This window comes from Saimiri boliviensis, chromosome 5, assembly GCF_048565385.1.
Source record: "Saimiri boliviensis isolate mSaiBol1 chromosome 5, mSaiBol1.pri, whole genome shotgun sequence".
In the NCBI taxonomy this organism is placed as follows: Eukaryota; Metazoa; Chordata; class Mammalia; order Primates; family Cebidae; genus Saimiri; species Saimiri boliviensis.
The window spans coordinates 108,979,848-109,267,393 of NC_133453.1; the positions used below are offsets into that span (position 1 = coordinate 108,979,848).

Below are 287,546 nucleotides of genomic sequence, written 5' to 3' on the forward strand. Positions count from 1 at the left end.
TCAGCGTTCTCCAGACACAGAACCAACAGGATGTGTATACAGATGCCGATAGATGAGAAGGGGCTTATTAGAGGACTTGGCTTCTGTGATCATGGAGGCTGCGGTGTCCCATGGCAGACCGGCAAGCCGGCCTGGCTCAGTCCGGGTCTCAAGGCCTCAGAACCAGGGGAGCTATGGCGGGACCCTCAGTCCAGGGCCAATAGCCTGAGAACCTGGAGGGCCGCTGGTATAAGTCACGGTCCAAAGGCTGGAGAACCTGGAGCTGATGTCCAAGGGCAGGAGAAGGGTGTCCCAGCTCCAGGAGAGACAGAGGATTCACCTGTCCTCTGCCTTTTTATTCCATCTGGGTCCCCAGCTGATCGGATGGTGCCCGCCCACACTGAGGGCGGGTCTCCCCACATAGTCCCCTGACTCAGTCACCCATCTCCTCCAGAACACCTAACAGACACACCCAGAAATCATGCTTCGCCAGCCAGCTGGGTATCCCTTCATCCAGTCAAATCGACACCTGAAATTAACCACCACGCTCAGAGAGGAGAAAAGACTTGCCGGAGGCCACACAGACAGCTAGACTAATTTTGGGCTGTAGATGAATTTTCTCAGCTTTATCTTACCACCATTTCCTTTTATAAGGTACTTAATGATTTCAAATCAGAGTATCCTGGACTTATTTCTGTCTCATCCAATGAGGCCTATCAGGCCAGGTTAAGCCAGAGACTCTTTCTTTCTGCTGTTTATGATGGTGTAACATTGCTGAAACAGCTGCCCCAGTGACACTGTGAGCTCCTTCTGAGCTGATCCAACACTTTATAGGTCTCTGGCTGCTCCCCGGCAGAGCTGATGCTGGTCCCCACACCGAGCTGTTCTCCAGGATAGTGGAGAAAAGAAAAAAGCACCTGGGTTTTGGAATCTGACCTAGATTTGAATCCTGGCTTCACCATGTAAACCTCTCAGAGCCTCGGTTTCCTCCTCTGTGATATGAGCTAAACCCATCTACCTGCAAACCTGGGCTTGCTGGAGAGCTAGTCCAGCCTCGCCTTCAGCATCCCCAGCTTGCACAGGCTCTTCCCAAAGCCCTGGGAAAGGCTCTAGCGCCTCTGTGGTCGTGGTTTTGATTCTTTTTCATAAACAGAGTGTTCCCCCCAACACACACAGCTTTAGACCCTGCAGAACTTGGATCTGCTCCTCCCCACCCCACAGAATTGGTCTGGGAGTTAAAGTTCTTATGAATATAAGGCATGTGGCATACAATAGGTGCTCAATAAATGTTACTTCCCTCCAGAACAGCCCAGAAGAGGGGTGGAAGGACAGACAGAACAGCAGGCCCATGTGCTTGTTACACACCCTTTTAATGTTCCATCCATCGCCATGCAAAAGCCCAGCCCAGCAGGGAGGGTTGCTAAGGAGCCGCCTGGCTCTCCGGAGGGGCTTCCTTGTCTCTGATGTGCCCGTGGATCCAATCGAGGTAGCGGCTGACTTTGGTGTAAACACCATAGTTGTGAAGGAGCCCACAGCCCTCACCCCAGCTCACCAGGCCCACCAGGAACCAGGTGCCGCGGAAGGACGCGACCATGGGCCCCCCACTGTCGCCATCGCAGGCGTCCTGTCGGTCCCCGAGGATGCCCGCACACAGCATGTTCTCAGACACCATGTTGTTCATCACCCTGCTGCACTCATTGCGCGGGACCACGGGAATCTTGATGAAGTTGAGAACGAAAGTGCGGTTTCTCTTGGGGTCCTTCTCTCGGCTGCTCTGGTAGCCCCAGCCCGTCACGATGGTCTCCTGGCCGGCCTGAGTGAGCTTGCGCTCTGCGAGGCCGCTGTCCGGGAGGCAGACGGGCACGATGGTCTGCGAGAGGGTGGCGGGCTGGGCCAGGCGCACCAGCGCGATGTCATTGTCGGTGGTGCTCTTGCTGTAGTTGGGGTGGACCAGGACCTCCTCGATGTCCAGGTCCAGCTCCCACCTCTCCCAGCGCCGCAGGTCATACTCCCCTGCAGGGCAGAGGGCACCGTCAGAGTGGGCTGCGGGGAGCCTCTCCCCACAGCGCTTTCCTGAGGCCCACCCACTGCTGTACCCCCTGCAGGCCTGGGCTGGAGGCCTGAAGAAAGACCATCCCGGAGACTGTGCCCCCGCGCATCCCAGGCACTGCCCGGAGCCACCCGTCTATGCTGTGGGTCCCTATCCATGGTGACTTTTCCTGCCAGAAGGAGTGGCCAACGGTGTTAATCCCAAAGGGGCAGGATGCTGGTCCATTTTCAGGACTCATGAAGTTGAGACCAGAATCAGAGAAGAAATGGGCAGCAGGGAAGCCCGAGGCCCCTGAAAACCCCAGACACAGACCAGAGCCACAGAGGAATGTGGAGTAATGGTTGCTGGAGAGACCAGGGCAGGAGCAGCAGACCGGGAGGGGAGGACCCCCAGCACACAGCACTGCCAGGGAGGAGAGGGCAGGTCCCACTTGAGACAGAGGGTCCTCTCAGGCCGGACTGATGGTTCCTGGGGAAGAGCACCTGAACATTTTAAGCCAAGCCCCACGGGAGGCCACTGGCTATAGATTATGCTGTAGGAAATGTGAATTTGGTCATTCTCAGTATACTTTTTCTTCCTTTTGGCATAAAGAGTTGAGCCAGACCCCCTACTCCAGAAATTGCCATAGATCGAAGGCGATGCCTGGGCGCCTCCAACCCACTCGTGGCTTTGGCAGATGCTAGGATTCCCGCTGCACAGCCCCATCCCCATCCGTCCATGGGAGGCACAGCCCTGAGGCCAGGCCTTGCTGGTCTCTGAACCCAAGGGTGCTGAGGCCCACCCAGAGCCTGCTCCACATGAGTGGGAGTGCAGAGGGCAGGGTCTGTGTAGCCCCTCACTCACAAACACGTGTGTGCAGGTGACTGTGCCCAGGTTCGAAGAGAGCACCAGAGAACCCCCTACTGCAAAATACTGGGTGTCACAGGGGTGGGCAGAGCAGGGCACATAGGCCTCTTCCCCTCAAACACCTTCTGCGGAGCTCAAGAAGCCTCTTGCCTAAGCACCTGGGGAGCAGGGTCCCCCAAACCTGAACAACCTGCCTGGTCCCCCCACCCAGGCCTCTGGCAGCCCCCTCCTGCCTGGCTCCAGCTCATACCAAGCCTGACAAGGAGCTTCCTGGGGTCCTCCAGGCAGTGGGCCGCTGTCAGCACCCAGGAGGGGTGGATGAGGACTGCCCCGCAGGCCAGCTTCTTCTGCGAGTCCAGCAGGACCACCTAGAATGGGGCAAAATGATGACATCACAGGGCTGCCTCCTGCCAGCCTCCAGTTCGGGACACCTGGGTCTCATCTGCACTTTCCTGGGCTCCCTGGTCACGTGGGCATAGGCCTAGGCCCTTTTCTGGCATTTTCTATTTTGTCACGTTTTACAGCGTTATCCTGTCCCAGGGTGTCTTCCTGACTGCCCATGCTGTTCCTGTACCATGGCTGTTCCAGGCACCCTCAGCCATACCCAGTGTCACCCAGCGAGCTCCTCTCATCCTTGGAGCCTTGGCCAGGCCTTGTGTCCTCCGGGAAGACTCTGTGGCCCCCAGGATGCCTAGGTATTCCCTTGAGGCCTCCCACAGCCCCTCTCTTGAAGGGCCTTCCTGGCTCTAGCCCCATTGGGCTGGCCGGTCTTTGGGGTCCTGACCCTCACGGCGTCTGAGTCCCCAGGGCCAATACCCCCTCTTGTTGGTTTCTATCACCCCCATGCTTGTTAGAGAGGGGAACCCAGTAAGTGTCAGTTCCCACGTGCAGGCTGGAGGGCTACGCAGGCCCAGCCCTCCCTCCTAGCCCTCTCCCATCGGTGGGCTTCTTCCTCAAATCCCAGCAGCAGAGCAGTGTCTTTCCAGCTCTTTTTAGAGACTGTAACCCTCCCTCCTGCATACCCGCTCCACGGCCCCATGCCACTCCCCTCACCCGCCCCGGCTGCTCCTCTCCTCCCAGGTTGCGGCTCTCTTTCCCTGAAGTATCCCCCACCTTTATCGTCCCCTGCAAGCAATGGCAGCTTCCCTTTCGGTTTCTGCACCCTGAGCACAGCTTCGGGGAGAGGCTCAGTGACCCCGGACCTAGCGCCTCCCACCTGCCAGGGGCTGTCTCCCCGTCTGGTCAATTTCCCATCGACGAGCCGCGGGTCTACTTGGTCTTCTTGGTCTTCTGTGTCTCGTTTCAGGTGAGTGCGCTTCTTCTCCATGCGCTTCCACAGCCTCCCGCAAGGGAATTTCACTGAGGTAGGCGGAGGTGGTGAGGGGCCTGCCAGGCACTCCTCCGGAGACTGCCCTCTTGTCTTTGTCCTCCTCCTGCCTACAGGCCACTTTGCCACAGTGCAGGGTTCAAGGGACCAACGATACTTAGACCACTCCATTAGTATTAGCTACAACCCTGCTCCAGTCAGTCAGTCAGTCAGTCAACAAACAGTGCCACCGAATAGCAAGAGTCAGACCAGGCCGCATCACCTGCTGGCTGTGGTTCTTACATAGGTCGTTAAACTTCCTGAAAGCTCATTGTAACCCAAGATTGGGGGTGGTCCCTGGGATACATTAGCTGGGATGCTGCCGAGCTCCTCACAGAGGAGAGGAATTATAGGGAGAAGGAGGTGAGCATTCTTGGAGAGCTCCTACAGTAGGCACGGCACGGCACGTTTGTGAGGCCTCCCTTCCAAGAAGAGAGCGCATACACCGTGGAGAACGGAGGGCTGGAAGGTCAGCCTGAGTCTGCTGAAAATGGGCCTTGAATGCCAAGTCCAGATAGCAAGACTTAAAGAGGCAATGGGGCACCATCAGCAGGGGAGCTGCATAATGACAAAAGAATGGAGAGGACACAACAGCAACCCGCATTCCAGAAGCTGCCGGCAGATGAATGGACACAGTAACTGACTTGGCAGACTGGAAAGCAAAATCTCAGCAGAAGGATTGGACCACGGAAACAGGAGGCCATGGGGCTTCCGGGAAGGCAGTGCTGGTGGGGGGGGGGGGCACTGAGAGTTTCTAAGAGAAACTGCGAGAGCCCTCCTCACTGGCTTGACTCCCCTCTCCTTGCAAGCAGAAGGTGAACCAGAGACTCTGACTAGGGACTCCAGGCCCGCCTGGGGAGCGAGTGGTGCTCTTAGCTGACCACATGGAGTCAGGCAAAGGTCCATGGCCTGCACAGGTGCCAGCTCCCTGGCCCCACCCTGCTCCGAGGGGCCGAACACCATGGTGAGCATCCTCTGTCCGACAAGAGCTTGGAGGATTCCTCTAGGAAAGCCTCCTCAAAGGAAAACCCTCACGATCTGGGGTCCTGCCAATGACAGGGCCTTCCCACCTCCTGGCAGGAAAGCCCCACAGGCCAACAGGCCCACAAGGCGTTTCTTTGCAGCTTCGTGGGAATCTCTAATTATTTCAAAATAAAAAGTTAAAACTTTAACTCTTTTTTTTTCCTTTTTTAAAAAAAGAGACAGGGTTCCCCTATGTTGTCCAGGCTGGTCTCAAACTTCCATGCTCAAGCATTCCTCCCACCTCAGCCTCTTAAAGTGCTGGAATTACAGATCCGAGCCACTGAACCTTGCCAAAAATTGTTTTCAGTAGAAGCATTGAAATATAAAGTTGTAGAAAGTTCCCTGAAAGAAGAACACAGAGTCAAAGAAATGAGAAATAGAAGACACAATAAAACTAGGGGAAAGTGGTCTGAATAACGGAAGGCCCAGATAAAGAAACAGAGGAAGCAAAGGGGAGATTGTGGAAGGAATAAGTAACACACGGTCCCAGAGGTAGAAAGTAGGAACTTCCACATTAAAAAGCTCCACCTTATAATGAAAATGAATGAAAAAAAGACCACGCCAAGGAACAGCATGCTAAAATATAAGAGTTGTAAAATTGCTTTTTAAAGCTTCGTACATATACACACTTGATTAAAATGCATAAAAGGGAAAATATAAAAGAAGGCAGAATCAGCGTTCTGTTCTCTCAAAGAAGCAAGGGGTAAAGAGGGAAGTGCGATTCCCGCCGGACAACATCAGAGAAAATAAATGCAGCCAGGCTAGATGGAGGCGCTGCAGTCCTGGCCCTCGATCCTCTCAGACTGGAGATCGGAGCCACCCCTGGACTCGCGCTCCGGGAGGTGGCCCCAGGTGGGCAAGGACCCGCAGAGGAAGGCGGGGACGCCAGGCAGAGAGCAAGCAGGCAAAGCGGAGGGGCCGCCCCGCTCCCTGGCTGACCTCACTAAGTCTGCCGCTGCCCCCGGGCTCAACTTGTTCCTCGCTCCCTCCCTAGAAGCCTCCTGTGCCCCGCGAGCCGCGCCCCGTCAAGGCGCCTGCCCACCCCGCCCGCGAGCACCCGGCGCGATTCCTGGGCGATGTGTGGGGGCCTCTCACCTACGGGCTCGCACTGCAGGTGGTCGTCCCCCAGCTTGTAGCCGAGCGCGCAGCTGCAGCGCCGTCCGCCCTCCTCCTCCAGGCAGTAGTGCATGCAGCCGCCGTTGTCCAGCGAGCAGTTGCGAAAGCTCACCTCTGCGGGCAGGGGAGGGAGCGGGCAGCGGGCGCTGGCGCGGCGCCCCCCGGCCCCAGCCCCGGCCCGCCGCCCGCGCGCCCGCGCCCCCCTCGCCCCTCACCGCGCTGGCAGAAGCGGCCCTCCCAGCCGTCGCTGCAGTCGCAGCTGAAGCTGCCGATGCCGTCGATGCACGTGCCGTGCCCGCAGCACAGGCTGGCGCACGGGTGCTCCGAGGGCCGGACCAAGCACTGGTCGTCGTCTGCGACACAAGTCGGGGTAGGGGGTCAGCGGCCAGAAGCCCCGAGGGCCGCGGGCGCCGGCAGCGCAGCCGGGGGTCTAGAACGCACTCACCGACGTACTTGGACCAGAAGGCCAGCTGCGGAGAGAGCGGGCAGCGTCAGGCGCCTGCAGCGGGGTGTGCGGAGGGGGCGCGCCCGGGTGGGGCAGTGCGGGCGGTGAGTGGGCAGGGGAGGGGAGCGCTTCCGGACACACAGGGATCCACGCCCGCCTCCCCCGCCCCCTGCACCCAGCCTTGATCCCGCAACGCCCTCTCCCAAGCAGCTCCAGCGCTGCTCTAGCGATTGTCCGCTCCCACAGCAGCCTCTGCAACGCAAGGGACCGAATCTCTGGCCAGGTCGCTCGGCCTCCTTCCAGCTCCATCACTCCCTCTGCGCACCTGCTCAAGGACCCTTGACCACCTAGCCTTTCCCTAAGCCAGTGTTCTCAGAGTTGGGGGGGCGGGGGCAGAGGCTCTGCGTTCCTAACCAGGGATCAGGACTGGGCTCCTGCTGCCGGTGGTCTGGTACCAGCCACCCCACGCTGAGATGCCTGCTCCATCAGAGAGGCCAGCCAAGGCCTGCGGTGGCTGAGAGCATGTGAGGCGGGAGCCTCCGCTTGATGTGATCAGATGTGTGCCAGCAGAAGGTCATTGTGGCTCTGCCAGGGAGGCCACGGGGAAAGAGGCGGTGGGGATGGAGGGGAGCATTTGGGGGGTCCAGTCAAGGAGGTGGAGGCTGAGGGCAAGAGAGAGAGGGTGCAGGCCAGAGTGTCTCCTTTTGCCTTGAAAGCCTGCGCTGGAAAGCATGCCTACAGATGGATGCCTTGGAAGGCCGGGTCAGGGCACAACTTTCAGGTCCTAGTGGTTGAAGCCAGCTCCAGGAACAGAGTGAGTCTGAGCCTTGTCTCAGGAAGCTAGCCCCCTTATCAAGCTCACCCTGCTACCTGGGGCCACCTCCACAGGGCTCTGGGGGCCCCAAAGGACTTGGACCCTTAGGCAAATAGGACACAGACCCTGTCTTCTGACCCTCGAGCAATCAGATTTTCTCTCCTTGATGTGAGGCACAGAGTGAGCGATTTTATGTGGACAGAAGTGAGTCTCGGTCACACACACCCTGATCAGCAGGGGCATGGGTGGTAGCAGGGTGGTCTTTGGGTCTTTGTGAGACAGGGAAGGGAGGCAGTAGTGCTCAGTGGTGGCTGGAGGGTAGACGAAACCGCCTACAGCGTGGTTGGGTGGGAGTCCCTGCCTAGGGCTGCCCCACACTCTTTACTGGAGCTTCTTGAGTTCTGTTTCTGGCAGTCACATGTGCCTGGCCAACACCATAAGGCCAGCATCCTCCTCACTCCTCTCAGCTACCCCCACAAGCGGGAGGAGAGGGGGCTGGCACCCACCACCTCCCCGGCTCCTAAGAGGGCCTCAGCATTGGGTCCCCACCTGCTCCTCCAGGCCCCTGCTGGTCACCAGCTCACCCCTAAGCCTCATCCCCTGGACCTATGGTGGTCTTACTGTGTCATCCACGTTTTGGAAAAACTCCTTGGCCTCCTCGAAGTCACAGATCTCCTCTGTGCACTCCCGCTCCAGGTTGCCAGGCCGGAGCTCCTCCAGGAAGTTGTTGGCGCGTTTGTGGATCCGTAGTACCTGGTGGGCACGCTCGCTGCTGGAGAACACTGAGTCTGGTTTTGGAGGGAGGGGGAGCGCACCTTGGTGGAGGGGCCTGAGAGGGGCTGGGGCCGTGAGGGGGTCTGAGGAAGCCCAGCCAGGAGAGCCTGGGAAGTTCTTGTCTCCACCCGCTCAGGACTCATTCTAATTCTAGGTCATAGCCAGGCACTGGGCTTCTCTGCTCTCTTCCTCCCTAGGAAGCAGGTGGCAGTCGGAGGAGGAAGCCTTGCTCTGAGATGGACAGGCCACCCTGTGAACCCCACCGTGACCTCTGTGTATCTGAGCCAGTGTTTTTACCTCTTGTGGTCACATGTGCCTGACCAACACCATAGGGCCAGCCTCCTTATCGCTCCGCTCAGCCTCTATTTACTCATCCAAAACACCGGGACGAGATCGTCATGTAAAATACCCAATACTGTCCCTGGCCCAGAGATAAGCACTCAACGATGAATGCCCTGGCTGCTGCTGTAAAGACTGCCAAGTTAATCGTGTCACTGTTCCGCCAGGACACAGCGTGCAGTCCCATCTTGATGCATCCCCCAGTCTCCCTCTCCTCCCCCGGCCAAGCATTCCCCATGCTCCTCCCCTTGGGCAGGGATACCTGGAAGACAGACAGACCTATTACCCAGTGAGAGTCACCAAATGTCTCCTGGGCTTCGTGATGTGTTTGTCTTGGGTGCAGGGGACAGTTAGGAGGGAGGGATGAGGGCTGGAGGGAAAGACATCCTAGAGGAGATGTGCCTCAGCTGAGGACACCTCGGAGAAAAGGTGGGGGTACGGGTCCCGGGCAGATAAGCAGCTCAATAAACGTTCAAATGCAACCCACAGAATGGTGTGGCTCTAGGGGCCTGCGTGTCCTGCAGACCTCCCCAGGAATCATGACCTCCTCCTGTTGACTGTGGAGACCAGGAAAGGGGCTGGGGCAGGGCAGCCATGAGCCGGACATTCATTTGAGGAGGAGAGGCTGCGCTGGGCAGTGTGGGTGGCAGCCTGGGCCTGGGGCCTTCACAGCTGAGGGAGTGAATGGGTGGAGAGGGAAGGCCCAGGGGACTCTGTGACTGTCCCGAGGGGTGGAGGGAGCTTTAGGAAGTAATCGCGGGGCTCCCTGCTGTCACGCGTGCCTGCCTGGCAGCCCTTGTGTGGCGCTCTGGCAGCTGGCCTACCTGGGACTGATCAGTTGATTCCTGCCATTCCCGTCTGCCCCTCATCTCACCCAGGGCTCAGAGAGATAGTGGAAGCTGTGAAGTCCTGGGCAGATGCCCACTCAGGCCTTGTAGAGGCCACAGGGGTCCTGGGGTAGGGGTAGGGGTAGGGAGGCCTTACCAAGAGGAGCTGGTGTGCTGGAAATTCCCCAGCTGGCCAGGAACAGCAGGAGGCTTGCGAGCCGCCACATTCCAGAGGCGCTGGCACCTGTCTGAGGAGGACTTCTGAGCTCCGGGCAATGCCCACCCCCACCGCTGCTCTGCCTGCACCTTCCAGGTGGAGGCGGAATGCAAGGACTGTCCCTGTGTGCTGGCTGTTAGAGTGGAAGCCGGGATTGAGGGCCGTTGTTCGCTAGACACATAGCCACCCTCAGAAGGCCTCAACTGTCCCCTCTATGTGGGGCTGAGGTCACACTGCCTGCCTAGATAGCAGCTCCAAAATGCGGTGGAGAGGGCGCCGGGGTGTTTGTGCCCTCCCTGGGGGCAGTAGGTTGGTTGGCTCTGTCAGTCTGATGGCTGGGCTGAGAATATTCGCTAGCGTTGATTGGACACTCATGGTGTCCTTCAGGCAATTTTTACAGGATTCAGAGGGCAGGCCATGAAGCCAGACTGCACAGTGCAAACTCCAGCTCCAGCACTTAGTGGAGGGCAATGTTGGCCATGATGCTTAACTGCTCCATGCCTCCGCTTCCTCGTTTATAAAACGGATGGAATTACGTGTTATATTTCTGCCTTAAAGGGTGTTGTGAGAATTAAAGGAGTTAATCCACATAAAGTTCTCCAAACAGGCTTTGCACAGAGCTCGTGCTCAGTACACATGAGCTATTATGACTTCAGTTAAGGCTCACAACCACCCAAGAGGTAGCTATTAATGCTGTCAACCCCATTTCATAGAGGGAGAAACTGAGGCTCGGAGGAGTTCAGTGGTTTCTTAAAAATCTAACCCCAGAGGTGGCAGAGCCAGGACTCAAGGCCAGGCCTGGAACCTCAACCCCTGCCCCAAACCACCAGGTGCCCCACAAGGCCACAGAGGTAGCCCTGGGGACCAGAGACCAAGGAGCCGCCCCAGTGGGTAGGCTGCCTGGCCAGCCCCTGCTCTACGTTCTTGCCTGCTCCCTCTGAGGCTGCTTCTGAGATCTGCTCAAATCTGATACCCCCAAAGGTGGAAGTGGGGTGGGGAGAATGGAGGGTCCTGGGCTCCAAACTGCCTGTCAGAATGGCCCTGGGCCCTGGGACCCTCGTCCTGGAAAGAGGGAGGCATGTGGCAAAGGGCCCCAGGACTGTGGCTGCCAGGCCGAGCCAGTGGAGGGCCTCGCTTCCTTTTACCCCAAGCTCAGGCGGTCTCAAGCACCCTGGCTGGAGGACTCAGCCCTCACCACCACCTAGCTCTCCTCTCCCGGGCACAGCCCTCCCTCCACACCCCTCATATACCTGCCTGGAGGGGGACTCACAGGGATGGGTCGTGGAGATACTGCAAATTCGCCGTCCTGCCGCCATGACAGGCTGGAGTTCGAGTTAATCCACAACCACAAATATTTGCTCGGCCCTCAGCGCTGAGCCCTCCCTCTCCATAGACAAACAAAAGTGGCAATAGCACTCCTGGTCCTAGCTCAGCACGGCTTGGGTTGCCTGAAGCCCACCTCTGCCCACCACAGATGCCATCCAGCAGGGAGGGAGGTGAGGGCAAAACTCTTGACAGATGTGGTCTCATTTTAGCCCCAAGTGGCTGGCTAAGGGGAGGGACGTTGTCCCTGTTTTTCAGATGGGGATATTTTACCCAGAAGCATTGTAGTTTGTCCAAGATCAGCAAATAGGTAATATTCCATATTTCATCAAATCTAGGATGCCATTAATTATAAGACAGACCTATTTATGTGCCACCATACAAGAAAAAAGACACTGTCCCAATGACATGTCATCCCAATTTCTGATACATAAAACCACGAGAAGATGCCCCTCTTTGGGTCCCCGTGTGGATGCTGGGCACCTCCAATTGCTCATGAACTCCCCATGCCCCCTCCCACGAAACTGCACAAAGCGTCCCTCTAACCTCTACTTTTCAGGCAAGGACACTCAAGTCTGTGTTACTTGCCCAGATTCACTGAGCTGGTGGTTGGCAGATTTAATCTGAACTCAGGTCTTGCTGCTTCCACTTGGCTCCTTTTGTGAACCAGTAAGAAAAATGAATGGGAATCCAAGAAAGACTGCAGCAATTTCCTGGCTGGGGTGCCAGAAGGGAGAAGGGCAGAAATAAAGGGTCCAGCTCAACACCTTTGCCAGTGTCCTGAAGCCTATCAGCATTTATTAAGCATCTTGCTGCCCCAAACCAGGCTGCCCCAGAGATGCCCCCCTTTCCTCCCTCCCCTACCGGTTCCTAGGAGGAGCTGCCCACACTCCTCCTCAAAGTCTATGCTTCTAAATGGGGCATATGACCCCATCTTGCTGGCTTCTGTTGAGGGGATCAATCCGATTCTGTCCCCCATCCTCCAGGAATAGAGTCTCACACCATCAGTATACTGTGGGCACCAGACTCGGAAGATTAAGGCCAGGTCCTGGGCATCCTGCTTAGGCTTAAAGCAGAGGAAGGTGATGAGAAGGAAGATGCAGGAGGGCAGAGAGAGATGGAGACACGAGACCAGGGAGACCCAGACGGTCCCAGGAAGCAGTGGAAAGTGGCCTCTGCCTCCTTATGATTGGTGGCATATCCTGGCTTCAGGATAAAACCCTCCTAAAACCCTCCCAAAACCTTCTTCCTCCTGAAGTTTCCTTAAATTGGCTGAAACAGCTTGTGTTCATTGTAATCAGATGCCTGAGGCACCGCACCAGGCTGCACCAGAGATGTCCCCCTTCCCTCCCTGCCCTGCCTGTTCCTAGGAGGAGTTGCCCACGCTCCTCCTCAAAGTCTGCACCTCTAAATGGGGCATGTGATCCCGCTACTATTGATTGCCCAGGGAAGTCACCTGACCCAGGGGATCAATCAGATTCTGTCCTAGAGGAACAGGGTAAAACTCTTAACAAGGCAGGCCCACCTTGCAGGACCCAGGGGCAGGTACACAGGGGAAATGCTTACAGAATTCAGAGGAGAGGGCAATCAGCACAAGCTGGCATTGCCAGGGGAGGCTGCCTGGAGGAAGTGGCACTTCAGCTGGACATCAAAGAGCAGACAGGAGGAAGGAACCCTTCTTCGCCTACCAGGTGGGGAGACTATGGAGAGACACAGACAAGCAGTTGGGGAGGTGCTGGGAGAGGGTGGAGGTGGAGAGGAGGCTGGGGGTGAGGGTGGGGAGGCAATAGATTTTGGAATTAAGACTACGGGAAGTGAGGAGCCAGGAGCTGTTTGTGAGAGGCTGTGGCAGCTGCCTAGAGAAGCAGGGACAAGCTCCTGGCAACTCAGGCAGGAAGCATGAAGACCCCACGCACGATCACACAAGGCAACACCTTGTATGTTCCTGTTCTTGCTCCAGGCGTCGCCCCGGAAGTCTGCAGGGACCACTGCCCTCTGTTTGCCTCGCAGGCACAAGATGTTCTGGGTATTCTTTGGGCGCCGCTTCCCTTCCCCACCAACTTCTTGCCCTCCACTCCTCCCCACCCTAGCTGGCTCCACGGCAAGTCCGTGCAGGGTCCGCACACTGATTCTGACCCGCGTAATGGACTCTGACCAGGGCACCCACGTCCAAACCAGCCCAGATGCCCAAAGCACTGGTACCGGTACGATCCGGGGCAGCTGCAATGCTCTCAAGTGCCCAGTGCTGGGGGTTGGGAGTGCCAAGGCTTGGAAGGCTGCCCAGAGAGAGGGAGGGTCCTCTGCAGAGCTCTGTACGCCTGTCGGCCTACGGGGTCTCTTCACGCGGGCTGCGCCACGGCCTCCTCATCCGCCGGCAGCAGCGCAGGAAACCCGTCACCTCCTCGAGGCAGGGACGGGCAGAAGGCCGGCGTCACCTGGAGGCAGCTGCCGGGATCCAGGGGTCTCTGCAGTTACACCGGGCTCCAGCCGGGGGCGCTGCGGAGGAGCCAGGGCCCTACCCAGGTGCGGCCTCGCCCGCCTGGCTTGCCAGGTGTGACCCGCCCCCTGTGGGCCCGAACGCAGTCAGGTCCAGGCAGGAGGCTAGCGAGCTCGCTGTGAGTCAGAGAGCAGAGGGACATCTGTGGTTGAGGAATTCGCTGCATGGATGAAGACCCAAGCAAAGGGGTAAGAACCAAATGCATGTGGGGCAGTGACAGCCACAACTCCCGGAGCCAGGCGGCGTCCCAGAGGAGGGCTCTGGGTCACCTTCACACAGCCTTAAACCTCAGCCAGGCTCCTCCTGGCAGGGGGATTTAACTTCCGTGGGTCTCAATGTCCACGTCTGTAAAGTGGAGTCAGTAACAGCATCCATCTCAGGTGACTGTTGTAAGGGTTACATTAAATCTTTTATTAGTTTGTAATTTAAAAAAAATTTTTTTTGAGGCAGGGTCTTTCTGGCTCTGTCACCCAGGCTGGAGTGCAGTGGTGGGATCACAGCTCTCTGAAGCCTAGACCTCCTGGGCTCAACCGATTCTTCTGTTTCAGCCTCCTCAGTAGCTGGGACCACAGGCACGTGCCACCACACCCAGCTAATTTTTAAAACATTTTAGGAGAGAGGAGGTCTTGCTGTGTTATTCTAGAACTCCTGGCCTCAAGTGATCCTCCCTCCACAGCCTCCCAAAGTGCTGAGGTTACAGGCGTGAGCCACGGTGCCTGGCCTTATTTTTAAATATTTTATATAAAGTGAGCATGACCTGGGACATAACAGGTGATTACTCAGTAATTTCCTCTCTCAGCTCCCCAAATATCCTAGAGAGAAAAGCTAGGTACCACACGAAGCTTTGAGGGGGATCAAAGCCAGATGATAATGGTCGTTGCCCTTCCCACAGGCCTGGGAAGGTCAGGAGGGGCTGACCAGGAGGGGAACGGGTCAAGGACAGCTGCTGCTATATGGAAGCTCAGATTGCACAGATGTGTTGTACAGGTTACAATGACCGTTCAGAATCATCCGTAATCTGTACAACACTCTCCACCCTCTGTGTCTTGACTCTGGCTCTGCCAATAGGTGCCAGAAACCCGACTTGAACTCCCTCTGCTGAACGGTGATGAGAGACGGGCTGGTGGTCAGGGGCGATGGGACTATGGTTCCTTCTCACCCCATGCCACTTCCCTGTGTGGGCATTGCCCATTCTCCATTCTCTCTGTAGGGACGCCGTGCTGTTCAGCCCACCCCAGGCAGGGCAGGAAGGGGAGACACTGGAGAGGCTCCTGGGAGCTCCCTGGTAAGAAGTGGAGGTGGATGAATGTCATTCAATGTCTCTCTTTTTGTTGTCAGGTTTATTGCAGTATAATTTACATACAGTGAAACTCACACTGTAAAAATGTTCAGTTCTGCTTGTTTCGACGAATGTATGTAATAGTGTAGCCACCACCACAGTCAAGATGTAGAACATTTCCATCACCCTCACAAGTTCTGTGTTCCACCCAACTCTTGGCAACCACTGATTGGATTTCTCTCTGTAATTTGCATTTTCTAGAATAGCGTATAAGGGAATCCTACCGTATATAGCTTTTTTTTTTTTTTTTTTTTTTTTTTTGAATTTGAGTCTTGCTCTGTTGCCCAGGCTGGAGTGCACTGGTGTGATAGCTCACTGCAACCTACCTCCACCTCCCGGGTTCAAAAGATTCTTCTGCCTCAGCCTCCTGAGTAGCTAGGATTACAGGCACATGCCACCACACCCAGCTAATTTTTGTATTTTTTAGTAGAGATGGCGTTTCACCATGTTGGCCAGGCTGCTCTTGAACTCCTGACCTCAAGTGATCCACCCACCTCGGCCTCCAAAGTGCTGGGAGTACAGGCATGAGCCACCGTGCCCGGCTAGTACATAGCTTTTTAAGATTGCCTTATTTCACTCAGCATAAAGCTTTTGTGATTTATTCATGTGGATGTCTACAGCAGTTTTATTTATTTTTATTGCTGACTGGACTCCATTGTATACACGTACCACAATCTGTTATCCATTTGCCAGTTCTTGGCTATCATTAAATGAAGCTGCTAGAACATTTATGTACAGGTCGTTGTGTGGGCGTATGTTTTTATTTCTCTTGGGTAATATCTAGAAATGGGATTGCTGAGTCATGTGGTGAGTACATGTTTACTTTTTTAAAAAAATAATAAAGTCAAACTTTTCCAGAATGGCAGTACCATTTTGCATTCCCGCTAAGCAATGTCTGAGTGTTCCTGTCACTCTGCATTCTCACCAGTATTTGGTGTTGTTGGTTGTTTTTTAATTTTAATTTTTAATTTTTAGCCTTCTTAATAGATGTGTAGTGGTAGCTCATTGTAGCTTTAATTTTCATTTTCTGATTCTTTAATGATTTGGACCATCTTTTCCTGTGCTAATTTGCTATTTATATTTTCTTTGGTAGAGTGCCTGTTTAAATCTTTGGGCTGTTTTTTTGTTTCTTTGTTTTTGAGGGTTTTTTAAATCGAGTTTTCAGAATTTGTATGTATCCTAACAACAAGCCCTTTGTCAGCTTAGTATTTTGCAAACATTTCCTCCCAGTCTATGGCTTCTCTTTTATACTTAACAGTGTCTTTTAATGAACAGATGTTTGTAATTTTGATGAAGTCCAGTTATCAACATTTTCTTTTACGGTTCATGTTTTTGTGTCCTACCAAAGAATACTGCCTCATTCAAGGTCACAAAAGCTTTCTCTTATGTTTTCTTCTGCAAGCTTTATGGTTTTCACTTTTACATTTATATCTCTGACCCATTTTGAATTTGTTAATTTTGGTATATGGTGTGAGGCAGAGATCAAGAGTCATTCTTTAAAGTGTATGGAGATCTAGTTGTTGTAGTCTCATTTCTTGCAAACACTAAACTTTCTCCCACTGAATTGCTTTGGTACTCTGTTGAAATCAATTGACCATAAATGCATACATCTACTTCTGGATTCTATTTTGTTCAGTTAATCTATCTTTCTTATGCCATCATTATAATGTCTTAATTGCTTAATTGCTATTACAATATTCAAGCAAGTCATGAAATAAAGTAGTGTAAGTCTTACAACTTTGTTCTTATTTTTCAAAATGTTTTGGCTATTCTAGGTCCTTTCTACTTCTATATAAATTTTAGAACAAATTTCTCAATTTCAAAAAAAAAAATTCCTGCTGGAATCTTGATTTGGATTGAGTTGTATCTATAGAACAATTTAGGAAGAAAAGACATCTTAATATTGAGTCTTCTAATCTATTAGCATGGTATTTCTCTACATTTATTTAGCTCTGTTAATTTCTCTCTTCAATATTTAATCTTTTTCAGGTATAGGTTTTGCACATATTTTGTTAAATTTATCCCTACTTATTTCATGTTTAAACAATTTCATGTTATTTAAATGGCATTTTAAAGATTTGAACTTACATTTGTTTGTTGCTAGTATTTATAAATACAATTGACTTTTTTTTTTTTTTTTTTTTTTTTTTTTTTTTTTTTTTTGAGACGGAGTTTCGCTAGCTACCCAGGCTGGAGTGCAATGGCGCGATCTCGGCTCACCGCAACCTCCGCCTCCTGGGTTCAGGCAATTCTCCTGCCTCAGCCTCCCGAGTAGCTGGGACTACAGGCACGCGCCACCATGCCCAGCTAATTTTTTGTATTTTTAGTAGAGATGGGGTTTCACCATGTTGACCAGGATGGTCTCGATCTATTGACCTCGTGATCCACCCTCCTCAGCCTCCCAATGTGCTGGGATTACAGGCTTGAGCCACCGCGCCCGGCTTTACAATTGACTTTTTAAATTGAGGCATTATTTCTTGATGCTATAAACATGCTAATATGATCAAGTGTCTCATTTGTCTGGGATTGTACCATTTTTAACATTAAAAGTCCTTAAAAAAAAAAAGCCAAAAAGTTAAAAGGAAGTAAATTCTCCGTTGGGAAGAGAAAAGTCGAGGTTTTGAGTAATTGATACGGGACATTAGGAGAAAGGTCCAAAGCCCACATGGTAACCCCAGAAACAGAGGCTGAAGGCAACACTAGTTTTAGTGCCAAATGGACACATCACCTTCCTTAGTGTCTGCTGCTGAGGACGACAACCACGATTTGCAGTACACCATAGTGAATCATCCCTTATTACGTCACTCCTTGTGATATACTTAAGCACACTGTAATCTTGAACGTGACCATCCACTTCGCCTGTGGATTAGTTGTTGTGCTTTGTGTTCAGACACTGCTAATTTAATTTTGGCATGGTGAATACTGGGGCCATGTTTTCTTAAGCATTCAGATGATGAAAATGAGGAAATGGTGTTGCGACACCAATGCCAGCGTAACCCAAATGGCCGTGTTATTTTAATACCAGGTGGAGTGACACAGACAACTGGATGAGGGAGGTAAAGAATCAACACAAGGGGCCGGGCGCGGTGGCTCAAGCCTGTAATCCCAGCACTTTGGGAGGCCGAGGCGGGTGGATCACAAGGTCAAGAGATCGAGACCATCCTGGTCAACATGGTGAAACCCCGTCTCTACTAAAAATACAAAAAATTAGCTGGGCATGGTGGCACGTGCCTGTAATCCAAGCTACTCAGGAGGCTGAGGCAGGAGAATTGCTTGAACCCAGGAGGCGAAGGTTGCGGTGAGCCGAGATCGTGCCATTGCACTCCAGCCTAGGTAACAAGAGCGAAACTCCATCTAAAAAAAAAAAAAAAGAATCAACACAAGGGATACTGCACAATAAGCACAGAGAATTTGGGATTGGGCATGGTGGAAGAAGGGATTGTAGAGACTGCCTCACGAGTCCCCAGTAAGATAGGCAAGTATGTCAAAATTAACCAAAAAGCTTTTTGTCTCCCAAAAGACACCAATTCAAAATAGTGGCTGCTGAATTAGCTAGGGCATACCTACCACATAAACTAATTTGTGTGATTGTTTTTTGAAACTGAGTAGAGGCATGTTTCCCCATTCACAGGCTGTAACTGAAATGTCATGTGAGTGAACAAAGGCAGAAATGTTGATGGCAGCTCTGCTGGCCCTTTACGACATTCAGCCAATTCTGCCAGATCCCAGCAACAATCATGCTTTCTGCAGCAACCAAGTGCTGTGTCCAATCATGGCCATGAAAAACAGTTCTAACTTGTACATACTTTGATTTGAAAACATGGAATTTCAAATCATCCTTTTTATTTCTATGAAGATTTTAATGCACCTGCAGAAAAAAATAAAAGAATGTTGATGCTATCTTGTTCAAACACAAACATGACTTTGCCCATCCGTCTGCCTATTTGGCAGACAGTGCAAATGTAAATTTTTGCAAATTCTGTGCAGCCTGTGAACTCTTTACCAATGAAAATTTTAAAATGTTAGCCACAAAGTGTCCTGCACACTGCGTACGCAACATCGGTAAAAGGGGGTGGAGTTTGCGTCCCTGCAATATTGATGCTTTCAAAATGAAAGCTTTTATTTACTTTTCAGTTTCCTCAAAACATGGGAAAGCACTTAATGAGATTTTTCACATTCCAGGAATGGAAGGAGATGTCCTCCTTTGGACATGTGCCTGCATGAGGGCTGTCACTGTTGCCAGGGTAGAAAGGCAGCCTGCCATACAACCATATTTTCAAAACACAGGACAAGAAGAATGTCCGCCTAATTTGGAAATAATAGATATTAAGAATGAAAATAGAGAAAAAGATTCAGGTTAAACAAACTGAAATTTATAAGTAGTTCCTCCAAAACTGCTTGATGATCCTTAAGGAGCCCATAAGGGCCTGGGAAAAGGAAGGACTGACCCTGAGTTGTCGATGTCATAGGTAGGTAGCGACAAAGCTCGTATAATGATAAATGACTCATTTTTTGAGAAACAAAACAAAACGTCACCAGAAAAGGACAACCAATTTAAACAAGCCTTTCTCACTTCTTCACTAAAACTGCAACTTATTTGGAATTCAACTTCAACTTCACAAGTTCAAATTATCTCTGTGCTTTAAAACTATTTTTCCTGAGAGAGACACACAGAGAGAGACAGAGCGAGGTTTAATTTATAATGACAAGACCGGGCACAGTGGCTCAAGCCTGTAATCCCAGCACTTTGGGAGGCCGAGGCGGGTGGATCACGAGGTCAAGAGATCCAGACCATCCTGGTCAACATGGTGAAACCCCGTCTCTACTAAAAATACAAAAAATTAGCTGGGCATGGTGGCACATGCCTGTAATCTCAGCTACTCAGGAGGCTGAGGCAGGAGAATTGCCTGAACCCAGGAGGCGGAGGTTGCGGTGAGCTGAGATCGCGCCATTGCACTCCAGCCTGGGTAACAAGAGCGAAACTCCGTCTCAAAAAAAAAAACAAACAGAAAAAAACTTATAATGACATCCAGTGTGCTCAGAAATGTTCAAAAAGGGCTGGGTGCGGTGGCTCACGCCTGTAATCCCGGGACTTTGGGAGGCTGAGGTGGGCGGATCAAGGTCAGGAGTTCGAGACCAACGTGACCAACATGGCGAAACCCCATCTCTACTAAAAACACAAAAATTAGCCAGGCATGGTGGTGCGCCTGTACTCTCAGCTACTTGGGAGGCTGAGGTGGGAGAATGGCTTGAATCCAGGAGGTTGAGGTTGCAGTGAGCCAAGATCGTGCCACTGTACTCTAGCCTGGGCAACAGAGGAAGACTCCTTCTCAAAAAAAAAAAAAAGAAAAAGAAAAGAAAAGAAAAGAAATGTTCAAAAAGGATGACTATCCGGATATTCTACATGATAGTTGTAAAAGATGACAGACTCCTGGTTTACCTAAACCAGCCTGTAGATACAAACTGAATGGACATCTTTGGACAGCTGGAAACTAATCCCTACAAATCTAAAATCCTGCTGTTACTAGGAGGTAAAATTCCAAGTATTCCATGCTCAAATGCTTTGTGGAGATAACAGTTAGCTTGAGGCCATCACATTGGACTGACCTTAGGAGTCAGTGTACTATGGGCTCACTAAGAGCAGAGCTGCAATTCAAAGGATTTTGCATTGACCTATATCCTGTTTCATCACCACATCAAGGAAGAACTTCCTACTAAAGGCTGTAGGCAAGGAATTAGAATGAATAAAAATACTCTACTGTATAATAAGACCAAAACATCTTTTTTTTTTTTTTTTTTTTTTTTTTTTTTGGTAGACGGAGTCTTGCTCTGTTGCCCAGGCTGGAGTGCAGTGGTGTGATCTCAGCTCACTGCAATCTCCAACTCCTCTTGCCTCAGCCTCCTGAGTAGCTATGACTACAGGCAGGTGCCATCACGGACAGGTAATTTTTGTATTTTTAGTAGAGACAGGGATTCACCATGTTGGCCAGGCTGGTCTCTAACTCCTGACCTTAAATGATCGGTCCACCTCAGCATCCCAAAGTGCTGGATTACAGACATGAGCCACCATGCGTGGCCTGTTATTTTTGATTAAATATTAGTAATATCTTTTAAAATAGTGGTATTATATTACATTCACCATTTTAAAAGTCTTACCTTTATGTATTTTGATACAAAATTTAAATATCTAATAATGAGTCAAAATAAACTGCTAAATCACAGGACAGGAAGAAACACGATAAAACTATTTTTGTATTTTTCTCACATATATTATTTGTGTTATTAGTCCTATTATTACTAATTACCACTGTGAACTACTCATATTGTTGTTTTCTTTAAATAATAAGATTTATGTAAAAGAAAGGTTAAAAATACACAATGTATTTCAAATAAACACCATATGTGTATAATATTTATTGTTTTATTTCTTAGAGACAGGGTCTCTGCCTTTGTCTTACAGGCTGGAGTGCAGTGGCACCACCATAGCTCAATGCAGCCTGGACATCCTGGGTTCAACGTGTCCTCCGTCCTCGGCCTCCCGAGTAAATGGGACTACAGGGGCAGGCCACCAGGCTCCGCTAATTTTTTTCATTTTTGTACAGACGGGGGTCTCACTATGTGGGCTGGTCTCAAACTCCTGAGCTCAAGTGATCCTCCCGCCTCAGACTCCTGAAGTGCTGGGATTACAGGCTAGGCCACTAGGCCCGGCCTATAATAATTTTTAACGTACTACATTATGTTGGGTTTTTTGGATGTGGTATGGCTCTGTGCCGGGTTGGCTCTCTCAAGTTTGTCATAGAATGCATGTCCCATCTCCTGTCCGCCTGAGTCTTCTCTAAGCCCTAGCGCTGAAAGGCCAACTAAGACCCAGTCGCTGCCCCCAAGTGGCTCAGTTTGGTGATAAAGCCAGACACAAAACAAAAAGGCAGAGAGCAAAGTCGAAGGTGCCATGAAATAAGTCGCTCCAGGTGGCGCTGGGAGGGCCTAACCCCGGACAGGCTCTCCGGGAAGCCTTCCTGGAGGAGGCGGGCCTCAGCTGGACCGCAGGCAGCCAGAGGAGGTGGGGGTGGGTGGGGGCGAGGGTGAGGGTGGTTGGAGTTCGGGGGCAATGTGAAGAGGAGGGTGAGGCCCCGACCTGGGCCTTTCCAGGCAGGCGGCCTAAACGGCTCCACGCACCGAGCGACCCGGTCCCAGCTGGGGTCTGCGCGTCCCCCTCCAGGACGGTGCTGGGAGGAGAGTCTGGCCGCCTGGAGGCCCGGGATAGCGGGGCTGGGAACGCCGGGGTCTCCCTTCTGTCCCCTGCTCCCGGGAGCCCCGAGTTTTCCCCGCCCTGTCCTTGACCCGGGGCCGCCGTCCTCCCGCGCCCAGCCTCTGGCGAGGCCACCGCGCCTGGCAGCGCCGCTGTCACGGTCCTACGGAGGGCCAGGAGCCTCCAGGGCGCCCCAGCGGCGGGGTGGCCGCTGCCCGACGTTGCCACGGCAGGGCCCGCGCCTTCCGTCCCGCGCCACGCCCCCGCCTCCGCTGGCACCGGTGCCAGCAGCCGGGCTGCGCGCCCGCAGCTGAGTCAGCCTGTGAGTCAGCGCCCCCTGACCGCGCCGCGTCTGGGCCCGAGAGGGAAGCAGACGGCGCGGGCGGGGAGGGGGGAGACCAGCAGAGGGAGGGCGTGAGGACGACGCGCGGAGGGACGGGGGAGGGAGACGAGGGGGCGGGGCAGGCTACTCAGGGAGAGGGAGGAGGAGGAGGAAGAGGAGGAGAGAGGGCAGCTCGGAGAGGGGGTGGGGAGCGAGAGGAGCAGAAAGAGAAGGGAGGGCAAGCGGGGACAGGGAGAGGGGACGCCACCCAGGAACCAGCTCATCCTCAGAGCATCTGGAAGTCGGGCCTGCAGAAGGTGGCCTGAAGGTCCCGGGAGTGTGACCTGCAGCCTGGGGCACACTGTCTTGGGGATCCAGGTTCTGGCCTATGGAAAGTCTACACGGTGGCTTAAGGTGGTGCTTTTCAAACTTTATTTCAAAAACCTCAACCCCGTATTTGTGTAAGAAATACATTTGACATCACAACAAAGTTCCACAAAATTTCTCCCTATTACAGGAATGCAGGGGTGCACTCTTTACACCATCTGTTCTGTTTGTTTTTGTCTTTATTGTTGGTTTGTGACAATGATGATGATGAAACACTAAACTGATTTTAACCTGCTGTATGAAGAACACCTTTGAGGGTATCCGACATACGTGTTTTCTCTTTTTAAATACAATGCAAAGCAGCAGGATATGGTCTGCTCACCTGCTAGCCAGAGGCTTCCTGGCTTTCGGCCTCCATGACTACTGTTTTTGAGACACTCTTGCTCTGTCACCCAGGCTGGAGTGCAGTGGCAAGAACATGGCTCACTGCAGCCTCAATGTCCCATGCACAAGTGATCCTCCTGCCTCAGCCTCCCAAGTATCTAGGACTACAGGGTACACCACCACACCTGGCTAATTTTTAAAATTTTGGTAGAGATGGGGGTCTCACTATGTTGTTCAAGCTGGTCTCAAACTCCAAGACTAAAGCGATCCTCCTGTCTCAGCCTCCCAAAGTGCTGAGATCCACAACTGTCATTGATTCCCACAGACTTGAGACAGAGCCCTCAACATCCATGAGCAGTAAACACACCATGGTTTGTGTGTGTGTGTGTTTAAACTGCATGAGCATTGAATCCTGGCAACTGTGATTACCTGGGGTTGGAAGGCACTAGGGGTGAGAGGAGGACTTTTCATTGTACTTCATTGCTCTTCAAATTTTTGTCACATATATATTACTAAAAATGTTTATTTAAAAGCATTTCAAACCTACAAAAAGGTGTCAGAAACAAATGTGACAGATAGACATGCTGCCTTCCTCCCCATTCCACACCCTGCAGAAATCTTTAGCCAGCCCTCTGAAGGCTGAGGAGTGGATGAAGCCTCAGAATGCTTTATATATATATTTTATTATTATTTTTTCTTTTTCCTTTTTTTTTGAGACGAAGTCACACTACATTGCCCAGGCTGGTCTCAAATTCCTGGGCATGAGCCACCATGCCTGGCCAAGGAGCTGATTTCTGATCCCAGGTCTTGAAATCTTTTTTCTTCTCTTTGTTTCTTTTTCTTGGTAAACTTTTATTTTAGGCTTGGGGTATATGTGCAGGTTTGTTATATAGGTAAACTTGTATCATGGGGGTATGTTGTACAAACTATGTCATCACCCCCAGCTACTATGCCTAGTACTCAATTCAAATTCCTTTATTTTTTTTCTTTTCTTTCTTTTCTCTCTTTTTCTTTTTTTCTTTTTCTTTTTTTTTTTTTTTTTTTGAGGAAGGGTCTCACTCTGTGCCCCAGGATGGCATGCAGTGGTGTGATCTCAGCTCACTGCAACTTCCGCATCCCACGTTCCAGTGATCCTCCCACCTCAGCCTCCTGAGTGGCACACACCACTACGCCTGGCTAATTTTTCTATTTTTAGTAGAGATGAGGTTTCTCCATGTTGCCCAGGCTGGTCTTGAACTCCTAGGCTCAAGCAATCCGCTTGCCTTGGCCTCCCCAAGTGCTGGGATTACAGGCATGAGCCACCTTGCCCAGCCCCAGTTTGGAATTTTTAACACACTCTTCTGAGTAGTCTCACCAACTGATCATGTCGAAACTTTTGAAAGCTATTTGGTGTCCTGTAGACTGTCCCCTCTGACATTGTCTGCAGCACCAAATTTTGTCTGTAGACAGTCTGGGGCCATCTCATCAGCAGGCAGGTCTGTCCCAGGTCCTGACTCTGCCCAGGGAACTGGCAGTTCCTGAGAAGTGAGAGGTGTGCGATTCCCTCTCAACACCTCTTCAGTCCCTATCCCCACAGCACTTAAAGTCTTTTTGGGGAGATACACCAAAACCCAAAAATAATTAAGATGGGACTTGGACTCTAGCCTGGAGAAGATTCTAATGTGGTTGGAGAACAACATAAAGCAGCAAAAATAAGACTGCTTATATGTTGGATGTAGGTGTTTAATTATGTCGGCCTTTGGGCACTATTTGATCTCTGAATCCTGGGGCTTGGAAGGCCCTGGAGGAGCCTCATCTAGGAAATGGACCTGAAAAATCCCCTAGCTGGGAGTTGCCACTGTGAATTCCTCACTCCAGGATAGAGAAACCTGACATTGCCTGGGCCCCCACATTTGATCTGGCTTATTCAAAATCAACTCTTGAGAGCCTGCTGTTTAAAGGAGAAAGCGCCCTTTGGCTCACTTGGGAGTAAGAAACACAGCCATTAGGAGAAACAGAAAGTCGGTGCCTGCTGCAGGCACACTCCTGGGTCCACAGGAAACTGCACCGGGGAAGGCAGTTATTATAGAAGAGAACACTGCTTGAAGTTGTGGACACTGTTGCCTACCCAGCTTCCATTCTCTCCTTCCTTCCTAACAGCACCCCCGTTTTGTTAGGGATCTGCCTGTCCACATGTGCTTCAGGGAAAGCTGACCCATGCTCAGCCCCTTGCCTGCAGCTCCTGAGTGGGGACTGTGGAAGCTGATTTTTCAGAGAGTGATCCCATCGCATTTGCTACCCTGTGCATGGCGTTTCCTGGCCCAAGGTTTACTTCAGGAATGGGCTTGTAATCACATTCAGGCCATTGGAATATGAGGATGGATTTGGAGACTTCTGGGGAAGAAACGTGCTCTTGTTCTTTAAGGAGAGAACTACCAGAAGGGCCTCAGTCTCCTCCAGAGTGGCAAGCAGACATGAGACCTGAAACTTCTAGAACCATTGGGGTATCAGGAAGGAGGCAGCCTGACAACAAAGATAGCCCCAGAAGATGGTGTAATTAAGGACATCAGAGAGAAACAGCCAGGTTGCTGGATCATTCTGATCCTGAAGCTTCCATGACATCTAACCACAGGCTGCTGTGGTTTGTAGAGGGGTGCGTCTCTGATCACCGCTGGGGGCAAAAGCAGAGTCCTGAGAGCAGATGTCCCGGCTGGGTTCTGACCTTTCCCTGCCATTGCCCCAGGATCCCACTGATGCCCTGCTTCCAGTCCAGGGTTCCATTCAGAATCCAGCATGGCACTTGTCTCCTCCCATTTGGGGCAGTTCTCCATCTTTCCTTGTCTCTGTGACACTGGCTGGCTATTTTGTAGGCCATTTCTCACTTTGGATTTGTGTGATGTTTTCTCAGTATTAGATTGAGGATAAGCATTTTTGGCACAAACGCCACAGAAGTGATGCTACGCCCCTCTCAGGACACTCTGTCAGGACAGGGGTGATGCTGTGTCTGATTACTGGTCATGGTCGGTTTGATCACTTGGTTAAAGTACTGTCTCCCTCCACTGGAAAGCCCCTATTTTCCTTTGTAATTAATAAATATCCAGTTGGGGGGGGATGCTTTATGAGTATGTAAATATCCTGCTTCTCATCAATTTTTGCCGACTAATTTTAGCATTGGCTGATGATTCTTGCCTGCAACAGTTATGACCATAGTTTTTAGCAAACGGTGATTTTCTTTGTACATCACGCTTTCTACATATATTAGTTGGAATTCTACTGTAAAAAAGCTCTTTCTCCCGTGTATATTTATTCCATTATCTTTATATTTGTATGAACTCTTGGATATCTCTATTATTCTATGGGTTATAATTCATCACTATTTTTGCTCAAATTGTACCAGATTTGGGATCTATACCAGATATTAGGATCTCCTTAGTTGGCTCCCATGCGCTCCTGTGTTCTTGGACAGGCCTCATCTTTCTTTGATCCCTTCCTTCCCGTCTGTCACAAGATGCTCCAGACTCATCTGGTACTCTCCCTGCACCGGTCATGAAATCAATTGTTTCTCTGAGCGCCGGGGCTTGTTTTGCTGGAGAATGGTATTTAGAAAGTGAGATCTGGGCACTGGTCAGATTTAACTCGGTCAAATGAAAGTGCAGAACTGTGCTGACAGGCGGGACAGTGTAGGAAGGAGGGGTCAGACTGCAGGGCCCAGGCGAGGGGCAGAGGGACAGACAGACTCTGAGAGGGAGGGCAGCTTGGCCGCCCAGTCCTTGGCTGGGAGCCCCTGTCGGGGGCATGGCCTGTGGATGCAGCACTGGCCGAGCTTGCCTCTAGGTGTACACCTGAAGGCTGCCGCTGGCAGGGAGAGAAAAACTTTTACTTTTTAAAAATCGTAGACATCTATTATTACTGTTATTATTATTATTGTTGTTATTATTTTTTTGAGACGGAGTTTCATTCTTGTTACCCAGGCTGGAGTGCAATGGCGCGATCTCGGCTCACTGCCTCCGCCTCCTAGGTTCAGGCAATTCTCCTGCCTCAACCTCCTGAGTAGGTGGGATTACAGGCACGCGCCACCACGCCCAGCTAATGTTTTTGTATTTTTAGTAAAGACAGGGTTTCACCATGTTGACCAGGATGGTCTCGATCTCTTGACCTCGTGATCCACCCACCTCGGCCTCCCAAAGTGCTGGGATTACAGGCTTGAGCCACTGTACCCAGCCGACATCTATTAGTAATACTTTAAAAATCATAATAATAAAAGCGGAAAAGGTCTACTTTTCTGTGTTTTCTTTTTTTTTTTTTTTTTTTTTTTTTTGAGACGGAGTTTCGCTCTTGTTAACCCAGGCTGGAGTGCAATGGCACGATCTCGGCTCACCGCAACCTCCGCCTCCTGGGTTCAGGCAATTCTCCTGCCTCAGCCTCCTGAGTAGCTGGGATTACAGGCACACGCCACCATGCCCAGCTAATTTTTTGTATTTTTAGTAGAGACGGGGTTTCACCATGTTGACCAGGCTGGTCTCGATCTCTTGACCTCGTGATCCACCCGCCTCGGCCTCCCAAAGTGCTGGGATTACAGGCTTGAGCCACCGCGCCCGGCCCTCTGTGTTTTCTTTAACAATGCCTACAACTTTTGTTTCCTTTTCTCAAACTGAAGAACAATGGAGTGGATGCAGATGGGCCGTCAAACAACGTGGGCTCTAACTGCGCCACACACGCTGCGGCGGAGCTTTCTGCGGGGATCCACCTGCACTCCAGATCCCAATCACGGCATCCTTGAGGTCAGAGCCGGAGGGGCTACAGAGACTATCTTAGGTTGGGGCTTTCAAACTCTCCACACTGCCACCCACAGCAAAGAAAGTCTATTTTGTACCATGACCTATCCGATGGGATTCTCCAGGGGCAGCCCCTCCAAGGATGGGGAATTCTCTCTGGTGTCAGGGGTGTGTGTTTCAGTTAGAAAAGCCCTGCCCTGGATAGTCCCAGGGATGAGGTGCAGCTGCCTGCCCACCTCCGCCTGCCTGCCCTTGCTGTCAGCCATTCACCTGAGACTCTAACCCCTTGTTGTATTCCTGAGTCACCTAACAGGGTGTCTTCCAAGCACTGCACAGTGTCAGATTTTGACTACCATACAGACACACATTTAACTGAAAATTTTACAGCACAGTATTTGCTCTTGTTATGTGTGACACATTCCATTTTCTATGCTATGCAGGTTATTTCCTGCTCGTTTGCCAAACTTATTGTGTCAATGAGAAACTGAGGCCCTAAAAAGGGGAGCGAGCGCCCAAATGCTGCCGCTCTTCAGGATTCATTTACTAAGGACCTGTCAACAGTGCTACATTTTTATAGCTATGGAGAGAAATGGGTCTCAAGAATAAGAGGAGACTTTTTTTTTTTAAGTGTTAAGAGCTGGATGAAATTAGCCTACAGTTCTTAAACCAGAGATTTCCTGCTCTTATTCAAAAGCCCCAAATTCCTTATTATGGAGACCTTAAGCTCTTTAAAATAAAATAAATGTTTTGTTCATAATCAGAGAAACAGACACACACACACAGTCACCTCCTGGGCAGGATCTGGCAGGAATGGAGATGTGCCCGGGGTGGGCAGGGAGGTGCTGAGGTGAGCGGGAATGTGACCTTTGGAAGGTTACCTTTCTGAGCTTCAGTTTCCTTCCCTGTAAAACAGGGTGGGACCTGCCTTCCTGAGTTGTAACAAGCTCTGAGAACCCTTTGGCACAGTGCTCTGGCACAGTGCTCTGGCACAGTGCTCTGCCACTGTTGGGCAAAAAATGCTCATGCCAGCCTGGTAAGGCCAGAAGGGTCTTAGGAGATATTGGCCTGGAGGTCTGCAGGCCTGCAGGATGAGCAGGAGGCAAGGGCCCAGGGTGCTCCTGAGGATTTGGGGCCTGGAGAAGAGGTGCTGATGACAATGACAAGGAGGACTGGAGAAGCAGAGGCCACATGATGGAGGCCTCCCGTGCCTGCCACATAGTGGAGTTTAAATCTGGCCCGATGAGCAATGGGGGGCCACTGAAATGCTGTGAGTAGGGGAGTGACGTGGCCAGGTCTGGATCCACCGCATTGACTCAAACAAGGGATTTCTGTAGCCACAAGGAAGCTGGTAGTCAAAATCTGACACTGTGCAGTGCTTGGAAGACACCCTGTTAGGTGACTCAGGAATACAACAAGGGGTTAGAGTCTCAGGTGAATGGCTGATAGCAAGGGCAGGCAGGCGGAGGTGGGCAGGCAGCTGCACCTCATCCCTGGGACTATCCAGGGCAGGGCTTTTCTAACTGAAACACACACCCCTGACACCAGAGAGAATTCCCCATCCTTGGAGGGGCTGCCCCTGGAGAATCCCACCGGGTGAACCCAGGAACCCACAGATTTTGCATTTTGAGTGCACGAGGTAGGCGTTGCAGTGACAGGATACACAGGACTCTTAACCACAGAGGCCCTGGTTCAAATCCTGCCTCTTCCAGGTACAAATTAGTTGACTTTGGGAAGTGAGTCAACTTTGCCCTGGGCTGCAGCTTCCTCACTGTCAAATGCATGGGAGAGGGTGTGTGAAGAGTTAAAATGGATTTTGATTTCACTGTACAGACTCCTTCAACATGATCTCACACTCTCCTTTTACAGTGTGAGCAGGCTGATGTCAGAGAAGCTGTGACTCGCCCAAGGCTACCCAGTGGACAGGTGGCAGAGCCAGGAGCCAAGAGGTGGTCCACCTGCCTCCATGAACCCATGATCCTTCCACTACCCCTTCTGCGGCCAAGTGACAAGCAGGGAGCTGGCACTGCCCCAGCCCAGATTCCTCAGCAGGGAGGGCCTGGCCACCTGGGTTCAGCCTGGAACGCAGGAGTCTGTTAACCTAGGCCCAGAGGCCAGAGTGCGAGGCGATGAGTCATGCCAACCCGCTGCACCAGGAGACCCCCTCCTCCCAGCCCACACCCGGCCGATAGTTGGTTGCCGAGCAATAAGACATAACATATATAAATAGATGAGACTCCTGCTGGAACAGGGAGGCCGATTCTTGGGCTGCTGTCTTTTCCTTCCCTCTCCTCTGCACCCTTCGGCCTTTCTCCCAGTGGCTCCTGGGGTAGTTGGTTCGATCCTCAGTTAAGAGCTCCCAGCCCTGCGTGCCAAGGTACTGCCTTCAACAGGATGGCCTGGGTTGGATGTGGGCTGGGCATAGCTGCACAGGGCAGGCCAGGGGCATGGAAAGAGACAAGGGCCCACTGCCGGGCTGGACTTTTACCACCCGCTGGGGCTAGGCGAGGGTGGTAGAGCAGGCATGACTGCGGGACACTGAATCAGGAGGGGCAGGCAACCCAGCGCCTGCGACTGGACTGGCAGGAGCACACCCAGTTCTCAGCAGGTGGGGCCTCTGTTGCCCTGCTCCCCATTTCCTCCGCAAGTGATTCTTCCAACCTGCTTATTCCACCTTGCCGTCACCTGGTTACTCACCTTAGCTGCAGAATGCCTTGCCTGCTTGCTCCCTGGCTGGGCCTGCTGTCTGCACACTTGCCCTGCCCTGGTCTAAGACCATGGGGCGTGGCCACAGGTACTATTTTAGGACTCCTCTCACCACAGGCACTGAACTTGGGGCTGCATATATATCACCCCATTCATCCTCAGAAGACACTGTCATGTAGGTATCTTTTATTGGCTGTACTGGGGCCTCATGCACCGATTTTAGGTGTACAATTTGATGAGTCTGACAAAAGTATACAGTCTTGTGACCACAATCACGACATTCACGACACGGAGTATTCCCACCACACCAGGAAGGTCCTGCCTCTTTGCAGACCATCCTCCACTCTTGGCCCCTGGCTATAGGTTTTGCCTTTACTGGAATTTCATATATATGAAATTTACGTAAGGTGTAATTCTTGTCTGGCTTCTTTCACTGAGCATGATACTTCTGAAATTCGTTCATGTCATCAGTAGTTTGTTCCTTTGCTAACCAGTTGATGAACATTTAGGTTGTTTATAACTATTATGAATAAAGCAGGCAGAAACATACAGGCACAGTTATTCGTGTGGACATGTTTTCATTTCTCCTGAGGAAATATCTAGCACTGGAATTGCTGTTTTATTAAGATGTTGTTGTAATTCCCATTTTATAGATAAACAGTTGAAGCTCAGAGAGGTGAAGCAGCTTGCCTGTGATGACACAGCATGGCAGAAATTCAAAACCATGTCTTAACTCTACACCCGGTGGTGACTTGTACCAAAAAGGTAATTTTTGGAGTCAAAGATCCTTAACTGGTAGATAAAATTACTACGTATGGGCTGAATTCCACTGTGTTCAGGATTGTAGCTTGCAGAAATAGACTGACACTGAGCCCAAGCAGCTGAGCGCAGCACACAGACAGGTCACTGTTTGAAGGCACTTCAGCAGGTGACTTCTGAGAGCTTAAGCTGCAGGTGTGCAAGGTTTTTGTTAGTTTTGTGAAGGTGGTGTTGGCCAGGTTTCTCCACGTAAAGTCGTGATTACTGCACTATAATTACTAAATTGAGAGGAGAGACATTGAAACTAAGAATCTGATTCATCGAGCTTTCACCGGCTGGTTTGAATATCCACCATGAATTCCTAACCCCACTCCTTTCCCATTTGCTAGTTTCCTTCTTCTATTTGGGAGAGATTTCCTTCTTCCTGAGTTATGTTTCTATCACTATGTCCTCAAGGATTTTATTCTATGGAATCTAATCCATTACTATCGTTATTTTAATGTTTGATGTTCCAACTTTGGCCAGAAACAGTCTCATTAAACTGACTTACGTATCCTTTTAACACGCTCCTGCGATTCTCTGAGCACTTCCTTACTCTTGGGCATAAGATGTTCCAAGCTCTTGCTCTTCTCCTGCACCAGCCCTGATCCCTTTTAGTGGAGAATGGCATTTAGAAACCAAGATCAGTCCTTTTGCGGGTGGCGGCGATCGCGGAGAGAACGTCATGAAGGCTTCGGGCACACTACGAGAGTACAAGGTGGTGGGTCGCTGCCTGCCCACCCCCAAATGCCACACACCGCCTCTCTACCGCATGCGAATCTTTGCGCCTAATCACATCGTTGCCAAGTCCCGCTTCTGGTACTTCGTGTCTCAGTTGAAGAAGATGAAGAAGTCTTCAGGGGAGATTGTCTACTGTGGGCAGGTGTTCAAGAAGTTCCCCCTTCGGGTGAAGAACTTCAGTATCTGGCTGCGCTATGACTCCCAGAGCGGAACCCACAGCATGTACCGGGAATAGCGGGACATGACCACCGCAGGCGCTGTCACCCAGTGCTACTGAGACATGGTGCCCGGCACCGCGCCCGGACCCACTCCATTCAGATCATGAAAAAGTGGAGGAGATCGCAGTCAGCAAGTGCTGCCGGCTGGCCGTCAAGCAGTTACACGACTCCAAGATCAAGTTCCCACTGCCCCACCGCGTCCTGCGCCGTCAGCACAAGCCACGCTTCACCACCAAGAGGCCCAACACCTTCTTCTAGGTGTAGGACCCTCGTCCGGGTGTGCCCCGGATAAACTCAGGAACACTCCGGTTAAAAAAAAAAAAAAAAGAAACCAAGATCAGGGTGTGAGATAAACTTCTGGGTACTGGGATGTCACAGCTTCTAGGCCACCTCAGGCTGCAGGTTTTTAAGGCAGCAGGTGAGGTGAAAGGCAGGGTCATGAGATTGGACTTGTAAGCTATGGACTCAGCAAAATCAGGCTGCTGGTGGCAGGGTGTCTATAATGAGTGCAGCAAGCTCACTCATATGCTCATGGGGTGGTGGAACTGGGCAGTCAGTCCAACCAGACAGTGGTTTCCCCACTCAGAAACACCTCTGTAGGCCAGGAGTGGTAACTCACACCTGTAATCCCAGCACTTTGGGAGGCTGAGGACGGCGGATCACCCGAGGTCAGGAGTTTGAAACCAGCCTGGCCAACATGGTGAAACTCTGTCTCTACTAAAAATACAAAAATTAGTCGGGTGTGGTGGCATGCACCTGTAATCCCAGCTACTTGGGATCCTGAGACAGGAGAATCGCTTGAACCAGGAGGCAGAGGTTGCAGTGTGCCAAGATGGTGCCACTGCACTCCAGCCTGGGCAACAGAGTGAGACTCTGCCTCAAAAAAAAAAAAAAGAAAAACACCTTTGTAATTTCACACGCTTATAAATCTTTCAGCTGTTTTTGCCTTGCCGTCATTTACTTCCATGGCAGAGGCCCTGGAAGGCTGGTCCTCCAGGATTATGGGAGGGTCAAGGACAGCGTGGGGGACACGTGGAGAAGGGTGGCCTCAGGGACTCCACGTGGTGGACTGCCCAGAGATGGGAAACTTCACAGATCCCTCCTGGCGGACACTCTGCTGTCCTCAAGGCTGATCAGCTGGCTGGTTTGGGAGAGAGCCAATGACTACAGGGGACTTCAGGAATCAGAGGTGGTGACTCACAGTGGGAGGCCACAGTCTCAGAGTCGGGTTCTCTGAAAAGAACCACGCCTTCTCATGGTGTTTGGCACCCTCCATTCTGAAGGGCCTGCTGGCTCTGAGGTCCACCGGGGCCGAGGCAGTCCTGGGCCTGTTGTGGGCAGTGGGTGGGGACAAGTGCCATCTATCTTCAGCGGCTTTCATGTGCCTCGCCCTGCTGGCCTCCACCACAATCCTGCGAGCAGGATGCCTTTTGCTGTCTTCCAAACGCTGAGGCTGAGAAGGACAGGCACAGGTCTCTGCCAACTCTCGTGTCCGTCACAGTGCAGCCTGGCCGGACCTGCTTGGCCCAATGGGCCGCCAGCGTGTAAGGCCACAGGGAGCCTGCTCTCTGAAACTCAGCGGCCTTGGCAGTCTGGAGGGCCCAGGGGACAGTGGCATTGCTGCTTCTCAGGACAGACTTTGTGCAGCTAAGCTTTGGCCAGGCTAGCCTATGATGAACCAACGCCAACTCTTGTGACTTGACATGCGGAAGCAGTTGGGGAAGGATCTACATCACAGTGGGTCGAGGCATACGCTGAGCCATGAGGATGAAGATAACTACCTCCTCACTAATTTCTGCAGTGTTGACCCCCTGGATGGTGCACTGAGAGGACTTAGCATCCTCCAAACTGGCCCAGAGAGGGCCTCGGAGGGCTTGGATGAAGGAAACCTGTGGTGTCAAGTATGGCAAGGCTGATCTTGGAAGCGGAAGCCTAGATGCTGGGAGGGGCAGCTGAAATTGGCAAGACAGGGAGTGGTGTCCTGGTGCATTAGGCAATGGGGCGGGGTCTGGGATGGGCATTTGAGAGGTACCATGGAACAAAGTGAGCGTGAGTCTGTCAGGTAGCTCTGAGGTCCTCTCTGGCTGCTCCATTAGGTGTCCTTGGGTTCTCGTAACAACCACCTGACCTTTCTCTGCCACTCTTTCCTGATACATCAACTGAAAATTATAGGAAGAGAATAAGAAAATATAAACAGGAGAAAGGGAAGGAACAGACAGTTATCTTCTTGCTGTCAAGACAAACACACTGGAAGTAAGGAGTGGGCCGTCAGGCCGTTAGGGAGATGCTGCAGTGGTGGAGAACATTAAGTAGGCAAACAGCCAACTTCTGAAAAATGGGTTATCTTTGAGAGCAATTTGGTCTATTTTTTAAAAAATTTTATCAATAAATAATAATTTTTTTATTTCGGAAAGAGTCTCACTCTGGTGCTCCAGCTGGAGTACAGTGGCACAATCACAGCTCACTGCAACCTCTCCCTCCCAGGCCCAAGCTTTATTTTTCTTTATTTTTATTATTATTATTTTTTTTGTAGAGACAGGGTTTCACTATGTTGCCCAGGCTGAACTTTATAGCTCAAGCAATCTGCCTGCCTTGGCCTCCCAAAGTGCTGGAATTATAAGCATGAGCCCTGGCCCAGGCAATACATAATAATTGTACATATTAATGGGGTACATGTGATATTTTGAGATATGCATACACTGTGCAATAACCAAATCAGGGTATTTAGGATATCTACTGCTTTGAACATTTATAATTTCTTCATGTTAGAAACATTTGAATTCTTTTCTTCTAGCCATTTCAAAATATATATTATAGTTAACTATAATCACCCTACTGTGCCATCAAACACCAGAACTTATTCCTTCTATTTGATTGTATGTTTGAACCCATTCACCAACCTCTCTTACTTCCCTCCTCCTCCTCCTCCTCCTCACCTCTCACCCTTCTCAGCCTCTCTCTACTTCCATGAGATCAAAGGTTTTAGCTCCACATATGAGTGAGAACATGCAATATTCTTCCTTCTGTGCCTCGAGTAATTCACTTAACATAATGATCATCCATGTTGCTACAAATAACCAGATTGCATTCTTTTCAATGCCTGCATAGTATTCCATTGCATATATGTATCACATTTTCTTTACTCGTTCATCTGTTGATGAACACTTGATTGATCCCATATCTTGGCTATTGTGAATAGTGTTGCAATAAGCATGGGAATGCAGCTATCCCTTTGACATACTGATTTCCTTTATTTTGGAAATAAAGGAATGCGATTGCAGTAGTGAGCCTGCTGGATCATATGGTCGTTCTATTTCGACTCTTTTGAGAAATCTTCATACCGTTTTCCATAGAGGCTGTACTAATGTACATTCCTACCAACAATGTAGAAGAGTTTCCTTTTCCCCACATCCTTGCCAGCATGTTATTTTTCGGCTTTTTAGTAATAGCCATTATAACGGATAAGATTATGATATTTCATTGTATTTAAAACTTTTTTTAAATGAACCCCTGTTTTGATACAGAACTCATTGTGGTTTTAATATGCATTTCCAGATGATTAGTGATGTTGAACATTTTTTTCTACACTGTTGACCGTTTGTTTCTATGTCTTCTTATGAGAGTGTCTATTTATGTTTTTTGCCCACTGTTTAATGGAATTATTCAATTTTTTTGCTACTGAATTGTTTGAGTCACCTGTATATTCTGGATATTAGTCCCTTTTTGGATGAATAGTTTGTAAATATTTTATCCCATTCAACAGGTCGCCTGTTCATTCTGTTGTTTCCTTTGCTGTGCAAAAGCTTTTTAGTTTTATTAAGTCCCATTTCTTTATTTTTGGTTTTGCTGCCTGTGCAATTTGGCCTTTTAAAAGCCTGTCTTCTACTATAAACACTTAGAATGCACTAACTCAGATGACTCATGTGATTGAAGAGCCTCTGGGTCCTTTTCCTAAATAGAAGGTCTCCCCCAATAGCAATCCATAATAGTCCTTTGCATTGTATTGCTAAGGTGAGCAAAATTAGGAGAGTTTTACAAGTGCTAAAGGAACGGGAAAGGGCAGCCATTCCGTGTCAAGTGTGTGAGTTTCAGGTCTCTGATTTTAAGTTAGCATGGGTAGTCAGGTGGTCTCTCTCACTCTGCCTCAAACACTAAGGGCAACAACCACCCTCTCTCCACTGCATTTTCCAGCAGCCAAGAAGTTGTCAGGAGCACTATGCCCATTTCATGAACATCTTTCATTAAAAAAAAAACTAGAATAAAGTTAAATTTTTAAATGTACTTCCAGATACTGAAAATTATGTTTGTAGGTATAAAGGAAAATAAGTGAAAGAACTTATGCTGGCTGAGTGCGGCGGCTCCCACTCTGGGAGGCTGAGGCGGGTGGATCACTTGAGGTCAGGAGTTCGAGACCAGCCTAGCCAACATAGTGAAACCCTGTCTCTACTAAAAACACAAAAATTAGCCAAGCATGATGGCACACGTCTGGGAGGCTAAGGTGGGAGAATGACTTGAACCTGGGAGGTGGAGGTTGCAGTGAGCAAGATGATACTGTTGCACTCCAGCCTGGGTGACAGAGCAATAACCTGTCTCAAAAAGAAGAAAAGAAAAAAGAAACTACTTATGCCATGTTAAGTGAAAACAGTAAGATATAAAATTGCAACTATTTTAGGACAGATCACAAGTATTAATACCTAAAAACTATTTTAAAACATATCTAAAAATAAAAAATCACCCACGCAACAAAGATTTATGAATAGAGAAAAATTGAATAGAAAGAGAAGTGTAGAAGGAATGGGCTTTTCCTTTTTTCTTGTGTTTTTCATATTTTCTATTATAAATATGTGTAACAATGGAAAATATACAACAAGCATAATGTTAAAGTAAGAAGTTAATGTACTGGCCACTGATGAATGAAAGAATTAGAGCTGATCAAGGTCACAGAAAATTCAAGACAATTGTCTGTTAGAAGTCTTGTCACATTGCCTCCTTCCACACTTAGAAAACTTTATGGGTGGGCCAGGCGAGATGGCTCACGCCTGTAATCCCAGCACTTTGGGAGGCTGAGGTGGGCGGATCATGAGGTCAGGAGATTGAGATCATCCCGGCTAACATGGTGAAACCCCATCTCTACTAAAAATACAAAAAAAAAAAAAAAAAAGAAAAATTAGCGGGCGTGTGGCGTTAGTCCCAGCTACTTGGGAGGCTAAGGCAGGAGAATCACTTGAACCTGGGAGGCAGAGGTTGCAGTGAGCCGAGATAGTGCCATTGCACTCCAGCCTGGGCGACAGAGCAAGACTCTGTCTCAGAAAAAAAAAAAAAAAAAAAAGAAAGAAAGAAAGAAAGAAAAAGAAAAAATTTTGTGGGGATTCCACATAGAGGACATTCCAGAAAGGGCTTTTTTTTTTTTTTTTTTTCTTTTTGGCTGTGGCAGCACTGTGAACTTTTAAAAATCAGATCTACTTATGTTTTGCTTCCTGTAACAGTGAAGTGGCCCCGAGGATCATCGTTTAACAGATCTGTGGCAGATATTTACATATGGGGTAGGCCCTACAGTCCACTCTGGCCCCCAAATCTTGCCTCTCCATGAGCTTCTCAGGGCCAACATAGTTGGCTGCTGGGCGACAACCGTCTATCTCTCAGCTCCCTTGTAACTTAATGTAGCTTCTGTTTAGATACAGAGGTCCACTCCTGTGCTGAGCCCCAGGAGTGGACCTCGTGTGGGCCGAACCCATCACGGTGATCCTGACTTCTATACAGGCACAGCCATGTGACCCAACTCCTGCCAACAAGATACTATCAGGAGTCGGTTCAGCTACCAGGGACAGCCATTGACATCTCTCATGAGAAAGTACACAGCCCTGTGGTCCAGGCCAGGGAGGAGATTCTGCTCCCAGAGCCACCATTCCTGTGTATGGCCCCATGTTCTCACTCTCCAAGATGGCATACAAGTACTCCAGTGCAGGAGGAAGGGGTGAACAGAGAGGTAAAAGCAGCAGTCTCTTAAGAAAGGGACTCTCAATGAAGGTCTTTGGATGGACACACTTCAACTGACCTCACTTTTGCCAGTATTTAGTCATCTGGTCATATTTAGCTACAAGGGAAGCTAGGGAATGAACTCTTTATTTTGAGAGTCCTATATGCTCAGATAAAAGTTCATTACAATGGAAAGAGGAGGGAAAACTTGGGGGCAAAATTAGAAGACATTGCTGCAAAAACAAAATGGGTAGTCTGCAGAGGGGCTGATGGGAAACATTGTCCTTAATGAAAAGAGAATCCTTGGCACACCTAGCCTCAGATATTGGTCTCTAACACCATTCTCCAAAAAAAGAGAAACAGGGCCCTTTGGAAAAACAGCTGATTCTAGACTGGGACAGGAAATCTTCAAGATGACCTTGGAGAGCTGACAGTGCCAGAAAGTAAAGAAGTGCTATGAAGGTAAAAAAAAAAAGAAAAGAAAAAACCCATAATGACTGAGGTATGTCAAAGCAACACAGGAGACAAATGAAAGAGCTCCCAACGGCCAAACCCAGAATAGCTGGAGCAAAAAAATAAGTCATGTAGTATTAGATTATAACCCAGAGCATAAGACACATACCTACAAGTCTTTATTAATATAAAGAAAAGATTGCATAATAAGTAAACAAAGGAGAAGAGATAAATCTCACATGCAGAAGAATTCCCAGTAATTTATGCAGATACTGTGCACTGAAGCAGGTGGAGCATAGCTCCCACCCTTAGGTGTGGGCTGGGCATAGTGACTTCCTTGCAAAGAGTATAGCATAAAAAGAGGCAAATATAGAGTAGCTTTATAGTGGAGAAACCTGACAAACACTACCTAAGACAGGTGATCAAGCTCAACACCAAGTCATAAATCACAGGGACAGTATATACCTGCTATGGTTTGAATGTGTCCCCCAAAGGTCATGTGTTGGAAACTTGATCCCCGATGCAACAGTGTTAGGAGGTGGGACCTTTAAGAGGTGTTGAAGTGATGAGGGCAGAGCCCTCATGAAGGGATTAATGTTATTATCTAGGGAATGGGTACCTTATAAAAGGATGCGTTTGATTCTTCTTGCACGTTCTCTCATCTTCTCTTTGCCCTTCTACCACAGGATGACACAGCAAGAAGGTTCTTGTCAGCCCCTCCATCTTGGACTTCCCAGCCTTCAGAAAGGTGAGAAATTTCTGTACATTACATATTACTCAGGCTGTGGTATTTTGTCACAGTGGCACAAAATGGACGAAGACAATGGACCATCTTTGATAGGATGTGATAAAAATGGCACTTTACTTCAGGGGTCTCCTTCCCCAAAACCCATAACCTCAGTGTCATCGTGAGAAAAAGATTAGACGATTCACAGTTGACGACTGTTCTACTAAACACCTTAGCAGTACTCCTCAGCACTGTCAAGGCTGTCAAAAACAAGGGAACTCACAGCCAAGAGAAAGCCTAAGGAGATATGATGACTAAATGCAGTGTGGGATCCTGGATGGGATCCTGGAACAGCAAAAGGGCATTCGAAAAAAACTGAGGACATCTGCGTAAAGTACAGACATCAGTTAATGATAATGCATCAATATTGGTTCACCAGTTATGACAAATGAACTATGCTAATACAAGTTCTTAATAATCGGTGTATTCGTCCGTTCTCACACTGCTATAAAGAACTACCTGAGACTGGATAATTTATGAAGAAAAGAGGTTTCATTGACTCACAGTTCTGCAGGCTGTACAAAAAGCATGGCTGGGAGGCCTCAGGAAACTTAAATCATGGCGGCAACTGAAGGGGAAGCAGGTACATCTTACCATGGCAGAGCAGGAGAAAGAAACATCGAAGGAGGAAGTGCTACAGGCTTTTAAACAACCAGATGTCATCAGAATTCACTTGCTATCACAAGAACCGCAAGGGGGAAATCCGCCCCCATGATTCAATCACCTCCATCAGGCTCCTCCTCCAACACTGGGAATTACAATTTGACAGGAGATTTGGGTACAAAGCCAAACCATATCAATAGCGAATGCTGAATGTGGGTATAGGAGATGTCTCTGTGCTATTTTCTCAGTTTTTCTGTAAACCTAAAACTTTTTTTAGGTTTTTTGTAAGCAAAAAATAAAATTCCAAGCACCGCCACCCCCCCCCGCCCCCACCGCCACGCAACCACCTGAATGGACCCTTCCCCTTAGCCAAGGGCATTCCAGTGTTAACCTGAAGAAACTGGTTCAGGCTGTGATGGAAAGCGGGAGCTGGGCATGCCTCATTCTACCCTCTTCCCTTTTTGAATTCCTCATAGAACAGACTCTTTAAGTCCAATAAGCAACATGTACACTCTTTCTCTCTGAAGCTTGCTACCTGGAGGCTTCAGAGCAACTCTTTCAACCAATTGCCAATCAGAAAATCTTTGAATCCACCTATGACTTGGAAGCGTCACTTCCAGTTGTCCTGCCTTTCCGAACCAACGAACACCTTACAGTTATTGATGCTTTATGTCTCCCTAAGATGTATAAAACCAAGCTGTAATCTGGCCACCTTGGGCACATGTTCTCAGGATCTCTGGAGGGCTATGCCACAGGCCATGGTCACTCATATTTGGCTCAGAACAAATCTCTTCAAATATTTTATAGAGTTTGACTCTTTCATCAACATTCTAAAACAAAGTTTATTTTGAAAAAGAGAGTGAGAGAAAGAAACAAAGGGACAGTTTCCCCTTGTTTCCTGCGTGGGAGGTCACGACGTTTGGAGCTGAGGTGACCATCTTTTGACTCTCAATATGCCTGCTCACAGGGCTAACCAAACCTGAACCCATCTCCTGGATTTTTGTTATTGACTCTGCCTGGAATGCATAATCCTCCATGCTTATTTCTCCAGCAAGTAACTATCCCCATTCAAGTTTCAGTTGCCAGCCATGGCACGACATGTGGCCAGCAAGATTCTAAGATGTTCCTGCAGATCCCTGACGACTGGTGTACGCAGCCTACATAACCCTCAGGACTGTGAATATAATGGATTATACTCCCATGATCAGTTTATGTATGTGACACTGTTGATGTTAAGAATAGATTATCTCAGTGAGCCTGATCTAATCATATGCACTCTTTAAAAGCAGAGAGTTTTCTCTGGCTGGTAGCAAAAGAGGAAGTTAGAGATCTGATGTAGGAGGATGTTTGACATGAAGGATTTCTCCCTTGCTGGCTTTCAAGATGGAAGGGGTCATGTGGCAAGGAATGCAGGTGATCTCTAGGAACTGAAGGGAGGCCAAGGAAATGGGGCCTCTTACAACCACAGGAAACTGAATTGTGCCCAAAACAAGAATGAGCTTTAAAGATCTTTGCAAGGGCTTCTAGATAAGAAGTCAGCCCAGCTGACACTTTGATTTCAGCCTTGCAATATAACCTAAGTAGAGAATTCAGCCTTGCCCCTATGCAAATTTCTGATCTATATAACTGGGAGCTAATAAACAGACACTGTTTTAAGTCACAAAATCTGTGGCAGTTCGTTATGCAGCAACAAAAAAGGAATACACCACATCTCCTCTCAGAAGTTATCTCTCACTTCCCCAGGCACATCTGTGACATCTTCCTCTTGCTGCTGTGGCACCCGATGCACCTCCCTGCCATGATGCAGGTCACTCTGTGTTATTATCCATACGCCTGTCTGCCCTCCTTACACCATTCTGAGTTCCTGGGCAGTGGTGACTATATAATTTTATCACTGCAAACCCAGGCACAGAGTAGGAAGGCAAAAAAAAAATTATATATATATATATATATATGTGTGTGTGTGTGTGTGTGTGTGTGTGTGTATATGTATATATACTGAATGATGATTTCTTCAAGAAAAAAAATCCCAAGATCACTAATTTGTAATCATATATACTAAATATATATGATTTAGTATATAATCATATATAAAACGCAAGATGTCAGAGATTTAATATCTAAGCAAGAGGAAAAGTCACCAATATAAAAGGAGAATGGCAAAAAAGAAAGAATAGCTACTGTAACTATACGCATGGGATGTTTCTGAGGAACACAGAGGTAAATGAAGTCCCCAGGGATGGTAAGTTAGGGAAGAGAGTAGAGAAACGAGCAGAACTATGGGGGAAAAAATCTCTCTCTAGATTATTTAGTAAACAAGTTTTTATTGAATGCCTGCTACGTGGTAACCGTAACCGGTAACTGTGAAGAACAATACAGAGGTTTAAGCTTTGAAGGGCCGGGAGCAGTGGCTCACGCCTGTAAGCCCAACACTTTGGGAGGCCGAGGTGGGCGGATCACGAGGTCAAGAGATCGAGACCATGGTGAAACGCCTTCTCTACTAAAAAATACAAAAATTAGCTGAGGGTGGTGGCGCGGGCCTGTGGTCCCAGCTACTCGGGAGGCTGAGGCAGAATTGCTTGAACCCGGGAAGCGGAGGTCACAGTGAGCCCAGATCGCGCCACTGCACTCCAGCCTGGTGCCTGGCAGCAGAGCAAGGCTCTGTCTCAGAAAAAAAAAAAAAAGAAAAAAGATTTAAATACTATCCTCAGGCATTCTGAGACCCTCCTTTCTGTGGCATACGTCTTAAAATGTTAAGATTCAAGAAGGCCTTAGATTTTATGCATAAAAGTCCTCCTTTTTTTTTTCTTTGAGACGGAGTTTTGCTCTTGTTGCCCAGGCTGGAAGAGCAGTGGCGCGATCTGGGCTCACCACAACCTCCACCTCCCAGTTCAAGCGATTCTCCTGCTTCAGCCCCCTGAGTAGCTGGGATTACAGGCATGCGCCACCACGACCGGCTAATTTTGTATTTTTAATAGAGACGGCGTTTCTCCATGTTGGTCAGGCTGGTCTCGAACTTCTGACCTCACGTGATCTGCCGGCCTTGGGCTCCCAAAGTGCTGGGATTACAAGCGTGAGCCACTGCATCCGGCCCAAGAGTGTTCCATATTTTAAACAAATAGAAGTAAACTGATTTTCCACTAAGCTCTGTTTCTGAGGTACACATCCTCGTTCCTATGCTTTTGACACCTCTTAATGGGTTTGTAACACAAATTCCTGGAAGAAACCCAGAGATATTTTGACATTACACAACAGTTTCTCTCTCACAAGTGCCAGTTCCCTTGACCCTCGGCGCTGGGGTAGCTGGGCCGGTGGGCCCCATTCCCATCTCTCTCATTTCAAATGCTGCAGTGGAAATGTGGTCTGGAAAATGAATGAAAGGGGTGGATCCAGAATGTACCGAGAAACCAAGTAGAAGCTCAACAGAGAAGAATGGTACAGGAAGTTGTAAGGAGTATTTAAGGAAAGGAGAAGAGAGGGGGCGGGAAGATGCTTTCTGGATCAAATCCCGTGGGCGATGAGGAGCGAAGGAAAGGGTTTTAGACTCTAGCTTTGGGGGTGGGGTGTCAACTCATGTCTCTGGGCTGAGGTTTCCACATCTGTAAAGCTGGAGAAGTAAGACTTGCCTGGCCAACCAATGTACACAACCATTGTTACAACCAAGTATCGATGGTGATAAGAACTAAACAGAAAACACAACTAACACTCAGCCGGTCTCCAAGGGGGTGGTTTAAGGTTAGGTGGCAAGCCTGAAGTAATTTCTAAAGTCCCTTAGGAAAAAAATTCTGAAACTTGAGTCACAAATTAAGAAGCAGACGGCTTTTCACCTTGCAAACGACCTGCCATAGACTCAGTCCGTCACTGCCTCTGCTAGCTCTGCTACCTTTGGGCCCCGTCCGCAGCCCACGTGGGAGACCCCTCCCGGGACCTACTCGGACGTCTGGGACCCGCCACTTCGGCAGGCTGCAGACAATCCCTGTACTCGTGCGCCGCGCCCGCGAAACAGCGCAGGCTGCCCGGGGCCAGGGGCGGGCCGAGGCCGGGGCGGAGCCAGGACTGGGAATCCCCGAGCCGGCCGGCCGGCGGGGGGCCGGGGAGTGTGTGTGGGCGTAGCGGGCCTCTGCGCAGGCGCCGATCCACTCCCCTCGGCCGGGCGCGCGGCCGCGGCGGGTTCCATCCCGGCGGGCGGAGGGGGGCGCGTGCACGAGCGAGCGGCCATGACGTGCGCCGCTCTACGCCCGACGTCACGGGTCCGTGTGTAGTGGCGGCCGGGCTGCCTGCCCTCAGCGGCGGCGCCTGACGAGGGTGCTGCGGCCGCTGGGCGCAGCGTTCGAGGGGCGCACGGCCCGCGGCGGCGACGAGGACGACGACCGGTGCGCTTGGCGCCCCTGTCCGCGGAGTCGCCACTCCCGCCTCTTCTACGGTCTCTGGCCGCGCGGGCCCGCGGCTTTCTCCTTTCCTGCCCCGCTCCCCGCGGGCCTCGGGGTTGCAGCAGCGAGAAGCACCGAGGAGCGCCGGGAGGACCTGGCCGGCCGTGAGGATTCACGCGCTCGCCACCCCGTTCGGCCCGGGCTTCATGTGAAAGAGGGACGGGCCTGGCTCCCCGGCCCGTGCCGGACTCCTCGCGCGCCCCGCCGGCGCCCGGGGGCCCAGCGGCCGCCCCCGACCGGGCCACGGTGACAGGCCGCGCGGGGGTGGAGGGCGGGTTCGGCGGGGGCGGCCCCTCCTTGGGCCTGCGGCTCTCTACGTCCCTGCGGAGCAGCCGGTACGTGCGTGTGTGCGTGCGCGCCCGTGTGTGTGTGTGTGTGTGTGTGTGTCTGTGTGTGTGTGTGTGTCTCGTGTGTCTGTGTGTCGGGGCCGCGGGCTGGGGGTGTGTGTGTGTGTGTGTGTGTGTGTGTGTGTCTGTCTTGTGTGTCTGTGTGTCGGGGCCGCGGGCTGGGGGCCGGGAGGGGGCTGGCGGCGGCCTAAGCGCCGCTCGGCGGGCGGAGGTTTGGCCGGTGATTGCCTGGCTCCGGGAGGGTGGACCTTGGGCCCCCTGCAGCCCGTTCTGAAGCCCAGGTCAGCGCGAGGTAGGCTGCTGGGCTGTTAGTGTCAGACACGTACCCTGCAGAGGTTTTAGAAGGTAGGATGCAGTTGGTGTTGGGATGAAGCAGAAATGATTTAAGGTTGTTTTCCCCTTTTCTCTTTACGGAATATTTAGGCAGCACTTACGGTGCTGTTAGTCTGTGCCCGGCAGTTGTGCATTCTCTCTCTTCATCTTCCCAGCCCAATGGAGTGGGTCTATTGCCCCATTTTACAGCCGAAGACTTTGAGGCTCAGAGACATTCAGGCGTTTGGTCATGAAGCTAGTAATCCAGGAAGGCTTGGTTCGAATATGCGGATGGCTTTTTGTAAGGCTATTTCTCGTCTTGTAAAAATAAATGCGTGAAGAAAATGAGACTAACTGGGCAGTTTCTTTAATGGGAAAAATTCGAAACACATTGGCAGATACAGTTTACTTTTCCCTAACGTAGGCTCTTCGTTGTCTTTTGCCAAATCATTTCTTTGGCTTTAAAAATAAAAATAAAAAGATGGCTTCAGATACCTTTACTTTCTATGCACTAGTACTGTACAGAAAAAAATTTGCTCTCTTACAAAAAAGAAATACACTTGGTGAAACTGCATAAATGTTGAAAAGTTACAGATTGACTTTTGTAGTTTGTCCTTGATGGCTAAAGGGAACTCACAGTGGGTTATTTGCTTGAGATTCCCTTCTTGCAAAATTTGTTGCTGGATTATGTGGCAATTTAGTGATTTGTGCATTGTCTTATGCAATATTTTTTAGTTCAGTGTGAAATTTTAATGTGTAGAATATCGTAGAAAGTTTGGTGGTGTGATTCTTTTTCATTTATATGGAGTGCTACTAATCAGTGTTTGTAAGGCAACCGAAAATTCTCATTTTAGCATGGGTTTTTGGGGTTTTTTCTATGGTCAGGGGAAAAAGGAGCCAGAGCTCTGTACAGAAAAACAGTTGATACATTCCATTGAGTAATTGAAACTTTATGCATAATTGCAAATGTTTAAGAAGTCTATTGATGCCCAGTTATGCTAGTCTGTTATTTTCCTAGTGTATTATCAGGTTGAAGAAAATTTGTGGTCTTGCAGTCTCTGTAGAGAAAAGGTGAAATTACAAAGTTAACATGTGGATGCTTTACAGATTGATTTGTTGTTTGGTTAAAATATAAGTGTATGTTGAGTCATTATAGAATGGTTATCTATGTGCCTGTTCTGAGAAACTAGCTGTTAAAGGCTTATCTTAAATGATTGAATCGCATTAGAGACTGAATCTTTTAAGTAATGTTTTAAGTTGAGCTTTTGTTTCTCATTTACTTTATTTGTACCCAAGCGGTAAACTAATAGGTGCTGTATTAAAATAAAGTCATGTTTGGTACTCCACATTTCCTACAGCATTGATTTCAGGTTGATTTGCTCTTTTCCTGTAGAGCTATTTGCCCCACCTCCCACTTTTTATTGTCAAACAATTTCAAGCATACAGAAAATTTGGTAATAGTAGAACACTTGTATGATGACCCTCTAGATTAAACATTTGTTGATATCTTGCCATATTTGGTTTATCTATAAGTACATGTACAGGCATACCTTAGAGAGAGTGTGGCTTTTGGTTCCAGACCACTGCAATAAAGCAAATGAAGTGAGTCACACAAATTTTTTAGTTTCACATTGCATATAAAGTTACGTTTGCAATATACTTTAGTCTGTTGTGTGCAATGGCATTATGTCTAAAAGAAATGTATACTTTAATTAAAAATTATTTATTGCTAAAAATTGCTAAAGAGCATTTGAGCCTTTAGAGAGTTGTAATCTTTTTGCTGGTGGAGGGTCTTGCCTCCATGTTGATGGCTGCTGACTAGTAAGGGTGGTTGATAAGGGTGGTGGTTGAAGTTTGGTATGACTGAGGCAATTTCTTAAAAGAAGACATTAGTGAAGTTTGCTGCATCAATGGACTCTTCCTTTCATGAAAGATTTCACTCTAGCATGTGATGCTGTTTGTTACCCCTTCAATAATATTCACAGCATCTTCACTAGGATTAGACTCCATTTCAAGAAGCCACTTTCTGGCCAGGCGTAATGGGGTCACGCTTATAATCCCAGCAGTTTGGGAGGCTGTGGCAGGAGGATTGCTTGCACCAAGCAATTCAAGAACAGCCTGGGCAACATGGCAAAATCCCATTAAAAAAATACAAAAGTTGGCCGGGTGCGGTGGCTCACGCCTATAATCCCAGCACTTTGGGAGGCCGAGGTGGGTGGATCATGAGGTCAAGAGATCGAGACCATCCTGGTCAACATGGTGAAACCCTGTCTCTACTAAAAATACAAAAATTAGCTGGGCATGGTGGCGTGCACCTGTAGTCCCAGCTACTCGGGAGGCTGAGGCAGGAGAATTGCTTGAACCCAGGAGCTGGAGGTTGCAGTGAGCTGATATCGCGCCATTGCACTCCAGCCTGGGTAACAAGAGCGAAATTCTGTCTCAAAATAAACAAACAAACAAAAAACCAAAAAAACCCTCAAAAGTTAGCTGCTCGTGGTAGTTGGGGAAGCTGAAGCAGGAGGATTGTTGAGCCAAGGAGATCAGGGCTACAGTGAGCTGTGACACTGCATTCCAGCCTGGGCAACAGAGCAAGACCCTGTCTCAAAAAAAAAAAGAAAAAAAAAAGTGACTTTGTTTCCTCATCCATAAGAAGCAACTTCTTATCCATTCAAGTTTTAGCTCCACTTCCAGTTGTAGTTCTTTTGCTGTTTCCATCACATCTGCAGTCTCGAACCCCTCAAAGTCATCCATGAAGGCTGGAATCAGCTTCTTTCAAATTCCCATCAATGTTGATGTTTTGACCTCCTCCCATGAATCATCAGTGTTCTTAATAGCATCTAAAATTATGAATCCTTTCCAGAAGGGTTTCAATTTAGTTTGCTCAGATCTATCAGAAGAATCTGATCACTCTCTATGGTAGTTACAGCCTTACAAAATATATTTCTTTTTTTTTTCTTTTTTTAGCTTCACAGTGCATGTAAAGTTATGTTTACAATATACTGTAGTCTATTAAAGTATGCAATGACATTCTTTTAAAAAGTATATAAATTAAAATTCTTTATTGCCAAAAAATGCTAAAAGAACATCTGAACCTGGTTCAGGCTAGCCTAATTTTTTATTTTCATTTTTAGAGTTAGCATCTCACTATGTTGCTCAGGCTGTTTGCAAACTCTTGGCCTCATATGGTCCTCCCACCTTGGCCTCCCAAAGTGTTGAGATTACAGGCATGAGCCACTGTGCCTAGCTGTATTTCTTAAATTAATAAGACTTGATGAAAGTATCCAAATTGGAAAGGTCAAAATACCCCTGTTCCCTGATGACATGATCTTGCTTATACTTAGAAAAACGTAAAGCTGCCACCAAAAACCTCTTAAATTTGGCAATTCAGTAAAGTGTCAATACAAAATCAGTGTACAAAAACGAGCAACATTTTTGTACACTAATAGTGATCCAATTGAAAACCAAATCAATAAAGCAATCTTTTAAAAAAAGACGAAATCCACCTAGAAATGTATTTAACCAAGGAAGTGACAGATCTCTGTAAGAAGAACTACAAAGCACTAATGTAACAAATTCTAGATGACACAGACAAATGGAAAAACATGCCATGCTCATTGATTGGAAGAATCAGTTTTGTCAAAATGGCTATACAACTTGATATGGTTTGGATATTTGTCCCCTTCAAATCTCATGTTGAAATGTAATCCCTGGTGGGGCCTGGTGGGAAGTAACTGGATCATGGGGGGTGGGTCCCTCATGATTGGCTCAGTGCCATCTCCTTGGTGATGAACAAATTAATGTGAGATCTGGTTGTGTGTGGCATCTCTCCACTCTCTCTCTTGCTCCTGCTCTTGCCAAGTGATGTCCTTGCTCCCACTTTGCCTTCTGTCATGAGTAAAAGTTCTCTGAGGCCTCACCAGAGGCCAAGCAGGTGCCAGTAGCATGCTTCCTGTACAGCCTGCTGAACCAATTAAACCTCTTTTCTTTATAAATTATCCAGCCCAATGTATTTCTTTAGAGCAATGCAGGAATGGCCTAATACACGATCCAAAACAATCTATGGATTATCAAATTACCAATATCACCTGGGTGCAGTGACTCAGGCCTGTAATCTCAGCACTTTGGGAGGCCAAGGCAGGTGGATCACCAGAGGTCAGGAGTTCGAGACCAGCCTGGCCAACATGGTGAAACCCTGTCTCTACTAAAAATACAAAAATTAGCGGGATGTGGTGGCAGTAGTCCCAGCTACTTAGGAGGCTGAGGCAGGAGAATTGCTTGAACCCGAGAGACAGAGGCTGCAGTGAGCCAGTATCGTGCTACTGAACTTCATCCTGGGCAACAGAATGAGACTCTGTGTCAAAAGCAACCAACCAACCAACATCATTCTTTACAGAATTAGCAAATACAATCCTAAAATTCATGCAAAACTAAAAAGCCCAAATAGCCAAAGCAATCCTAAGCAAAAGGAACAAAGCTGGAGGCACCACATTACCTGACTTTAAATTATACCACAAGGTTATAATAACCAAAACAGTATGGTACTGGTATAAAAACAGCCATATCGATCAGTGGAATGGAATAGAGAACCTGGAAATAAAGCCACAGATTTACAATTAACTGATCTTTAACAAAGATGACAAGAAGACAGAATGGGGAAAGGACGCCTTCCTTAACTATGGTGCTGGGAAAATTGGATTGCCACATGTGGAAGAATGAAACTGAACCCTTATGTCTCACCATATGTAAAAATAATCTCCAGTTGGACTAAGGACTTTAAGATGTGAAGTTATCAAACTACTAAAAGAAAACCTAGGGAAAACTCTTCTGGCCATTGGTCTAGGCAAAGAAGTTGTGACTAAAACCTCAAAAGCACAGGCAACAAAAACAAAAATAGACAGATGGGACTTAGTTGAACTAAAAAGCTTCTGTACAGCAAAGGTAATAGCAGAGTCAACAGACAGCCTGCAGAGTAGAAGAAAGTATTTGCAGACTATACATCCAATGGGGACTAACATCCAGAATTTACAAGGAACTCAACTAAAAAATTAATGATAAAAAAAATCATAATCCCGTTAAAACATGGGCAAAGGACATGAACAGACATTTTTCTTTTTTTTTTTTAAAGACAGGGTTTCACCATGTTGGTTGGGCTGGTCTTGAACTCCCGACCTCCGGTGATCTGCCCGCCTTGGCCTCCAAAGTGCTTGGTTTATAGGCATGAGCAACCGCGCCTGGCCTCTTTTTTTTTTTTTTTTTTTTTTTCCAGACAGAGTCTCACTCTGTTGCCCAAGCTGGAGTGCAGAGGCACGATCTTAGCTCACTGCAACCTCCATCTTCCTGGTTCAGCCTCCCAAGTAGCTGGGATTACAGGTGCATGCCACCATGCTTGGCTAATTTTTTTTGTATTTTTAGTAGAGATGGGGTTTCACCACGTTGGACAGGGGGTGGATAATGAGAAATTACTTAATGGGTATAATGTACTTTATTTGGGTGATAGATACCCTAAAAGCTCTAACTTCACCACTACGCAGTCTATGCATGTAACAAAATTATACTTGTACCCAATAAATTTATACAAATCCAAATGGAAACAATTTTTTAACAGATCAGAACAGTGGGTGTGCTGGGTGGCTATTGGAATGTCACTGTTCCTAGGACTTTAAAATAAGTATTTGTACATACACACAAAGACTTGAAAGTTGAAGTGACTCCTTAATCTATGACTGCAATATGAATGTTGTGTTAGCAGGCGTGAAAACAACATTAATTTTGTCCATCTTCATCAGAGCTCTTGGGTGGCTAGGTGCATTGTCAATAAGCAAAAGGAATCCTTATTTTTGAGCAGTAGGTCTCAACAGTGGGCTTAAAATATTCATTAAAGCACGCTATAAACAGATATGCTGTCAGTCATCCAGTTTTTGTTGTTCGATTTCTATAGTATAGGCAGACTAGGTTCTGTATAATTTTTAAGGACCCTAATCTCAGAGTGGTAAATGAACACTGGGTTCAGCTTAAAGTCATCAGCTGCATTACCCTTAACAAGAGAATCAGGCCTGCCTTTGAAGCTTTGAAGCCAGGCACTGATTTCTCTTCTCTAGCTGTGAAAGTCCCAGGTGCTGCCATCTTTTAATAGAAGGCTGTTTCATTGCCACTGAAAATCTGCTATTTAGTGTAGACACCTTCATCAGTTAGATCTTCTAGATAACTTGCTGCACCTTCCACATCAGTACTTGCTGCTTCACCTTGCACTTTTGTGTTACGGAGGTAGCTTCCTTAAACTTCATGAACTGTCCTCTGCCAGCTTCCAGCTTTTCTTCTGCAGTTTCCTTCCTTCTCTCAGCTTTCATAAAATTGGAGAGCGTTAGGGCCTTGCTCTGGATTGGGCTTTGGTTTAAGGAAATGTTGTGGCTGGTTTGATCTTCTATCCATACTAGTAATACTTTATCTGTATCGACAATAAGGCTGTTTCGCTTTCCTATCATTTGACATGCCTCGTGTATGAATCTTAATCATTCCTAGCTTTTGATTTAAAGTGGGAGATGTGTGAGTCTTCCTTTCACTTGAAAACTTAGAGGCCAATATAAAGTTATTAATTGGCCTACTTTCAATATTTTTGTGTTTCAGGTAATAGGGAGACCCAAGGAGAGGGAAAGAGGGGGATGAGAACTGGATGGTGGAACAGAGCACACCAACATCTATTCGATTCATTGCCTTATATTGGCATGGCTTGTGGCACCCCAAAACAATTACAATAGTAACATCACAAATACTGATCACAGATCACCATAGCAGATACAACAGTGAAAAAGGTTGAAATATTTCAAGACTGACTGAAATACAAAACAGATATACAAAGTGAGCAGAGTGCTTTGAATAATGGTGCCAATAGACTTGCATGATGCAGGGTTGCCACAGACTTTCAGTTTGTAAGAAAACACATTATTGTGAAGCACAATAAAAAATGAAATGAAGCAGGGTGTACCTCTACTGAAAGAAAAGAACTATCAACCTGAAATTCTAGACCCTGGAACTACATATTTCAAAAATAAAGGAGAAATAAACACTTCCAGATATTAAAAAAAAAAAAAAAACTGAAGCAGAATAAAATGAAGCACAATAAAATGAAATATATTTTCAGCTGAACCATTTGAAACTAAGCTATGGACATTATGACATTTTACCCCTAAACATGTCACATGCATCCCCTAAAGTTAAGGACATTTTCTTACATAACCAAAATGCCGGTATTTTTACTTTTCTTAGGTGTGATAATTCTTTAGTATACTCTAATATCCATATTTACATCTCATTCATACTGAATTGTCATTTTGGTTTGTACCCATACGCACCAAATCAGGATCCCATCAAAGTTTATTCATTGCATTTAGTTAAGTCTTTTTGACCTCTTCTAATCTAGAGTAGCCTCACCTCTTCCCCACTTTAAAAATGACAATGATTTTTTATAAGACAGTTTGTCTTCTAAAGGGACTCATATTCTTGATTTGTCAGATTTTTTCCCCCCTCATAAGGTTGTTTAGCTTGTTCCTGTGAAGCTTAAACTAGGTTTAAAGGGTTGGTTAGTTTTAATTTAAACATTTTGGGCAAGAATACCTAATACGTGATTGTATATATTTTATATGCCTCCCATTAGGAGATGTACACTGTGCAGTACCATTATTTGTGATGCTAAGTTGAATCGGTTCTTTGAGGGGAGTAAAGTGAGGTACATTTTCCCACTGCAGTCAGCAAGTAATCTGTGGCATGATAAATTAGTACTGTAGTGATAGCTTGTTCTACAGTGATAGCTGTAGTATCTTACCTGATAGTTGTAGTATCTTTTGCTGATCTTCGTCAGGCTTTTACATTTCAGTGTTAATAAATGTTTGTTGGTTAATAAATGTTTGATGGAAACAAATCACAAGAATTAAAAAATATCCTATCACCTAGTTTAATCAGAATCTTGATTTTGTGGATTTTAAAGATTTTAACAAAGAATTCAAAATATCCTTTGTTACGACTTTTATAAGAAACCTGGCGTGAGAAAAATGGGAATAACTCAATGCTGGTCTTATGTACTCTTAAGAAGGCATTTAAATATTTCTTAGATAACATCTACTACGCAGGAATAGCCAGAAATATAAAGGAAGGGTGGGACTACTAAAATACATTTCGGGAAAATTGTCTATATTCTGATAAAATGGCAGGAGCACTGGATTGAGAGTCAGAAGATCATTCTTACCATTAGTTGAGGTTCAAGAATTATAATTTTTTGAGCTGGGCTGTGTGGTACATGCCTCAGCTACTCAGGAGGCTGAGGTGGGAGGATCCCTTGAGCCCAGGAGTTGGAAGGTATCCTGGGCAACATAGCAAGACCCTGTATCAAAAATCAGGACAAAAAGAATGATAAATTTTTAAACTTTACTGCCTGTTCTTACTTCATTGTGATTGCATTAGTAAACATTATGAGTAAAGAATGAATTTCTGATAATGAGGTATGTTGGTTAAGTTTAGAAGTGAACCACATTTTTTCTGAAGCCAGGTATAAGCAAATCAAGTGTATGTAATACAAAGTTGAGTTTATTTCTCAACTCACTAATTAACCAACACTTAGTAGGTGATTGTTTTAAAGAAGGTTTCATAACAGGATTTTCTTAAGTAGCACATTGTCTCATTAAAAATATGATTTAATTAATGAAACAGTTTACATGAAGTTTTACTACACATCTCTTGTCAATCGGGATGAATCATACATAGGGAAATAAAATATCTTTTATTCTGAAAGTGTTGTGTGAGATATATCTGTATAGCTATATCTACACACACTTAACAATAAACGTTAATTTTGTCTTTTGTCTTGTATATCCCTGGGATTTATTTGGAACGTTGGTTGACTATATTTCTCTTGGTAGTTAATCACATAGCTGCTTTGTAGTATTTCTTGTATTGTTGCTTTTATTGTTACTTAACTCTTAAAGAGTTAGCATTAGGTCTTAACTCCTACTTTGTTGTTGTTGTTGTTTATACCTTGTATTCTCAACCGGTAGGAGGATAGGGATAGAATCTTTTTTTCTTTTTGAGACGGAGTTTCCGCTCTTGTTACCCAGGCTGGAGTGCAATGGCGCGATCTCGGCTCACGGCAACCTCCGCCTCCTGGGTTCAGGCAATTCTCCTGCCTCAGCTTCCTGAGTAGCTCGGATTACAGGCACGCACCACCATGCCCAGCTAATTTTTTGTATTTTTAGTAGAGACGGGGTTTCGCCATGTTGACCAGGATGGTCTCGATCTCTCGACCCCATGATCCGCCCGCCTCGGTCTCCCAAAGTGCTGGGATTACAGGCTTGAGCCACCGCGCCTGGCCGAGGGATAGAATCTTTAAATTTCCTGCTGTAACTAGCATATGGCTTTTGTTACAAGTGCTCAACGGTTACTTGTTTGTAGTACCATACATTTTAAAAGCACTATGAGGTTTATAAACTTTGGAATTTTTTCTGAAGGTAATTTTTTTTCCCATTTGTGTGGTTAGTCATTTAGTGTGGACTTTAATAATGACAAATTAAAAGAATAACATATTTTGTCAGCATTCTTTGGATCGTTCTCAAGTTAGGTCCCCTTATTGTTATTGAGAATGCTCCTAGAGCACTCTGTGCACACTTGCCTCTACCATTGTACTTGTCACATTGCACTGTAATCATCGCTGTGTCCTTCAGTAGTAAGTTAGCTCATCAAGGACAGAGGCGGTGTTTTGTTGTTGGGTGCTCCAACACGTAGCACAGTGCAGACAGCAGGGATCTCCTTTTGTAGTGCTGTAAGGTTACTTAAAAGGTGATGCCTCCCAAAATCAATGATGATTTAGAGAAGTTTTGTTTTGAAATTACTGTGTAATTCATTGAGTACCTACTATGTACCAGAGTGAGGATGGTATTTCCAGAAGGCCTTGAAGAGTCATCAACAGTTCAACTAAGTTAACAAACCTTATACATTAACTGTACAATACAATACAATACAATACAATAACATAAGCACAGTCATGTGCTTATAATGTGTATTGAAAAAACTTAAAAATATAGACAAGATAAAGAAAATAAAAGTAGTGCATAGCTAAGACTATGAGCTTGGGATTTAGACCTGAATGTGAGTCTCAGCTCCACTGTTTAACCTTTCTAAGTCCCACTTCTCTGTAAAATTGGGGTATAATGTCTTACTCATAGGTTTTTTTTTTGTTTTTTTTTTTTTTAATGAGGTTTAAATGAGGTAATATGTTTAGGACAATGCCTAGCATATAGTAAAGTGTTCCAAAAACATTACCAGTTATTGTAAAAATCTCTCATCCACATAGATTGTGTCTATTTTGATGTACAAAGAAGCTCTCTAATGTGATTGGGAGGTAGTATTTATTAAATTTTAAAGTTATTAATGTAAAGGGAATTAAAATGATATATTTTACCTTAAATATTTTGTTTTGTTTAAGAATACATAGAGGCCGGGCACCATGGCTCATGCGTGTAATCCCAGCCCTTTGGGAGGCCAAGATGGGTGGATTGCTTGAGCCCAGGAGTTGGGAGACCAGCCTAGGTGTCTCTTCAAACAAAACCCCAAAAAATTAGCCAGGCACAGTGGCATACGCCAGTAGTTCCAGCTATGCCAAAGGCTGGTGGGAGGATTGCTTGAGCCTGAGACGTCAAGGCTACAGTGAGGAGTGATCATGCTACTGCTTTTCATTCTGGGTAACAGAGTGAGACTCCATCTCAGAAACAGAAAAACCCAGAAAACAAACAAACAAAAAATATATAGAGAGATGTAAAGCAGTCTGCATATATGCTCCATCTAGAGATGTATGATTTTTCCTCCTGGACTGTTACAGTTGATTCACCTATATTATACCTGATTTAACAGTTTTTTTGTTAACTAACTGTTGAGTCTTTCTAAATATTTAGCTTCATTTTTATAGAAGCAACTCTTCATATTTACAGTTTCATTGATTTATGTAATATTTAATCAGAATTTTATAACATACTATATGTTATAAACTATAAATTATGATAACTAGTATATAAATATAATTTCTGGTAAGTTGATGGGAGCATAAACCAGTAGGTTTGATAAAAAGCTTAACTAGTGGTAAATGTTCAGTAATTTATTAGAATGGATAGTGTTGGTTAATTTGCCAATTTAGTTTCTTAAGGATGTTAGAGAAGATAAAATAGTGTTGTCTTGCCTTCTAGTATCTCTTAGTATATGAAAGTATTATACAGATATTGGCTGGGCACAGTGGCTTACACTTGTAATCCCAGCACTTTGGGAGGCTGAGGTGGGTAGATCACAAGGTCAGGAGTTCAAGACCAGCCTGGCCAACATGGCAAAACCCTGTCTTTATTAAACATACAAAAATTAGCTGGGCGTGGTGGCAGGTGCCTTTAATTGTAGCTGTTCAGAAGGCTGAGGCAGGAGAATCTCTTGAACCTAGGAGTCGGAGGTTGTAGTGAGCCAAGATCGTGCCATTGCACTTCAGCCTGTGCCGTAAGAGCAAGACTCCATCTCAAAAAAAAAAAAAAAAAAAAAAAAAAAGAATAAAGACAGTATTATACAGATATTTAAACAAAAGATTCAGCGCTACATAATAATAACTCACTGGCTGGGCGCGGTGGCTCAAGCCTGTGTAATCCCAGCACTTTGGGAGGCCGAGGCGGGTAGATCACGAGGTCAAGAGATCGAGACCATCCTGGTCAACATGGTGAAACTCCGTCTCTACTAAAAATACAAAAAATTAGCTGGGCATGGTTGCGCGTGCCTGTAATTCCAGCTACTCAGGAGGCTGAGGCAGGAGAATTGGCTGAACCTGGGAGGCGGAGGTTGCGGTGAGCCGAGATCGCACAATTGCACTCCAGCCTGGGTAACAAGAGCGAAACTCCGTCTCAAAAAAAACTCAATTATGTTTCAGCTCTTTCAAGTTTTTAAAATTTGTACCTTTGGTTTTTCTTTGTGTTCTGGTTCCTTGAGGACGTGTAGTTTTTTAGATCTCCATTTTCCATGTCTGTCATCTTCTCTCGGTATCTTTGCATTCTACTAAAGCTTCTTAAGTTTGACCTCTGTAGCCACATCAGCAGTTCTTTTCTTTATACCCTCTAGTATCTATTAAAAATATTATTTGTGTCACAGTTTTTGTTGTTTGTTTTGAGACAAGTTCTCTCTGTTGTTCAGGCTGGAAGGCAGTGATGTGATCTCAGCTCATTGGAACCTCTGGCTCCTGGGCAAGTATTTTATTCTGCAGTTGAATCTGTATTATCTTGGCAGTCCTAGATTTCATTTATTTCCTTTTTCATGTTGTCTTTGTTTTGCACCTCAGCCTGGTCTCCCATTTGGCTTTCTCTTCCTGTTTTATAAAGACATATCTTCTGGCATTGAGGATATCATACAATTTTTTACACATTTCAAACTGTATCTTAGGAGGGAGGAGAAGTAATATTTGATTGTCTGCTATGTGCCAGAAAATTCACATTACTTTTTTAAGCATCTTGGTAACTATGGTATATCATATTTTCCTGATTTTACAGGTAAGGCTCAGAGTCACATAGTGCAGTTGGGATTTTGTGTGGCTCTTCCAGTTAGAGCAAAGGTTTCTAACCTTCCTGCTGCCTCCACATTGCTCATATTCTCATTATATTCATTATTCTCTATGATAAATATATGTACTGTAATATATATTCTGTGATGAATATGTGCACTGGAATCTTCTGGGGGTAGGGCCAATATACTTTAAAAAAAAAAAACCCACTCAAATTTAGATACCATTCTCATCACACATCTTTTATAATTGCTAAGTTAGAGTTCTGATAAATATTTGGGTAAACTTGAATTATTTCTTTATTTGTATTACATATCCTTTTCAGTGGGATGACAATAAACTTGTCTATTTTAAATAACATACAAGTGGGTTCATTTTTCTGATCTCTAGGAGAAGTAAAAGTACGGGAGCGTTTAATGTCCATAATTTATTTCAATTTCTTGAAGTGAATAGAGTGAACGTTGGGTATTTTCCGTACGATTTCTTTTTCTTTTCCTTCCTTCCTTCCTTGCTTCCTTCCTTCCTTCCTTCCTTCCTTCCTTCCTTCCTTCCTTCCTTCCTTCCTTCCTTCCCTCCCTCCCTCCCTTCCTCTCTCTTTCTCTCTTTCTCTCTTTCTCTCTCTTTCTTTTTTTTTTTTTCTTTTTGAGGCAGGATCTCCCTGTATTTTATTCAGGCTGGAGTGCAGTGGCAGGATCACTGTTTACTGCAGCCTTGACCTCCCAGGCTCCAGCCATCCTCCCACCTCAGCTTCCTGAGTAGCTGGGACTACAAGTACACTTGTACACCCAACTAATTTTTAAACTTTTGTAGAGACAGGGTCTCTGTATTGCTCAGACTGGTCTTGAAATCCTGGGCTCAAGTGATCCTCCTGCCTCAGCTTTCCAGAGTGCTGGGATTGCAGGCATGAGCCACCACACACCCGGCATCAGCATGGTATTTAAGTAGTTGTAGACTTTCTATCATTCTGAGTAGGCTATGAACAAAAACCCCAATGTCTCAGTGGCTTAAAACAACAAAAGGTGTATGTTTTGCTCATGCCATGTATTAATTGAGGGTCAGCTGGGGGCTCAGCTCATTTTTGCCATCCTTACTTTGGGTCCCACTTTGGGATCTCACTTGGGAGCAGCCATTGTACAGAACATTACTGGTTAATTAGGACAGAGGGAGAAGAGACTATATCAGACTATATGGCTTTTAAAGCTTTTTACCTGAAAGAAACATTCACCACTTGCACCCACCAGCTCTGGCCAAAGGAAGATTCTTGGCTATACTTGGGATATAAACAGGATGGGGAAATTCAATTTTTCCATATGCTCAGAAGGATAAAAACAAGTATTTGTGAATGGCTCTCCCACAGAGACAGTGTTTTCTGTGGAAAAGTTCTTTGAAAATTATTACATGGAAGCCAATGGGAAAAATGTGAGTCAATACTATGTCTTATTAGTCTTTGGAAAGAGATCTCCAATCTAAGATGAAGTCAGTTTTTACTTGTTGCTGGGAAGAGAGAAGATGAGTGTAGAATAAAGTAGAAGACATAGTTTCTGTATTTGAGATTATTGTAGTCTAATGGCAGGGAGCACATGTGAGAATATGGAATAGTTAGGAAACTCTTCTATGATGTAATATCCTTTCCAAAAGGTGACTGGGTAAGTGGAGAGATGGCAGGTGCTGTCATTCCAGTGTAGGTAGGGTTAGGTGATAATCTGTGTGAAATGCCTAGCACATCGTCTTGGCAGTCCACAGATGATCATTCTTTTCCATTATCATTTGTAGATGGAAAGATGACCTGGTGAAGAGGACAGGGAGGGCTTAAGCTGGACCCTTAAAAGATGGTTTGGACAAGTAGAAAAAAAGAAGGAAGCATTTCAGACAGCACAGAGACAAAAAGTAGCTATCAGTAAGGCACATGCAGCATTTCATAGTACGGTTCAGAACCTACTGACTCCTACTCTTTGCTGCTTTTGATTATCTGTTTGCAGCTCTTGGTTATTGGAATGGTTTCCTGGATAAGTTATTTTGAGATGCAAATTAGGAGTAAGATTTACTGAAGAGGAGAGGGAGATGGTCATTCAAGGGATGAGCAGAAATCAAGGACCAGGAAGAGGGCTCTATTAATAGCAAGTCCTTTGAGAAAAACAGATAGGTTAGATTGACTGAAACAGATGTGTGCTATATTAATATGTTATGGTTTTAAGGAGAGTCAGTTTTGTGATTTGTTTATTTAAGATGTTTGGTAATAGGCTAGCTATGTGCAAAGTGCTGTTAGGTGCTGTGGGAGATACAGTGATACCTAAGTAATGTTTCCTGGCTCATGATTATAATAGCAGTACTTTGAAGGCTGAGACAGGAGGATCACTTGAGGCCAGGGATTCAAGACCAGCCTGGCAAACATAGCAAGACCCCGTCTCTACTAAAAATTGAAAAGTTAGCCAGGCATAGTGGTGTGTTGTAGTTCTAGCTACTCAGGAGGATGAGGTAGGAAGATTGCCCGAGGCAGGCTAGGTGACAGAGACTCTATCTCTAAAATAAATAAGTAAATACATTTTTAAAAAGTAATGTTTCCTGTCCTTGAGGATCTTCCTGTATAATGAAGACAACCAGGTACACAAATAACATTTTTACAAAGCATGGAATGAAGGGGATTACAGGAATTGATTTTAAGAGAATTGGCTAGTCTTGGGTTTTTTGTTGGAGTTTGAGGTTTCTAGCACCATGTGCTGACTTCAGAATTCTGAGTGAAAAGTACTATGTTTGGTATCATTGGGGAGTTTTGTAATAGAAAGTGTTAAACACCTACCAACAAAATATGAATATTTTTTCAATATGACCTAATTTTGACTGAAGTCTTGGTCATAGTTTTATTATATTAATAAAGTATTAAGGTAAAAGTTCTGTTTACTTTGGAAGGATTTTTAATTTTTAGATTTTAGCATTTTTGTCATTTTAAAAATCAAGATTGGTGAGGAAAGCATATTGGCGGCACACAGCAAGCATGTGTTAAATGTTGGTTGAAAAACAATAAGAGGCAGCATAATATACAGTCGCCCCTTGGTATCTGTGGGGCATTGGTTCCAGAACCTCAACTCCCACAAATAACAAAATCCCCAGATGCTCATGTCTCTCATATAAAATGGTGTAGTATCTGGATGTGACCTACACACATGCTTCCGTATACTTTAAATTGTCTCTTGATTACTGGTAATGCCTACCACAATGTAAGTGCTATGTAAATTGTTACATTGCATTTTTTTTTGTTTGTTTTTTTACTGATGCATTATTTTTTTTATTAAAATTTTTTTTGATCTCTAGTTGGTTGAATCCACACATGCAGAATGTGCAGATAGGGAGGTCCAACTGTAGTGTGTAAAAGTGGATTCTGCCCAGGATTGGGCTCAGATCCTGAACTGTTGGCTATTTTAGCTATTTTTTTCAATGTTCATTGTGCTCTGGTATTGTTCTAAGTGTTTTAAAATAATATTTAAAGCTTCTAACAATCATGTAGAGTAGATACAGTTGTCTCCATTTTATAGAGGAAACATGGCACAGAGAGGGAGAGCCATTATTGCTAATTATCCTCCATAAACAGTTGACTGATGTTTTTGGTAAGCCAATTATGGGTTGTTGCTTTTTTTCTAATGTCTGATAGCAGTATCAGGGTCAACAGTTGGGGTGCAGATTTGAGATTTTTTTTTAAGTCTAAATTTGTTCAAATTGCTACCTTTCCTCTTTAAAATAATCTAATGTAGAAAAAAAATAAGGTTTGTAAACATTTGTAAACATTTAAAACAAAATCCCCAGCATTCTCAGTGTTGAGAACTAAGTGGAGTTGGGGGAACCCCTAAGTGTATATAAAATAAATTTTGTTTAACAAACATTTGCATAATTACTACTATATGTAAGCATTTAACATACATTAACTTAATTCCCATAGCAATCTTGAGATGCTATTGTGCCATGAATCTCCATGATACAAGGAAATCAAGGCAAAGAAAGATTAAATCATTTGCCTGAGGTCACACACCTGGTAAGTGGAAAACACGAATTTTAGTCCCAAGCAGTCTGCTTCCACAGTCTGAGCTCTGCTTGCTGTCTTTATTTTTGTAGGTAACATGACCCATTGAGAGAGAAAGAGTGGACGGGCAAGAAGGGACCTGTTAAAAATGAGAAATACATTGTGTAATACCTTAAAAAGGAGAAAAATCAGAATTTGCTGTTTAGAGTTGAATATTGCCTGTAACACTGGGCTGTTTGGAGAAAGAGCTAGGGAACTGACATCTGTTAAGTAAGAATCTCTGTGTCAGGTATTTGCGTTAGGTGTTAGATATTATCTTATTCAGCACTTAAAGCAAACCTGTCAGGTGGTCTCTTCTATCCTCATTTCATAAACAACGACATGGGGTTGTAATAGCTGAGAGTCACCTATAACTACTGCTAGGTTTTGAACCCAGGTAGGTTTTTGTGTGACTCTCAAATGATCTAAAAAACAATACTTTGCATCCTAAGGAAATATCAGAAACTCAAATTTATTTACCAGATAAGCTACTTTTGAAATACTAATTCAAGAAGTGATAAAACATTTTGTGAACTGAAAGACCTTTGAAAAAACTTGGTAAGAGAAAGGAAGCAAAGACATCTCAAATATGATCATTACTAGGACCACAGGGACCACTAGATGGAAATTAGATTTTTCTGTGCCTTTCTGAGGATGTGCAGGCCTGTTTACAAATGACTGTTACTTTATGTGGAGTGTGATCATTCAACCAATTTGAGATTACCTATGTGGTATGGCTATTAAGTTATGAAAACTTAGCTGAATTTATTGCATCTATGGAAGTATTATTTCCTTTATTCTAGGAGGCTCTATATTTATTGTTGCTCTTATATCATTAAAATGTTGGGAGAACACTTTTAAAATTCCCCTTAAATTTGAATATTATATGGTTTTGAGTAAATAATATGGTGCAAAGTTCAAAATACTTGAAAAGATACACAGTGGAAGGTCTTAAAATCCTCTCCTCAGTTCCCTCTACTGCAGCCACCCAATTTTTCTCAGAGGTGACGAATGTTACAAGGGAAATACTTCTTTGAAATTAACTTCAGAATTTTTGAATGCTTGCAGTTAGGATATATCTAACAAATAATGACAGATTTGACTTTATTTTTAAAAAGTCAGTTCATTTACAGTCTGGCATATAAAGGAATCATCAGCTTAAGTAATATCGTTTTTAAAAATCAAAAGCAAAGATGTCTGCAGGGTAATGAGATTTGTGGTGCGATTCATAAATTGGCCTAAAATCAGGGATCAGAGTTGCAAAGCTAGTAGCAATAAAGAATAAATTTTTAAAATAACTTGATTGAGATAACTAACATACAATAAACTGCACATTTGAAGTATATAATCATGGTAAATTTTGACATATATATAAACTGTCAAACTGTCACCCCTAGTTTTGGCATTTATAAATGAGGTAGTGAGCATATTCATCATCTGTGAAAGTTTGTTCAGGCATTTTTGTGATTCCTCATTATCTTGCCTCTATCCATTTTTCATAGATAACCAATAATCTGCCTTTTTTTAAAAAAAAAAAACCAGTTATCTGCTTTCTGTTACCATAAATTAGTTTGCCTTTTCTAGAATTTTATATAAATAGGGTCATGCAGTGTACATGTTTTGGAACTGGGGAAGAGTCTGATTTTTCCACTCAGCGGAATTATTTTGAGATTCATCCATATTGTTGCATGTATCAATAGTTTGTTTCTCTTTATTGCGGAATATTATTTCACTGTCCGGCTATACAACAATTTGTTTAACCATTTACCTGGTGACATTCAGGTTTCCACTTTTGGACTATTACAAATAAATCTGCTAAGAACATCTGTGTACAAGTATATTTGTGTGGATGTATGCTTTCATTTTTCCTGAGTAAATACCTTGGCATTGAATAGGTGGGTCATATGGTAGGTGTATTAGTCCATTTTCACACTGCTGTAATGAAATACCTGAGACTAGATAATGGATACAGAAAAGAGGTATAATTGGATCACAGTTCTGCAGGCTTTACAGAAAGCATGATTTTGGCATCTGCTCAGCTTCTGAGGAGGCCTCAGGAAACTTAAAATCATGGTGGAAGACGAAGAGGGAGCCAGCACTTCACGTGGCCAGAGCTGGAGGAGTGGAGGGGAGGTGCCACAGACTTTTAAAACATCCAGATCTCAAGAACACCATCAGGAGAACAGCAGTAGGGGGATGGTGCTAAACCATTAGAAACCACCCTCATGATGCAGTCACCTCCTGCCAGCTGCAGCATTGGGACTTATATGTCAACATGAGATTTGGGTAGGGACACAGATTTAAACCATATCAGGTGTATGTTTACCTTTGTAAAAAGTTGAACATTTCTAAAGTGACTGTACCATTTGACACTCTCACCAATGCAGTGTATGGTGTTTTAGTTGTAGAGCATCCTTGCCAACAGATGGCCAGTCTTCTAAAATCTCATTTTGTTTTTTTCTCTCTTTGAAGGTGAAAAGGAGGGAAGTTAATTTTTTTGAGCGGTTTTAGGTTTATAGAAAGATGAAGTGGAAAGTAGAGAGTTCCCATATGTACTGTCATCCTCCTGACTCCCCTCCTAGTTTCCCTTGTTACTGATACCTTGGATTAGTGTCGTATATTTGTTATGGTTGATGAGCCAATAATGAAGCATTATTGTAAACCAAAGTCCATAGTTTACATTAGAATTAATTGTTGTACATTCTGTGGCTTTTAACAAATGAAGTACAATGATGTGTATCTGCTATTACAGTATCATACAAAATGATTTCATTGCCCTAAAAATCCTCTGTGGTCCACCTGTTTATCCCTGCTCCCCTCCTCCTGAACGCTAGGCAGCCACTGATCTTTTTCTGTCTCCATAGTTTTGCCTTTTCTGGAGTGTTATATAGTTGGATTCAGTAGTTTGTAGCCTTCTTTTTTTTATTTTAAGACAGAGTCTTGCTCTGTTACCCAGGCTGGAGTGCAGTGGTGGGATCTTGGCTCACTGCAACCTCTACCTCCAGAGTTCAAGCAATTCTCCTGCTTCAGCCACCCAAGTAGCTGGGACTACAGGTATGCACCATCACGGCTGGCTAATTTTGGTATTTTCAGTAGAGATGAGTTTTGCCATATTGGCCAGGTTGGTTTCAAACTCCTGGCCTCAGGTGATCTACCTGGCTTGGCCTCCCAAAATGCTGAGATTACAGGTGTGAGCTACAGTGCCTAGCCTCAGATTGGCTTCTTTCATTTAGTAATCAGCATTAAAGATTTCTTCATGTCTTTTCTGTGACTTGATAGTTCTTTTTTTTTTTTTTTTTTTTTTTTTGAGATGGAGTTTCGCTCTTGTTACCCAGGCTGGAGTGCAATGGCGCGATCTCGGCTCACCGCAACCTCCGCCTCCTGGGTTCAGGCAATTCTTCTGCCTCAGCCTCCTGAGTAGCTGGGATTACAGGCATGAGCCACCATGCCCAGCTAATTTTTTTGTGTTTTTTAGTAGAGATGGGGTTTCACCATGTTGACCAGGATGGTCTCGATCTCTCGACCTCATAATCCACCCGCCTCTTGATCCACCCGCCTCGGCCTCCCAAAGTGCTGGGATTACAGGCTTGAGCCACCACGCCTGGCGACTTGATAGTTCTTAATATTTCGTTGTATCACTTTCTTAAGGACATCCTGCTTCCAAGTTTTGACAATTATGAATGAAGCTGCTAGTACAGTGCATGCACAGGTTTTGTGTAGTTGTAAGTTTTTGACTCATTTGGGTAAATATCAAGTATGATTACTGGTTCATATGGTAAGAATATGTTTAGTTTTATAAGAAACTACCAAACTTTCCAAAGTGGTTGTACCATTTGATATTCTCAACAGTAGTGTATGAGCATTTTAGTTGCACAGCATCCTCTACAACACTTTGGATGGCTAGTCTTTTGTAATCTTGTGGTTTTGATTTGCATGTCCTTAACGACTAATGATACTGAATATCTTACTGAGCATGGCTTTATTTGCCATCCTTACATCTTTTTGGTGAAGTGTGTGTCCTAATCTTATGTTTGTCTTTTTTTGTTGTGTTGTAAGAGTACTTTACATATTCTAGATACAAATATTTTGTCAGGTATGTGTTTAGTACATATTTTCTCCTAGTCTGTGGCTTGTGTTTTTATTTTTTTTATGGTGTTTTTTGAAGGGCAAACATTTTTAATTTTTGAAGTTCAGTGCATTTTTTCCTTTTAAAATATGTATTGTACTTTTGTTCTTCAAAAGACGCCATTTTAAAAAATGCAAAGAAATCTTTGCCAAACTTAAGGTAACCGTAATTTTTTTCTACAAGTTTTATAGTTTTAGCTCTTATATGTAGGTTTATGATCTGTTCTGAGTTAGTTTTTATATGTTATGAGGTAAAGGCTGAGGTATCCATCTGTCGTACCATAATGGATAAAAAAGATTATCCTTTCCCCATTGAATAAGGTTAGCCCTTTAAAAAAAATTAACTGGCCAGTATATATGGGTCTGTTTCTAGATAATCTGTTTCATTAACTGTTTGTCTACCTTTATGCCATTAACATGCTGTCTTGATTATTGTAGCTTTATAAGTCTTGAAGTTACGTAATTTCTCTTTCTTCTTTTTCAGACTTGTTTTATAATTTCTAGGTCCTTCACATTTCCTATTCTGTTCTGTTCTATTCTATTTTTCGATACTCAGCAGAGTCTCCCTCCTTGCCCAGGCTGGAGTGCAGTGGTGTGATCATTGCTCACTGCAGCCTCAAACTCCTGGGCTCAGGGATCCTCCTCCTTCAGCTTCCTGAGTAGTTGGGACTACAGCAACATGCCACCATGCCCAGCTGATTTTTAAATTTTAATTTTTAATTTATTTTGTAGATAAGACTTCCTGCTATGTTGCCCAGGCTGTCAGTGTAAGTGTTACAGTCAGCTTTTTGGTCTTCACAGTGCTGCCTCCCATGCTAATTGAGATTTCATTGAATCTGTTTGTCAATATGGAGTGAATTGCCATTGTAACAACATTGAGTCTTCTGATCCATGAACATGGCATTTTGCTCAATTTACGGGTAAAGATCTTGCCGTTGTTTTGTCAAACAACTTTTGAAAAATGTCTCTTTGTGTCCTTTGCCCATGTTTTAATGGGATCATTATTTTATTTGTGTGTGTGTGTGTGTGACTATTCTGGATATTGGTCCCTATTGGATGTATAGTTTGCAAATATTTTCTCCCACTCTGTAGGTTGTCTGTTTACTCTGTTGATTATTTCTTCTCTGTAGAAGCTTTTTAGTTCAACTAAATCCCATTTGTCTATTTTTGTTTTCATTGCCTCTGCTTTTGAGGTTTTAGTCACAAATTGTTTGCCTAGACCAATGTCCAAAAGAGTTTTCCCTAGGTTTTCTTTTAGTAGTTTGATAATTTCACATCTTACATTTAGGTCCTTAATCTATCTGGAGTTGATTTTTGTACATGGTGAGACATAACTGTTCAGTTTCATTCTTCTGCATGTGATAGTTCAGTTTCCCCGGCACTATAGTTGAAGAATTACACCCCTGTAATCCCAACACTTTGGGATGCCAAAGTGGGAGGATCACCTGAGGCTGAGTTTGCAACCAGCGTGAGCAACAGTGATACACTGTCTTTAAAACTAAAAATAAAAATTAGGCTAATAAAAAATTGGCCTAAGCTAGGCTCACATGTTCTTTAGTATTTTTTAGCAATAAATGATTTTTAAATTGAGGTATGTACATTTTTTAGACATAATGCCATTGCATACATAATGATAGTGTATTATAAACATAACTTAATATGCACTGTGAAACTAAAATAAAGAAATGCATTTTGTAAGGCTATAGCTGCCATAGACAGTGATCATTCTTCTGATCTATCAGAATAAAGTAAGTTGAAAACCTTCTGGAAAGGATTCATCATTCTAAGTGCCATTAAGAACATTAGTGATTCATGGGAGGAGGTCAAAAAAATCAGCATTAACAGGAGTTTGAACGAAGCTCATTCCAGCCCTCATGAACAGCTTCGAGGGGTTCAAGATTTCAGTGGAGGAAGTAGCTACATATTTTGTGGAAACAGCAAGAGAACTAGAATTACAAGTGGAGCCTGAAAATGAGACCGAATTGCTGCAATCTCATAATAAAACTTGAGTGGATGAGAAGTTGCTCCAAGGTGGCTTCTTGAGAAGGAATCTGCTCCTCTTGAAGATGCCCTGAACATTGTTGAAATGACAGCAAAAGATTTAGAATGTTGCATAAACTTGGTAAAGCAGCATTTAGCAACTCAGTCGATAAAGGATTTGGGAGGATTCATTCCAATTTTGAAAAAAGTTATATGTTGGGTAAAATGTTATTAAACAGCATTGAATGCTAGAGCAGAATCTTTCATGAAAGGAGAAGTCAGTTGACACGGTAGACTTCACTGTTGTCTTGTTTTAAGAAATTGCCCCAGTCACCCAACCTTCAGCAACCACCACTAGCCTTTGTTCTTTAGCATTCTTTTAGCAATACATAATTTTTAATTAAGGTATATATATTTGTTTTTTAGACATAATGCCATTGCATACTTAATAGACTACACATTATTGCACTGGGAAACAAACTATTGTGATACTTGCCTTATTGCCATCATCTGTAACTGAATCCGCAGTATCTCTGAGGTATGCCTTTACTTTAATGATGTTGTTTTCTGTCTTCTGGCTTGCATTATTCCTGAGGAGAAAGTGTGCTGTCATCCTGTTGCTATTTCTGTGTGTATAATATGTCTTTTAAGCAGTTTGTGATACATCTTGGTAAAGTGTTTCTCAAGTTTTTTGTGCCTTGGGTTCATTGAGAGTTTTGGATCTATGGGTTTGTAGTTTCTGTCAAATTTCAAACAGTTATGGCATTTCTTCAAGTATTCATTCTATCTTACCCTGCTGTCATTTGGGGACTTCCGTTGAATGTATATTAGGCTTCTTTCAACTTGTTTAGTGCTTATGCTCTGTTCATTTTTTGTAGTTCTCTCTCTCTCTTTTTTTTTAATCATTTCTATTGTGTTTACTAATCTTTTTCTCCAATGTCTGATTTACTGTCATTTATTTCATTCAATGTAATTTTTGTCTTAGGCATTGTATTTTTTATCTGTAAGCATTTCATTTAAAAAGCATCTTCCATGCCTCTAACATCTTCCCTCTATCTCCTTGAACATATGGAATATAGCTGTGACATCTGTACTGATTCTATCATTTGTGTCATATCTGGGTCTGTTATTATTAGTTGATTGGCTCACATTTTCCTGCCTCTCTTCGTATTTAGTACCTTTTGATTTAATACCGTATGTTATGAATTCTACCTTTTTGAGCACTGGGCACTTTTGCATTCTTGTATGTTTTGGGAGGTAGTTAAATTACTTGGAAACAGATCCTTTGCGCCTTGCTGTTAAGTTGCATTAGGTAGAACCAGAGCAGCATTTAGTTTAGCATAATTTTTTTCTACTTTTGAGACCACACCCTTCTGAGTACACTACCCAGTGTCCTGTCAATTTTGAGGTTTCCAGTCTGACAATCATGATGAAATCTTATATGTGAAAGAGATAAAATCAGGGAGTCATTGCCAGAGCCTCATCTCAGTACTTCACTAAATTAGGAAGCATGCTTGGCTATGTTTAATAAATACAAGGGGTTACCAAATAAGGGATTTATTTTTATCATATGATCATTTGGAAGACTCAAGGTAGTCATCACGTACTCTTTTTTTTTTAAACTTACTGCTTTGCCATCCTAAGCATGTGGCCAAGTATTAAAATGTCTAACAAATAGTTTTATGTAATTTGGAATTTGAAGCTTAGCTCTGTTTAGATTGGAGATACAGATTTGAGGATTCGTTTATAGGTGATGTTTCTTGAAGACACTCAATAAAATGAAAAAAGCAGTTGTGCGAGAATGAAACTTCAAATGACACTGGCATTTAACAGCCAGGCAAGGAAGAAGAGATTCTGAGGCAGACTAAGGTGAGATTGTGGGAAGTGGGGTGGAGAATGGAGAATCGTGAGAACGCATTGCCTTGGAAGCAGGAATGGATATTTATGTTTTTACCCTACCAGTATTTAAACGGCCTTTTTTTTTTTTTTTTTTCTGTGGTGGTGGGGTTGGGGTCGTCCATTGTGTTAGTCTTGGTGGAAATGGCAGTGTTTTGTAGTATAACCTTAACTGTAGTAGAGTATAACATTAAGAAGCAGGGAAGTTGGCCAGGCACAGTGGCTCATGTCTGTAATCCTAGCACTTTAGGGGGTCAAGGCAAGGCAGGTAGATCACTTGAGCCCAGGAGTTTAAGACCAGCCTGGGCAACATAGCAAAACCGTGACTCTCCAGAAAATACAAAAATTCGCTGGGCATGGTGGCGCATACTTATAGTACCAGTTACTTGGGAGACTGAGGTGGTAGGATGACTTGAGCCTAGGAGGTCAAGGCTGCAGTGAGCCATGATTGTGCCACTGCACTCCAGGCTGGGTGACAGAGCAAGACCCTGTCTCAAAGGAAAAAAAAAAAGAAGTAGGGAAGTCAAGATTACATGAAGTAAGCCATGGCAAGGACTTTGGAATTTATTCAAAGTGTTATAAGAAACTACCAATACTTTCTGAGAGAGAGCATTAACATTCTCTGACTTTTCTTTTTAAAACGATCCTTATTGCTATATAGAAAATGAGTTATATTAGAGTTTGGAGTAAAATCAGGTTGATCAGATAAATTATTTCAGTAATCCATGCAAGAGATGATTATGGCATGGAGTAGTGCTAGAAGTATATAGTTTTAAGGAAACACTAATGGGATTTGCTAATGGATTGGAATATGAGGTGAGAGCATGAGAGGAATCAAGGCTATCTCAAAATGTTTGTTTTGAGCAGTTGGAAGAATAGAGAACCTTCTTGATAGAGAAGACTGGAGAAGAATATATATTTTTTTCACTTTGCTTGTGTTTTTAAATTTTTTTCTTCTGAAATAATTTTAAGTTCCAGAAGTTGCAAAACAAGTATAAAGAAATTTGATTTGAGAGTAACTTGCTAACATTAAGTCCCATCACCCCAGAACATTTTAGTTTGTAATTGCTATCAATAAGGACATTTTCCTACATACCCAGAATCCAGCTGTCAAAATCAGGAGGTTAACATTGATAGAATGATATCATCTAATCCACAGAACCCATTCAGGTTTTGCCAGTAGTCCCAATAATGCTCATTTTAGGAAAATAATTCACTCAGGATTATCGTTAGCATTTAATTGTTGTCTTTTTGGTGCCTTTCAATCAGGAACAGCTGTAATGTTTCCTTGACTTCACAATCTTGACAGTTTTGAGGTTTACAGAGCAGTTAATTCTTAGACTGTTCCTCAATTGGGATTTGTCTAATGCTTCCCTGTGAATCTATTCAGATTGTCAGTTTTTGGCAGCAATATCACAGAGGTGATGCGATATTCTTCGCAGTGTATTTTATCAGGTGGCACAATGTTTTTAATTTTTTAAAATTGAAGTCTGGCCAGTTAGGTACATGATTTTAATTTGCCTATTATTGATGATCTTAATGGAGATCGCTTGACTAAGCTTTTTTTTTTTAATTTTTATTTTTTGGTTTGCTGAGTTTCTACACTAAAAAAGGTACTCTCTTTTTCTTTTTGAAAAGTGAATAGGAGGCCGGGCGTGGTGGCTCACGCCTGTAATCCAAGCACTTTGGAGGCCAAGGCTGGCGGATCACCTGAGGTAGGGAGTTCAAGACCAGCCCGACCAACATGGTGAAACCTCGTCTTAAAAAAAAAAAAAAAGTGACTAGGAATAATTATTTTTTGGAGATGGTATGTTCAAGCTAAGTAACTCATTCCTCATCACACTTTTCATCCACTAGCTTTAGCATTCATTGATTTTTCTTGGTCGAATTATTACTATTACTAAATTATTTCTATTGATGATTGCCAAGTGGTGGTCTTTCTAATTGTATTACATTTATTAGTTGACATTCTACCATAAGAAAAGGGTTTCTCTTCCTCCCATTATTGATCTATTTGTTTATCTTTGTTCTTATGGACTCATGGTTGGTCTCCCTCCCTCCCCCCCTTCCTCCATTCTTCCCTCTCTCCCCTTGCTTCTTTTGGAGATGGGATCTTGTTATGTTGCCCTGGTGGGATACAAACTCCTGGGCTGAAGTGATCCTCCTGCCTCAGTCTCCTGAGTAGCTGAGATTACAGCTATTGTGCCCAACTTCATGGTTTCATTTTTTTAATTCAGTGGGCATGTAATCCAACATTATTTTTATTTTGATGCTCAAATTGTCCCATATTTGGTTAGTGGAATCCCCTTCAAGCCATTGCTGTGGCCTTTTGACATGTCCCCATAGTCTTTATGCACTTTATTTCTGGTTCAGTGATATGTTTTAGGCTCATTTTGCAATTATCTCCTCTAAATCAGCTGTATCTCAGCCATACGCTGGTTCCTCAGCCATACAGTGGGAATTGGTACTTAGAAACATCTGGGCAGCATGGCAAAAATCATTTCTACAGAAAATTAGCTGGGCATGGTAGCAGTTGAAAGAATTGCTTGAGCCTGGGAGGTTGAAGCTGCAGTGAGCCGTGATAATACTACTGCACATCAGCCTGGGTGACAGTGCAAGACCCTGTCTCAAAAAACAAAATGAAACAAAAAAACACCTGAAAAATTTGGTTGAGAATTTAAATTTTTATTGAAAGAGAATATACTAAATAAAACTTCCCCAACCATTTTGTGACTTTTTCTATTTGCATATGTACAGCTGTTTCCTTAAAAGGTAAATTGGAGTGATATGATATTATGGAAAGTTTACTTGAGTGAGAAATAAGAAATAGTTATTCAGTTCTTAGCTTTGTCCAACTTTATAAGTTATATTATCTTTTTGGCCTTCAGATTTTAAAATAAGATGTTTAGACTAGGTGTTTTCATCTCAGATGTTTAAAATTTGGTCTTATATTTGTCTTGATTAAAAGTCCTGAAAACTGAGGGTTTTAAAATTTGTTTAGGATCTAAACAAATAGATCCTAAAAACCGAGGTAATATAATGGTTGCCCTGGGAAATGGCATGGTGAAAGGAGCACTTTCTCGAGGCTAGGCTGGGTGGCTCATGCCTGTAATCCCAACACTTTGAGAGGCTGAGGCAGGAGGATTGCTTGGGCCCAGGAGTTTGAGGCCAGCTCAGGAGTTTGAGGCCAGTGAGACTCCACATCAAAAAACAAACAAAAAACTAGCCAGGCATGGTGCGTACCTGTAGTCCCAGCTACTTGGGAGATTGAGGCAAGAGAATCACTTGAGTCAGGGAAGTTGAGACTGCTGTGGGCAGTGATTGTGCCACTGCACTCTAACGTGGGCAACAAAGTGAGACCCTGTCTCAAAAAATAAAGGAACACTTTCATGTTTTATATTACATTCTGTATTAATACATTTTACATTTTTTCTTTTTCTTTTTTTTTTTTGAGATGGAGTCTCACTCTGTAGCCGAGGCTGGAGTGCAGTGGCGCCATCTTGGCTCACTGCAACCTCCACCCCCCAGGTCCCAGTTCAAGCAGTTCTCCTGCCTCAGCCTCCCGAGTAGCTGGGATTACAGGCATGTGCCACCATGCCCAGTTAATTTTTGTATTTTTAGTAGAGACAGGGTTTCACCATGTTGGCCAGGATGGTCTGGAACTCCTGACCTCATGATCTGCCCACCTCGGCCTCCCAAAGTGCTGGAATTACAGGTGTGAGCCACCACTCCCAGCTCTACATTTTTTCTTTGATAATTCCTTAATGTTACTTGACATATGAATATAATATTATAACTAAAAAGAAAGTTGTCAGTGGTTACAAAATGGCAGCATGCTAGGAGAGCATGGTTGTTTTTTGTAAAAATTTGAATTAGTTGCAAATATTTGAAATTGGGGAGATCTCACATTAAAATTTGGATTACGGCTTTTTGAAAAATCAGCATATCTGATAAGACTGAGCCTGAATTTCTGTAGGCAGCTATTGACTGGACCTGAGGCTATTGCTTAGGTGAGCAAATGATCTCTAGGTAATCATAGAACCTTCAACTTCTATTTTCTGTTTCCTTCCTTTCTCTCTTTTTCAGATATGATTTGCATACCATGAAATTCACCCCTTTAAATACAAGTCAGTAATCTTTCATTTATTCACAAAATTGTGCAACCATTGCCACTGCCTAATTCCAGAACATTTCCTCATCCCCCAAAAGATACTTCATACCCATTCACAGTAATTCCCCATTTCTCACACCCTGGCCTTAGGAAATCACTAATCTACTTTTCAGTCTCTGTAGATTTGCTCTTTTAGACGTTAGGCGTAAGTGGAATCTGGGGCTTTTAAAAAATCTGGCTTATTCCATCTACCATAATGTTTTCAAGGTTTGTCCATGTTAGCGCATGGACAAAATACTTTATTCTTTGTAATGACTGAATAATGTTTATTTGTTGTCATTTTTTTTTTTTTTTTTTTTTTTTGAGGTGGAATCTTGCTCTGTTGCCCAGGCTGGAGTGCAGTGGCACAATTTTGGCTCACTGCAACCTCTGCCTCCGATGTTCAAACAATTCTCCTGCCTCAGCCTCCTGAGTAGCTGGGATTACAGGCTCCTGCCACCACACCTGGCTAATTTTTATAGTTTTAGTAGAGATGAAGTTTCACCATGTTGGCCAGGCTGGTCTCAAAACCCTGACCTCAAGTGATCCACCCGCCTAGGCCTCCTAAAATGCTGGGATTACAGATGTGAGCCACCACACATGGCCAATAATATTTAATTATATGGATATATGACGTGCTTATCTCTTTATCAGTTGGTGGACATTTGGGTTTCTGCTTCTGGGCTCTTATAAATAGTGCTGCATTGAATGTACAGGGTTTTATGTGGTTGTGTGCTTTCAGTTCTCTTGGGTATATACAATAGGAGTGGAAACAGTGGCTCATATTTCTTCACATCTTCATCACCACCTGCCATTGTCTGTTTGATTATAGCCATTCTACTAGATGTGAGATGGTGTGTCATTTTGATTTTTATTGGCATTTCTTTGATGACAAATGATATTGAGCATCTTTAATTTTCTTTTTCAGTATTGTGGCTATTCAGGGCCTATTGCAGTTTCATATGAATTTAAGGATCAGCTTTTCATTTCTGCTAAAAGAGGCTATTGGAATTTTGATAGAGATTTCATTGACTCTGTAGATTACAGGTGTGAGCCACTACTCCCAGCTCTACATTTTTTCTTTGATAATTCCATAATGTTATTTGACATATGAATATAACATTATAACTAAAAAGAAAGTTGTCAGTGGTTACAAAATGGAATATTTGGAATGGGAGTATTGTTGTCTTAAAAATACTGTTTTTTCATTCATGAATATGGGATGTCTTTCTGTATATTTAGGTCTGCTTTCTTTCAACAGTGTTTTGTAGTTTTTAGGGTACAAGTTGCATTTTTTGTTGTTGTTGTTAAATACCTTCCTAAGTACTTTATTCTTTTTGATGCTATTGTAAGTGAAATTGATTTCTTTTTTTCTTTCTTTTTTTTTTTTTTTTGAGATGGAGTTTCGCTCTTGTTACCCAGGCTGGAGTGCAATGGCACGATCTCGGCTCACTGCAACCTCTGCCTCCTGGGTTCAGGCAATTCTCCTGCCTCCGCCTCCTGAGTAGCTGGGATTACAGGCACGCGCCACCATGCCCAGCTAATGTTTTGTATTTTTAGTAGAGACGGGGTTTCACCCTGTTGACCAGGATGGTCTCGATCTCTTGACCTTGTGATCCACCCGCCTCGGCCTCCCAAAGTGCTGGGATTACAGGCTTGAGCCACCGCGCCCGGCGTGAAATTGATTTCTTAATTTTATTTCCAGAATGTTTATTGCTAATGTATAGAAATACAATTGATTTTTGAATGTTGATTTTATGTCCTGCAAGTGTGCTGAATGTGTTTGTTAGTTCTAATACTGTTTTTGTTCATTTCTTAGGATTTTCTGTAAGATTATGTCACTTGCAAATGGGTATCGTTTTACTTCTTATTCAATCTGTATTCCTTTTATTTCATTTTGTTTCCTCGTCTTCTGACTAGAGCCTCCATTACAATATTAAATAGAAGTGGCAAGAGTGGACATCCTTGTATTGTTCCTAGCCTTAGTGAGAATGTATCTTGTTTGTCACCGTGAAGTATTTTTATCATAATAAACTTGAGTATGAATTTTTCTGTTTGTTACCTTTTGAGTTTAAAAGGGTGTTGAATTTTGGCACATGCGTTTTCTATGTGTTTTGAGATGATCATTTGTTTTTTGTTTTTCCTTGAGACGGAGCCTATCTTGGAAAATGTTCTATATGTGTTTGAGAACAATGTGTATTCTGCTGTTTTGAGGTTGTTCTGTAGGTGTCTATTCTCACTGATTTTCTCTCTACCCATTTTACCCATTATTGAATGCAGGGCATTTGAAATCTCCAACTTTTATTTTTGAATTGTGTGTTTCTTCCTTGAATTTTATACTTTTTTGCTTTGTGTATTTTGCAACTCTGTTGTTAGGTGCATATAGGTTTATAACTGCTATATCTTATTGATGCATTGGCTATTTTTCAGTATAAAATGCCCTTTGTCACAACAATTTTTATCATCTGTTTTGCCTGATACTGGGATAGCCACAGCAGGCCTATTTTGACTACTGTTTGCATAGTATATCTTTTTCTATCTTGTTTTGTCTTTGAATTTAAAGTGTGCACCAGGCATTGTGGTTCCTAGTCCCAGGACTTAGGAAGGCCAAATTGGGAGGATGACCTTCACCCAGGAGTTTGAGACCAGCCTGGGTAACATAGGACTCTGTACAAAATCCTTTTAAAAAATTAGCCAGGTCCTGTGTACTCAGGGATGCTGAGGTGGGAGGATTGCTTGAGCCTGGCAGATCAAGGCTGCAGTGAGCTGTGATCATGCCAGTGCCCCTCTGCCTGAGAAGAGAGCAAGACCCTGTCTTAAAAAATAAATAAATAAGAACATATTTGTTGTAGGCAACATATTCAGGGTTAGTATTCCTTATCCAAAATGTTTGGGACCAGAAGTTTTTGGGATTTTTTTTCATGTTTTGTAATATTTGCATATACATAATGAGGTTTCTTGGGAATGGAACTCAAGTCTAAACATGAAATTCTTTTATGTTTAATATACATCTTACTCATATAGCTAAAGTTAACTTTATACAATTTTTTTTTTTTTTTTTTTGAGACGGAGTTTTGCTCTTGTTACCCAGGCGGGAGTGCAATGGTGCGATCTCGGCTCACCGCAACCTCCGCCTTCTGGGTTCAGACAATTCTCCTGCCTCAGCCTCCTGAGTAGCTGGGATTACAGGCACGTGCCACCATCCCCAGCTAATTTTTTTGTATTTTTAGTAGAGACGGGGTTTCACCATGTTGCCCAGGATGGTCTCGATCTCTTGACCTCGTGATCCACCCACCTCGGCCTCCCAAAGTGCTGGGATTACAGGCTTGAGCCACCGTGCCCAGCCTTTTATACAATTTTTGAATTGTTTTCAAGACAGGGTCTTGCCCTGTTGTACAGGCTGGAGTGCAGTGGTACAGTAATAGCTCACCACAGCTCTGACCTCCCTGTCTCAAGCAATCCTCCCACTTTAGCCTTCCAAGTAGCTGGGACTACATGCATGCACTACCACATCTAGCAATTTTTTTTAATTCTTTTTTTTAGTAGGAATAGGAGTCTCCTATATTGCCCAGGTTGGTCTCAAACTCCTGGGCTCATGTGATCCTCTGGCCTTGGTCCTCCAAATTACTAGTATTAATAAGTGTGTGCCACTGCACTAACCAATGATATTTTAAATAATTTTGTATCTGAAACAAAGTTTCTGTTTTATTACCCTTACAGGCCTCTTGCATGGAGGGAATCTGGGCATGCATAGAAAAGGCATATTGCAGTGGAAGGGGCTGGGAGAGTTTTTTCCTACCGGGGTGGGGGTGGGGGGCGGGGGATGCTAAATAAACTGTGAGATGTGCATCCGCCTTTTAACTGTGACATATCCCATGAGTGTGGAATTTTTCATTCGTAGTATCATGTTGGCACTCATATATTTCATCTTTTTTTTTTTTTTTTAAAAAGACGGAGTCTTGCTATGTCACCCAAGCTGGAGTGCAGTGGCATGATCACAGGTCACTGCAACCTCAACTTCCCAGACCCAAGTGATCCTCCTACCTCAATCTCCCAAGTAGCTGGGACTACAGGCATGCACTGCTGCGCCCAGCTAATTTTTGTATTTTTTGTATAGATGGGGTTTCTCTGTTTGCCAAGCAGGTCTTGAACTCCTAGGCTTAAGCAGTTTGCCTGCCTCGGCCTCCCAAAGTGCTAGGATTATGGTGGGAGCCACCATCCCTGACCACACACACCTTTCTTTTATGTAACTCTATTTTTTTTCCCTTTCCTATGTGCTGTTAATATTTTATGAATTATATCATTATATATTGTATACTTAGCAACACAGTTATAATTATTGCTTTATGCATTTTTTTAAAACAATGTATTAGTTTCCTATTGCTGCTTATATAGAAAAAGAGTTAACATAGCGGACCTGATTGCTTATTTTTAGAAGGGCTGCTTATGAGGTCAGCCTTTGATTGACACCTGAGAACTTGGATTTCAGGAGGGTTCCAGCCTCCCTAAATGATAGCTAATAATGATTTATACAAACACTATGGTTTATGCGGGATACCTGCTTTTCTTCTCGGAATCTGGAACTTTGGTATCTGTTAGGCAAGGGTGCCTACATGATCAACCTCCAATATAAAACACCTCTCCCAGCAAAATACGTTGAATATTCATACTATATATTTCTCATTAGTATATTTATACTGATTTTTTTTCTTTTCATGGCTCACTTTCTGTTTCTTTTATTATTAATATGTTCATCGGTTTTATCTTCTAAGGTAATAAAGAATGCTGATGGCAGAACCATTTTCCTAATTTTCAAATTGTTGAGCTGTTTGCCATGATGGGTGAGTTCAAACTAAAAGCATTTTTCAGCTACAATGAAAGAATAAAACAGAAGTGAAAAACTTTCTATATTATGTTACTGTAAACCTTTTTATAAAAAAATTTTATGAAATAGCACATTTATGAAATGTTTTGTGTTTACTTAATAGATTTTTAATTAAAGCATTTTTTGTGTTGCTATAGTTTTAGAATGATCATTCTATGCATAACACAGTAGGGACATTCAAAATAAGCTGCTAAGATGTGTTATGATTTGCTTAAAGTCTGATGGCAAGAGAGAAATGATGAAATTTTATTTTATGATTAATAGAGCAGCAAATCACTGGTGCTCAGGGAGAATATGTTTTACAACTCTCGGTCATATATTGTGGTATAATGTTAAAGAGACTGAAGTATGGGAATGGGTTGTGTATGTTCAGTTTACATAGCATTTTGTTTTCCTCTTTACCTCCTTTTTGTTCTTCCTTTACTTCTTTGTGTTAAGCTTTCCATCATGAGGCAGGGACTAGACAAGAAGACACTAGAAGGAAATGGAGTCATGAATGACCTAGCCTATCCTAAATCAAGAAAAATGGGACTGAGTAGTTGGGTGTTAAATTTTGAAACTTAGACTAACCCTGGTATTTAACTCTGACATTTATTTGGCAGAGTTTGCCTTTATCACACATTTTCTGCTTCTTGCTTAACAAATACACACACACACACACACACACACACACCCATGAAGAACTTACATTTGCCCATGTGATGAAAGGAGGGGCTAGGACACTTTCATTGTGTGTCATTGTAGCAAGTATGTAAAGCTCAGACTTCACCTACTTGAAAAATTTCTCTTCCACTTCCTTTTCTGAAGTCAAGAGTAGCAGTGCCCTCTTGTAGCCCAAACTCTCCACTCTAGTCAGCCTTACTTTCAGCTCCAAATTGTATGTACTTTTACTGAACTACTTTCAACTTTTCGTTTTGGCTGCTGTTACTTGTACTCTATGTATTGATCAAATTTATTTCTATCAGCCTCAATTAATACTGCTCTATAGTAGGCAACAATCATTGCTTAAAAACGTATGCAAAGGTAGTCACAGAACACCATGACAGATGTTTGAAGTTTTGATTGAGGATGTTCTTCTGTAATTCTTTTTCAAGTATCATGAATAGGCATATAAGATATTTAATTCAAAATTTCTGATAAAAGATTTTTGAAAACATTATTTTCCACATTTTTTTTGGTTTTGTGCTCAGTTGAATGTCCTTCCAACATGTGCCGGAAACCCACTGCTTTTTCTGTGTACCCATTGGGCGGAGTCTAGGATCCTTTGGGCATCCTCAGTGACTACTAGGTCATTTTGTTATCTTCATGAGATTTATAACCTGTCTAATCTGCCTGGTATCCTGTGGCCACGACTGAGCTCCTTAATAGAATGAAATAGTCTAAGAAGTGTTAGAACAGTGCTTATTATAGTTTTTGAATATACTCATCATGTGCTTGGTCTTTTGGGATTTATTAGCTTACAATTGTCAAGTTCTTCAAAGTTTCTTACTGGGTACTTATTTAAATTATTTATTTAAATAAGTTGTGTGTTTATTTTACTTATTTAAATAAATTATCTTTTAATTTATATAAAATATATAATTAATAATTAAATTACTTAAGTAATTTAAATACATAATTAAATTTATATAAATTATGTAAAATATATATTATATATAAGTATATTTTATATAAATTATATAAAATATATATTATATATAAGTATATTTTATATAAATTATATAAAATAAATTTTAAAATGAATAAAATAATAATTAATTATTTAAATAAGTACCCACTAGTAATTCTTCAAATTAAATTGCCCTTTGTTTTGTATGTCAACCTTCCTAATGTGGGAACCTTCTGTTCAACATGTACTACCCTTCTTTTACGTATATGACAGAAAACCATACTTATTTATTTTTCTGTTCTCATTTTTCTTAATAAAGAAGTAAGTGTATATATAAATGTTGGCCGGGCATGGTGGGTCACATATGAAATCCCAGCACTTTGGAAGGCCCAGGCGGGCGGATCACTTAAGGTCAGGAGTTTGAGACCAACCTGGCTGACACGGCGAAACACCACCTCTGCTGAAAATAGAAAAATTATCTGGTTTTGGTGGCATATATCTGTAATCTTAGCTGCTTGGGAGGCTGAGACAGGAGAACTGCTTGAGCCCAGGAGGCGGAGGTTGCAGTGAGCAAAGATCACATCGTTGTACTCCAGCCTGGGCAACACAACTGTGTCTCAACAGCAACAACAAAAATAAGAGTATATATAAATGTGATAATCTATTTTAGCCAAAGGCCCTCCCCAAGGCATTTATTTTGGCATTGTAATATTAACCACATAAAATTGTTTAAATTCAGATGTTTAGGTTTTCTCTAATAAAAATACTTAGAACAACATAGATATTTTTAAAAATTAGAGTTCCGATTTTGTGAGGCCAAGGTGGGAGGATCGCTTGAGTCCAGGAGTTCGGGACCAGCGTAGACAACGTCAGAGTGAGACCCCATCTCTACAGAAAAATAAAAAAGAAATTAGAGTTCTATCCCTAGTATAGAATTAAGGATTTACCTTTATTTATTTATTTATTTATTTATTTATTTTTATTTTATTTTATTTTATTTTTTGAGACGGAATCTCGTTTTGTCACCCAGACTGCAGTGCAGTGGTGCAATCTCAGTTCACTGTGACCTCTGCCTCCTGGGTTCAAGGGATTCTCTTGCTTCATTCTCCCGAGTAGCTGGGACTACAGGCACTCACTACCATGCCCAGCTAATTTTTGTATTTTTAGTAGAGACAGTGTTTCACCATATTGGCCAGGCTGGTCTTAAATTCCTGACCTTGTGATCTGCCGGCCTCGGCCTCCTGAAGTGCTGAGATTACAGACATGAGCCACCACGCCTGGCCAAGGATTTACCTTTTTAAAGAAGGTCACATCAATTGCTTTTATTCTAGTTGAGATCCTTCTGAGTTCATTGATGGTACATTATTTTGATTATACTGTACCTGATTGGCTTGGTTAACTATTTGATATGCTACCATTATGAAATAACTTTATTTTATAAAAAATACTTAGTGAAGGATTATAAAATTTTCTTTTAACCTGGAAATATTAGTAAATTAATAAAATCAATAATAAAACCACTGTAACAATTTTAAATTATAATATGCAAATAACTTCACTACAAAATAGAATATATTAAATGTTATTAAAAGTTAGTAAATTAGAGCCGGGCGCGGTGGCTCAAGCCTGTAATCCCAGCACTTTGGGAGGCTGAGGTGGGTGGATCACGAGGTCGAGAGATCGAGACCATCCTGGTCAACATGGTGAAACCCCGTCTCTACTAAAAATACCAAAAAAAAAAACTAGCTGGGCATGGTGGCGCGTGCCTGTAATCCCAGCTACTCAGGAGGCTGAGGCAGGAGAATTGCCTGAACCCAGGAGGCGGAGGTTGCGGTGAGCCGAGATCGCGCCATTGCACTCCAGCCTGGGTAACAAGAGGAAAACTCCGTCTCATTTAAAAAAAAAAAAAAAAAAAAAAAAAAAAGTTAGTAAATTAGAAAAGGCAGCTATTTGTGTGAGACACTATTAGGGCTATTGAATTGTCAGAATATTTTTAGTGATTTTCCTTATAGGATAGGGCATATTTTAGTTTTTATTACTTGAAGAGCGTAAGTTAATGCTCACCAAAATGGTTACATTTTAAAGTATAAACTATAAAGTCTCTTGATTCCTTTATTACTGTTCGTGACTATCATTAGTAGTTTTTATTTACTAGTGAAAATAAGTAAATTGTCTCTGAAGTCTTCTAGAGAGCTTATAATTGGCATTACTGGAAGGCACATGCTTTGAGTCTCAGAAGGAAATCTTTGTATATTTGGAAGAGTCTAAAAGTTCATTTTCATGATTCTTTCTCTCAGTTTTATAAACTTGATACTTTTTCTAAAGAATGGAATTTTCTTACGTTGTTACTGGCCAAGATCTTTAAATAGTCTGTTTTTAGTCTTGTCAAACCTTATGGTGAAGAAGTTTGAGAACATTTTCAAATACAGTAGGCCAGTATCCACAGGTGAAGCTTTTCTTTGGTTCTGACTCTTAAGTATTGATGAAAGAAAAAAACCTTCAAAAATGAAGTCTGTACTTTGAATATAAAAGCTAAATAATCATATTTATGCAAAATTGTTTATTTTTTTCCTACTTGCTTTTTTAAAGATTTTAGATGTCTTGATGTTTTGTTTGCAAGTCATAGAAAAGAATTTGTTATAACAGGGCAGTTTTGACTTTATTCTAGGAATTTAAATCATTGGAAGAATCAGAATGACTTCATCTTGTCTGTAAGTGTCTCATGTGTAGACTGATGCTAGAGCTTGAGTCTAGTGCAATTTTATTTTACCAAAATTGTAGGCATTAAAAATACTCTAGATGCATTTGGTGTTAAATTAATATATTCTCTACATTAAATTTTATTATAAATTCTGTTTGATGTCTATACATGTTGATATATATGTCACAATTATAACTCTATATATGTGTTATTTCAAAATTACCTAGATGATCAGCAAGCTTTGAACTCAATCATGCAAGATTTGGCTGTCCTTCATAAGGCCAGTCGACCAGCATTATCCTTGCAGGAAACCAGAAAAGCAAAATCTTCATCACCAAAAAAACAGGTATTTATTTTAATAAGTATAGTTTGTATTTCTATGAATTACTTTCATTTAATATCCTAATCTTATGGAGGACTTGTTTAATATGTTTAGCTTTTATACTTTCAAGTCAAGTATTTTGTTAGCGGTTGTTACACATTTTCCCGTAAGAGTGTGTATTCATCTCTTAACAATAGCAAAGTCATGGAATCAACCTAAATGCCCATCAGTGGTAGACTGGACAAAGAGAATGTGATACATATACACCATGGAATTTTATGCGGCCATAAAAAAGAAGAAGATCATGTTCTTTCAGGAACATGCATGGAACTGGAGGCCATTATCCTTAGCAAACTAATGCAGGAACAGAAAACCAAATACTCCATGTTCTCACTTATAAGTGGAAGGTAACTAATGAGAACACGTGGAGACATAGAGGGGAACAACACACACTGGGGCCTACTGGAGGGCGGTGGGTGGGAGGAGGTAGAGGGTCAGGAAAAATAACTAATGGGTACTAGGCTTAATACCTCGGTGGTTAAATAATCTATACAAGCAACCCCCAGGACATGAGTTTACCTGTGTAAGAACCTTGCACATGTACCCCTGAACTGAAAATAAAAGTTAAAAGAAAATTTTTTAAAGTATGTGTTTATAAAGAATGGTAGCATTCTGCAGCCAAGGTTGACCCCTTCCCAGAAAAAATAAGGTAGCATTTTATTTAATGTGGTAACTGTTCTCCAAAGCTGACATTTTATCTATTTTTAAAGCACTTAAGCAAATTTTTTGTTGTTGTTGTTGTTCTTCAAATAATCTATTCTTGATGTTTAGAAATGAGGATGATTTTATTCTGATAAATGAAATTAGTTTGGGATACTCAGCATGACACATAAAAATATAATCTGATTTGCCATAACAGGATCAGCAAATATCTCATACTCCTGGTACCTTCTCTAATAGAGAAGGTTTTTTTTTCCTGTTGTACCCAGATTCAGCAACATAATTCTTAACTTTTTACAGAAATTGAAACTTCCCTCCCTGTCTGCTCTATTTTAAATGAATGGCTTAAAAAGATTTAGAAGTTACAGAAATTTTATCTAATTTCTGAATGATTTGTCTAATTCTGAAAGACTGATTTTGTCATTTCATTACAGAATGATGTCCGAGTCAAATTTGAACATAGAGGAGAAAAAAGGTAAGGAAGGAAACATTACCTGTTTGTTAATCGATTTAATCAAATGTCTATGCTAATTAAGCTATTGAAAGGTTGTTTTTTTTTTTTTTTTTTTTTTTTTTGAGACGGAGTTTCCCTCTTGTTACCCAGGCTGGAGTGCAATGGTAGTTGACAACAAAATTGCTAACAGGATCTAATAGGACTTAAGAAAAATGGAATTTCATTTCTGCTATTAGTGTCTCATGAAATTAATGTAGTGAAAAGCCTTACAGTTTTAAGGATTTTAAAGTGGCTCACAAACAAACATATTTTACATAGAAATGTTTAAAACTGGAATGTACCAAATAAACCATGGAACTGTCCAATCTGCTTTCCTAAAATAATTTAAGATTCTTTTATGAATATTTTCCAAATTTTTTTCATTCATTCAGCATTATTTGTTGAGTACTTAGTATATGCTAGGACCTGAAGGAATAAAGGGAGCAAAGCAGACATGTCTCTTTCCTTGCGGGACTTACAGGGTGATATTGATGGTCTTCAGGGTTTAGGTACATGCTGTCTAGGCAGTACAGGCCGGTCCTTTGGGAAATAGAAGGAAAACATTGGAATTTTAATCTTTAAAAAAATACTAGGCTGGGCGTGGTGGCTTATGCCTGTAATCCCAGCACTTTGGGAGGCCAAGGCGGGCAGATCACCTGGAGATCAGGAGTTTGAGACCAACCTGGCCAACATGGTGAAACCATGTCTCTACTATAAATACAAAAAAAATTAGCAGGGCATGGTGGTGTGTGCCTGTAATCCCAGCTACTAGGGAGACTAAGGCAGGAGAATCACTTGAACCCAGGGGGTGGAGGTTGCAGTGAGCTGGGATTGTGCCACTGCATTCCAGCCTGGGCGGCAGAGCAAGACTCTGTCTAAAAAAATAATAATTTATGTATGTATGTGTATATATATATATATATATATGCCTACAGATGCATGCACCCAAAAATGTTGAGTTGATAAGGATACAGAGATCAAAATTAGAATTCCTGGAGAACCAACCACTTTCTTCTTTTTAACAGTTTCATTGCATTCTGTCATACGGATGTTACATAGTTAAGTTTAATCACTTTCCTCAATGGACATTTTGTTTTGCTCTTTAACATTCATATGGTAGTTTTAGTGGAAATTAAAAACTGCAGAAAATTTTGAGAATTTCCTTTTTAAAATTTGTGTTAGGATAAAACAAACTTCTGAGTTTTTTTTAACTTTGTATTGAAAATTTGTGTCTGTGATAAAAAATGATCTGTCATGTTTAAGTAAAGTGAATATTTACATAGTTTTTAGTTAATTTTGTATCTTTCTAAAAGGAGGTAACTGTTGCAGGTTTATTATTTAACTTTGCCTACGAAAATAAAATCTTAAAATTGTGTTTGTATAGAATCCTTCAGTTCCCCAGACCAGTTAAACTGGAAGATCTGAGATCTAAAGCTAAAATTGCCTTTGGACAGCCTATGGATCTACATTATACCAATAACGAGGTAAACATGTACTGTTTTACTTTAGTAGGTCTTATCTTGAAAAGTAATATGTTCATTTAAGAGACTGCTTTTAAGACTTGTGTTTTTATTTAGGAATTGATAAATATGGTATGTCAGAAGAAGAAAACACCATAAGTAAATTTTAACTGACTAGAATGGATTTATTTCATTATGGAAAATAATAGAGGTGCTACTATGCAAATAATTGAGTGAGAGTTTATTATGGGGGAAATATGTGTATTACTTGGAATTTTGTTGCTTATTTATGTTTTGTTTATATTTTGTGTATTTTATTGATGAACTGTCTTTTCCTCTCATACTCTGCTCTTGGCTACAGATGACAGAGCTTTGGTAGTTAAACAGTTGAGTTAAAACTTAAAGAATTATTTTAGTGTTGGTTAGGGATCAATTAGATTATTATGTTTGCGAATCAGTGCATATGATCTTAAAGGCGTGCTCTAGCAGTGAGGAGCTCTGCGTTGTGGAGAAGCCCTTTTTAATGTTCTGTAAACTTAGGATTGGATTCAATGATCTCTGAAGTTTCTTTAGTTCTTGAGATTCTATGAGATATCAGGATCTTGTGATCTTAAAATTTATAGGGCAATATAGTTAATAATTAGTAATTAGGTGAATTTGTTTTTTATATTCAGAAAATATGTGTTAATTTTTTAGGCATAATGCTGTAATTTATAAGTTAACAGCATCTCATGGAGTAGACCTTACAGACTTGTGGTACAAGCAAACCATTAATAAGTGAGTTGTTTCAATATACGAAGTTCTTTGAAAGAAATGTATAAAGTATTGTGATGAAGAATAAAGGGCAGAACACGGTGACTCATGCCTTTAATTGTAGCACTTGGGGAGGTCAGAGCAGGAGGATCACCTGAGGCCAGGAGTTCAAGACTAACCTGGGCAACATAGCAAGACGCCATCTCTGCAAAAAAGTAAAATTATCTGAGTGTGATGGCATACACATGTCGTCCCAGCTACTCGGGAGGCTGAGGCAGGGGGATCTGAGGTGGGAGGATAGCTAGAGCCCAGGAATTTGAGGGTATAGTGAGCTATGATTGCACCACTGCACTCCAGCCTGTGTGACAGAGTTGTCTGAACAAAAAAGAATAAATTTTTAAAAAATGTCTTGAACTTGAATCATTAATCCCATAGGATAATTCTAGGGGAACCTTGGCATATCTTGTTTTCTTTTTTCTAAAATTGTATTATTGAAAACTTTCAAAACTTTCAAATGCTAAGATACATTAACACTATAATATTGTCTTTACTAGGTTAGTAGGTCTATCAAGAAAAAGGTTAGTGTGACATAATTTGTTCATATTATACCTATGCCAGTTCCTAAAAATTGCTTTTTTTTTTTTTTTTTAAAATGATTTCTTCCAGTTTGCTATGTAATTTTTTTCTGGGGTTTACTTGAGGATTGACATCAAGCTAACTGATTTTTTTTTTTTTTTTTTTTTTTTTTTTGAGATGAGGTTTCACTCTGTTACCCAAGTTGGAATGCAGTGGCCCGATCTCACCTCACTGCAACCTTCACCTCCCAGGGCTCACACGATTCTCCCACCTCAGCCTCCTGAGTAGCTGGGACTACAGGAGGGTGCTACTGCACCTGGGTAATTTTTGTATTTTTGGTAGAGACGGGGTTTCATCATGTTGTCCAGCCTGGTCTCAAACTCCTGAGCTCAGGTGATCCACCTGCCTCGGCCTCCCAAAGTGCTGTGATTACAGACATGAGCCCCCATGCCCGGCCTGGTCTGTATTTTTAAGAACTCTTTCCCATTTTCTAAAAATTGGAAAATTGCTCTATTTTTAGGTTATTTTTCTCATGCTTACTGAAGGACTTCTGTGAGTGGTTCTGCCATTATATTTTGGTGGCCTCCTAGCAGGAATGTGGTAGAGGTGGCATTAGGATAAGATTACATTTAAGATTTCTTGTAACCCTGAGATTCTGTGAGTGAACCATGTCCTGATTCATATCTTGACATATTGTCCCAAACCAAATGGATGATCTTGAACATTGGGGGTACTAAGGAAAATCTTACTTGTTTTACAGACATGTGGATAAGCAAAAAAATCACTTTTACGGCATGCTATCCCCCTTCTATAAATATTTTTTTCTAGTGTAACATTAACTTCTCTGTTCAAAGTGAACTATTACTCTGTAAACCTCTATCTGGCAGAAGTGAAATGTTATGGAAATTTAAGCTGGAAATAAAAGCTGGGATTGTTAGAATTTGTTAGTTTGGCCTCTCTAATAAGGTGTGTAGGGTGTGTGTGTGTATGTGTGTGTGTGTGTGTGTGTGTGTGTGTGTGTGGGTGGGTGGTCATGGGGGGGTTGTCATGCGGGTTGGGTGTGGAGGTGTTCAGGCCAAGTTAGGGTTTTCTAAGATCATTTCCATTTTAGATCCATTTTAGGTGAGTAGAGCAGGAATTTTTTCCTTTGTTTTATTTTGTTTTTGTTTTTGTTTTGAGACAGCATCTTGTCCTGTCGCCCAGGCTGGAGTGCAGTGGCACAATCATGGCTCACTGCAGCCTCAACCTCTCCAGCTCAATCAGTTTTCCCCCTTCAGCCTCCTAAGTAGCTGAGATGCACTACCACACCTTGTTAATTTTTGTATTTTTTGTAGAGATGTGGTTTCACCATGTTGCCCAGGCTGGTCTTGAACTCCTGGGCTTAAGCAGTCTGCATACCTCAGCCTCCCAAAGTGCTGAGATTACAGGCATGAGCCACTGCATCCGGCCTGGAGAACCTTTTAATGGCTCTCTTCATACGTCACTATGTAAAGTCAGGAAGATAATTCAGTTCTTTCAGATTTCAGTTAATATGTTCTTAAACTCAATTTTAAGTTTCCTTTCTAGAAAGGATTTATATTAACAAACAACTGATTTATCAAAAAGAAGCCAGAGGGAGATCGATTTCATGAATGAGAAGGAAGTGAATTCACCAAGCAAGGAAACATTCTCTGATTTCTTTAGTATAATGTAGATAACTTGGGACTTGTTCCTGACTCTTAGTCCTCATTTTAGTTTGTAATAGGTGACCTTAGAACATAGGCAGGAACATATTAGGTCTGTAGGCAATGTCTAAGCTGCTGCACCAGGCACTCCTCCAGGATATTACATTTTAGAGCAGCAAACTGAAGAAGAGCAGAATCATTTGTTCCTTTTTTTTTTTTCTGTCATTTGACTTAGTGGCTTTTCCCCCCAAAAAGTAGCAGTATCTTGGAGAAGTAAACAATCCAGTTATAAATGTATGGTAAAAGAAAGTGCTCAGATTTTCTCCTCAGATGGAAAATTGGTAGAACAGTCTTTATCATTGCTTTAAAATTTTCCTGCTTAAAAAATAATAGACTATTGAAGATAGAAGCAAGATATACCAATATATTTCCTAATTGGTGGGAAATAGAAATGTATTTAAGTAGATAGGTAGATCAGGCGCATTCTTTGATACGAAACAGTTAATAATTGTATTTTATTAGAAAAAAAATTCTCATAGAGCAAAAAGAGCCCAGTTAGTAACTAGAGTAATACAAAATTAGCTACAAACAATATGTTCTAAGTGCAGAGTAACTAAGTGCAAGTAGATTTTTTTTATTTTCATGTGTGGCAGCCTTTCTTAAAGCAAGGACTTTTTTGGCCAGGCACAGTGGCTCACCCCTGTAAGCCCAGCACTTTGGCAGGCCCAAACAAGCAGAACATTTGAGGTCAAGAATTTGAGACCAGCCTGGTCAACATGGTGAAACCACGTCCTCCGCTAAAATAGAAAAATTAGCCACTTGTGGTGGTGCATGCCTGCAATCCCAGCTACTGGGGAGGCTGAGGCAGGAGAATCACTTAAACCCAGAAGGCAGGTTGCAATGTGCTGAGTGAGATTGCCACTGTACTCCACCCTGGATGATAGTGAGACTCCATCTCAAAACAAAAAAACCAGAACCCCAGGGCCTTTTTGCATAAAGAAGTCTGCAGAATGAACACACACCATGCCAGCTTTTGGGTTTGGGTTCAGATTGAGCTTTTACCACTGTGATATTTATTAAACAGCATTTATCGTGAGTCTGCTCTTTGCTCATTGCTGGTGTGGGGGCGGCAGGGTGGACGGTCCTTGTCCTCAAGAATACTGTAGAAGACACCAAACTAATTCAGCCTTACATTTGAATGGCTCATATATTGTGCTAAGTAGAGCCAGTTAACAAGTGCAGAATATTTCACTTGTTTTTATTCTGTCCCTCCTTCAGTGAAATGGAATTTACTTTTTAAGAAAGTAACAGATATTTTTATTTTTTTTAAATTGTATGAATTATGCTTTTTCTCATAGAACTCTTAGGTGCTTTTGTCCTCTATTACATCTGCTGCATGAGAGGACTAATGAAAGCAGATTCCACATTCAGAGTTTACTATGGAATGAATGGTTGACTCATTAGGTTATTTGTTTTAGGGTATAGTGGTCAGGTCACCAGGCTCAGAGAGAAGAACCCCAGGTGGGCTGTAGATTGCAGATAGGTTACTAGCGGTACCCCTCCATAGCAGCTGTCCTCAATGGCAGGTGCTCAGGATGTTGGTATGTTGAAGAGCACACCAGCTAAGAGTGCAAATTTGTGGTTACTATTGAAAAAAGAAATGAGTTTGATCTACACAGAAGAAAAGTAGTAGCTTTATTTCATATGGTCTCTGTCTGTACTCCTTTATGCTGTTGAGGGGTGAATACACTATAAGTTAAATTTAGCAACATTATGGAAATATTCTAGAAAATTAATCTTTAAACATTATTTTCTAGAAGAATGTAATGATTAATAAAGCAAAATTTAAAACATCCGTGTTCATTCTAAGATTTTAGTGGTGGTAGAATGAGGAGAGCAAAGCAATCTGCACATACACATTTAGACTTTCCTCATAGTAACAAATCAAAGAGCAAGGTATTTTGACATTTGTAATTCCTTAGTAGTGGAGATGCTAGTGGAAGAACTTGACCTGGTGAGATAGCTGAATGATTCCTTATGTTTGTTTTTAGTTGGTAATTCCATTAACTACTCAAGATGACTTGGACAAAGCTGTGGAACTGCTGGATCGTAGTATTCATATGAAGAGTCTCAAGATATTACTTGTAATAAATGGAAATACACAGGTATGACTTGGGATTTTTTTTTCAGTAAGAATTATAGGACTTAGGCTTATTAAAGTTAATTAATATACGAAGCATAGTTACATTCTGTAACCATTGTAATATTTTCATTATGATTAAATGTAAACTTTCATCCTTTACTTACTATACTTTAATGTCCTTGCTCCTCAAAACCACATAGTCATAGTTATAAATAAGTATAATATATTGTACATATGAACCTAATAGAAGCTGGCAACTTAGGAAGAATTATGTTAGAATTAAAATTTCAGAGAGAGAGAATTTGATTAAGGCCCACAAACAATATACAATAGTTTGTACTTGGTAAGGGAGAGGATTCTTTTTAAAGCCCCAGGGAGGAAGAATAATGTTAATTGTCTTTTCTCCTTTGTAGGCTACTAATTTAGAACCATTGCCATCACTAGAAGATTTGGACAATACAGTATCTGTAGCAGAGAGGAAAAAACGGCTTTCTATAATAGGTAAGAAAGAAAACTAGTGTCTGAATTACGAAATGAGTGATTTCTCAGTTTCTTCTCTATCCTTTAATATAGTGCAGCACCTAAACATATTTGTGATAAATAATACTCTTTTTCTATACTTCCTGTAATTTATGTAAATTAAATACATTATAGTATTTGATGTCCCTTGGAAATTCAAGTTTACAGGATTAGTAATGTCTAGTTTAAATTCTTTGTTACATGCTCAGGGTATTTTAATGTTAACAAATTTAAATAAAACTTTAAATAGGTTATAGGCTGGGCGAGGTGGCTCACACCTGTAATCCCAGCACTTTAGAAGGCCAAGGCAGGTGGATCACAAGGTCAAGAGGTTGAGACCATCGTGGTCGGCATGGTGAAATCCCAACTCTATTAAAAATACAAAAATTAGTTGGGTGTGGTGACGTGCCTGTAGTCCCAGCTACTTGGGAGGCTGAGGCAGGAGAACGGCTTAAACACAGGAAAATGGCTTGAACCCAGGAGGCGGAGGTTGCAGTGAGCGGAGATCACTCCACTGCACTCCAGCCTGGCAACAGAGCTCAAAAAACTCCATCTCAAAAAAAAAAAAGAGGTTTTAATTGTACAAATAGAATGGAGGAAAAAAATTAAAAGAACGAATTATAATATATTAAAATTAATAGACTAGATTATAAATTCACAAGCCTTTCTCTAGGGTTTTAGTGATTGCTAAGAATGCTATCAAAATAAAGATACTAAGGAGTTTTATATTATGCTTTATTATTACTTTATTAGTATTCATTTTCATTTGCCATTAATATATTATTATAATTAAGCTTATGATGTAAAGAAATAAGAATCCTACATGCTGTTTTTTAAGGAGGCTTTATTCATGCACCATGAGATGGGCACAGGTACTCTTAAACTCTCCAGTTCTGTCTGTTCTTCAGTGTGTATAAAACATTAATAATCTACATTTTTATTTGATAAAAGCATTACACTATTTCAAAAAACCACTGGTATAAATGTTCTTACACAGAGGGCAGTGTGTATGGCCATTAAAGGTAGTGTGAAAACATGTATGGGGGCGGATTTAAAAGAGAAAAGTTTAAGAGGAGGAGCAACAGAGGAGGAATAGGAGGAAGCAGGAGAGTGGGTCAAAATAAATGTGGTTGGGAATCTAAAAAAGACTAGTAACAGAAGAGGATTGTTGATAATGAAAGAAAAATTTGAATTGGCATGTGAATCACAAAAAAAATACACATTATTCATGTTTTCTTTTGGTTCCCAGAAGCAGCTATTTTATGACCATTCTCTTCTAAGTGTCTGTCTTACCTGGGTCCTACTTTGGGTTTCAGGAATGCAGAAATTCGAGCAACAGAGATGATACACAAAATACAAATGGCTTGTCCTTTTCATTCAGATATATTTTGATATAATTTTAAAATTTAGTGACAGAACATTTGAAATACCCAAATTCAAATTTCAGCCCTCTGATGAACTTGAGACCAGTAAATGTGTCTTCATCTTTAAATCATGGGATTGTTGTAGCCATAAATTGAGAGAACACTTGTACATTTTACTTTATAAACTAGAAAGCATGAGTACTATTTGTTGTACGTTTCTTTCTTTATCCCATGTCTTATCACATTATAGTACTTGTCATTTTAAAGAAATAATTATTTTATTTCATTTTTTGAGACAGCCTCACTCTCACCCAGGCTGGAATGCAGTGGCGCAATCTTGGCTCCCTGCAGCCTCTGCCTCCTGGGTTCAAGCGAGTCTCCTGCCTCAGCCTCTCCAATAACTGAGATTATAGGCACCTGCCATCATGCTTGGCTAATTTTTATATTTTTGCTAGAGATCGGGTTTCACCATGTTGGCCAGGCTGATCTCGAATTCCTGACCTCAGGTGATCTGCCCACCTTGGCCTCCCAAAGTGCTGGGGTTTACTTTAGTTGCGTTCAACAGAACAAGCTAAATGCACTAAATTGACGTTTTAAATGTATTTTAAATTAAAATTACATTGACTGTCTTATTCTAATAAATATTTTTGTTTGATATCAGCTCCAGCATAAGAAGAAATTGGAAATTGTTAAGTATAGCATTAGTGGTCTTTGGCTGAGCACTGTGGCTCACATATGTAATCCCAGCACTTTGGGAGGCCAAGGTGGGTGGATCACGAGGTCAGGAGTTCGACCACCAGCCAGGCCAAGATGGTGAAACCCTATCTCTACTAAAACAAAAACAAAAACAAAAACACACGCTCGCGCGCTCTCTCTCTCTCTCTCTCTCTCTCTCTCTCTCTCTCTCTCTCGCTGAGGTGGGTGTTCACGAGGTCAGGACCAAGATGGTGAAACCCCATCTCTACTAAATCACACAAACACACACACACACACACACACACACACACACACACACACACACACACACACACACACTAGCTGAGCATGGTCGCATGTGCTTGTAGTCCCAGCTACCTATGAGGCAGAAGAATCATCTCAGCCCAGGAGGTAGATGTTGCAATAAGCTGAGATCACGCCACTGCACTCCAGCCTGGGCAACAGAGTGAGACTCTGCCTCAAAAAAAAAAAAAAAAAAAAGAATTAGTGGTCTTTTATTGGCACTGCTTTAAACTTGGAATGACTTTGCTAGATATGACCATTAACTTTTTTTCTTATATGTTGGCAGCTGTTCTCTTTGTTTTTATAAAAGGGAGATAGAGGAAATACTCCTTTAGGTTAACAGATCTCAACCATCACTGAGAAAAATTTTCATAACCTTTTTTTTTTTTAAACCCTGTCTCCTTTTAGTAATGATTATATTGGTCTTCTTTTGTAAGCACAGGTATATAGAAGGAATAAAAATATTAGGAACCAATATGATTATTGTGGCTATAGTTGTTAATGAAGCCTAAATCAATCCTGACACAAATTAAGCTCCTAATCATTTTACAGACAAGTGTAGACAGTACTCTCCTTTATGCACATGTCTTGGTAATCATTTTGCTCTCTTTCTCCATATCATATGCTTGCATATACTCACAGTGACTCCTTTACATAAGGCTAAAACCTTTTTTGCTTTAAATTGGACCAGAATGTAGTTGTTCACTTTCCTATATCTGTTTTATAATTTAATTTCAAAAAACTATGAGGAAATGTAAGATACTGTACTAATAAATATAGCATCATTTCCACAGAACCAAGTAAAATAAAGTGGGTTATTGTCTCATAAGAAATGTGATTCCTTGAATAGACTGTCTTAACGCCAGAAATCTATAGTGTACTATCATCCCATCAGCAGTCAGAATACCATACTACCTATTGAGCGTAAATCAATATTATGGTAAGATTAATAACTATGAAAGGGTGCGAATTTACAAAGGGTATAAAACCATTTGAAGATTTACAAATGAATGTTCTGATAAGTGTTAATAAAAGTTGAATTTTTGTTTGCTAAAATTATTGCTATAATTCAGAAATGTTAGCCTATTTAAAACAAAATTTGATTTCCTTGCCTATAGTTACAAATTACATTATTTTTCTTCCTTGAGGTCCTACTAGTAGAGATAGAAGTTCTCCTCCCCCAGGATACATTCCAGATGAATTACACCAGGTTGCCCGGAATGGGTCATTCACTAGTATCAACAGTGAAGGAGAGTTCATTCCAGAGAGCATGGACCAAGTAAGCAAAAGTTTGATTTTTTAAAATTTAATTTAAAGAGATGTTGTCAGGATTAATGTGTTTGGTTGGTAACTGGGTGTGTGTGTGTATTATCTCTTCTGTAATCACGTATCTTCTTAACTGAACAAAATAGAAAAAATACCCCTTAATTTACATGTGCCTGTATAAAGAAAGCTGGAATACAGCTTGTTTTCTTATATTGCTCAATAAGTGAATGAATGACAGTGAGTGAATGATAATGCATTTGCTTTATAATACTGTGATAAACATCCAGATTTTTTAAAAAAATTTGATAGAGTGAAACTACAAATATTTAACTTTGTGAAACTGAGGTTTGTGAACTTTCTGAAACATGTAAAAAAAATTTCAGTTTTGTAGCGTTAAAATGTTTTCATGGAGTTACTGTTATTCCCTTAACATTGCACTGCATTATATGTTCACACTACTGTGATAGTTTACATTTTCTAATAATGTAACAATCATAGTGTCATTAGTTTCTCTTTGGGTGGGGCCATGTTCAGTTTTCAGTAAGCAAAACAATATGAAATATTTTAGCTTTTAATTATTTAGTCAATAGTCTATAGAGAAAGAATATTTTTTTCTTAGGAAATTTTGAAGTCGTGGCTTGCTAACAAGGGACATTTGAAAATGAGTAACTCTGGAGTGACCACTATTGATTATGGAATTGTTCTAAAATTGTGGTGAGTGAGGGTTGCACGGCTCTCAGTATTCTAAAAGCCTTGACTTGTATTGTTTAAATGGATGCATTTTATGTTACATGAAGTATGTCTCATTAAGGCAGGATTTTTTAATAAGTAACTTTTGGTTATATCAAATTGAATCATGGTAGAACTACTTTTTTTCCTAGATGCTGGATCCATTATCTTTAAGCAGTCCTGAAAATTCTGGCTCAGGAAGTTGTCCATCACTTGATAGTCCTTTGGATGGGTAATGTTTATCATAGTTTTGCGGGGCGGGTTGTTTGCTTATTTAAGACAAGTTTTGCTGTCACCCAGGCTGGAGCAAATGATGTGAACACAGTTTACTGCAGCCTTGACATCCTGGGCTCGATCAGTCCTCCCACCTCCGACTCCCGAGGAGCTAGAACCACAGGCATTTGCTATTAATATCACATCTGGCTAAATTGTGCTGTTTGTGGAGATGGGTCTCACTTTGTTACCCAGGCTGATCTCGGACTCCTGGGCTCAAGCAGACCTCCTGCCTTGGCCTCCTAAACGGCTGGGATTACACATATGTGCCACCATGCTCAGCTTATTGTAGTTTTTCTTTTATAATAGATAGGGGTAAATATTCATGCAGATAGCATGTTGGATTATCAGTAACTTTTTTGTGCTACATTCAGAGAAATAGAATTGGTACTTGTGTATAATAATGGTAGATGATTTTTTGCACAGTGTGGATATAAATCCCTTTACCTCATGGGACTCAGTATCTTTGTTAATTAAAATGGTATCTTATTATAATAGTTTGAATATTTCTAATTGACAGAATTGCATGTTTGAAGACAAATCAAAGTTAGCATTTATGTACATTTACATTTAAAACTGTGTTCATGAAAATGCCATCAACTTTTACATTAATATGTTGGTTTTGGCGATTTCCTGAGTTATTTCAGGATTATGTTCATCTGGCACCAGATTAGAAATAATTTAAATTCTTGATAATTGTAGCCCACTGTGCCACATTGGTACATGTAGTCAAAAACTTAAGTACTTTCATCGTTTCAAAAATCTAAGTACTTTTGTGAAGAAGCTGTTCAGGAATATGAGCAGGATGAAGTTGCAAAATGTGAAGTTTTTGTTACAAGTGCTCCCCCTCCTGGTCTCAATAGGATCGTATTCTTGGTAGTCACCCTGTAGCACAGTCAGTTTAATCCTCTGGAATTGCTTTATGAAAGCAAATTCTGAAAAGATAACTTGAGGTAGTAGATAATACTAGGTAGACATTTAGGAAATTCAGGGAAGTAGTAATGAGAAAGCTATATATTTGAGTACTCACCATTTGCAGTTGTGGACGCTTTACTTATATACACTTAATTGTTGAAAATTATCTCCTTTTTGTTGATGCAGAAAGGTGATTTGCCAAGGTTACATAGTTAAGTGGCAGAGCTTGGACTGAAACACTGCTGAGCGACACCTGTGATTCCAAAATATTCTTCCACTGTACTGTAAAGTTAATTTTAAAAGCCAGGCTCTTTGCCTACACGTACTAAGTTAGTGTAGTTTTCTCTTTTTCAGTTATGCTAACCTTTCAGAGTGAGCTCCTTTACACACACACATACAGAGAGGCACAGACAGATACAGATATGGCTTAAAATTTTTTTTTAAAGTCTTAACGTACTTTCTCTAAACTTAATGTGACATTTTCTTTTTATAGAGAGAGCTATCCAAAATCACGAATGCCTAGGGCACAGAGCTACCCAGATAATCATCAGGAATTTTCAGGTTAGACTTCATAAGTTCTAAATGTTTATGTGATTGGATAATGTTTTGGCTGAAAGGGAAAGGGGATATTTTTGAAAAGTCAAATAAAAATTTATAAATGTACTTTTCATCATTAGAAATATTTAACTATTTTTAAAAATAAAAACCATCTTATATGTCTTAACAGACTATGATAACCCTATCTTTGAGAAATTTGGAAAAGGAGGAACATATCCAAGAAGGTATCATGTTTCATATCATCATCAAGAGTATAACGATGGTAAGTTTCTAGCAGTTAGACCACAAGAATAGTTTAAAATATCAACAATAAAAATAAAAGATTTTTTAAAGTCTCCTATCTGTGTAATACCATTAGAAAAATATGAGGAAATTGTGTTATAACAAAAGTATAATTGGCATTTTGGCTTTATGTCAACTTAGACTTGCCTGTCCCTTAAAAGGAGTAAATTTTTGTTTTAAAAGACAAGATCTTTGTTGACCAGGCTTGAGTTCTGTGGCATGATCATAGCTCACTAACTTCAAATTCCTGGGCTCAGGTGATCTGCCTGCCTCAGCTTTCTGAGTTCAGGTGTGTACCATTACAGGCATTGGCCATCACACCCAGCTAATTAAAACAATTTTTTTTGTAGAGACAGTGTCATGTTGCCCAGGCTGGTCTTGAAGTGTTGGACTCAAGCAGTCCTCATGCATCAGCCTCCCAAAGTGCTGGAATTACAGATGTGAGCCACTGCACCTGGCCAAAAAGGAGTAATTTTCCTTTTTTTTTTTTTTTTTCCTTGAGACAGAGTCTCACTCTGTCACCCAGGCTGGAGTGCAGTGTCATGATCTCTGCTCACTGCAACCTCCATCTCTTGTGTTCAAGCAATTCTTGTGCCTTGGCCTCCCAAGTAGCTAGGATTACAGGTGCATGCCACCATACCTGGCTAATTTTTTTTTTTTTTTTTTTGAGATGGAGTCTCACTCTTTTTTCCAGGCCAGAGTGCGGTGGCACCAGAGTGCAGTGGGTTCAAGGGATTCTCCTGCTTCAGCCTCTCAAGTAGCTGGGATTACAGGTGCCCGCCACCACACCTGGCTAATTTTTGCATTTTTAATAGAGACAAGGTTTCACCACGTTGGCTAGGCTGGTCTCAAACTCCTGATCTTTGGTAATCCATCTGCTTTGGCCTCCCAGAGTGCTAGGATTACAGGCGTGAGTCACCATGCCAGTCCTAATTTTTGTATTTTTAGTAGAGATGGGGTTTTGCCATGTTGTTCAGGCTGGTCTCAAACTTGTAAGCTCAAGTGATCTGCCAGCCTTGGCCTCCCAGAGTGCTGGGATTACAGGCATGAGCCACTGCGCCTGTCCAAAAAGGATTAATTTTTAAAATGATATTAGAAAATTAGTCCTTGATGATGAGATTAATACTTGTATCATTCCTTTAAGAAAGGCAGTTACTGGCCAGGTGGGGTGGCTCACGCCTGTAACCCCAACACTTTGAGAGACGGAGGTGGGTGGATCACCTGAGGTTAGGAGTTTGAGACCAGTGGGGCCAACATGCTGAAACTCCGTCTGTACTAAAAATACAAAAAATTAGCCGGGTGTGATGGCAGGTGCCTGTAATCCCAGCTACTCAGGAAGCTGAGGCAGGACAATCATTTGAACCCGGGAGGGTGGAGGTTGCAGTGAGCCAAGATTGCACCACTGCACTTTCATCCTGGACAACAAGAGTGAAACTCTAAGAAAAAGAAAAAAATTACTACCTGTGAACTTTTGAATCTTTGTTTTAGATTTTAAAATCACTATTGGAAATGAGAATAAATTTTTATTCTCTATCCAGAAGTGAGGAGGTTCTTTTTTATGATTTGTGTGTGTATGTGTGTGTGTACACACTCATAATATGTTTTGTCATAAGAGATTATTTGAATTCCTATTCAGATCCCGATTATTTTTTTCCCACCCAATCATTGCTATTTCATTTTCTTAGCCTAGTCACAGGACAGATTTCTATTCTCTACATTACATGTTTTAAACCCTTTAAAAGTATAGCATATTAATAAAAGGTATAAGGTCGTTCTCTTTTCATTTTGTAGGTCGTAAAACTTTTCCAAGAGCTAGAAGGACCCAGGGGACCAGCTTCCGGTCTCCTGTGAGTTTCAGTCCTACCGATCACTCCTTAAGCACCAGTAGTGGAAGCAGTATCTTTACCCCAGAGTATGATGATAGTCGAATAAGAAGGAGGGGAAGTGACATAGACAATCCTACTCTGACCGTAATGGACATCAGCCCACCCAGCCGTTGTAAGTAATAGAACATGGCATAGTGAAATGTAGAGCAGAACTTTCGTAGAATTTTATAATATTAAACGGAATAAATACTAAGTGAGTTTTTGGAGTCAGATGAACTACTCAAAAAATGTAATAGTCGTGTTTCTAAAGGTGGTTGGAATGTCAGGTATAAGCATGATATCACTGCTAATTACTTTAGATAATTCTGTTCTTCACTCGTATTGGCAAAATTATTGCCAACTAGTCATTTTTTATCCATTTATTCCACATATCCTTGTTGTCTACCACTGAGATTTCAAACATAACCTCTACGACATAATCTAATGGGGTAGATGATATATGGAAAAATAATTAGCATTTAAATGTTAGTAGAAATCACCAGTTGAGGAGATAATGTGCAAGAGGCCATAACATAGTCTAAAAATGGGGAATAGTTCAATTTTCAGCTGATGTGGGGGTTATCTTACTTGAAATAGTGGGAACAGGCATATAGTGGTAACTCAGGTTGGATTGCAGTGTTCAGGCCTTATTGTGTAAGCAATGCATGCAAAGATTCATGCTCAAAGATGTTTATTTTAGCACTATTTGCCTACTCTGAATTATTTATTGTGTGCTGTGTCATAATTTACTTTTATATCCATATTGACTCCATGCTATGTTGTGTTGCTTTTGCTTTAGACAGGTATCTTTTGAAGTGATTTAAAAATAAGAGAAAAATGTCTTTTTTTTTTTTTTTTTTTTTTTTTTTTTTGGAGATGGAGTTTCGCTCTTGTTACCCAGGCTGGAGTGCAATGGCACGATCTTGGCTCACCGCAACCTCCGCCTCCTGGGTTCAGGCAATTCTCCTGCCTCAGCCTCCTGAGTAGCTGGGATTATAGGCATGTGCCACCATGCCCAGCTAATTTTTTGTATTTTTAGTAGAGACGGGGTTTCACCATGTTGACCGGGATGGTCTCGATCTCTTGACCTCGTGATCCACCCGCCTCGGCCTCCCAAAGTGCTGGGATTACAGGCTTGAGCCACCGTGCCCGGCCGAGAAAAATGTCTTTTATATATATCTTGAGTCTATTCATTTTTATAGATCTTTGTATAGGTACAAAATCTGTATAAACAAAGACAGTTCCAAGATACATTGGGTATCAAATTCCTTCTGCCTGAGAAACTACATTTTAACCTTTCTTATAATATAGGTTTGCTGGTAATAAGTTCATTCAGCTTTTGTTTGTTTGAAAAAAAGTCTTTATTTCTCCTTCATTTTTGAGACAGGGTTTTACTCTGTCACCCAAGCAATGGTGCAGTCTCAGTTCATTGCAACCTCTGCCTCTTGGGCTCAAGTGATCCTCCCACCTCAGACTCCCAAGTAGCTGGCACTATAGGCATGCACCACCATGCCCAGCCAATTTTTGTATTTTTTGTAGAGACAAGATTTTGCTATATTGCCTAGGCTGGTCTTAAACTCCTGGGCTCAAGCCAGTCTACCCGCCTCGACCTCCCTAAGTTCTGGGATTACAGGTGTGAGCCACTGCACCTGGCCTTTCTTGTACTTTAAAGCTATTGTCTTATTGTCTTCTGGCTTATATACTTCCTGAAGAGAAATCTGCTGTAATTCTTACCTTTTTTCTCCATATGTAATATGTTTTCCTCTCCTGCACCTGCCCCAGCTGCTTTCAAGATTTTGTCTTTGATTTTCTACAGTGTGAATATGATGTGTCTAGGTATCTTTGTGTAGGGTTTCCAGCTGGTGTTCTTTCAGTTTATTTATAGTTTGTCTGTGAAAAGTTCTCAGTATTTTTTATAAAAGTTCCCCAAGTATTTTTTCTGTCCCATTCTTCTTTCTTTTGGGATTCCTATTACCTATACACTAGACGGTTTGATACTGTCTCATACCTCTGTTTTCTGTCTTTCTCTTTCTTCCCTCCCTGTTGATCTATTTTCAGGTTCACCAATTCTTTCCTCAGCCTTGTTGCATCTATTTATGATCCTTTTGAAGGAATTCTTAATTTCGGTCATTGTGTTTTATTTCACGCATTTTCATGTGATTGAACGTCATTTCCATCTCTCTCGTTTTCCATCTGTCTGTTCATGCATGTTGTCTACCTTTTCCATTAGAATCTTTAACACGTTAGTCATAGTTATTTTAAATTTCCTGTCTGAACCTCTTGAGTCTGGTTGTATTCATTGCTTTCTCTTTTGATTTTTTTTGGAGTGGTTACTTTTTTGTGTCTTACCATTTTACGTTGAATGCCAGATACCATGTATAGGATAAGGGAAGAGGTAAATAGAATGCATGCCTGCAAATAGGCACAGCTCTTCTGCTAGGCTATTATTGTGAGAAGTTGAGTCAGTCTAGTCAGGAGTTGAGCTGGGTGTGGATTTTGTTGTTGCTGTGGTCTGTGTGCACCACTGACTTTAAATTCTTCTTATTACCTTGTGCTGGTTTTCTAAAGAGATTTTCTCAGTGGTCCTGCTCCATTAGCTTTTGGCCCTCCCTTTCTTCTTCTTCTTCTTCTTCTTCTTCTTTTTTTTTTTTTCGAGAGGGAGTTTTGCTCTTGTTGTCCAGGTTGGAGTGCATTGGTGCAGTCATCTCAGCTCACTGCAACTTCCACCTCCCAGGTTCAAGAGATTCTCCTGCCTCAGCCTCCCAAGTAGCTAGGATTACAGGTGTCCAGCACCACACCCAACTAATTTTTGTTTTTTTCCTGTATTTTTAGTTGAGATGGGATTTCACCACGCTGGCTAGGCTGGTCTCGAACTCCTGACCTCAGGTGATCCGCCCGCCTCGGCCTCCCAAAGTGCTGGGATTACAGGCATGAGCCACTGTGCCTTGCCTTGGCCTTTTTTTTTAATGCCTACTTTCAGAGAGAGAAGGTCTCTCTATGGCCTTGTCACACTCTCAGTAGTAGATTGCTCCTACTTGCCAGCCTAGGATAGGGGAGATAAAATAGAGGGTTCTGTGTTGTCTTGTCCAGCTTCAGTCTTAATCTCCTGAGTTCTCAGCAATGTGCTGTAATGGTCAGGGTCACAAAAGGTTTCCAGCCTCTCTCAGGGGTAAGGTTTTTTTTTTTTTTCTTTTTCATTCCCCTAGCCTCAGTGGGTCTTTACCTGTACCCCAGGGGTGACAGGGTTTGCTGCTTTCTCCAGCAGTTGAAGGCTCTGTTTCTTAGGGGAGAAGGCTTTGGAAGGGCTTTCTAACTTTTCTCACAACAGTAGGCCATTCCCCTTCTCGAGGCGTTCCCTGGTGTCTCCTGCTCCTGTGAGTGCATGGTAGAGGTCCAGGGAAAAGATTTTGAGCAGGTGTGAACTCACCTGTGTCTGAATCTCCCAAAGGTTCAATATTCTCGTGCCAGTCCATATTTGTTTAAAATGGAGCTGAGTGCTTCCCTGTTTGTGTGGGTCTTTCTCCATGCTTTGCCATTAGTTAGCCAATGCTGCTGTTAACACTGTCTCTCCTTGGAGGTACCAGTTTTTCCTTAGATTTCAGGTTAGTTGGTTGCCCTGCAATCTTAGTTTTTTGATACATGTTTTTAAAAAGTTGCAATTTTGTAGATTGTCCAGAATTTCTCTTGTTGTTTGGATGGGAGTGAGGCTCTCTCCAGCTTTCTGCATTGTAGGTGGAGGCTAAAAAACATAAGTACAAATGTTACTGCAGTGAAGATTAGAAATTGTGCATCTTACACCATTTGGCATCTTAGATTGAGTAAAAGAAAGATGCTTTCGCGTGTATAATTAGGAAAAAAGACAATTTCAGAAAAAAATGAGTCTTGGGGATATGAATCTTTTTCAGATTTAGAATTTGTAGAAAAATTGACTAAAGAGAAAAATTTAGAAAAATGATAACTATATGAATTTGGATAATCGTAATTTTCCCTTATATCCGAGCACATTCAGTGAAGGAAGTCACTGATGCAGTATGCTTATTTAGTTATTAACCATTTGCATGCCATTTGATATTTCACTTTAAGAAAGTGTTCTTTTTCAGCACCTCGTGCTCCAACCAACTGGAGATTGGGCAAACTGCTTGGCCAAGGAGCCTTTGGAAGGGTCTACCTCTGTTATGATGTTGATACAGGAAGAGAACTGGCTGTTAAGCAAGTTCAGTTTGATCCTGATAGTCCTGAGACCAGCAAGGTAAAAATCACTGCACAAAGTACTTTGTCATATTATAAGAAGCTTAATTTATTATTATTTTTTAACGTTAAGCCCCTTCCGTTCTAAATAAGAAGCATTTTTTCTTTAAAAAAAAAGTTTTCTTTGGTATAAATTTTTTGTAAAATAAACAGATTAGATATGTTTATCTACTTTTTAGTATGGATTTTTCTTTATTAGTACTTCAGTTATATTCAGTGTTGCTTTAGCATACCATCAAGGACTGTTAAAAGTTATTGGTTAGAGACTGAGATGTTTATTACTTGGGAACTAAAATTTTCAGACTGAAATTACCTTGATGGTCTATCAAGTTAGAAGTTTTTTGCTTTTACTGACAGTATTGAAGACTTAACAATGAATTCTGCCTTTCAGGAAGTAAATGCACTTGAGTGTGAAATTCAGTTGCTGAAAAACTTGCTACATGAGCGAATTGTTCAGTATTATGGCTGTTTGAGGGATCCCCAGGAAAAAACACTTTCCATATTTATGGAATATATGCCAGGGGTAAGTTAGTACATCTTTTTGATTCTATTTAAAATTTTAGTCAATAAAAAAAAACAAGAAAAACTTAGATTATAAAATGTTAACCCTAGTTAAGGACACTTTGGAAGAGTTTTAAATTAGAGCTGGGTAATATTTGTTATCCTCTTTATCTGTCTTTGTATTTTTTAACTCATTAATGCAAAAGTATTCTAAAGTAGGTTACAGACATCTTAGTGTGGTCCATCCTCAGATTTCCTTAAATGCCCTAAAATGCCCATTATAGATGGTATATTCACACCAAGTTCCAGTCTAGGGCCATATATTACATTTAATTTTTATGCACCTTAATAATCTCTCTCTTTTTAAACAATTTTTATAATTCTTAAAAAAGAGCAAGAGAGACAAGGTCTCACTCTGTTGTCTAGGCTGGTTTCAAATTCCTGACCCAAGTGATTCTTCTGCCTTGGCCTCCCAAAGTGCTAGGATTACTATCTAGAGCAGTCAGTTTGTACATGATACAGATTTGACAAAGCGAGTAGGATAGTCTGTTAAGAGTCTTCGCTCTCAGGATCTGGAAGAATTTGCACAAAAGAAAAGTCTCATGGATTCTCTAATTGCATTCTTGTGGATTTGGGTTTGGTTGTGGGTTTTTTTTGTTTTAAATTTTTTATATTTTTAGTTATATGAAATTCTTCACAAATTTGCATGCCATCTTTGTTCAGGGGCCGTGTTAATCTTCTCTGTATCATTCTCATTTTAGTATATGTGCTGCTGAAATGAGCATGTGGATTTCAACTTGTTCCTTTACCCCTTTATTTACTATAAACTCCAAGTTAGAGCTAAAGTCTAAATTAGATTCATATTCAACCTTTTTTTATTTGATACATCACAGATGAAGCTATGTACTTTATGTTGCATCTTATCAGGAGTGCAATTTCTGGTTATTCTACTGTAGCAGTGCAAAGACTGACCATTAGATGAGCGTGACTGACAGATTGATGCCTGCATTGTAAAGTTTTGTTTTTTCCTGCAGACTGGAAAGTAATATGAGGTATAGCAGTGGAACATATCAATATCCAGTTTCTTTTCAACCATCCACCTAATATTTTTAGCACTGATGTATAGTCACTACTAGAGTCTCTAATTTCATTAGGAATTATAAAATGTGATTTGTGACATCTGTCATTACATGTATTTTATTTTTAAAATACAGTACATCTAGTATTAATGATTTTCAAGGTGGTGATTAATATGTTTACTCATTTAAAAATACATGCATTTCCATAATTTTTATTTATTTGTTTTTGAGACAGAGTTTTACTCCTGTTGCCCAGGCTGGAGTGCAGTGGCATGATCTCAGCTAACTGCAACCTTTGCCTCCTGGGTTCAAGCAGTTCTGCTTCAGCCTCCTGCGTAGCTGGGATTATAGGCATACACCATCACACCCAGCTAATTTTTTTTTGTTTTTAGTAGAGACAGGGTTTCACCATGACCTCAGGTGATCTGCCCACCTCAGCCTCCCAAAGTGCTAGGATCACAAGCATGAGCCACTGTGCCTGGTCATAATTTTTATTTTTTGAGGTGGAGTCTCACTTTGTTGCCCAGGAATGCAGTGGTGCGATATCAGTTCAGTGCAACCTCCACCTCCCAAATTCAGTCGATTCTCCTGTCTCAGCCTCTTGAGTAGTTGGGATTACAGGCATCCACTACCGTGCCTGGCTAATTTTCATATATTTAGTAGAGACAGGGTTTCACCACATTGGCCAAAGTGGCCTCGAACTCCTGACCTTAGGTGATCCACCCATCTCGGCCCTCCAAAATGCTGGGATTATAGGCATGAGCTGTCGCGCCCGGTCTGCATTTCCATAATTTAAAAGGTAGCATGTGTTAGCAAAAGAAATTTGATTTATGGTTCTTCATGGGGGTAGCTGATTAGAATTGTATGTAGAATGTACAAGGTTGCTATTTGAGCTTATGGATCAGTAAAACAGTCTGTGAACCAGTATCTGATAATAATGTTCTTGACCACCCTCAGTGTCCCACAGGAGTAAACTTGTTTCTTATTATTAAGAATAATTAATTGTTCATAGCAACACCATTGTCACTCATTGTTACCATTACTACTTCCTTGTTTATTTCAAAAAAAAAAAAAAAAAATTCTGTTGTCTATGTAAGTTAGTTTTTTAAAAAATCTTTTTGGGGAGATTTTAAAGACCATAAAAATATTGAAGCCGTTTGGTTTGGTAATCTTACAGAAATTATTCTACAGAAGTCATCCAAAGGAAAGGAAAAAAAATCTGTACTCATTTTAATACTATAAAAAAGTATTTGTATTTGGATAAGGACAGAAGAAACTTAGAAACTGAAACTGAAAATGTGTCTAAATGAGATTTTGATAGATTTTTCTCTCATTCAGTCTTGTTCTTAGACTTTCGTGAATCCCCAAGTTTGTGAGTGATGCTATCTGGATAATTTCATTAAATTTAGTGTGATGGTTCCCTTTTATGCCCTAGATTCAAATTCTGTCAAAATTGTTGTTCATTTTTCAGTTTTCCCAAACTTACACTAGCATTCCATTCCTTACTTATCTAGAACTGTTTAGACTTGAAATCATAGCTTTCTTTTATTTTCAATTCCTGGACTAGCAGTTGGCTTTTCTCTGTTTCTCTCTCTCTCTCTCTCTCTCTCTCTCTCTCTCTCTCTCTCTCTCTCTCTGTCTCTCTCTCTCTCTCTTTAGCTGGTACAGTGTTTCTCAGCTCATTTCACTTGTACACACTAAAGAAGTTAATATTTTTACACTGATAGAGCTATTAGCAGCCGTCGGCCACTGGCCCAGCAGTCCAGAGAATCCATAACTCTTGTCACTCATTTGCAACCTAAAGGTATTTTTTGGCCTATTTTTTGAAAGCTCAGCTTTACTGGAGTTATTCTTTATGTTGTTATTAATATTATTATTTTTTGAGAGGTAGGCTTGCTTTGTTGCCCAGGCTGAAGTGCAGTGACATGATCTCCGCTCACTGCAACCTCCATCTCCCGAGTTCAAGCAGTTCTCTTGCCTTAGCCTCCTGAGTAGCTGGGATTACAGGTGCCTGTCACCATGCCTGGCTAATTTTTGTATTTTTAGTAGACATGGGGCTTCACCATGTTGGCCAGGCTGGTCTTGAACTCCTGACCTCAGATGATCTGCCTTCCTCAGCCTCCCAAAGTGCTGGGATTACAGGCGAGGGCTACCATACCTGGCCTATTCTGTATAGTACTACAAGTAGAGACACATTAAGTAGACTGAACAAACAAGCCACGCTGAACTGTAGGTGTGAGTAGTTGACTGGGCACACTTGCTGCTTTCCATATGTGTCTTTGCACATTTGGGTCCACAGAATTGCAAGATACTCTCCCTCCAAAGATGGCTCATAAACAGTGGAAATGACAAATGGCTAAATCTGTAAAATCCAAGGATTTACTTTCATATGGCAGAGTACATCATTTACCAAAATTCAAGGAAAGGCAGAAACATTTGGATGTATTTTCTTGTCAAAAAGATCTGTTTCTCGGAAGCATTTTATTTCCATCTTTTAAAGGGATCATTAATCAAACTTGTACAGTGGAATCACTAGGGAAGCTTTTTCAAAATTCAAATACCTATTTCTCACTTCAGATTGATTCACCTTTCTCAGAGATGGCATCTTATCCTGCCCTAAAAAACACGTGAGAAAATCTGAAGTTCTCCTTTTGTATATGTTCTCATGTTTCGAACTCGAGTGTTAAGTATATAAAGAAATAACTTTAAAATCTCATATGTGTTCTTTCCAGTTATACCCACTTCCTTTCCTGAGAAAATCAGCAGATGTCAGTAAAACACTCTAAAAACAATAAGAACAAAATAAATAAAATTCAAGTAGGATATGCATAGATGAGTGTGATGAGAATTCCTGCCCTCTTTACTGATAAAGGTTTAATATCAGTTTTCATTTCAAACATATACAATAGTTTTTGTTGTTGTTTTCTTTTCTCCTAGGGTTCAATTAAGGACCAATTAAAAGCATATGGCGCTCTTACTGAGAATGTGACTAGGAAATACACCCGTCAGATTCTGGAGGGTGTCCATTATTTGCACAGTAATATGATTGTCCATAGAGATATCAAAGGTAAGTAATGAGGTGTTTTCTATTTTAAGTACACAGTTCTTTGTGAATGTGAATGAAGCAAGTGATGTGGATAAGACATTTAACATTGTTTTATCTATCTCTGAAATATAACAAGGAAACAGTTCTCTTGCTTTCTTGTGGACTCTGTCAGTGTTCTATCATACCTGTCCTATCTCAACAAATGGGTAGCTCCGCTGTGGGGGCTCACAGAATCAGTAAAATTTAAGAGACCGTACACGTGAGATCATGTTTTCATACATATTGCATAGGCGTCAGGATAGATTGGCTAAGAGCAGGGGCCCTGCTGCCAGATGGCCTGATTCCAGTTTAGGCTTTATCCGTATTGTGTGGCCTTAGACAAGTTACCCAATCCCTCAGTTCCTCATTCTTAAGTGATAGAGAAAATAGTATCCAGCTCATAGAATTCTTAAAAGGATTAAATGAGTTAGTGCATGCAGTATGCCTAAAATAGTGTCTGATACCTAGAAAGCACTTAAAAATTAGCTATTATGACATACTTTATCTTGAGATCAAATTTAAACTCAGGGGAATGGATGTCACTACCCCCCTAGGGACAGAATGAAGAGATGAAGAGAAGGGAAGAAAAGAGCCCCAAACTAAGCTTTGATGAACCCCAACTCTGTGAAACTGACTTTCAAACTAAAAAACTCAACTGTTTCCAGGGGTAAAGGATGTAGGTAAATTTGTGAAGTCACACAAAAGCAACTGGTCGGGGTATGTACAATTTAAGAATGCTTCAAACTCTGTACTACAAAACATACCTGGAGGTTTGATTCTGTAAAGGTAGGCTTCGACCCCAAATTTAGACATCACGTTATAAATCAATCAATAAAAATAGTAAATAGCCAGCATGATAGTGCACGCCCTGTAGTCCAGCTACCTGAGAGACTGAGGCAGGAGGATTGCTTGAACCCAGGAGTTGAAGTCCAGCCTGGGTAAGGTAGCAAAACCCCATCTGTTTATTTATTAATAAACAGTCATGTGCTACATAATGATGTTCCATGTCATTATGGACCACATATACAACAGTGGCTGTATTATATAGACTAGGTATGTAGTAGGCAATACCATTTAGGTTTGTGTAAATACACTTTGTGATGTTTGCACAATGACAAAATTGCCTAACAGTACATTTTTCAGAATGCATTCCCATCATTAAGCAATGTATTACTGTAAATATGTATGTGTGCACATGTGTATTTGTGTGTATAAAGATACTATTCATTGGTCTTGCTGGGTACTCTTAGGAGCTCCCAGGCTTTCACTTCCTCTTTGAGGTGTGGCACATCCTAATTATGGCCATATTCAGACCAAGGAGAACATTCCTAATCGGTTCCTGGTGATGGAGTAGAATGCAGAATGCCTAACCAGATCACATATACTAGAATGGGACGTATAGTAAGGCTGAAAAGATGGGGACATTGCTCATGATCTGCCCATCTTAGGCAGACCTCAGTTGTGTTAAGTACGAAACCGGATAGCTTAAAGAACCTTATAGAGAAGTTATTCAGTTAGGAGTAATGTCCATTCAAGCCAGCTTCTTGTTAGCCCTCATAATGAGGCAAGGCAAAGAAGCTGAGGGAGTTACCGCCTGAGTGGATCTGCTTCAAACTTTGCCAGAGTGATGAGCCATCCTGGTCAAATGAGGAGGTTGGAAGTCAGCTGATTTTAAAGCATAGGATAAAGATATTGATAAGAGAATAAATGTAAAATGTAAAATTGGATGTGCAATATGATCTTAAGTTTGTAAAATTCAAGTATGGCTTAGAAGGAAAATTTCTGTGTGATTAATGATGGTTATCATCCAAGTGGCAGGATGAATGATGGGCATTTTCTTTTTTGTTTGTTTTGTTTGTTTGTTTTGAGTCAGAGTCTTCCTCTGTCACCCAGGCTAGAGTACAGTGGTGCCAACATGGCTCACTGAAGTTTTGACCTCTTGAGCTCAGGCAATCCTCTCACCTCAACCTCCCAAGTAGCTGAGACTACAGGCACACACTAGTATGCCCAGCTAATTTTTAAAAAGGTGTTTTTTTTGTTTTGGTAGAGATGGGGTATTGCTATGTTGCCTGGCTCCTATATACTTTTTCTGTATTTCCCAAATTTCCATGAGCAACTTTTTAATCATAAGAGAAAAGGAAGATGGTTGATTGGTTTTCAATTTAGACCCAAGACATCATGAAACTTAGGATGAAAATGAATTGATTATATTGCTAGGGAACCAACTCACTATTTCGAAAACTAGTTGCTTTCTTCTGCCTTTGTTTTTATTTGTTCTACAAACAAGACCACTGAAGAATGGATGAAAGGAAACTTATCTTTATAGAAGTATTTTGGCTAACAAGTGAAGAAGGAATAATGAACTAATAGATATTGGCATTAAACTTTAATAGCTGCTGATAATCACTTAAATAGAAACTGTCTGGAATGCAACATCATCTATCTAGGTTTGTTCCTCAGTCCTCCAGAAATTGAACCTGAATCTGATAGAGTCCCCAGATTCAGCTACCAAATTATGTAATATACATATAGGACAGATAAGCATGTTAAAATGATTCTTTGGGATGCAGTCAGCAAAATCTAGCCCATGAGAAAGCCATAGGCAAACAACTTAATTTCTTCATCAGCTGCAAAGAAAAAGAAAAGGAGATTGGAGGGAACTTTAGGAAAGACTTAAAAGATTTATCAACGTGTATGGACTTTATTTGGATTCTGATTTTTTTTAATGTAACTGAACACCAACCATATATTTGATAATATTAAGAAGTTATTGTTCATCCTCTTGGGTGCGATAAGAGTCCTTATCTTTGAAAGATATGTACTGAGCCATTTGTTGATCATTACATCTTGAATATGCTTCAAATCCTAGAGAGGGGAGAGGGAGTGGTTTGCAGTATGACTGGGGCAGGATCGTCCAGATGGATGTTGAGTCTGGGTGATGGCTGAGCATGCTGCTTTCCCTTTGTGTGTGTCTGAAAAGTCTCCTTAATACTTATTTTTAATATGTCCAAAATAAGTTTTTAAAAACTATGTTGGAGCCTGGCTACCCATTTTCTCCTCAGCCCTTCTTGTGAATGAGCATTGGTTTAACATTGGTGATTCCTCCCCAGAGACAGCTTCCCCTGTCTGTGACCTGCCTTGAACTGTTCCTTCCCCAATCAGAGCCTTGCTTGTAGCCAGTGAAAAACTGGCTTTGTTGTCCTTCGAGTGGTCAAGTATTCTAGAGATGGTGGCTTTTCTGACAGTCCTTAAAGTATTGGATGGTAGGAGATGTTAGGCAGTGCTCTTTTAGAAGATCACTAATGTCATGGCATGTTTATGCTTAAGGTGTGCAGAGAATGGATTCCTGGACTCTCCTCTGGAGAGAGGCTTTGGGGAATCATCATTGACTAGACTGGGCAATTTGCTGGGAGAACAGAAAGACAGGTACAGAAGCTCCATGATAGGGATGGGGTCTCTTTATCCTCTCCAGTCTGTGATGTAGCTTTTCTCCACTATTCTTAGAGACCATTTTTTAAGAAATGGTAAGAGAACCAGGAAAAATGTAAAATATGGTTAAGGTTATGGGAGACTTGAAAATAAGATTGAAATAAAATTTAAAAATTAAAATTAGATAATAAATGGCTTATTTAAGGATAGGTAAAGAAAACGTTTAAAATGAGAAGGTCCAAAGTAATGAGGGTTATGTGGGACAAAATGAGAAGAGGAATGATTTATAAAAGAAACTGGATTTATAATCCCAGAAAAATTACTGAGTTTCTGATAAGAGGGAAAATAGAGAGTAAAAAACAAATGAGCCTTGTGCTCATATCTTGGTTTTTCGTTTTTGTTTTTGTTTGAGACAGGGTCTCACTTTATCACCCATGCTGGAGTGTGGTGGCATGATCTCAGTTCACTGCAGCCTCAATCCTCTGGGCCCAAGCAGTCTTCCCGCCTTAGCCCCCCAAGTAGCTGGGACTACAGGCACACGCCACCACGCTTGGCTAATTTTTTTTTTTTCTTTTTGAGACAGAGTTTCGCTCTTGTTACACAGGCTGGAGTGCAATGGCACAATCTCAGCTCACTGCAACCTCTGCCTCCTGGGTTCAAGCAATTCTCCTGCTTCAGCCTCTCGAGTAGCTGGGACTACAGGCATGTGCCACCATGCCCAGCTAATTGTTGTATTTTTAGTAGAGACAGGGTTTCACCATGTTGACCAGGATGGTCTCAATCTCTTGACCTTGTGATCCGTCTGCCTCGGTCTCCCAAAGTGCTGGGATTATAGGCATGAGCCACCGCGCCCAGCCCAGCTAATTTTTTAAAATTGTTTTGTAGAGATGGGGTTTCACAACATTGCTTACATTGGTCTTGAATTCCTGAGCTCAAGTGATTCATCTGCCTTTGCCTCCCAAAGTGCTAGGATTACAGGTGTGTGCCACTGCACCTGGCCAATATCTTGGGTTTTTTTATACCATTCTCCACTAAAAGGAACCAGGCCTCCTTTGGAGAAATGGCTGATTTTAGGACTGGTGCAAGAAATATACAAGATGATTCTGGAGCATCTTCGAGTGTTCAAAAACAAAAGCAAGAATACAATGATGGGGGTATGGCAAAGGGACACACAGAAGCCAGTGGAAAAAACTCTAGTGGCTAAATCTGAAACATAGCCCGAGAATAAAGTAGTACTGGATTATAACCTAGCATATAAAACAAATATCCATGTGTTCATAGTGATGAAAATGAATGATTTAATAAATACATGGAAGAGGGGAGACAAATCTCTTCTGCAGCATAACTCCAAATTATGTAGCTACTCAGCCTGGAGCCTAAGTCTTTACTACTTTCCTTAATTGTGGGCTGTGCGCATGGAAAGGGTGGGGGAAAATGACTTTACAGTGGAGAACCTGGCAAACACTCTCTCAAGCCAGGTGATCAAGGTCAGTGTCAACAATGATGTTGACAGTATGTGCCTTTAATATCCTATGATAATGGCAGTTTACCTATGGTCTTGCCCCAGAAAACTTATAACCCCTGTTATGAGAACATGAGACAAATCCTAATTGAGGGACATTCTACAAAAACCTAACGCCAGTACTCCTCTGATATGTAGTCGTCATCAAAAACAAGGAAAGTCCGAGAAAGTATCGCACCTAAGAGGAGCCTTAGGGGACAGGATGACTAAATGTGGTGTGGGATCCTAGCTGGGATCTTGGAACAGAAAAAGGATATTAGGGGAAAACTGAGGAAATCTAAGCAAAGTGTGAACTTTAGTTAATAATAATATTTCAGTATTGGTTTATTAATTGTGGTAAATGTACCACACTAAGATATTAGTAACAGAAACTGGGTGTAGGGGTATATAGGAACTCTTTATACTGTCTTTGCAGTAATTCTGTAAATCTGAAGCTATGTAAAAAGTTTATTATAAAAGCTAATGAAATTTTAAATGAAAAGCTCAAAGCTTGCCTATCAGACATTTTTAAAATATTAGAAAGTGAGAAGTAAAGTTAATATAAAGCAAGATTCAATATTAAGAAAACTCTGTAAGGTAACTAATTTTTAAGTAATAGAGGGGGAAAATCCTTTAATTATGAAAGCCCCTAAGGAATTTTCTGGGAAAAGGTTGGCTTCTCAGGGAAATAAGCTTCAGCCATGGGCTTCTTGCTTTATGACAGAGAAACTGGGGGCTTTCTTGGTCCTTCACTGAGTTTCATTCTTAGCCCTTTTCCCCTTTCTCCTCCTCTTCACCTTCACCTCCAACCTGTACCAGTCCTTTTCAATAGCAGCTTTCTAGGTCTTGAATAAGTATTCTTGCAGCAAATCCTTAGTGAGTACCACCTGTGTGACTAGCGTTATGCCAGCTACTGCCAGAAAAGATGAAAAACAGCCTTACTTTGGGGACAAATCAAAGAGTCTACGAACTGATTCTCTGACATTGTTCTTTTATATTATATTCCAGACTGACAAAACTATTGAAATGAGATGATTTCTTATTTTTAGGTGCAAATATCCTGCGAGATTCAACAGGCAATGTCAAACTAGGAGATTTTGGGGCCAGCAAACGGCTTCAGACCATCTGTCTCTCAGGGACAGGAATGAAGTCTGTCACGGGCACACCATACTGGATGAGCCCTGAAGTAATCAGTGGAGAAGGCTATGGAAGAAAAGCAGATATCTGGTAGGTTTTGATAGGAAGTTTGCTTGAAAACCACCTGCAGCCTTATGTATTTCCACCTGGGATTGAATTTACTGAGGCAGATGTAAATGATGTTTTGTATTTTCAAAATAGGCTGTAAGAATTGCAAAGATTAATTATGACTTACTAAGGCTTTTAATTGACTAAATGTGGCCACACTCTGTGGCTCACGCCTGTTATCCCAGTACTTTGGGAAGCCGAGGCGGGCGGATCACCTGAGTTGAGGAGTTGGAGACAAGCCTGGCCAACAAGGTGAAAACCCGCTTCTACTAAAAATACAAAAATTATCTGTAATCCCATCTACTTGGGAGGCTGAGGCAGGAGAATCACTTGAACCTGAGAGGTGGAGGTTGCAGTGAGCCGAGATTGCGCCATTGCACTCCAGCCTGGGTGACAGAGCAAGACTCTGTCTCAAAATAAATAAATAAAAATAAATAAATTTACTAAATATTTAGAATCCTTGAACCTGTCTTCCATTCTTTAGGAAGGATTTTGTCTTAAGCAAACCTCAGCATTAACAAGCTTTTTGCTATTAAGTAAATGAATAAAGTTATTTTGTCTAAAAATTTTAAAAGTACATCATCTTCGTTGTGTCTTATAATTCACGTAATCTTTAATTCTTCTATAATTTTAAGTTAGAACATGAAATGACTATTTTCTACTTCCCACCCAGAAAAGACTTAAATAGACGTTCATTTTAGGCACCTGAAGGCAATTGATTTCTAATGCTTATATTCTTTGTAAGATAAAGATAAAAATTTTTAGTGTCAGGCTAGAAATTATATAAAACAAAAATAATAAGATGAATAATGTTCTTTGCCCAACTGTTTGAATTGATAGTCATTAAATTGTTGTTTAATTGATTTTTATGTTTACAGTTTTATGAAATTAGACCTTTTTAATGAAGGTTTGAATTTGAAATTAAGTCATATTTAAATATATATGGACTTAATGCCTGTTGCTCATTTTCTAGCTAACTAGCTTTCTCTCATGTTGTTGTTTGTGTAATGTATTTCTTTTTGTTTCTTTTCAGGAGTGTTGCATGTACTGTGGTAGAAATGCTAACTGAAAAGCCTCCTTGGGCTGAATTTGAAGCAATGGCTGCCATCTTTAAAATCGCCACTCAGCCAACAAACCCAAAGCTGCCACCTCATGTCTCAGACTATACTCGAGATTTCCTCAAACGGATTTTTGTAGAGGCCAAACTGAGACCTTCAGCTGATGAACTCTTAAGGCACATGTTTGTGCATTATCACTAGCAGCCAGTAACCTCTCCTGTGCCTCTGCCTAGCTCCCATCTATTCATTCACCTTCTCTCTGACTGCACTTTTCTTTTTTATAAAAAAAGAGAGATGGGGGAGAAAAAAAGACAAGAGGGAAAGTATTTCTCTTGATTCTTGGTTAAATTTGTTTAATAAGAATAACCTAAATTTTTTATATTTAATCTTTTTTCCCTTACGAGAACTTGAAACTTTTTTTTTAATTTTTATAATGTACTGATGTGGTTCAGAGAGATAAAGCACTTTAGTACATAGTCACTCTTTCTAGTAGACAAACAAATTATTTGGAATACCTAAAGATTGTAGAGTCTTTTCCTCTATCACTGACGTATCAGTGGTGATGAGAAGACGTGGAAAACAAGGAGAAGAAAATGATGTGTAATTTGTAGTTTTTAGTGATAGTATTTAAAATATATCCTCATTTATGGGGTTGAGCCCTAAACTTTAGGGTAGGTACTCAACTTAAAGAATATAGGTTTCTTCTTATATCTGTATTCTTTAGATCCTAACCTCTGTCTACCAAGCTTTTTGCTCAGTAGGAGTCTTGATAGAAGATACAGATCTCTAAGAGGTATGTTTATTTGTTAATCCTAACCAGTATAATAAGCAAATACACTATAATAGATCCATGTTACTGGAATCTGTAAACCTTGAGGGATAGCTTTCTGCTTTAAAACACACACACACACACACACACACCTTTTTTATTTTAAAGTCAAGTCATGAGCAAATCCAAATAAAAGACAAAAGGAGATTGTTGTTATTAAATGTGTGAGCAGTAGAAGAGACCCTATTTGCCAGTCAATAGAAAAAAAAAAAAAAAAAGAACTAGGTGTTTAGTGTATTTTAAACTGTGTTTTGTTTTGTTTTACTTGAGGGGGAAATCCCAAAATTAAAGGAATGGAGAAATAATTAAAATCATGTATACCATCTTTCTGTTTCTAGCTCCCGATTCCCTATAGATAACATTCCTTAAGATTCTAAGTTAGTAATATTTATGTGTTATGTCAGGAGATGAAACCTTTGTTCTTGAGATCACAGAATACTAAATCACCTCAAAAGAAAAAGTTATCATGTAAAACAGTGGTTGCCAAAAGTAGAGCAAGGATAATTACACTAGGCATTTGGCAATTCTTTGGAGACATTTTTGGTTGTCATAACTGGGAGGATACTAGAGGCATGAATTGGGTAGAGGCCAGGGATGCTGCTTAATAGACTGTAATACACAGGGAAAGCAACCTCACCCCTCAAAGAATTACCCCACCCAAAATGTCAAAAGTGCAGAGGTTGAGAAACCCTAATGTAAAGATCAGTCCCAGTTATAAACTGAAAACAGCTATTTACAAAGCAGTAAATGCAAGAAAGGAAATTTCAAAGAGAAAGTGATGTAATGCAAATTGAGGATTTTACATGAGCAGATACTGCTGCTTTAGGTCAAGGGTGAATGATCTCAGTGAATATCGATCACTTTACCAGCTGCATATTGCACCCTAATAGGTAACTCTTCATTTTAAAAACAAAATGAATTTGAACACTGAGCCTTTTGAACTCAGCTATCTCTATATATTCTTTCCTTAAAATTATTTGGGGCAAAAAAAAAAGCATATCCAAACAACATTTTAACTACTAATGGGAAGGTTAAAAAGCTGCCAGGTATTTCTAGTACAATGTATCCACTAACAGCAAGGACATCAAATGGAACAAGACAGCTGGGAAATGTCCCACTATGTCTAATGGAATTGTGCAGCTACAAAACATGAAGATATCAGTAATTTGGCCACTTGCAGTTTTTTCAGCCTGTTAAAGCAAGTGCTAAGTACTTTATTTTTAAAGGTCTAGAAAACAATAGTCTTCCTGGAGGCCCCCAAATCCTTTTCATGGGATTCGTAAGGGACTCAGGTATTCTTACTTTTCTGCCAAAAGGTGTGCTTATTTATGGACTCTTTTAAAATACTTTGTTTCTGAAGTTAGGTGCATCTTGGTGTACTCTGCCGAGGTCCTACCTAGCATTCCCTGTAGGAATATTTGAAATTCCACTAGCTAGTCTAAGAAGAAGTCAAAGCACAAAGTTAGTTGTCGACACTTCTCATACTCTTAAAATCGAAGCAGTTTGCAGGGAAGAACAAGAATGAGGTGCAACTTGGCAGTTGGTAAAGCAACTGCCAAATCTTGTTCCAGAAACAGTCCCCAAGTGTGTGGATCTATTATAATTTCCTTACTTTTTATGATAGGGCATCTTTTCTACTTGAGCAAGATCATGGTCTCTGGACCAGTGGGCTTTTCCTTCGTATGTGTCTTGTGTAGTTGTGCTTTTCCTTTGGCTCATTTTTGGTCTGTCAGGGTAACCAGCAGTGCAGAATATGAGACATGCTTTTTAGAGAGAAATCCAGTGAGACTGTAGAACCCAAAGCAAAACTGTCTGCTTTTATCAGTCTGTTTTCTTTTCTAAATGCTATAGAAAATACAGGCATCTGAAAAGAAACTACTACTTTAACACTGCTGTGGAAGGCCTTTGCTTTATAAGAAAAATATTATTAGCTATGGGAAAGTAATGTTCTTTATGTAAAGACTGAAAAATAGACTAATAGTTTACAGAGTTATTATATAAAATATGATGTGAATTTATTTCAAACAAGTTGTGAAGGTACCAAAAACCACAATAAAAGTTAATATATATAAAAACTACTAGAACAAAAAAGCTTGAAGATGTGGGGGTGGAGGTTATGGAAGACCAAAAGTAAATTTAAAAAAGAACTTTTTGAAAGGAAACAGCTTCGTCAGGGGAAGTTAAATAAAACACTCCATTTTTTTTTCTTCTAATAATGGTATGGATCAACAAATGCAATTTGAACTTTTTAAGATAACTCTAAATGTGTTTTGTTTCTTAAATGCACAATTGAATTCTTCTATACTGTAATGCTTCTTTGCTGACGCTGGAAAATGGTCAGACTGCTGACTTTGTGCCTTTAAAATGCATTCTGCTTTGACAGTGGCAGACTTTTTGGTGCTGGAGGAGATTCACTGGCAGTCTTATATGTGCTTTTCAGGAAATACCTTTCTACTTAAGGCCTTGAGAGATTCAGAGGGGCATGACTTAGGCTTGGACCAAATATAAGATCTTTTACATTGCAAACAAAGTGTTGTATTGAATAAAGGGGTTAAAAATCATAATGACTAATGGAAATTTTGATGGGTTGGTAATTATTTAAAATGTATTTAAAAGTATACAGACTGAAAATTTCAGTATGAATATCTTGAAATTTTTCCTTGTTTACAAAACATCTTTCTAACTTAAAAAAATGACTATTGCCTTAGAAAGTTTTAAAAGGCACAGTTACCCTTACATAACACGCGTAAGAAATTTAAATATTAATGCATTTGCTGAACTATAAAAAAATTTTAAACCTTGATTTCAGAGTAAAGTGAATTGGCTTCATTGAGTCGTTACCTTATTCCCAATAGAAACTGCATTAAAAAGATGAAACTACTTATTTAGATTAAGTTTCTGCTACTCCGGCTCTTACATATGTCAGATCTGCTCTGTAGTATTTCTGAGATGGAGTTGTTAATAAGATACGTGAAATCACATAGAAAATCAAATGTGAATAGTTTTGTAGGATGACCAAGCCAGATGGAGACTCCTTGGCCTATGGCAGAGTTCTGTGCCAATGATTTTATTTGGAGTCTGGGAACTGATAGCTTGATACAAAATCACCTGGTGTCAATTAAGTATACAAATCTATCTTTTTAAATAAATAGAATGACTCTTCTTCATTTGTTTATTCAATAACTGTAACTTACTATGTCGGTCACTAAATTAACACCCTAAAGGAGGTCACAATCTAGGAGGAACATGGGCAAACAGTTACTTAATTTTATGGCGTAACGCTAACTCTGAAAGTTCAGCAATGGTGTTTTAAAATCTTATTTTTTATGAAGTAAGGGAAAAGCAATTTTAGGTAGTCATTGGCTGTTGTAAACTGAAATGTCATCGACAACATGGATTAGAGTAAAAGTATCCCCCAACTGGAGGGATCCCCTCCTCAACCAGGTCACATAACATCTCTCTCAGGATCCCCTCTTACTGCAAAACCCAGCCTCTACTCAAAACAGTTCCAGTGATGGGGAGCATTTATTTCATAACAGTGTTTGCTTCCCCCGCCCCCCAGTGTCTCTTTTAAAGAAAAAAAAAAAAAATACTTTCTTTTTGTCTAAATTGTGAAAATACCCAAGACATTTGATAGAAATTGAACTCTGTCAACAGTGTTATTTATACTAAGATCAGGACAATTTCTTGAGATCATATTGTTTTATTGCTAAATTTGGCCTTTGTTTTACAAGTGTAATGTTCATATTTATTTGAATTTTAAGATTGGTTAAATGGTAATGAAGAGCAATCCAATTGTTAATTTTTAGTAGTGCCTTTTCTCTGTATGCCTTAATTTTATTTTATATTAATAATTCAAGTTACCCACCAAAATGAAGATTTTTTTCAAAATCAGTAGGTCTCATGAGTTCATTTGGCCTTAGACTGTGTATTGGTCCTTAAATGTTTCTTAATGCCTGCCTCCTCCTACCCTTTTCTACCTCCTTTTTTTTTAAAAAATAAATAAGTAAATGTTAGGAGAGAAACATTAGGATTTGTCTGTGATAGACACGCTGCAGCTTCCACTAGACATGAATTCCCAACACAAGCATTGAAAGAGGTATTCTCATTCTAAAGAGACATGTAAATGTTTTCTGGGTTGAATTTCAGTGTTGATTTTCAATCACATTGGCGCTGTCCGAGTTCTTGGTATATTATAGTTCAGTCATGATTTTCATAGTAGAGTTACAGTACCTGTTTTTGCCCTAAAGAAGTCATTCACATGGTTTACAAATGTTAAGACAGGACAATGAGTAGAAAATCCAGGGATAGCAGATTCTAGTCCTTACTTCTCAGTTAACATTTTGAATAATACTCTAATTTACTTTCCTGTGAAGTGTGTGCATGTATGTGTGTATGTGTGCGTGTGCATGTATGTGTGGTGTTTAGAGTTGGAAGCAGGGATGGGAAGAAGGGAAAAGGTGTTCAATTAGATCAGTTTCTGTTTTGGAAGAACAACTCAAATGTATGACCTACTGATGACATACAGTGAGTATAGTCGTCCTTGGGTAGGAACACCAGTACATTTTCCGCAAGTAGCTAGTATAAATGATTGTATAATGAAGATATTTATTGTAAATTGCCACACTCTTGATTGCTAAAAGTAGATTAAAATTCAGTTTGTGTATATGTATAATAATAAGCTTATATATAATTCTTAAATAGAAAGTAATTGATTTTACATAGTTCTTCATGAACTTTTTGGAACTGAAATTCTGCCAAACATCAAAATAAGCTTCCTTAGCTTACCAAGTATTCACAAGGAAATTCTCTTATACCTCTTTTTGGTTGGCTAGGGGAAGCATGCTGTGAAGCGGCTGTTCCTACTTCATAGTTGTCTTTGGCTTGACTTTGACTCCTGCCATGGTTTGGACGGGATGCCATGGTAGGTGTGGGAAGTATTAAGGCCTCTCATCTCCCCATACTCACCTTCCAGAGCTGTTCATGGAAATTAGCTCTTGGGGGAGCCTAGAGATTCTTTTCTCAGTGGTCATGCAGGCATTCAAGGTTGAGTTTCAGAAAAATGAGGCAGGAATCATAGCTACAGTAAACAAAAGAATACATTTTATCTGTTGCCTGTATACAGCCTCATATAATCATATTTTTTTATAATTGTGCATTTTAATTGACAGTCATATGGTATTTTTGTTAATAACAGCAAAGGCATTAAATCGGTACCATTATTCCTTCTCCCTGATGACTTCTTGTTTGTAACACAATGTGTATTATCAGAATCACTCTAAACCAAAGCTTTTATATTCACATAGCCAAAATAATTAGCACTGTTACTTCTGTCCACTTGTAAGCGAATAGTATAAAAATTACAAAGCAGGTACTAGTACAATTTGCATTCTAGTATATTCTTCAAGGAAGAGCACAGGTAATCAGTGTTTGCATTTAGACATGCAGAAGTTGCTTCCACTAGTGAGGAACTATGTAGACATGAGTTTAGGCTTATACATGTGCCAATCTTAATGCCACTTGGCCACAGCTGCACATAGACATGAACGTCTGATGCCTCAGGTCGATGGCGTACTTTCTTCCTAGTGTCTTAACATTTATGAACTGATGTTTGACTTGAGGGGCATTTCAGCAAAGCTGTGAGGAAAAAGTCGGTTCTGGACTGAAGTCTGCTTTGTGCCATAGACATTTTGGAACATAAGGGAAGTGTCTGCTCTTTACTATGTAATGTGCAGGACTTGTCCCCAGATAAGAATTTCTGAATCCCTTGGTGCAGTTGAGAAAAGTAAAATTCACAACCATACCCAAAAGCAAGCACTTTTCAGTTCACTTTCTTTTAAATATTTTTCTGGAATTTATTTTTAAAAGTGTATGTAACTAGTGATGATTTTAGCATTAACATTACTTGGAGGAGAGAAGGAAGTAACAAAATTGCATCTTAAACTCCGTTAGATACTTAGACTACAAAATGGATTTGATGTATTCTTATTTTCCAAAGAATGTTCACCTGGAATAAGAAGAGAGGACTAGTGGAAACATTTGAGCTGGAGAGGCTTAAGGGCAAAACGAAGTGGGCCAAACCCTTGCAATATACCCTATTCAATTGAAACTGCAGTGTCTAAGGATAAGAATACCTTTAAAAACTAACAGTTGTTTTAATGCAATCTTAATTAGTAAGTGGTTTACATTTTTTTATTATTGGTTTTAAATTTTGCTATCCTAAATTCTGAAGTACTATAAGAGTTAATACCAAAAATACTTTTAATGTCTGACTTCTCTTACATTTCACATGGTTCTTTTTATTCATTGTAAATAAAAGTAAACTTGGATAAATTTGAGAATAAACTTTGAATTGTTGCAGACTACGATTATCAATTTGTAAATTTACCCTTTGACATAATAATGTACATTTTTTAATGTAGCCATTAAATTCTCTATATTTAACCTATTGGTTTCTCTCTGTAAATGTTTTTAATCTCAGTTGAATGCTGGGCAGTTTATAATTATGTACAAAGGGTTTTTTTCCTATTAAGAATGACTTTTTTGCACATTTTTTGAAATGTTTAATTTGTACACTGATTACTACTCTGACCAATAATTGTTGATGCGTGTGTGAACATCATGAATGCGTGCATTGAACTACTGTCTGTCTTTATGTTCTAACTTCTTTCAATATGTAGCCATCAGTTACTGCACTGCTGTTTTTGCTTTTACAAACTATACTTATCTATGGTTCTTTGTTGAAGAACTCAGGAGTTCAACATTACTAGAAATTAGAAAATTTTATAATGTATTATAAAATCCATTACTAAGTTGAAAGTATGCTTTTAACTCTGTATCGGGGATGTATGTTTTTGTGGAGATGGTTTTTTTCTGTCTGTAGGTACATGTATATATCCCAGTAAGTTCTTATTTTCATTTCTACATTTTTATGAACTTGTTTTATAAGGGTACTATTTAGTTGTGATAATTAAATATATATAAAAGCTTTCTGAGATTATTTACTATATGAATATATTTTCAGCTGGCTGATCAAAAGTATTTTTTAAATTTTGTTTTTAACCATTCAAAATGTATTTGTATTTTCAGAATTGAACGCAAATCATATTTAGAGCTCAATTAAAATACTCTTGCAAGAAAAAGCATTAAATTCTGTTTAAGAGAATTCTGTGAAATGCAAATTAAGGGAAAAATAGATTTTTAGCAGTACCAACAACACACTTCACTAAAAAGTCTTCGAATTCTCAGAGCTATGGAAAAATGTGAGAAGCTAAATGTCTTGAAGAGATGTCAAGATACTTCTATCTCCAGTTGCTATTGGCCTGTCCTACTGTCTTTATTTCCTGTATTCCACCTCAAAAGACTTCAGCTTTCAGTTTTTTCTGTCACTGGGCGAGGTCAGACTGGGTTTATAAAACAATATGTTGGCATATTGTGATTATTTGTAATTGACTATAAATTGGTTTTGAAATGTCCAAACATACATTGTGTGTCTTTATACTGTACTGTGTGTTTTAAGTAACTGGCAGAAAAAGAATTGGAAATTAAATTTCCAATCAGACAATGTTGTATTAAAGAAAACTGTTTTAAATATGAGGTACCATGTAAAATTACTCGTGTTAGGAATAAAGTCCACTGTTGAAGTTGAATGTCACTAAGCTTATTATGTTAAAAGGAACCGGTGTGAAACCTATCAGAAGCCAGATAAAGTGTGGTATGTGCCACATTTCATGCACATTTTGACTTTGTGTTGTCATTCAAAATTGTGCTTGTAAAAATGTATACAATTTCTGAGTTTTATAATTTCCAGGTACTTGTTTTTTCTTGCTGGTAAATAGCTTTTAAAAAAAATTTAATATAAAAGAAACCATGTTTATATTTTGTTAGTGATCAGTGACTTTGTTTATATGGAAATTTGTATATTGTTGGCACACATTTCGTTTAGGGTTACATGCATGAAGGCCTGCAATAATTAGCACAATTAAAATTGCTTTTTCTTACATGTTCATTTTTTTTTTTTTTTTAAAGATTGTGGTGCAAAGGCTTACTCTAAGTAACCTGGACTATGGAATGAACATAAATGAATGGCACTTTGAGTGTTAATAAAGCTGATATTTATTTCCACTGTGATTGGTTTTTCCAAATCTGTTCTCGGACACATTTTATTTACTGTTACTCCCTCCTTGCTTGAGTTGAGCACTCTAGGAGATCAAGCACAGACAAATATAAAAACAATGAAACTAAACCAAATCTTTCCAGTATCTAAGTCTACACTGTCCCACCTAACGTGTTCTAGTATATCTTTGCCTGGACATCTTGATTACCTGAATCAGAACTAATGGTGATTAAATAACAAAACACCCTACTATCAAGCCTACTGAGTATAAGAAATGATCTCTTACATGGTGTTGGAGATAATTTAATACTTTGGTATGGCCGGGCGCGGTGGCTCAAGCCTGTAATCCCAGCACTTTGGGAGGCCGAGGCGGGTGGATCACGAGGTCAAGAGATCGAGACCAACCTGGTCAACATGGTGAAACCCCGTCTCTACTAAAAATACAAAAACTTAGCTGGGCATAGTGGCGCGTGCCTGTAATCCCAGCTACTCAGGAGGCTGAGGCAGGAGAATTGCCTGAACCCAGGAGGCGGAGGTTGCGGTGAGCCGAGATCGCGCCATTGCACTCCAGCCTGGGTAATAAGAGCGAAACTCCGTCTCAAAAAAAAAAAAAAAAAAAATACTTTGGTATGAAGGGCAACTTAACCCAAGTCAAAAACCGCTGAACTGGCCTGGTCCGGCGATCCCAGCACTCTGGGAAGCTAAGGTGGGCGGATGGCCTGAGCTCAGGAGTTTGAGACCAGCCTGGGCAGCGTGGTGAAATTATTTGTTTCTACAAATAATACAAAAATCAACCAGGTGTAGTGGTGCACTTCTAGGGTCCTAGCTACCCAGGAGGCTGAGGTGGGAGGGTCACTTGAGCCTGGGAGGCAGAGGTTGCATTGAGCTGAGATCACACCACTGCACTGCAGCCTTCATGACAGAATGAGACCCTGTCTTAAACCTCAGAATCTTGTGTATCCTCTGACCCAGCTATTTACATCTAGGAATTAATCCTGTGGAAACAGATTGTGAATGTTGTAAGTTAGATCTATAAAAGCCCAAACTTGACGGCCGGGCACGGTGGCTCAAGCCTGTAATCCCAGCATTTTGGGAGGCCGAGGCAGGTGGATCACGAGGTCAAGAGATCAAGATCAACCTGGTCAACATGGTGAAACCCCATCTCTACTAAAAATACAAAAAATTAGCTGGGTGTGGTGGCACGTGCCTGTAATCCCAGCTACTCAGGAGGCTGAGGCAGGAGAATTGCCTGAACCCAGGAGGCAGAGGTTGCGGTGAGCCAAGATCGCGCCATTGCACTCCAGCCTGGGTATCAAGAGCGAAACTCCGTCTCAAAAAAAAAAAAAAAAAAAAGCCCAAACTTGAAACTCTAAATGTCCAACAATATGGGCTATTGTAACAAGTACCACAAACTGGGTGGCTTATAATAAAAGATTATTGTCTCACTGTTCTGGAGGCTACAAGTCTGAAATCAAGGTGTTGGCAGAGCCATGCTGCTTCTGAAGTCCACAAGGGAATCCTTCCTTGCCTCTTCCAACTTATTTTTATATTTTAGAAATTGGGTCTCACCATGTTGCCCAGGCTGGCCTCGAACTTTTGGGCTCCCACCTCAGCCTCCCAAGTGCTGGGACTACATGTGTTCCATGGGGTTGTGTCCAGCTGCCTCTTCCAGCTTCTGATAGCTCCAGACATCTCTTGGCTTGTGGCAGCGTAACTCCGGCCTCCGCTTCCATCAGCACGTGGTGCTCTTTGTGTGTCTATAGACACAAATGTGTGTATTCCCCTTTTTATAAGGACCCCAGTTACTGGATTAGGGCCCACACTAATGACTTCATTTTAACTCGATTACTTCTATAAAGACCCTGTTTCCAAATAAGGCCATGTTCTTAGGTACTAGGGATTAAAACTTCAAAATGTCTTTTTGGGCCAAGCACAGTGGATCACGCCTGTAATCCCAGCACTTGGGGGGCCAAGGTGATGGACAGCAGTTCAGGACCAGCCTGGGCAACATGGTGAAACCCAGTCTGTACAAAACAGTACAAAAGACAGGCATGGTGGCCTGTCTATGGTCTCAGCTACTTGGGAGGCTGAGGAGGGAGGATCACTTGAGCCTAGGAGGTTGAGGCTGCAGTGAGCCCAGATCATACCACTGCACTCCAGTCTGGGCAACAGCAAGACCCTGTCTCAAAAACAAAAAATAACTTTTTGAGGGGTGGGGGACACAATTCAACCCATAGTCTGTCCTCTGGCCCCTAAAACTTCATAGTTTTCCCACATGCAAAGTACATTCACCCTATCTCAACATCACCAGAAATGGGTCATTTCAGCATCAACTTACAGTCCAATATCATTTAAATATCAGTTCAAATCTCATCATCCAAATCCAAATCAATTGACTCTGGGTAAGGTTTCCTGTTGGAGCAAATTTCCTTTTTCTTTTTTTTCTTTCTTTCTTTTTTTTTTTTTTTTTTTTTTTGAGACAGTCTCACTCTGTCGCCAAGGTGGAAGTGCAGCGATTCAATCTCGGCTCACTTCAACCTCCGCCTCCCGGGTTCAAGCCATTCTCCTGCCTCAGCCTCCTGAGTAGCTGGGACTACAGGTGTATGCCACACACCCAGCTAATTTTTTGTATTTTTAGTAGAGACGGGGTTTCACCATGTTGGCTATGATGGTCTCGATCTCTTGGCCTCGTGATCCACCTGCCTCGGCCTCCCAAAGTGCTGGGATTACAGGCTTGAGCCACCATGCTCAGTGCAAATTTCCTTTCTATGAACCAATGAGAGCAGACAAGTTGCCTGCTTCCAAATTACAACAGGATAGGCAGAGGATAGACACATTCCCTTCCAAAAGGAAGAAATGGGAAGGACAAAGACTTGCAGGTCCCAAGGAAGTCTGACACCTAACAGGGCCAATGGCCTAGAATTTTAAGGCTTGAGAGTAATCCTCACTGGCCTGATGCTCTGTTGTCCTCAGGGCCCATTGGGGCTGCAGCCCTGCGCCCTCAGAACTGAGGAGGTGGTGGCATCTATAAGCCACACACCTAATGTCTTGCAAATAAATAATTGTCCACATCCTCAGTGTTTCTCCAGAGCTCATGCTTTCTCTTTTTTTTTTTCTTCAATGTGGGTACACTAAGAATTATTCAGATCTTCAAGTTCTGCTTCCTTTGTGTTGAGCATTTCCACCTTCAGTGTATCTCTTCTCACATTTCACTATAAGCAAGAAGGAGAAAGCAAGCCCCACTTTTAACCATTACGTAGAAATTTCCTCAGGAAACTATCTAAGCACATCACTTACAAGTCCTACTTTTCACCCAACAGAACACAATTCAGGCAGGTTATATACCGCTTGCCTCCTGTTTCCAATAACGTCATTCTCCTTTCCATCTGCACGGTCACCAGAATCACCTTTAAAGCCCATATTTCTACCAAAGCCCTTCAAGGCAATCGAGGTTTTTCTAACATGTGCCTCAGAATTCTTTCGGCCTCTAGCAATTACCCAATTTGAAAACCACGTCCCCATTGTTAGGTGGTTGTTAACAGCGGTACCCTATTTCCCTGCACCAAAAATCTGTGTTAGGTTCTCCAGAAAAACAGGCCCACCGAGAGGGCAAGAGAGAGATTTATTTTAAGGAATTGGCTCACGCAATTGTGGGGGCTGGCAAGTTGGGAATTCAGGTAAGAGCTGATGTTGTAGGAGTCTTGAGCACAAAAGGCTGGAAACTCAGAATTGTCTACGCTGTGGTCTGGAGGCAGAATTCCTTTTTCCTTGAGAAACCTGTCTTTCCTCTTAAGGACTTCAACTGATTTGGATGAGGCCCACCCACATTGTTGAGGGTAATCTGCTTTATTTAAAGTCTACTGATTAAAACAAATTTTTTTGGGGGGGGGTGGTGGGGATGAAGTCTCGCTCTATTGCCCAGGCTAATAGTGCAGTGGTGCAATCTCGGCTCACTGCAGCCTTCACCTCCCAGGTTCAAGTGATTCTCCCACCTCAGCCTTCCAAGTAGCTGGGACTACAGGCATGCACCACCATGCCTGGGTTTTTTTTTTTTTTTTTTGCTTTTTTTTGTTTTTTTTTTTTTTTTGTATTTTTGTATTTTTGGTAGAGATGGGGTTTCACCATGTTGGCTAGGCTGGTCTCGAGCTCCTGACCTCAAGTGATCTGCCCACCTCAGCCTCCCAAAGTGTTGAGACCACAGGCACGAGCCACCATGCTCAGCCAAAATCTTTTTTTATTTTATTTTATTTTATTTTTTTTGAGACGGAGTTTCGCTCTCGTTACCCAGGCTGGAGTGCAATGGCGCAATCTCGGCTCACCGCAACCTCCGCCTCCTGGGTTCAGGCAATTCTCCTGCCTCAGCCTCCTGAATAGCTGGGATTACAGGCATGTGCCACCATGCCCAGCTAATTTTCTGTATTTTTAGTAGAGACGGGGTTTCACCATGTTGACCAGGATGGTCTCGATCTCTCGACCTCGTGATCCACCCGCCTCGGCCTCCCAAAGTGCTGGGATTACAGGCTTGAGCCACTGCGCCCGGCCTCAAAATCTTTTTTTATTAAAAATAAAAATTCTTCCTTACTCATGGATTCAGGTCACACTCTGTGTGTGTGTGTGTGTGTGTGTGTGTGTGTGTGTGTTTTCTTTTTTTCAGCAGAGTCTGTCTTTGTCTCCCAGGCTGGAGTGCAGTGGCACAATCATAGTTCTCTGTAGCCTTGACTTCCTGAGCCCAAGCAAACCTCCCACTTCAGCCTCCTAAGTAGCTGGGACTTATAAGTATATGCACCATGCCCATCTATTTTTTTTTATTTTTTGTAGAGACAGGCTGGTTGCCCACCATGTTGCCCAGGCTGGTCCTGAACCCCTGGCCTCAACTGATCGTCCTGCCTCAGCTTCCTGCGACAGGAAAATAAATCTTGGAACCCCACACTCCCTAAGACAAAAGGAAAAGCCAAGCTGGAACTAGGTCATGCAAACCTGATTTCCATTTGGTTCCCAAATAAGATGGCTACAAAGATGAAAAGCTACCTACTTCCCTCACATTTTGCCCACAAAGACATTCATTGTGGGCCCTGTGTTAGTCCGTTCTCACAATGCTAATAAAGACACACCTGAGACTAGGTAATTTATAAAGGAAAGAGGTTTAATTGACTCACAGGTCAACACAGCTGGGGAGGCCTCAGGAGACTTACAATCATGGCAGACGGGGAAGCAAACACATCCTTCTTCACATGGCAGCTGGAGGAAGAAGTGCCGAGTGAAGCGAAGGAAAACCGATTCTAAAAGCATCATCTCTCATGAAAACTCACTGTCACAAAAACAGCATGAAGACCACCACCCCCATGATTCAATCACCTCCCCCAGGTCCCTCCCTTGACATGTGGGGGTTGTGGGAACTACAATTCAAGGTAAGACTTGGGTGGGGACACAGCCAAACCACATCAGGCCCAAAGATTTTCACCCTAAGGCATTTCTGTTAAAGTTGACCATGGCAATGTAAGCTGATAGCTTGTCTTCACAGATGTGCGGACATAGGACAGAACTCAAAGCCACCGTCTTGCCACCTGAGACAACCACATATCTGATTATTTCCTCGCCCCATTAGCTACATTATCTTTTGTAGAAATGCAGATTCACTGAGCCAGACAAAGGCATGAATGACTATTTCTCCCTCCCACCTCTCACAGAAAATTCTGTTTTTTAAAATATCTTGCCCTTTCTCCTTTAAATAGTGAAGCCCTCAAAATCATCTTGGGGAAAAATGCAAAGACCTGTCTCCTGGGTGCACATCCTTTGGCAAATAAACCTCCTGAAATGATTGAGACCTGCCTCAGTCATCTGGTAACCACAGAGAGATCGTGAGTGAAGGTGCCACAGCATACAGCAACTCTCCTATGGGTATCGGGTTCCATTTCGGGCTCTTTGTAGCCCAAAGTGTTAGGACGATTTGCTGAGGTCTGGACTTTCTTCCTCCAGGGATCCCTGAGCTCCCCAGATTTTTTAGCTGGGAGTCTGAGGTTTAATTTGCTGTTTTTAAAAAATCCTTTTTCCTGGGAGTTTCTGCTTGCTTGCATCGAGGAAGGTGAATGTGTCTGCTTGCGCATCAGTGGAAACCGGTCTTCAGCTTGAGTCCCATCACTAGGTAAGGAGCTGAGTTGGGATTTTGTCTTGTAAATTCTCTTTAATGACTAAAGTTAGTGTTAGCAACCAGCTGGTCTTAATTTCTCCTTACATTTAGAGCACTCAGAAATCATATAATTTGTGTGATCGTTGTTCGTTCTGCCTAGCTGTTTTGTTTCTGTCTTGTTCACATTTTTGGGGGGTATATTTTAGTCCTTCTCTTACTGGATTTGACCAACTCTAAATCCTCTAGTTTATGAATGTGGAATTTTCCACTCTGAAGAAATAATAACACTTTGCTCCCGTCAGCCTTTCAGGACATTCACAGGCAAATGAGAATCATGTGAGGGTATCTGTAAGGAACGCTCCCTAAGATGTGCAGCAGCTCTTAGTAGGTTTCTCCCTCAGAAGAAAAGAGTCTAATCTCAGCCAGCAGGTGCATATAAGATGCTGACCACCCCTGCACCTTGATCCCCTGACACACTGTGCCAGGTAGCTGCAACACAGGTGGACCAAACTGGTTTAGGAGTAGTGGCTCTGAAAAGCTAGATCCACAAGCAGCACAGTCTGGGTCCAATACACTCCCAGACACGGTCAGACTGAAGGTGAACTCATGGGGAATAAGGCCTCTAAGTTGGCTATAACCCTCTTAGCTGTGGAACACAAAGTTCCACCCTTAGAAACTCCAGCCAGGTATATGCAAAATACTTACGGTGAATCGTCATGCAAATATTTAATCAGGTAGATCACTGTAACCAGAGCAAATGATGGCCTAGAAAGGGATCTTTTGAGATGTCCAAATTAGTATACCTGCAAACTAGGGAGGAAAACGCAGGTACAGAAACAACCAGAATGGGGGGGCTACTTTCAATGGTACCTGGAGAGCAGCAAAAGCAGGGAAGATCGGGAAGATCACCTCATCTTCTTTGTTTTTTTTTAAAGACGGGGTTTCACCATGTTGGTCAGGCTGCTCTTGAACTCCCAACCTCAGGTGATCCGTCCGCCTTGGCCTCCGAAGTGTTTGGATTACAGGTGTGAGCCACCACGCCCGGCCCACCTCATCTTCTTACAGGAGGCCAACAAACAACTTAGAGATGCTAACCGAGAACTCTCTAATGGATTTCTCTAAAAGAAGTCTTCTGAATCCTTTACTTCCCCCTTCGCACCTTTCCCACCTCCAACTCCACCCCACCTCTACCCTAACCTCTCGGAACTTCCCGGACCAGATCTGTTCCCTCCTCCTCCTGCATGTTCCAGTCTGCCATCTCTCGCTTCTTATCTACCGCTCATTCAACAGAAGGCAGCAGGGAATCTCACTTCATGACTCTACCACCTGATAATTCCCTGACAGCCCCGCGGCAGCCTCTCATCTGGAAGATGCGGAAAAGGGGGACCCTGCAGGGACAGCTCTCATGATAGCCCATTAGGAGAACAACCAGTAACTTGTAGGGAAACCCTGGTGATTGTCTAGCAACTCTGATCAAAAGCTGAGTTATGGGGCATAAAGAATTTCTTGCTGGGCACGGTGGCTAACGCCTGTAATCCCAGGACTTTGGGAGGCTGAGGCGGGTGGATCAGGCAGTCAAGAGATCGAGACCATCCTGGTCAACATGGTGAAACCCCGTCTCTACTAAAAATACAAAAAATTAGCTGGGCATGGTGGCGCGTGCCTGTAATCCCAGCTACTCAGGAGGCTGAGGCAGGAGAATTGCCTGAACCCAGGAGGCGGAGGTTGCGGAGGTTGCGGTGAGCCGAGATCGCGCCATTGTACTCCAGCCTGGGTAACAAGAGTGAAACTCCGTCTCAAAAAAAAAAAAAAAAAAAGAATTTCTTGACCCCCATAAAGATCCAACTGGATTTGCCCAAGAACATGAGCTCATTATTAGAACCCATGACCCAGGTCATTCAGACCTCTACTAAGCTGATCCGCATGTTGGTCTCAGAAGCTAAAGCTCAGAAATGGCTGGAAAAAGCACAGTGGTCAGACTCCATAGACTTGACCTCTGAAAGCCTAAAAGGGCCACAACAACCAGCCCCCAGAAGTCCAGAAAGCAGGTGCAAAAATGCGTGGGAATGACTACTGTGTTCAGTACCGCTCCCTCAGTGTTCCGAAGCGTTGTCCAGCAGTGCTGCCAGAACCCAAACCCATCCGTTTTAGATTACCGTACACGTTTTGATAAAACTTTGAGACAGTATTGTGAGATATCAGCTGATTGCTTTGAAAACAATAAAAATGAAACATTACGAAATGCAAATAACAAACTGTAATTTGTAATTATAATTGTCAACACCACAGGACGAATTGGGCCACCGCCAGAACTAATGAACTAGTTCACTTAGCTGACCATTTATCCCACACTGTGACAAAAAAGGAGTAACAATAGACTGCCCAAGTTATCCATTTACAGTTAAAGCAACTGACTTCTCAAACCTCTCAGCCTCACAAAATTTTTTTTTTTTTTTTTTTTGAGACGGAGTTTCGCTCTTGTTGCCCAGGCTGGAGTGCAATGGCGCGATCTCGGCTCACGGCAACCTCCGCCTCCTGGGTTCAGGCAATTCTCCTGCCTCAGCCTCCCGAGTAGCTGGGATTACAGGCACGCACCACCATGCCCAGCTAATTTTTTTGTATTTTTAGTAGAGACGGGGTTTCACCATGTTGACCAGGATGGTCTCGATCTCTCGACCTCGTGATCCACCCGCCTCGGCCTCCCAAAGTGCTGGGATTACAAGCTTGAGCCACCGCGCCCGGCCAAGTTTTAAGCCTCCTCAGAGGACCCTTTCCTCCCGGTCTGTTACTGGGACACCTTGGATGCGACCGCCTGAAGCTGAAACTGAAGCAACAGCAGGGAGGTTCACCTTGGGAAGACTCGGGTGCTCCAAGAAAGTCAAAAGGTTTCACCTCTCCAAATAGTCCACGCTGATAAACAAACTGGGAGAGAGTAATGTAATAATAAACTATGCACTCTCAACTGCCTTAACTGACACAGGAGCAACTATTAAATATTCCGGTTATAAATCCCCCCTTATTTAGGAATCCCATTCCAGGTCAGGGGTGGCGGCTCATGCCTATAATCCCAGCACTTTGGGAGGCCTCGGCAGGTGGATCGTGAGGTCAGGAGTTTGAGACCAGCCAGGCCAACATAGTGAAACCCCTTCTCTACTAAAAATATAAAAATTAGCCAGGCGTGGTGGCAGATGCCAATAATCACAGCTACTTGGGAGGCTGAGACAGGAGAATCACTCGAACTCACGAGATGGAGGTTGCAGTGAGCCAAGACAGTGCCACTGCACTCCAGCCCAGGTGACAGAGTGAGACTCTGTCTCAACAGCAACAACAAAAGAAACTCCATTCCTCGGAGCAATCACAGGATTAACACGGTGGGTGTGTCTAATAAAACTATCTCATGTTTTGAATCCAAACTTACACCTTACCGTGTCTTTGAATGTAGCTTTCCCCTGAGGGCTCTAAATGTGACATGCTCAGTAGGTCTCCTGTGTTCCTAATATGCTAATATGCCCTGTTACCCCCACCGCACGATCCTCTGGGCAGTGAGCTCTTCAACATCCATAATGCCAATACCTCCTTTTCATCAAAAGGTGAGCTTTTTTTAAAGGATTGGAGCCAGGAGAGAAAAAAAAACAAAACCAGGTTAAAAAACGTCCTGACAGTGTACCATGACTTAGTACTAGTAATGTTCAAATGTCATCCTGTGACCAGGAAAGTAAAATGGAGACAGAGAAGGATGCATTAGATGAGAAGAGAGAACACTGGAATGAAGGGCAGGGAATGGTAAATCTCCCTTTAGCCTCCCCAGTCTTCCTGGTAACTCCAGCTGGCTACTGCAGGAACTGGATATAGAATTTCTCCCTTATGGCTTAACCTCTGTATGCATGCCTAAAAAATGAACAATCTCCCCCTGACCCAAAAAAAAAAGGGAACAATCTGATCCCATCATGTGGGCTCCAGAGGGGCAATCAGCTGTACAACAAAGAAAGGAAATGATAACTAATGTCTTAGCTTTAGGGCACCTTAACTACAAATTGCCTTTCTCCCTCTTCGTATATAAAATTGGAGGTATCACATCCAGGGTACTGACCCAGAAACATGGTGCTCATCAGAGACCTATAGGCTGTGGTAGCCAACAGATGGACCCCATGGCTTGAGGGCTGCCTTCCTCTGTGAGAACAGCATCAGCCACTGCCCTTCTGTACAAGTCTGTTGAAGAAATAATTATGGATTCCTCCCTTACCATTTCTGTATCTCATTCTCTTGAGACCTTTCTAAACTCTCATTATTCTCAATGCTTCTTTGTTAGTTGGTTAACCTCTTGGGAAGTTTTTTTTTTTTTTTTTTTTTTGAGACGGAGTTTCACTCTTGTTACCCAGGTTGGAGTGCAATGGCGCGATCTCGGCTCACCGCAACCTCTGCCTCCTGGGTTTCAGGCAATTCTCTTGCCTCAGCTTTCTGAGTAGCTGGGATTACAGGCATGCGCCACCATGCCCAGCTACTTTTTTGTATTTTTAGTAGAGACGGGGTTTCACCATGTTGACCAGGATGGTCTCGATCTCTTGACCTCGTGATCCACCCACCTCAGCCTCCCAAAGTGCTGGGATTACAGGCTTGAGCCACCGCTTAGGAAGTTTTGCTTTTATCACCTCCAAATATTACTATTCCCCACTATAATAATCTTAATCTGGTCACTCTCTTGCTGGGCCCTTCCTTCGAAACCCCTCACGACTGTGTTCTGATGAGTGACCAGCTTCTCACCCCCAGGACAGACGTACAAGAGATGCCACTAGATAATGCTGAGATAGGATGATATACAGATGGGTCTTATTTAAGAGGAGAGGATGAAAATGTTAGCACAGAGTACGCTGTGGTTTCCTTTCTCGAGGTAATTGAAGGCCATCCCCTTCTCCAAGCCAGATCAGCTCAAGTGGCTAAATTGACTGCCCTGACCCGAGCTTGTCAACTGGCAAAAGACAAGGCTGCAAACATTTACACTGACAGCTGCTCGCCATTTGGGGTTGCTCATGACTTTGGGATGCTACGAAAGGAGAGACAATATTTAACTTCCTCAGGGCAACCCTCCACCGCCTGAAGGACAACAAATATCAGAGACGTTAGAAGGTATTCTAAAACCAAAGCTTTTGGCAATGACAAAATCCACAGGTCACTCTAAATTAGACATTACTGAAAGTCGGGGCAATCAATTTTTGATGCTACAGTTAAATGAGCAGTGTGGAGCCACCAGCCCCAACCTGGGAAATGGTCGTAAAACCAAAAAACACTTACACGTTGAAAGAAACCCAGAGCTCAGCCCCAACGAAAGAGAAATTCATTTGGAAGCAGATGGATGCCTGTCTCCCAAAACTGAAATGTGGTGTGGACCTAATAATAAACCCATTATTCCACTGGGATGTAAGGTACCCCTTATGGAATATGTTCATAATTTGACCCAGATAAAATGATATCTTGGTGTAAACAATATTACTGGAAACCATCAGGTTTACTTCCGATGTTATTTGTCCCAAATATAACCCAGGGGATCCCCTCCATGGGGCCCAGGGTCATTTTCCCCTTCCAGCTGGACCTTTTGAGGTATGGAAGCTTGAATTTATCCAGCTGTTATCATTATCGCAACATTACAAGTGTATTTTAGTAATGGTCTACAGCAGGCGCCCCCAAACTACGGCCCGCAGGCCGCATGCGGCCCCCTGAGGCCATTTATCCGGCCCCCCGCCGCACTTCAGGAAGGGGCACCTCTTTCATGGGTGGTCAGTGAGAGGAGCACAGTATGTGGCGGCCCTCCAACGGTCTGAGGGACAGTGAACTGGCCCCTGTGTAAAAAGTTTGGGGACGCCTGGTCTACAGGTTTCCTCATTGGGTTGAAATTTTTCCCTGCAGGCAAGCAACAGTAATGGCAGTTGGAAAAACCTTACTAGAAAAAATTATTCCACTATGGGAAGTCCCCGGTGAACTTCACAGTGATAGGGAAACTCATTTTACTGGGAAGGTTATTCAAAATATCTGTAAAATTTGGCCCAGATTTCAACATTTCCATTGTGCCTACCATCCCCAGTCCTCAGGACTGGCAGAAAGGACCAACGGAATAATTAAAACCCAATTGTCTAGGTTCACAGAGGCGTTTCATCTCTCCTGCACAAAGACTCCCCCAGTGCTGCTTACGCGCCAATGCACACCTTTTGGAAAACATCCACTATCCAGTTATGAAATTACAACAGGAAGGCCTCTGTGTATATAACCAACCCAATTTTTCTCACGGGAGATATGTTGCCATATTGTAAGGGATTCATTCATCATCTTAAAAAAGGCCGAGATTGGTAAAGAGATCCTTTCACAGTGCACTCCCTGAAGACGAGGTTTCTTGTCATGATCTGTGGCCTGGAGACTTTGTCTATTGGAAAAGACATTTAACAAAGACTCCCTTCAACTTCGATGGCAGGGCCCATACCAAGGTACTATTGACTAATCCACGTGCTGCAAAATTAGAGGATATAAATTCGTGGATTCATATCTCTTATCTTAAAAAGGCACAACGTCTTGAGTGGACAGTGTCTCCCAAGAAGGATCTTCACCTCTAGTTCACTAAACATCGACCTTCGATGTTTAGTGAGGCTTTAACAAATTATGCCCAAAGTCCCAGGACTAGAAGCAGCTGACAGTTGTTGTGGACTGTTTAAACACAAGACGCAGGACCAGGCCTGTATTCAGAAGAATGCCCATGTTTATTGTATAATAGCCATTATGATTGTGATCCTAGAGAGGCTGGTGATGCCTACCTTATGCAGAAAAGGGCATTTGCCTTGTCACATTTAACATCCTTCTAGTAGTTAAAATGAATTTTACAGCCTTGCTTCTATTTATCCTACGTCCTCATGTCTTCTTGCCACTGCCACTCACTGCTGTCCATGAAACACACCTGTTTCTATAATGGGCTCAGGACTATGCAGACAGATTACACGAGGACACGCGCTGGATATGTGGACTCATGCCTCCTTCCAGCGGCTCCAGCCTATTATGGTGGGCATCCCCCTTCCAAGGTCGGGGTGGGATACAATACCAAAAACTCATTACATCGCAGAAATGGTCTGGTATCCTTAGTGCTGGCATAACAAAAGACAATATATGTAACTGGCCCATTAAAAACACTGTTAAGAGCAAGGGACATGGGAAAAGATTTTTTTTTTTTTTTTTTTTTTTGAGACGGAGTTTCACTCTTGTTACCCAGGCTGGAGTGCAATGGCGCGATCTCAGCTCACCGCAACCTCCGCCTCCTGGGTTCAGGCAATTCTCCTGCCTCAGCCTCCTGAGTAGCTGGGATTACAGGCACGTACCACCATGCCCAGCTAATTTTTTGTATTTTTAGTAGAGACGGGGTTTCACCATGTTGACCAGGATGGTCTAGATCACTTGACCTTATGATCCACCCGCCTCGGCCTCCCAAAGTGCTGGGATTACAGGCTTGAGCCACTGCGCCCGGCCCGGGAAAAGATTTTTAACAGAAAGGACTCGCTCACTAGTTCTTACTTTAGCATCCCCTCAACTAAAAGAGACGGTGGTAACCACGCCCCCCAAAACGGCCCATTTTCAAAATGGGATAATGCAAATTTGGGATGGGTTTATGTGGCTCACCCCTTCATTTGACCAACTCAGCCAAAATGCTCCTTTATGCTGGGAGCAAAGAAACCACACCAAGGACCAATGGCCACACAGTACAAGAGATATGCACGGGATACCAGGAGAATGTACTGACCGCATTAGTATACTACAAGATACTGACTGGTGCTACCAATTGGGTACAGTGAGCAGGTGTTTATTGGAGAGCTCCAAATGGGACACATTGGCTATGTGGCACTAACTTACAGCCATGGTTACCTCCAGGATGGTTAGGACAATGTTCCCTAGGTTATGCTTGGGCACAAGGATGAGTAATTTAGACCCTGCCAAAACCAGGAAACCTTTTTCATTTATGATCTCGCTGAACATGTTGTGTATTCCGATACTATGAACACTTAGCTTCAATCTTCATTTATGTCATATGGCATACAGAGGTACATAAGATGTTATATGGCATAGAGACCTTAAGAAATTATACCCAAAGGTGTTAAATGATAGCTGCATGAGTATCTCTTCACTAAACTATGAGATTTCACTTATGAGGAAAGCTGAGGTGCAAAACTGTATGGTCTTGTGTACACTCACTACACCCAAGTGCGAACCTGTACCATATCATAAAAACTGAATGCTGTACTTATATTCTAGGCGAATTGAATAACATAACCCGACTTAAGACTAATTTGAAAACCCAGATAACCAACCTGTCAGATCCAAAACATCCAGAGGACCACCGAGGACACACTTGTACCACCTCTTTCTACCTCCTTATGAATGATCAGGTGGGACTCCCATAAAGGGGAGTGCCAGTCTTTGCTGTCTCATCCTTACAAGCAGCTACTCTGAATCTTCCCTCTCCCGGGGTATACCATCTATTCTGTGCCTAACTTTCAAATTTTTCTTTTGCAATAAATTAGTCTATGCTGCACTTCTTTTCTTGTCTCTTTTTTCTTTTATTAAAAATTTAAAAATATATGGAATCCTTCATGAACTTGCATGTCATCCTTGCACAGGGGCCATCTAATTTTCTCTGCACTGCTCCAATTTTAGCATATGTGCTGCCGAGGCGAGCACTGCTATGTCTGATTAAATTTTCTTTTCTTTTTTTTTTTTTTTGAGACAGGGTCTCCCTCTGTTGCCCAGGCTGGAGTGCAGTGGTGCAATCTCAGCGTACTGCAGCCTTGAACTCCTGAGCTTAAGTGATCTTCCTATCTCAGCCTCCTGAACATCTGGGACTACAGGCCAAATCACCTTGCCCACCTATTTTTTTTGTGGTTTTTGTAGAGACGGTTTTTGTCATTTTTCTGCTCAAAACTCTCCAGTGGTTTCTTATTTCACAATAAAACCCAGAGTTCTTGCCATTGCCTACAATGCTTTAGCCCCCAGAAAATGAATTCTGTATCATTTTCATGTGTTATACTCCCCCCCACCACCACTTCGAGAAACAGCTTTTGCTGCACTAAAGTGAGATTTTAGAATTCATATTAGCAGTCTCATACCACAGATCAGCTAGGGCTACAATTTCCAGTCACAGTGACCAGTTGCCTTGGCTTTGGCCACACTGTATTCCAAACAATGACAGTAGTGGAATCAACTTCATTCATTTGCCAATCAAAGGCCATTTCTGTAGCATCTCTTCACTTGACATTCCACCTTATGGCCAATATCCAGCTTGTGAAATGTGTGGCTCCAACTGAAACTTGTCTGTGGACTAATTCTTTGTTTCCTTTGTAGCTTTTTGTCTGATATATGTAACAACAACACAAACCTCATTATTATTATTTTTTTTGAGAGGGAGTCTCATTCTTATTGCCCAGGCTGGAGTGCAATGGCATGATCTTGGCTCACTGCAACCTCCACCTCCTGGGCTCAAGCGATTCTCCTGCCTTGGCCTCCCGAGTAGCTGGGACTACATGTGCATGCCACCACGCCCAGCTAACTTCTGAATTTTCAGTAGAGACAGGGTTTCACCAAGTTGGCCAGAATGGTCTCGATCTCTTGACCTTGTGATCCACCCACATCAGCCTCCCAAAGTGCTGGGATTACAGGCGTGAACCACTGTGCCCAGCCTAAATCTCATTAATTTTTAAAAATTAAGAAAGGGGGCTGGGCAAGGTGGCTCACACTGGCAACCCCAGCACTTTGGGAGGCTGAGGTGGGTGGATTATGAGGTCATGAGTTTGAGATCAGCCTGATGAACATGGTGAAACCCTGTATCTACTAAAAATCCAAAAATTAGCCAGGCATGGTGGCAGGTGCCCGTAATCCCAGCTACTCAGGAGGCTGAGGCAGGAGAATTGCCTGAACCTGGGAGGCGGAGGTTGCGGTGAGCCAGGATCGCGCCATTGCACTCCAGCCTGGGTAACGAGTGAAACTCCGTCTCAAAAAAAAAAAAAAAAAAAAAAAAAAAAGAAAAGAAAAGAAACAAATTTCACAGCAAAGAAAGTGAGGCAATGGCTTGTGACCAGGTCATCACAGTCCTACTGCACACCTCACCAGGAGGAAGCAGCGGCATCAACCGAAGGGCGGAACGGCCTTGGGAAGACTCTGTGACCTTGCCACTTGGGAGCCATCGGCCGCAGCTCAGAGCAGTGGGAACTTACTTTTCTGCATGGACTGGATGGTGTTGCTGTAGACAACCGCCCCGTACTGCCGGCATTCCTCCTCTGTAATTCAGGGTTTTCCTCACTTTTCTTTGAGTACCATTTTAAAGTTAGTGTCTTTTGATATGCATAATTGTTTATGGTGAAATTTATAACATGCCTTCAATACATACTTTCTCTTCCCCATTAGTCAGTTCATTAGAAATATTTTAAAATCAGCTATGTGTTATGAAGCTATGAGTTCCAGAAAGTAAAGGTGACATCGGGAAAATTATCAAAAGCTATTTAAAGCATCTATAAGATGGTCTCTCTTTCTGTCTTCTACAGATGAGTCACACCTTTGAGCTTAATCTTTGAAAGGTTAGAGAATCTAACTTTTTTTTTTTTTTTTTGCAACAAATTCACCTATTTTATTTTGTATACATTTCATGATCATGGGGACTACATTGACATTGCTTTTGTCTCACTTTTTCTTCAAATAAACATTAAAGACTCAGTTAAGAATGTACTCTACTTACACTGATGCCATGAAAACGTCTTTTAAAAAATGAGGTATTTGACTTACTGTCCCAAACAGTAGAGGTTTGGGCAAACTGCAGAAATGGTCTAGTAAGTAAGAAAATGAAAGTGAATACACTGAAACATAAAACAGAAGAAAGATTTGGCAATATGCTGCTGTGACACCCTGAGAATCTTTATTGTAGGCAAAATAAATCCACCACTTTTTATCTCTAAAAGCAAAACCCAGCATGATTTCTTCCTAGGGCATACATTGCTATTCAGAAAAGATCACAGAATGAAGAGGGGAGTTCCTTTTTCAAATATCTCGGACGAATCATTTGTTTAAAATTTGTTCTTGTATTGATTGGTTTTGCAGAAGAAGGCATCGTCATGCACAGTATTTGTAACTAAAAGCAAATCATTTGTTTAAAAAGGCAGTTTGCAAAAAAAATGTTTTTGGTCTTTTATAATTCTCATTAAAAGAATATCTGGCAAATTAAAAAAAAAAAAAAAAAAAAAACTCATTTGCTCCTACCCGTTAGAATTATTGCTGGAGATCCGCCTCTGAGGTTGAAAAGGAGACAAAGACTGCGTAAATGTCTTCATTACCAGTTCTCAAAATGACTGAAGTTTTCATGGTAAAAGTTAATTTACTTAAAAAAAAAAAAAAAAAAAAAAAAAAAAAAAAGACGGGGAAGGTTAGCCATGCTGACGGCTGGTGAAAAGATGGAGATGACAGCCATGGGGTCACGGACGAGGAGAGGACGGGCCTGCAGCGGGGTGGACGGAGGGGACTAACACTAAAACAGGGAGCCAGGGGAAGAAACTGGGAGAGAAGCAGAACGGCAGGGCTGGGGACACGGGGGTGCGGGGGAGGCCACGGCCGGAGGCGCTCCAGGACGCATGCGCAGACTAGCGCGGGCCGCAGAGCCGCTCCGGGCTGCCTTCATTCATCCAAGGCCCGGGTGTGATTCCCTCTGGTTAAAATGATAGAGGTCATTTTTTTTTTTTTTTTAATGAATTAAAAGTTTAATTCTGAACCATTTTTTAGAACCGCATTTTCTCCTGAAGCATCGTATCACAGCAGGTTACAACAACTTTGGGATAAAAGGCAACTGGTAAACTGTCCAAAACAAGTTTCCAAAGAACACCTCTTACTGACTTACCCTACCCGTACATATCCCAAATAAAGTTTTTGATCAAAAACATGAAATAATAGATCCACCTGCTTATTTTAAGCATATTAAAAAGGAAACTAATTGGACCATTTTCTATTTGTCTATTTCATACTAAAAGGCTACATACAGAATGTTACACTTTATTCAGATTACAATTAGAGTGATTATGAATTAGTGTTCTACACCATTACTCAATTCTTCAAAATTAGAAATTGCTGTAGCAGTATTCACTATAACTTAACACTACGAGAGACTTAAAAAAACTAACAGTTACTGCAAAAAAAAAAAAAAAATTAAAAGAGTTACTTCGAAGCAAGCAAAGTCAGTACCATTACAGATATTTTTTTAAAAAAATTTTTTAACAAGCAAGACTAGGGTTTGATAAATTCCATCTTGTGATCCATTCTTGTGCATTCTTCACTTCTTTAGTCACAGATTCCTTGGCTGTCGGGTTAGCCATGTGTGACATTCAGGCTACTGTTCTTGACAATCATCCCCAATGGAAAGCATTTCAGTGTTCCCAAAGTGAACTCTCAGATCCAAAATGGTTATCTTTAAGACCATCCATTCTCCTCAGTGGCTTCTCCAGGGAATTCTTACAGCCAAGTTGTGACAGTCACTGCATTGCCTGCTTCTTTCCAGAAACCAAACTAGGAGATGGAACTGGTTCCTGCATCCTAAGGTTGTCACTTTCTCTCTTCTGTGGCTGTTTTCCCTCTGCTGCTTTTGGGGAATGAGGGGAAGCCATATTCCAGTGACTTGCAATTCCATGGTGTTCTCAGCTTTTGAGTTTGAAACCTGGGATCCTAAGCCTTTGACTTACAGGTTGCTTGCTTGCCCTCCAAATGTCATTTCTGAGGGGCCAGCTAGCCCGTGCAGAACCAGCACTAACGTGGACAGCCGCAGAGAGGGCAAGCCTCTAGTGTACCGAGTGCTTCCTACAAAGACGCAAAGTGTGCTCTGAGCCACAGATGGGCAAACTCTGGTGCTTTCCTTCACCTCCCAGGAACTCAAGGGTTTTCCAGGTGTAGCCAACAGTTGCCACATCACACAGACTTTGAGTTTCTGCTAAGACTGGTGGTTGACATAGGACCCAACCCATGAAAGCTGGAAGGCAGCAAGCATTTGCTAAGGCAGCTGCTCCAGGCAATCGTTCTGCTGGCCAAGAAGTAAACTATTTTGACCATTAGAATGGAGGAAATCGGTCAACCAAGTGCAGAGTTCAGACTTCACTAAGGGCTTGTTTTTCTTCAGCATTTACTTTAGATTAACGTAGGCTCTCCTGCTGTCCTGCCGTCAGCTCTGCCTTGCACTGTGGTCATCAACTTTCCTCTAATCAAAAATAGGCAGGTACAGGTAGTGGGCTCACAACGTTTGACCTCAACTGGTTTTTCTAAGTTATTTTGTGTATTTTTCAGCAGCAAAACCAGACTGGGTCTTCAGCTTTATTCCCGCTTCTGGCAAGGGAAGAGCCTTTATACAATTGGACGCATTTTGGTTTTTCCTCACTGAGAATTCTAATCCTCTTTTGTATTGTTTTTACAGTAATTTGTAAACATATTTATTTTTACCTGCTTTTTTTTTTTTAACTTTTCAGGTCAAGTTTTTTATACTGAACTTACTTGTCAAAAATAAAGATTCTCACTTTTTTTTTTTAAAGGCAAAAAACCCCCCAAAACCCTCTTTTTTTTTTCTGCCTGAGCAGAAACGCAGCAGGCAGGACCCAGGCGCAGGCAGGAAAGAAGACAGGGGATTAGCAGCAGGGCCTCCCGAGGCTGCCGGAGAGAACTCTGTCCTCTGCCCCGTGGTGCCAGGCACATCCTTGTAACCTTGACAACAGGCGCATCCTCCCAGATCTAGTATAAATTACTTTTGTAAGCAGAAAAATAATTTCAAACAAGAATAAAAGAAGCTGTTTGCTAAACAAAACAAAACAAAACAAAAAAACAACTTTTCCACTGCGAAATATTTATTTTTGTTTTGTAGTATTAAGCATGATTAAACCAGTGCAGAAAAAGACTAAGTACATTAGGTAAAAGATGAGCTAGCTGTTGTAGTATTTGCTTTTTGTAATCCAGGTAAGACCATGAGCATTTACAGCAGCATCACTAACTCAACAATGTGGCTGAAGGGCAACACGTGGATACCCTTTATGCTCTACTGGCCTCTGAAGGCATTCAGGGGATCATCAAAGATGTCGGACACCTTGTGTTCAGATCCTGGTTCAGGTGCTGCCTGTGCAGATTAGCTTTTTGGCTTGGTTGTCTTAGCCTGGATACCAGAGGAGAAGATGTCATCCATATCATCATCAAATATAGACATGGCTTCCGCTTTCTTTTTGGACTTTTCTTTTGGTTTTACAGTTAAGTAAGCAAAGATATCAATGTTATTGTCAAATAAATTGGATTCCAATGTTTTCTCATTCTCTCCGGTTTTTTGAGAGGGTTTAATTGCTTCTGCAGCAAATATATCATCCTCAAAAATATCTTGTGTTGTTGACATGACATCCTGCTGACTATTGGATTTTGACTCATTCTTCCTGACTTTCTGATCTATAAAGAGATCATCTTCATCTTCCAGGAGAGACAAGGGATTTGTTTTCTTTGCTGGTTTTGGTTTAGCAGACTGAAAGAGATCATCATCACTGCTGGCCTCCCCTGGGGCAGGAAACATGGGGCTCTTTTCTTTACCTCCCCCTGGTGGGTTGGCAGGCTTCTCTGCTATCTTTGCCTTGGGTTTTGTTCTCTCCATGGACTGAGATCCAGTGCCCGTGGAAAAGATGTCCCTAGAATCAAAAAGGTCAGCCTCCCCTCTGGAATGACCCAGAGATTTTGCAAAGGGGCTTCTGTCCACTCCAGGCACAGAACGACCTCCCCAGGGTGCAGTGGCAGCTTCCAGGGCCTCCTCAGTGCTGTCTCCTCCACTGACTGCTCTGAGCAGCCCAGTGGTGATGGTGCCCGCTTTGGCGTCTCCATCCTGGTCATCGGCCTGCTCACCACCCTCACTCGCTTCCCACTTCGGCTGCACCGTTGGCCTCAAGGACTCTGTCAACGCCGTTGTCTTCGTGGCCCTGGGCACCTCCATCCCTGACACGTTCGCCAGCAAGGTGGCGGCGCTGCAGAACCAGTGCGCCCCCGCGTCCATCGGCAACGTGACCGGCTCCCACGGGTGAACGTGTTCCTGGGCCTGGCGTCGCCTGGTCGGTGGCCGCCGTGTCCGGGGCGGTGCAGGGCCGCCCCTTCGAGGTGCGCACCGGCACGCTGGCCTTCTCCGTCGCGCTCTTCACCGTCTTCGCCTTCGCGGGCATCGCGGTGCTGCTGTACCGGCGCCGGCCGCACATCGGCGGCGAGATGGGGCCCGCGCGGACCCAAGCTCGCCACCAGCGCGCTCTTCCTGGGCCTGTGGCTCCTGCACATCCTCCTCGCGGACTGCTACAGCCGAGGCTTCTAGGGCCTTGCGCAGAGACTCGGCCCCACCGCCTGCCCGGGGCTGGGGGACTCCACCGAACCTGCTGTTGGACCCTGGTCTCCTTTTCCCTCCAGACTCAGCCTCCCCTCCTGGGACTTGGCCTCCCTACCCAGCTCCGGGCTTTGATCGTCCCTGTTCTCTGTCCCCAGTAGCTCAGCCTTCCGTCTCCCCCTCGGGAGCCTCCCCAGTTCCTCCCCTGCAGTGACCCCAATCTAGCCCATCCTGCCGGTGACCGTCTACACCTCTGGGAGAATTTCCACCCCAGTCCCCTCCCCAGGAAGCCACCCCCAGTGACCATCCTGAGGATTTTTTTTGGGGGGGGGCGGGGAGAGACGAGAGTTTCACTCTTGCCCCTGCTGGGTGCAGTGGCATATCTGGGCTCACTGCAACCTCCGCCTCCAGGCTTCAAGTGATTCTCCTGCCTCGACCTCCCCAGTAGCTGGGATTACAGGCATGTGCCACCACACCCGGCTAAATTTTTGTATTTTTAGTAGAGATGAGGTTTTGCCATGTTGGCCAGACTGGTTTCGAACTACCAGCCTCAAGTGATCCACCTGCCTCGACCTCCCAAAGTGCTGAGATTACAGGCATGAGCAACTGCGCCTGGCCCACAGACTTTTTTCTTAGCAAGGCTTTGATGATTTCTTTGTGAAGGGACTCCCTCTCTCATCTTGTTGGCCAGGACTGTGTCATAAGGCCACCCACAGCTGCGAGGAAAGCTGGGAAAATGACTGACTTTAGTGACTGCGTCGGTACCCTGAACAAAACCAGAATAGAATTCAGTTAGGCAGGAGGAGGGGATGCGTATAGGGTGGGCACCTCGTAGCATCTGCTCCAGGGGGAGGCTGTTGGATGAGTCCGAGGTTGGCCCACACTTGATAAGTCAGCCTAGAGGCACTTCAAATTCAAGGTGCCCACGGGCATGAGGAAGATGGCCAGCTAGATTCCTGGAAATGAGAACACTGCCCTGAGCCACAGATTCGGGCCCTGAGTTCTTAATGAAGGATGGCCTCCCAGGAGCCTCCTAGCCATCTATGACTCTGCTCCATGGAAACTCCGCATCCTCTAGACCCGCCAGCTCACAGGTGGGTGGAGAGGCACAGCTTCCGGGAGACAGAGCCTGCCGCCTTAGTGCTGAGTAGCGTGTGTGCCAACATTGGCCCATCACCAGCCCATCCTTTCCTTCAAGAAGGAGCTGTGCCCCTTCCCAGCCACCCCCTGCAGGTCACACAGGGCAGGGACATGAGATAAGCACCCCAGGCTGCTGACTGACAGGGGCCTTTAAGTCGCTGCCCAGCCTGGGATTCAAAGCCTGTCCTTGACAAGCCTGGAGGGCCCTCTCTGGATTCAAAGCCTGTCCTTGACAAGCCTGGAGGGCCCTCTCTGGCCCTGTCCACTGGCTGTGACGGTCTAGGAAAAGCGGAGCGTGCCTTTGCCTTTCTCCCTCCAGCGGCCGATCCTCACTGTCATCAGGGACTGCCAGGGAGGCAGCTTCTTCCGCCGTTGTTAATTATCCTTTTTAATTGTGCTAAGAAAGGCCTTTCCCCAGTGATGTGCTCTTCTGCATAATCGGGGTGAGGGGTACCAGTGGCATCATCCCGCCTGTGCTCCCTGGCTGCCCACAGCAGCCCCTCTGCAGACTCCCAGGGCCTGAGAGCAGGTGGGCAAGGCAGCTGTCCTGAGTCCCGGCTTCTCAGCCACATCCGCCACAGCTGCTTCTTGGGGAGGGAGCTCTTCCTAAGGACGGCACTGAGCAGCCCTTGGCCGTGCCTGTGAAACTTCCTGCTTCCCTTGTCTTTTTAAAAATTTTTTAGATGGAGTCTTGCTCTGCCACTCAGGCTAGAGTACAATGGCATGATCTCAGCTCACTGCAACCTCCACCTCCTGGTTTCAAGCGATTCTCGGCTCCTGAACAGCTGGGATTACATGGGATTACAGGCGCTTGCCACCACGCCCAGATAATTTTTGTATTTTTAGTAGAGACAGGATTTAACCATGTTGGTCAGGCTGGTCTCAAGCACCTGACCTTAGGTGATCCACCCACCTCAGCCTCCCAAAGTGCTAGGACTACAGGCTTCCCTCCTTTTTTTTTTTTTTTTTTTTTTTTTTTTTTTTTTTTTTTGAGATGGAGTCTCACTCTGTCACCCAGGCTGGAGTGCAGTGGTGCAATCTTGGCTCACTGCAACCTCTGCCTCCCGGGTTCAAGCGATTCTCCTGCTTCAGCCTCCTGAGTAGCTGGAACGGCACACACCACCATGCCCAGCTAATTTTTCGGTTTTCTTTTTTTGGCTTTTGTTTTTTTTAGTAGAGATGGGATTTCACCATCCTGGCCAGGCTGGTCTCGAACTCCTGACCTCAAGTGATCTGCTTCGGCCTCTGAAAGTGCTGGGATTACAGGCATGAACCACAGCACCCAGCCAGCTTCCCTCCTCTTAACAGTGGTGGTCACGAGCTGCCCCAGCCCTCCTTCTGCCTCCTCCATGAGCTCTCCCAGCACCTTCACCTCTTCCCAGCCCGACTCTCTCCTGAGCTCCAGGCCTATCCAACTCAGGCAACCTGGTGTCCGCTTGCCTGTTCCACTGGCTGCCCCAGCCCCAGGTGGCCTCCCAGGTGCCAGCCCTTCAGCCAAGGCACCTGCCCTATGCCAAGCCAGGTGGCAGCTCCACTTCTGTCCCCAGAACCTGGGATGCACCGCACAGACGCACTGCTGTGGCCCCAGCTGCTCTGCCTCCCCCAGACTGTGCGAGCATCAGTGGTAGGAACATTTTATTATTTTATTTTCTCTTTTTCAGCTTTTCTTTTAGAATCAGGGGGACACGTGCAGGTTTGTTACCTGTGTGTATTACGTGATGCTGAGGTTTGGGGTATGGTTGATCCCATCACCCAGGTGGTGAGCATAGACCCCAATAGGGAGTTTCTCAGCCCTGCCCCCTCCGTCCCTTCTCTTCTAGTAGTCCCGAGTCCACTGAGGGGGGCATTTTGATCTTCTTTGTAACTCAGTGCCTGCCTGGGAAACGGCCACCGAATGAATGGATGCAGGAGTGACTGACCATTCAGGATGCTACAGGTGCAGCACGTCCCCAGCGCACAAGGCTCCAAACAGCCCAGCCAAGGAGGGGCTCAGCCATCTACACGGTCTCCAGTGGGAGCGCTTCTGAGACCAGAGCCTGGGGTGGTCAGGTGAGTATTCCCCTGCACGCTGCGCTCAGCCTCACACTGCCCCAGGCCAGCCACAGCGGGATGAAGTGAACCAAGCAAGCATCCCACAAACGTCACATGGGCACTCGCCACTCACACTCACCCATCCCCATGCACTCTCACCATTCACTCAGCCATTCACATGTGCACACATCCACATTCACATATCCACTCACATACATTTACACGCAGAGGTATACTCACACTCACTGACCCATTCACACACTGACACTAGCCCTTTTACACACATTCACACCTGTTCACATGCACACACATTTGCACACACATTCATGCTTACCATTCACATGCAAACGTTCACACCTATTCATACACAATTGCATGCACATTCACACTCACCATTGACACACACACATCATACATTCTCTGACCCATTCACACTCACACATTCACACATTTACTCACATACACCCCCGCATTCACACACATTCACATTTGCCCATTCACACACATTCACACTCACATTTACACAGACATATTCACACATTTACAATCATACATACACATTCACACACATTCACATTCACCATTCATTCATTTACACACACATTCACATTTGCCCATTCACACATTAACACTCACACATTTACACACATATATTCACACATTTACACTCATACACCCACATTCACACATTCACATTCACTATTCATTCACACATTTACACTTATAGTCACTAAATTCACTCACATGCATTCACACACATTCACAGTTTACATTCACATGGTCTCACACACATTCACACACACACATTGACACTCACACACACACATTCACACACATTCACTCACACGCATTCACACATTCACACACCTCCACGAAGTTCTCATCCGGGCCAGTTCCCTGTTCTCAGGGCCTTTCTGGAAGCCAGCATGGAGTGCACATTCCCAGATCTGAGCTCCAGAACCCACCTGCCCTTCTCCTCAGAAGCCTCACCCCAATGTTCATTCAGGCGTTCACCCCTCCCTCACCCGGTTCAGCCCACCTCCAGCTCCAGGCCCTGTTTGTCTTGGGCCAATCACTCACCCCAGGCCACAGCAACTGGCCCAGAATTCAATGACCCAGAAAAGATTTTCAAAGGAGATTCTCAGAAGGCAGTGCGCAGACATCAAACTCTGAACTACTGGGGACTCAGCTCCAAGATGAAGCTGCTGCCCAGAGGCTAAGGGGGCCGAGAGCATCTCGGAGGGCCTGAGCCACAGCCACCCAGCACCCAGCACACCAGCCACAGCACTGAGCAGAGGGACCCAGCGTTTGGCCACCATAACGTCCCTGCATGCAGCCTGGTGTTGGGGTGACTCAGACCGGGGGTATGAACACTTAAATTCCTAGAAGCAGGGCCAAGGGTCTCCAGGCCAGCGAAACAGAGAAGCGACACCAACATGATCACCAAATCCAATCAAGGACGACAAGGGGTGAGAGGCCGGGCCAGTGGAGGGGCGGCAGTGGAAGACCGGGGAGCTGGAAGGAGGGGAGCTCCCCGTGATGGAACGGAGGCTTTTGAGAGGCTCTGATGGCGGAGTTGGTATGGAGTCTGAGGCCTTGAGGCATTTGCACTGATGTGTGTGTGTGATCATTTTAGCTGCCAAATCCCATGCTCAAAATCCTGCTCCTTCCAGCAAATGGATTCATAACGCAGAGTAATAAACAAGTAAATCAATTTTTTAAAGGTGTTCATAGGGTTTCAAAAGTGGCCCACATCTTCCAGGAAGCCATGAGAATGCCTTGAGGCGGGGCCTGGCCCTCCCTCAGGCACCCGGTGCTGCAGCCCACGCCACAGCCCCACACAGGAGCGTCCTTCCTAGACCTCCCTGTCTCCAGTCCTGGCTCCAATCCCCCACGTGGTCGTGCCCGCCACACGCTGGCTCCGGGAGGCTGGAAGGGAGCCATGCGGAGGGCTTCCCAGGGTGGGCCTCTTCCCACGCTCATGCTCGGCCCTCCCAGGGTATGGGGTCGGTATGAGCCCTCAGCCTCAGTTGAACCCACAGCCCAGAACCCACAGCCCTGGCTACTGTGAGAGCCGGGAGCCCTGCCCAGGGTCTGGACCTCTGTGGCCACATCTGCAGTTGACCTCTGTAGTCTGCCCAAATCAAGCCAGATGGCCAAGCCCTCCAGGACACTGCGTGTCCAGCTGCCAGGCAGGAAAAGCAGCCCACACCTGTCCCGGCCTCCACCACAGCCCACCTTCACCCCGCCTGTTGCCATTTCCTCCATCCATCCTGGCCTGGGTCCTCTGATCTGTCCGGCCTTCAGCTCACTGGCCTCTTGTTCAAGCTGCCTGGCTCTGATTGCCCCTTGCCCTGCATGAACCTAGTGACAGCCCAGCTCCCACACACACATCTCAGTTCAGACTTTGGGCCACTGCCCCTTCCCAGCAGGGTGGGAACCTCACACCTGGCCTCCCTCCTTCTGGGGCCGCAGGCTCCCCAGCCCCGATCCTGGCCCTGCTCCCTCTGGCAAGAAGCCCCCTGCAGGCCCTGACCGTGTGGTGCAGAGCAGGGCTGCTCCTTAACCCAGCAGAGAGGGCGGCTGGTAAACCTGCAAGTGGCCGTGGGACATATCTTGGAATCTCCGATTGTGATAAAACCCAGTGTAAATGCCTTCTCCTGGATAACGTGTCTTAGAGGAGCTTTTTTTTTTTTTTTTTTTTTTTAAATTTTCAGGTTGAAATAAAAGCAAAAACTCCCCATGATGGCACTGTGGCTGCACACCCCACAAAGCGCAGGGCACATGCACCCAGGTTTGGAAGTGGGCTGGGCTCCAAGCCGGCTCCACCCACCATGAGCTGTGGCCCTTGGGCAGGGGCGCGAGGCTGCCAGGGAGGAAGAAACGAAGGAGGGTGTGAAGGCAGGCAGGAAAAGTGGGAGCTCTCCAAGCAGGGGCGATGGGAAAGGGGCTCTGTCCCAGCTGCTGCGACTTCCACTGCTCCTAGAAGCCATGGATGGCAGAGCCAACACTATCTGCCCTCCACAGGACCAGGCAGGGACACAGCAATGGCAGTCTTGGCACCTGAAGCAAAGCCCAGGGGCTTTGCTCAGAAATAAAGCTCAGACTCCAACAGTCACCGCGCTCACAGGCTTTTACTATGACCAAAGGGAGTCATGAATTCCTTCCACCTGGAAGTGCAGGCTGCTCCCTGGCCCATGGGCACAGCCCCGCAGCTCCTGGGAAGCTGCCGCTCCACTGCTGTGTGTCACCGCTGCTCAGACCTGCCAGAGTCTGCCAATGGAGCTGAAGCGCCCAGGGTGGGGGCAGCGGGGGTCATGAGATGAGGAGCAAGCCAGGCCAGCTCGCCTTGCCCCTACCCAGGCCCTTCAGTCCCCACCAGACACAAGCACTGCCCTTGGTCTGGGGTCAACTGCTCAGACCCACGTGCCAGTGCCACCACGCACCTGCCGGTAACTGGACCTCCACGGGCCTCAGCTTCCTCAACTGTGAAGGGGAGTCCTGGTATCTGACCCCCAGGCTCTCACACGTATTAAATCAGGTAACGTCACTGGGCATGATGGCTGATGCCTGTAATCACAGCACATTGAGAGGCTGAGGCAGGAGGATCACCTGATGACAGGAGTTCAAGACCAGCAATTAGCCCAGTGTGGGGCCTGACACCTGTAATCCCAGCTACTCGGGAGGCTGAGGCAGGAGAATCACTTGAACCCAAGAGGGGGAGGTTGCAGTGAGCCGAGATCTCGCCATTGCACTCCAGCCTGGGCAACAAGAGCAAAACCGAGTCTCAAAACAATAAAATAAAAAAGGTCACTTAGGACAGCACTCAGCGGATTTCTCAGGCAGAGATGACTCGCCAAGCCCCTTCAACCAAGCCCTCAGTCCCTGACCTCCAGCTGACCACCCCTAAAAATGCCAGGTGCCAGGGGCTGAAGCCCTGTGGTGTGCCAGCCCAGGGGGCAGGCTTCCAGGGGTGGCTGGCCGCAGCAGGAAAGCCACAGATAAGCACAGTCCTATCCACACTCACAGACACGAAGAGGGAGAATAAACACACACGTGTTTTCTGTGTTTTTATCAGATTTTTTGTTTCATTTTGTTTTGAACACTAAGATTTATTTTCAAACAGCACACAGACCGTCTGCGGGGCAGGGCCAGGCTAGGCTGGTGCTGGGCCCCACCCACAGCAGCTGCCAGGAAAAGAGGGCCTTTGCCCGGTGGCGCGGCCGAAGCTTCAGGCAAGCATGGTGGCTTGGCATAGCCCCCAGCCCCGCCCTGCGGCCAGGCACACATGCGGGCACAGGCAGGGGCGCCAGGAACTGAACTAGGGGACACAGCAGCTTCAGGAACACTGGTGAATTCCGCCGGACTCGCCGGGCCGCGGCTCTTTGGAAAACGACCTAATCTTTGGGAGAACACCCCTCTGCCTGGAGTCTCCTCTTGATTTCCCTTTGCTCTTCAGAAGATTAAAAACGAAAACAAAACAAAAAAAAGAACCACACATTTTTCGGGAGGAGGTGCTCTTCACGCGCCCGGAGGCTGCATGGGCTCCGCTGTCACGGGACCCTCTCGGTGAAGTTCTCGGGGAAGACGCCCCGGCACTTCTCCAGCTCCTTGTGCTGGTTCCAGTCGCTCTCCTTCACGCCCATGAGCCAGCCTTCATCCTGGGGGCAGAGCACTGGGTCGCACAGGGCTGGGCAAGGGGCTCAAACCCACAGGGCATGAGGCCCGCTCCAGCCTGCTGGGAAGACGGCCATCCTCCTGCTGCTCTTGGCCCCTTAGCCTGCCAAGCCCACCTGGAGAATACCTCCTCCAGGCAGCACTCCCTGATGCTGCTGGCTGAGGCTCCTGCCCACGGGCACCACAGGAGCCGGCCTGTCACCTGCAGGTGGATCTAACCTTTCATAGCTGGTTTTGGCAAGTCTTGCTGCTCTCTGCTCTGACTGTGTCTAAACAACTCCTTCAGTCCAGGCCAAGAGGCTCCCACCCCCGGATGCACGCAGAGCACACGATCCCTTCCAGGTTTCCAGACTTCCGCAAACAACCCCAGAAAATTCTGGAAGTGGCAACAAGTTTCAAGTTCTAAAAGGACTTGGGGCCGCCCCACTAGCCCCTCCAACTGCGACTTGCCCTTTGCTTCAATCCTGACCCTCGCAGGGCCTTCTCTGGGAGTGCTGACAGCCCCTGGCCCCAGGCAGGTCACGGGGAGCTGTGTGGTCATCCCCTCCTGCCGGTGGCTGGGCTGTGCCTGGGGCCTACCTGGGTCTCTGTTATTTCCTGCTGTGTCATTTCCAGCCTTGTCACAGACCCTTCTCATGCCCTATCTGAGCCCCCTCAGGCCATCCCAGAGCAACTCCCACTGTGGGCTGGGGGTTAGGAGTCTGCTTGAAATCCTACCCAGACAGGGCTGGCCCACTGGGAGGTCAGTGAAGATCTGGGGCCTTAGGAGGCAGGGCTGGATCAGCGCCAGGCCCAGGAGGCCCTCATCACTCGGGCCTCCCACCCCAGGGCCTCAGTAAGTACCTGGTACCCCTGCATTCCAGCCTAGGACCCCCAGCCGGGTCGGCCTCATGCCAGACCCAGCCAGAACCACTGTCACCCTCAGCCGCTCTGATAACCCATTCACACGGATGTGCTAATGACTAAATGTGTCCTCTGGAAGCTGGAAGAGGCCAGCCAGGCCCTCTGTGCACAGCCCGAGGCACTCAGGCTGAGCCGTGGAGAAAGCTGGATGCCCACATGGCACCAACCACCCCCCACAAGCAAAGACGGGCTCTCCAATCTACACAGCGGGAAGGTTCCTGCTGAGGGTCCACAGCCCCCTGGGCTGGGCAACTGACCCAGATGCAGGAGGGTTCCAGGCCCAGGAGGGACGCACTTAGCACACACCCAGGCTCACCAGGAGCCCTGACTTGCAGGAGATTAACATGGAGAAGCCACGGCAGGAGGAGAAGGGTCTGGAAAGCCTCTTGGGTGGGCCTCAGCTGGGGACACAGCTGGGAAGCCCATGGCCCTGCGCGGAGTGGGCAGCCCCGCCTTGAGGGACGGCACACGGGCATCGTGAGCCCAGCCAGTGCTCCTTGTGCCATCCGGCTGCAGGGTGGGCACCTTGTGGGAGGGGCAGGAGGAGTCAGGCATCCTGTCCTGGGAAGAAAGCAGGCCTCGGGAACCACCAGGAGAGACGGGAGAGACTCAGAGGCAGAGCCGAGAGCGCCTGAGCGAAGGGGGACGTGGAGGGAAGAAAGCAGAGGCTACAGGAAGAAGGGGGCAGGGGACAGGGAGAGACAGGGGCCTAAGGGGAGAGGGGCCTAGGAAAGGAGAGGGGAGGAAGGCCAGGCGTGGGGGCCGGGGAGGAGCGGTGGGCATGGGAGCCCCGGCGCTCACGGGCCTCTGCTGCCCCCTGCTGGCCTGTCCCCGCCACAGCGGTGCCAGCCGCAGCCAGGTTGCCTGCCGTCCCCGTGAGCTCTGGCGGCCCCACCCGGCCCTCACCTGCTCCTCGGGGTTCTGGAAGGGGATCACCAGCACCACGTCGCCAGCCTTGAGCTGCAGCTCATCTGTGTCGGTGGCGGTGTAGTCGTGCTGGGCCTGCACCTGCGGAGGATGCAGACAGCAGAGTCAGACCTTCCCTCCCACGTCCAGCCCTGCACAGAGCTCGGGCCTCGCGGGTGGGAGGTCAGGTGGCGACCTGGAGACCAGGAGTGCTGGAAAGCAGCAGGACAGGATGGGGCTCAGATGCCACCGTCTGAGAGTGACCTAGTAGCGCCTGAACGACTTTGGGCAAACCACAGAGCCTCCTGGGGCTCAGAGTCCTCATCTGCCCACCAGGGCACAGAGGGACCACAGCCGCCAGAGGCTGGGCTTACCTTGAACATGAAACCTGGGGGTAAGTCCAGGCGCCCAGCCCCACTGCCACCCTCCACGGTGCCATTCACAGTTGCTGGAAAGGTCTCCACCACGACAGCAGGAAGAGAGCTCTGGGGGCAGAAGCACGGGTCAGCTGGGCAGGGAGGTGGTCCAGAGACAGCCAGGGCCACCGAGGAGGAGAGGGGCGGGGAGGGGAGAAAGGTGTCTGTGCCTGGTGCCAGACAGGCTCGCCTCCAGCTTCCTCGACAGGAGCCAGGCCTGGACCAGCACCAGCAGGGGGCACAGGGGAGCCCCGGGCAGGCGGGCGGGCTGCGGGGAGGAAGAGGCAGGGCTTGGTCCCTGCTGTCTTACGGAGGCTGCTTCACTTGCCGCCGTCTCCCCGGGCTCCTGGGCTCCAGCCGCAGGTTGGGTCCCACCCGCCACCTCCGAGGCCTCTGCTGGCTGCAACATAAATGCCGGCGTAGGGTAAGACACAGGACAGCACACAACCAGGACATGGAAACAGGCCACAGGAGGGCAGCACCCAAGTGACAGGGCCGCAGGCATCGCCTGGCTGGCAGCAAAGGTGAGAGCCAGCCAATGCCTCGAAGAATCCAGGTAGCTACCCCTGCTGGACAGGCTGCGCCCTTGGCCGGGGAAGCAGCTGAAGAGTAGGCGCTGGCAGGCTGGCAGGCCCCTGGATGTGAGTGACATGCTGTGAAGAAGCCCAGTGCAGGCCCTGGATGGCCACCCCCAGCCCCTGCCTCACAGATCCTGCCCTCTCCGAACTAAGACCTCACCCAGCCACAGCCTCTGCCCACCTACCCCGCTTGGCCCGGCACATGGCAGGAGGTTGATGAACCTGTAGACGGTCTGTGCCAGGGGACAGCCGCACACGCCTGTCCCAGCCTAAGCACAACCCAGGGCGGGCATAGGGTGATGGTGAAGATTAAAAGAAAATTCTGGAAACTGCCTGGCATAGATCAGTAGGTACTCTAAATGTTCCTCCTCCTACTCTGGGAGGCTGAGCTGAAGTGGGTGACCAGGATGGGCTGTGCCCAGCCACCCTCATTCCTGACAGCCTTGGTGACAAGCCGGTGCTGGGGCAGCCTAGCTCAGAACCCTGTCCTCACCCTCATGTCCGTGGAGGCCTGGTCCCTCTTGCACTCCCTCCTCTGGGCTCTCCTTCCATGCTGCACCCTCAGAGACTGGGGACAAGCCAGACAGGGGCTGGAGGTGGGCACTTACTTGGGCGGGCCCCGGCTCGGCCGTCTGGCTGGGCCAGGCCACAGCAAAGGTGCCCTCGGCAGCGCTGGGCTCCCCAGAAGGCAGGCTGCCAGCTGGACTCTCTGTGGGCTGGTGACAAGCCACCAGGAGAGAACAGGGAGGGGGCGGGGAGGCCGGGGTGGAAAGGCAAGGGGCAGGGTCACAAGACAAGAGAAGATGTCACCAGCAGCTGGGGTTGGTGGGGGCAGGGTGGGTACCAGTGGAGCCCGCCGGCCGGCCACCCACCTCCCACATGCTCACTCCTACCACCGCCAATGGACAGGCAGGTGTGACTGCTGCCCAGGCTCAGCGCCTCCAAAATCCACTTGTCAAAAGGGCCCTGCCAGCTTGCACCAGACTGGCTTTTTCCGACCTCCTCCAGAGGAAAACCCTGCTGTGGAGCCTCTGGAGCTCCCAGGCGCCTGGGCTGCCAGCGTGTGCCCCAAGGGCACCGCACACCCACCCACCCCTCCCAGCACTCTGCCTGTGTCAGGGGTCTCAGGGACCGAGCCCAGGAGACCCTGCTGGAATTCTGCTTCTACAAGTTCTTGGGCAAGGACCGAACCCTCCCTGAGCCTCTGTGTCCCGAGCTTGCAGGTGACAGTGACACAGGTCCTGTGTGACCTGGCCTTGCACCTGCCTTCAGGCCCTGCTCTCAGAAGGCACCCAGCCACCCTGCCTTCCCCGACTCTCTCAAAGCACCCATTCCTCCCCCTCTCCCCTTCCTCCCAAACAGCTCCCCACTGTCGAAACGCTCAGAGAGGCCAAGAACCTTCCACCCTCCTGCCCACACCGGGAGGACACTCATCCATCCTGGGTGACCTGCCCGCTTCTGCCTGGGGGCAAACATTCACAGGCTACGAAAACAGGACCTACAGGGGACCCCTGTCTCAAGCTAAACCAAGGAGCCTCTTTTCCAAGGGCCTGCCAGAGGAATATGCAGCAGAGTGGCTGGAGACGGCGGCGCCTTGCCGGCTCCCTGTGCGTGAGCTCGTGCCTGTGTTTGCTGCATGCAGGGTGTGTGTGGGGTGCGTGCACCTGTGAACGGGCTAGGAGGAGGCCACGGCACACGCGAAAGCGTGGCCCTCCCAGGGGCTGGACACAGAGCAGACACGCAGCTTACCTCCCAGAGGTCCCATGGAATTGACTGAGCGCAGCAGTAAGGGCGAGAAGGACAGTGAGCACAGAGATTAGAGACAGGGCAGCAAGCAGTCCCCAGGGACCCAACCCCCGCTGGTCCCGGGGGTGGCTCAGAGCCAGCTAGACTCCAAGGTGTGCAGGTGGCCAAGCCCCGGACACCTCTAGGGGGCTTCAAGACCCCAGGCCAGGATGCAAAATGAGCACAAAGCTGCCAGGAAGTGGTCAGGGACCGTCTCTTGAGAGTTCTCCCAGCTGACCAGGACTGCTCCCTGCCCTACAACCAGGACGTGATGAGGGGCGAGGGCTGAGGTGGCAGAGGAGGGGCAGTGACCCAGGCCTAGATGGGGCCACGTGGCCAGGGGCAACATGAGTCCAGGGTCAGGCACCTGGAGGCTGGTGGGCCCATGGGCAGTGGTGGGCACAACCAACCTGACCGGAGGGCGTGGGCGCCTTCACGGGGCTCGTCACGGGCGGGAGGGGGTCAAAGTCCAGGTCCAGCAGACTGGCCTGCTCCGAGAAAGGCCCCGGGGCCTCAAACTTGGCAGCAGCAGCAGAGGAGGAAGCAGTTAGTGTTAGGCTGGGAGCCCTCAGCCCAGGCAGACGCTGCAGGTGCAGGCACGCACGTGTACACACACGCGCACACACACACACACACGGCACACACACACGGCACACATGCACAGAGCAGATGCCCATCTACACACACACGCTCCCCACTCAGGGTTTCCCAGAGGTACCTCCATAGCTGAGCCGAGGGCCCATCAGGAGATACCCAAGACCCTCAGTCCTGAGAACACCCAGCTGTCCCACGGCTTCGGGGACAAGGCGTGGAGCAGTCCACATGGCCAAGCCGAAGCATCAGAGAGCCCCAGCCAAGTGGACTCACTTCCTGGAACCAGAGGGCCAAGGCCCCAAGCCCTGCCCCGGGCCCATCCCAGCTGCCACCTTTCCTTTAGGTCCAGCCCTGTCTGGGGAACCCAGGGCAGGAAGTCACTGCTCTGCCCTTAACTGCCGTCTCTGAAGAAAGCACCCTCAGGACACCGTGCACAGCCTCTAGGTGCCTCCCACCAGCGGGCAGCCAGCATCTCTCCCCAGTGGCCCCCACCCTGCCCCAGCAACACCCCCTCCCGTCTCAGATAAGTCAGTGAAGGCCAGGCAGCAATACCCGTCGTGCGCCGAGGGGAGGCTCATCCGCCAGAGAGCAACTATCTCTTCACTGTCCTGCCCCGGCAGGTGGCACCTTGCCATGCAGGCCTGAGAGTGTCCCTCCATGCTGGGACACAGGCTACTCACCACCCCACGGGCCAGGAAGCCTGCGGGCACCAGCGTCATGGACAAGGACAAGCCCAGCCCTGCACCATGCACCACCCAAAGGGCATGGCTCCCCCATCCCAGACCTGACCGGGAAGACCAGTTGCCTGGGGGTGGCACACACGGTGGCCAGGGAAGCAGGCATGGCAGGGAGGGACAGGCGCATTCAGAGGCTGGGTGCGGGTGGTCTCTGGGCCACCTCCTGGCCTGTCACACCTTATTCTGGAATGGGTCTGCTGCGCAGGCCACAGGTTCCTTCCTCACCTGTTAGATGGGGGCAGATGCCCTCCCAGAGGGTGGCTGAAAATCAGACTAGGGGATATAGGAAGTGGCTGGCACAATTCTCCATCCAGTATCTGCCTGTGCCCATGCCATCTCATCTCCCTCGCCTGCACACACACTAGGCACCCCAGGGCAGAGGCACGCTCGAGCCAGGGAGGCCAGCCAGAAGCAGCCCCAGAGGTCCTCAGCCCTGGCCCCACACTGCTCTCCTACAGCGTCCTCTGTCCCACAGAGGGGTCCACGAACCTGCCAGGCCCCTAAACTCAGGCGTCGCCCACCCAGCCACCTGCAGCCTGATATTTAAAGTTCCTTAGTTCTAGCCCTAGTCCTCGCTAGGAGCTTGAGGCCCACCATCCCCAACCCTTCCTGGAGGCGACCACTGTTCTCAGTTCCCAAGAGCTACTCCCACACTCACCCCCTCCAACCTGCCCCCCAGGCATTGGAGCTGCACAAAGGTGTTTGCTGGAGGCCACCACAGCCTGATTGCACAGCCTCCCCTACAAGCGAGGCTCTGTGTGGGAAGGGCCCTGGCTCACCCAGAGGAGGGAGTCAAATGGGGGTCCTCAACATTCGGGGGCTTCAGAACCACCTGGGGAACCCGGGTTAAAACTGCAGGCCCTTGACCTCTCCCCAGCAGCCACCCCCTCGCCACACCAGATCCCCTTCCAGCGAGCCCAGGAATAAGCATGTGACAGGCACGGCCCCAGCGATGGGACATTGTGGCCCTGGCCACACTGACAAGCCTCCCTGTAAGCTAGGCCGGACTAGCATGGGAGGAGGGGGCTTCCTTAGAGCCCCTGGCACGGGTGGGGACAATGACTCCAGTGAGCCCTGGGGCCGCACCCCTGCAGAGGCCTAGAGGGCTGGCCTTGAGGAGACAGTCAGCTCTGGGGGAGTGTGGGGAAGCCTGCCACCCCTGGGCAAATCTGACAACATGTCAGCCCACTCCAGCACAGGCACTCCCACCCGGGCTCCACCATGAAGGACGTGAGACCTGGGGCTGCGGGCCGGGCTCCCCAGAGGCAGCTCCCCAGCTGAGCCAAGAACCCATCAGGAGAGATCCAAAACCCTCGGGGGGCTCCCTGTTGAGCCAAGGGCCTGTGGGGAGAGAGCCAAGCCACCCTGGGGGCTCCCTGCTCCATCGGGGCCTTCCGCGCCTCTTAGGGAGTGTGCACGCAGCAGCTCTGCTCTGCAGCCTGGCCGCTGCCACTGCCCTCGAGTGGCTGACAGCAGCTGTGGGAGCTGAAGTCCGGGTGCTTCAGCCATTCCAGGGCGTTCCAACGCTCCCTGTTCCTGGAAGCCTTCCCCGACAGCCACGGGTCCTTCACACTCCCCGATCCCCTCTGCTATAGCACCCACTGCCCCTCGAGGGCACTGCTGACGTGACTGCTGCTGCCAGGAGGGGGGCACCTTCCCCTCTGTGGCCTTAGTGCATGCTGGGAGACGGGTGATGGAAGATGACGGAAGATGATGCACGGAAGGAAGGAGGGTGAGAGAGGGAAACTGACACTCTCTCTGGCCAGATTCCTGGCTCTTGAGACAGAAGCATAGAGGTTGAAGGCCATGCACGCCCGAGAGGGCAGGAAGAGAGGAGGGCTGGGCCGCGGCGGCCGCGGCTGACCTGGGAGGGGGTGGTCACGCTGATCTCAGGGACAAACGTGTCCTCAAACAGGCTGAGGATCTGCTCCTGCTTGACTTCCTTGGACGGGGTGTGTTTGGGAGGCGGAGGGACTGGTGGGCCTTTCCGGAGCTGTGGGTCGGCGGCGGGTGAGGGGCCGCACGGGAAGGCACAGCAGAGCAAGGGGTTTGGGGGAGACAGACAGAGACAAAGACACGGTTAGTCACGCCCCAGGCCACAGCCCCACCCAGGCCACTGAGCAGGACGCAGCAAATGAAGAGCCACTGTGCCTCCCAGCCCCCCGACATAGACACCAAGACCGCAGGCCACCCCCGAGAAGGACACTGAGCCAGGAGGTCCAGAAACGCTGTGTGGAGAGAGAAAAGACAGAGGTGAGGGGAGAGAAAGGAGGGAGAGAGAAGAAGAGGGAGAGAGGCCCCAGGCCGCCCACGGGCCCACTGTGGGAGGGTCTGGCTCCCACCCGCCTGGTGAGAAGACCGGGAAAGGAAACAGTCGCTGAGACACAGCTGAGCCCCAGCCTCCCTCTGCCCACCTCTGCCCTTCCCGCGGGCCCCTCACCACCTCCCAGGCACAGTGCTGCCCATGGGGAGCCCAGCTCAGACTAGTCTGTCCCTGCAAAGCCAGTGTGGCACCAGGATGGAGCAGAGGCCACACCCTTGCCTACCAGGTGGGGGACCTCAGGCAGGTCACGCCCCCATGAGGCGGGGCTTCCCCGAGTTGGGTGATAACAGCTTCTGCTTCACAGAGGGGTTGTGGGGACTCAGTGAATGAAAACACAGAAGGCGCTGGCAGCATGTCCAGGCCAGGGGAAGCACTGTTCGGTCCAGACTCCCACCGTGTCCTCAGCCTGAGTCCTAGTCAGCAGTGGAGGAGGGCAGCAGCAGAGAAGGGGGGAGCTGCGGGACCCCTGGCTGTGAGAACACGCCACCTGGCCAGCCAGCGCCTAGAGTCTCTGCAAACACCTGGAGGGCCCGCTGGGGGCAAGCGGGGTGGCGACAGGGACAGTCCAGAGCCTAAGACCTGCCCCCTTAGCCACCCCACACTCTCCCCTGAGCTTCCTCTCTCTGTCCCTTTAAAGGTCCCGCATGGCCACCTGGCTGGGCTCCTCCCTCAGTCCCCTTTAAGAGAGAGAGAGGCCAGGAAGAGAGGCAGGCTGCCCACTCCGGAGATCCAGATGTGAGCTGAGGGCCCAGAGCCTCTGCTAGGGAGGAAAGGAAGATGCAGACATAGTCAAGCAGCCAAAAGGCCAAGGAGAGGGAAAGGGAGGGTGCTACAGTGGGGGCGGGAGCTGGGGAGGGGTGGCAGTCACGGATGCCTCCCAGAAGCACGCAAAGCTGGATGGGGTGGAAGGAGACCGAGGTCCGGGCCCACCCCGCACTGGGCGAAGCCTCAGGTCCACAGCTGCCCAGGCCAGAAAGGGGACAGAGGAGTGGGAGGATGGGGGTCAACAGCAAAGCCAGAGGAGAAGGAGGGAGGGCAGGGGACCTGCCACTGAGATGTCACTCCTACCTGAGATGGGGACTTGGGGAGGGCTGCCCCAGGCGTGGCCCCACCGGCTGGCTCTGGCTCGTGGTTGACTCTGATCTCAGGGGTGGCGGCAGGGGAGCCATCTGGAGGCGAAGGGCTCTTGTTCCCTTTTGCAGGTGCGTTGTCACTGTGGGGACAGTATAAGAAACAAAACCCAGTGCTGGGGGCCGAGGCATAGGAGATGGAGTGAGGAAGTGTGCTGACATCTGTGTGAAGGGGTATGTGGAACCGTGTGTGTGTGTGTGTGTGTGTGTGTGTGTGTGTGTGTGAGAGCAGGAGGGTAGGGGGTAGCCAAGGGACCTAGGCTTGCGGGGCTGGAGGTAGGAAGCCTGCCTCGGAGACAGGAACAGCACAAGGTGAGACTCCAGGCTGGAGGTCAGTGGTCCCCAGAAATGCAGGCAGGTCCCTTGGAACCACCTGCTGCAGAGGCCAACCACCCCACAGGCTCCATGGGGTCCACCAGGGCCCATGCTGACAGCCTGAGATCCACAGCAGGAGAAAGCCAGACATCCTAGAGGCACAGTGAGTCTCCCATGCCACACACAGCAGCCCCTCTGTTCTGGGGACGGCTCCCAGGCCTGCTCCCCTCAGGCCTCCTCACTGCCCCCCCTGCCTGTCCATCACAGCACCCTGGCACATGTCTCCAGACCTTGGCTCGCAGGGCCTGGACAGACAGAGACAGGCACGCTCATCACAGAGGAGCGGGCAACTGGGGATGGAGGGGTCAGGTCCCAAGCCATGGCGTTCAGTGTCGAAACCCAAGGGGGAGGTGGTGTGATGCTGTGCGCCCCAGGCATGGGGTGAGGGTGCAGGGAGAAAATTCCCTACCAGAACCTGCATAGAGAGGCCTAGACCGGTGCCGCCCAATACACTTGCCACTAGCCACAGGTGGCAATGCTAACTCAAATTAATGAAATTTACATGTAATTTAAATGAAAAGTTCAGCTGCCGGGTCACACTGGTCAGTTTCAAGTGCTCAATAGCCCCATGGGACAACTGGCTCCTGTGCTGGGCATTGCAGGTCTAGGAGCATCGAACGGAAACCAGTGACCGTGTCCCCTGGGGACAAACAATGGAACAGCGAAGGTGATGTCACTGACACCATCTTCCCTTTTGGAATTTGTGTGTTATGGGAATGTATCCTCCTTAAAGAGTATGTGTCAGTATATACACATAGTCTACACCTAGAATTAAAAAAACAAAAAACCCCCACCTCGCTGCAGTGTCTCCTCCCTGCTCCTTCCCAAGCCTCCTTCCCAGCCTTGTTCTCCACTGGTAAGTGGGCTGGTGGCCCGGGCCACCGCCTAGGGCTGGACAGGTGAGGGGCGCCCAGAGGAACGTGCTAAATCCAGCCAGCTGCTCAGAGGCCTGCCCGCCCGGCACCGCCTCTGCCTTCCCACCCGACACGCACACGACAGCCCTGCTGGGCAGCACGGCACACGGAGCCAGGTTACGGGTTAGTGGCGCCTGGGAGCCAGCGCAAGGCGCATGCACAGGGCCGGCCAGGCCGCGGGCGTCGGCGCCCGGCCGCAGCACTCACTGCCGGTACCTGTTCTTCTTTCTGCGCAGCCTCGAAAACAGTTTACTTTTCTTTCTGTGGGGACGGACGGGACATGGAGGCCTTCGTTCTGGGGAAAGGCCAGGTGCAGAACTGGCCTGTCCCCTTTCCTCTTTGCCAACCCCTCTGCTCAGAGGACTAAGGGGCAAAAGCCTCTCCTAAGTACCAGAGGCCTTGCAGAGGGCCTGGACCTGCTATCCCCTGTGCCCTGGCTGGCCTCCGCTGTGGCCAGGCGCCCACGGTGAAGCTAACAGGGCCTGGCGAGGGGCAGGAGGCTCGGGGCAGGGGAGATTCGCCCTGCCTGTGGTCCCAGTTCCCAGGGGCTCCAGGTGTGCCCAGAATGCCAGGAAAAGCCCCCAGCCGAACACAGAGTGCACAAGGGGCCACTCTGCAGGAAGGGAGGCTGCTGGGCCTGCACTGCCCTCTCTCTTCCCTCCACCCCCTTCCCAAAGGAAGCCATGGTTCTGGCCAGGACGGCCACCCTTACCCCCTGTTTACCCATCCCAGTGTGCCTACCTGTGCCTACATCTGTCCCCCTGCTTACCCATCCTAGAGTTCCCAGCTGTCCCTCCCTGCCTGACCTTGGATTCACCTTTTGGTCTTTATTCCACAACACCCCACCTTCCTGCCCTCCACCACATCACCCTCCTAACCTCCCCACTCCCCTACTCAGGGCACCACGCCCCCTCTGTCAGCCACACCTATTTTATGTTCAGGGAAGGAGGGGACAATCACCACCACCCGATACCCTCATCGTCATCCCAGGCAATACTCCAGGTACCCCAGGAAGCAGACAGTTGCCCAGTTTTACAGGGTTCATCGGTGCTCTCTGCCCTCTGCTAAGACATGCCTGTGTGTATGCACACACTCACACCTGTCACACATAGCCCCGGTCACACGCACACATGGCCAGAAAGGAGGCCTCCCAGGCTTGCTGCGTCCTCTGACCCACAGCCAGGGAGCGACGTGTTTCCCTCCTCCGTCAAGCTGTCCCCTCAGGAAGCAGAGACCCCCTCGAAGCCGGGCTTCCCAGAGGGACTGGGGCTGAGGACAGGAAGAAGACCCCATTTGGGTGAGCATAATGCTACCGTCCAGGGACATGAGCTTTTCCAGGAGCAGGAGAGGGAAGGGGGCGCTACCTCCCTGCTCTAAGAGGATTGCACACCCCGGAGTCAGCTCTGTTCACACTCCCAGCCCCCAAAGCTGAGCAGGCTGCCCACACCAACCCTGGCTGCTCCTGCCCCACAGTGATGGGGTCAGCCGGTTCAGGGACCTGGGGGCTACCCAGAGTGCTCCTTCCTTGATGAACACAGCCAGAGGGGCAGGGACATTCGAGACAGAGACCTGCCCTCACCTGCTTCCCGTAGCACAGAGAGGCCAAGACATGGAGGTCCCCAGACTCCCAAGGCCAAACCCACAGGAGACCAGGGAAGGCACCAACAGGGTCACAGGAAGGAGCCGTGCCCCTGCCGTGCACTGAGTCGAGGGCGCCAGGGCCCTCCCCGCACGCACCTGGGCTGGGCCTTGACCGTGAACGTGTTGCTCCCGTGCTGCTTCTCCAGGCTGACCAGCACGTCGTTGAGGTTCTGGTTGAGCTGAGGGAGAGACAGTGAGGAGGTGGAGGGCCTCTGGGGCCACCAAACAGCCCACCTTCCGCAAACACCTCTGCTTGTCCCCACTGCCCCCACCCCCTGCCAGGAACAAGCTCCTCTTTCCCCATCTGTGAGAGCAAGGAACCAGCACACCAAACCCAGAAAAACCGGGGGGGCAACGAAACGGGGGTAGTGGGCGACATCACTAATGCCTGCTGTTCCTGGAAGCCGTCTTTTCCCCTCCTTCTACTTAGAGGACTATTCCAAGATGCCACATACAGCTTGCACTGTTTTTATGCTTTTCTCTTAAAAACTGTTTTGGCGACTGTTGATCTTAATTGTTAAGGTCATTTTGCCAAGATGCTTTCAGACCACACTACAACTGTCAGATATTTCACTGAGAGCACAGGTGTGAGAGGTTGTTTATTCCTTGCACATGAGCTCATTACTGAGAATATTCATTTCTTTGATTTGGCCGCTAGGCAGCTCAGAGCCGAATTTTCATCCTAATTTATAAACAACTATGCCCTGTGGCATATATTTTTGTGGACTAATTTTATATAAATGTTCCTTCTCTAAAACACCTCTTTCTCTATTTTTTAAACTTTTCATTAAGTTGTCCCAAATCTTCGAAGGGAAAGGGGAAAAGGTAAGAAGAAAGAGAAAGCCTAAAAGGCGAGAAACCACACTCAGGGGTGCGAGTCAGGAGAGGCCCTGAACGGCGTTTCCTCCTCCGCCCCTGGGCCTGGAATCCACCATCAGAGCTTCACCCCTCTGGGCCCAGGAGACAAAGCAAGACCCACCACTGGGGGGTGCCAGCCCTGGGTCTCTCAAACTTCAAAGTTCAACAGCTTTGCGTTTTAGCTGCCAGATAGGTTAAAATGAAAATAACGCAACATAGGTACGCTAATCAGACCAGACCCGGTCGCACAGCAGATTCAGGCAGATGAAACGGGCCTATTTAAATGTGTCAGAAACACGGGCGAAAAATTAAAACTGAGCCAATGGTAGTAACTTATTTGTTCCTCCAAGTTGGGAAACCGCCACCATTGCCTAACACGGCACTCCTCGGGCCAAGGTCTCTAGAGAACACCTTCACGGTTTGAAAGGGCCTGGTCTGCATCCTCAGGTGGTCCTGCCCAGGCGAGGACCCAGACCCGCTCACAGCCTCCCCGGCATGCCCTCCTGCCCACCTGGGCCTGGGCACTCCTGAAAGGCGCTATTCCACAGGGCCCGGAGGAAGCGCTGTGGCCTCGGGTGTGTGCCGAACCCGGCGGGGCAGGAGGAGCTCAGGCCGCCCATCCCATGCCGCTGACTCAACCCTTGGCCAGGGCGGAGTGTGGCACCTCAGAGGGGTCCCGAGGGCCTACCTTGCTCATCTCCTTGTGAAAGTTCTCCTCCAGGCCCGCGATGCTCTGGAACGTGTTGACGTAGAAACCTACTCGGCTACAGGAGGGCGGAAGGATGGGGGCCAGGTGAACAGGCAGGTCAGGGCAGCAACTCAGAAACACGCCCACCCACGAGTGACCACACACGCTTATCAGAGACACAAACCCGAGAGGGCACAGGCACTGTAGGATGTGGGCACCGCAGCACGCGGGCTGGACACCGCGCCGGGCCTCACCTGTTCCACAGGGACGGCAGCTCCTCCTGCAGATCCACATTCATCTCCTCAAACACCTTCTGGGCTTTGATGAGCTCCTCCTCGGCCTGGGGGGCAGCACGTGTCAGTCCCCTCTGCTGGGCGTCCGTCCCAGCCAGCCCGGCGCCATGGCCAGTCCACCCACCTCCTGCCCACCCCTCCTGGCCAGCCAGGACCCTCAGGACATCCAGGAAAGGGCGGACCGAGCAGCCAGTGCCGACGAAAGGCCCGGGCGGCCGGGAGGGCAGTGAGCGGCGAGTAGGGCTCAACCAAAGGGACAAGATGGGGGTTTGGCGAGCTGTTCACAGGGCATGCGCAGAGGGAGACCCCAGACCCAGCCGAGTGGGGACCCCGCCACTTCCACATGAACCCCCTCAGGCTAGGTACCAGCCCTGTCGATGACTTCTGGTTCTCAGGGCAGCATCTGCCGCTGCCTTCCCCTCGCCCCGCCCCGCCCCTGCCCCCGAGGGCTCCCTCCCTGTTTCTGAGGGCCAGCTCCTGGCAGCCTCAGCCACCAGCCTTCACTTCACCTCACAGGGACGGCCCTTCCTCAAAGCCCTCTCTCTCCTGTGACCTGTCCCCACCAGAGGGAGACCAGAGGCAGCCGCTCCGGCACCTCTGGGAATGGCAGGAGGACCCTAGAGGAGGGTGCAGGCCAGGGAGGAGGAGGCGGGGGGGGGAGGGGCTGGATGGTGCCTGGTCCCACTCCAGGCCCACACCGTCCCCAGGGCTGCTCACACCCACCAAGCGGTGGCACTCAGGCCCCATTGCAGGGCCACGGAGTGCTGGGGAAAGGACTGCAGGCGGCCAGTGAGTCACAGACCCCGCCTGGTGGAAGGGACTCTGCTGGCTCACTCTGGGAGGGCGCTGCCGGGGAGAGTGACTCAGGGGTACTCGGATTCAGGGTCTGAGTCACAGCCTCGGAAAGTGTCGGGCCCCGCCTAGAGAAACTAACCACCGGCAGCCTCACGTTCTCAGGCCGGGGCTGGGGCTCAGGATGGGCCGCCTTCTGGCAAAGGCAGCCAGATGGCCGGAAGGCCACTTATCCACAAAGCACACAACTGCCCCAAGCCCAGCCAGCTGTCCCATCCAGCCTCAGGCACCAGGACTAGTCCAGGTCAGCCCCTGTCCCCAGTGACTTGGGGTGGGACTGGAGGAGGGGCCACCCCGGCTTCTGTCAACAGTTACGTCCAGCTACTCGCTAGAGTGGGCGTGGGCTCCTTGCCTGGCTTTTTAGAGTCGAATAAAAATGTAAATGCAGAATAAAGGGGGAATAAGAGAATGTCTATCCCAACATGCACGCCTCTGTGAGAATGGATCAGATCTGGGAGCCCTGGGCATCCCACACCAGGGCCGGTGGAGAATGCTGCACCTCCTCCTCTCCAGGCTGTGGCTGGGCCATCCCTGCCCTGCTCCTCTGGGCATCCCAGTACCTGGCAGGGGGGCTGCCAGCCATGGTTCTATGGAGCCCATAAAATGAATGACTCCTAGGGGTCCTGTTGTGAGCGGAGCACCATCACTCATGTCCCTGCCCCCCACTGCCAGGACTGGGCCTAAAGTCCCACATTCCACAAGAACATGCCTGGACTATCTCCCCGTACCCACTAGGACCCGCTCTCCATGAGTACACAGCCACCACCCCAATCCCCAGATGGCAATGGTGGGGACAGCAGTGAAGACAGCACCACAGCTTGTCTACGGGGACACCTCTGCACCCAGCCATGCTCACGCAGCCCCACGCTGCAGAGAACAAGAGTGGGGACAGTTCCATCTGAGAGCTCCTGAAGTCAGGACCTGTGTCTTGTATTCCCTTTGGGTGACACTCCTCATGTTCTGGCTCCTTTGGAAGCATGTGGAAGGGGCAGGGAGTGAGGTGAGGGCTGTCTGCCGTGAGGAGGGCGTGCCACCCCCATGGCTCCACTGAAGCTAATAGTGGGGGAGGGCAGAGTCACACAAGCCTGGGTCCCGAGGACAGCGTCCAGGGCACGTGTGGAGAGCAGGTAAGAAATCGCCCAGGGGCCGCATGGAGCTGGCCAGCTCCCCAGGCGCAGTCTGGAGAGGACGCACTGTCTCCTCAAAGTCAAGTCCCCCAGCAGGTCACCCCCGGGGTCACAGCTGTCCCATCTCACCGCCAGTTCACTCCAAAGGCTCTCCAGCCTCCAGCCAGGTATGGTGGGGTGGGGACAAGGACGACGTGCCTAAATAAAGGTGGCACCCAAATGGGACAGCTGGTTTGGCCAAAATGGGAAACACCTACAGCCCAGCACCCAAAGATGTGATGACATGCTTACCCAGGTTGGGGTGGGGGCAGGGAATCCCAGCCACCCCGGTCCTAGGAGCCCAAAAGCAGTGGACAGCCCCACAGCCTCCTAAGGGGTTCTCCCAACCAAAAAAAAAAAAAAACGGTTTCACCTGTTTCAGGGAAAATGATTCAGAAACCCCGGCCCTCGGTCAACAGTCATATTCCTCCTCCAGCCCAAGCACTGAGCTGACTGGCAGGGCACGCCAACTCCAGCCCCGGGTTCCTCCTCCACCCCCAGAGTCAGATGAAGTCTCAGGCCTATCAGAGGCCCCCTAAGCATCACCCCCAGCCCTGGCTCTCCAAGGGCACCCTGACCTCAGGATGAGGCTGTCAACACTCAGTGCCTCCAAAGTCAGCTTTGGCCTAAAAGAAATCAGGCAGCACATCAGGTGAGAAATTGGACAGGCAGGCCAGGAGCAGTGGCTCACGCTTGTAATCCCAGCATTTTGAGAGGCAGAGGCAGGTGGATCTCTTGGGCCCAGGAGTTCAAGACCAGCCTGGGCAACATAATGAGACACAACCTCTACAAAATATTAAAGATTAGCCAGGCATGGTGATGTGTGCCTGTGGTCCCAGCTATTTGGGAGGCTGAGGCAGGAGGATCGCTTGAGTTGGAGAGGTCGAGGCTGCAGTGAGTCATGATTGCTCCACTGTACTCCAGCCTGGGGAACAGACTGAGACTCCTTCAAAAAATAGAAAACGAAATTGGACAGCAAGCCATGCCAAACCCACCCAGAGCTCTCCACATCACAGGCACTCAGTGAAAATGCTGAAATCAAGAGGCAGCTCGGAAAAAATAAGGCAGCTGCCCAGAGAGAAACCCAACCTTCTGGGCCGGGCCCCTATCCCCGGCCCCTCGGGAATATGAAGAAGTGTGGGGGCCTCATCCAGGCTATGACTACGCTGACCCGAAATGTGCCTCAGTTTCACTGGAAAGAAACCCACGTGACCCTCCTCTCACAGGGCACTGCATCCAGCGGTCCCTGGCCACACCATGACCCATTTGAAGGTCAGGGGGCTGATAAGACCATAGCATTTATGGCCAAGATGGTGAGACGGCCCAAGAGTTTTGTACAAACAGCCTCCTCCAGGAAGCCCCCCAGGAACACTGTGGTGCTGGTCACTTGCCCTCCATAAATCCCCAAAGGCCGACCCTCCAGGGCCCATGCTTCCCCTCCAGGTCTCAGCATCCCAGCCAGACTGCAGGGTCCTCCCAGTAACTCCTCGAGTCACCATGGGGGCCACAAGTCCCAGGGAAATGATGCAGGGGCGGGAGTCAGGAGAGCCCCAACTCTCCCCTAACTGGCTCGGGCCCAGGTTGTGATGTGCCTCTCTGGGAAGCTTTGTCTGTTTCGTAAATTCAAGATGATCTCAGAGTCGTCATGAGGCTTGAAGGAGACAGGCATGGCAGCACAGGGGCCTGATGATGTCACCTCCCTCCCTAAAGGAGCCCTCACAGAGGACAAATGGTTCAAAGGCATTCCTGGAGCACCTAGGATTTCAGAGGAGTCTCCAGGCATGACCACAGATGCAGCTGCAGAGCGGGCACACCTATGCCCCCACCCAGGTCACAAGGAGCCCCTCAGCCGGTTCTCTGACCCCTCCCCATTTGACTTCAGGTCTCCTCTGAAGCAGGAGCTCTCCCAGCGGAGGCCTTTGAAAACACCCTGCCCAGCCTGCTGGGCTCAGACACCAGCCCTGCATCCCGGTGGCGCAGGGCGAGAGTTCAGGACCACAGACCGGAAGGCACCAGCACGTGCAAGGTTAGAAGCCAGCGTCACCTGATTTCGGAGCAGGTTAGTTTGAGCTACGAGATGAGCCTGCAGTTTGCCTTGGCACCACTGGGGGGCGGCTTTCTCAAGCAGCGAGACAGGCTGGGGTGGGGAGGTCAAGGCAAAGGAGGGTGGAGAGACCAGGGAGGTGGGGAGAGAGAAACAGAGACACACAGATTAAACGCACGTCCACACGCCCCACACGCAGGGGCCGCCCCAAGCCGATATGGGCCCTTGAGGCCGTGAGAATCAGGGGGAGCCCGAGGGGGCAAGGAGAGGGGGTGAACTCCAACTGCAGAGGCAAAGGTGAGCGTGGTTAGCAGCACAGGGGACCTGGCAAGCACGGCCCTGCCTGGAGGAGCGGCCGCCCCAGCCCCTCGCCACAGGATGAGTGGGGTCAGCCCTGCACCCCTGGCTCCCTCCAGCCAGGGACGGGTCACCTGGGATCTCATGACGGAATTCCACCCGGCTCGCCAGGCAGGGCGGCACCGTTCCAGGGAGACCCAAGAGGCCCACTCTAAGGCTGGTGGGTGGCCTGGATCGGGGATGCGGGGCCAGGAATGGGCCTATGGTGAGCCCCACCCAGGCACCCACAGAGGCCTCTCACTCACCGGCCTGGGCCCAGCACTGTCCCCACCTCCCAGCTCAGCCACCTGGGCCCCGGCAGGAGGGAGGCTCCACCCTCGGATCTTGGACACCTGTCCTTCTCAGCCCCCTGCGGACGCCGCCCCAAACCCTCCAGCCCATACCTTGGCGATTTTGGCTTCATCCTTCTTTTTGGCGGTTTGCAGAGACTCGTAGTGGTGCCGGGCACTGTCGTAGTCCACCAGCTTGCGGCCGCGCTTGGCGATGCGTGACTGGGACAGATGGAGGAGGGTGCTGAGTGGGGTCTGGCATCCCTCCTGAGACTCCAGAGACCCTGGATGGACCCTTAGGGCAGGTAGAAGACCCTGGCTCCACAGGAGCCCTTGTGCCCTGGTTGCTGGAACCCTTCTGGTGGCAGAGAGCTCACCCCTCCCAGCGGTCCAGCCCCACTGTGTGAAACATTTTCTGGCACATGAGCCCATGTGTCCACGTCCACCAGCTGATGACATATCAGCCAAGTCTCTTCCTCAGCCTGACCCCGGCTTCTCATCTCCAGAGCCACCAACATCAGACTTGGGGAGCTTGAGGCCACTGCACTGGGAGCCCCTGAGGCCAGCATGAGCATCACACCCCCATCCCACCCACCAAGGGGATCTCGTCAACCCACTGATCAGCCTCGGCTCCAAGTGCACGTCACCGGGAGATCATTCGCCTCGGTGGAGACCAGAGACACTGCTGCTTCCTAGCATCCACCCAGGCCCGGCAGAGACAGCAGGCTGTGAATGTACACAACCACACAAAGACACCCACACGTGCAGACCCAGACAACAGGTGACATGAGCACATACCCTTCCAAGCGCACGTGGTATAAACACAGGGGACCTGCAGGCACACACATCCCTCGGCCCTGCTCCCCCTTCTACACCTTCCACAATCACACAGCCGCCACTCTGCAGCAACACACACACACACGCGCGCGCGCGCGCGCGCACGCGTGTGTGCGCCATGGGACCTCCTCCCATGGCCCTGAGACCCAAAGGGACAGGAAGACCCAGGTCTGGGGGATGGGGGTGGCGGGCTGGCAACAGAGGGAGCAGCTCTGGAGGATAAAACGCTAGGCCAGGGGCTTCCTGCCTCCAGGGCAGCCTCCTCCTGGCCTGAGCCGCATGCCTTGGGCCCTGTCCTCTCTCCAGGTCCCTCCAGGAAGCAAGGGACCTGCAAGTGGGCCTCTCACCTTGATGTCGGGGAACTGGCCCAGGTACGTGTCCATGGTCAGCAGCGCCTGGTCCACCAGCTTCTGGTGGTAATCCATCCACAGCAGGTCATTGTTCTGAGACGGGCAAGAACACGACAATGCCACCAGGGTGCTGGGCCGCTCACCTCGCAGGGACCAGTCCCAGCCCCATCTCTTCACAGCTCGGTGGCTTCTCAGAGCCTCAGTTTCCCCATTTGTAAGATGGGGACAGCAGTTTCTGCCCTACTGGTGACTGTGAGGATCAGATATGCTGAGGACTGGGGTCAGCCAGGGAGGCTTTGTGGCTTGTGAGCCATAACACACAAATAAAGATGACCACAACCCACCATCTGACCCACCTTGGTGTGAGGACGTGTCAGGAGAAGAGCCCTCAGAGATGGAGGGCAGCTTGCCCCCGGGCACACAGCACTCAAACACCCAAGAACCATAGTGGCTTGTCCCAGAGGGCCTGGCTGAGTGGGACGGGAGCTGAGGCCAGAGCGCCCTCCAGACAGGGCCAGGGCCGCCGGTCCACGCTCACCTCTGCGATCTTGTTGGCCTCATCCCTGCCGGGCCAGTCGGGCTCATACACCTCCTGCAGACACTCGTTCAGCTTCTTGGAGGCCTCGTGCATGGCTGTGGGGCAGGAAGGAAAGGTTCGGACCTCCCGCTGATAGCCCTCGCCCACCCTCCCAGCTCTGCACCCACCAGCTCCCCATGGGTGCACCCTGCCTGCCTCCTACCTTTGACGGAGGCCAGGTAGGTCCGGAGATCCTTCTGCAGCCGGGTGCCTTCAGTCTGCAAAGAGAAGACTGGTGGCCCACCCGGTCCCTGACCCTCTCCTTCTTGCCCGCCTCACATTAATGAACCAACCAGGCTGCTCTCCTGACAGCAGCCACTGATGAGCTGACTTCCCAACAGGACAGCAGCTGCGGTCGTCACCCCTGAGTTGGGAGCCCTGAGTCCACAGGGACATTTGCTGTGTTTGCTGGCACCTGCCCTCTTCCAGATGCCATTCTCAGCCTGGGAAGGAACCCGGAAGACAAGGACCACTCTGCAGGATGACAGGCTGTGCGTGTGGCTGAATGACACACAGCACAGCACAGCAGCAGGACCGTCGCTCACAGAGCTGCACTGAAGACACCTGCAGACGAGTGACCGAGCACAGGAGTGCAGCCAGGGCAGGCGTGGTGACCGCCAGGCCTCCTGCGCCACAAGCTCAGGAGGTGCCCGAGGACAGAGAGCTCCCACTGCCTCGTACTAGGGAAAGGGGGCCCAGTCCGAGCCTTTACAGGGACAGAAGACCTGCAGAAGAGCAGAGGGGCAGAATGCGGGGGTCATGGCCAGGACTCTAAGGACACTAGGGACATAGGTTGTAGAGAGAAAAGGCTGAGCGGGCAGCGGGCTGGGTGGTGACGCTCCCTGAGCTGGGAGAGTGGTCTCCAGGGGCCTCCTGAGACAGCAGGACCAGCAGAGAGGCCAGAAGCATGGGACAGGCCTCAAGTCCCTCTTGGACATCAAAACCGGTGCCAGAAAGCTGAGTGAGGAACTCCAGGCTCCAGGAGGGGTGAACAACAGGCGAGGCCAGCACTGAGGTCTGAGACCACGCTCCGTGAGACGCGGAAGCTTCCAGAAGCATGTGCAGAGCGTGGGCTGCACGCAGGCTTTGAGGCCACGCAGACCCAGCTGTCCCTTACTACCCACGCAGCCCTAAACAAGCTAGTGAGCCTCTCTGAACCTCAGTCTCCTCGTCTTTCAACGGCAGGTAAATGATCCCTGCCTGGCACTCCTCAGATCCAGTGAGCATGGCCAGGCCCCGGAGCCTTGACGGCAGGCTCGGGAGATGTGCCTCATGCTAAGGACAGGAATGCGAGGCGGAGAGGGGACTTGGGAGAGCGGCAGTGGCTGAGGCTGACCTTCGAAGGGAAGGGCACCCTCCTGGCCTCTCCTGCCTGCCGCCAGCTCAAGCCTCAGAGACATCCATGTTCTGGCTGCCTCCTGCCCCGGAGGAGGGACAGCTGGCCCGGTCCCAGGGGACCCAGCATGCCTGCAGAGCTCCAGCCTGGCCAGCTTCATGCTTGCACAAGAGCTGGAAGGTGGCCCCATCTGTTCAGGTCAATCTCCAGGCGAAGGCCAGCAGGGACCCGGCCACCTCCACAGGCTCACTCCTGGCATGACACCCTCCAGCCCACTTCTGTCTCCCCACTACAGGACCCTCCCTGTCCGCAGCCGGGGCCGCTCTTCCTGCCCTGGTGTCCTGGAGGTCAGCACCTTCCATGCCATCGTCTTGACACCCCTGCCCCACCCGACAGCACAGAAGCGGACAGAGGGTCAGCGACCGGCCCAGTCCCACAGAGACTGGGGGAGCCCATGAGCCCCTCCAAGCCTGGGCACGCAGCCGCAGCGTGTTTTGGGGGTAATGGGTAGGGACGCGGCCCTGAGAACCCACAGATCTGCCTGTTACGATGAATGCTTCCGTGTGGCAGCAGAGGCAGCCACAGGAAGGGCTTACGAGTAGCACATAAGATGCTATAGGATTTTAAAAAGAGGAGGTGTGAAGAAAAAAACACTCTCTAAAATTCCTTTCATCCACCATAGGGTAGGGTGTACAACACTGGCCGGTCGTCATTCTTATGAACATCCAAGTTCAAGGCCCTCCCATGCAAGACTGAGTGAAGAAACAGAGACGGCCGCTCCACCGCAGACACTCGGACCTCCCTGGAATTCCATTAGAGTGGGATGGAGACCCCTCGGGGCCGAGGAACGAGGAAGGGTCCATCCCACTCCTGACACAGCCACCCTCAGTCTTCACAATTAAAGGCTTTGTTGGTTGAGACGAGGATTAAAGTGTGTTCATAATGGGATGCTATTGTGTCCCCTGATGTCACAAAATCTTCCAGATCCAGCTTCTCTCCCTGCCAAGCCTCCACCATCGCAGCCACACCTCCCAAGCCCTCCTCACCCTTCCCCCGGAGCAGGGGTCCCCATGGGGTGGGTCGCTGTGCCCCCCATCCCCCGCTTCAGGCCGCACCAGGGAAGGGCACCCTCCTGGCCTCTCCTGGCCCCTAGTGATTCCCAAACAACACTGGGCTGTGGCCAGCACGTGGCATGCAGCGTAAGGGGCCGGCTGGAGCGCAGCCTCCCTGTGCCCACTGCAGCTGGCTTCCTAAGCCAGTCGCCAGGGCACACGCAGCCCTCCCGCGCTGAGGCCCCAGCCAGCTGCCCTCTGCAGGGCAGCGCCCAGGCCAGCACAGAACACTGTGTGTTTGCTTTCAGACCGGCTCCCTCAGCCCCTAAACGGATCTGAGAAACAATTCTCTGGAGGTCCCAGAGTTCAGAGTCCAGCTGGAGGAAGGTCAGATTCAGGAGCCACTGCCCACCTCAGCCCACGTCCCAGCTACGGGACTTGGGGAGTCAGGAAGGGACAGGCACAGCGCCAGTGCGGCTGGGCTCAGCCGGCATCCCCACCACCCGCTGCATCTCCTGGATATGAGTCCCCACAGGGGGCCTGAGCGCCCAAGTCCCCGTGTTCCCAGTGGGTCTAGGGGGCAGGAACACCCCTCCCACAGGGACCCCCTTTAGCTCCAACTCTGACTCTCGCCCCCTGGCCATCAATGCCAGGAGTGACCATCGCTCAATAGCCAGGGACACCCACTTTGAGCAAAACCTTGGGTGGGCCCTGAGGACAAGAAGGAATCAGACCTGTCCCAACTCAGTGACAGACAAATAGCAATGACAGCCCTGGGGCCTGGAGGGCTACAGACGGCCCCTAGGAAGAAAAGCCAGGCTTCCCTGAGAGACCCAGATGGCTTCCAGAAGGGCCTGTGCCAGGTGTGCAGTATTCTGGGGGAAGGGCAAGGGGCCCTCATGGGCTCCTAGAGCAAGGGCAGAAGGCAGGGGTGCCACTGTGACCAGCAGCAGGTGGGCCCAGGAGGGGCTGTGCACCTGGGTCCTGGTGAGAGCAGTGACAGCAAGGTGGCCTACACCCTCTCCTAGGGATGCCCCCTCCGCATAGGAAGGAGTGAGAGGTTCGCTTCTTCAGAGACTAAATCACCTGCCATCCTTGTCCCTCCTAGCGCTAAGCCCATTAGGCGTGGGGCTCACAGATAAAGAGGCAGGAAAAAGCTCAGCCTCCAGGCTTCCCACGCCCCATTCTCTCTCTCCTTCCCCAGGGCCCCCAAGCCCACTGCAGCCTCCTGAATCCACTCCCGTGCTATCAGTGACCCTCACCCCATTCCCTCCCAGTCCTCACACCCAGCCCCACACCCTGCCCACCCCCACACACTAATCAAATCCAGAACTGGCTGCCTTGGCCCCAGCCTTGAACAAGACTTTAAAACGGACACCCCAACTACCATCCCTGGCCCCTAAAAAGCCAGCCACCCCACCAAACCCGAGCCTGAGGGCAGGCAGAGGCCCAGCTCGGGACCACTCCACAGCCACAGCCTGGCAGCTGCCTGGCAGCGCTCAGGACTGGCTATCATTAGCCCTGGCCTCTCTGCCCAGCCCCTCTGTCTAAGGAGCAGTGAGCGACTGCTTGCCCAGAGTCAGGGACCAAGAGGGGGTGACTCTGAGGGACAGTGGGCACAGCAACACTGTGGTTTCAGCCCTGGGGCCAGGACACATGGAACCTCAGCTCCCAGACCTGTGCTTCCCTCACCCTCCGCCAAAGCTCAGCCTGTTCTAAGGGACCCCCACCACCTCCACCCCTAACCTGTCCCCCCAGCCTAGCCAGCTGCCCTCAGGACAAGGGATCAGCTCCAGAGAGGAAACTTGAGAGCGAGCCAAAGGCCACAAAGCCTGGATTTCAATCCCCAACACCCACACCAGCCGTGCAGCCCTGGAAGATGTGCTTAACCTCTCTGAGCCTCAAGTGTCTCATCTGCAAAATGAAGAGAATATCAGCATCCACTTCAGGGACTGCAAAGATGTCTGTCAAACACACAGCGCTTCCTGGCCTATGGCCACAGCAGCTCCTTAAAGGCCTTCAGAGCAACCGACAACCCGAGGAAGCCAGCTGAGTAGGGACACGCCCCGGGGCTTCCCAGAGACAGAATCGGAACCTAAGACCAGGTTTCTTGTTTAAGCCTATATTTTGCAGGTGAGGAAACTGAGGCCCAAGGGGCCCTGGGAAGTTCCTATCTACAGAGGCAGTAGATATTCCCTGTCATGACGCCTGGGCCTTGAAACTCCTCCCATAACTGGCCTAGAGGACAAGCAGCCAAGGGGGCTCCCCAATCCCTGTCCGGTGAAGCCTGTCAGGCTGCGCCCCTCTGGCAAGCCAAGGCTGGTTTGACCCTGGGGCCTCTCCCCCACGCTCCTGGTCCTCTCCCAGAATGCTCCTGGCCCTCCCAGCTGCTCCCCGGACCTTTCCCAGAATGCTCCCAGCTGCTCCCCAGCTGTCCCAGCTGCTCCCTGGCCCTCACCAGCTGCTCCCAGACTGACCAGTGAGCGGTCAGGGTTCTCCAAAGGAGGCCCCTTCCCCAGGTTCCATGCCAGCTGTGGAGGCTTTGGTGGGCAACTTCAGTCCTTTCCAAGGCCTCAGACATGGACAAAGAGTATAGAGAGGCCTGTTCCCCTAGAGCCCAGGGGCTCACCCCACCCTTTCCCCAGCTGAGCTTAGACTCTGACCTCACACCCCATGCCCGGTCCCATTCCTCTTGGCCTCCTTCTCTGGCCTCCCTCCCCACATGTCACTCTCTGGGGCTGGCCTGCAAAAGCCAGAGAGCCGTGGTGCAGCTCCCTCTCCTCGATACTTCGGCCCTCCCCAAGGAGGGGGAATGGCCAGAGTCATCTCCTGTCCTCACACAGCTGCAGCAGTGGCTACGGACTTAGTAGATCTCCAGGGGAAGCTTCAGGGGCGGCCCAGGGCAGTTATTCCGAGCCCTTCAGCAGGAAAGCCCTCCCTATATCCAACCACTTCCCTCAGAGTGCCAGTGTGATCACCCCTTCTGTCACTGGCCCCTGGCCTAAAAGGCCCTTGGTAAGGATGTCCTGGAAGTCCCTTCCAGGCTTTGGAGCTAGGCAAGTATGGATCTGAATCCACTTCTAGAGCTAGATGGCCTTGGGCAAATTATCCAACTTCTCCACCTCAGCTGCTTCACCTACCAAAGGGGAACGGTGGTACAGGCGCCTTACAGAGCCGTCGGGAGGTGTCCACACCCGTCTCCAATTGGCCCAGCCTTGAGCCTGCCACAGAGCCGGGCACTCACCATGCTCAGCCGATGCCTCAATCAAATCAAGCCTGCTCCGCCCCCACGCTACCAGCTGCAGATGCCACTCTCCTGGCGAGAAGCTTCTACAGCTGCCACTTGCCCCTGACACGCAGTTTCCCCGAGTCTGGCCACAATCTATTGCCTGCTCCTATCCCACCTCCCTCTCCCCCAGCTACCCTTCCTATGTCTCTTACCGAGGACCTAAAGAATACACGCCCCCACCTTCCTCTTTCCCAGCATGCATAGCCTGTGCGGCCTTCTCCAGGAAGTCTTCCGTGATCTTGTCGGCCCACACTGATTTCCCTCCTCCAAGCTCTTGTAATCCACAAATTCAGTTCGTGCCATTTTCCAGCTGGAAGCTGAATTTTCACAAACTCCCTAAGGCCAAGGGCCACCCACACTCACCAGCTGCTTGTTGAAGTTCTGGACGCACTGCTCAAACTGCTCATCCTTGGTCTCATCTGCCTTCCCCAGCTTCTGGAGAACCTGCCAAGGCCAGGAGAGAAGGGGAGAGTGTCACCTGGGAAAGGAGAGTGACCAACCCAGGAGTGTTCTGTCACCAACACCACAGACCAGGGGCTGGGAAGCCTCTAGCCAACATCGCCCAGTGCAGGGTGCCCTCCCAGGGCATGGCTGGGTCCATCCAGTCTTCAGGCCTCCCCACCCTCTACCCAGGGCTCAACAATCGGCCAGAAATGGAGCTTAGGACAGTCTTGCCGTAGTGACCACAGCCAGGAGGAGGGGGGCTTCAGAGACAGCAGGAAGGATCGGGTGTCCTTGCTGATCTCACACTACACCCCTGGGTGCTACACCCCCACCCTGGCAGCTGTAAAGTGAGCCAAGCAGAAGTGGGGCCAAGCAGGGGCAGCCCCCCCTTCCCCAAATGACTCTATTCCCTGGGCCCAAGGCCCATGAATGCCACAGGCATCAGCAGAGCAGGCCCTGAACCAGCAGGAGCCATCTCGGAACAAGGAGGGCAGCAAGGGGTGGCTGGGGGCTGCCGGGGCCACTGGGAGTCCGCTTCTGACCTGACTGGGTTTTTAGACGTGACCTGCCCCAGGCCCTCCGCTCCCTCCTGCACACGCGCATGCACACACACACACAAGGCACACAAGGGCACACACATGGGCTTACAGCCACTCTGCTGGCAACCAAGAGTCTCAGAGGCAGATGCCCTGGTGAGTGGCAGCTGTCCTCCTCCTTCAGCTGTGTCAGGAGAGGGAGGGGGAGCGGGGACGGTGCCCAAGGGCCAAGAAGGGGAGCCACACCAGGATGGGGAAAGCTCCAGGGAAGGAAGGCGCTGGCTCAGGCCCCTGAGAGCACGTGCTGACCACCACGCCCTCCCAGACTTCCTTCACTGGGCCTGCTCCCACCAACCCCAGAGCTCCCCATGAGGGACAGAGAGGTGGGGGCAGGGAGGCAAAATACAGAGGCAAAGGGGGACGAGGGGACAGGGTAGGAAAGAGCAGGAGAAGAAAAAGACAAAGAGCCAGGGCACAGAAAAGGGATGAGGAGTGCAGGGGTAGGGGAGAGGGGCGGGTGCTGGAGAGCGGAGGGGAAGGGCTGGCACACACCCATCTGCAGCCCGGGAGGCACCTCCACCAGGGCGGGCAAAGGGCCAACACTGACCTCAGCAGAGGCCTCTCCCAGGCACTGACCAAGACCCCGCAAGAATGAGAAGGAAATGGGGTAGGGGCTGGGAGTGGAAATTGAAGGGAGAAAAGGTGGGCCCAGGAGGAGTGGGAGCCCCACGAGCAAGGGGCAGGGCCGGCAGGCCTGCAGACACACCCTCCCTTCCAAGACCCCGAGCCAGGCCTCGCTGCCAAGAACGTCAGCTTCATCTGCCCAGGGCCCAGGCCAGGGTCCTGCGCTGAGGGATGCCTGGTTTCAGGACAGAGCCGGGCCCCTTTCCACCCTGCCGGCCCTTGCGGGGCCTGTGCTGCCCTGCTGTACTTCCACCCGGCCCGGCCTGGGAGCCTTGGCAAGGCCAGCTGCTCTTGGCCATCTCCCACCAAGCACCTGCTCTGTGCCCGGCCTTGAGCACCTTGGCTGGTGCAGCAGAGAGGAATCAGATGTGGATCTCTGTCCTGACACGGGGGAACACTCAGGGCTGTGGAACCCTGGGGTGGAGATCCCATCTAACCTAAGCAGTCAGGGAAGACTTCCTGGAGGGGGTGACAGCTCAGACAGAGGGCAGGGGCTACAACAAAGGTAAGGAGACCACAAAGAGGGAGCATTTGACTGGGGAGTTTTGAATTGCTCACGGTGAGGATGGTGTGGGAAGGTGAGAGGCAGGCAGGGGGCAGGTGGGCACTGGGAGGCAGCACTGATGATGCTGTGCTACAATGGTCAGCGCACAGCCCATCAGGCAGGGGCAGCTGGATGCCAAGGGCTGATGCTGGGATGAGAGAAAAAACAAAACAAAACCCACATGAGCAAGAAAATGGACAGTGCACAGTCACAGGCTCCCTACTGCTGCCCTGGAAGCCACACCCAGGTGGCTGAAGGGATCCCCAGAAAGTGAGTTGAGTTGGGGAGGTACCTCGCCCAGCTCAGCACAGAGCTTGGGTAGGCAACTCCGCCCCTCTGCTGAGGTGCCCGCCCCATAGCCCCACCACCTCCAAAGACAGGAAAAGACCACCAGATGGAAAAGAACTCCCAGAAGTATACCAGGGTCGCCAGAGAGACCCAGAAGCTCTCAGAAACAGGTTAGGGACTGGTCAACCCCCAAGGCAGGAGCACCAGGGAGGAGGCCACTTCCATGCCCTGCTCTCCTTCTCCCTGGGAAGACAGACACAGTCAGCCAGCAAAAGGTCCCCAGTCTATCCCCCCCACACTGGCCATCAGGGCTCTCGAGGTATGCAGAGACAGACGCACACTCAACCCAGTTTACAAACACTGCTGTGTGCTCTGCACAGACAGCTGGAGCCCACAGGGAGATCTTCCAGCCTTGAGAATGAGAGGCCAGCCCAGGTGAGACTCCATCCGGCAGTGAAAAGACGCTTGGGAAAAGGGACACCTACACTCTGAGCCTGAATTTACAAAATGAAGTGAACATCAGCACCCTCCTCAAGGATTACAAAGATCATGTCTATAAAGTGCATAGCAGAACCTGGTCCAGAGTGTTCAAGAAGTGGCCAATTTAGGGCGATGTGCAGAGGGCGATGTGCAGAGCAACCTTCTGTTACCCGGATGGGCCTGACTGACACCACCAGCCCTCACACCATGTCCAGGCTGATGGCATCCCAAGATGCTTGACAGAAATCACAGATGCACACACATTATGTGCACATGGCAAACTCCTACGTATCCTTCAAAGCCTCGCTCAGGTGACATCACTGTGAACTGTCCCTGATCTCTCCTTCCCTCAAAACACGCTGCACCACTCAGAGCCTGGGACCTTTCCTTGCTGCTATGTGACGTGCCTGCGTGCCTCGTGCCCTCACCCTGAATGAAAGCTTTCGGTCAGGGACAGTGTCCCAGTCATCTGTGTCCCCAGCACCTACACAGGGCTAAGCACAGGACAGACATGCAAGAGGGCTGTTGCTCATCTGAACTGCAGGCTTTGGGGTCAGAGACGTGACCTTAAACTAAACACCCGCTTCTCAGTCTCAGGTTCCTCCTAGGCAAAATGGAAGGGTAATGTACAGAAAGCCCTCAGCCTTGAGGGTGGAGAGCATGGCAGCATGGAAGCCTCAGGCCGAGCCAGCCTCCCCGCTCCGCGGAACCTCAGGCTGCTGAAGCTCTCCGCTCTCCAGTGCCCCCACCTTCTAAATGGGAGGAATGACAAGACCACAGCATGGCAGAGGCCCAGGTTAGACCGATAGGTGAGGCTGGCCTTGGCCACATGCCATCCTCACTGCACTTACCCTCATTTCATCCATGAGGGAATGCAGGCGCGTGGCCTGGGGTCCCCATCCTCAAGGAGCTCCTGGTGTGGCTACCACAGGGAAAAACAAGCTGGGCACCCCCTGCCCCAGAACAAGAGCTGGGACAAGGCCGTGAGCCTTGGGACACAGGTCTCCCACTCCATCCGTTCCACACTTGGTTAGTGGGACCTCCCCTGTGCCGAGCTCACAGGCAGACCACGGAGGGACACAGGGGACTCCAGGTGTCCAGGAGGGGATGGCCCAGCAGCGAATCAGGAAAGCTGGCCAGGACAATTGTGCTCAGTTTTTTTTTTGTTTTTGTTTTTTTTGAGACGGAGTTTCGCTCTTGTTACCCAGGCTGGAGTGCAGTGGCGCGATCTCGGCTCACCGCAACCTCTGCTTCCTGGGCTCAGGTAATTCTCCTGCCTCAGCCTCCTGAGTAGCTGGGATTACAGGCATGCGCCACCATGCCCAGCTAATGTTTTTGTATTTTTAGTAGAGACGGGGTTTCACCATGTTGACCAGGATGGTCTCGATCTCTCGACCTTGTGATCCACCCGCCTCAGCCTCCCAAAGTGCTGGGATTACAGGCTTGAGCCACCGCGCCCGGCCGATTGTGCTCAGTTTTTAAGGATGGCCAGGAGTTGGGTGAGGAGGAGGGCCTTGCGGCGCAGGCCAGGATTTGTACTCTGTCCAGGGTTATCGGGGGGAGGCCGCCTGAGACCGTCAGTTCCACTTACACTCATCACACACTTACCATGCATGCTCACTCTGTGATAAACAAAGGGGGGCCTTTGATAACTTGGCAGAGGACGTGACATACAGAGGCCCAGGGAGCAGAGGTGGCTGCAGAGCCAACAGTCTCGGGAGCCTGATTAATGCCACGCCCAATCACCCTCATCAGAGCTTCCTCTCACCACGTCCTTAGCCCAAGTCCGCATGTGAATGGAGCCGAAGTGCCTCAGAGAGGACATCCCAGGGCAGGGCAGGGAGGTGGGGGCAGGTGGCAAGAATGACAAAGGAGTGGCCTGGTGGCCAGCTCCAGCGCCTCTTTCTCCTGCAAACATCCACAGGTCCAGCCTCGCTGAGCCCCCGTTGTGGAAGGAAACCCGCCCAATGCTCCTCCCTAGAAAGGCTGGGAGGTTCACTGAGTTGGCACTGTGCTTCCGGCACCAGGGCCCACAGGGGCTCAGTGGGAGCATCCCGTGGCCGAGTGCCCCTCCCCAACCTCTGTCAGCGCCCAGTGAGAGGACGGAGGCCCTGGTGTCAGCCTCTTCCTGTGGGTACAGAGAGTCCTGCCACCCTCCAACAGCCCCCACGTGGCAGGCAAGGCCCTGACCCATAGTGTGAGTCATGGGGCACAGTCAGTGCCCGGCCACCAAACCCAGAGAGAGGAAAGGCGCCCAGGCCCGTCTTGTTTAAGCCAGGAGCAGCTCACCACTTACAGCACCCACCCAGCCACCGTGCACGCACTTCAAGATACCAGGGCCGACTCCTCACAAGGGAAGTGTCCTCACCTCTAAGCGACAGATGGCAGGTGAGCACAAACAAATCAGGACACAGCCTGAAGTGGTCAAGTCAGGAGGGGCCGGGAGCTCCAGCCGCCAGGATGAGGAGGGGGCGGGTCTTCGGGCTCACCAGGCTGTGCCCCAGCAGCCCCTCCTGGGGTCTCTGATCCCACCCTCCGCCCCAGAGAGCAGCAGGTCCCCTGCACTTGGGGTACACACACCCACAATCTAAGTGGCCTGGCCCAGGGCAGGGAGAAGCACTTCCCAGGGCCATGAGAAGGACCAGCTCAGGGACTCAGGAGGAAAGCCGGAGGGAGGAAGGGTAAGGGCCACATTCTCAGCCACTCTGGTCCCAGCCAGAGCCTGGGAGAAAGCTGGGGGCTCCTCGACCAGCCGGCGACACCCCTCATCCCTTCGTCCCCGCTGTGGCTGGAGGCATCTCAGTGCCTGCAGAGTTCCCAACACCCCAGCCCCCCACACATGGAAGGGGGGCCTTATCCAGCAAATCTCCCCACCCAGGCACCCACCACCCAGCTACTGAGACCCGCAAAAATTCATGAGGCCCTCACCTTCCGCATCATCTCCTCCGCACGCCCGGCTGCCTGTGCAGGAAGGGTGGGCTGAGAAGTGAGCCCCGCCTCGCCCCTTCCTCCCAGCAGAGCCTGCGGTCAGGGGCCACAGGGACAGGATGCAACCCTCACGCCCTTGCGGCCTCACATTGAGGCTCCCGAGGCAGGCAGACACAGACAGAGGACGGGGGCAGGCAGGCAGGGAGAAGGCCACTGTCAGACACTTGGCCAGGCTTTCCCTGGGCCCAGTCATGACGGAGATACCCCGAGAGGCAAAAGGGAGGAGGACCCCTAGCACCGGACAAAGGCAATACTCTGCACCCCCGACTGCCTCCGGGTCCAGGCTCCCTCCCTGCCTCCCGAGAGCTGTCCCTCTGTGAATCTTTCCTCACCCCTCCTCCTCCACCCTCTCCCAAGCACAGCTGGGGTCAGCCAAGCTGGGGAGCTGTGGCAGATGACACAGGGCTGGCCTCCGGGGTCTTCCTGCCCTTGTGCTCCGGGGGCCCCTCAGGGGAGACAGAGGGCAGGTGGGCCAGCTGACAGCCTCCCGGTCACCAGCTCTGAGGCCTTGCAGGGACTCAGCTGGAGGTGCCAGGAACACCGCAGGACAAGTCTGCACTGAAACTAGGGTTGGTGTGGGCAGGTCATGGTAGGTGCCCAGGCAGGGAAGGGGTATAGCCCCTCTGCCTCCCCGCTACTGCCTTGAGAGTCTGCCTGCTGCCTGATGCATCAGCTGGGGTGGCAGTGGTGAAGGAACACAGGGGAGCTGTAAACCCCCAGAGGTAGAGGGGGCCAGTCTGAGGACAGTGCTGCAGACCCCATAGTCACCTGGCCCCCCAGCACACAACCCCTCCTCCAAGCCCATCTCTCAAGTGCGAGCTGCCCCAGCATCCAGACACAGGGAAACCCCCTCCTGGCTGCCGCTCACACCTCCCCCTCCCCACTCCGAAGGAGTCGCCTAAGGCTGCTCCACACTTCCAGACAGAGGGTCTGGGTGGCCTCCAACAATCCAGGTGCCATGCAGGAGGCCACAGCAGCCCCGACGAGACAGCGGAGGGAGGAACAGAGGTTCTAAGCCCACCACTCACTGCCACACTTCATGTGCCCCTCCCCCTTCTTATTTTCAGAGTATAAACCTCAAAGAAAGCAGACAAGATACTACAGAGACTATCATCTACCCTTCACCCGGATTCACCAATCAACTGTTACCACATGGCCACATTCATTTGCTTTTTTTCTTGCTTTTCTCGTTCTTGCTCTGTCGCCCAACCTAGAGTGCATGGTGCCATCCTGGCTCACAGCGGCCCAGACTTCCTGGGCTTAAACGATCCACCCACCTCAGCGTCCCAAGTAGCTTGGACTAAAGGCCACTGCATCGAGCTAATATTTTTATTTTTTGTACAGAGAGTGCCTCACTATGTTGCCCAGCCTGGTCTTGAACTCCTACCCTCAGGTGATCCTCCCACCTCAGCCTCCCCAAGTGCTGAGATTGCAGGTGTGAGCCACCATGCCCAGTCACTTTTCTTTCTATACAAACAGTTCCTGCATTTGAATGTTTGCCCAACCAACAGAAGGTAAGTAGCAGAAGGGTCATTGGGATGACCTTCACTCCAGAATGCTTCACCGCTAACTACTGCAACATATCTCCTAAGAACAAGAATGTGCCCTGAAGTCCCCATGAAACTGTGAGCACCTGATCCATTTAATACATATTTTAAAATACGATGAGCACCCCGATCCATTTAATACATATTTTAAAATACCATCTAACACATGGTCCACATTCAGATATCCTCGGGTAACCCCCGAGTGCACTTTACATCGGGCCGTCTGTTTTTCAGTCTAGGATCCGGCTGAAATATGTGTAGTTCACATATTGCTTCTGATTGTCGGGTCTCTTCTTCCTTTAGTCCAGAATGTTCCCCGCCTGCCTATTAATCAATGTCATCCTTTTTCTTTCTTTCTTTCTTGATATTGGTATCTTTTTAAGAGTGAAAACCAATCACTTGGAAAATCCCCCCCCATACACCAGATCCATCTGTTTCCTTGTGACGACATTCAGGTGAACGCTGCTTTGGCGAGAGTCCGGTAGCCTTCCGACCACACTACAGCTGTGTGAAGCTTGACCACTGGGTCTGAGTCACGTTTGCCAGGTCTCTTGGAAAGAAAGGTCACTTTTCTCTTAGTCATCTGCAGGGCAATCACTGTCACTGTGGCAAGGCAAAAAGCTCCTGAACTTTCTGCACAATGCCTTTACCATCCATCATTCTTTGCTGTTCCGCCTGAGGTCTGCAGGCAGCTGCATCCCGGTCTTCCGAGAGCCTGGGGGAGAGAAAAAACTGCAGACTGGCTGAACCAGAGCGTCCCCTTTAACAGGTCCCCCAGGCGCACTGTATGCGCAGTGAAGCCTGAGAAGCACTGCAGTGGCATCTTGGCTGGAACCCACCGTCACCCAGTCTCCTCCACGTGACCAGGCATTCCGCAAACACAAGCTTCCCCAGTCTTGCCTTTGTGAGGAGGGCGGTGGGGAGATCCTGAGTGCTTCATGTTGCATTCATTATTCTTTTTGATGTTCAAACGTCCCAAGTAGAACCAGTGGGAGATTTCGGACACGTGCTCATTTGTCTGCGAGCACGTCCTTACTTTCTGCCACTACCAGATGCTCCAGGCTCAGCCTGCACTGTCCCTGCCCCAGCCCTGGAATCTGCCATTTCTCCAAGGAACCCCGATTTCCTTTAGTGAAGAGCCATGCTCATTGCTCTTAGGTATTTCACCTTTACACCGGGCTCAGAGCCGCAGATTATTGCCCCTACTTTAGAGATAAGAAATGAAAGCCTGAGGCACTGAGGGATTTGGCTCTGCAGCTAAGCGGCAGCAGAGCCTGGAGTCTGTGGCTTTGTGGTGGTGGCGAACAAGCGTCATCATGCTGGTCTGTCTGCTTTGAGAAGTAGGAAGGGAGACAGACCCACGGCCAAGCAGCTGCCCTCTGGTCCCTCACAGTTCCTTCAGAGGCCACACTGCCTATGGGCTGTGGCACCAGGCTGGTGACTGCACAAGGGGCAGCTTCCTGGTCTCATCCAGCCCCGGGAAACTCGGTCTCTCCTTCCTTGGAGCCCAGTGATGCCACACATACAGAGGTGTTGGCAGCTTCAGAGCAGCAGTGATTAACCCAGAAGCTAACACTCTCCTGGTGACGGATTAGGCCTTATTCTCCCCCCGCAGAGCTGCTGCAGCACCCTCAGGTTGGGAGGGGAGGGCATCCAGACCTGCAGCCAAGGACAGAGGGCCTAGAATGCGGGTCCCAGCCTTCCTGGGAAAGCCTTGCAGCAGCCCCGGGTGTGGCAGCAAAGGAGAGAAGTGAACCAGGTTCCTGCCGGGTAACGGAGCCCAGGGGCACTGGGGAAGTGAGTCCCAGGAAGCAAGCCCAGAACACACAGCACACTTCTTAGCAGCTAGCCACACCCTTAGCAGTTTTGCCTTCCAACCTGCCAAAGGCACAGTGACTTTAAAGGTAAGTGCATTCCACCCCAGGAGGCAAGAATGCTCCCCAGTCTTCAAGGCTCCACACAGCAGCGCCAGCTCGGCCATGCACCTGCAGCAGGCACCCCCGGTATGAGATGACGCCCACACAGGCTCACACACACCCTCCCTGGCGCAGCCACCTGTCCATGGCCCTCCAGTCACTCCTGGGCACGCTAGGAAGGTGGCAGAAACCACAAAGAAGCCACAGAGATAAGCAAGAGGCAGGGGGAGGTCAGGGGAGGCCATGGAAGAGCCTGGTATGAGGAAAGAGCCCGAGAGAAAACCAGAGACGTGGAAGCCAAGAGCAAGCTCAGGGCAGCAAGACGAACCCCCTCCAGGAAGGGCCCAGCACTCTGGGGGCGTGGGGCCCACCCTCTCAGCATTGGTACTCAGGGCTGCCCCAAAAGGGGGACCTGAGCCAGGCCTCAGCCCCCTTCCCTGGCTCCTCTATGCCTCCATACCTAGGGCCTCCTTGTCCCTCGGGCTGGATATGAGGTGGTGGCAGGAGGGGCTAGCTCCGGGGACAGGCGTCTGTAAACCTGCCCTCCTTCAGGGTAGATGCTGCCAGCTCAGCTCTCACTCCAGAGGGGACCCCTCCCCAACAAATTCCTTCCCTATGAGCCCAGCTCAGGGCCCCACACGTGCCCCTCCGGCACAGTTCCACAAAGCTCACAGCGCAAGGTATGGCGACCTCCAGGGAATCTCTCCTCCAGGGGCTCACAGCGCAAGGTATGACCACCAGGGAATCTCTCCTCCAGGGCTCATATCCCTAGGCCACCCCAAGGTGGTAACTGTCGGTCCCATTTTATAGACAAAGAAATGGAGGGTCCAGGCTATCACTCAGCTAAGGAGCAGCAGAGCCAGGACACCACAGCTGATCAATTCCAATGCCCAGATTCAACTTTTGACTCCCAAACTGGGGCACACAGACACTGCGGGGAGTGGGTGGTGTGTCTGGAGCTTGCTGAAGAAGATTCACACTCCATCTTGCTTTGATCCAAAGATCGAACTGGTAAAGAAAACACTTTCGTGACATAACCGGCATGACAGCTTGTGCATTAGAACGCAAAGCTGACAAAGATTTTCGCCATGAAACACAAAACCCGGAAGACATTCCCAGCTTCCTAGAGGCCGGCACAGGCTGGGCAGCCCCTCCCCGGAAGCGCCTGTCCTCACCCCCAGATGGCGAGCCACCTTTTTAACAAGCCCCAAAGCTCTATCCCCTGACTCCAGTCCACAAAGACTCATCACACTTTTCTGTGGTCCCCTGCTCAGAACAGCTGACCGAGGAAGCCGCCTGGCCTCCCTTGGGAGGCTGTCACTCTAAAATGATCATCTCCTTCCTCTTTTTGGTGATTTTCCCTTTCCTTTGTGAAATATTGGTGAGAGCAAAAAGTGGTGTTGGGTTTTCTCTTTTAAAGAGAAAAGTGGGCCGGGTGCGGTGGCTCAAGCCTGTAATCCCAGCACTTTGGGAGGCCGAGGCGGGTGGATCACAAGGTCAAGAGATCGAGACCATCCCGGTCAACACGGTGAAACCCCGTCTCTACTAAAAATACAAAAATTAGCTGGGCATGGTGGCGCATGCCTGTAATCCCAGCTACTCAGGAGGCTGAGGCAGGAGAATTGCCTGAACCCAGGAGGCGGAGGTTGCGGTGAGCCGAGATCGCGCCATTGCACTCCAGCCTGGGTAACGAGAGCGAAACTCCGTCTAAAAAAACAAAAAATAAATAAAATAAAATAAAAATAAAAATTAAAAATAAATAAAGAGAAAAGTGACAACAAAAGCTTGACCAACTATGTCAGTCACACAGCGATCCTTGCTGGTCAACAATGAAAACTTGGAGAGCACCCCCAGCCTGGCTGGCCCTGGAGGACCTTTCTGAATCAGAGCTGGCAGCCAGCTGTGCCCCTGAGAGCAATGGGGGAGGGGAGGGTAAGCTGCAGGGTCGCCGCCTCCACACTCCTCTCTGCAGCTGAAAGGGAACACTCCTGTCCTAGAGAAGGAGTGTCCAGTTGACTTCAGGCCAGAAAGGCCCCCCTCCCCATCCAGTCTCTCATCCCTCCCAGGATGCCTGAAATTCCAGCCAGTTCTGTAGATAAGTCTATGGCCCACCAGCGTGGAGCCACGGGGACCCCAGAGGAAGCCAGGGTGGGCTGGGGTGGTCTGGGGAGCCCAGAGCAGAGCACACGGCGGGAGTGGAGGCAGCAGGGGCCAGAGTCAGGCTGGGAGGGGGCTGGGTGAGCACACTCAGAGGGGGCAGTGGGCAGGGCAGGAGGGACGGCAGAGGGGGAACTGCTCATCCAAAGCCCACGTGTGCTCAAAATCCTACCAGGGGAGGGAGGCGTTTCCCAATGAGGAAACTGAGACTCCAGTGTTACTAGGTAAGCAATAAGCTAGAATCCGCACTCAGCCCTCCGTTCCCAAGCCCGTGGCTTTTATCAGCCACCCCACCACCTTCCACCCAGGAGGGCTGGAGGACTCCCTGGGTCATGACTGGCTCCCCTCCCCTTGGGACCATCCACCAAGCTGAGTCCATTCTTAGCCATCAGCAGAACCAGCTGTCCAGCAGCAAATTTCTAGAAGGAAGTTTCTAGAAGGGCTAGGCCCACCCAGACCACTATCCAGCGCCCAGCCAGCCAGCTGCCCAGGCCTCTCCCTCCAGCTTCCTCCCCACCCAGCCAGCACTTCGTGGAAGACGGGAACCTTCCACCAGCCCCTCCACAGTGAAGAGTCCCCACCCCGGCTCTGGGACGTGGCCTCTCGGCTGTGGGGGCCGCTGGCTGTGGTGCTCACACTGTGGGCGGGCTGGCTAGATGCGGGAGGGATCCTCTCACAACCCAGTTCCTAGAGAGGGACTCCGAGAGCAGGGCAGGTGCAGAACCAGGGCCTCCCCTGCCAACTCCCACCCAGAGACGAAGGCGGCTTCCTCCTCTGCACTCTACCTCACAGTGGGCATTTGTGCCGGGAGCTGTGTGCCTGGCCCTGCTCTGTGGGGAGCCAAGCAAGGTCTCTGCCCTGGAGGAGCCAACGTTCTAGGAGGAAGGCAATGTTGGAAGGTGCTGGGAGCCTCCTAACAAGAATGCAGCAGAGGCTCACGCCTGTAATCCCAGCACTTTGGGAGGCTGAGAGGGGGTGGATAACCTGAGGTCAGGAGTTCCAGACCAGCCTGGGCAACACAGTGAGATCCCACCCCTACCAAAAATTGTTTTTAATTAGCTGAGTGTGACGGTGTGCACCTATAGCCCCAGCTACTAGGGACGCTGGAGCAGGAGGATGGCTTGAGCTCAGGAGTTCAAAAAATGCAGTGATACAAGACCGCACCACTGCACTCCACCCAGGGCAACAGAGCAAGACCCTATCTCTTAATAATAAAAAAAAAATGTAGCAGAGCACTGAAAGGCTAGGGGTGTGAAAGCTCAGCAGAGACCTAATGAAGGAGTGAGACACCAGGCCAGGGAGGAAGAAGGAGGAAGGAAAAGCATCCCAGAGGGCACAGTGAGTGCAAAGGCCCTGAGGTGGGCAGGTGCGGATGCCTCAGGACAGAAAGGCCGGTGTGCCTGAGAGTGGGAGGGGCAGGGATGACCAGGAGGCCCTGAAACACCAGGCGCCGGGCTTCATGCTGACCCCTTGGCATGATTCCATAGCCTCATGTTGGACCCCTCCGTAACCTCATGAAGGAAATACTATTATATCCCCACTTTGCAGGTGAGGAAACTGAGGCACAGCCTTAACGACTCCCCAGGGTCACCCAGGTCCAGTGGTAAGGAGCTTTAACCACTGCACGTACGGCCTTGGCCCCCAGGACCACGGAGGCCCCTGGAAGACTCTGGCCCTTAAAACAGCGTGGAACGTGGAGCCCTGGAGAGCTCTGAGCCGAGCCTTGACCTTGCAGCCTGCAAAGCTCCCAGGGGCGTGTGTGCCCTTCAGGAGCGCAGTGGGGCGGGGCGCCTGCTGACTGCACTGACCCAGGAGGGAGGCAAGGGGACTCTGAGATCTGAGCTACTAGAGGGAAGAGGCGGTCGTCACCCGAGATGGGGACACACGTTGGGGTGACAGCTGGGGGTCACAGTGAGTTTTCGGTGCCCAGAGATGGACAGGAGGGAGGTGGGGACACAATGGCCAGGTACCCTGGGGCAAACCAGACACACCCCACCATCACATTTCAGTCACACCCAGCCCCACCCACCTGCCCCTCAGTCCCTCCCACTCCCCACTCTGGGTGGCCAGCTCAGGTGTCTAGTCTGGACAGCTGGACAGCGACCCCTTCTGGCAGGAGATGCTGCCAGGGCAGGAGCTGTAGGGAGCAGGTCCAGGCTGTGCAGCCCTGGGTGGGTAAGCTTACCTCCCTGACCTGTTGGGTCTCATCACTTAGTCAGAGCCAAGAACTCCCTCAAGGGGGTTTAAGGATGAAATATGATCATGTGGGTAAGAGGGCCCAGGAGCCGCTGAGCCTGGATTCCCCTCCCCCACCCAGGCCTGAAAGTTCCTGCTGTCTTCCTGCCCTAGTCCCCAACTCCCTACGCCTCCCACCCCCAGCCCACACAAGCCTTCCCCGCACCTGCCAACCCCTTCTTCTCTCCAACCAAGCTCCCCTCTGCAGCCTCCTTGCCTGCAGCTCTGCAGTGACCCTGCAAGCCACCCCATTACCCTCGGCCCCTTTGGGAAATGGGCAAACCGATAAAACGCCCCATGGAAATCAACCAAACAGTTGAAGATAGTGGCCATCCCAGCAAGGCCCGCCTGGTGCAGCCCGCTGTGGCCACGTGAGGAGCCCTGATGAGCCTTGCTACTACTCCACATCCCAGTGCCACCCCCGCAGGCTGGCAGCAAGGGCAGGGCTGTGGGACGTCAGTGACACAAGGCGACCCTCCACTTTAGTTGTGCTGGGTGGGGCTCGAGGACAGCCTGTCTCCACAGGCACGCACCCCGCCCTTGGCCCCAGCCCTCCGCCCACCTGTCCCTCCACACAAGTGTGGGAGCTATTCTCAGCCCGGCTCCAGGACGCTGGCCATAAACACAGGGTGGAATCTGCTTCTCCAGCCCACCCGCCTCCCACCCTCATCACCTGCTTCCTGAGCTCAGTGGGGGAACAGCCTGTGCTCAGGAGGAGTGGAGCACCAGCCCAGCCCCGGCTGGAGCACAGCTGTGGTGGGGGGCGCCGACAGCTCCCAGCAGCCGGGGCAGGGGAGGGGAAAGGTCTGGCCAGCACCCGCCCACCTTGGGGCCAAGCGAAGGTCTGAGCTGGGTGGGAGGGCAACCCCCATAGTCTTCACTGGGAAACTCTGCCTCCCTAGCAATGCCAGGCCATGCTGGCCCTTCACATCACCTCCTCCAGGCAGACTTCCATGACTCCACTCCAGGCAGAGGGGCCGACTTGTTCTTCTGGATGCCTTGAGGCCCCGACATATCTGTTCCTGTCTGAGAAGTTCAACCTAAACATGGAAGCAGGCTATTCATTCCTCAATCAGAGCCCTCGGTTTCTCCCTCTATGACACTGGAGCTGGTAAACGGTGCCTAGGGGAGATGGGTGTTTATCTCAGACACATCACTGGTAGTACTGCACACAGTACCATTGTCATTTCTGCTATTCAAAGGAGTGAATCCCGAGACTCAGCTTTACATATCGGCCACCCAGAAGCGCCCACTGAAGCGCCAGCAGGCACCCCACACAGCACAGTACTGGGGAGGGCCGCCCTCACCCCAGCCCCGGGATGCTCCCAGTCCTTCCCCTGCCCAGTGCTGGCCTAAGGGCTTCCCTGCCTCACCCTGGCCTGTCCAGCCTGCCCTGCCCCGCCACACAAGTGCAGGTGCTGTTCTCAGCCACAGGACTCTCCCTCTTTGCAGATGCAGAAACCAAAGGCCAGGCTGGCAGGTTCTGAGACCCAGAGCAGAGGAGGATGGACCTACTTCAAGCCCGAGGCTGCTTCCACTGCATTGGGCCCCCGAAGTAGGAAGCCAAGGCTGGAGGAAAGCTGGGAAGGAACCAGAAGGGGATGAGTTGTTCGATCAACAGGTAATCAATCAGATCAACAATAAGGGCTGGCTGGCCGGGCATGATGGTTCACGCCTAGAATCGCAGTATTTTGGGAGGCCAAGGTGGGAGGATTGCTTGAGGCCAGGAGTTCGAGACCAGCCTGGGCAACATAAGGAGGCCCCATTTCTACAAAAAAAGAATTTTTTTTAAAATTAGCCAGGTGTCGTAGCACACACCTGTGGTCCCAGATACTCGGAAGGCTGAGGCAGGAGGGTTGCTTGAGCCCAGGAGTTGCAGGCTGCAGCAAGCTATGGCTGTGCCATTATACTCAGCCTGGGTGACAGAGCAAGACCTTGTCTCAGGAAACAACAAAACAATGGGTGCTTGTGGGGGGGTGGGGAATGAAACAGGGAGCCAGAGGGGACAAGAACATTCAGAGAGAGTCTTGTGGCCACCCTGACCTGCCCCAAGGCCCCTGCCCCGAGCCCTGCCTCCTTCTCAGGCTCTTGGCTCGGCTCTCCACCTGGCCCCTACCCCCCATGCCACCCTCTACCACACCCCTGCAACCACCCCTACCCCACTGCCCCTGCCCCAGGCCCTGGCAGGTGGAATGAATGTTCAGCGGAGTGGACGGGCTGAAGGCTTTCTCCCCGTAACGCTGCCCCTCCTGTGCTGCACGGTAAGGAGGAGTGGAGTGAGATAAATGTGAAGGGCCAGGGGGACATGGATGCAGGGTACAAAGGCACTGCCCCCTTCCCACCCGATGCAGGATGTCAGTGCACAGTGGGATCAAAGTGGCTATGGCCCAGCCCCACCCTAATGGGCTGTGTGACTTGGGCAGGTGCCAACCCTCTCTGGGCATAATCCAGGTCCCACTGACCTTTGAGGGAGGTAACAAGAGCAACGGGGCCCAGGGAGGCTGCCTGTGTGGGAGGTGGCGCCGCTGACTACAGGCCCCGAACACCTGCCCAGAGTCCCTGGCACTACCAGGCTCAGCCCTGAGGCCAGCCGCCAGCTCAGGGGCATGCTGCAGGGGGCGGCAAGGGCCTCCCACTGATCCACAGCCTCAGGCAGGTCACCACCCTTCCAGAGGACCCGCCCTGCAGTCCCAGGCAGCATCTACAAAGGTCCCCGGGTGTGCACAGGCCCCTCCACTAACATATCCAGGCCTCCTCCAAAGCTCCCAGGGAAGGGCCGACACCATGCAGTGCGCTCAGGAAGGGGAGGAGGAAGGGGCCTGCACCCCCTGTGCCCCTGGGGAGGAGGAGCTCCTCCTGCACTGTCCCCTCCTCTCCACCAGGAGCAGCACAGTTCAACAGTAAGGAGCTGAGCAGACGGAGGGGCCAATCCCCCAAATCCCAGGAGGGGGCCAAAAGAGTGGGGCACAGCCTGGGGACCACCCCATAGATACCAGCTCAGCCCAGGGCTGAGCTGTCCCCAGAGGGAGGGGTCAGGGCAGGAGGGCTGGCGGGAAGTGGGAAGTTACAGTGTCACCTGGAGCCTGGACCCCACAAGGCCCTGTCGGGGCTCAGAACACAGCACCCCAGAGTGTGGCGCCGTGGCTCACCACAGACTCTGAAGAAAGCATGCAAAACGCCTCTGAGGCAAGCTCTGTGTGACCTTCGCCTGCCCTCCTGTCTCCCTCCCCTCCGTCACCCAGCCATGGTGAGTCATCAAAAGTGGAATTTTTCTTTCCCAAGGTGAAGCATAAAGACCAAACCCCTTTTCCCCAAAGCAAGCCATGAAACCCAGAGAGGTCACTGTCTCCCACTCACTCCCTTCACCCCTGAAGACCCTCATTCCACAGGGGTCCTGCTCTTTCTATGGGAGGAAGCCACCGAAGCCATATGACACAGAGAGCAGAAAGAAGCTGAGCCGACAGGCCTTGCTGGGCCCCCCTCGGGCTGTCACCACTGGGTCACAGCCTTCGTCACATCACACACCTACATGGTGTCCATTCCCCGACAACCTGTGCCAAAAAACAGACGGTTCTCCCTGGTCCTTGCGTCTTCACTGATGAAGGCTCCCATGTCATGTAACATGTTGATTAAATAAATGTGATGCTTTTCTTTTTTTCTTTTCTTTTCTTTTTTTTTTTTTTTTGTGAGACGGAGTTTCGCTCTTGTTACCCAGGCTGGAGTGCAATGGCGCGATCTCGGCTCACCGCAACCTCCGCCTCCTGGGTTCAGGCAATTCTCCTGCCTCAGACTCCTGAGTAGCTGGGACTACAGGCATGCGCCACCATGCCCAGCTAATTTTTTGTATTTTTAGTAGAGACGGGGTTTCACTATGTTGACCAGGATGGTCTCGATCTCTTGACCTTGTGATCCGCCCGCCTCGGCCTCCCAAAGTGCTGGGATTACAGGCTTGAGCCACCACGCCCGGCGCGATGCTTTTCTCTTAGAAACCTGTCTTTCATTATAGCAGTGTCAGCTGTGACCCTTACGATGGGTGAGAAAGATATCACACGTTTCCGCCCCTGCCGCCCTCTCTGGACAATCTCCTCCCCTTCCTTCTTTCTCCGAGGCCTCAAGCCCGCCATCGGGATCCTGAGCTAAGCCTGGACTCCCTAGACTCCTCCAGCACTGGGGGGCCCAGGCCTAGACTCAGACGGGACAGCTCTAGAGGATACACACAGAGGGCATGGGTACAGCTGGACACCCCCACTGCCCTAAGGCCCCGCTCCCCACCCTGGAGCAGGGCTGGTCCCCAACTGGGTCCTCGTGTGAGAAATGAAGATAGCTGTTCTCCCGTTTATTCCTCATGACATGCCTCCCACGCAGGATATTATCCCGTCTCACAAAAGGGGAAACTGACACGTGGAGTGGGAGTAACTTGTCCAAGGTCAGAGGGCTTAGGAAGAGCAGAGCTAGGATTTGAACCTGGGGCTCTGAGACTGTGTGACTTCAGCAGATCCACTGTGTACAGCGCCTTATACAAAGGTTTTTATCCTCCAAAGTCTCACATGCCAGTTCACTTATGTGCCAGAAGCCAGAAACACAGGCACGATGGGTCTAGCCTCCTGCTTCAGGACTGGCCTATTTTATGGAAGTCAAAAGGGGATGAGGACGGAGAGCAGGAGCAAGAAACTGGAGGCTCCCACTGCCTGTCAGGCCAGTGCAACTCGGGAGTTCCAGGTCCCTCCCCCCGTCCCCTCCACCCTCCCACCGCCCCCATGGCTCAGGCACACAGTGTGAGCACCGGCGTGGCACCAAACTGACCGCAGACTGTGGCAGAGGCCTCCCCAGTCTCTCTCGCAGCACAGCCGGCAGGGTGACCCGCAAGTGCAGTGGCACAAAGCCGGACCGGCATCAGGTTCTGTCCTCTCTGTGAGCCAGGCTCCCACAGTGCTGACTCAGCTCCCAAGCCAAGCCCTGCAGCCCACGCCCATTCCTCAGGGAGGCTTCCAAAGTCGGCCCCAGGCCAGACCAGACCAGGATCCACTGACCCTCCCACCAGCTCTGGGATAGTGCTGCCCCCAATGCCCTCAGGAGAGGATCCCCTCAACGGGGGCCTCCTCCAGGCCCGGGGTTCACCCAACCAGGAGAACGGGGCGGGCCGGTCATCTTGGGGGAAGGCGGTGACGTTCCAGCTCAGCCAGGCTGTCTTCCAGGACAGGCTGCTTCACTGAGTCCTTTCAGGGAGAGAGGGACACAAACAAATAAACTCCTGGCTTAGTTTGTATTTCAGAAAAAGAACAATATTTGGGTCCTGCCTCAGGTTCAGCAAATGCATCCAATTAATTGTGGATTCTGTTTCTCACTTTAGAACAAGAGTCAGCTCATTCCTTGGCCTGGAGTCCCCTCTCAAGCCACTCATATCCCTCAGGATCCCTGCAACTCTTTCTTCATGGGAGGTGGGAGGTGGGCTTCCTGGGAGCACACTCAGGCCTGCTTCATTCAGATCTGATCCAAACAGGCCCCTGGACTCCTGTGGGTGTCCAGGTCCCCTGCATCATGCCTCCCTGGCGGGGTCACTGGTGGATCCCAGATGTGTGGAAATCCCAAGGTGAAGGGCCAGGCTCTGTGAGTTCCCCCTTCCCCTCTGGTGTGCCAGCCTCCCGGAGGGCCCACCCCCACCCCCAAACATACCCAGGTGTTTCCCAACAAAGGCATCCCCCACAATGATTTTCATTTGAAGACAATGAAGATATTTGCACCTTAACAGTGCCTTCCAAGCTCCCCTCACCACCTTCTTCCCACTCCCTGGACTTGGGGATGGGGGTGGCAGCGTGGGGAAAGGCCAACCTGGAGCCACATCTGAGGCCCGGGAGGGAAGAAATCTCAGAGCTTCCCCCAGCCTCTCTTCTCTGCCAGCTGGGACCGTAGTTTGGTTCCTACCTACCTCACAGGGCACAGAGAGAAGCAAATGGAAAGCGGCGGGTGTGATGGTTCTTTGTGAATTACATAACACAACAGAGGGGCTGTGCCCCCGGCCCCACCTCACCCCATCCCCAACCTTCCAGACCCAGCCGGACCCAGCAGGAACCCAGCTGCAGCCATTCTCACTTACAGGAGTCGAGAGTTCACCTTGTTTTGCTGAGAGAGGAGTCTCCCACTTCCCAGTTCCCAGAAGGGTACACTGAGGCTTAGTGGCCCACCTGGAACCTGTGCTCTTCTGCTGCGTGGCCGGTTCCTCCAGTGAGTGAGTGAATGAATGAATGAATGAATGAATGATGGCAGACCCTCACCTCCACCCCCAGCTCTGTGCCCCTCATCTGGCCCCCTCCAACCTCGGCCCCCCCTGCAATCCTTTGCCCTCTCCTTCCCCATTCCATCAGGATCTAGTCAAAGAAGGGCTGACTTCTGTCCCAGGGAGCTGATACCTTCACCTCCCAATTTAGCTCTCTCAGCCTGTGCAGGTGGTGGGGAGAGAATGGCAGGGAAGCTCACTGAAGTTCACTTTGAAGAAACCTGTCATAAGCACAGAAGACAAGCTCAAAACACAAAAGCCAGATGGGCCACGCCTGTTGGCTATCATGAGATGCTCCCTGGGAAAGAGCGTTTGCATCACCCACCAGGGAGGGCGGAGCCGCGTGCTGCCCGCGCACCTCCTCCTGGACCCTCCAACAAGCTGTGGGCAAGTGACTTGCCCAGCGCCACACAGGGGCAGAGGGGGGAGCGGCCCCAGGGGGATGAATTCCTTCCTCCCTGTATCCTAACTTTCCTCTCCCCTTTCATCCAGCATCTCCCCTCCCTTTGCCCACCTGCCCATGGTCCCAGGGTCCAGCTCCAAGCCCCATCACCTGCATCTGGCCCCTGACACGAAATTAGACAGCTCATGCCACTTCAGGCCAGAGAAAAAAGGGTAGCTGCCACGTGCCAAATGGACAGGAGGCAGAAGACCCTCAAGGGGTCTTTCCCACCAGGCCTCTCTGTGCCAGAAGGGCCCCCGCTTGCCCTGGACTCAGGCTTCTTGGCCGCAGCCCCAGGGAGACAGCGAGCTGAGCAAAGGTCCAAAGAAAGTAGCAGCAGCTGTTGGAAAAAGGGGCTGGGCTGGCAAAGGCTCTCCTGGCACCCACTTCTGCCAGCCCTGTGGTTCCAACAAAGTTGCTCCAGCCACTGGCCTGGTGAAAAAACCCTCACCACCAACCACTGCCCCCACTTCCATCCACACAACAGAGACTTCGGCATCATTCACGTTACTGAGCCCACTCCCCACCTGGGGGTCTGCCCTGGAGCCAGGGGTCCCCACAGCTGACAAAGACACTCCTCCTCTGAGCCCCCTCCCCAGGTCAGACCCAGCTCTGGGAGCAAGACCCCCAAGGCCATTCCAGTCAAGAGCCTGGCCACCAGGGCCGTGCACACAGGGTGAGACGATCCACTGATAGCCCTCCTGGCCGCCAGCTCTCCAGGCCCAGCAGCGTCACCCCTCCTGGCGTCATCCTGGGACCGTGTGGCAGACAGAGAAGCAGGCATGCATGGGACAGGGAAGATACTGGATGTTTTCCACCTGCCCGCCCTTCCAGCGACAGGGTCACAGGTCACCTGGCCCCTGTGACCCCAGCCCTCACAGGGGCAGACTCCAGGCCCAAGCCCTGCCCCAGACCCTGGGCATGCCTGGATTCTAATCTGGCCCAGGCCCCTCCTTCTGGAGACTCCGGGCTCATCCCCTCACCCGCAGAGCAGAGCCTGCCTCGCTCAGGTGTCCCAGGCTACAGCCCAGGTCTAGCCTCTGCCATCTTGTCAGACACAGGCTCTGAACAGGCCCTGACAAGCACTGTTCCTGCTGCTTTAGAGCATCTCTCCCCATACTACCACCTGCCTCATTTGCCCACTTGGCTCAGGTGCCACCTCCTCCAAGCAGCCTTCCCTGACTACCAGGGTCTGATGGAAAGCCCTCAGGCTCCACTGCCCTCCCCAATCCACAGTCCTGGGATGGGCGCTGTGTGCAGGGCTGGGAGCTCCTGAGAGCAGGGGCCCGAAGTGGGCAGGCCACAAATGACAGAATGACTAAGGGTGTAAATCCGAAGCTATCACAGCCGCCATCCAAGTGAGCTGCAGACTCCTCAGGGACTTCATTCAGTATAAGAAGTTGATACACAAAACAAGGACCATATTTCTGGAGCCAGCGGGGATGCCCAGGGGCTCTGAGGATGGGGAGGCCTGCAGGGTGTGGAAGGCTGGAAGGCCTGAGCTCCTCGGGGCCTGGTAGAGGTGAATCCTTCCCCTGCTCCGGCCTGTCCTGTGGCAGCTGCTGCAGCCGCCCACTCACTCCCATAACAATTGGGGCAGCCACCGGACACTGCGGCCACACACTGCAGAGGGGAGATGTCCGCAGGATGGAGGTGGCAGTGGGGGCTGGGCACAGTATGGGGGCATGAATGCCCACTCCCAGGGGCACCACAAGACAGTCCTCAGCGCTCCAAGGCCCGACCTCCCCAAACCCACGCCCATTGCTGTGACCCCAATCCCATCCCACCTGCTGTCACACTTGGGATTTGGGTCAGTGACTGGGGCTGAAGGTGCAGGCCCCGGAAGCAGAGGGAAGAGCCTTTGCAAAAAGCCAGCAAAACATGTCCAGGGGCGGCAGCCATGTCTGAGTCCTGCAAATCACACTGAGCCCCCAGTCAGCGCTCCCCAGTACTGCTCTCACCTGAAAGCTTTCTCTTACAGGACGCCCCCTGAAGAGGACCCAGGCCAAGCCCTATTTGGCATCTAGCCTAAAATCAGGCAGGATGCCTCGGCTGGGCCCCAGCCACTCACAAGAACCCCATGCCTGGGCACCAAGCGCTACAGCCACCAGCTCGGGGTAGGCCCCACCGCAGCCCTCAGCAGCTGACCACAGCTGCTTTACCACAGGACAATGTGATGGGGAGCAATCCTGGGTCCCTCCAGGGTGGCCAGGGCAGGGTGGGACCTGCACCCACTGGCCTAGCCCCAGCCTAAATCCTACAGACGCAGCACCCCTCCCCCTCCCACCCTGCACCCTCAAACCCAGGGAGCCTCCAGGGCCTCTGCCAGCCATCAGTGCTGTCTCCCCACTGCCTGAAGAATCCACGCAGCCACATGTGCAACAAGTATGCACCTACTGGGAGCCAAGCTGAGGGGATGAGATGCCTTGGTGACTACAGGAGGTAGAAACACTTGGGCCTGCCTGGGTCAGGCAGCAAAGTGCCCAGAGCGTGGGATTCCCCCCAGGAAGTCTTCCCAGGGTGTGTGTGTGGTGGGGCGGAGGGGGGGGAGTGTCGGCAGCATGGTTATTTCCTCCCCAGGAACATTAAAAAACAACTAGTATTACCATCATCTTATTCAAGAAATACTGTTGCAATAACAGAAACAAAATTAGAGGGATGTAAGCTCAGAATAAAGGGTGTTCCTTTTTTTTTTTTTTTTGAGATGGAGTCTCTCTCTGTCTCCCAGGCTGGAGTGCAGTGGCACAATCTCGGCTCACTGCAACCTCTGCCTCCCAGGTTCAGCCTCCTGAGTAGCTGGGATTGCAAACGCGTGCCGCCACCCCCGGCTAATTTTTGTTTTTTTTTTTTTTTTTTTTTTTTTTGAGACGGAGTTTCGCTCTTGTTACCCAGGCTGGAGTGCAATGGCGCGATCTCGGCTCACTGCCACCTCCGCCTCCTGGGTTCAAGCAATTCTCCTGCCTCAGCCTCCTGAGTAGCTGGGACTACAGGCACGCGCCACCATGCCCAGCTACTTTTTTGTGTTTTTAGTAGAGACGGGGTTTCACCATGTTGACCAGGATGGTCTCGATCTCTCGACCTCGTGATCCACCCGCCTCGGCCTCCCAAAGTGCTGGGATTACAGGCTTGAGCCACCGCGCCCGGCAATTTTTGTATTTTTAATAGAGACAGGGTTTCACCATGTTGGCCAGGCTGGTCTTGAACTCCTGACCTCAGGTGATCCACCTGCATCGGCTACCCAAAGTACTGGGATTACATGCATGAACCACCACACCCAGCCAAGCGTGTTCCTTTAGACTGGAATAAACTGGAGACAGCTTTTACTATTTGGGAAAAACTGCGTAGCGCAGGGTCCTGTCTGTCCTCGTATGCATGCATGAACCCCCATCTCTGGACTTGCACCTAGAAACCCCGGGTGTTCCCAACACTCCAGAGTCTACCACACACTCCAAAGTGCGAGCCTAGACCCCAGGTGGAACTGGGGAGCCAACAGGGGTCCCAAATCTTGTTAAATAGGGGAGGGTCTTGGGGACCAAAGTCTGTCTCAATGACACCCCTTCACCATCAGGGCTTTAAGCAGGGAGTCCACTGGACACCTCCACCTCTTTCGCTTGTCTCCAAGGTTTTTGCCCAGGCCAGACCCTGCTACTGATCCTACTGACCACAGGGGAGGTGGAAGCCGGACAGCCCGTGGTGGGGGGTCACAACAGTTTCTTCCTTGTGGATAGGACATTTAACACTCACCTGTAGGCAGTGATGATGGCGTGCAGCCAGAATGCGGGAAACAACGCCATCGTGTTTAAGTTAATATTTGACAAAGGCTTCCCTGGGACAGGAAGAGCCTGCCCTTCTCCTCTCAGCTCCCCAGCCCTGACCCCTGTCAGTCCTTGGCATGGCCACCTCCCTGCGGCCTCTTTAGGAGGTGGCAGCCTCTCGGGCAGAGCCAGAGCACAGGAACACTGTCGGCCAAAGCCCTCCAGTAGTCTCTGCAGCAGCAGGGCCTGGAACCCCCACCTGAGCCGGCAGCCTCTCCAGCACAATCCCATTCAGTCCTCACCACGGTTCCAGCAGCAGAGATCATGACCCCTGTTTCAGATGAGGAAACCGGGATTCAAGAATTCAGTGAGACTTGCCCCAGGGTAGGAAGGTGCGGAGAAGCGCTCAAAATCAGCTGTTAGAGCCCGTGTGCCTTCCACTGCACCCAGAGTTGCTACCGGCATGAGACTCTTTCAAGTGGCCCTCAGCAGCTGAGGCCGTCTTTGAGGGTCTCCTCCTCTCCTTTAGCCGCCCGTCCTGCCTCCCTCATCCTCCATCCTGGGCAGGAGCCCCTGCCCACCCGCCCTGCACAAATATCCAGCGAGGCTGGCTTCTGCACTCTTAATCCCAAAAGGAGGCTTGCCAAAGAGGCAGCTTTAGGAAAACACAACAGGCTGGGGTGGCATCCAACAGGAAGCTGCCCTCCCGTGGGTGCTCCTCACCTGGCACGGGAGCTGCCCACCTCCTCTCTCCACCCGATCCTCCTGCTGTGTGAGCTCCCACAGCCACGTCCACACCTGAATCCTCAGCCCAGCACAGACCTCCCACACGAGACACATACAGAAAGTCCTGACCCCATTCGCCAGTTTCCACGGAGGACATCTGAAGGCCAGCCCTGCCTCACCGCCCCTCTAAGCACCTGCCACCATAGTTGTTGGCTTCCTCACCATCTCCCCTGGTGAGAATGCCGGCTCCAGGAGGGCAGGGGCTTGGTTCTGCTGACCCCTGGGTCCCCAGTCCCTAGAACAGTGCCCAGTACCAGATGGTGCTCAACATTTATGCATGAAAAAGGAATGAATACACCAACTCCAGCACATGCCAATGGGGAAAAGTTAAGCTCAGGAGAAAACTTACAGTTTGTACGTGGGAGTAGTCAAGATTCACTCTAAAGCTCTCTGATTCCCGAGCCCAAACCCTCCACCCTGTACACACCACCCACACACACGCGTGCACGTACACACTCACTGCCCCGGGTCTTTGAGCATCCTAAGCCTGATCCGCTCTGGGCTCAGCAGGGATTAGCTGTCTATAGAGGTCTGTAATGGACACTCTGGGGACAGGGGCTGGGAAATGGGGTCATGCGGGAAGAGGGGGTCCCATGTGGGCTCAAGGTGCTGCTCTGCACAGAGCTGGCATTCAGCGAGCACTTGCTATGCCCCAAGTCCCCATCTAGGGCTTTACGCTCCACGACACATGTCTGAAGAGGAACCGTTCTTAACCCCTATTTGATACATGAAGAAATGGGGCTCAGGAAGGGTCCCTGCAGCACATCAGGGAAACCCAGAGCCCATGCCCACTCTGCTGTTCCTTACAGAGATAGGAGGACAGAGGGCCTACCTCCAAGGGTAGGACTCAGGGATTCTAGTACCTCAGGGACAGTCGCGCAGCTTGTAAGGAACCAGCTGGGCCGGCCACTGAATCCAGGGGCCTGGACCTGGTCAGATGCCAGTGAGAAGGGAGCCCCGATATGGTGATCGTGATGAAGGGGTGGAGAGTTCAAGCCTCAGCTTCTCTGAGAATCCCTGGGATCCATAGATTTTCCTGGCCTTCACAACTTCATGAAATCTGGAGGGAATCTACCACCCAGGCACCCCTTCTCTTCACAGAGCTGGCATCCTCAATGTCCTCACCCCCTCTCCACACCTTGGGCCATGCCTGCGCCTTCTGGAATGCCTTCTCCTTCCCCATGCCCCATGCAGCCTAGTGAGCTCCCTTTCTCTGTCTCCCTGGACAAGCAGCCCGTGCCTAGCTTGGTCCCTGCATGAGCTGGAAGACTGCACTCAGGCCATCCAGGGCCCAAGGGGATTGGGGAAGTCTGGAAGCCATGCTTCCAACCTCCCATGCCACACACCTTCACCGAATACCCAAGAGCCCCCACATACCCTGGCCCACCCACAGAAGATGCCCAGCTCAGGAGCCACCCCTCCAGGGTGAGATGAACCACCTACGTAAATGACTTCCGTCCAGGGGAAGGTGAGACTGCAGAGATACAGGAAGAGCCCGCACAAGTTCAGAGGGAAGAGACCCAGAGCAGGGAGGTACAGACAGAGACAGAGAAAAAGATAAGCAGCAGCGGGCAGGGAAGAACCTCAGACATTTCAGGGTCAGAAGGACAGAGAGGGGCCCCAAGATGGACACAGATGGGAAAATGGGTAAAGGGGGGCAGCTTTGTGCTAGGGCCTGGGAGGGGGGTGGGATGCCTGCAAAGTCAGTGGTCAAGGTGAGGAGCCCAGGGCCTCCTGGTGCCATCACTGAGGGCCTGGATGATGTGGGCAGGCGGCTGGGACCGCCTATGCCGCCAACGTCCTTTCTGTTACCGGGGCCACGCACCCACCACTCTCAGGTGTAACATGGCTGCTTCTAAGGTTGCGGCAAAGATAAGGCTTGGTATACAGGCCTGGCTCCTCCGGAGTAGGCGAAGGTGGCTACTGCGTGGAGACCTCGACCACACAGCTGAGCACAGTGCAATTCGTGGCCATGCGTCGAGGCCTGAGGACTCACCACCACTGCGCCTTCCTTTAGCGAGCCTCTTAGGACGCCAGCACTGGGCTGTGCACTGACAACCCTGGACCCTCCCTTCTCCCTACTAGCCCTCCCCACTATCCGGCCTGCACCCCTCCAGCATGCTCAGGACCTGCGGGAGGGAGGGTCAGCGTGCACAGTCCCACCCTGCCAGAGCATTCCTCCTGTGCTCACTGTCAGCCCAGTGCGGCCAGAGCAAGGCCCAGCTCCGACAGGCCCGCTCCATGAGACTCCCAAGCCATGGGCCTTCGGGGGCCAGCACGCCAGATCCCTGGCCCCTCAGCTGTCCTTCTCCCCAGCCGTCCCATCCCCCAAGGGGCCCAGCCTGCCAACCTCTAATCCTGTCCGTCATCTGACCCAGGCTCCACCCTACATTGGCTTTGCCTAGCCACCCTTCTGAGGCCCAAAAATGGACACAGTCATTTATAGAGGGTTCGACAAGCCAAACGCAATGGGAAGATGACCTCACGGCACCCACAGGCTCGAGCTCCCAGCACGCGCAGTGCACCCCAGGCATTCCAGGGGCAGTGGCCGAGGGGCCAGGGGCAGTAGGGCCATGCTGGCAGGCCCGGGCAACCTTTCCAGTTTATTCTCATCCCCTCCTCACACCAGGGCCACAGGCCATGGGCCTTCAAGAAAAAGCTCCAGGCAGGCCAGAAACACATGCACCTTGCCTGAGCATCGGGGGCTCAGCCCAAGACGAGGAACTGGATGGTGTCCAGGCAGGATTTGATGAATGAGTGAAGGCAGAGAACAAACAACACAAATCAATCCACCCATCAGCCTGTGTCCGGCCCAAAGCCCTTGTTCAAAAACATTCATTAGCACCAACTAGGGCCAGGGAAACTGGAATTGCCCCAATACCCGCTGATTTCACCAAGGCAAGGTATGTATAGCGTGGGCTGCCTGTAAGAGACTGGGATTCCAGTTTCATTGACAGTGGGGGTTAGATGAGACTCTGATCACCACCAGAAGACACTGAGGATGGTCCCCCAGCGACCGCACAGACTCTAAAGGAAAGCACATGGGAGAGGCTGTTGTGGGTTCAAGCATGGGGCTTCCTGAGAGCAGGGCCTGCAGCCCAAAGGGAGGGGAAGGCTGCTTTCAGAGACCTATCCTGGATACCTGCCTTGGTGGTCATGCTGCCTTGGCTTCTGATTGGGGGAAAGGTCCCTAACTAGTCTCCGGCAGGCAGAGAGCAGCTGTAACACTAAGCAACTCTAGTCCCAGGAAGCTCAGCATGAGCAAGGCCAGCTGTTGGCCAAGACCAGCATGCACAGCGGACCAGCTGTCAGCCAACTGCCAGTGGCCACAGAACAGGGAGGGGCTCAAGAGACAGGGGTGGTAGCTCAGGGGGTCAGTGATACATCACCACCTCCTTGGAGGGACAGAGCCCATGACTACTGCCCCAAGAATGACATCAAAGATGCTGCTGCAGAGAAAAGACAACCAGGGCAAAGGGGATACACCTAGAGCTTTGGGGAGCCAGGAAGGAGTGGGACACCTGTGGGATGGGGGCAGGGAACGAATCTCAGCTAACCTGGCTTCCCATTCATCTCCCTGGCCCTTTAGGGAAAGAAGCAGGCTCTGGCCCAGGGCTGCCTGCTCCAGCCACCCAGATGGATTACCCAGTCATGGCAGCCGGGAGCAAAGGTGGCTGCATCTGTGTTGCCACCACCCCCCACCCCACAACCTGAAGTCTTCCCAGGCCCCAGCTGGCTATTCCTAGGTCTTTAATCCCTCCCCCTCCTCCTCCTACTCCTTCTCCTCCTCCTCCTCCCCACCTTGGGGTGGGGGATCTGGGAGCTGGGTCCCGGCAAATCTGGAGCTTGGCTGAGGGCCCCTTCCTTCAATACACACCCACCCACCTCCTTAGCCAGGAAGCACAGGGATGAGCAGTAGGACTCTTGGGGAGGTATGGGGAAGCTCTGGGCGCTCCCCTCTCCCTACTCTTCCAGCAATCACGCGGCTGCATCCCTAGGGAGCCCACGGGTCTCAGAAGCAAAAGGCATTGTTTATAAACAGCCACAAGGCCTGGCAGGGGAAGGCCGTCTTGTCCCTGTGTCTCCACCCGGTGGACGGCCGCACGGCGGGTGGGAGAGGGGGCAGGCCTGGCCGTGGGGCACTGGGGGGCCACCCTGGCAGAAACAGATTCTGCAATCTCAGATTTCAGAGTCGGAGTCAGCAGGGGAAGTGGCGTCAGCAGCTGGCGTGATCCAATTCAATAAACCAGAGGTGGCTTGGGATAGTGAGCTGACCGGGTGCAGACCCCCGCCCCTCAATCCCTGCATTTCCCGCACGGTCTGGGCACCCTGGGAGGCTCCGGCTCCATTCCCCACTCCAGCTCTCCGTGAGGAGGGGTCGCGTTTTCTGTGGCGCCTTCCACGCCCCTCCTCCGGGCCAGCTCCCCACCCGGCCGTGGGCTCCCAAAGCCAGTGCCCTCTCCGGCCACCCCCTCCCCGGCCGCCGGAAACGTTAAGCCCCTGCTAGGGCGAGGGCACCTCCTCGCTGGGTGCGCAAACTCCCGGTGGGGCCGGCCTGGGCTAGAGCTTCCAGGCCGCAGGCACCTCTCGGGAAAGGAAACCCGATCCCTCCTTCGGCCCGCGGAGAACGAAAGTGGAGAAGCAGTGGGAAGGAGGGAACTGCGGATGCCGACTGGAGAAGCAGCCTCGGGAATCCGGGGGAATAGTGGCCCCGGGGGCAGAGGGACAGACTCCCTCTCGCCCTGAGCGCCGGCCCCGCCTGGGTTGCCTGCATTGGCCTGGAGAGCTGGGGGTCACCCGCTGGCCTCCCAGCCTCCCGGCCCTTGGCCTCCAAATCGGGTTAGCTTGGAGCGCGCGCCTGAGTAGAGCCTGGAGCAGGACCGGCCACTGCCGTGCAGACGGAGCCACGAAGGTGCAAAGCGGGGCCCTGTCCTGCCCCATGCGGGGATGGGGAGACAGAAGACGAAAACCGAAGAGGGCGCCCACAGCGCCGGAGGATGCAGCCAGGGGACCCCGAAGCCCCTGGAAAGCGCTCCTCCGGTGGTGACAGCGCCAGATCCCGGCGGAGGACCAGGCCCCGGGGCCGGAGTGTAAGGGGACAGGTGGCCCGGACCGCGCGGCGGCTGGAGCTCCGGCTCGCTCACCTTCTCCTGCGCGCGGGTGAGCTTCTTCTGCACGTTGCTGGCGATCTTTCCCGCCGTCACCCCTTTACTGCCCATCTCTGCCATCGCGGCGCAGGCCTTGCCCGGTGGCGGGGGCCGATCTCGCGCGGGGAGGCCTTGCGCGCCGCGCTCCCAGCCCCCAGCCCCGGCAGCGCGTCCAGCCCGGCTGCCGCTCCACGCCGTGCACCCGACAGCGGAGCCAACTGACGGAGGAGGAGCGTGCGCCGGGCGGGCGGGCGAGCGAGCCAGCGACGCTGGGACAGAGGGAGGGAGAGGGGAGGGGCCGGACCTCGGGCCGCGGTCGGCGCCCCCCGCCCGCCCCCTCCCGACAAGACGCTGTCTTTTTAAAGGGCCACTCCGGGCGTCTGCACCGCCAGGTCCGCGAGGAGGGAGGGGCGCGCGCTGCGCTGGGGCTGCGGCGAACGGGACTCCCCTGACGCTCGGGCGACACCGCCCAGAGGCGGGGACTAATCCACCGGCCTGGAGCCTGGGTCTTCCCCACAGCAGTAACCTCCTGCAAACCAGGAAAGGAGACTAGGTGGAGGAGAAGAGCGCTTTCGAAATCAAAGAGAAAGCGGCGAAGGGTGTGCGGGCCTGAATAGAGGAGCCGCGGCTGCGGGCTGAGCGCGCCCGGAGCCCAGTCCCTTTCCCGGGGCCCTGTCCCTTTCCCGGGGCTCACCTCCCACCCGGCGCCGGCGCTCCGCCTCCTCCCGGCCTTCGCTGCACGGGTTTTCGCCAGGGTCCCCTAGGCGCCTCCGGGGCATCTCCACATCTCTGCCTCCCGCTCATAGTCCAATATCAACCAGGCGCTCGGTCTTCCCGTTCGCTGAAAATTTATTATAATAACAGCCTAACATTACTGAGCACTTTCTGTGTCCTGAGTGACCTGACAGGTATTATCTCATTCCGTCTCCGTGGCCCTAGAGGTAGGTGCTATTACTGTTCCCACTTTACAAAAAATGCGCCGGGGATCAGGGAAAGAGATCTCTGCGTCTACCTCCCAGGCGTTCCACCACTATACGCTGAGTTGTCCCCTGTACCTAGCAGGAAGGAAAATGATTAATGAGAATTATTCCTGGAAAAAATAAGGTTATTGCTAACCAGCTTTGACAACAGATCAATGACACTTCTTTTAAGTTAATAAATACGTATTGAGTCTGCTGATACCCACCCCCATTCACCCCTAAAACATGTCAGAGGCTAGCACTTTGCCGCCTCTGGAAATTTCTCAGCATCTGTTGGCTGAGTTGAGCAGAGAGATTGGTCCCACTGAAGAGGTCTAGACATGCCTGGTGCACACACAGAAGCCAGGGCTGGTACCTGCAGGACCAGCAGCGGTCAGATGAGCAGAGCTGGTCGGGGACGGAGGTCCCTGAGAGGCTTCCTGGAGGAACAGGCAGGGCTCTTGCAGACCACAAAACAAGCACTTTGTACAAATGGAGAAACTGAGTCCCAGGACTGAGAGGTTCAGCCTGGATTCACACAAGCCATTCCCTCTTCCCTGGAAGACCCTTTTGCTCTTCCACTGGCTACTCCAGGTTCTGCCACCACCGCTCAGTACTGCCCCATGGGCCAGTATGTTCATCTGTCCTCCTCCTGGCCTGTTACCATGACGTCCCTGGGTATTCCCCAGGGGACTGATTTTTAGTGTCTCCGCGGATGTGCTGGACATCCGTGGACACTAAAATTCAGGGGTGCTCAAGTCCCTCATATGACTTGACGCGGTTTCTGCATATAGCCTACACAAATCCTCTAAAATACTTTGAATTGTGTAGGTTCTTGAAAAAGCGAATACAATGTAAATGCTTTGTTAAGAATTGTTAACGCTGTATTTTTATTTGATTATTTTGTTGTGGTATTCTGACTTTTTATTGTATTTTTCAAAACATTTTCAATCCACAGTTGGTTGGAACTGTGCCCAACCTACAGACATAGAGGGCTGAGTGTATTCCTATTCTGCAGGGAGACAGACTGAGGCGTCGATAATGTGGGTCACACAGACAGCAAATGACAAGCAGAGAGATTCTGCATCAAGACTTCCTGCACCAAAGCCCTCAAAAGCACCAAGCACTGCATGAGTGAAAAGCATCTGTCAAAATTATTATAAACTCATGCCTGATTCGTGAGTAGCAAAAGCAAAACCAACACAGCCTGGGTTTCTAAAGCAGCTTCCTCCTAAAAGCTCAACCTGTTTTCAGCTCACGGTCTTCTTCCTCCTCATTTTCTGTTGGTCGTTACTCATTCTCTATAAGCGATTTCTTCCAACACTCCTCTGAGAAAAGGAGGAAATTAGCAAAGTCAAATTGTATTACAGTCAGCCCCCAGGGAAGAGTGGCAGATTCTGCTTCACTGGACTTTGGTGTTTTTAAATATCACTCGACAGAAAAATGGGAAGCAACAGAAGTGATCATCAGTGGGATGAGGTCAGCTATGACACCACAGCCACAGGAGGGGCCATGAGGGAATCATTTAAAACAATTGTTACCGGGCGGGCGCGGTAGCTCACGCCTGTAATCCCAGCACTTTGGGAGGCCGAGGCGGGTGGATCACGAGGTCAAGAGATAGAGACCATCCTGGTCAACATGGTGAAACCCCATCTCTACTAAAAATACAAAAAAGTAACTGGGCATGGTGGCGTGTGCCTGTAATCCCAGCTACTCAGGAGGCTGAGGCAGGAGAATTGCCTGAACCCAGGAGGTGGAGGTTGCGGTGAGCCGAGATCACGCCATTGAACTCCAGCCTGGGTAACAAGAGTGAAACTCCCTCTCAAAAACAAAAACAAAAACAATCGTTACTGAGATTGTGTAGCAACAGGAAAATAATGCTTATAATTATGAAGGAAACGAAAAGATAGGAAATTGTTCTTACAACCACATAAAAATAAATTAAAAGCTCATGATCAATGTCTTGAAAAAACAATGCATAAAGGGAGTGGATGTGTCAGGGTCCAGGTATTCAGGCTGACTTCTTTCCTCCTTAATTTCTTAAATATTCTGTAATATGACATAATGCCTTCATAAAAAGAATCACAGCTCTGTTTTTTTAGAGGTGATTCTTTATCAGATCACTAGATTAGAAAGACATTTCTAAACACAAAAGCGTTGGAGAATATATTGAAATTTTAAAATGTTTGCTTTGAGGTACATAAAAATTAAAATTCTTGAACTTCAAAAAATACCAAAACACATAGGATAAAAGTTTGGGAGAAAATGCTCTAAAAATGTGAGTACAAGTTCAAGGGTAAAATATAGAAGATTTTTACTTTTTTCTGTATAATTTTCTATAGTATGTTACATTTTTTTTACCGTGATAGCCTGATATTCTAATTATCAGGAAAAGAGTTATTCCCATTTTGAAAATAAGTTTGACATAAAAATTAAACTGTAAGAAACTAGGGAAAAATTTTTTGACAATAAAATAGAACTCTTACAAATTCATAAGAAGAACATAAAGACCCTAATATATAATGGACAGTTAAGAAAATTGGATATTCAAATAATCAATAAATAGGTTTTCAAAGGTCAATCTTACCAGAAAAAAAATAAAAGTTCATTAACTCAATGAAATAGAATAGCATTTCTGTTTTCACTTTTATCAAATCAACAAATTATTTTTAAAATCATGTTACTTAATAAAACCAGAGAGACAGAAACTCTCACATTCTACTTCTGAGAGTGTAAACACATAACAGAATTTCTAGAGAGTAACCTTGTAATAGAATAAGAATAACCAAAATATTCGTATTCTTCCAACCTATAACTCCAAGTCTAGGATATAATTCAAAGATTTAGCAAACCTTTAACAGCCACACACATGTCTGTCACATTATTTATAATAATGCAAAACTGAACACACGCTAAATATTACCACCTGAATGCTGAATGATTAACTAAACTATGATATGGCCATATATGAAATGTTTACCAAAATAATATGCTCTCGAAGTTTTTCATGATGGAGAAATGTGATGTTAACAGAATAATACAGGGTATTAAATGATATAAACAGTATCATGCCAGCCACTATGCAAAACGTGATTGACATCTCTGGATGGAGCAATTCAGGGTGCGGTTTTTTCTCTTACTTCTTATTTTTTTATTTTCCAAATTGTGTACTTGTACTCTCTTTGTCATCAGAAAGAAGTGCTATTAAAAATACAAATTGAAATTGAAGACACTGTCTCCAGGGGCAATAGTTGGGGGACCCCAGTGTGGCAGAATAGAAAGATGAAGCCCAGAGTCAGAGGGTGTGTGCTGTGCATCTAAACGGATGGGGAAGCCGTGTTTCTGTGTGTTTGCTTGTTCATTTTAAATGGCTTTTTTTTTTTTTTTTTTTTTTTTTTCAGTCGGAGTTTCGCTCTTGTTACCCAGGCTGGAGTGCAATGGCACAATCTCGGCTCACCGCAACCTCTGCCTCCTGGGTTCAGGCAATTCTCCTGCCTCAGCCTCCTGAGTAGCTGGGATTACAGGCACGCATCACCATGCCCAGCTAATTTTTTGTATTTTTAGTAGAGACAGGGTTTCACCATGTTGACCAGGATGGTCTCGATCTCTTGACTTCGTGATCCACCCGCCTCGGCCTCCCAAAGTGCTGGGATTATAGGCTTGAGCCACCGTGCTCGGTCTGTTTTAAATGGACTTTAAGTTTTACAACAGCTTTAGGTTCACAGCAAAAGCCAGCAGAAGGTACAGAGATTCCCCATACCCTCTGCCCCACACATGCACAGCCACCCTCACTACCAACATCCCCAGCACAGTGGGACATTTGTTACACCTGAGGCACCTCTGTGGCTGCATCATTATCCCCCATAGATCACAGTTTACGTGAGAGCTCACTCTTGGTTTGTACGTCCTGTGGGTCTGGGCAATGGTACGTGTCTACTATTATAGTATCACATCGAATAGTTCCACTGCCCTAAGAATCCTCTGTGCTCTGCCTGTTCATCCTCTACCTCCATCCCCCAGCCCCTGGCAACCACTGATCATTTTTCCTGTCTCCATAGTTTAGCATTGTAAAACCAGAATGCCATATCATTGGAACCACACGGTTGTAGCCTTTTCAGACTGGCTTCTCTCAGTTAGCACTATGTGTGTAAGTTTTCTCCATGTCTCTTCACGCCTTGGTAGTTCATTTCCTTTGGCTCTGAGTAATGTTCCATTTTCTGGATGCACCGGTTTATTTACCCACTCACCTGCTGCAGGACATCTTGGTTGCTTCTAAGTTCAGGCACTTATGAATAAAGCTGCTTAGGCCGGGCACGGTGGCTCACGCCTGCAATCGCAGCATGCTGGGAGGCCGAGGAGGTAGGTGAATGATGAGGTCAGGAGTTCGAGACCAGCCTGACCAACATGGCAAAACCCTGTCTCTACTAAAAATACAAAAATTAGCCGGATATGGTGGCACACGCCTATAATCCCAGCTACTCAGGAAGCTGAGGCAGGAGATTCGCCTGAACCTGGGAGGCAGAGGTTGCAGTAAGCCTAGTTCATGGCACTACACTCCAGCCTGGGCAACAGAGTGAGACTCCATCTAAAAAAGAAAAAAAAAAAAAAAAGCTGCTATAAACATCCATGTACAGATTTTTGTGTGGACATAGTATTTGACTCCCTTGGGTAAATACCAAGAAGCATGACAGCTGAATTGTCCTGTAAGAGTGCGTTTAGTTCCGTGAGAACTGCCAAACGGTCTTTCACAGTGGCTGGACCATTTTGTATTCTCATCAGTAATGAATGAGCATCCAAATCATTGCCAGCATTTGGTGTTCTGGATTTTGGCCATTCTAACAGGTGTGTAATGATAGCTCATTGTCATCTGGGAGATGATTTTGTTTTAAACAATGAAGAACAGAGGCAAGCAAAGAACAGTCCTCCTATCCCTTGGAGAGAAAAGAGCACCTGCCGTTTTCTTCTCCAACTCAAGACTTGATTAAGAGGCTCTGAGCTGGGCCAGGCGCGGTGGCTCAAGCCTGTAATCCCAGCACTTTGGGAGGCTGAGGTGGGTGGATCACGAGGTCAAGAGACCGAGACCATCCTGGTCAACATGGTGAAACCCCGTCTCTACTAAAAATACGAAAAATTAGCTGGGCATGGTGGCACCTGTCTGTAATCCCAGCTACTCAGGAAGCTGAGGCAGGAGAATTGCCTGAATCCAGGAGGTGGAGGTTGCAGTGAGCCCAGATCGCGCCATTGCACTCCAGCCTGGGTAACAAGAGCGAAACTCCGTCTCAAAAAAAAAAAAAAAGAGGCTCTGAGCTAGCAATATTACTATCCTCATCATCATTCCGTCTTACGAAGCAACTTTTTGTTTATGCTATTTTGACTATCATAATAATCCTGCATTTAATAGAACTTTTTGCTGCCCTTTTACAGATGGAAACACGGAGAAAGTGAGCTTACCTGACGGCACTCAGCTGGGAGGTCCTGTACAGAGATCAGTTAGCACTTGGTCATCTGTGGTGTCTGGAATAGACCAGCTTTGTACCTCCTTCTGGGACAGCAGACTTCACCTCTAACAGAGATAGGGAGAGGTCTGTCTTGCTCAGGATGCAGAAGATTCTAAGGTAGCACCAATTATTTCAGGAGAGCATAAGTGTGATGTGGTGTTCAGGAAGGGCTCCCTAACTCAAATTGTCCTCCATCTTTCTCACATGTAAAATGCGACCACTCTCAAGTTCCATGATATTTTGGGAAGGGTGGAGAGATCTGGGGTCAGAAGTCATCACCTCTGCTGGGGGCAGTGGCTCACGGCTGTAATCCCGGCACTTTGGGAGGCTGAGGCAGGCAGATTGCTTGAGCTCATGAATTCAAGACCACCCTGGGCAACATGATGAAACCATTCTCTACAAAAAGTTAAAAAATTAGCTGGGCATGGTGGTGTGAAGCTCTAGTCCCAGCCATTTGGGAGGCTGAGGTGTGAGGATTGCTTGAGCCCAAGAAGCTGCAGTGTGCCAAGATTGCACCACTGGGCCAGGCGCAGTGGCTCATGCCTGTAATCCCAGCACTTTGGGAGGCCGAAGTGGGTGGATCACAAGGTCAGGAGTTCGAGACCAGCCTGGCCAAAATGTTGAAACCCTGTCTCTACTAAAAATACAAAAATTAGCTGGGCGCGGTGGCACGCGCCTGTAATCCCAGCTACTCAGGAGGCTGAGGCAGGAGAATCGCTTGAACCTGGGAGGTGGAGGTTGCAGTGAGCTGAGATTGTGCCATTGCACTCCAGCCTGGGTGACAGAGTGAGAATCTGTCTCAAAAAAAAAAAAAAAAAAAAAAAAATTGCACCACTACACTCCAGCATGGGTGTCAGAGCCAGACCCTGCCCCCCACACACACAAAAAAAAGCAAAAAGAAAAAAAGCAATCAGCTCCTCCATGTACCACTTTTCCATCCTTGAATATGTTACTTAAGCTGTTCAAGCCTAATCTCCAATGTGGGTTAAACTATCCTCTTGAGGTTATTGTGGAAATAATGAACACTGTATGTGACTGTAAATGGCAGCTGTCTATAGTGGGTGGCAGATGCTATAACGGTGAGGTGTGCCCTGCTCATTGTCCTGCTTTCCTTTGGAACTCCCTCCTCGGTGGCTGTGGTTTGATGAGCTGTGTCTTTTACACTGTGTTGTGCACATAGCCCAGTCTTGGGGACGAGCACATGAATTTTGGGCTCTCCTGGGAAGAGCCCAAGAGCAGCTTTCCCTAGGATGCTCTATACGCTAGACTCACGGAGTTGGGAGGATGTGAGTCTAGAGCTCCCAGATGCCAGCTTGCCCACCACATGAAAGACCTGCCTAGAAGCTGAGGTCGAGACAAGTGGAGGGGTGGAGAGACAGGGACAGAGAGAAAAGGAATTAACGTCATTTCTTGAGAACCTGTGACGCCTGAATCCTGCCCACTCCCACCATCCTCAGCCACAGAAACCAGCACTTTTTTTCTTGCTAAAGCCAGTTTGAGGCCACTTGTAATCAGGCATCATGACTAATATACCTTTATCTTTTTGTTGTTGTTGTTGTTTGTTGTTTGAGATGGAGTCTTGCTCTGTCGCCCAGGCTGGAATACAGCGTCACTAACCCAGCCCACTGCAACCTCTGCCTCCCAGATTCAAGTGATTCTCTCATCTCAGCCTCCCCTGCAGCTGGGATTACAGGCTCCCACCACAATGACTGGCTAATTTTTGTATTTTTAGTAGAGATGGGGTTTCACCATGTTGACCAGGTTGGTCTCAAACTCCTGACCTCAAGTGATCTGCCCACCGTGGCCTCCCAGAGTGCTGGGATTACAGGTGTGAGCACCTGGTCAATATACCATTATCTTAATAAAGACCCTCTGAGAGCCAACTCTAATGCATTTGTTATGCTACAGGTATCATCAAGCTAGTCTCTCTTGAGTGCCTGCATCTGACCCATCTGTATTAATTTTGGGACAATTTTGAGTGAAAGAAGAAAAAAAATTACACCTGGGTAGCAGGTATAAGCCAGAATTGTCCTGGGCAAATGGATGTATGAATAGCTGGGTTAAGGGGTAGGAGTTCAGAATAAAGTTGGCAGAGAGGCTAAGGACGCGAAATACACTGTGCTTGGGCTAGCACAGAACACTGAGGCCTGTGCAGCCTCCCGGCCTGTCCAGCTTTCCTTGAAGTGATCCTTGCAGATCAAAAGACAGCTCCCCACAGAACCGTCTGGAAGGCCCTGCCCCTGGACTTCTAAGGGACCTATATGTTTAGATCCAATATCACCAGGCCATGTAGAAGAGACCTGTCTAGCCTGGGCAACAGAGTAAGACTCCATCCAGTCAGTGGACCCCCAACTAACTCCAGAATATTAGCAAGGCCTCCAGCAATGAGTTACTTCCTTTTGCCACCAGCAAGTGAAGTTTCCAAAAGCAAAACCTTTTTCAAGATGATCATCTTGGTCGGGTGCAGTGGTTCAATCCTGTAATCCCCAGCACTCTGGGAGGCTGGGATGGGTGGATCACCTGAGGTCAGTAGTTCAAGACCAGCCAGGCCAGCACGGTGAAACCCAGTCTCTACTCAAAATACAAAACTTAGCTGGGTATGGTGGCATGTACCTTTAATTCTAGCCACTCAGGAGGCTGAGGCAGGAGAATCGCTTGAACCCGGAGGCAGAGGTTGCGGTGAGCTGAGATCGCACCGCTGCACTCCAGCCTGAGTAACAGAGTGAGGCTCCATTTCAAAAAACAGATGATCAGCTTGCTTGTGTTTGTTCTGCATGTCTAAGCCTTAACTCCTGCGTGGTCTATGCTGTGGCTGAAAGTTGGTAGACTTGGCCGGGCGCGGTGGCTCAAGCCTGTAATCCCAGCACTTTGGGAGGCCGAGGCGGGTGGATCATGAGGTCGAGAGATCGAGACCATCCTGGTCAACATGGTGAAACCCCGTCTCTACTAAAAATACAAAAACTAGCTGGGCGTGGTGGCACATGCCTGTAATCCCAGCTACTTAGGAGGCTGAGGCAGGAGAATTGCCTGAGCCCAGGAGGCGGAGGTTGCGGTGAGCCAAGATCGCGCCATTGCACTCCAGCCTGGGTAACAAGAGCGAAACTCCGTCTCACAAAAAAAAAGAAAAAAGAAAAGAAAAAAAAAAAAAAGAAAGTTGGTAGACTGAGATGACGAAGACAAAAACATGGGATATCTAGGCCAGAGGCCCTGGCTTCATCAATATGTGTCCTGGGGTCCTGGGCCAGTCACTGCCTGCTTCTTTTAAGTGGGGCCATCATACTCACTGGGAAAGGCTGCTGGCCGAGGAGGGTTAGGGATACCAGGCAGTCCCTGGCAAGGACAGATATTTGGCTTGGTGAAGTGCAGTTGCTGTTATGACACCCAGTCCCTTAGTTAATCTAGTATGTGCCCACATTGCTGGTGAGACACAAGGGGCAGACCTCTGCTAGCTCTCCAGGTGGCCAAATAAAGGTGCAGAAAAGGCCAGGCGCGATGATGCATGCCTGTAGTCCCAGCACGTCAGGAGGCTGAGGCAGGCAGACCACAAAGTCAAGAGATTGAGACCATCCTGGCCAACACGGTGAAACCCTGTCTCTACTAAAAATACAAAAATTAGCTGGGCATGGTGGTGGGCCCTGTAGTCCCAGCTACTTGGGAGGCTGAGGCAGGAGAATCGCTTGCACCTGGGAGGTGGAGGTTGCAGTGAGCCGAGATTGCGCCACTGCACTCCAGCCTGGGTGACAGAGCAGGACTCTCTTGCTCTGTCAAAAAAAAAAAAAAAAAAGGTGCAGGAAAGCAAACAGCCCTTTGCCCAGCACACCTTCTTTAATAAACCACTGCTTAGTTCCTATAGAGATAAGATTCCAGACGTTGGAAATATTCACTGGAAATTTACTCTAATTATCTGTTTTAAAAACGATAAAACAGAGTACTGAGATAAGATTGCACAAGTACATTTTTAAGCATTTCTAAAGTCTCCTGTGTTCATAAACAAACCTACAAGCCGTGAGACCACTAAGATGGCTGACTGGTTCTTTGAAACTGGGCTTCATTTACAAATTACTGGGTGCCCTTTAGGAAGGCAATTTCTGGTGTTTAGCCAAAGCCTTACAAACACATGCATCACAGATTCTATCCTTAGAATAGACTCATTAGTGCAGTGAGGTCCTCACAAGAGTGAAATACTGAAAAGCTGGAAACAAGCTAAATGTCCAGGCATGGATTGGTTCAATTTGCTAATTTTTAAATTTGGTTTATCCTTGGGAGGCCGAGGTGGGTGGATCACAAGGTCAAGAGATCGAGACCAACCTTGGTCAACAAGGTGAAACCCCGTCTCTACTAAAAATACAAAAAATTAGCTGGGCATGGTGGTGCATGCCTGTAATCCCAGCTACTCAGGAGGCTGAGACAGGAGAATTGCCTGAACCCAGGAGGCGGAGGTTGCGGTGAGTCGAGATCGTGCCATTGCACTCCAGGCTGGGTAACAAGAGTGAAACTCTGTCTCAAAAAAAAAAAAAAAAAAAAAAAAAAAAAAATTTGGTTTATCCATACAATTGATCCTCGAACAACATGAGATTGAACTGCATGGATCCACATATATGTGATTTCTTCCACCTCTGCCACTCCTGAAATAGCAAAATCAACCTCTCATCTTCCTCTTCAGCCTACTCAACATGAAGACGATAAAGATGAAGACTTTTCTGATGATCCATGTCCACTTAATGAAGAGTAAATACATGTTCTGTTCCTTACCATTTTCTTAATAGCATTCTCTTTTCTCTAGCTTGCTCTAGTGTAAGAAAACAGTATATAATACAGATAACATAGAGAATGTGTATTAACTGTTTATGTTATCAGGAAGGCTTCTGATGAAGAGTAGGCTGTTCATAGTTAAGTTTTGTTGGGGGCAAAATTTATACACAGATTTCCAGCTGTGTGAGGGGTCAGTGCCCCCAACTACTGCACTGATCAAGGGTCAATTGTATTTTGTATATTAAGCTACCATTAAAAATTGATAAATGAACCGGGCACGGTGGCTCATGCCTGTAATCCCAGCACTTTGGGAGGCTGAGGCGGGTGGATCACGAGGTCGAGAGATCGCGACCATCCTGGTCAACATGGTGAAACCCCGTCTCTACTAAAAATACAAAAAATTAGCTGGGCATGGTGGCGCATGCCTGTAATCCCAGCTACTCAGGAGGCTGAGGCAGGAGAATTGCTTGAACCCAGGAGGTGGAGGTTGCGGTGAGCCAAGATTGCGCCATTGCACTCCAGCCTGGGTAACAAGAGCGAAACTCCGTCTCAAAAAAAAAAAAAAAAATTGATAAATGAGACTTCAAAATTTTAAAAGCTTGCTCTTCCGAAGGCACCATTATGAAAATGAAGCAGTAATCCACTCAGATAAAACTTTTCATGGTACAGATGTTTAACGAAGGACTTGTATCCAGGAACAAATGAAGAACGGTCATAACTCAATAAGGAAAACAGTCTATTTTAAAAAGAAAAACAGGCAAATGATTTGAAAAGAACTTTCACCACAGCAGCTATGCAAATGGCAGTAAGCGTAGGAGAAGATGCTCGACTCTATGGGTCTTTAGGAAATACAAATTGAAACCACAATGAGTTAATGCCACACGCTCACAAAAATGGTTAAATTTGAAAGGCTGACAACACTTGACACTGGTGGGAGTGTGAGCAAATGGAGCTCTACCCAAAGCTACCGTCCCTTATACCAGGGTCCTCCTTTGGTTGGGATGAATTTTCACTTTTCATTTTTCCTCCCGCACCATCTCCTACCCCAGTTCATCATATACATCTGAAATCCGATCTTGGGCCCAGCTGAGTGTTTTATGCCATGAGTGTCCTTGTGGCTACAAATAAATACCCGGCTACAGAGGGGCTCCCCAACTTCAGAGCCTACAAGGCCACCTCAGCCTTGCCCAGACAGCCCCCCAGCACATACGGGGCTTTGCACGTGTCCTTCCTAAAGACAGGGGCACACACATCTGACTTCCGCAACTCTCCTCCTCCATTTCCTCACCAGGCGACTCGGCCACCCGCCTCACCTTTACAGACACATGCTGGTGTCATCTCCTCCAGGGAGATCTCTTTGACTCCTCTAACTCAGGTGGCTAAGTGGCTCTGGTCTGTCCTCCCCCGGGGTCCTGCCCTTGCGTTTCTTGCACACCCAACTCCCCTCCAAAAAAGTCCTTCTGTCATAGCAGGGGAAAGGTGCCCTGGGGCCCAATTCTTTTTTCTTTTTTCTTTTTTTTTTGAGACGCAGTTTCGCTCTTGTTACCCAGGCTGGAGTGCAATGGCGCGATCTCGGCTCACCACAACCTCTGCCTCCTGTATTCAAGCAATTCTCCTGTCTCAGCCTCCCGAGCTGGGATTACAGGCAGACGCCATCACGCCCAGCTAATTTTTGTATTTTTAGTAGAGACGGGGTTTCACCATGTTGACCAGGATGGTCTCGATCTCTTGACCTCGTGATCCGCCTGCCTCGGCCTCCCAAAGTGCTGGGATTACAGGCTTGAGCCACCGCACCCGGCCTCAATTCTTAACTCAGGCCGTGAACAAGGGTACATTCCCCCTGGGATTCCCTTTGCCTGGTGAGGATGAAAGGTAGGGGAGGAGGTTATGAAATCTCCTCCTGCTCAGACACCACGTTGAGAAGTAACAATTCCTTGTACAGAACGTGGGCTGTCCTTGAGTAGATGTGACGCTCAGAACTGCAGCCTCCAGCTGTGGCTCCTGGGGGCAGGGCTGGGTCTGCTTAGCTCTGACCCCCAGTGCCCTCTCTGAGGCTGGCCACAGATCAGACACCCAGTAAATGTATGGGAGTGGTCCATCCAACCTCAGAGAAGGGGCTCAGCACCAGGTCCAAAGTCACCTACTTATCTGTCTTTCTGCTTCTGTCCTGCCCTGTTGCCTCATCTCTGTCTGTTACTGACATTTGGCATGGGTGTGACCTTAGGGTTTTATAAGTCACTGGACATATTTAACTCGTTTCTTCCCTGCTGACCTGTATTGCTTCCAAAGCTGGTTTCTATCTATGCACCACTTCACTACTGTGTTCTGGGCATGGGAGGAAGCACGGGACCCAGTGAGCACAATTGGCAGGACCTCGGATGGCAGCGTGGTAGCACAGACAGGGACAGACGTCCACCAGGGCGCAGCTGGCCCGCGTCACTCTCGCAGTGAAATCATGTTTCTCGCATTTTATATTTTACAGAGAGGGACACAGAACATAATCGTTTTTGTTCGTTCTAAGTAAACATCTGACAATGCTCAATTCAGTGGGTTCTGTCCCCCAACACAACAATGCTGCCTTAAATAAAAAATGCCTGAAGCCATGTGCGTCTCTGCCCACAACGCTGGCTGTGCAAGAAACACTTGACTTCCTGGACCCTTCTCTTTCAAGTCCTTCTTTCGTCATAGGTCACTTCTGTCCCCCACCCCTATTCTTAGAAAGCTCTGGTCCTCCCATCTGTCACCTAGCCGATTCTCCATGCATGGCATGTTGGGGTGCTTCTCTCCTCCTCAGCCCTACCTGAGGCTCGCTCGTGTCACCCACACAGCTGCACCCCAGGTCTGTTTCAGGGCGAGGGAAACAGTCTACCTCCCTCTAGCCTTAGGATGCTCAACTCTGGCGGGTGTCTCGGGCAGGCGGAAAGACAGACAGACATAAGGAGTCATTTTGCTTTTCCTTCCAGGTTAAGGTCGAGGACAATACTTCGAGGCTTCCTGGAGCCTACTGCCCACACTGGGCCAGATGTTTCTCCTGCCTTCTGTAGGACTGCTGGGGGCAGCTCCAGGCAAGGTCTTCTCTGCTCTCAGATTCTCCTAAAGCTAACTGGGATTTCTGCCACTCTCTGCCCTTCCCTGGGGATTGGTCCTGGGTCTAGGGTCTCTCCTGGAGAAACATCCAAGTTCTCTTCACTTCGTCTTTGATTCTTCACAGTCCTGCTCAGTGCCGCTCTGGTCAGGCAGGAGGAAACCTTGCTCTGGGATAATTCATCAGGCATTACCTGCAGGGTGCCGGTTTATAAACAGGGCCGGGCTTTTAGAAGTCAAAAGCCAAGATTTTGATCCATTCCTTGAGGCCATGAAGGCAGACAGCTCATTGGCTTGAACCAGGAGGGTATAAGTAACAGGAAACGTGAAGGGGAGACCACTTGTTGGCTAGCATTCCTAAGATTATTTTGTGTCTATCCATGTTTACACATGATCATCTATGCAAACCTTGCTGTAAACTTGAAGATGAAGGTGTTTTTTACAATCTGGTTAGGACTTAACACAGGCTGCCTCTAAATGCAGCAACAGGTGTTTGATGTGAATTCTGCCTCCCAGGCAATGAAATGTCAGCATTCCCTGAGCCCTGAGCAAGCCTGGACTCTGGGGACAGACACAGAAGAGAATCAATTAAGTCCCTGCCCACATAGAGCCCACAGTCTGGAAGGAGACAGACGATGATCATTCGCGGAATAAAGCGCCGCCTGTTGCCAAAATTCCCCCAAGTTGGAGTGCACCCTGAGCAAGGGTAGACATCTGAAATTGGCTTTTGCACACGCACAAACCTTTGGAGGAAAGTAACTGCCTTAGAGCTCTCCGGGAACTCACTAACTGCAGCGGAATCTGTCTCGTGGGTGGGGACGTCCCTGCAGCCAACACTGTGACTTACCACTCTAAAAGGCTGGCCCTCTTGCAGGCCATCTGCAGGAGCTAAGGCATTCCCAAGCAGTGAGCAGACTCTTGGCCCAGCATCTTGGAGAGTTAAGAGGCAGCCCAGGACTAGGCCCACCCTGCCCCAGGGTCCAGGTGGGGTCAATTTGGCAGCCTGGAGGGAGCTGGGTTCCAGGGATTCTTGGAGGAGGCCTGGCTGAGCACTCAGCCCCAGGCGCTCTGTAATGCACTCAGCATTAGAGCTACTTGGGTCTACACCGCCCCCCAAGGCTGCCTTCCTGAGCTCTGCTTCCGCCTGTAGCCCGCCCTCCTTCAGGCCTCCCCACCTCTCACCTGCACTGCTCTCTTCTTGGACCCTGGCCCCTGGCCACCCCCCCTCCAACTTGCCCTCTCCTCTGCCCAGAGGTTTTTCTGAAATGTCCATCTAACCATGCAAATCTCCTGCCCTTTACTGCCTCCCCAGGGAGATTTTAAGATAAGTTCCTAATATCTTAATATGCATGCACACTGCTTCCTCCCACACCCTACCCCCAACCGCCTCCTGGGCCCAGCTCCCTCTTATCTCTGCCCCTCCCTCTCTGAGCTCATTCAGCTTCAAGCCAGCCCCAGCCCTGCCTGCCAGCCCTCACCTGCAGGCCTTGGCACAAGCTGCACTCGCCTCATTGGTTCCCACTCATCTTTCTAGACCCAGTTCAAGATCCTTGCCATCCTGGAAGCCTTTCAGGTTCACCAGCTGGGCGGGCACCGTTGTCACGAGGCCTCACAGCACCCATTTCACCTTATTAGCCCCTGTCTCTCCCAGCCAGGAGGTGCCGCCTTATTTATCATTGATCTCCATCTGGCGCGTCACTCAAATGTGCATCCCGGGAGAAGCAGAGGAGAGCTGGAGGGAGGGGAAAGGTAGGTCGTGCTGCCAGTAACTTCCCCAACTCGATGAAGCCCTTCTCTGGGGTGAGCTCCGCTCACTTCCCCAGTGCACCCTCAACAGCCACCAAACAGCTGGCCCTGAAGGTGGACGGAGATGCACAGGAAGGCCTATATGCTCTATTATCTTTTTTTTCTGAAGAAATCTTTATTTTATTTTATATTATTTTTATTTTTTTTTGAGACAAAGCCTTGTTCTGTTGCCCAGGCTGGAGTACAATAGCTGGGACTACAGGTGTGCGCCACCACACCCAGCTAATTTTTGTATTTTTAGTAGAGACAGGGTTTCACCATGTTGGCCAGGTTGGTCTCGAACTCCTGATCTCAGGTGATCCACCCACCTTACCTCCCAAAATGTTGGGATTACAGGCGTGAGCCGCTGCACCCAGCCAAGAAGTCTTTATTTTGCATTATTTTTCTTTGCTTTTTATTTTAAAATAATGACATATTCACAGGAAGCTGCAAGATCATAGAGAGAGATCCTGTGTACCCTTTGCCCCGTGTCCCCCAGTGGTGATGTCCTGCATAACTATAGCGCCATATGAAAACCAGGGATTTGACATTGGTACAATGTCATAGTGTTCCTGGGCCAGACTGAGGTTTGGGCTGCTGTTTCTCCTGGCCCAATAACGAGATGCAGATGAACCGGGGAGAAAGAGAGGTTTTATTTCTGAAGCCGGTTAAGGGACAAGGCCTGGAAATTATCGCCAGACCAACTCAAAATTACAATGTTTTCCAGTGCTTATACACCTTTTTCTTTTTCTTTCTTTCTTTCTTTCTTTTTTTTTAAAACAGGACCCATTTAAGATTAAACAAGTTTTGCTGTGAGTTTGAAGAACCCCCCCCAGGCCTCCACAAACAAGTTTATTGAGGGTCTGAAGGAACTCCCCAAACATCTTTGATTTAGCAGGAGACAAGATAAGAGTAATCACCTTATTTTGTCTTTTTTTTTTTCTTTTTTTTTTGAGATGGAGTCTCGCTCTTGTCATGAGGTCTGGAGTGCAGTGGCATGATCTCAGCTCACTGACTCCCAGGTTCAAGCGGTTCTCCTGCCTCAGCCTCCCGAATAGCTAGGATTACAGGTGCCCATCACCACACCTAGCTAATTTTGTGTTTTTAGTAGAGACAGGGTTTCACCACGTTGGCCAGGTTGGTCTTGAACTCCTGAACTCAGGTGATCTGCCCACCTCAGCCTCCCAAAGTGCTGGGATTACAGGCGTGAGCCACACCCAGCCCTACCTTCTAAGCTATATGTCTACATGTAAGTGTGCATTCATCTAAAGACATAAGTGATTAACTTCTTTTTTTTTTCTTTTTTTTTTTTTAATTGCATTTTAGGTTTTGGGGTACATGTGAAGAACATGCAAGATTGTTGCATAGGTACACACATGGCAGTGTGGTTTGCTGTCTTCCGTCCCCTCACCTGTATCTATCATTTCTCCCCATGCTATCTCTTCCCACCTCCCCACCCCCGCCCCTCCCCCATTTCCCCCCAACGGACCCCAGTGTGTAGTGCTCCCCTCCCTGTGATAAGTGATTAACTTCTAATCCGTAAGGTCTGAGTCCTGAAGACTTCTTCTGGAGCCTCAGGAAATTTACTTAATCTAAATGAGTCCAGGTACTGGAGTAATTTACCCTTATCTTGTCTCTTGCTAAATCACAGAGGTGTGGGGAGTTTCTTCAGACCCACAATAAAACTTGTTTAATCCTAAATGGGTCCTATTAAGAATCCCTTTGTTATTTTGTCTTGCTTTTAGGCCCGGGAAAGGCCTAGGCAAAACTCTTGGTGGGCTCTTTGTTACATCCTAGCCTTTGAATAAGCACATTGGCTTTTAATATTGAACTTGACCATTCAGTACTGAAACCATTGCTATGGAGGCCTGCATTAGTGAGACCTGGCCTGCCACGATGGAAAGACCACCCCGGAAGGTGACTGGAGCTACTCCTGAGTCACATGCTCTCCCTCTACCTTTCTCCTGGCAACCACTCACCTGTTTTCCATTTCTAAGATTTTGTCATTTCAAGAATGTTATCTGGCCAGGGCATGGTGGCTCACGCCTGTAATCCCACCACTTTGGGAGGCTGAGGTGGACAGATCACCAGAGGTGAGGAGTTCTAGACCAGCCTGGCCAACGTGGTGAAACCCCATCTCTACTAAAAATACAAAAATTAGCCGGGCACAGTGGCATGTACTATTCAAGAGGCTGAGGCAGGAGAATCACTTGAACCCAGGAGGCAGAGGTTGCAATGAGCTGAGATTGCTCCACTGCACTCCAGCCTGGGCAACAGAGTGAGACTCCATCTGAAAAAAAAAAAAAAAAAAAGAATGTTATATGACTGAGAGCAGTGGCTCCTGCCTGTAATCCCAATGCTTTGGGAAGCCAAGGCAGGAGAATCACTTGAGCCCAGGAGCTTGAGACCAGCCTGAGCAACACAGTGAGACCCTCACCCGTACAAAAAAATTAAAAATTAGCCAAGTATGGTGGCATGCACCTATAGTCTCAGCTACTTGGGAGGCTGAGGTTGGAGGATCCCTTAAGTCCAGGAGTTCAAAGTTACAGTAAGCTGTGATCACGCCACTGCACTTCAGCCTGGGCAACAGAGCAAGGCCCTGTCTCAAAGGAAAAAAAAGACTGTTGTAAAATGGAATCATAGAGTATGTCGTTTCACTCAGTATCATATCCCTGAGAGCCATGCAAGCTCCAAGTTATTGTGTCTATCGGTAGTTCATTCTTCAGCATTACTGAGCAGTATTCCATCAGAGTTTATTTAACCATTCACCTATTGGGTAACACGTACATTGATTCTAGTTTTAGAATATTGCAAGTAAAACTACTTTGAACAATGGTGTACGTGTCTTTGTGTAAACATAAGTTTTCATTTCTCTAGATAAATACTCAGCAGAACAATTGCCAGATCATATGACAAGTGTGTTTGGCTTTCTAAGAAATTACCAAACTCTTTTCCAGACTGACTATACCATCCTCCATTCCCACCAGCCACGTGCGGGAGGTCTTGTTTCTCCGGATCCTCACCAGTATTTGGTGTTGTCGCTGTTTTCCATTTTCGCTGTTCTAATAAGCACATAGTGATATCTCATCATGGTCTTAATTTGCATTTCCCTAATGGCTAGTGATGCTGAATATCTTTGTATGAGCTGGTTTGCCATCTGTATCTCCTCTTCAGTGAAATGTCTCTTTATGCCTTCTGCCTAATTTCTGATTGGATTGCTTTTTTTCGCTGTTGAGTTTTGAGAGCTCTTTATGTATTCGAGATAATAGTCTTTTGTAAGATATGTGGTTTGCAAATATTTTCTCACAGTCCGTTGCTTGTCTTTTCAACCATTTAAGAGGGGTTTTTGAAGAGCAAAAGTTTTTAATTTTGATGAAATTCAATTGATCAATTTTTTTCTTTCAAGGATTGTACTTTTGATGTCATATTTAAGACGTCTTCACCAAGCCTCAGGTCCATAAGATTTTTCCATATATTGTCTTCTAAAAGATTTCTAGTTTTACAACTTAACATTTAAATCTATGACTCATTTTGAGTCAACTTTTGCAACAGATGTGAAGTTTAGCTCGACGTTTACTTTTTTGCCTCTCAAGACCCAATTGCTCCAGCACCATTCATTGAAATGACAACCATCCTTCCATTGATAACCTTTGCACCTTTGTCAAAAATCAACTGGCAACACTTGTGAGGGGCTATTTCTGGGTTTTCTTTTTTGGGAGCTGTTCTCTATTTTGTTCCTTTATCTATGTGTCCGTTCCTTTGCTGATCCCATGTAGAGTTAATTACCGTACCTTTATGGTAAGCCTTGAAAGCAGGTAGAAAGGTTTCCCCCAATTTATTCTTCCGTTTGGAAGTTGCTCTAGCTATTTTATAACAAAGAATTTGATTGGCTGGTTCCTAGGAAGGCGCTAACTCCTCAGAATTTTCCAAGAAACAGGAATGTCTGTTATTCATGAGCACCTTGGAGCCCACCTGGGTTTACGATAAGAGATGAAACGACTCAGGATGGGGCTGGTCACCAGAAAGGCCAGCCATGCGGTTAGAGGGTCCTGGCTTTGAGCTAGCCCAACCTCCACAGAAAGGAGGAGGCTGGACAGTGCATTCAATTAGATGACCCATGTTCAATCAGTCATGCCTGTGTGATGAAACTTCCAAAAAAAGTCTAGACACTAAAAGCTCAGTGGATCTTCCAGATTGGTTGACACATTGGTGTACCAGGAGGGTGATGCATTCCGATTCCACAGGGAGAGGGCACAGAAACTCGGCATCCAGGACCTCCCAGGCCTCTCCCTATGTGTCTCTTCATGTGATGTTTCCTGATTTGTATCCCTTATTTAAAAAAACCAGTAATCATAAATGTAGTGCTTTCCTGAGTTCTGAGTGTTATTATAGTGAATTCTTGAACCTGAGGAGGTCATGGGAACCCCCAGGCTTGTAGCCAGTTAGTCAGAAGTGCAGGTGTCCTGGAAACTCCACTGAATCAGGAAGAATTCTTTCTATGGTCCATGTCCTTTAATTAGTGAGGTCTGTGCTAACTCTGGATGGCTTCTGCCAAAATTGTCCTGCAGTACACCTCACTGGTGTCCGAATGGTTTGGGTTGATTGAATGGAATAACTGTTCCAGGCCCTTTGCCTTTCCATATAAATTTTTGGATAATCCTGTCTATATTTACAAAATATCCAACTGGGATTTTGATCGGAATTGCATTGTACATCAGTCTGGGGAGAATGACATCTTTTCAGTGTTGAATCTTCCAACCCGTAAACACAATGAATCCTCCATTTATTTAGATCCTCTTTGACTGCTTTCATTAGAATTTTCTATTAGATGATCAAGTCATTTACAGATACGGATAGTTTTATTTCTGCCTTTCTTATCTGTATGCCTTTAATTTCCTTTCCTTTTCTTTCTTTCTTTCTTTCTTTTTTTTTTTAAGAGATGGGGTCTCGCTATGTTGCCCAGGCTGGAGTGCAGTGGCTATTCACAGGCACAATCCCACTACTGATCAGCACAGGAGTTTTGACCTGCTCCATTTCCGACCTGGGCCAGTTCACCCCTCCTTAGGCAACCTGGTGGTCCCTGGCTCCCAGGAAGTCACCATATTGATGCCGAACTTAGTGCAGACACCCAATTGGCATAATGCACTACAGCCCAGAACTCCTGGGCTCAAGTGAACCTCCCACCTCAGCCTCCTGGGTAGCTGGGACCACAGGCACGCGCCACTGCGCCCGGCTTTAATTTCCTTTTCTTCAGTTACTGTGCTGGCTAGCGCCTCCAGTACTATGTTGAATAGCAGTGGTAAGAGTGGACATCCTTGCCTGATTCTCGATGTTAAGGAGAAAGCATCAATCTTTCACCAAGTATATTAGCTGCATGTTCCTTGTCGATGTTCTTTATCAAGTTGTGGAAGTTCTCCTAAATTCCTAGTTTTCTGAGAGTTTTCACCAAAAATGAGTGTCGAATTTTGCCAAGCACTTTTCCTAGATCACTTGATAGGATCATATGATTGAATATTAAACCAACCTTGCTGGAATAAATCCCTCTTGGTCATCATGTATAATCTTTGTATATATTGCTGAATTCTATTTGCTAATATTTCTGTTAAGATTTTTTGCATCCATATTCATGCCATGTATCATCAGCTAAACATTTAACATCAGTATTTTCTGAATGAATCATTTGAGGATATCTTTTTTGTAAGTTGCGTCAGTGAACGTTGGATTAAACACTCAAGAGTTTATTTTCCCCACATAATAATAAGTTTACAGAAAGGTAGCCTTGGGAAGATGCAGTTGTGCAAAGGCGTCATCCAGGACAGAGGTTCCTTCCATTTTCCAACTCAGTCTCTCTGAGAGTAGTTTGTGAGAGATTTGTCCTCACAGCTGCAGGACAGCTGCTGTACCTCCGGCATTAATTAGGAAGAAGGGGACGGGCAAAATTAAAGAGCCGAAGTAACAGCCCCTCAAGTGTGTCCCTTGTACAAACATCCAGAAGCCCCGCCCAATGAATGACTTTTGCTTTCATTCTGTTGGCCAGACCTGGGTCACACACCATGCTTAGCAACAAGGACGTTTGGGAAAGTGAGCATTAAAGCAGACCCAGCACTCTGACCGTTCTGCTGACAGCGTGGAGGAAGAAGAGCAGGCAACAGATGCAGGCGCCCTGGTTTACCTGCCTGACCACGTGACAGCAAGTTCCTGTCGGCCACATCTGGGTAGGATTTCAGTTTCTGTTTAAGATCATACTGCCGCGCCGGGCGCGGTGGCTCAAACCTGTAATCCCAGCACTTTGGGAGGCCGAGGCGGGTGGATCACGAGGTCGAGAGATCGAGACCATCCTGGTCAACATGGTGAAACCCCGTCTCTACTAAAAGTGCAAAAAATTAGCTGGGCATGGTGGCACGTGCCTGTAATCCCAGCTACTCAGGAGGCTGAGGCAGGAGAATTCCCTGAGCCCAGGAGGCGGAGGTTGCGGTGAGCCGAGATCGCGCCATTGCACTCCAGCCTGGGTAACAAGGGCGAAACTCCGTCTCAAAAAAAAAAAAAAAAAAAGATCATACTGCCAAGTAGATTACTGTGTCTCAAGGTAAATATTAGACAACGGGACAGATTTCATACGTCAAAGTTGGCATCAAGTCAAGAGAAGGCCAAACAACTTCATAATGTCCCATAAAAAAAGCTTCGGGCCGGGCGCGGTGGCTCAAGCCTGTAATCCCAGCACTTTGGGAGGCCGAGGCGGGTGGATCACGAGGTCGAGAGATCAAGACCATCCTGGTCAACATGGTGAAACCCCGTCTCTACTAAAAATACAAAAAACTAGCTGGGCGTGGTGGTGCGTGCCTTTAATCCCAGCTACTGAGGAGGCTGAGGCAGGAGAATTGCCTGAACCCAGGAGGGGGAGGTTGCGGTGAGCCGAGATCGCGCCATTGCACTCCAGCCTGGGTAACAAGAGCGAAACTCCGTCTCAAAAAAAAAAAAAAAAAAAGCTTCAAAATAGTTTGGGGAAAGTAGTTGGAGAATAGAGTTTTCTCCTGACACCAGGTTCTATGGGCACGCGAGCTGTACCTGTCAATTAAAACAGAGCAACGGCTTGTACCCAGGCAAAGAGAATAATAAAACCATATCCTTCATCACATTCAATTTATGTTGTTATTTTTATTTTATGGGTTTTACCAATTTTTTCCAACTTTTCGTAATGGAAAATTTCAAATATAAATTTGAAAGAATAACACAACGAATACTCATATACTTATGACCTCAATGCAACAGTTCTGACCACTTTGTTACAACTATCTGTGGGGAAAAATTATGTATTTATTATAAATATATATATATGAACCATGAAAGTTCATTGCAGATGACATTTCACTCCTAAAGATTTCAGTGTGGGCTGGGCATGGTGGCTCACACCTGTATTCCCAGCACTTTGAGAGATCGAGGTGGGTGGATCACCTGAGGTCAGGTGTTCAAAACCAGCCTGGCCAACATGCAAAACCCTGTCTCTACAAAAAAATACAAAAATTAGTCCAATGTGGTGGCATATACCTGTAATCCCAGCTACTCTGGAGGCTGAGGTGGGAGAATTGCTTGAACCCAGGCAGTAAAGCTTGCAGTGAGCCAAGATTGAGCCACTACACTTGAGCCTGGGCAACAGAGGAAGACTCCATCTCAAAAAAATAAATACATACATAAATAAAGATTTCAGTGTGCAGTTCCTGAGAATAAGAGTTTCTGCATAAACATACTGCCATTATCATGCCTTGGAAATTTAACAATGTCTATTATTTAATATCTAACCCATATTAAATTTAATTTAACTTTACCAGTTGTCACACTGGCATTTTTAAAGGTGTTAAAAACAGAATTCAGTTAAGGTTCACACATTGGATTTGTTGCTAGGATACTTCAGTCCGTTTTGCACAGCCCCCACCAGCTTTTGAGACGATGGGATATTACCTGTGTGAGGAAACCAGGTCAGTTTTCCTAAAGAATGCCCCACCTTCTGAATGCTGTTTCCTTGGCCGTTGGTTTAACCTGTTCCGCTGGACTTATGATAAACTGGAAGTCAGATCTGGACCATTTTCGGCAGATGCACTTAACACTGCATCACAACAGGAGGTGCCTAATGTCAGCCAGTCCCGTTGTTAACGAGACCCAGTTCGATCACCTGGCTGAGTGGGTGACAACCTGCTCCTTCCATCATTAAGATTTGTTTTCATCTTGCAATTAGCAGATGAGCTGCAGGATGGTCATTTGGCACCATGCAAGTGTCCTGACCCCCCGCAAGCTCTAACTAGTGGCTTAACCTTCCCTGGATGATTCATTTCCAAATCAATTACTTCACTGGAGCTTGCAAAGTGGTTATTTTCTAATTCTATCAATCTTTCTAAAAAGCTTGTTTGCCAAAAAGATAATACAAATGCTTAGTTATTTCTCTTTATTTCCAGAATAAGAAATTTGTAGAATAGTCAGCAATATTTTGTTTCCCCTCTTCCTTTCTCTCTCTTTCCTCTTTCTTTCTCTTGCTTTCTTTTTAAACTTGCTATGGACTCATGGGTATCTATTTATTCAGTGTTTCCAGTCAATTCAGTCCTTATTCTTTTTCTCTAATCTGGCCAGTGGGAGTCCCTTCCAGCTGACTCCTTGTCTTTTGGTGTGTTCCTATTAGTCTTCGAAGGGATTTAGTGAGGGTTCCCCAGAGAAACAGAACTCAAAGGAGAGATATGTGTGTGTGTGTGTGTGTGTGTGTGTGATTTTTGTCATATATATATGACATATATATATGACACATATGTGGCTTTTTTAAGGACTTGTTTCACACATTTGTGGAGGCAGGCAAGTCTGAAATCTGTAGGACGGGCCAGCAGGCTGGAAATGCAGACAGGGTTTCTATACTACAGTCAGTCAGAACGGCTTCTACTCCAGGAAATCCCAGGTTTTTTTTTCTTAAAGCCTTCAACTGATAGGATGAGGCCCTCTCACACTATCAAGGGTAAAATCCTTGACTTAACGTCAACGGATTATTGCTGTTAATCGCATCTACAAAATACCTTCGTGGCAGCGTCTAGACTCCTGTTTGACAAAACTACTGGGCATCATAGTCTAAGGTGACACATGAAATTTGCCAACACAGAACGCTTCCTTTTTTCCTGACATACTTTGGTGCATTGATATAGATTAAATGTTTGTGTCCCCGGACAAAATTCATATGTTGGAATCCTATCCCCCTATGGAGAGGACTTGGAGATGGAGTTTTTAGGAGGTGATTAGGTCACGGGATTCGTACCCATACAAAAGAGACCCCAGAGAGCTCCCTTCTGGCTTCTGCTATCTGTGAAGGCACAGAGAGAAAACAGCCATCTAAGAATAAGAAAATAGGCCTTCACCAGAAACCAGACCTGCTGGAGCCTCGGTCTTGGACTTCCCAGCCTCCAGAACTGTAAGAAATAATTATCTGCTGTTTATGAGCCACCCTGTCCAGGTAGTTTGCAGAAAATTGACATTAAAAAAAAAGTTATTATTTCCAATTCAGCTGCAAAATTACAGGGTTTCTTCCCCTTTCACTTTTTAAATTTTATCATCATACCTTTTTTTCCTTAAACTGGAAAATCTTAGTTTCAGTTAGTAATTGTACTTGTTTACTTTCACCTACAACATGTATCAAATAGTTTTAAAATTACAATACGGACATTACTTGGAGGACTAAAACTATCAAGTGAAGTTTAAGACTTGTTTTCCAAGTCGGGGCATGGTGGCTCACACCTGTAAGCCTAGCACTTTGGGAGGCCGAGGTGGGTGGATCACCTGAGGTCAGGAGTTCAAGACCAGCCTGGCCATCATGGTGAAAACTCACCTTTAAAAAACAAAAAAAGACTTGTTTTCCATTTTTCTGACCTTAGAATACTTCAGAATACTAAGCCTGCTGAACAAAGACAAAAACAAAACAATACAATGAAATAAAGCCTTATGCCTGCTAGTGATCCTATAAATTGTTCATTTTCATTAAAACATTATTGGCCTTCATGTTAAATTAATGTTGTTATTTTGTATTTTATTGGTTTTGTAGAATTGTTTGTATATGATTTCTAAATTTGTTTTGGGTTTATAGTATTATAAGAGCTATCGGCATAAGAAGTTTATGCTTGCCGGGCGTGGTGGCTTACGCCTGTAATCCAAGCACTTTGGAGGCCAATGCAGGCGGATCACCAGAGGTCGGGAGTTCAAGACCAGCCTGACCAACATGGTGAAACCCTGTCTTTAAAAAAAAAAACGAAAAAAAAAAAAGAAGAAGAAGTTTATGCTTAATTTTATATTTGTATACATTTAAAAGACATAATAGGCCAGCCACCGTGGCTCACACCTGTAATCCCAGCACCTTGGGAGGCCAAGGTGGGCGGATCACCTGAGATCAGGAGTTCAAGACTAGCCTGGCCAATGTGGTGAAAGCCCATCTCTATTAAAAATACAAAAATTACCTGGTCATGGTAGTGGGTACCTGTAATCCCAGCTACTCATGAGGCTGAGACAGGAGAATCACTTGAACCAGAGGTTGCAGTGAGCCGAGACTGGTCCACTGCACTCCAGCCTGGGCAACAAAGAGCAAAACTCCACCTCAAAAAAAAAAAAAGACATAATAATCAAAATCATTTAAGCCATAATTTCAAGTAAAGATGTCACAGTGAAATTTGTTGTAGAGTCTTTCTTGAAAAGCAAGAAAATATACAAAATTAGTTTTTAAAAATTTACAAATTTAGTTTTTAAATATTTCTACAAATGAGTTATTTATAATAAACCTGTATCGTTCTCACAAATTAAAAATAATATTTTTAACTGGCTATTTTTAAAACATAATTTAAACCCACACTTTCGCATTTAGGGTAAGTGATATTTTTTTCCTCTAAAAGATGACCAATACCACCACAGGCCCAGACTTGACTTTTGTGTGTCAACTAGTAACTGCAAGTGACTGGAAGGTGAGTGGTAGATAAACGTATGATGAGCTTAACATCTGATTTATTTCACATATATATCTTTTGCAATTCTGGATAATACATGTCCAGTTTTAGAATGAGCAGAAAACACAGAAAAGCGCAGCAAAGAACAGGTGTTCTGTTTCAGGGCTAATAATAAATCAGCGCCTCCCTAGAAAGAAAAGGCAGAGAGGAAGGAGCTCCGATGTCGCAAGGCATTCCCATGACAGGGTGAAGGACTTGCCCATGCTGCCCTGTGCCCCCCAACACCCTGGTCCAGCCAGGGCCACTACAGCCACCCTGAGCCTGGGAGCCACACCAAGGGGGTCGGCCACTGCTGCTCAGGCCACACACACAGCCACGGCCTGCTCACTTCCATCTGGTTAGCGTCAGTCTAACATTTCCATTCCAGCTGCCTCCAGCTACATCTCTATCAACGCATATATCCTCGGGTACATGCGTATTTTTCTCTATCCTTCACCCAGTTCTTCCGCTCTGGCCTCCACATAGAACCTCACAAAGCCGGACCGTAAGATCTGCAGGGGCTGTCAGGCACCACCTATCCCATCCAGCAGCTCAGTGAGGAGACCAAAACCAAGGTCCAGGGCGGGGAACTAGCTGAAGGTCACGTCTCACACAAGCCTCCTGCCCTAGGCCGATTCTGCACTGGAATTCCCTCTTTTGTGTACTGTTTTCCAGGTGCACTCCTGATAAGCCCCTAAAATGCCTCTTCCCCTCCAGTCTCACCAGAAAGAGGAGGGCAGGAGGACCTCAGGCAGACTGCGGGTAGATAAGTGAAGATTTCTGCACCTGTCCCTTGCCACCTCCCCGAAAGAGCCTGGGAAGGGTAGAGGCTTACTTTATTAACTTCCCCTGCAATGGAGTGGACATTTGACACAGCTCTGGGAAATGAGACTTGAGTGAAAATCTTCCAGGATTGGGAAAGGTTTTTTTTTTCCTTTCTTTTTTTTTCTTTTTTGAGACAGGGTTTCACTCTTGTTACCTAGGCTGGAGTGCAATGGCACGATCTCGGCTCACCACAACCTCCGCCTCCTGGGTTCAGGCAATTCTCCTGCCTCAGCCTCCTGAGTAGCTGGGATTACAGGCAGGCGCCACCATGCCCAGCTAATGTTTTGTATTTTTAGTAGAGACAGGGTTTCACCATGTTGATCAGGATGATCTCGATCTCTTGACCTCGTGATCCACCCGCCTCAGCCTCCCAAAGTGCTGGGATTACAGGCTTGAGCCACCGCGCCCGGCCCCCCTTTTTTTTTTTTTTTTAAGAGACAGGATTGGCTGGGTGTAGTGGCTCACGCCTGTAATCCAAGCACTTTGGAGGCCAACGCGGGCAGATCATCTGAGGTCGGGAGTTCAAGACCAGCCTGACCAACATGGTGAAATCCTGTCTTTAAAAATAAATAAATAAATAAATAAATAAATAAATAAATAAATGAGACAGGGTCTTGCTCTGTGACCCAGGCTGGAATGCAATGGCACAATCATGGCTCATTGCAGCCTCAACCTCCCAGGCTTAAGCAATCCTCCTACCTCAGCCTTCTGATTTGCTGAGACCACAGGTGCATGCCACCACACCTGAATTTTTTTTTTTTTTTGTAGAGGTGGAGGGGCTCACTAAGCTGTCCAGGCTGGTCCTGAACTCCTAGCCTCAAGTGATTCTCCCACCTTGGCCTCCCAAAGAGCTGGGATTGCAAGTATGAGCCACCACACCTGGCCTCCTTTTCTTGATTAAAGGGAAACATGCAGCTGGTAGCTTCTCTTGCCCTCCCTACTGCCTTGAACACAAATACAATGTCTGGAGCTGCAGCAAGTCTTTTGCAATCATGAGGCAATGAGCAGAAGCCCAAGAGGCCTGCAGTTAAGGCCATACAGACATCAGGGCTTGCTGAATCAGTGTAGCCGGTTCCCTGCTTTGGCGCTCCTGTTCTGCAACTAGGTCTCTAGCAAAAGGATTTTCTGTTTCTTGTAGCAAAAACATTCTTAACTGGTGCTTACCACCACCAGTCACAAACAAGACCACTTAACAGATAATTACCAAACACTAAAGTGAGCCTGATTCTAAGGATACAGACGTGAATGCACCGGGGCTATGAGTAAATGTGTGTTCTTCAGACAATTCTGTAAAGTAAATATTCTTGTCTGGGACAATCGGTGCATGAGCAGGCCAGCACCAGACGTGATTCATGATGGCGCTGAGCCCAAATGATAAGACGTGTTCGCAGACCTCTTCCCCTCAGGCTCCTTTCTTCTTCAAATCGAGAAGCCCAGAGAAAATCGGCTGGTTGGCAAGGGACACTGAAGTGGAAGGTGAGAAGTGGAGGCACCCCTGAAGTGAGAGAATGCAGTGCTGGGGGACACAGACGGACAGAGAGAGAGAGAAGGAGGGAGAAGGAGGGAGTGTGGGAGGGAGCAGCACACACATGCAGGAGCACAGCAGGTCCCAGGGCCCGCATCCCTGCCCCATAGTCCTCGTGACACCATTACACTCAAGGAGAGACCCAGAGGTGCTCAGACCGGAGCCGCTGGGGACCCACAGTGACCCCCTCCTCTATCTGTGAGGATGGCCAGTCCCTGAAACAAAACAACTCCCTCTGGCTGCAAACACCAGAAACTGAGGCCAACTCCAGCAGCAAGGAAACAGCCTGCCACAGGTGGAGATGGAATCCAGGGACTTCCTGGCCCTGCACTCACCTCATTGCCCCCCAGCTGCAGCACCCCGTCCCCTAGAGCATCCTCTGAGCAGACACACTTGGAGGGGCAAAGGCATCTGCGTGCAAGGGACCCCCGCCCCCAGCTCCTGAGCCCCGCTAAGATGACTTCTTTTATTTTCTACCCATAGCCAGTGACTTACGCTGACTTTTCTGGAAAATGGAACTTTAAATAGGATTTTTTAAAAGAGAAAGAAACCTCTGTTCTGCTTCTTAAAAATACCCTTTTCCCCTTTTTACTTTCAGAAGAGGGAACCAGAGAAGGATGGGACAGGAAGGTGGAGGGAGAGGCAAAGGGGAAGTCTCGATGCTGACTGCAAGGTCCTCCTTCTCCGGCTTGCAGGCACCGCCCCTGCCCTGGGAGGGTCCTCAGGGGCCACACCTGCCACTGGGCCAGGCCCAGAGCAGACACTCATAGCAAATGATAATAGCGACAGCTGCCCATGTTTGAACGGGCACTCCAGGTGACTGTCGTGCTCAGTGCTCTTCAAGCATCATCTACCCTAACCCTCACACCAGCCCTGTCGGGTAGGTGGATCGAACCCCATCTTACAGAGGAGAAAACTGGGGTTTGGGGTGGTTGAGTGACTTGCTGTCAGACAACAAGTCTAAATCTGACTGCGACGCCGGTGTTTGGATCCCATGCCGGAGACTGCAAGCTGGGCCCAGGCCAATGCCAGCAGGGCCACAGGTTTCAGTTGATTCACACAAGTGGGGCCTCCTCAGTGTTTTAAATTTGATTTGTTGTCAACATTCAGCAATCAGAGGAGTTAACATGAAATCTCACATTTCTGAATTCTCTAGAAAAATTAGGACATCAGCCTCACTGGGCCTGTGTTTCCTCCTGGGAATAACTGGCTGAGCTGGGTAGCAGCCGGCTCCGTTACATCCTCTGCCCCGTTTGACCCGGTTCTCATCACTCCCGATTGTACCTCCAGCACCAAAGACTAGAATCAAAGGCCGCTTTTCACCGTCTTCCTGGTCCGCTCCATTGACTCATGGTATCCATGTAGCCCTGTGAACAGGGCTTTGTGATGCTGCACAAGCTATATAGCTTCATGGATGGATGGATGAGAGGAGGGAGAGACCGAAGGATGGGAAGGGCTCGGGCAATTTCAGCTGCCTGCCCAGAAAGTACCTCTGGACAAGGCCTGGCGTCTTACAGCCAGCTCACCAACGCCTAACTGTGCTGCAGGATGTCTGTCCTGACAAGTTGGCCTGCTGGTCCCCTTTCCCAGAAACCCAGGCCTTGAGAGGCCCCAGTATCACGAAGGAATTAGTCAGAAATGTGAGATTTAATGTTAACTCTGCTGATTGCTAAATGGTTGACAACAAATCAAATTTAAAACCCTGAGGAGGCCCCAGCGTCACAAAGGATGCAGCGATCCCTGTCAGATGTCGCCTAGGGCAGAGCAGGCCTGCCGTTGATGCAGAAGAAATGAGATGAGGCAGGCAAGCACCTGCCAGTGCCCAGCACGAGGTGGAAAGTCAGGGAATTGTGGGCAGCAAAGAGGCCACGTGAGCAGTTGCCATGCCGGCCCCTGATGCTGGGATGGGAGGGGCCGGGGCATCCAGGAGCAGAGAAGGCGTGGGGTGGGAGATGGCGGAAGATGGAGGGAGGAGGCACCCTGGGGTGGGACGCATGTCCAGGAGGATGGGTGGGGAGGAATGGGGAAGGAAGAGCGAAGTCCTGAAAGGGGCCATCCGGGAAGCTGAAGTCTGCTAACCCCATCTCCAGGCCCAGCATGGAACAGACGGGGCTGGGGTGACTGAGAGACTCACGGGAAGGTCTAGTGTCCATTTCCACCCATAGGGAAGGAAGGTTTGGAATTCCGCCTGAAAATTAACGCTGGAAGCACATCTTAGCCATGAAACAGGAGGGGTGCAGGAGGGCTGTGAGCCCCCATGGGGAGGGAACAGAAACAGGGCAGGAAGGACATTGCTGGTCAGTGTGGATGGGGTGCGGGGAGCCGAGAGATCTCGCCTGTGTTCTAACCCCCAGGATGAGCCTGGGGCACACTGGAGTGGTCCTTGTCTGAAAGCTAGGGGAGCATCACGGGCAGCCTCTGTGAGCCTCAGGCCTGCCTGTCCCCAGGTCACCAGCAAGGTCTAATTTGCAGTGGAGGGTGGTCATGGCTGACATTCTAATAATCTCCTGCAGAGCTGGCTGCCGCTGCTCTTCTTGCCAAAAGCCCTTGCTCCTTTAGAGCTCCTGCAGCACAGTGGCCGGAGCCCACAGAGGGCTGCCGGGAGAGCAGAAGAAGATGGGCTGGCCTGGAAGTGGGCGGTATGCCATGTGGAGGGCTCACCCCGGCGGGCTCTGATGTCAGCCAGTCTCAAGGGACAGGCCTGGGGGCTCATCACAGACGCACCAGCCAGACACCAATGCGTGAACTGACAATGAGAATGTTGCCGCCACCGGGGGGCCTGTCCCCTCTCTGCAGCTGCCGCGTTCCCTCCCTGCAGGGGCATTGCCACAGGAAGCCAGAGGACCACTGGGAGGTTCTGGGCGACACCGACTCAGTGCAAAGGGCAATAGTTGGCCAAACTCCACGATCTTTGTCCTGGAGCTATGCCCCCCTGACGCCCCCTGTCAGGGTTTCTTCACACGCTTCCTTCAGCTCCATTCCACCAACCCACCTAGATGGCAGGGTGTGACAAAGACCGCGTCTGCGCACTGGGCCTGCCACTCGTGGCATGTCTGTCACATCAGCTTTCTTGGGAGCGACCCATTCCTTGAGGCCCCCCTCTCAGAGAGTCACTCAGTATGCATGGAGGTGTGGCCAGGGCCTGCCCTGCCCGCCACACGACTGAGGCCCACGTGGCAGTGCTGGGCGCGTCTCCCCAGCTGCGCTCGCAGAGGGCTCTCTTCCAAGTTCACGGTGGGATGCTGGTCACTGGACACCACCACTTGCCCAGCAGGCAGGCCGAACCCAGTTGGGCAGCAGCACCAACCAGGGAGGAGGAAGGCCTTTGAGAACATCCAGTCATGAACCCTCACCCAAACAGACCTCAAGCCCCAGGGCAATCAGCCTCACTGCAACAGCAAGACGGGGGCGGGGTCGAGGCGGGGACAGGGGCAGGGGCGGGGACGGGGGCAGCGGGGTGGGGCACGACCCCAGGGGTTTTCACATCTTTCTGCCCTGCCTGTCTCACTGTCAGCTTCCGGGGCTGCCCGCTGGCCATTTTGGCAGACATCCCACCCACAACCCTACCTTCACCCCAAAGTGGCCATGGGGGCACCAGAGATCGAGAGCCACTGGCTTAGGCATTAACTCTTCTACTGGGACACACCCTCCCTTCCTCGGACTCTGCCCTGAGCTCAGCCATGCGCTTCGGGCAAGCGGCGGCCTGGAGGGGCACTGCCCAGCAGCAAGGTCCCGTGACCGCCACTGTACGCCCACTTTACTTTCCTCCCGGGGCCTCTGGGTACCGGCACTCAGTCCTGCCCAAAACAGCAACTTTTCCAGGGCAAGGGAGACTCAAGGCAGAACCAAATTCCCCACAGCCCCTGGCTTCACCCACTCTGGACCCCATCCCTCCTCCCTGGGTCCACCCCAGACTGGGCTCTCCCATCTGCCCCTGCTACCCTGGAGAGACGCGTTCAAACAGTGGCATCAGAAGATTCGAGACAGCTTTTCAGGAGAGTTGCATTTCGAAAGAGCAGCCTGCTGAAGAAGATAAAACCCTTCAGGTTTTCGTGGACTGTGGTGGTGGTGGTGGTGGCATTTTCAACTCGATTATCGCTGGAACATATGAAAGGCCTACGTTAGCTTGTTGCTGTTGTAACTTGGCCAGCATGCTGAATTACTTCATTCATTTTAATCATTTGCCAAATAACTTTCGTGGGTTATCCAGGTAGAAGGTTGTACTATCTGCTAATAAAACAATTTCTTCCTTTCCAGTATCTATGCATTTTCTCTCCTTTTTGGGTCAAAGGAATATCTATTTCAAAAGGTATCAATGAGTATAGCATAGAACAGTCTCTTCTTCTTTTTTTTTTTTTTTTTTGAGGCGGAGTTTCACTCTTGTTACCCAGGCTGGAGTGCAATGGCGCGATTTCGGCTCACTGCAACCTCCGCCTCCTGGGTTCAAGCGATTCTCCTGCCTCAGCCTCCTGAGTAGCTGGGATTACAGGCACGTGCCACCATGCCCAGCTAATTTTTTGTATCTTTTTTAGAGACAGGGTTTCACCATGTTGACCAGGATGGTCTCGATCTCTTGACCTCGTGATGTACCCGCCTCAGCCTCCCAAAGTGCTGGGATTACAGGCTTGAGCCACCGTGCCCGGCCAGTCTCTTCTTCTTATCCCCCAATCACCCAGACCCTTTCCCTGGGAGAAGGCACTGTCATCAGTTTCTTGTGAGCCTGTCTGGAACCAAAAAAGAGCCCAATAGCCAAGACAATTCTAAGCAAAGAGAACAAAGCTGGAGGCATCACACCACCTGACTTCAAACTATACTGCAAGGTGTCAGTAATCAAAACAGCATGGTGTGCTTTTCTCCCAATACTTTGATATTAGGTTGTTAGGTGAATAAAAGTTCATAATTGTTATATCATAAAATATTTTCTTTTTCCTTTTAATTTTGTTTGGCCTTGAGTTCCATTTTTATGACATTATTAGACTTGTTTCATTTTTTGTTAGCATATATTTGATGTATCTTTTTTCCATCATTTTGTTTTCAATTTTTCTGTCACTTTTTTCTTTGTATCTCAGAAACAGCATGTAGCTGCATTTCATGGATTTCTTTTCCTCCTAATTTGTAGTTTTTCATGGGACAATTTAAACCATTCAACATTTTTTGTGATTACTGACATGTCAAAGCTTGTTTCTGCCGTAATTGTTTTATATCTATTAATATATGTATCATGCTTTCTACTTTTCCCCAGTTTTCCTTTTTTATCAATTGACCAGCTCTTCTTGATTTAATTTCTGATGAAGTACTTACCTTTACATTTTAACTCCAACATCTGATCCTTATTTTATTTGCCCTTCATAGTCTATGTAAGTATAGAGCCCCTTGTCACCATGCTCAGCAAAGCACAAACCTTAGCCCACTTGAACTTTCTTCCTCTCTCCTCCCCACCTGCAATGTTAATACCATTTGAGCTTTTAATTCCAGTTTCATTATTACTTATTCAGACTTAGCTGCAAATTCTACTAATTCTTATACTCACCACTGCTTCTTGAATCCTGTAGCTTTCTCTTGGATTTATTTTCATTGCGTTAAGTACATCCTCCTACAGGTAAGATGGAAGGTGACTCATTTTCTCATCTGAGGACGTCTGAAATTGTCTTTACATATTTTACCTTCACACTTGAATGATAGCTCTAGCTGATTCAAACATTTGTCCCTTAGATCTCTAAAAATATTTTCCCTGGGTCTCTGAAGATCTTCCAACATGCAGTGTTGTAGTTAAATCTAATATTAGTCTGCTTTCTCTTATGACTAATCTGTTTTCCTTTTCTCCATCCTTCCTGTTCTAAGTTTCAGCCCGGCCTGTCTATCATTTTCTGTTCTGCTTGTCATGAAGTGGACCCTTTGAGGATGAGGACTTTCATCTTTTGCAGACTTGAGAAATTTCCTTCTGTATTAATCTTAGTGTTCCCCACATCCATCCTCTCTCGTTCCTCTTTCTGGAGCTTCTATTTAAAAGGCATTAACATTTCTGAATCTATCCTTCATATATCCTAACTTTTATTTTATGCTTTCTATCTCTTCTTTTTGCGGGGCATTCTAAATGAAGTCCTCAATTTGATTTTCCAGTTTACTAATATGCTTTTCTTTTCTTTCTTTCTTTTTTTTTTTTTTTTTTTTTTGAGACGGAGTCTCACTGTTTCCCAGGCTGGAGTGCAATGGCACAATCTCAGCTTACTGCAACCTCCATCCCGCCCTGACAGGTTCAAGCAATTCTCCTGCCTCAGCCTCCTGAGTAGCTGGGATTACAGACGCCCGCCACTGAGCAGGCTAATTTTGTATTTTCAGTAGAGACGGGGTTTCACCATCTTGGCCAGGCTGGTCTTGAACTTCTGACCTTGTGATCCACTCACCTCAGCCTTTCAAAGTGCTGAGATTACAGGTATGAGCCACTGTGCCCAGCCACTAATATGCTATTAATGACCTACATCCAGTCTGGTCATACTGCAAAAGTCCATTTTTGAGTATACTTTTGAGTCTTATTTTTTATTTCTGTCTCACACTGTTTCCTCTCACAGCTCTCCGGGAGTAACCGTGCTTCATCTGTGTGTTCTCCTGGCTGTTTCTCTGGGGGTGGGTCCGTTTCCTGTGCTCTGCGCCCGATCATGGCAGTGCTCTTCCTCCGTGTTCAGTGGCTCTGGTGTGTGCTTGTCTTGTGTCTGAGATTCATTGTTTCCCAGTCTATGGACGATGCCTCCAGCCACCGTGGGGGAGAGATGACCGTGGGTGGGAAACAAGCTGGTGGACGTGGTGTGCCCACGCCTGAGGTCTGTTTGTCCAGAGCATTGCCTCGCCTCCCTAGGCTGGGTGCCCACACTGGCATGACGGAGGCAGAGATCCCTGATGCCTGCTGTTTGGCTAAGTGGGGAAGGTGTGGTGGGAGGAGCAGGGAGCTGGCTGGCTTTGTGGTTCCTACTGCGACATCCTAATCTGTGACCCATCAGTCACCGCCACCCCGTCCACTGCCTTCAAGCTTGAAGTCCCTTCCAAACCACCCATGACAGCAGGTCTCCCTGTACATATTTTGGGCAGTGGTTTCTTCGTTTCAGCCCCACCAGCTTTCTTCTTTCAGAAATTCCTCGTAACTGGAAACCCACCGAGACCCCTTCTTGTTCCTTAGAACATTTTTGGATGATATGTATTTATCTTTTCTGGTATTTCTAAGAGTTTGGGATGGGAAAAAGTGGCTGGCCTCCAGTCTGCCAATTTTAGCTAATTTCTAAAGAGACTGTTCAAGTGCTCAGAGCAATCTTATGAGCTAGGTATTAGTACCAACTTTCGTCTTACAGCTGAGGAGACAAGCTTAGAGGAAAAAAATACACTTTCTCGAGATTTCACAGCCGCAAAGAGCAGCACTGGGTCCCGAATCCAACTCTGTTCAACACTAAGCCCACTACCGTCCCATGTGGGTGACGCGAATGCAAAGCTCTGCCCCGTGATTCTTCCAAGGAATCCAGGCAAAGCCTTACAACCTCCAGGGCTTCTGTCTCTGGAACACACTGGAGGACCACTACAGCTTGCCATGTCTCCCACCCATCACAGCCTCTACTTCCATTCATTCATGCATACGCTCGTTAACGTAGTATACACAAGCACAGCCCGTGCTACAGACACTGCCCGAACAAAGCAGACATGCTTCCAGCTCTCGTGGAACTTCCCGTCTGCTGACAATCCCTCATGTTATAGGCAAAGACTCCCAAAACCAGAAAGGAAAGGACTCACTCAAGGTCACATAGTCAGTTAGAGGCACAGCTGCTGTCAGAACACAGAATCTCCTTACTCTCAGCCCAGTAATGCTGATCCCTTTTTTTTTTTTTCTTTATTGAGACAGTCTGGCTCTGTCGCCCAGGCTGGAGTGCAATGGCACAATCTCAGCTCACTACAACCTCCACTTGTGGGGTTCAAGCAATTCTCCTGCCTTAGCCTCCCAAGTAACTGGGATTACAGGCTCCCACCACCAAGCCCAGCTAATTTTTTTTTTTTGTATTTTTAGTAAAGGCAGGATTTCACCATCTTGACCAGGCTGGTCTTGAACTCCTGACCTGATGATCCACCTGCTTCACTCTCCCAAAGTGTTGGGATTACAGGCGTGAGCCACCGCACCTGACCATCTTTTTATTTTTAAAAATATTTTATGTATAACTAATACATAATAACCATACATGTTTATGGGGTACAGTGTGATGTTTCAATGCATATATACATTGTATCATAATCAAGTCAGGGTAATTACCATATCCATCACTTTAAATATTTATCATTTCTTTGTGGTAACAAAAGATAACATTCATCCCCTATCTTTTTAAAATAAGTAATACATGAGCTGGGCGTGGTGGCTCACGCCTGTAATTCTAGCACTTTGGGAGGCTGAGGTGGGTGGATCACCTGAGGTCAGGAGTTCAAGACCAGCCTGGCCATCATGGTGAAACTCCACCTCTAAATCTAAAAAAAAAGAAACAGAAAAAGAAAGCATAAAAATAAAAATAAAAATAAAAAAAGTTAAAAATAAATAAATAAATAAAAATAAAAAAGTAATACACGAACGTTGTTGAAAAATTAGAAAATACAGGTGTAGCCGGGCGTGGTGGCTCACGCCTGTAATCCCAGCACTTTGGGAGGCCGAGGCGGGTGGATCACAAGGTTGAGAGATCGAGACCATCCTGGTCAACATGGTGAAACCTCGTCTCTACTAAAAATACAAAAAAAAAATTAGCTGGGTACGGTGGCGCGTGCCTGTAATCCCAGCTACTCAGGAGGTTGAGGCAGGAGAATTGCCTGAACCCAGGAGTCGGAGGTTGCGGTGAGCCGAGATCGCGCCATTGCACTCCAGCCTGGGTAACAAGAGCAAAACTCCGTCTCAAAAAAAAAAAAAAAAAAAAAAAAAGAAAATACAGGTGTAAAGGAAGGGGTAAAAAATCACCCATAACCTCATCTGCAGAGGTCCAGGATTAGCATTTCAGCATTTATCCTTCTAGACATCTTTCGATGCATACATGTATTTTTTTCTTCTAACAATATTTTCAAGGTCTTACACTTGTTTTGTCTTACAAAAATAAAATTGCAGTATATATATATAATTTCTCTTTAATATATACTAGACAACTTATACATATTTTAATAAAATATTTTGTTTCATTCTCATTTATATAAAATCTATCCCCGTATCATATTTGTCTTGATTAAATGATTCACACAGAAAATTTATGAATTTCAACTAAATTAATAAAGATGAATGACACCATTTTCATTAAAAAAATGACATATGAAATAAGGTAATTTACTGAGTATTACAACCGGACTCACAACTAGATGTTTTCTATAGCAAAAACTACATGGTTTAGGAAATTGGTCTCAAGAGTTTAGAATACATCCTCACTATGACTTGAGTCCCTGTACCTATATTATTGATAAGCACATATTTATCTTTTTAAGGCATACTGTGAAAAATGTTCCCATGTCAACAAACACTGCTGTATCATTCTTATTCATTGTACAATACCCCCTCTGTGTGGTTGAATTACACATCAATACCCTATTGTTGGAAATCAAGGCTGATTTCCAATTTTACACATTTACAAATCAACCCTTCAGTTACTATTCTTGTATCTCATAATACTAATCTTCAGCTAGCTTTGCCACCTGCATGATCTTTACCTCTTTATGTCTTAGAGTCCCCATCTGCAGAATAGGATTAAGTGGCCCAGACTGCACGCCATTTCTGTCATTATTAAAGGAGCTGCTGGTTCCAGGTGCCGTGTGATGGCGATGATGATGAGTTATCACTTTATGTCCTAGGAGTCCTAACCTAGCATAAAAGAGAAAAAAATGAGAGCCCCCCGGTCCACCTCAAACATTCTCCAAAGGATTAGCTTGAGTCCAGCACTAAGGGGATGTCACACATATAGCCAACTTCAGTGTGAGCAGACTTGAGGGTCACCAGCTTTCCACAGCCACCATCCCTCTGCTCCTCCAAAAGTCTTCTCACCTCTGTGGAGCACCCGTGGACTGGTGAATTTCCAGGAGTGAGCAGTCTAGGGTGGTGGAGAGAGAGGGTCAGTCGGACCCCTCAGCTCTGGAATGAAGAGGAGTGGCCAGAACCAGGATCTTCCAAGAGCTAGTTCTCCTGCCTTAATCCTTGCTGACCAGGAATTCTACACAGCACACACAGCACAGTCTACTGGCTGCTCTCAAAGAGCCCAAATCAAGACCAATTCACAGGCCAGGTACAGTGGCCCACACCTGTAATCCCAGCACTGGGATGCTGAGGTGGGAGGACTGCTTGAGTTTACCCAGTCTGAGGTCAGCCTGGGCAACATAGTGAGACCCCAAGTCTACGAAAACAAAGTAAAATTACCCAGTGTAATGGTGCTGCCTGTTGTCTTAATCACTCAAGAGGCTGGGGTAGGAGGATCACTTGAGCCCAGGAGGCTGAGGTTACAGTGAGCCATGATCACACCACTGCATTCCAGCCTGGGTCACAGAGTAAGACTGTCTCAAAAAGACAAAAAAAAACAAAACTCACAGAGGAGCTGAACATTAGAGCACATCCCTAATTTAAAGAAAAATGCCCTGTTCTTTTCCCACTTTTATTGCTTTCACTTCCTGTTCCTCTTTAGTATGGAAAGCAGGAGGGGCAGGAGAGAAAGTTCAGAGGGAGACAGCGAGACTCTCAGGGAAAGCACAGACGGCCGGCCACAGCCTTCCCACAGGGCGAAGAAGAGACGCGGCTGGCCCACAAGTGTTGCATCTAATTCTTCCTGAGAGCTCAATGCTGTCATTTCCATTTTAGAGCGCAGAAAGCCGTCCTAAGAGGTCAACCACTAACATTAACAGCTAGTGTTTAAGGAACGCTGACCATTTACCAGAAAGCTGTTAGACACACACAGGTCATTTTCACTCTGAGAACAGAGACTATTGTCATTCCTGTTGCACAGATGATTTAACTGAGACACAGAGGGAGACTCTGGAGACAGGTCTGTGGCCCCTTGACCACAGAATCATACTCTCTTCCAAAGCAAGCTTTGAAAGCAAAGAGCTACCGATTTCCTGGGCTTGCCCTCCCGGCCCTCTCTTCTGGGTGGTCTACCCCAGGGCCCTCCTGGCTTCTCATGCAGAGGAAACTTTCTTTCTTTCTTTTTTTTTTTTGGAGACAGAGTTTCACTCTTGTTACCCAGGCTGGAGTGCAATGGCACGATCTCGGCTCACCGCAACCTCCGCCTCCTGGGTTCAGGCAATTCTCCTGCCTCAGACTCCTGAGTAGCTGGGATTACAGGCACGCATCACCATGCCCAGCTAATTTTTTGTATTTTTAGTAGAGACGGGGTTTCACCACGTTGACCAGGATGGTCTCGATCTCTTGACCTCGTGATCCACCCGCCTCGGCCTCCCAAAGTGCTGGGATTACAGGCTTGAGCCACCGCGCCCGGCGAGGAAACTTTCTAAGGCTGAAGCTTCAGGGACCAATGCCTTCTTCTCCAAGGACTTTGAAGAAAAACTGGAAAGTGTGACAGCCCTAAAATTCATTCATTCATTCATTCATTCGTTCATTCATTCACATATTCAGCACAGGCATTGAGCATCTACTCCAGCTGAGCCAGACCCCGAGGCAGTGCTGGTGGCGTGAAGATGAGGCAGGCACCCCCCTCTGATGAACAGTCCTTCAAGCCACAAATCTCCATCCCTCGGGATACTGAAGACATTGTTCCATTGCCTCCTGTTGGCCAGTGTTGCCATCTAATGTCACTTAAGTATGACCATTTAAAAAAAAAATCTTTCAAATTACATATATGACTTTTTCAAACAACTACTAAATTGTTGTTTGAACCTAACTACTTAAATGGAACTATTAGGTGCTTCTTTGGGCTTAGGAAAAGCCATGGAAACATTTCTGAAACACTAAAGTCACCAAGAACCAAGAAAGCTTGGGAAACTCTGCTCTAAGATAAATTCCTATCATTGTATTTGCTGCATCAGAGGAGAGACAGGTTTGTCTTTTTGTATATACACGTGAATCCAAACTGTATTCCAGAAGGATTAAATTTAAATTTATAATCTAACCATCAGAGAGAAAGGTTAAAAGCGACACTGACGTACAGCCTCCAAATAGTTGATTTCTCTCTTCCAGCAGAATTTCTTGTCACAAAGAAGCCAAAGACTTTCTTGTAATTACCATTTATTTCCATATATGCAAATCATGAATTTTTATTTTTTAAAATCTCTGAAGTTTTAGGGGGTTTTTGAAAAGCACTGGGAGGGGTTTTTGATGAGTATGCATCAATGTGCCAGCAATTGTTTCTCTCGGGATAAGGGATTTCCAGCAATTATTTCTTTCTTCTACAGAACTTTCTGTATTACCTGAATTTTTACAATGCTCCTATTCAACCTTTTTATTCAGAAGAAATAAAAAAACCATCTTGAGAGGGGAAAAAAAAAAAAAGCCTGAATATTTTGGATTACATTTGTACCCAACTTCCATTAATGAGAGCTTAGGACACGGTACTAAAATATCCACCTCCTGTCATCCTCCTTTTGAGAAATGAAACCCCTGGTCATAAAAATAGCCTTTGCTTGCAGTTAGAAGGGAGAGGTTTAGAAAAAAAAAGAAAAAGCAGAAGGAAAACTGCCTGTTAGCAAATCTAAATTCAGACGAATGTCTGCAGGGATGAAAGATGGTGCTGCGCCAGACCCCGCTCCCCCAAGTTCCCAAGCCCTCTGCAGGGCCAAGAGGGGCTGGGGACGTCATGCAAGGTGCTGATTTGAGAGGCGGCTGTGATTAATTCTAGAAGGCCCTGACATTCTAACTGAGTCATCCTGAGGTGGCCTGATTGGAACTAATAGGGCAAGCCCATTTCGAGCTGGCTGTCTTCTGAAGTGTCCCAAGCCTCTGGGGTTCTGCCAGCTCCTGGAATTGAAGGTCTTGTTCCCGTCAGCAAGTGCCATCTCGCCAACAAGGAGGGCCAGGGTCTCCCGCCCAGAGTGACAGGACCACCTCAAAACATGCAAAGAGGGTCCTGGCAGCTCTTCGTCCATGGGCAACTCAAAGACAGCCAGGATGATCACACCAGGAGAGCCAACTCGTCTCTTCCATCACACCGGCAACTCTAAAGCACCTACTGTATACGAACACCATGCAGCAACCATTCCCAAACCTGTTTATTCATATTCCCTACGGAACTAATTACAAATAAAACTGCCTGGGACCAGCCCTGGGCAGGGGCCGTAGGGGGTTGTCAGGTAGGCCAGGTCTGAGAACCACCATTGTGCCGCACCCAAAGCTGAGTGGCATGCAGCCCCTGCCCTCAAGGTGCTGGCAGTCTGCCGTGAGCGGGGCTGTGGTCACAGGAAGAGGACCGTGCCGGCTGATGGTCTGGGCCACGCGTTCCTCTCCTAGGCACCGTGAACACAGAGCTGCCAGCAGGGTGGTCTCCCGAGGAAACGGGCTGTTGTTATAGCAAAGAGGATGTTGGGCAGGCACAAGTAGAGACTGTCGTCCTCAGCCTGATCTCCCAGGAATTTAACATCCCGAGCAGCTTCCGCGGCACAGAATCAGGGAAGTACCAGGCACCGACACCGTGGCCGCTGCACCCAGCCCCACTCGCACTCCTCCACGAGGCGTCCCTTCCGCAAGGGTTTGCGCTGGCCCTCCTCCAGGCAGTGTGGCCCGCCTCCTGAGCTCCACAATTGGTTCAGGTAGGGCCAATCAGAGCCCTCCCCAGGGATTTTCCTAACTGGGAGCCAGGAGGAAGCCCATTAGGCATCCGATACAAGAGGAGGCAAAGCAGTTTCTACAGCCATCCGCGTGGGAGAGAAGGCCACGTCCTTAGAGGAGCAGCGGCCACAGGGGAGGTGGCATGCTGGTAGCACTGAGTTCCTGGTTCCATCACCCTGCCTGCTACCCAAGTTGAGTTTGGGTTTCTTCACTTGCAACCAGAGTTGTAACTAATACTCACGTGTACATTAGGCTAACCGAAAAGAGAAGGGGTAGGCTGGAGAGGAAATTCTGGGGCCAGAGCCCTTCCTCACAGCCCAACAGACCTGCTTCTCAAACAGCACTGACCAGTTCATCAGCCTAATTCAGGTTTAGTCATTCAAAAAATTCAACCAGAGAGGTTCGTTTAAATCAAGGTATGCTTTCTGGAGAGGGGGAATCTGAGGCTGGATTTTGAAGGGAGAGACCACAGTGCACTCCCAAGCAGTACTGCAGATGGGGGAGCTCTATTCCAGGAAAGGCTGTAAATACTCCTGACTCGAAAGAAGATCTTCAGAGACACACATACTGTACTCTCGCTATTCTTAGTGGCATGCCACGCAGGAAGAGCCCAGGATCCCTGTGGCTGCATGTCCCAGGGGAAAGATGAGCTGGCCCCTCAGCTGTGCTGCCCTGCTTAGTTCCTGAGCTTAGCAAGTGAGCCTGGCTCACATTGCAGCCAGGGATTAAAGCCGAGAGGCTCCAGGAAGCCTCTTCTGAGAGTGCCCGAGTTGGAAGTGTGTCCAACCGACAGGCCTCTTTAATTCCAAGGGTCTGGGCTGAGGCATCCTGACAGGTCAGGGGACCCTGGCCACCACGGGCTGTACAGCACTAGAAAGTTTACCCTCATCTTGACAACTTTGCCTTCTGGACTCACCTCTGCCCAGCATGGGACATGCAGATTGACAGGGCCATCCATAGGGTTGGGGTTTTCTGGGGTTTCAAGTTTTCTCCTAAAGATATTCACCGGTATTGTTTAACAGCTTTATACTATACAATTCTTCCGTTTAAAGTGTACAATTCAACCGTGTTTAGTATATTCACACAACTGTGCAGCTATCACCACAGTCAATTTCATAACATTTTCATTACTCCAAAAAGCACCCACCTCCAATCACTCCATCCTCAGTACCTCTACCAATCGCTCCATCCCCTATACCTCCAGATCTATTTTTTGTCTCTGTAGATGGCACTATTCTGGACATTGCATATAAACTGAATCATGTAAGATAGCTAGACTTTAAAAAGTAGAACATAATAAGTGTTGATGAGGATGTGGATAAATTGAAGCCCTTTTACATTGTTGGTGCAAATGTAAAATGGTACAGCCACTTTAGAATGGCCTCACAGTTCCTCAGTAAATTAATTATTTTACCCAGCAATTTCACTCTTAAACATGAGCCCAAGAGAAAGGAAAACATGCCGAGACAAAAATCTTTGCATGAATATTCACAGCAGCATTTTTATCTTAGTCAAGAGGTGATAACAACCCAATATCCATCAACTGATGAATGTATAAACAAAATGTGATATAGTCATACAAGGAAGATTATTTAGCCATAAAAGTGCACTGATTCGGCCGGGCACGGTGGCTCAAGCCTGTAATCCCAGCACTTTGGGAGGCCGAGGCGGGTGGATCACGAGGTCAAGAGATCGAGACCATCCTGGTCAACATGGTGAAACCCCGCCTCTACTAAAAATACAAAAAATTAGCTGGGCATGGTGGCACATGCCTGTAATCCCAGCTACTCAGGAGGCTGAGGCAGGAGAATTGCCTGAACCCAGGAGGCGGAGGTTGCGGTGAGCCGAGATCGTGCCATTGCACTCCAGCCTGGGTAACAAGAGCGAAACTCCGTCTAAAAAAAAAAAAAAAAAAAAAAAAGTGCACTGATTCATACAGCAGCAACATGGATGAACCTTGAAAACATTATGCGTTCATTATTTTTGTTATTATTTCCTTCCTTTTTCTTGCTTCTGGCTTGCTCTTGTTTTCCCAGTGTCTTATGATGGAAGATTAGGTTATTGATTTGAGATCCTTCTTGTTTTTTAATAGGTGTTTACAGCTATAAATTTCTTCCTAAGCATTGCTTTAGCTGCTTCTCATAAGTTTTGGTATACTGTATCTGTATTTCATTTATCTCAAGATATTTCTAACTTATCTTGTAATTTCTTCTTTGAGCCATTGATTAAATAACTAATGTCTCTATAGATTGACCTTATTTCTTATTGCTTATTTGAGTATATATAGTCAATTTCTAGATATTTAGGCATTTCTCAAATTCATTTGTTATTGATTTTAATTTTGTTTTCTTTGGGGGAGTTAATATACTTTGTATTATTTAAAAGTATTTCAACATAGATTTCTAGTTATTGCTTTATGCAGTTGTCTTTTAGATGAGTTGTGGAAAAAAGTGTTACTAGCAATGTGCACCTCTACTGTCTTTTCTATTTACCGGTGTACTTACCTTTACCAGTGCTCCTTATTTGTTCACATAGATTCAAGTTCTTTTTTTTTTTTTTTTTTTAGAAAAAAAGTGTTGCAACACTAAAGAAGTTATATGATAGTATTCAGATTTCTGTTTAACAGGTAACTTTTTTATTTTATTTTATTTTATTTTTTTTTTAGAATAAAGAAGAGGAAGAAAGAGAAAGAGGAAGAGGGAGAGAGGATGGGGGTATTGCTTTATTGCCCAGGCTAGAATGCAGTCTAAATATGGGTATGCTTATAATTGTCATTAATAATGGAGACATGAAAGAAAATGAGGGAAGAGAATAACAAACAAGGAGCCAACCAAGATTTCATTTAAACTTCTAAATTGATATGATGTGGTACTGATAAGAGTGTATATTTTGTATATTTAAAGTGGAGAGTTCTATAAATGTTAATTACATTTACTTGTTCCAGATCTGAGTTCAAGACCTGAATATCGTTGTTAATTTTCTGTCTCATTGATCTGTCTAATATTAATGTTGAAGTCTCCCACTATTATTATGTGGGAGTCTAAGTCTCTTTATAAGTCCTGTATGTCTAGGTATTCCTGTATTGGGTGCGTATATATTTAGGATCTTTAGCTCTTCTTGTTGTTGCATTGATCCTTTTATCATTATATAATGTCCTTCTTTGCTTCTTTTGATCTTTGTTGCTTAATTGTAACTTCTGCTTTTTATTTATTTATTTTAGCTCTCTGTTTGGTTGGTAAATCTTTCTCCATCCCTTGTTTAGAGTCTTTGTGTATCCTTGAATGTGAGATGGATCTGGATGCAGCATACTGATGGGTTTTAGTTTTTTATTCAAATTGCCTGTCTTTGGATTGGGGGATTTAGTCAATTTAAATTTAGAATTAATAATAATATATGTGAGTTTAATACTGTCATTAGCAGATTCAAGTTCTTGTCTAGTGTTTCTTTTATTTTAGCGTGAGAGATTCCCGTTAATCTCTTTTGCAGGGAAGCTCTCCCAGTGATGAATTCCCTGTGTTTATCTGGGAATAGCTTAATCTCCTCTCATTTTTAAGGCATAGTTTTGCTGAATATATAATTCTTGTTTAACAGCATTTTTTTTTTCCTTTACCATTTTGCATATATCGTCCTACTGCTTTCTGGTTTCCATGGTTTCTTATGAGAAATCAGCTTTTAATTTTATGAGAATGCCTTGCAAACCATGAGTCATTTCTCTTTCACCATTCTCAAGATTTTCCCTTTGTTTTTTTAACAATTTGATTATGATGTGTTTAGTTGTGGTTCACCATGAATTTTTCCGAAAATTGGTTAAGCACTAGGATGTATAGACAATTATTCATCAAATGCTGGAATTTTTCACTCAATATTTCTTAGATGTTTTTCCTGCTCCTTTCCCTCTATCCCATTATGCTTACACTGGTGTGCTTAGTGGTGCCCATAGGTCTCTGGAGCTCTGTTTATTTTTCTTCATTCTTTTTTTCTTCTATGTCTCATAGATAATAGAGACTAGATAATCTCAATTGACATGTATTCAAGTTGACTGATTTTTTTCTATGTCTGCTCAAATCTGCTGTTGAGGCCTTATCATGGGTTGTTCTTCTTATTGTAGTTTTTGACTCCAGAATTTCTATTTGGTTTTATAGACATAAAACCAAGTATATATAACATATATATATAATACATATTAACACATTGTTTATATATTACATGATATATTATTTATACATATATACTATATAAACAATATGTGTAATTTTATACGTACTATATAACCAAATACATATAAAATATATATATTGTCTATATAATCCTTTGAACATATTTAAAGTAGCTGATTTAAAGTCTTTGTCTAATAAGTCCAACATCTGGGCTTTCTCAGGGACTGTTTCTATTGATTGTTTTTTTCCTGTGAATGGCCCACACTTTCTTATTTCTTTCCATGCTCCTATTTTTTGTTGAAAACTAGACATTTTAAATAATATATTATGGCAGCTCCGAAAATCAAATTCTCTCTCCAGGGTTGGTGGTTTTTGCTGTTTTTTGTGGTTGTTTTCGTTTTGTTTGTTTAGTCTTTTGTTTGTTTGCTTGTTTTTGAAACGCAGTCTCTCTCTGTCACCCAGGCTGGAGTGGAGTGGAGTGCAGTGGCATGATCTCGGCTCACTGAAAACCCCACCTCCCAGGTTCAAGTGATTTTCCCACCTCAGCCTCCTGAGTAGCTGGAATTACAGGTGTGTGCCACCACACCCAGCTAATTTTTGTATTTTTAGTAGAGATGAGGATTTACCATGTTGGCAAGGCTAATCTGGAACCCCTGACCACAGGTGAACTGGCCACCTCAACCTTCCAAAGTGCTGGGATTACAGACATAAGTCACTGCACCTGGCCTGTTTAGTGTATTTTTTTTTTTTTTTTTTTTTTTTTGAGTTGGAGTGTCACTCTTCTTACCCAGGCTGGAGTGCAATGGCGCGATCTCGGCTCACCGCAACCTCCGCCTCCTGGGTTCAGGCAATTCTCCTGCCTCAGCCTCCTGAGTAGCTCGGATTACAGTCATGTGCCACCATGCCCAGCTACTTTTTTGCATTTTTAGTGGAGACGGGGTTTCACCATGTTGACCAGGATGGTCTCAATCTCTTGACTCCGTGATCCACCCACCTCGGCCTCCCAAAGTGCTGGGATTACAGGCTTGAGCCACCACACCCGGCCCTCTGTTTAGTGTATTTTTAAACTAATTCTGCATAGTCTATGTTCTTTGTTGTATGCAGCAGTGAAGTTTTTGCTCAGTTAGCCTAGTGATCAGTTAATGATTGGACAGAGATTTCCTTAAACATCTGAAACAAGTAAGTCACCCAGTCTTTGCTGGAGGGCTCTGTGACATATTAGACATTCCCACAATGCTCAGCCAGGCAGTTTACAATTCTGCCTTAGCCTTCATTTCCTGATTGTACAGAGTCTCAAGGTAGCCAGAGATGAGAGCTTAGGACCTTCTCAGGTCAACCCTGGGCATGCAACACAAGAACATGACCTTCTGGAGTCTAAGAAATATTTCAGAGCTTTTCTTTTTATTTTGAGATGGAGTTTCGCTCTTGTTTACCCAGGCTGGAGTGCAATAGTGCGATCTCAGCTCACTGCAACCTCCGACTCCTGGGTTCAGGCAATTCTCCTGCCTCAGCCTCCTGAGTAGCTGGGACTACAGGCACGCGCCACCACGCCCAGCTAATTTTGTGTGTGTGTGTGTTTTTTTTTAAGTAGAGATGGGGTTTCACCATGTTGACCAGGATGGTCTCGATCTCTTAACCTCGTGATCCACCTGCCTCAGCCTCCCAAAGTGCTGGGATTACAGGCTTGAGCCATCGTGCCCAGCTTATTTCAGAGCTTTTCAATGCCCCCTGTAGACATCTTATTCTCCAACTTTTCCTTTTAAGCTTCCTGGTTGGACTGTTATTTGCCCCAACTGTTATCTACTCCCTCAGGTATCCATGAAGTTAATCAATTGCCTGTAATTGTTTCTCACAAATAACCCCTGGAAAAGAGCTTTTCACAGTGTGTAAGTTCAGAGTCAGGTCAAGTACAGACAGTCCTTACAATGGGGATCTTCCAGAGAATAATAATAATAATAATAATAATAATAATAATGTCAAATAATGACAACTCTCTGGTAATGTGCTTTGAAAGAGCTCCAAGCCAATTCTTTTATCTTAGGTGGCTGCAAACCTGCTAATTTTCATTGTTAGTGTAGGCTATAATTTTTCATGGTTACCACGGGGGGGGTGGGACTAGGATAAATTAAAATATCACAAAACTCTTTATTCTTACCAAAATTCTGCCACTTTTCTTGAATAAACACTACTCAGATTGTTGCAATTTGTTTAATTTCGGAGTTCAAAAAAATTGTCACAGATAATTTGTGTCCATTTTCTCATTGCTTTTATGGAGAGATTTTTTAAAAGTCCTAACTCTGCCACATTTTTTTTTTTTTTTTAAACAGAGTCTCACTCTTGTCAGGCTGGAGCACAGTGGTGGAATTATGGCTTACTGAAGCCTTGACCTCCCAAACTCAAGCAATCCTCCTGCCTCAGCCTCCTGAGTACCTTAGACTACAGATATGCACTACTACGCCTGGTTATTATTATTTTTTTTAACCAGAAAAGGAGTAACCCCTACCAGAGACAGGGTCTCACTATATTGCCCAAGCTGGTCTCCAACCCTTACGATCAAGTGATTTTTCTGGCTTGGCCCCGCAAAGTGCTGAGATTACAGGCATGAACCACTGTGCCCAGCCCTAACTCTGCCACTTTAATCAACATCCACTTTGTATTTTGCATTCTACTTCACAATATATCCAAGCATATTCATATAAACTAATTCGGTTTACATTATTTAGCATGCAATAAAATCAACTCTCTAGAAAGATACACTGAATCTATTCTGGGGCTTCACACTCCCAGCATACTCCCAAGTAGTTCAGCTCATTATAACTTTCTAATTATGTGTTGTCTTCTCCACATCCTGTACCTCCCTGGGTGCAGGAACAAGTGGCCTTCATTTCTGTCAACTGTGGCTGGCACAGAACTGAGGAAATAGGTTGGGTGTAAACGTGGAATCAAAACGAATGGCCCATGTTCTTATTTATCTAAATGCCCCCAACACTGAGCAGGACAGGCTAATAACACCTGGGGAAAATGCCTGGATAACGTCACAAGACTGAGTTCAGTACTCATTTCTGAGCTCTGGCATAAACCTCAGTCATTCCTAAACCATGTATTTTCTGCCATAGGCTATAAGACATTTCCAAATGGGAATCGCCATCTTGAAATTCTGAATTAGAAGCCTCAGATGCTAAAGAGACATTGCTTTCCAAATGAATAGAAAGTAGACTAGAGAATGGCTGTTTCCATGGACATTTCCTTCACAGATTTTTACAGTTTTTTTTTCTCTGAACTCAAATAGTAGTTGCTGAAAAGAACAATATGAAGAGTGACTGCCAATGGCATGCCACAGTCCTACCAAGGCACTTATAAATATTTGTATCAGATTATAAAGTCGACCAGGTACGGTGGCTCACACCTGTAATCCCAGGACTTTGGGTGGCTGAGGTGGGCTGATCACCTGAGATCAAGAGTTCAAGACCAGCCTGACCAACATGGTGAAACCCCACGTCTACTAAAAATACAAAATTAGTTGGGCATGGTGGCACCTGCCTGTAATTCCAGCTACTTGGGAGGCTGAGGTAAGAGAACCCAGGAGGCAGAGGTTGTAGTGAGCCGAGATCATGTCATTGCACTCCAGCCTGGGCAACGAGTAAAACCCCATCTCAGAAGAAAAAAAAAAGCCAAGATTATAAAGTCACTGGGCATGGTGGCTCATGGCTGTAATCCCAGTATTTTGTGAGGCTGAGGCGGGCAGATCACCTGAGGTCAGGAGTTTGAGACCAGCCTGGCCAACATGGTGAAACCCCATCTCTACTAAAAATACAAAAATTAGTCAGACATGGTGGTGGGCGCTGTAATCCCTGCCACACGGAGGCTGAGGCTGCAGAATCGCTTGAACCCCAGAGGCAGAGGTTACAGTGAGCCAAGATTATGCCATTGCGACAAGATCACTCCAGCCTGGGCGACAAGAGCAAAACTCTGTCTCAAAAAAAGAAAAAAGATGATAAAGTCAGCAATCAGTGATCTTTTATGTTCAGCTTTGATGCTGTTGAACACACACACACACACACACACACACACACACACACACAAAGAGAGCAAGAGACAGAGAGTTCTTTTGCCAGTTATTTCAAATGCATGTGTGGTCTTTACTTGTGATTAAGACACCACAGTTTCTTGGCCACTATAATGGACATTCGATATTTAGAGAGCACCCAGTCACGGAAGCGCTCTTCATATCTATCTGGTGGGAGTCTTGCTTTACTTGGTGAGAGCCAGGCTTTGCCCCCCACTACGTGGCTGGAGGAAACCAGCACTCTCCCTCCTCATGCCCTGGTAGCCAGAGGAGGTCGCGTGACTCAGGCTTGGCTGGCCGGGTGTCTCTGCCACAGTCAGAAACAGAGCTGGCGAGATCATCTATCCCAGCAGAGGTGCTAAGGATCCAGGGGGGTCCAGGGGGTATTAATTGGAAATGGAGCCAGCGGACCAGCTCCCTCCAGATGGCCTCTGGGACAGGGCCTGTGTGGTGCTCATGCCCACGGGCCACCTGGGTTCCTGCACGTGTTACTCACTGTTTCCCCAGCTCATCCCTGCATGCCCTCCCCGCCTGGTACTCTCCAAACCAACCCAACTCTCTTCAGGCAACCAGGGTCAGGTATGACTGCAATCCTTCCTCAGGCTTCTGGCCATTTCCTATTTTTATTATGAACAGTCTAAGGACCAAGAGGCTGCTGGTGTAGGATTTGTGATCCTGAGTCTAAGCAAGAGTGGAGTTTCAAGGCTTTGGAGAAGGTGGGCTCACTGTAACTTTCTGTTACACCCACCAAGTGCACACGTGGGGCCTCTGGATTCCAGAAGCTTTTTCAGAGTCCCCCAGTGCTGCGTGGTCAGCCCCTGTTTGTACTGATCCCTTACATCCTCCTCCACAGCTCAGATCTCAGAGCCTTGTCCTGAAGCATCCTGGAAATCCTAACCTACTTGATGATCGCTGTCCTGCTGAGGGACCCTGGGCTTTCAGCGGGAAGCCCAGCATAGGGCAGGCCTGGGTGCATCTCTGTGGGCTGGTCATTAGGTTCTCCAGAGGCCAAAGAAGCTGATGGGAAGTGGGCAGGGAGGCCAAGGAGCTGAGTTCTGGGGGCCTCACTAGGAACCTGGAGGAACTTCCAGTGGCTTCTCCTGTGGGTGGTCAGGAGAGAGACACTCCTAGAAAGAGAGGCCTGGAGAACACAGCTGTCAGCAAGGTCCCAGGTAAAGGGTGCACACCTCTGCGTATTTCATTTTCATATTTCCAAATAATGGCTTTTCTCTTTCACTCTAGTTCTTTGGTTTTAATAGGAAGTACAACCAACAATCCTCCTACCCCATGCCAAGAAATTCGGTAACCCCTGGTCCATCTCTACTGTGACTGAGTCCAAATACCTAAGTAACACTGCCAGGAAGACTGGGGGCTGCACCAGATACCTTCAGCACTCATGGGTTAGGGGTTAGAGGCCTCGCGAAGACAGGGATCAAACAGTCTGCATGAAAAACCGTAGAAATCTCATATGAAACCCCAACAGAGAAAGACAGTGGAAAGAGCAGCAAGACACATATATTTGATGAGTTCCACATGAATTTATTTTGCAAGTTCAATTTGTAATGTTGTCCTGCTGAGGGGGTGGGACCCTGGAGGCCCTCAGCGGGAGTTCAACCGTGAAACACTTGACCACAGAAACAGTGTGATAAGAAAGCTGTGTTGGTTGAAGCTGCAGAGTCCTGGGTTAATTTGTTATGCTGTAATAGATAACTAACAGAGGTATCCTCTGTTGTGATCTTCACCCAAAAGGTATTTTTTTTTTCTAATTTCTTCCATTGCCAAATTAATATAGGCGCTTTAAAAACATTTTAAAAGGAAAGACAATTTAAAATCACCACTTTAGTCACCATTCAAATGTCCTTGTGTTAATAATTTGATCTGTTTCTTGTTTACTTTCTCCCCCAGTGAGGGTTTTTTCCGATTTTGCCAAAGTTGTAGTCAGTCATTCTGTCTATATAACTTTTTTTCTATTTTGTTTGTACTTAACGTTTTTGGGTCTTAATGCTTCTTAATTTTACCCTGAATGTGCACATGAGGTACTCTGGATCTGAGACAGACTCCTCCCCAGTGACCTTACAGTAAATCATAAGCCTGGGGCGCCTCGTTGCTCCAGTCCATGCAGGTGGGCGAGGCAGTGAGAGCCAAATGGAAACCCTCCAGGAGCAGCCAGACACTCCTTAGGCGAGGACTAGGTGCAACAGGCTGTGGCCAGTTACACCCAGGATAGGCACCGGGGCCCCCTCTGCTGAAAGAAGGGAAGAGACATGCTTACTTTTTGGAGACTCCATGGCTAGAATCCTGAATTCTTTTTTTTTTTTTTTTTTTTTGAGACAGAGTTTTGCTTTTGTTACCCAGACTGGAGTGCAATGGTGCCATCTCGGCTCACCGCAACCTCTGCCTCCTGGGTTCAAGCAATTTTCCTGGCTCAGCCACCCAAGTAGCTGGGACTACAGGCATGTGCCACCATGCCCAGCTAATTTTTGTAGTAGAGACGGGGTTTCACCATGTTGGCCAGGATGGTCTCGATCTCTTGACCTCTTGCAGTTGCCTCAGCTTCCCAAAGTGCTGAGATTATAGGCATGAGCCGCCGTGCCGGCCCCAAGAGCTCTTAACATTAACTTCCCAACCACAAGCGCCTCTGTCCAGCCCTATTGCCTAAATTCGCATCATAGAGATGCCAACCCTTCAGCCAGCAAGTGGGTGGTGAACTTCTGCTGGATGCCCAGTCCATGGGGACTTAGGGGCCATGGGAGGAAGAGGCTGAAAGAATGCACCAGTCCCCGGCTTTGAGATGCCTTCACACCACCCAAGGCAGCGTCATCCAACGGTGGTGTGATTCTTCACCACTCACTCGCAGTATTTTTTTAAGTGGCAATTTCTCATGGGATTGTCCTTGAGGAAGCAGTACACAGTATTAATTGTGTTAGGTCTCATCCCTTCAGTTATGGCCTTTTTTATATCCTGAGTGGCAAAATGGGAAGTTGGCGTGCAGAGCTTCCATTGCATACCGACTATGGCAGTAGTCTGGAGGAAAGCCCCTGTGGAATTGCTGGAGCTTCCAGTGATCGGGACACTTCTTCTTTCATGAAATATTCTCTTTACTTGAAAGAATAAAATCCCATTTTACCTGAGAGAATGACTGGCAAACAAGCGATGATTATTCAGACTGGGATATTTGACAGATATTTCTTTGAAAATGAACAAAGTAAGCCTTTGATTTCAAAGGAAACAGTGACAGGCTTTGCTGCCAAGGATAAAATTTGGGCATTCAAGCAAAAATTAGAACTTTGCAAAACTTGTATCCACCATCCTGTGTTTGACAGCTTCTGAATCATTGAAGAGTTTCCCAATGTGATGGGCAGCAGTGTTATCAAGTTTGATTTTGTGATATTGTAGGATGGACGGTGTTGGAGGTGGGAACAACTGCACGACTCAGGGAACCAGTGTCTTCCCAACGATCGGTGCGTGACATTACAAAATCAAGTATAAGTAAAAGATCCGCTCAAAGTGCAAATTAGACCAGTGGTTTAAGAACAGGATAAATTGTTTTAGATTCCTCAATGAAATTAGTCTTTAAGAAACTACTGCTTTTCTCTACGACTATGTGAAAGAAAATGCACCCCTCTGTTCCAGCTACAAATCTCTTCATATGCTCCGGTCAAAACAATCTATCACAACATGTCGAGTGTGGGGGCAGAGATAAGATTCCAGCTGTCCTCCACGAAGCCAGAATTTTTTTTTTTCTTTTTTCGAGACAGAGTCTCGCTTTGTCATCCAGGCTGGAGTGCAGTTGCACGATCTCACTCAGCTCACTGCAACCTCTGCCTCCTGTGTTCAAGCGATTCTCCTGCCTCAGTCACCCAAGTAGCTGGGATTAAAGGCACCCACCATCACACTCAGCTAATTTTTGTATTTTTAGTAGAGACAGGGTTTCACCAGGTTGGCCAGGCTGATCTCGAACTCCTGACCTCAGCTGATCCACTTACCTCGACCTCCCAAAGTGCTGGGATTACAGGTGTGGGCCACTGTGCCTGCTTGAAGCCAGATTTTTTTTTTTTTTTTTTTTTTTTTTGAGACGGAGTTTCGCTCTTGTTACCCCAGGCTGGAGTGCAATGGCGCGATCTCGGCTCACCGCAACCTCCGCCTCCTGGGTTCAGGCAATTCTCCTGCCTCAGCCTCCTGAGTAGCTGGGATTACAGGCACACGCCACCATGCCAAGCTAATTTTTTGTATTTTTAGTAGAGACGGGGTTTCGCCGTGTTGACCGGGATGGTCTCGATCTCTTGACCTCGTGATCCACCCGCCTCGGCCTCCCAAAGTGCTGGGATTACAGGCTGAGCCACCGTGCCCGGCCTTGAAGCCAGATATTAAAGAGACTTGCAGAAATGTAAAACAATGCCAGTTGGCTCACTAAATTTATTTTTGAAACCTATAGTTACTTTTTATTAAAATGTTAATTATGTTTACATGCAATGACTTTATTATTTACATGAATTAATAAATATATATGTAAAACTATCTTAATTTCAAACAGGAAAAGTACTGACATATGTAACCCACAAAAACAAAACCTTCTTGGAGTCTTCAGTCATTCTGAAGCCTGAAAGGGGTCCTGAGACCAAAAGTTTGGGACCAGTAGCTTTCATGTGAACCTGATTCTGTTGGGCTAGAAGTTAGACCTCAAGCTGAGCCCTTGCAGATGTCTCGAAGCGCTATGGGCACACTCATTCATTCATTCATTCATCCCATAGCTGCGTGTTGGGTGCCAACCTTGTGCCAACCACGAGTGTTACACATCCAAACATGACTAGACATGGTGGGGCTCAAGGCCCGGGACGCGGCAGTGATGGTGAATTTTAGGGGTCAACTTCACTGGACCACGGGATGCTCAGATTAACCATTGTTTCCAGGTGCGTCTGCCAGGGTGTTTCTGGATGCGATTAGCATTAAAATTGGTGAACTTGGTAAAGTAGAAAGCCCTCCCCGATGGGACTGGGCTTCATCCAAGTCCTTGATGGCCTCAATAGAACAAAAGGCAGAGGAAGGAGGAAGTCGCCCCTTTTTTTCTGCCTCACTGCTTGAGTTGGGACGTCCTGTCCTCTCCGGTCCTCAGACTGGGTTTACGCCCTCAGTTCCCTTGTCCTCAGGCCTTTGAACTTGGACAGAGCTACACCATCAACTTTCCTGGGTCTCCAATTCTCAGACGGCGGATCATGGGACTTCTCATCTGCCACGATTACATGAGCCAATTTTCATAATCAATCTCCAGATAGATAGGTAGGTAGGTAGGTAGGTAGGTAGATAGACAGATAGAGACTTATATAAGTAGGTAGGTATAACATTATCTGTCTATCTACCCCACTGGTCTATTTCTTTGCAGTATCTGACTTACACAGGGACACAAACCCACAGAGAGCAAATGGTAATGTTACATTTGGACTCTGAAGACATACAGTTCTCAAGTTTCCCCTTATTTGGGGCTCCTCACTGTTGAAGATCCCACTGACTCTGAGGATTTGGGGGAATGTTTTAAGGGCTTAGAGGTGGAAGAGTACAAACAGTCTGAAGAGCAGAGAGAGGCTAGGAAATTGGAATCTACAGATTCCACGTTTACCCCCACAGAGGTGGGTGGATTGTTCATGTTACTGTCACGTTGCTAGAAAAACCAAAGAGGGAGAGAATTCTTTGTATTATCTACCTCTGCTTTCAATCAGGTGTTTTCCTGGAAGCTGTGGGGCAGGCAGTCATTTTCACCTTAGTGAGATATGCTTAAGTGAATTCTTTATCGCTTTTTCTCACTGAGACCAGCTCCAGTGGAGGAGAAAGTCTTTCACCGCATGGACACGTGGACAGAAAGGGCAGAGTGCAAGGCTTAAAGCCTGCGACTTCCTAGAGGAGAGCAGCTGTGATGGGATGGCACAGGTCAAGTTTTAAGCAGCTCAGGATATGAAGGCTGGAGAGTAAAATCACTCAGTGAAACAAATGAATGTTTTAAAATTTTCCATTTTATTTTTTAATATGAGAACTATCCAGACGTTTAACTCCCATAAGCTAAAGTTTTTTGGGGTCTTTTATAATTTTTAGAAGTGTAACGAACTCCCAGCACCCTTAGGTCTCTTTCTGGCACTGAGATTACTCAGCAGCTTCACCTGGCGCATCTACAGGGAGCTCAGCTGTTCCCAGGCGTAAGCGGCGAGTCCACCATCTGCCCCTGGTATTCCATCGTGGCTGGGCGCAGCAAGACACAGATGCAGGAAAGGTTGTTACTGAATTCCCTACTGATCTTGCCAGTCACAAGGGAATGGCAAGAGTGAATGGCAGTGTGTTTCCAAAGAAGTTGGGGCTTGGCTGCAAAGGAAGGAAACACACCAGGCTGCTCTGCAGTCCTGGGCTGGTTCTTAGAAAAAGGATCCCAGAAAAAACCCTACCTCCAGAGCACAGGTGACTTTGCCGCAAAATAACACACCAAGAAATGCAGGCCTGCGCCCTAACAGAGAGGCCCCAGTGCCACCTTCCCCTCAGCACCCCCAGCATCTGACCTTCTCCCATAAGATTTCCAAGGTGGCCCCTTTCCCTCACCCTGGAGAGGAGACCAGCGAAGGGCAGTGAGGCTGTCTAGACGGCCGTAGGATAAAGCACATGGGGCGCGTTGCTCCCGGGGCACTGAGAGCCTAAGGAGCCATGGAGCGGGCAGCCAGTGCCTGCCCTGCATGGATCAGAGGTTGGACAAGATGCCACCAAGGGCCCCTCCCACCTCTGGGGTGTGGCATCTTTGTGGAAGATCTGTGCCCGATGAGTTTGAACACATTCCTGGCAGTTTTGCGGTACCTGGTCACTTGACCACGTGTACCTAGGTATTGTTTATTTCTAGAACAGTTTGAGGGTATGTGTCCCCTCCCCAGGGTGGATGGAGGGCCAGGCTCGGCCCAGGACTGCCTTCATATGTCAAGAGGTCTGAAGCCAGGCTCAGTCTCATGGAGGGCCACGGCCTGCGATTGAGGGGACTGACCGCCACAGGTTCAAGGAAGCTGCCAGAAACTCAGAGACCCTTTCATAAGTTATTGAAGCTGCAGGCAGCAACATAGAGGGGGCTCTGACCTCCCAAGAGTCCACCTGTCCTCCAGCAAGACCCCTACTGTTGTAGGAGACAGTCCTCTTGACAAGGGCGAGGCTCTGGAAGCTTCCACTCAAGCTGTGTGGAGACATGCTTCCCCAGCCCTCGTACAAGCCCAGCTTTAGCCCAGGGTCTGGGACGGAGGCCCCAGCCCAGCCCTGCGCCTGCCTCTCAGATCCACCATCTTCTCCACAAGGACTATAAATCAAAAGTAGAGCTACAACCCCCTCAGCCAACTGAATGGACCCCCATTTTGGCCAAGGGCATTCTAAAGTAAATGTGAGGCCAGGCACAGTGGCTCACACCTATAATCCCAGAGCTTTGGGAGGCCGAGGCAGTTGGATCACCTGAGGTTAGAAGTTCAAGACCAGCCCTGCCAACATGGCAAAACCCCATCTCTACTAAAAAAAATAAAAATAAAAAATTAGCTGGGCATGGTGGCGCACGCCTGTAATCCCAGCTACTCAGGAGGCTGAGACACAAGAATCGCTTGAACCCAGGAAGCAGAGGTTGCAGTGAGCCGAGATCATGGCACTGCACTCCAGCTTGGGTGACAGAGCAAGGCTCCATCTCAAAAAATAACAATAATACATAAAGTAGACCTGAAACGGCAGTTCAGTGTGTGATGGGGATGGGTGGTCAGACATACCTCACTACACCCTCTACCCATTGGAGTTCAGGCACAGCTGGCCAGCATGAACATTAAAACAGAGACCTTAACACTGACAAAACAGACCCTCTGTAGCAATACGACAGCTACGTGACAGGCAGCAGGCCCTGAAGGCAATCGGATATGTTACCCCAGAATAAGTTGCTTTGACATATTTTGAAATGGCCCTGCAAAGCTGTCTCTTTAAGTCTGATAAGAAACATTGACAATCTATTCTCTCTGGAGCCGGCTACCTGGAGACCCTGGGTCTCCACAACCCCTTATCGTAACCCAGACACTCGCTTCTGTTGATTCCACGGCTTTGAACACATAAACTCTTTCAACCACTCTGAAAGTCTTTGAATCCACCTATGACCTAAAAGCCCCGCGTCCAGTTGTCCCACCTTTCTGGGCTCATCTGATGTGCCTCTCCCAAGTGCTAACCCATGTCTCATGTCTTCCTAAAATGTACAGAACGAAGCTGTAGCCCAGCCATGTCAGGCGCACATTCTCAGGACCTCCTGGGACGGTGGCACAGGCCATGGTCACTCACATTTGGCTCAAAATAAACCTCCAAATATTTTACAGAGTTTGACGCCACATCAACATCGCAGTCTCTCTCCAAAGCTTCTCACCAGAGCCCCACTCCAGCCCCCCTCAAGTAGGGGTGGTGCTCAGCCCCCTTTCTTGATCACTAACCTCCTACCCTGGTTCTTTAAGATTATATATTATGGAACGACTTATTTTTCTCGGTGTAATCGCAATACTGTGAATAGGTGGGAAAGCATCCTTATTTTTGGGAGCTGCATTCTGAAGTATTTAAGGGTAAAGCACTATGGTGACACACTCAAATGGTGTGGAAAATGATGTGTGTGTCTGTGTGTGTAGAGGTGGGGTGAGGTGAAGTTCATGTGTCCAGATGGTGACAGTGGGTGACACCAGGTGACAGGTGCGTGGATGTCCATCACGCCGTCACTTCACCTTCTCTGTAGACTTGAACATTTTCAAAATCCAAAGCTGGGAAAAACAATGATGACTATATAGCAGTATGAAAATATTTTGCAAAGTAGTGTCACACAGAAGGTAGAGGAGGTAGAAGAATTTTTAGAATAGGAACAAGCAATTTGTAATGGCTGCTGAACATAAGATACTCAGCCTCACTAAGAATAAGGCAGGTTCAAAAACACTGGCCATTCTATACGCAGGGTGACTGGGTAAGTGAATACTGCATAACCTGGCAATCCCATTTCTGACATATACGGTAAAGCAGTGACTTTGAAATTCAGGATTTTACCTGAGGGAGGAGGGGGTGCGGCAGGGATGGGGCTGGGCCTCAGGGCCTCGATTACTCATTCCTTCTTTTAAATCTCACACGGCAGCCATGAGGGTCGGGGTCTGGGAAGCACTGCCATTAAAACCACGCTCACAGCACCCAGCCACCACTGGCCCCGGGAGTCCCCCTCCTGAAGCCCTTTCTGGGCACCCTGGGCAGCAGATCATCTCCTACGCGCGCAGCCTGCGTGGGCTTTGCCCGACCTTCAGATGGCTCCTGAGCCCTGGGCTCTGGGTCACTGGCCTGGAATTGAGCCCAGGCAGGGCCGCCACCTGTGCCTGTACCCACTGTCCTGCACACAGTCCTGCCGAGGAGGCCAAGGCTGCCCACCCTCAGCTCCACAGCCCAGAAAATGCCCCAGGGCTGTATCTTTTGTAATTTCACACCAGAAACCATTTGAAGGGGAGGTCAGACATAGGCCTGTCCTCAGAAGCCCCATCCGCAGTCAAGCCCCTGGTCAAAGTCATGACCATTTCTCCTTGAAGCCATTATAACTCACTTGATGGAGCCCCCTGGCCCACCCCTACCCCTCCAACTGAGTGTCTTTGTAGCAGCTTGGTGGAGCTTTTGAAAATGCAACCTGGTGAATTGCTCTCAGGTGACTCCTTGTGCCTCTTCTGCGGCTGTGGGAAGTCATGACTGGGCTTCCCTGCCGTTCTGGGAAGGACTGATGTGTGCGGAGAACCGATCACCAAAACTGCACCCAGCCTAGACCAGCCAAATCCAGCTGACCCTGAGCCGCACCAGCAAGCCCAGTGGAGACCAGCAGAGCCACCCAGCCCCACTCAGCCACCTCGGGATCAGCTGACCCTCACCTGACCCCAAAATGTGTGAGGAAGCCAGCAGAGACCAGCAGAGCTGCCTTAGAAGAACCGCCACAAAGCCCAGCTGATATTCAGCTGACACCACAGGGAATCCTGACAAAGTCAACAGAGACACCAGCTCAGGCCAACCAGGCAAAATCAGCAAGCCCCAGGCAACCTACAGACTTGCTGCCAGCAAGACTCAGCGGCTCAGGGAGCTGGATGAGGCCTGGGACCCCACGGCTTGGTGACCAACCCCGCCCCATGCAGCATCTCGTAGCAAGAGCCTCTCTCTAGATGGCATTGTCCTGACGGACTTCCATGTCATCAACCACTTCACCCCATGCAGGAGGAATCTGAAAATCCTGATTCCCATGCTCACGGTGGGATGGCACGATCTTCAAATGTGAAAGCTGAACATCCCATTTATTTCTTCCTTAGTTTTTAGAGGTGAAATTCAAGAAGTTGAAACCCTCAGTAGAGACCTCCAGGATGGTCTCATACCCTTCCCATGCACACCATGGAGGGGCTGAGAGTCAGGGGGGTTCTGTGGCCTTTGTGGGCGGAAGGAGGCCTCCAGGGCCACCGAAGGAGGGCTGAGGCCAGAGAAGAAAGACCATCACCAGTGTTGACAGCCTCCCAATTCTCCCCAGAGGAGCTTCCCAACTTTGGACCCTTTAATGGGTGGGGGGTGTGAAAATGCATTTATTCTCTTATTTCTCACAGCAACTGGCCAGGGCCCCGATGCCAGAGCCCCAGGCCATCATCTCAGCCTGCAGCAGCCTGCTTGGGTCCCTGGGGTTGTGGGAGGAGGGATTTATTTATTATCACAGTCTGTGGAGTCGGAATAAGAGCAAGGCTGGGAAGCACCCTTCACTGGTTTGTTCCCCTCCCACCTTTATGAGGTCAGGCTTGGTTCCAAGTGGAATGTTCCCGTGTTCTCTGCAGTCTGTGGACAGAAGGGTCCTGGCTGCCACAGTTATGGCCATGGACTGCTGGCCATGGAGGGGCCACTGACAGCGAGAGACTCTCAAGGTACTGATCCTAGAGAGGCTGCACCAGGAAGCAGCTTTTCTGGGGACCCTGGGCCAGACCCAGACCCCCATGGACTGCCTCTTGAGACAGTGAAAGAAGGAACGAGTAACCGGGGCCATGAGGCCCAGCCCCATCCCTGCCCCACCCCCTCCTCCCTCAGGTCAAATCCTGAATTTCAAAGCCACTGCTTTACCGTATATACGGTCAGAAATTGGATTGCCAGGTTATGCAGTATTCACTTACCCAGTCACCCTGCGTATAGAATGGCCAGTGTTTTTGAACCTGCCTTATTCTTAGTGAGGCTGAGTTCAGCAGCCATTACAAATTGCTTGTTCACATCCTAAAAATTCTTCTACCTCCTCTATCTTCTGTGTGATATTATTTTGCAAAAAAATTTATACTGCTATATAGTCATCATCGTTTTTCTGAAGTTTGGATTTTGAAAATGTTCAAGTCTGCAGAGAAGGTGAAGTGACGGCATGATGGACTTCCACATACCTGTCACCTGGCGTCACCCACTGTCACCATCTGGACACATGAGCTTCACCTCGCCCCACCTCTACACACACAGACACACACATCGTTTTCCACACCATTTGAGCGTGTTGCCATAGTACTTTACCCTTAAGTACTTCAGAATGCAGCTCCTAAAAATAAGGATGCTTTCCCACCTATTCACAACACTGCTATCACACCAAGAAAAATAATAGCAATTCCTTAATATATGGCATACAACCCATCTTTAAAATTTTCTAGGTTTCCCCTCAAAAAATGTCTTACAGGTGTTTTTTCCTGCTGCATCTTATTTAATCTAGAACAATCTCTTTTTGTTTGTTTTTGTTTTTCATGACATGGATTTTTATTTTATTTTATTTTATATTAAGATGGCGTCTTACCCTGTCTCCAGGCTGGAGTGCAGTGGCATGGTCCTAAGCTCACTGCAATCTCCACCTCCCAAGTTCAAGCGATTCTCCTGTCTCAGCCTCCCACGTAGCTGGGACTACAGGGACGTGCCACCATGCTTGGCTAATTTTTGTGTTTTTAGTAGAGACGAGGTTTCATCATGTTGGCCAGGCTGGTCTCGAATTCATGACCTTGTGATCCACCCACCTTGATCTCCTAAAGTGCTGGGATTATAGGTGTGAGCCACTGTGCCCAGCCACATTGATTTTTTTTTTTTTAAATGGTCCAAGCTAGTTATTTTATACAAAGCCTCATATTCTGGATTTATGTGGTTGTTTCCTTATGATTAGGTTCATCTTTTTTTTTTTTTTTGAGATGGAGTTTCGCTCTTGTTACCCAGGCTTGAGTGCAATGGCGTGATCTTGGCTCACTGCAACCTCCGCCTCCTGGGTTCAGGCAATTCTCCTGCCTCAGCCTCCTGAGTAGCTGGGATTACAGGCACGCGCCACCATGCCCAGCTAATTTTTTGTATTTTTAGTAGAGACGGGGTTTCACCATGTTGATCAGGATGGTCTCGATCTCTTGACCTTGTGATCCACCCGCCTCGGCCTCCCAAAGTGCTGGGATCACAGGCTTGAGCCACCGCGCCCGGCCTCAATGATTAGGTTCATCTTAAACACCTTGGGTAAGAATTCTACCTAGGCGGCAGATTAATTATTTTTCAACGGTTGTAAATAGTATTTAACAGAAGGGATGCACTACATACTTTGCCATTTCCTGCATAAAGGGTGAAAACGTTACTACCTTCCTCATGCCCACCTTAATTTTGGCTATTTCCTTCATATTTCCAGAACTCTGGGATTCCTAGAAAAGACTGATTTATTTTTGGTTTTTTTTTCCACTCTCGACACGTACGTTCATGTCACATTTCAAAAGGTTTATATCAATTTATATTGATGGTAGACTGAGTTTCACTCACTTGTCATCATTCTCTGCTAAGAGTTGAGATTGTGAAATGGATCTTCAGGCATTTTAATGTGTTTTTAAGAGACAATCTCCCTCTGTTGCCCGGACTGGAGTGCAATGGTGTGATCCTAGCTCACTGCTGCCTCAGACTCCTGAACTCAGCAATACTCCCGCCTCAGACTCCTCAGCAGCTGGGACCCCCGTCTCGCCCCACCACACCCAGCTACGGGCAGTTTAATTTTTACCAGAATGCTTCTGTTGCAGACAACCAACCAGAGACCCAGCGGCGGACGTGTAAAGCTGCTGGTTAGTGACACACCTGCTGCTAGAAATGAGCCTACTGCCCTCCACCCTGTTAAGCCACGTGGTTTTTAGATGGTTTCTTATTTCCAGTCACATTACCAATTTTGATCCATAGCCAACACTGTGTTGTTTAATGCAAGTTAGAAAACCTTTCTGGTTATTACCACCAATCATTGGTAACACTTATGGAGCACAGGAAACACATCGTGTTGAGCGTTTGTGCACGATCCCATATTCTTCACAGCAACCCTATGAGAGAGTTATCATCCCCATTTTACAGACTGGAAGACTGAGGCTCAGGATGCTTAAGTGTTACTTACCCTTACTTATCAGAGTCAGGATCCAAACCCAAGCCTTTGAACTCCAAAACCCACACACTTGTTACTAAGACAGATGAGAAAACCCATTGTGCTCGGGGCGCCGATGAGTCCAGGACATTCATTACAAAGAGTGCTGGCCCAGCCCCTGTACATCCCACTGGGAAGGTGTCTGGTCACGTGGGAGCATGAGAATGAGCACAGTGTTTCATGGATTTGCCGGGAGATCCTGAGGATTTGTTTTTGTTTCATCTCAATCCTCACATATAAACAATACGGGAATATTTTCTTCACCCTTCACAGAGCATTATACTATCTCCAGAGCATTATGAGTAACGCAACTGTCAGCAAAATCAACTAAATGGATAATGGGTAAAGGACAAGGTACTATCACATTTTCTCTCCACAGAGTTCTGCTATTGAATCAATCCCAGCCGTCGTCGTCATGCATTGATTACCTTTAACCAAAATTCTAGGAATATGTGAACTTCAGCTGCATCTTCAAATTAAGATATTTTCTTTACCCAGAGCAGACTCTGAGCTATATGATTTTGGAACTGGATTTATAAGGTGACATAATGCCATTTGATAATTAGGTTAATGATACCATCGACTTAAAAACATACACGATTTAAATGAACGGCGTTTAGGAGTCTAATGACTGGTCTATTTCTTGCGAATTTTCTGTTTCAGACTGGAACTTGCAAAGGCTATGCCTTTGTGGGGCTTGAGTCTGAAGGTGTTTCCAGGATAGATGCTAAACAATGAACGACTGCCTTTGTGGTAAGAGACTCTTGGAATGTCAGTGCCCCTGTCTAACCACAGGGTGGCCTGGGTGCCTGCTGCTTGTGGGTGACTGGTGGGAAGGGCGGCTTGCTTAGCTGCTTGGACATGCCACTTCATCCATGGGGTGACTCTTCCAGAATGGTGCAAGGATTTCAGTGTATGTTGCAGGCAGATTCTAATTAGAATGTTAAAGTCTCCCGGAGTGGGAGCAGTTTTTACCCTAAATGGAACTAGACAAGTTACCTTGGGGACACACAGGAGGAAAGCTAACCCATGCTTATGGGCTGTGAAAGATTTGTCTGAGGAAATAGCATTGACATTGAAACCTGAAGACTAAACAGGAGCGAGCCAGGTGAAGGGACAGAAGTGAAGACAGAGACCATTCCTGACTGAGGGACAGTGAATGCCAAACCAGAGGTGCCTGGCCACTTGGCTGAGGGAATGTGAGGAAAAGTAGCAAGAGGTGAGGGAACAGGCCAGGCACGATGGCTCACGCCTATAATCCCAGCACTTTGGGAGACCAAGGAAGGGGCGGATCATCTAAGGTCAGGAGTTCGAGACCAGCCTGGCCAACATGGAGGACCCACGTTTCTACTAAAAACACAAAATTAGCCAAGCATGGTGGTGCATGCCTGTAATCCCAGCTACTTGGGAGGCTGAGGCAAGAGAATCACTTGAACCTGGGAAGTGGAGGTTGTGGTGAGCCAAGATGACGCCATTGCACTCCAGCCTGGGTAACAAGAGTGAAACTCCATTTCAAAAAAAAAAAAAAAAAAAAAAATAGAAATGAGGGAGCAGGTAAAGTCTTCAGGTCAAGTTACTGAAGTCCTTTTAAGTCAGCAAGTTCAGAATTCATCCTGAGGGCAGTGAGGCTAGCATCAAAGGTCAGGAATCACATTGCAAAATCCATCTAAATGGCAGTGGCTGTAGCTCTTCCACACAAGAGAAGCTGGAAGGCGTAGAGGGGTGACAGCACCAGACTAGAAATTCATCCTGCAGAAAGGAGCCAGTGCAGCCCCGACCCTGCCGTCCACAGAGTGCAGAGAGCATCCGTCTCCAGCTCCTGCTGACCTGGGGAGGCAGAGCGAATTTCTGGCCTCCCTGTGCCCATGGTGGCCTGTGGCCATATTAGGTACCCAGGTTCACAGTTGACAAGGCTGGCCCAGGTGGCATCTCTCTGTCCACTCTGTGAGAGAAGCTGATCACCTAGCTGAGGTCATGGGTTCATTCTCACATTAAAAGCATAGCTCTTGCCAGGAGGAAATGGGCTGGGTAGGTGCCCTGAAGGTTGTTGACCGCACGTGCCAGGTCAGTGCTGTGCTGTGCTGGACTTGTGAAAAATAGCAGAAAGGGCTCTGAGTACAGAGTTGCGGATTGTTGCTCCTGTCTGACAGCACCAACAAACTCCACCAGGGTAGAAGCGACTCATCTGTCACTCTGACGTGAGATCAGCCATGGCATCTTGATTATGCTGTGGAGAAAGGCACTGGGAGATTCTAAAGTGAATGTTAAAATCCCTCCCCCTTGGTTGAAACTTTTTCCCTTTTTTTTTTTTTTTTTTTTTTTTTTTTGAGACAGAGTCTTACTCTGTTGCCCAGGCTGGAGTGCAATGGCGAGATCTCAGCTCACTGCAACCTCTGCCTCTAGGTTTAAGTGATTCTCCTACCTCAGCCTCCTGAGTAGCTGGGCTTATAGGCACGTGCCACCATGCCTGGCTAACTTTTGTATTTTTAGTAGAGCCAGGCTTTCATCATGTTGGTCAGGCTGGTCTCCAACTCCTGACCTCATGATCCACCTGCCTTGGCCTCTCAAAGTGCTGGGATTAAAGGCGTGAGCCACCACGTCTGGCAAATGTTGTCGTTGTTGTTTTTAATGTATTTATTTTACTTTAGGTGCACACTATATCTGGCATTTCTCCCCATGTTATTCCTCTCCACCCTCTCCCTCCCTCCCCACCCCCCGCTGTCTCTCCCCTACCCCCCCCGTCAACTGTCCCCTGTGTGTGATGCTCCTCTCCCTGAGACCATGTGTTCTCACTGTTCAACACCCACCTATGAGTGAGAACATATGGTATTTGGCTTTCTGCTCTTGTGTCAGTTTGCTGAGAGTGATGGTTTCCAGATTCACCCAAGTCCCTACAAAGGACACGAACTCATCATTTTTTATGGCTGCATAGTATTCCATGGTGTCTATGGACCACATTTTCTTTGTCCAGTCTATCACTGATATGCATTTGGGTTGGTTCCAGGTCTTTGCTATTATACACAGGGCTGCAATGAACATATGTGTGCATGTGTCTTTATAGTAGAACGATTTATAGTTCTTTGGGTATATACCCAGTAATGGGATTGCTGGGTCAAATGGAATTTCTATTTCTAGGTCCTTGAAAAATCGCCACACTGTCTTCCACAATGGTTGAACTAATTTACACTCCCACCAACAGTGTAAGAGTGTTGCTATTTCTCCACATCCTTTCCACCTTTCTGTTGTCTCCAGATTTTTTAATGATCACCATTCTAACTGGCGTGAGATGATATCTCAGTGTGGTTTTGATTTGTATATCGCTAATGACCAGTGATGATGAACATTTTTTCATATGTCTGTTGGCCTCATATATGTCTTCTTTTGAAAAGTGTCTGTTCATAGCCATCGCCCACTTTTGAATGGGTTTGTTTGTTTTTTTTTCCTGTCAATCTGTTTTAGTTCTTTGTTGATTCTGGATATTAGCCCTTTGTCAGATGGGTAGATTGCAAAAATCTTTTCCCATTCTGTTTGTTGCTGATTCGCTCTAATGATGGTTTATTTTGCTGTACAGAAGCTCTGGAGTTTAATTAGATCCCATTTGTCTATCTTGGCTTTTATTGCCATTGCTTTCGGTGTTTTAGTCATGAAGTCCTTGCCTATGACTATTCCAGGATGATTTTGCCTACGTTTTCTTCTAGTGTTTTTATGGTGTTAGGTTTTATGTTTAAATCTTTGATCCATCTGGAGTTAACTTCAGTGTAAGGTGACAGGTTGGGGTCCAGTTTCTGCTTTCTGCACATGGCTAGCCAGTTTTCCAAAACGTTTTATCTTTTCAAAATATAGGTCAACTTCTGTCATATGAAAAAGCACATGATAAAGTTTTCAAAAGCTGGGATGTTCCAGTTTCAGAGACATCTTCATATCCAGCAGTAGAAAGACACAAAAACAACAACAAAAACCATGTATACAAAAGTAAGAGTGAAGAACCAATTGTTTTTTAAAAAAATTGCAGCCCAGCACAGTGGCTCATGTCGGTAATCTCAGCACTTTGGGAGGCCAAAGCAGGAAGATAGCTTGAATCTAGGAGTTCAAGGCTAGCCTGGACAATATAGTGAGATCTCGTCTCACCAAAAACTAGAAAAAGTGAGCCAGGCAAGGTGGCACAGACATGGAGTCCCAACTACTCAGGAGTCTGAGTTGAGAGGATGGCTTGAGCCTGGGAAGCAGAAGCTGCAGGGAGCCATGATCACGCCACTGCACTCCAACCAGGGTGACAGAGCAAGACTGTGTCTCAAAAAAAAAAAAAAAAAAAAAATTCAGAAGGAAAATAACTTTAAAAAAGGAGCACACTACATTTTCCGTCTTTAGCATGTCTTGCTTCAACAACTCTTTTTTGTTGTTTGGACAGGTGACGGGAAAGTTGTAACTCACTGGTTGCAAAGTAGTGTTGTACGTCCCAGGACACACTTTGGAATTCTGGAAAACTTGTGTGACCTAAACGTGCACTGCTGTGCACCAAGGGTGTCCATGGGGCTTGCCATTCCTTTCTGGTTTTTGGGTTTTTTTTGAGGTGGAGTCTCGCTCTGTGGCCTAGGCTGGAGTGCAGTGGTGAGATCTTGACTCACTGCAACCTCCACCTCTCAGGTTCAAGCAATTCTTCTACCTCAGCCTCCCAAGTAGCTGGGACTACAGGCGCATGCCACGACACCTGGCTACTTGTTTTGTACTTTTTAGTAGAGATGGGGTTTCACTGTGTTAGTTGATCTGACCTCATGACCCGCCCGCCTCAGCCTCCCAAAGTGCTGAGATTACAGGCGTGAGCCACTGTGCCCAGCCATTGCCATTCCTTTCAAAGGACTAGGCCTCACCATTTGCCAAACGTCCATGTGTAAGTACACACTTACTAGCGTGTGAACACTTACTAATGTGGTCCTAAGCTACCTCCTCACTGCATGAATTTGTATTTTTTTCATGACCAGCAAGATGCAACCCCACAGTATGCAGTGACTGCCTGTCTGAAAAGAATGAGGCTCCCTCAATGTCTGTGCTCTTTTGAAACTTGACAGTGAAGTAAAAAGAGGAAAAAAGCAAAAGACAAATGACTGAGCTTCTCATTGGCTCACTGGGAAGAATTAGATCACCTAAGAGGTGGTCCTCCACATCCAGATGAAATCACGACTGCCAATATGAGTCACCTGAAAAGCACAGCAAAGTAAAGCTCAAGTCATGATGTGAGTACAAGTTAGGCCTCAAATTTCCCTCAAAGCAGGGGAAGGAGACTCTCCCAGCTGGCTTCCTCATGTTCTCACTCTTGGCAACCAGGCCTCACTGGGGATTTGTCAAGTTCCTAAGCCAAGTACATTTTCCCTTCCATTCTTTTCTTAAAAGAATAATATCGCCAAACACAGCACTGAGGTTATGTTAGAGAATGTGCCTGTGTTTAGGAGATGCTGCTGGAGTGTTCAGGGGGGAGTGACATGCTGTCTGCCACCGATTTTGCAACAATTCACACATGCACACTCACACACATGCACGCATGCACACACCCACATACATGCACACACTTCCACACATGCACACACTTGCATACACACGCACACACAGACACGCACACGGGCACACATATCCACACACCCACACACATGCGCACACACATGCACACGCACATACACACACGTACACACGCACACACGCACAAGCACACAGTGTGAGAATGAGACCAAGCAGAATTGATCAAATATTAAGTAGTGGCTCCAGGTGAGACAGAAACAGGTGTTCGGTGTACTACGCTTCCAGCTTTTCCATAGGCTTGCAATTTTCAAAATTAAGTTTGCAGGGAGAAAACTAATATGGACAGCTATTACGTGTCCACAGAATTTAAAAAGTTTAAACTTAAAAAATGTTAACTAAATATGAACCACAGAATTCCAGGCATGTCTGCTCATAGAAGCTGCCTCTGGGGTCCATCCTCCTGTGTCTTCCTGCGCCATCAATCTTTCAGAGCCTTCCATAGCTGCAACTTCTGAGAAATCAAAATGTAGGTCACGAGTCAGGGGACCTCCAAGTCCCAGCAGGCTCCAGTCCCCTCCACATCCCAGCACGACGTGGGAACCCCTCTGGGTGGCTTCCTGGTCACTCTTGAGTGCTCCCCGGGCATGGCTAGACATCCCTGAGCTTAGAGAAGGGCCCTAAAGCCCACAAGGTGTGGACAGACAGTTTGACCCAGCACTGCCTGGGACACCCGGCTAAGCAGCCCCATCTAGTGGGTGGACAGGAGCAGGGAGCGCCCCCCTCCCGCCTCCACCAGGGGCCTGGCACCTACCCACTACCTCCCATTCCCACCCAGCACTCCAACCAGTCTTGGATCTTCAGCAGCATGAGAAGCGGCAGGTGGCATAGAAGGCACGCGGGCTCCAGGGGCAGACAGCACACAGTAGGTGTTCAAACACCTGTTGAATGTGTGGACAGCTTGGATGCAAACCTAGACCTGTGGCATAGGCTCATGATGGTTTGGAGTGAGCTTTTACTATCTCCAAGCCTATTTTCTTATCTAAAAATGGGGAATAGTAACAGTATTTCAGTATTTTTTTTTTTTTTTTTTTTTTTTGCGTGTGCAGTAACAGCTTTAATCTGTGGTGGCCCCTGCCCTCCTGCATCCAGGCAGGAAGGGCCGTTTCTCAGGGAATTAGAGCAGGAGCATGTGCAGGTGGTGCTCAGCATGTTTCCCACACTGTCTCCTGGGAGTCCATGTTTACAGTTACAGCACTGCTGAGTGGTCAGCAGAAACGACACAGCCATGTCACTAGGGCAGACCTGTGCATAGAGAGGCAGGGTGCCAGTATTTATATATTTATATATTTATATATTATACATACATATATATATATGTATATATATATATATATATATATATTTCATGTGTATACACAGATAGTTTTCTCTCTTGAGGAAGATAGGAAGAAGGAAAATGTCCCTGGGACAGAGCAAGCCCTCGCAAAAGGTGGCGCTCCTCAGCTGTGGTTGTCTGAAACTAAAGGGGGGCGGGCACGTGCAGCGAGAGAAGCCCCCAGAGTAGGCTCTTAAGGAAAAGTGTGTGCAAGTCCCTGGGGTAGAAGTGGGGAGGAGGGAAGGTGTCTGTACCCTCTTTTCAAGGATGCAGCGTGAGGAGACAAGATGGGCTCAGGGTGGGAAAGAGGGACCTCCTTTCTGCTTCTGGGAGAGCTCCACCAAGCTCCGTCTAAGGCAGAGTGAAGGGTGTCACTGTGAGAGGCCAGGATAGCCCTGGCTGTGGGAGCTGCCAGCGGGTGTGGCCTGCACACGAGGTCTGGGAACAGTAACCCTGGAGATCCATCTGGGTACGTGTGAGGCTGGGAGACTCAGCAGGGAGGGGAGGAGCTGAGCAGTGAAGTATTAACAACAGGCCCAAACCCCTGCCCAGAGGCTGGGAGAGCCGTAGCCATGGGTGACGGAGGGTCTTGCCAGTGACTTGCATAAACATGGGAACTGCAGTTGCCAGAAATGTGAACAGCACGACACAGTCATTCTATGTCTGAGTTAACAAAACCTGAATATAAAAATGATCTAACAGGCGGAAGGATGGGCTGAAACCAGCAAAGATAACATTTGGCAGGGACAAATAGAAAGCCGGAGATTCAGGTCACTAAATGCAGGGCAGGAGAGCGGAAGAGAAGGGCAGGTCCCAAGGGAGGAAAGGCAAAAGGTGAATTTCTCCGACAGCTTGGGCTGGGTGGCACCCGGCCAGAGGCTTGTCACCGTTCATGATGCTGCCTGCTAGGAAAACATGAGGCTGGCCTGTCTGGGGCCTTTCCGAGACAGGAATGGGAACAGGGGGAGGCAGAGGCTGGGAGAGGGGCAGTGGGTGCTGATCTGTAGCTGTGTAATCAACAGATCAGTGGGTCCTTTTCCCTAGGTCCTGGGGGGATCGCCTCTAAACCCTTATTATTCATGATGGATCCTTGGGCCACAGTCCATGATTTATGCTAGCAAGGTGACTCAGGATGGGGGCCACCAGGCCAGAAAGACCAACCGTGCAAGGAGCGGGTTGGGGCTCTGAGATACATATTAGCCTGGCCCGAGGAAAGGGAGATGGGCTGGAGATGGAGTCCCATGGGCAGTGACCCAATCAACTCCGCCTATGTAATGAAACTCAATAAAAACTCCAGACGTCACAGCTCGGGTGAGTTTCCCTGGGTGGCAGCACTCTGCGAATCGTCACACACGATGTGCAGGGAAGACAGTCGTGTCTGGGAATGACAGAAGCTTCTCCCAGGGCTCACTCACTCGTCTCTTCCTTTGTCTGTTTCTGATTTGTATCTTTGAGTTTATAACAAAACTGTAGTCCTAAGCATCGTGCTTTCTTGAGTTCTGTGAGTCATTCCAGTAAATTGCCAAACCCGAATCCCTGAATTTGTAACCAGCTGATCAGAAGCAAGGGTGACTTGGGACCAAACTTGCGGCTCGGTCTGTAGTAAGGCAGTCTTACCGGGACTGTGTCCTTCACCTGTGAAGCGTGTCCCAGACGTCATCGAAACCGTGCTTGCCGATTTCCATCGTGTGAACACTCCTGCCACGCCCGTTTCAATGCTCACTTAAAACAACGATCAGCTCCCCCAAGCCGGCGTGGCACGAACCAGCGCCAGCACATGGCCGGGTGGGCGCAGAGCTGAGCGTCTCCAACACAGCTGACATGAGACGGGGACCGAAGCCCCAGGGAGCAGACGGGAGCCTCAAGGAAGAAGCCGGAAAGAAAGGAGCTGAATCGGAGGAGGCTCAGTCAGTAGAGGCTCTGAGATATACAAAAGAAGTGTAGCAGGGGAGGAGGGAGGGAAGCCAGCTCAGAGAGAGTGGTGGTGCAGCACCCAGCATTCTTCCCACAGGCCAGGCGCCACCCAGGACAGCTCTAAGCCGTCAGGCCGTCATCAGCTGGAGAGCCTGAGGCACAGAGGTCCCGCCGCTTGACAAAATCCTGCTGCTTGTCAGCGAGGAAGCCGGGACTCACACCCAAGCCTGCACCCCACGGGCGCGTTTCCCCACTGTGACCTGGACTTCGTTTCCGCCGTGGTCTGCACTCCCTTCTGTCACAACGCAATCCCTGCGATTCTCCCTCACGGTGCACACGATTCCAGTCCTCAATTCCCTTATGACTTCTGGCACCACACTAAACTGGGGCCAGAACTGGAACCACTTCCCTGCCGTCGGATTGAATGCACTGCGGTGGGGTCGGACGGTTATCCCGTGGCAGGTTGCTTCATCCACAGCGCGGGGCAGACACACACAGAGGCACCCTTTACGGAGGCCCAGCTACATGCCAGAGGCCGTGTGTCCATCAGCACGTCGCATCCCTATCAAGCAGAATGGCTGTGGCTATCCCTGGTCTTTACGGAAAAACCTCAGGGCCCTCTAGTGCTGGCCAAGGCCAAGCGCTGGACAGTCTGCATCCGAAGCCCAGAGGGCCCCACGAGTCCTGCTACTCATTTTGGGAGCTTCAGGCAGGGGGATGGATGAAGGGTCTGCGGATGCACCGTCCAGCAGCGACGTTCGGGACAATAGCAAGGGGAGATCAGAGCCTCTGGTTCCAGCAGCCTGCTGTGTCCACCATGCAGGTGCTTGTGCGGTGTTCCGGGGCTCTCTGCACAGCCTCCGGAGGCAGAGCTGCTGGGTGCTGTCTGCTCAGGGCACCTGCCCCGGGAGTTTCTGGAATCATCTTTTCATCGAAATGGCTTCCACACCCTGACAGGGTGTTACTTCTCCTTCTCTCTGTCTGCTAAAACCCCACACACTTAGTTGCTGTTGCTTTCTTTTCAAAAGCTTGTCTATAAACAAAATACATTCTGGCCACATTTCCTCTCACACAGAAGGTAATTTCAGACGTCCCTGGGGGTTGCTGGAGGGTGCCCACTTTCCGAAGCTGCTCCAATTCCACCTGCGACGTTCATGACTCAGACTTGGGGGGATCAGAAGACACTCTGGAAGCAACGTGGTGATCTTAGTTTTCATTAAGGCTGCAATTTAGAAATCCATTGTGGTAATATTTACACGATCGCCTACCACGTAGCTGACATTTAAAAACCCACATCGGTCCCTGGGGTATCGCAGTGGTGCTGCCGCCCCATCCTGTGGCTGTCAGGGATCTCTTGATGGTGCAGCCCTCTCTGCGGAGCCTGCTGATCCACTGTCCACATCCACGTGTTGGCCACAGCAGAGCCAGGTCCTTGGCGAGAGTCCAAGATGAAATAAGCCAGTGCGGTTCTAAGCACAGTTCTATTGGAAAGTGTTTATTATATAAGAGCCAAATTATAAATCAGAGCCTGTATATAAAAAAAGCGTTTGACAGTGACTAAAATATTGCCTCTTCTGCTGTGTTTCGCCCCAAGAGACACATGGCGTGGACACAGCATGGTGGTTTGGGGCAGGGTCCTTGTGTGCTGCACGGATCTCGGGACCCATCAAGATCATTCCTTTACTTTTTATTTTTATTCTTTAATTTTTATTTAAATTTATTTATTTATGTATCTATTTATGAGACCAAGTTTCGCTCTTGTTACCCAGGCTGGAGTGCAATGGCGCAATCGCGGCTCACTGCAACCTCCACCTCCTGGATTCAAGTGATTCTCCTGCCTCAGACTCCTGGGTAGCTGGGATTACAGGCACCTACCACGACTCCCAGCTATTTTTTGTATTTTTAGTAGAGATGGGATTTTACCATGTCGGCCGGGCTGGTCTCAAACTCCTGACATCAGATGATCCACCCACCTCGACCTCCCAAAGTGCTGGGATTACAGGTGTGAGCCACTGTGCCTGGCTCATCAAGATCATTCCTATCCAAGCTTCATCACATAAATCTATGTTTGACCCAAAAGGCATCCCATGGGAAATATTGGGGTCCTTATTCCCCTCATTCTGTGAAGTTCATGACAAAAAATATTAGTGGACTGAGAAAGAGGAAAACAACAGAGGGACCCAGACAAACAAAAAGCCTGAGAGTGAAAGATATTGGGAATCTTTCTAAAATTAAGGCACAGCTTCTGTGTGCAGCAATATGGTAAACGGAGGTATAAAAATCTCCCCTTACAAATCTCCCACTGCTGGACAAAACATGTGTTCCTCTAGATCCATGCATGAGTCCACAGAAAAAAAAGACTGAGGGCCAAATATGTCGGAGAGTGTTATTTTTCTATCCTGCCATTTAAAAATCACCAAAATGTAATTAACATTTATAGAACTCTCCACTTTAAATATACAAAATATACACTCTTATCAGTACCACATCACATTAACTTAGAAGTTTAAACGAAATGTTGGTTGGCTCCTTGTTTGTTATTCTCTTCCCTCATTTTCTTTTATATCTCCATTATTAAGGACAATTATAGGCATACCCATATTTAGACTGCATTCTAGCCCGGGCAATAAAGCAATACCCCCATCCTCTCTCCCTCTTCCTCTTTCTCTTTCTTCCTCTTCTTTATTCTTTTTCTTATTAAAAAAAAAAGGAAAAGAAAAGAAAATAGAAAAAGTCAA

The 287,546-nt window shown here is 47.3% G+C and overlaps 4 protein-coding genes, 2 long non-coding RNA genes, 2 other non-coding genes and 2 pseudogenes across 29 annotated transcripts; 5 read left to right on the forward strand and 5 right to left on the reverse strand.

The window, feature by feature from the left end:
* Positions 1-1,330: 1,330 nt before the first annotated feature.
* Positions 1,331-11,148, reverse strand: PROC (protein C, inactivator of coagulation factors Va and VIIIa). Its single transcript, XM_039480095.2, is given in 9 exon segments — positions 1,331-1,992; positions 3,126-3,243; positions 4,092-4,234; positions 6,360-6,542; positions 6,545-6,733; positions 6,826-6,850; positions 8,261-8,427; positions 9,737-9,823; positions 11,067-11,148. Coding segments are annotated over 9 exon segments (1,551 nt in total). The 5' UTR covers positions 11,113-11,148; the 3' UTR covers positions 1,331-1,399.
* A 2,434-nt stretch (positions 11,149-13,582) lies between these two features.
* On the forward strand, positions 13,583-21,833 carry LOC141584471 (uncharacterized). Its single transcript, XR_012517533.1, has 3 exons — positions 13,583-13,804; positions 14,827-14,901; positions 21,416-21,833. It is a non-coding gene; the product is annotated as an uncharacterized LOC141584471 (long non-coding RNA).
* A 5,997-nt stretch (positions 21,834-27,830) lies between these two features.
* Positions 27,831-40,636, forward strand: LOC141584629 (uncharacterized). The gene is made up of 3 exons (XR_012517787.1): positions 27,831-27,997; positions 29,858-31,459; positions 39,567-40,636. It is a non-coding gene; the product is annotated as an uncharacterized LOC141584629 (long non-coding RNA).
* LOC101036649 (large ribosomal subunit protein eL20 pseudogene) lies at positions 32,144-32,782 on the forward strand (annotated as a pseudogene).
* A 3,876-nt stretch (positions 40,637-44,512) lies between the features above and the next one.
* Positions 44,513-125,324, forward strand: MAP3K2 (mitogen-activated protein kinase kinase kinase 2). Its single transcript, XM_039479994.2, has 17 exons — positions 44,513-45,035; positions 78,896-78,964; positions 83,546-83,664; positions 84,795-84,835; positions 86,238-86,337; positions 91,358-91,471; positions 91,863-91,950; positions 95,480-95,610; positions 96,479-96,558; positions 98,008-98,075; positions 98,242-98,334; positions 100,146-100,352; positions 104,320-104,468; positions 104,859-104,990; positions 108,985-109,114; positions 115,112-115,289; positions 116,341-125,324. Exons 2-17 carry the CDS (start codon positions 78,958-78,960, stop codon positions 116,564-116,566), a joined length of 1,863 nt encoding a protein of 620 aa, XP_039335928.1. The 5' UTR covers positions 44,513-45,035; positions 78,896-78,957; the 3' UTR covers positions 116,567-125,324.
* On the reverse strand, positions 105,647-105,753 carry LOC120368284 (U6 spliceosomal RNA). Its single transcript, XR_005582469.1, has one exon. It is a non-coding gene; the product is annotated as a U6 spliceosomal RNA (small nuclear RNA).
* A 14,713-nt stretch (positions 125,325-140,037) lies between the features above and the next one.
* On the reverse strand, positions 140,038-140,143 carry LOC120368283 (U6 spliceosomal RNA). The gene has a single exon (XR_005582468.1). It is a non-coding gene; the product is annotated as a U6 spliceosomal RNA (small nuclear RNA).
* A 5,365-nt stretch (positions 140,144-145,508) lies between these two features.
* On the reverse strand, positions 145,509-146,282 carry LOC101035483 (WASH complex subunit 2D-like; the record flags this gene model as incomplete). Its single annotated transcript, XM_010342200.3, is given in 1 exon segment — positions 145,509-146,282. A coding segment is annotated over 1 exon segment (774 nt), but the record flags the coding sequence as incomplete, so codon positions are not given.
* Positions 146,283-146,285: 3 nt separating this feature from the next.
* On the forward strand, positions 146,286-146,801 carry LOC141584708 (sodium/calcium exchanger 2 pseudogene; annotated as a pseudogene).
* A 7,239-nt stretch (positions 146,802-154,040) lies between these two features.
* Positions 154,041-211,559, reverse strand: BIN1 (bridging integrator 1). Of its 22 annotated transcripts, XM_010342192.3 has the most exons (20): positions 211,149-211,559; positions 181,292-181,372; positions 175,415-175,469; positions 175,213-175,307; positions 174,672-174,767; positions 173,602-173,709; positions 172,862-172,954; positions 168,761-168,846; positions 168,507-168,582; positions 167,057-167,139; positions 165,536-165,580; positions 163,969-164,113; positions 162,442-162,570; positions 159,657-159,764; positions 159,211-159,234; positions 158,070-158,177; positions 157,194-157,283; positions 156,842-156,952; positions 156,468-156,569; positions 154,041-154,642 (listed from the first exon to the last, which is right to left on the reverse strand). In XM_010342192.3, the coding sequence occupies exons 1-20, from the start codon at positions 211,230-211,232 to the stop codon at positions 154,535-154,537; spliced, it is 1,827 nt and encodes a 608-aa protein (XP_010340494.1). In that variant the 5' UTR covers positions 211,233-211,559; the 3' UTR covers positions 154,041-154,534. The 22 variants fall into 22 exon arrangements, with proteins under 22 accessions (XP_010340494.1, XP_003931636.1, XP_074255921.1 ...); XM_003931587.4 differs by lacking the exon at positions 165,536-165,580; XM_074399820.1 differs by lacking the exon at positions 162,442-162,570.
* Between the last annotated feature and the right edge of the window lie 75,987 nt (positions 211,560-287,546).

Bases quoted from the DNA above. Each gene is read 5' to 3' on its own strand.
- MAP3K2 (XM_039479994.2), top strand. The intron at 84,836-86,237 runs GTAAGGAAGGAA...GTGTTTGTATAG, and splicing joins GAACATAGAGGAGAAAAAAG to AATCCTTCAGTTCCCCAGAC. The intron at 98,335-100,145 runs GTAAGTTTCTAG...TTCATTTTGTAG, and splicing joins TCATCAAGAGTATAACGATG to GTCGTAAAACTTTTCCAAGA.
- BIN1 (XM_010342192.3), bottom strand. From the start codon at position 211,232: ATGGCAGAGATGGGCAGTAAAGGGGTGACGGCGGGAAAGATCGCCAGC. The intron at 168,847-172,861 runs GTGACGCTGGCT...GCTGCCCCCCAG, and splicing joins CTAACCTGCTCCGAAATCAG to GCCGAGGAGGAGCTCATCAA. The intron at 156,953-157,193 runs GTAAGACAGCAG...TTCTGCCCCCAG, and splicing joins CGGCAAGTGAAGCAGCCTCC to AGCTCTCTTCCTGCTGTCGT.